Below are 239246 nucleotides of genomic sequence, written 5' to 3'. Positions count from 1 at the left end.
ACCTACAAAGCAGGAAATTAGAAATCTTGCCCCATAGGCTACCATCTATTCCCTTGTTTTTTTCTGGCAGGCATTACCAGTAGATGTGAGCATGAATTTCCTGTGGGATGTATTTTCTGGCAGCTGTTCCTGGTACTCAGAGAGGGGAGAGACAGTTCATTTACAAGTGCTTTCAAACAATCTTGTGGGAAGTCCAGCTACATGTATGCAATAACTATTATGGTAGTTGCATGCTTAAATCACACAGGTCTTTATAAAGGAAATGATACACTATCCCCATTTTAGGTGGATCAGATGTGTTTGTACTCATCAACGGAACATGCCCAGGCCTGCTGTTGAGCACAGGGGCTGGCACGGAGCAGGCTGTGTTCCCTGAGTTTCCCTCCGAAGTGGAGGGGCTGGCCTTCTTCACATCTGCTGGGGATGGCCTTAGGTTGCGCTGACTCCTGAGCTGTGTGGGGAATTGTCTGGGACACTGCCAGTTGGCTTCAGTGAAACTGATGCCAAGGATTATGTCAACAGTTTATACAGGATTGAATTCCAATGCCCTGGAACATCCCCCTGGCAGGGTTTAATTTATACAATAGACCTAGCCAAAGAAAAATGAAGTGTTTTTCCCAAGGTCATGCAGAATATCTTGAGGCTTAATCTTAGGAGATCCCTTGAAAGATACAGTTCCCTGGTCCACAGTACACCAAATATTTCACAGATCTTGTGTGTGTGCCTAGGCTTTAGCGTGAGAGGTGTGACACAGAAAGGCATTTTTCATGTTGTTTCCTGAGTATTTTCTTAACTTGGAAACATACAGCAAACAAAATGAACTCTTGGGATTGAAAGCAGCAGAATTATACAAGGGCTAAATTAGGTTGTTATATCTTTTATAGAAAGGGATTTGCTGAACTCTCCTGAGGCATTATATACCTTTGTCTTTAATACTTAAGGTCCAATGCTTAAAACCAGGCATATAACACATGATTTGAAGCACGCTGGCAGAATGACAGTATTTGTCTTCTCATATTTAGCTTGGACTCATTTAAAATTACACTTAATGCCATTTCTAATTCCTATCCCAATAAACCAAGACTATCTGTTGCCATTATGACATGAAACTCTTGGGTATCTGTTTTAGCAGCAGCATTAAGTGAAAGCCAGAGTGCTGGAAATTGGATTTTGGTGAAATATAGGTGCTTTACCTCCAGAAAGCAATCCAAAAGGCATTCTCTTCAGCACCGCCTAACTCTATTAGCTCCTGGTACTAATAATACAAAGGCTGTGGGTCTGATCCCCTTATGGGCCATTCACTTATGAGTTGGACTTGATGATCTTTTTGGGTCCCTTCCAACTCAGTATATTCTGTGATTCTGTAAAGTACTGTATTGTTTAGACATGAAGGAAATGAAGGGATCACACCGAGAAAGGCACATATAAACTCCCTCAGTATCTAAAGTTTTAGCATGAAGAAACCTGAACTCCACCATTTTACAGCCTGGTTTTGCCCCCGTGCATATCTCTGAGATCCCCACAAAGCCATTCAGATGTGGCCCTTATTGGTGGCACTGCTACTCAAGCTCAATGGCTGACATTCTTGGTTAGTGTTGGGAAGCACCTGGATCCAATACTTGTTCCATCCTGAAGACATTCAAACCCATGGTTTTCATAATGATTTGTGTTTTCTAACTATCAGAACTGGGGCTGGCAAAAGCAGAGCTGGGCCCAGACAGGAAGGCAGATCTGGAGCAGGAAGAGAGAAAAAGCCTGACGTTATATATCAGTAGGCATAGGAAAGCCTGAATTGTGATCCTGTTGAGGAGGGGGAACTGAGAGGTAGCCTTCCACTTTGTGGGCAAGTGCTCTCCAGTCACTAAATTATTGTGTAACAGGGTTCCAGCCACCTCTGCTTCTCCTTTGGTTTCCTTTTGGGTAAAAGTAGTGCTCAGATCAGCCAAGTATCTCCTTAGGGAGAAGACTGTGAACTTCAAGAAGGTAAAGTGCAGGAAAAGAGGAGAGGATCAGGATCTCAGGCTGTACCTTGTAGTCCTAGCTCAGTGCATGGGATCACTGCATCATCCCCCTTACAGGAACAGGAGTCTGGCCCTCTAGTTGTGTCCTGGTCTTTTTTATGAGCTGCTATGGTAATTCTTGTTGCATTTCCATACCACTACGCAAGGAAGATGCTGCTTTCCAAATAACACATAATGGTGGTTCAGCTGAGATCTTCAGCTTACAACTGACCCCCTGGAAAACAGAAACCCCACTGTCTGACATCAGGAAGCTGAAGACTGTCTTTCCTGACATGGGTCAGAAGTCTAGAGCTATTATAATTTTATTTTAATTGAAGGTGTAGACTTTTTGTAATTGCTGGAAAAAATAATTGATGTCTTGACACATTTATTTGCCTTCCCCTTTCACACACAAGCATGGACATGCTTCTACAAATGCCCACATCCTGGACCGCAGCAAGCCTCAGTACTTTACCAGCTGTGTCCAGTTTTGGGCTGAAGAAGTCCTGAAGGAGAGCACTTTGACTGAAATATCTCTACCAAGTCTTTAGAGCAGTTAAAAACACGTGATACCATCTCCTTGTGGATCCTCCAAAAAAATTTGACCGAAATTTTTTGGTTATGACTTGTGCCTTTGTATGTGTTGGAGAAAGTCCATGCATGCTCTACTCTGATTTAAGTTACAGGGATGCTCCAAGAGAAATGACAGATAACATCATCATCTTGAGAACTCCTGTCAGGTGTTATTCCCCTTTCAGGTTTGTGGACGTGTTTATGTGTTTGGTGCTGCTGCAGGTTGGTTGACTTTTTCTGCTTATTGTATTTTATGTCTTCTTAATTGGATGTTAAAATGCAAGAGAGATTAGATTAGGCTAGTAATTACTGGAGGATGATTCGCTGAACTTAAAGTAAATTAATAATCATATGGCAGTGGTTCTACTGGCAAGAAGGACTACTATTTTTTGTCTGTGTCATCAATGCAGTCAGCACACTAGATTCAGTTTTTCAGCTCTGGGGGTGTTACTGCAAAGTCAGGACACTTGGTCTGGTGTCTTGCTGTTGGTTTAGGTTTTCAAACTACAGCTGAGAAAAAGATAAAATGTTGGTATAACAAATGAAAAATGGCAATTATTTTGTTCTGCACAGAAACACTCTCCCTGGAGGACTCTTTGCACTCAGTAATTCAGTTTCATGGGTTTTACTTGAAGAAATGATCTTTCATTGATCTCAGTCTGTTACTTGTGGCTAGTTTTGTGCTTGGTAAATCATTTCATGAATCCATGAGGAACACAGTGCCACAGATTAAAAAAATTGGTCTGGAGAGAGCCAAGACACAGCTGTGTGAAAGCTGGAGTAACAATCAACTTACAGCATGCAGAAGGAGAATGATCATCAATTTCCTACAACTTTGGAGTACTGTTGAGTCCTTAGTCCATGCACATCAGTTGAACCCAAGTAATCCCTTGGCCCAACCACACAGAGTATCTTCCATTCTTCCAAGCTTTCAGAATGTCACTGACAGCAGCAGCTAGAGCCAGTTTGCTACACTAGCCTATACAAACACAAAAAAAATGCTTCTGGTGGATCCCAGTGTGCAGTTTGAGCTCCTTGCTATTTCCCAGCCCAGTCCCACTCCAATATCCAGGTGGAATCTTGGCAAGCAGCTGCCTCTAAATCTTCTCTGCACCTGGTTCAGATTCCCTATGCTTTTTGTCTCGCAATGAAAGAAATTTCCCAGCCATTAAAACCAAAACTCCTGGGAATATCCATAGGCTATGGTATCTGAAGATACAGAACAAGTCTACAGTGCAACTGCAGCTAATCCTGCCTGCTGCAGAGTAGATGATAGACCAGCTGATTTCCTGAGACTTCTGACAACTCTTTGTTTTGTGGTCAGATTCTGTCTAGGAGAAAAAAAACTGTTCTGTGGTTACCATAATATAATGATGGTCAGACAGAAGGATGATAGTCATCCAGAAAAGTGTAGGAAGAGAAGTATCCCAAATGCAGCTTGCAGCAACCAGAGATTAAGGTCTAGCTGGTTCAGTTAATGAAATTATACCAGTTTATACCATCTGAGAATCTGGTCCCTGAGGTTTTCATCTGTATTAAGTCATCAGAAAGAGGATATATTCTAGTTAAGGGCATGTTCTCCACTTGAACAGTGGTAGCAAGACAGAGGGATCTGATTGGTCTCAGACCACAGACATATCATCTCCAAAGACTTTTTCTCCACATGCTGGATTCCATTTCCCAATCATTTAAAATTAAAACGTGGTATATTCCTTGCCAGCAAACTCTGTACTGGGAGAAACTCCTACTGCTGTGGTCAGCATGGACTGGGGATCACCAGCTGGAATAGTTGGAGCCTAGCCTCCAGGGTGGCCATCATGGGGCACCAGCCTTCTTGCAAAGCACAGAGATATGTAAGATGTGGCCATAAAAATCTTTCTTATACAGGAAGGTAGCTTGTCACCTTGCTTGGGCAAAGTCAGAGGTAGGTGGATTGGAACTTTGGACACTCCGCACCATTTTCAATCCTTCAGTCTATCCAGTCTGACATACATAAGCATGAGTTTCGTGAGAACTTTATTCTCGTGCTGTTTTCTCTTTGCAAGGTCATTCCCAGCATATTAACTAGCTGTTTAACAAGCTCTTTTTTCTCTGAAATGCCAAGCTGCAAAAATGTCGAGAAAAACAAGAGCTGTCCCTTGCCACCATATGCAGTGTCTTCTGAGGCAAGATCCACTTCAATTCTAGCACTTAGGAGGCACAGTTTATATGGAGCAACTACATCCTGGTTGCTGAGGGACTTGAATAATTTGAAATAAAGTGAGAGAGCTCTCAAGATATTTTATATTAACCTTTATAGAGATGAATGTATTTTAAAAGTCATAGTCAAAATGTCAGCAGTTTTGGGACTATTCGTTGTTTCATCTAAAAGCTGGTAAGCTGAGGTGGATTTCAGTGCAATTGTTTAACAATAAAAGTTGTTAAAGAAACTCAGAGACAATTATTTTATTACAGTATTACTGTCCTTCCTTATTTGAAGTCTGCATTTTCTGCCTCATTATTGTTTGACATTATCCAAAGAAAGCGCCAAGAGTGATGTATCAGCTCTACTTAACAAAGTGCAACAGAGAAATCAGTATTTAGGCAAAATCACTTTTATATTTCTCTACCACTTGGCCATGAGGGAGCTAGTATATTAATTTCACAGCAGGAAGGAAAATGCTCTCTTCTCAATATGTTTTAAGTTTTCTTTCTAATTAAAAGGTTTTATAGATTATACAGTATCAAAAATGCTAAAAGGTTCCACTCTATTTTGTGATAGTCAGCTGTAAAATTCAACCTCATAATGAGATGAAGTGAGAATTGTTTTTTTATTTAGAATCATAGAATCTGCTGAGTTGGAAGGCACCCACAAGGATCACTGAGTCCAACTCCTGGCCCTGCACAGGACACCCCAAGAATAACACCATGTGGCTGGGAGTGTTGTCCAAATGCTTCTTGAACTGTGTCAGGCTTGGTGATGTGATGACTTCCCTGGAGAGCCTGTTCCAGCTACCCTCTGAGTGAAAAACCTTTTCCTGATATCTAACCTAAACCTCTGCTGCCTCAGCTTCATGCTGTTATTGCTTCTACCACTGCACTTTTTTTTTTTTTTTTTTTTAACATCACAAATTATGTTCCATTCAACAGCCCAATTATACATAAATAATCTGTCATTTGTTTCTGTTATTGTTGATGTTCACAGAATGTTAGAAGGGTTTGTACTCATAGAAGGTCCTGTCAGTTTAGAAAACAGGAGCTTTATAAATACACATGGAATGGTTTTGAAGGACCATTAAACTGCCCTTCCCAGGCATGTTGTGTTCTGCTGCAGGCCCTTGAGGATGCCTTTCTGGGAATTGTGATCTGCAGAACACAGACATAGCTTGAGGTGAAGAAATGTACAACTTGTGGGGTGAAAGGATGCCACTGCACTGCTGCTGGGGGTCTGATTCCTGGGGTGCATCTTGCCCCAGATTTCTTTCGCCGAATATTGATCAATGTGAAACCACCACAATCAGCCAGAAGGTGTCTGGAAGCAGGCCCATCACTTTTTCTCTAAACTGCTGTGGTGGAAGAGCTGGGTATGTAGGAACGGGTGGAGAGGATGGCACCACAGTGAGGGACAGGTGCCTGAGGCAGTGCTCAGTGCTTGGCCAGCTGCACACAAAGCTTTGCACAGGCAGCGCTTCCCTGAGCAGCTGCACATGCAGAGGAATCGGGGGTGGGACATACTTGGCAAGACTGTAGTTGTCTTCTCCCTTACTCTCCTTTTCCAGTCTTCTGGGAAAGTTTAGCTGGCAGGCTGGGCGCACCTCTTCACTTTTGGGTCATTTGGGAACATAAGTGATGACAGTCGCTGTCTCCCATACTGCTGCCCTGCTGGCAGGGATACAGGCTTTGCCTGTCTGGGCTGCACCCCTTCCTGAAGCACACAACCACAGGCTTCTCCAGCATGGTGGAAGCTGATGGTGAGCTAACCACTGGCACCTGCCATCGTGGCAGTTTCCTGTGCTGCTGCTGTGACAAATGCCTGTGTGCCCTGGGGCAGGGTGAGGAGGGCCTTCCCGGGCTGCACCGGTGCTGTGCCACTGCAGTGCTGGTCACATGGGTGATGCACCTGCCAGGTGCATTCTCACAAACCCATTCCCAGTGAGCTGCAGAGCCTTAGACCTTGCTCTGTGTCTGCAGCTTACATATCTACATGCCCTGATCAATAGACACCATCATTTTAACAAGCTGATAGAGCCTCCCTGCTTACCAAACCCAGCACCTATACCAGCCAGCCTCTTGCTTGGCATGGAGCATATGCAAGAGCTTTGCCATGCTGTCCACTTCCAAATGCAGTGTGTGGAAAGCAAACTGTATCCACATATCCCTATGTTCCCCAGAAATGGTCTCTTCAATGTCTTCTCAATGGAGAGGCACCGTGGAAGTTGAAGATGGAGGCATGGCCCTGTGCAGAAGAGCAGGTCTTAATCTGCAGTGGATGGTGGCCAAACTGTACAGAGAATGTTGTTAAATTTAACATGTGTGCACCTGATCAAGAGCTCTTCAACCAAGGAGTCCATGTCCTTCTAGCCCAGCTAGAGAACAGTTTGTGAAGTGTGGATATAATCCTTTTAATTGTCTTTTAATAATTGCTAGTGTTTCATCTCTATCTAAGATATTTGACTAAGGCCCTTGGGCTCTTGAGTTTCATGAGGCAACAGGTTCTGTCAGGAAGGATTCACAATTCATGATCCATGGGAGAGCTTCATGGGTGAGCTCATGCCTTTAGTCCTTGTTTTGTTCCTTCTGTTTTAGGCTGCTTGCATGGACTTCAGTGACTGAAATATAAAAGATACAGAGCAGAGTGGGGAAACAGAGGGAAACTGAGCACCAAATTTTTCTCTCTTTTCCCCTCCTGCTCATGCATTAGGTACATGAATCACCTGGACATAAAGACTATGCTGAAGGAAAGAGACAGGAGGGAACTGAAAATGGGATGAAATACAGTATGAATTTGCTCAAAGTAGATCATGCCAAATTAACATTTTGCCTTTTTTTTTTATAATATAGCTGACCTTTCAGGCAAGGCATATGCAATCTGTACTACGGTGTTGAAATAAACCAAATAACTTCTTTCTTATATTGGAGAAACATGATTTTTAAGATAAAGAAAGCACTGATAAATAGGAAGATAATGGTGGGTTATGACTGAATAAGAACAAACATGCCAGAAACAAATACTGGTGAAATACCTCCAGGACTGGAATGGACCTTATTTAATGTTTTATCCACAACTGTCTCACCAGAAGTGAAAAGGAGGCAGTAACATAAACTGATGACACCACACTTGTAAGAGAAATGTGGTGAAGTGCAATAGTGGAGCAGTAGCTGTGGGCTCTGGGCTGGCTTCTGTAAGGGTGAGGATGTTCAGCTCTCGGGCACCACTTGCTGTGAATACAGCCATTTGCCAGGGGAAGGAGATGACTGACTGGGTGGGAGCGTGTCCCACTGGAGCTGGTGCACGAGCTATCGTGCTGCATTAGTCAGTCACGGCATGACTGAGCCACTGATATGCAGGAAGCATCGTTCCAGTGTGTATAACATGTACAGCTGACCAGCAAAGCAAGGGCAGGTTTGATGCCCTTGTTCAGGGCTCTTTTGATTGTTAGATGGAAAGCTGTGTTTGCTTGCTTTCCCAAGGGATTTTATTAAGGTGTAGAGAAGGGCATCACAAATGAGCAGGGGATGGAAAAGCCTATTTTATGAGAGTCAAATGTCAGATTTGTTTCAGCTGGCGGGATGAGGTGAAGGGGGATGTGACTGCTGTCCACCTAAGGGTCTGGGCATTTCGTAGTCTGGACAGAGGCGAGATAAGACCAAAGGTAAAAGACAGAGCTGTCCACAGATTACTCCAAACACCAGATTAGCAGATATGGTTCCCTATAGGCTTGTTTTGTAGCAGTGTGGGATAGGCAGCCTAACATGTTTTAAATAGATTCATTTATGTTTGTATTACATATTTATCTATGATAACTTAGAATGGATAACTTACAAAGAGCAGAGGTACCAGACCTTCCACTTCTTTGTGAGTTGATATTATTTCAGATTAGGTGAGATTTCAATCAATCAATTGATCAATCAATCAATCAATCAAAGCTTACAGCTGTCCTTGCATAAATTTGAGAAATATTCCTTCCTTACTGAAACACTCAAGTTCCGGGGAGTGTCACAATAGCAAGGAGGAAGTGATGCAGTTCCTTACTGATTTATAAATCCTATCCAGTCTTCAGCCACTGCTGTTTCCTGGGTCCATGTATCCATATGTGTGGTTTGTGTGCAAGGCTGAGAATGGCCCAGTAGATGCTGAGATGCCAGACCAGCAGTAACACTGCCTTGAAGAAATAAGAAAAATAACATGCCGTATATTTTTTTATGCCAATACTTGCACATGCTCATGCCAGTGTTCCTGAAGTCTCATTTTGGCCAGTGAATGCACATATCTTTGTGCACATACATGTACATGCACATGTATTTGTGTGTATAGATATCTAAAATGAGTTCAGGAGTGGAGAAGAGATCATGGAATCATAGGACCATAGAATCACAGAATGATTTGGATTAGAAGGAGGCTGTAAAGATCATCTGTTCAAACTCCTATGCCACAGGCAGGGTCATCTTTCACTAGATGAGCTTGTTCAAAGCCCCATCCAGCCTGGCCTGGAACACCTAGGTGTCAAGGTTAAAATACAGATGTACTAATTTTACATTATAGGACATTGCAATTTCAAAGATGAACACTCTTTCCCTTCTGGAGAGACCACAGGGAAGATAGTGTTGAATTATGGGCATTAGTACAATGATGCCCCGGAGGACACTCCTGTGCTTCCTTTTGCAATGTCATTTGTCAGCCCGTCATCTATCACATCCAGAAGAGTGATGGAAATCAGTGAAAGACCAGGGCAGGAGGGGTTGTTATAGAGGAAATCCTGCATGACTGTATTCTTGCAGGTATTAGTAAGACCTAGCTTTCAAGTCAGCTTGTCAAATTCAAGATTCCTGTGACGTGTGATTACACCAATAATAAAAAATGCTCCATTGTTTTACATAAAGAGCCTTCTTGGCAATTTAATTGTGTCAGCATAACTGGCTACAGCTGTAAATTGACAACTTGTAGCATGCACAAAGTAGGTTTTTTTTCCAAAGCTGACATCAGTTTTCACAATTCCTTCCACATAAGTGGGAATATTCCCGTTGCTCTGGTCCAGCTGCCAGGCAGACTTCTGTGAGCACCCAGCCCCCTTTATGCTGTGCTGAAACAAGGATGAAATGTAACCAGACACTTGTCTCCGTGAGATAAGCTCATATTTAATGTTCACGAGCTGTCAGATTTCTAGAGCTATGCAGCTTCTACAATTAATAAAATAAACTCGTGTAATAGATTTAAATAGCTTATACTCAATCCTTACTCTAATATAAATGGGTCTTCTATTGGTATATAATTTTGTGAGAAACATATAGAGATGTCTGAAATTTCTCCTTAATAGTTCTATTTTTGGTTAGTTATCACTTGTGAAATATGCAGCTTTTAATTCGAAATGTTATATCCTAGGTGATGGATTTTTGTATGATTTTTAAAAAGAAAATTGTTTAATTGGATTCTTGAACAGTGACTTTCATCTTAAAAAAATGTATAGAAAAGCATATGTTTTCTGGTTCTGGGAAGGTATGGGAGACCACAGGGTCTGATATTGGTGGGAAGGAAAAAGAAGAAAGGAAAGAAGCCACCTTTCCATAAAAAAAATTAAAAATTGCTCACATCTACTTAATTTTGGGAAAAAATGAAGGTCAATAACTTTTTTCCCTACTCCTTTTCTTGCTTGGTAACACTGCAGCTTTCTGGCTGGAAGTGTAAGCTCCAGATAAGTAGAAAATTGCCTGCAACTGCCTGAGGCAGCAGAGAAGAATTTAATTCCGAGGAGGCAGCGGCTGGCAGGGCAGCAGGGGAGCCCTGGGAGCAGGGGAGCTGCGGGAGGAGGCGCAGAGCAGCTGAGAAGGTGCCAGCAGTGCGGCTGGTGTGTGCCCTCGCTCCCGGGAGCAGCCCACGCTGGGCACCACGCAGGAACCTGGTCCACACAGCTAAATTGTTTTTCCCGTGCGGAGTCTTTCAGCTGGGAAGGGTATTTCCATGTAATGGAAGTTTGCTGTGCACAGTAAATTTGTGACATCTTTCAATGAGATTTTAGCCAAGAAGCACAGAAAGCTGCCAAGCGAAGAGCTAAAAGATATGGTGAGAGACTGTTTCTCACCTTTCCCTGAGATGGGAGCTGTACAAGGCAGCTCAGGCCTTTATTTTTTAAGTCCATCATGACACAGGTTGATAACTGCAATCTCCACTTTCTTCTAGTACATATTAAAACCCTTCTCCCCAGACACTCTGCCAAATAAATGCCCATTTATCTCATTTTTCTGCTGCTGGAGGTCTTCAGGCTGCCTCCACACAACTCCTACACAGACTGCAAAGAATATTTACAAGCAGTCTCTCTCACACAGGTCTTAGCACATGCACAGCATTGGTTTCATTTAGTGTAGGAGGTTTCTATTTTTGTGTTAGTACCATCCAATAGGCTTTGCTCTAGCTCACATTACATCAGTTTTTATATATTGTGGATGGTGTAGAATGATAACAGGGATGCAACAGTGCAAAATGGCTTCAGACTTTCCATTCTAAACGACGAAAGGAAACTCTCTGCTTTTCCTCCTAATTTTTCTATGCAAGCTCCAAGTAGCACCATAACTGGCAAACTATTGGATGGGAATTGGACCATTCAGTTAGTATGCTGCCTCTTGCTCTGACCAGGGCCATAGACATCGGAGCTGACCAGGAACAACTTAGCCATCCATTTCTTAACACCCCAGAAAGCAGGTGGAGAGCTTTAACTACTAAGCCTGAGAGTAGATTTGCTAGGAAGAGTGTTTTTGGTGCATAAAACATTAAATTTCCATTCAAGAGAACCAAAATTTTTAATCTGAGCCATGGATCATCAAGAAAACAGGCCATTCACTTTAGCTATCTTTATTTGTAAAATTCCCTGTCTTGCTGGTTGCTGGGACATATTGGGATACCGTAGAGATGGTGCCCGCACAGCTCCCAGAAAGCTACTAGGGTGACATGAGGTAATGTCCCCTGCCAGAAGCTGGTGTGATGGCAGGAGTAGCCAGGGTGTGTCCTGGCAGTTTCCTGAATTTATAGCTCAGTCACAGTGTGCTTAGGTGACAGATTTGTCCACACTCCTGTGTATATACATGCCTTGATTAGAACTCCCAGGGATTAGGTGGAAAATTATCTTTCTGTGCCCAGAGGATTTTGGGCCTCTTCATAGAAGCCTCTGTGGCTTGTCAGTGTGAGATGATGCTCCTCCCACAGGAGCATGTGTACAGACTCACTCATGTTTTACACAAGCCACTGAATCAGTGTCAAATGTGATCATTTATGGCCATTCCTCAGTCAGCCTGGACTCCTTGAGTGGATGAGTGACCTTGAGTTAGTGGATTTTAGGCTCTCTTGCCTTTGAATTCCTTGAACTGTCTCCCAGATAAAGTTTATTGTGAGTATTTGTCTTACCCAATAGAAAGGCAGGAAAAGATGTTTAGCTAACTAACTGCAAGATATTCTCTAAATTTTTTTTTATGCTTGACTGAAGTAAAATTTGACCTTAAAAGCATCAGTAAATACTTCAGCTTTCATGTAAACACATCAGATATACATCTGCTCTTTCTTTGTTCTTTACTGATAATAGAGAAATTGTAGAAGGAAGAGTTGTGCATACCTTCCACTGTGTGGGCTCCTTTACATCTCTCCAGCAGTGATTTTTTCCTATCAGGAAGTCTTTCAGTGAGCTTCCTGTGAAGAAAAGAGACAGGTGAATGGATCTGGAGAAGCTGGGTGCTGCTCTTGCCAGGAATTGAGGTCCTTGTGAGCAGGTTGTACTTGATACTCCGTGCTCCAGAGAGAACTGTGGTGGTGTTTACAGGTAGGAATGTCCAAAGAGTAGGGATGCTAATGTGTGATTCCTCCACTGAGATTTGGGGTTCAGTCACCCAAACTAAGCAAGGTGCTGGCTGTGTGATGCTTTTAAAGCATTAGTCATTTTGGGCACAGAATGTGGGTAGGAAGGTTGAAAATCCATTCTCCCCTGTCTTTCTTACATGTGGTGCTACATGGGTCCCAGTAACCTCCACACGCATCTTGACTGTTCTGAACTTGTCCTGTGCCTCCACATAGCCCTGCCTTGGGATTTTGCAGGGTGGGAGACATGCAGCTCAAATCTACAGCAGGCTCCCAAAAGAAGCATCTACTTTTTCATTGCTCTTCAAGCAATCCACTGCTGAAGAAGTGCTGCATAATTATATACTTTTGCCCAGGCAAAAGTGCTAACTAGTTACCTTCCTTGGTAAAATATGTCCTACATATTTTAAAAAAAACCCATAAGGCTTCTATTTATACCTGAAAACTCTGAGAGCTCATCTAGGGAAAAGGCCAAAGGCCACCAACTCCAACACCTTGCACTCATAGATGCTGTGATAGGTGGAAAAATTCAATAGTGTGTCTTGGTCCCGAGGTAGTCATTGCATTTTGAAGGAAGCAGGATAAACACTATGAAGCAGAATAATCCCAAATGTGGTAGTGGAATGTTAGCCAGAGGCTTGGCATCCCAGAGAAATGGGTGGGGTAAGAGGATCAAGGACTAGGCAAAGAATCCCAAGCTTGTGGTTCATATATCTTTTCATTTTTACCCTAAAAGTGAATGCTAGATCAAAGATGGCTTCATCTTTCGACAAATTTTTGCCAAGGCTCAGGCTTTCAGGCAGGCCATAGGCTGAGATGGACAGTGGACACTTTCACTGGAGCACTGTAGGGTTTGTCCCCCGGGTGCCGCGTGGACACAGAACCACAGCGATCCTGATCCCCAGGAGCTTGAATGCAGCCCTCAGTTCATGACCGAGCAGCAACACAGAGTGCTGTGGAGCAGCTGGTTAAAGCACTGGCTGTGGAGAGGGCATCCATGAATGTGAAACTCAAACAACCTCTTGACCCACAATCCACCTATGGTTCAATCCACTCCACTCCATCAGATAGAAGCCGCTTGCAGCTATGCAAATAGTCCATCCTACCTGTCTTGTTGGCCTTCCCTCTGACCGACCTAATTAGTGTGGTGAGTAAATAGAACAATGAGGTCAAATAAAGGGCTAGATTTTCCTTGAAATTGTTCCAGATGTGGCCAGGACACCTGAAAATGTGGTATCCACAGAGCCTGCTCTGAGAGCGCTAGCTGCAACATCCGTCCATCAAGAGGCAGGATGAACCAGAGTGCGGTGGCAAAGTTACCAGTCCCTGAAACTTTGTAGGCTGATGGTTAAAATAAACAAAATGCCATCTGTATCCACTGATTTATGTAACAAGCAGTATTTTCCATTTTTGAGCTCTGAAGTTGTGCTCATACATTCCTTTGCTTCAGATGCATTTCCAGGGCAAATTACAACAGTACCTGACATGGCAGGGGCTTTTTAACACAGGATCAGGCGCCAGGTGATATTTTTATAAGTATTAAGTCAAGACAGTCTGCTAGGGAGGAAGGCAAGCCCAGTCAAGTTCTCACATACTGGCTCTATGGTATGAAGCCAAACTGAGAAGTTTTCCAAGTATTTTAATTAACGTGTTTCAGACCTTTTTATTAACTTTTAATGCCGCTTTATTTTGGCAGCTCAGTGCTGTGCTACAGGAAAGGCCAAGACATCCTTCAGTGCTGTTCCAGATAAAAATGCCTTAACCACAAATTAACACTTATATCTTGTACTGCTTCTGAAGCTGAAGGCCCCACGATCTGGCTGAGAATTGCTGTTTGCAGTTCCAGGTTGTGATTTTGCTAAATGAAGCCCTAGCCAGCTGAGGATCTAGCATAAAGTTCTTCTTCCTCAATGCCTAGGCACCCATGGCAACTTGAGAGAAATGCAGGAATGGCAGCCTTGTTTGTCGGACTTTCTTGTAGGGATTTTGGAGGCAGACCCCACTTCTGGAGGGTGGAGCTGGGTGGCCAGTGGAGAGGGAAAGAGGCTCATCGGAGGAGCAGCTCAGAGGATATCAAGGGAACCCTGCAGGTCTGTCCTGCTCTGAGCACACTGCCATTGTACCCCCAGTGGAGAGTGATGCTGGAGGTGCTGCTTTGCATCCCTGGCCTCTGCCTGCTTGGGTGAGTAAATCTCCTTTCTTTACTCTCACGGTTTACTTTTGATTAAAGGTATGAGAAGCATTCAGCGTTCCTGAAGGTGGAAGATGCCCATAAAACACTGCTGTGCTTCTTTTAGAAATTTGTTTCCAAATCTGCTTTGGGGGTGAACTTCAAAATTGGGATTGACGTTTCTATTCCTCTATAAAAGAGCCTGTTCTAGTCCAGGCCTTAAATCACTCCCTTTTTACCTAGAAAGCAATAAAGATATAACCTCTACGGCCCCAGAATGTCTTCCAGCCAAACCCTGAGACATCATTTCAACAAGTTCTTCCAACAGATACAGGCCAGGCTGGAACTACAGGCATTCTGTTTAGTCTTCCATTACTTTGCTAAGTGTAGAAGATTTCCAATTCTAAGTAAAGTGGACACACGTGAATGCAGCCAGAGTGCAAAGTGTTAATATTTTCTTTGCTCTTTTCATTTCATTACTCTTTAACAGCCTTGTGAAAGAAAATGTCCTCCTTCCTTTTTGCTATTCCTGCTTTTTCAGAAGATCTAGGCTGATCTAAATATAGTGAAATATATCAATGTCTCCTCCATCAAGTGTGTACAGCTGTGACTCAAGTGTGGTTTTGCACCACTGCCTTCTAAATGTGCAAACACATTACCAGGCTTGCACAACTTCCCTGTGCACGTTACCCACGAATGAAGTCAGCAATAGCAGAACCCGGCACAAAGACCTGGCTCTGTAGGTCATCTTGGCTGAGGCTAAAATTGAATCCTTTGCACTGCACCTTGCTGTGTTGGAGCAAAGCCCTCTGTGGAGTACAACCACCTCCAGCCCCACTTCTGAAAATAACTAGTCCTGTTGCATGGTACTGGCAGGGTAAGAGCTTAGATTCATTCTTGCGAAAAATAACGTTCATGTGTGAATTCTCTATTTTTGTTGTTGCAATACTCGCTTAAGCTGTTCCTTGATCCAAATTTCAGATCTCATCAGCTGATGATTACTAGAGTCAGCAATTAGAGGCTGGCAGAGAGCAATACCTAAAGTGTTTGAACTTGTTTCTCAGCAGACCTTGTTGAGATCAAGTCCTAGTTGAGCCCAGTACAGACCCCTTTGGACATTTGTCATTGCTCTGGTACTGGACCTGACCCCAAGTGACCACAGGGATATCACACAGGAAGTGAGGGAGTGAGGGAGTGAGGGAGGGGAGGGGGAAGGGGAAGGGGAAGGGGAAGGGGAAAAGGAAAAGGAAAAGGAAAAGGAAAAGGAAAAGGAAAAGGAAAAGGAAAAGGAAAAGGAAAAGGAAAAGGAAAAGGAAAAGGAAAAGGAAAAGGAAAAGGAAAAGGAAAGGGGAAAAGGAAAAGGAAAAGGAAAAGGAAAAGGAAAAGGAAAAGGAAAAGGAAAAGGAAAAGGAAAAGGAAAAGGAAAAGGAAAAGGAAAAGGAAAAGGAAAAGGAAAAGGAAAAGGAAAAGGAAAAGGAAAAGGGAAGGGGAAGGAAGGGGAAGGAAAAGGAAGGAAAATGAAGGAAAACGAAAGAAAAGGAAAAGAAAGGAAAAGAAAGGAAGGATGTGACACATTCAGAGTGATGGCATTTGTTTTCCCAAGTCACCATTATGTGTGATGGATCCCTGTTTTCCTTGGGGTGGCTGAACCCCTGCCTGCCCCTGGGGAGTAGGGAACGTACACCTTGTTTTGCTTTGCTTGCACATGGGGCTTTTGCTTTGCATGTAGTTATCTCAATCCATGAGCTTCCCCAGTTTTACCCTCCCAAATCTGTCCTCCCAAAGCAACAGTCCCATGAAGGGGTAGTGAGTAGGTGTGTGGGGCTTAGTTGCTGTCTGGATTTAAACCACAACAGGTCTTCAGATAGTGCATGTGAAACCGGCTGAGGCTTTTCTGCATGGTGCTTGTAAGACCAACCAAGAACTCCTTGAAAATGCTTTCCATTCTTCACTTTCTTTCTTGCTCTTGCCAATTGTTTCATTTCTCTCATCTGAGGAACTTGGGAGTTGTGCACAGCCACAAACCCAGAAGAGATAGGAAGAGAAGCAACTGCTGAGGACCAAGTCACCTCCTCTTGTACCTACAAACTGTAGGTTCTGTCACTATCCATGCTCTGTCCTGAATGCCAAACCCTGATTATTACCTTCTATCAGTCCTACAGGAGTGCAACAATCAGAATAAACCTGAATCTTGTAAATGTCACATTGTTCCTTGAATAACCTGTGGCTGTTACATCTGTGGCTTTGCTTTTCCCAGATAGATTCACGCTGTCTTTTGCATGAGGACTAGCTGCCATAGCAGCGAGCAGCCTGTTTGGCCACACAGCCTCTGCAGACAGCAGTGCATGACATTATCAGCATGGTCAAAAAATTAATTTTCCTTATTTGTGTGTCACATCCCAAAATTTGGGTGGCTGCAAAGGCTGAGTTCCCTGCTTCTCACATGTGCATGGATTGGAGGTCCCTTTTCAATGATGCTTGTGTATCCATCTTGCACAGGACACCAGCGCAGTGAAAATGTGGAGTATGCCCAAATACTGCCACTGATAACCCATCTATTCCCATTGTGTCGCTATGTGCTCAATTTATAACTCCCTAAATTAAACTATGCTCTGGCTCATGCTTCCTCTGGGGTCACCAGTGCTGCTCCAGACCCAAGTGCACATATGCCCCACAGAGAGCAGTGAAATGATTCTCGTAACTGCTGGTGTCAAAGCAGTACTGCTAGGGCTTTCAAAGCAGGCACAAGAACACATCAGATGGGCAGTGTCAGGGCCGGGGCCCCAGCATAGATGTGCAAGAAGAGTTCACACAATCTTTGGTCAAGCCAAAAGCACTCTTCTAGCTGGGGTCTGTGCAGGGCCTGGGGGTGGCCTGAGCAGGGGTCCAGTGGCATGGGCATGTCACCCAACCAGTCTTTGAAGAACAGTTTTCAAGTTGTTGGAGTTTTTTAAGTGCAAAAGGGAAAAACAGCCCCATTTCCCTCAAGTGACATCTCTCCATCCTGGCCAAGGGTCACCATCTTTGACAAATGTCCACCATTGGCCAAAATCACTGTAGTTCCATCATTGCTGTAGATCCAGGTTTCTAAGAGAAATGGCTTATGCAGTCATGTGTGAGTATGCATACGTGTGTGGGTGTGTATGTCTGTGTGTCTGGCTGTTTATCTGCCTGTCATCCCCTGCTGAGCTGTGAAGCCACTGGCTGACTCAATCGGATGTTACACATATAATTAACTACCTATTATTTTCACAAAAGTAAAGGAGTAGAATGAAGAAAAAGAGAAAAAATCCCCACCAAACTGTAGAAAAAGTGATCATGAGAGCTCGCAATTTATCACTCACCAGAGGGCATGCATGGGATAGTGGTTTTCAAAATGTTCCTGCTGAAAAAAAGCCTCCAGTTGGCAGTTACTGGTTCCTGGAAGCCAGATCAGCCATTAATAACAGAAAACCCCACAGGAACTCAGGTCTGCTATGTACAGATGGGGTTGCTTTTAAACAACTTGTAACCTGACTGGGATTTGGTAGTTTTTCACAGGCACAGGAAGACCTATGTCCAATGCCAAGCTGCAGCAGCGATGTCAGGACATCTCAAGAGAAAGGCAATAAAATCATCTGCTCTTCCCAGGGTGAGCACTCCAGTGCCTCTCCCAAGGTTCCTCCTGCAAATGGCTAGCCCATTCCACTAATCCTGGCTAAGTCTCAAATGCAGGCTAGAGGTAAATACCCGCAGGATTGCTTAGTCTTAAAATAGTTGAAGTTTGGCAGTGGTTGTCAGGAGCAGAGTGGGTGCCACTGGGGAGGATCTGACGCCCTGAGCATTAGCCATTGCTGCAGCAGGCACTGGGAGCAGGGGCTTGGGGAGAGCTTGGCACTATGAAGGGACAGATCTCTCTGGACACAGGGACAGGCATTGGATGGGAAGCTGGGGATGCCTCTGTCACTACTTTTACGTAAAATAGGCCTGTGTCTGCTTTCTGGATTGGGTATGGGTGGTTTAGCACAGCTCCTGTCCATATGGGAGGTTCTCTGCTGTCCCCTGCAGCGTCAGCTGCTCCATCAGGGGCATGATGGCCCAAATGCCAGGGCCACTGCTTATGGGGGGAGCTGGGAAAGGGGAGAGGTCTCCCTGGGAGTGGGAGGGAATGGGTGCCATGCTGCAGCATGCAACCTCCTGCTCTGCACAATGAGCCTGAGGAAAATTGGCGAGTGGGATGAGGTAGGATTTGAAATGCAGTGGGGGGAAGGGGCCTTAAGCAATTATTTGAGGCATGAAGCAATGCAAAAATATTTCTCAGGAAGCCCTAACACACTTCATGCTGCTGAGGTGCTTCCTAGGAAAGCAGACACTGTGGCTCTGAGCACGGGCTGCCTGCTGTGCTGCGTGGGGCAAAGTGGCCGGCGTGCGGGGGACACAGACAGGCAGTGCCAGCCTTCCCCCAGAGATCACTGTGATGTTACAGCCACCTGCAGAGGTCCCACACCTTGCTATTAAGAGTGGTTTCAGTACTGGTGTGAAAAATATGTCTGGAGAGTTAAAATCCTGGCAGGCTTTGTGCATCTCTATATGCAAATACCAATTATTAATCTCACACAAAACATGCCGTGGTCTGTGGCCTATCAGGCTGTGCTCACAGGAGAAGAGGGGGGGATAAACCCCACAGCTGTTGGGTGGCTGATGCTGCTCCAGTTTCTTGTAGTGTTCTGTACCACATCCTCCTCAACTCTGTCGCAGTCCAGAGGTGAAAAAAGTAACATTTTTTATTGTTGGGAGGCCTGTGCTATTTGGCTGCAACTGCAAAAGCCCTATCCCCTTGCCAAGAGAAGCTTTGCAAACACACACCAGCCCCCCCAGGATGCTGCTAGCAGCTGATGCATTACTTGAAAATTGGATGTGGAAAAGGCTGGTGCATGCAGGAGCCTCCAGTGCCCTGGACACATGGGTGGGGACCAAAAGCCAGACCAAAGACTGTGTCAGTGTTTTTCAAACTCAGTTAAACCTAGAAACTCAGCATGCTCCAGGCCATCAAGACCAGGTAGGAGTGTATGAAAATAAGGGAAAAAGGACATTTGAAAGTCACACCAGGGCTGAAGATTCTGAGATAAATGCCAGTGGCACTGGAGAAAGCAGTGACACTTACAGCATATACCTAAAATACAGGCAAAATGAACTGAAAGAGCAAACACTGGGAACAAGGGGAAAAGAATTTTCTCGAACAAAGCTAGAGACAGATCTGGGTGAGCCAGCTGGAAAAAACCTCTAGTTCTTTTAGATGATTATTCACATGAGCATCATTCATGAGTTCACACATTCAGCATTACTGAGGAACACTGCAGCTAAAGAGGAGGCATGTGTACACAATCATTTTTAATCAGATGCAGCTACTTGATGTATCATGTCTGATAACTGGCCACAGAATTATGACTGCAAGTTCAGACATGTATCTGCTCATTCCTCAACTTCTGGGAAAGAGTGACCTGAGACATAAAATCCATGAGGGAAGATCCAGATTTAAATTTATGTCTAGATGGCACCAGCACCACAAGAGCTGTAACCTTTGATGCTGCTGCTATTGGAAAGAAAACTAAAAGCAAGTCTGCTAGCTTCCTGCAGGCTGAAGTTCCAGTCACTGGGATTTACAAGTTTGCAGAGGCAGACCCTCCGGGTCTTTTCTTTCAGCTGCAAGAAGTGGCCTCCCCATTAATGTGCTGGGGGAATTCCACTTTCACACCAAACGTTCCTTGTGGCATCTTTAGGAGAGCTAATCTGGGCTGGGAACTGCTTCAGATGGAAATCTGACACTGACAGGCACCACTTTCGAGGGTGAGGATATGTGGGCAGTTATCCATGAGCAGAGAATAAAACCTTAGAAGAGTTGCTTTTCATAATGTCTCGTGAGGAGGATTTCATGACTTGCATTGCTCCATGGAAGTTAAGAACCCAGCTGCAGACTGCATCCAGTTGCTTCTGGTTCAAGCTCAGCCAGGGGAGAGAGTGGCTGGAACATCATATCCTTGTCACTCCCATCTCATGGAGTTTGGGAGTGGGACAGAGCGAGAGCTGTACGGGCTGCTGCTGGAAGCTTGGATGCAGTCTCTTTCCATGACAGTGGGAGAAGTCTGTGATGCATTTTCACAGTTGACAGCATCTCAAATCAAATTTCACCACCCTTTTACCTTGAGCAATTTAGTCATCCTAAAGTGTTGTGCTAACACAGCCTGCTGCCAGCAGGCAGCTCCTCCTCCCTTTTCCCAGTGGGGAGAAACACATTACAGCCATTGGTCTTTACACTCCCCTAAAAATGCTCATTTCTCCACCATGGCTGGATCTATTAAAAAATGCCATTTTCACAAATGTAGCACTACAGCAGTGAGAGAACAGAGATGGGTGGGCTTGGACCAAAGGGCTCCAAAAGAAGCTTCAGGAGAGCATGATGGGGCTGGGGCCCAGGCAGGGCTGGAATGCTGGCCTGGCTGACTGACAGAGCTCACAGCACCTTGGCCCCTTCTTCCAGCACCTCCTCGGGGACACAGGGTGGGAAGCTGCAGTACTGGAGGCAGGAGACTGCCGTGCCTGCAGCTCACAGAGGTTGTACCTGGTGTAAGAGCTCCCTGGGGCAGCACCAGTTGAGCAATGATTGCAGAGAGCCCTCTGTGACCACAGGTATGTCGGAGTAACTACGGGAGGTTGTTTTACATCATCTGTGGGTCTGACCCAACATTGAACAGGCTCTAAAATACTGGGTCTCTGCACTGCAAGCAATAAAAGTGACTAGCATCCATTTCTTTCACAGGGTGAGCTTAAACGAGGTTGGCAAGGGATTTTACAGGTGTCAAATTGTTTCTGTGCACTCATACATAAGTGTCAGCTATAACAATAATTGTTTGAGTTGTTTTTTCATTTTTACACAGTCATAAAGTTGTAACTTACTGCAGAGCAGTCCTTTCTTCCAGGATATCTCAGAGTGCTGGCTATGCTCCTGGGGAGAGAGAAAGAAGGCTTTAAAATATGTAGTTCAAATTTATTTGCAAAACCTGTCTGAAAATACATTACATTTCACTAAGGATTTTTAAATCACTAGAACATGGAGTAAAATCTAATGGGACATTTCTCACACTTAAATCAAAACATTCTTTCAAAAAGCCCCATCCAGTCTGTGAATTTGTGGGGAAAAAATTTCTGAAAGTGACCTTTGTAGCTTATTTCAGTTCTTAGTAGGACCATTTTCAGGGATAAAAAGGTGAATTTCCTTTTGACTCTGTGCCTCATTTAGCTTCTCACAAAGTGCATATGTAAAGACCATAAGAGTTTCCACAAAACAATAGGGATAATTGGAATTGAAATGTTCTCTAGTTTGTAGGTCCTACATTTACACATCAGCATCTGAGGAAGGGGAGGAGTGGACTACAGAGATGTTCACCAGCCTTGCATTACCATTGGTTTTGGCATGGAGATTGAACCTGCTAATCCTGTATTGCATGTTTTGTGGGGTGCTTGGTGATATCAGGTGCTCCTGGTTTATTTCCTAGTAAATCTTGTCACATAACTGTTCTTTGCAACCCCTGCCTTGGCAAAGCCACTGGGGCTTGTTGGCTGACAGAAAAGGAGGCTTAAAAGGGCTTGGAGGACAAGGTTCTGTGAAGAAACACGCTCAGATTTTCCTTCTGAAAGTTTCTGTCATCTGCTGCGTGGGCTAATCTGTGCAAAACCACTTGTCCTCCCTCAAAAGTTGGACATCCAGGGCGAGTGGTCTCCTTCAAGTGAGTACAATGAGACGTTCCAAGACCAGATTAAACTGCTTCCCAAGCCCCAAGTGCAAAGACCTCAGATATATCTCTTACCTATGAAGGCTGCCCATAACACCCTGTGCTGTTTTCAGAGATAATTGCACAGGCAGAGGGAGATTTTATTTAAATGGCTGCCATAACGTGTTTTAGCCATTGAAGAAAACAGGCTGGGACATGTCAGTTGTCTGCTCAGGCTTTGTAGGAGGCTTTCATCCTGCACTCCTCAAATAAGAAAAACTATGAGGTCACCGGTTGCTAAACACTTGACGTGATTTCCCAAGGTTTGCCTCTATGGTAAGTGCTCTGGTAATTTGGGTGGTGTTGACAGAAGCCCTGAATATTACCCAAAGCGCTTGGTGATTATTTTTTTTTTCTGCTGCCTCCAACAGCAACCCCCCTTCCAGACAGAAACACTGTTCTGCTGCTAATAGTGCACAAAAAAAAAAAACACCTTTGTGTTCCAAATGCCTTCCTGCAGACCAAGCTGCTCCATTGCTCATCTCCCAGGATTAAGGATGGAATGGGGTGGGACAGGATGGGACAGAGACAGATTTCTTGGGCCACCTCCACCTTTACAACTTTTTAGGTTAATATTTTGAGCTTAACATTTGAAACATAATTTCAGGTTGCATTTTAATATCCCATTCCAAGTGTGGAGTGGTGAGATCTTTTAAAAAGGCATATATAATCTAGTTTTTATTCATGACAAGGACAGAGGGAATCTTTTAATTAAAATATCTGAATGGCTGAGGCTCTGCAACATCTGGTATTTGCATTCAAAGGCAGAGCTGTATTAAATTTTCCTGCATGCATTTTTACACACTAAATGATCATGCAAATGTCCTCTCTATAGTCAAAAGCTGAAGCAAAAGGAGGAAAATGATGCTACCTGTTGTTTTATGAAAACCACCAAGTCTCCTAATGGAAGGAAGCATTTTTCCTATGGCATCCATTCAGCAGCATGGGCCTTAGCCAAGAGCAGTCTCCCCACCATTCTTAGAGGCAGGACTCCAAATCTTGCTGATAAATATTGAAAGACTCCCATGGACTTCTACACTGTTGATTAAGAAGCATCATGACACCCACTGGAGAAACCACAGCAAAGAATCTTGGAAGACCGTGGGGAGGTGATAGGAAAAGAAAGGCAAAACATATGGTGGCAGTTCTTGGGACAAGAAATTCTTCTGAGCTTGCCTGTCCATTTGGATGATCTGGAAGGTGCAGGCACTAATCTGTGATATTTGTTACCCAGGTTTTTATACAGTGTCATGTGCACTGCTTATAGAAGGAAAGCATTATTATTATGTTTAAAAATTATATAGTAAAAATTACCAATTACTTATAAAATATTGGACTGAACGTTATTTTTGTATTTAGACAGAAAAGGATGCCAATATGCACATATGCTTTTGAAGGAAACCCTGGGATCTACCACCTTAAAAGGAAGCTCAAGCTGAGGTCACGTTGAAGCATTCTGGAGTGCACCTGTCCTGCGATTTTTGTTTAAATTAAGTCATTGATGAAACTGGCAAAAAGCAGCCACAGGGGGTGGAGTTGCATAAGAACCTATTTGTGTGTTTGCTTGGGTGTGAGGATTTGTATTTGCTCCTTATTTCACAGATATGAAAAGATTTAATTAATTATGTATCACTTAAAGAACAAATCCTTTACAACCTAAATTCTTGCAACATAAAACATTCATTGGAAAGGTACTACCTCTTCATCTTTTCCCAGTCTGAAGGAGAGACTATATGCTACAGTGGACTGTCTGAGAGATGTTTCTTCTTTATCCTCCATAACATCTCTTATCTGTGACAGAGAAAGAATCCCATGAGCTGTGATGGCTGCAGTTTATTTTCCACAAAGGCTTGCCATTGCTAGCTGGGCTACAAACAGCACAGTGTTTGCTTTGTCCCAACTAGCCTTGGGTAAGACAAGTTCTTTGTGTCAGAACTCAGTTGTTTAAGTAGAGATAGTTTGCTTTTCTGTTTCTTTTTTGCTTTTTTCCCCCTACTAGTAGTACATAATTAGGCCTGTATGAGATCTTATTCTAGTTAAAGCTGCAGAAGACAGAGTATGATGCTTTTCAAAAGCCTTGAAAGATCAAAGACTACTCAAAAGTTAGGAAACGCCTAAATGGAAGCTGCTCAAGCAAGTGGTCTGGAAGGACTCGCATTTCCCACCAGGTCTGGCTCTGAATGGTTCTGGCAGTCTCCCAACCAAACTGCAACCCTGAGCCCCTTGTTCTCACTGCTCTTCCTGTGAGATCTCTTCTAGTCACTCACTTCTCACCTGAATATATGCCACCCTTTCACCTGGAATATGTCAAAGTCCATTAGTACCCTATTGTCCTTGTGACAACACTGCCCTTTAATTTAAATTGTGCTTGTTTCCTTCCTTGTTTCCCTAGTAGCTACTTCCTTGATGTATTAGTACTGCCTTGCAGTCTTTTTCTGTGTATGAAAACAGAAAAACTGGACAAAACAGCATATTTTTCTCTATTCTTACTGCCACTTGCAGCAGAACCATTTGGCTAAAAATTTCTTAATATTAGGTTATCAGCCCCAAACTGATAACTATTTCAGTTGGTATGAAACTTCTATTTCTGACTTCTATTAGTTATTCTACTCTTACTATTCTGTTCTAACTATTTCATATCTGTCTCAAATAGATCAAGTCTGGACATGGGGAACTGAACCCAAGCTCTCATAACGCAGCTGTTTCTGAATCCTTGACCTGATAATAGCAGGTGACACCTCTCAGACCTATCATGTAAGATAATCCACAGAACTACCTGCTATTTTCACCTGCCCAGAAGAAGCTCATAAAGAGTTGCTGGGTGTAGTAGTAATCTGTTTGCAGCATGCTGGGAGGATGGAGCAGCCTGTAGGTGCCCAGCAAGGCTCCCTTCAGCTCTTACACACCGGGCAGAGCCAGAAGGTTGGCTACAAACAGCAGTGGCCACTGTGGGCTCAGTTATGAATCATGGGAGAGATCTTTCTGTATTTGGTGACTGGGTGCTATGGTGACCAAAATTCCACAAACACTTCACAGAGAATAAGGCCACGTGTTTTCCGCTCCTCCTTGGGCAGTGATGCTGCCTGGGAATAACATGTGGTGGTGAATTCCTTTGAGTTGATCCTTTTCCTGCGTTGCTCTGCTGGAATACCCTTTGCTGGGGGGAAGGACTACTTCAGATGCCATTTATGACCCACTTTATCTAGTGAACTCTTTATTGGTAGTTACCAGTGAACAACAGAGTCCTTGTTATACTCTTCAGAGTTCCCTTGTTCAGCCTGAAGTACTGCTAACCTTTTGTACAGAACCCAAACAGCAAGTGGAGTCATCCTGCCTCTTAACATGCAACGAGTCACCTATTGTAAGCTTTACCTGGTAATGGTTGGAAGCCCCTTCAAAACAGTGTGTGCTTCCAAAAGGTATGTTTAATCACCATGACTGCATTGCTGCAGTGGGAAGGCTGCTTCCCAAACCATGCTCTCCATAGCTTCATCCCTCCAGGTGTTCATTTGGAAAAGCATTTTGTACAATAGCTACTCTTCCATTCTTTCCAAGTTCTTCATATCCCATTTGCTTCTGAGTCACCTTTAATTAATACCACCCTGTAAATGCTTCCAACTGTTCTGGCTAAAGTGCTGATATAGCAGAAAGCAGCACCAAACTGAAAGACTGAATTCTTTGTGTTCACGGAAGCATTTATGAAAGTGAAAGGTGAGGCAAAACATTTTCACCAGGCTGACACTGGTACTGCACCTTATTTCTCTTCTACCTTAACAAGTCTGGTCTGCCTGTGTGCATGAAATTTCCCATTCCAAAGGAGCAGAAGAGTACCTCACTCAGCACTAATCATGGCTCAGGTTCTCTGTGCAGCTCCTCCTGTCATTAACAAGGGATGCTACCAAGACTTCAAATCTTGCTGAAACTTTTTCAACTCACTTCAAGTGATGGGGTGATCAAGAACACACAGGGACACAAAACCTAGAGGTGGGCAGAAAGTTGCAAGAGGAAGGAGAGTCCTTTGCTTAACTCAAAAGGCATTTGCTCTTATGCAGCACAACTGTGCAGCAAAATCATGACCATGAAGTCTGGTGGAAGAATTGCTCGGCATGCCCTGGTTGCTCCCATGCTCAACGGGGCTGGACCAGTGTCAGAAATGTAAGAAATCACTCTTACATCACCAGACAATGTAGAGCATCCCAGGTGTGGAACGCTGCACGCAGTTCCCTCCCAAAGGGCAGGCGATTGGAAACGGTACAAGGTCAAAATGACCAGGATTGGAAGACACACTGAAATATGCAGGACCCTGCAGGCTGGATAGGCCAGCAATAAATGGGAGGCAGAAAGAATATTTTGCCTGTTGTTTCACACAGTCCCATGGATGCCAGATGCTGCAGTCAAAAATGTGGCCTATAACAAACAAAATGATTATTTGAAATGCCTCATAGCTTGTGGGGCTCATGGCTGCGTAACATTATGGAAGTAAAAACTACACAGGGATTCAAATGGCAGTCAGACCAATCCACAAAACCAAGTGTTGACTTAAGAGATGTGAAATGCAAGCTCCAGCTGAGGAAGTCTGAGACTCAGAATGAAGGATGTTTGGAAGGGGAAGAATGCTGCTCCCTTCTTCCCAAAGGGCAGGGGCTCTCAGAGGTGTGCAGTGCAGTGTACGAGCCTCTGGCCCAGCCCAGGATGGCTAATTGCAGCTTCTCAGGCAGTGGTTGTGGACAGAGGAACAGGGCTTGTCATGCATTTCTCAGCACTTTCTGAGAAAGGGTTGTGCTTTGCTTTGGTTTGATCCCCAGTGCAGAGATGTCTCTGTGCTTCAGTAGTGCTTTCTTGTGGCTCCTGTGGAGTTTGTGAGAATAAATACAAACCTTGCTATTGTGTCAGCCAGTAGTCAGGCTTAATGACCATTTACTGGCCCACACACTGTTGAGCAAAGAGACTCCCTCTTAATGAAGGTCCTACTAAATAACAGTGTACAAATAATGCATAATTACTCAAAATGATGCTGGGTCCTTTAAGATCAAGGAAAATGGTCTCAAATTATACTTGGATTTCTTCTTCCTCATCAAGGAATGACATCAACTGGTAATCCAAGGAAAAAGCTCCTTCAGCCAGAGAAGCTGTTTATAAGTAATAGAAGACATGTTTTTTATTAAAAATAGAATACTTTGGAATCACAGTAAAATAAGATTCAAATGAATTATTGTATGATATGTATCTGTAATAGCATACATGTTAATAACTAGCAGTACTTGTAATCTGCATTTTTTGTGGTTAATAACACAGGACTCACTACTTCAACTCTACAGGTAAAAATACAGAGACCAGGAAAGGGGATGCGGCTTCTCCAAAGTCACACAATAGCTCAATTGTCAAATATGAAACACCAAAGTGGAAATAGATGAACACAGAAGCCTGTTCACAAATGGAAATAAAATATGAAAAGAATGAGCAAACCTTTCTGTTCCTAAAAGAGGAGGGTCACCTGCAGTGGTTAGGGAAAAAAAAATCAAACATCTTAAACCGACCTGTAAAGTCCCTGACTGTCTACATAATTTATACCAGCTTCCCTCGAGGGAGGGGCTGATGCAGGAATCTTCTCTGACTGCTGCAGGAGATGGAAATGGGGCTATTTGCCACAGATAAAGTGGTTTTATTCAATAAACCGATAAGGTTTGTATCCTCGATAATGGCAGAGTTGAGGTAACTGCACATAGGCTGTTTAACCGTTTCTAAACCAGTTGAGACATGGTTTCCCCACTTCACATCTATCCTGTGCCAAGGGAGCTTGGTTTTTCCCTTCTTTCTGTTTCTATCTCCCATGATACCACATCACACTAAATTATCTGTTATCAAGATTCTCAGGGAAGAATCAAAACTCTTCTCTCTTCAGGGAAGGAAAAAAAAGGGTAGCTGCTTCTTGCAGCCCTTTCCTCAGCTCCTCTCCTGTTCCACTATTTACTTTATTTCTTTACCTTGCAAACAGCTCCAGTGTCTTGAAGCCTGGGCTAAGCCCAGCCCTTTTGTGCCCTGCAGTCATCGCTGCATCTTTAAGGGAAAACTGATTCCCAGGAATGCTGTGCATGCACATACCTATCTGGGCGCTGCACCCACACCTGCCCACCAGGTAACCCAGCGCCCGCTGGCCCTCGCAGCCACATTCCAGCCGGCAGAGCTATTACTCGCTAATTGTTACCTGTCAAACAGGTAAACGAGGCTTTTGGGCCGAGTCCAAACAAGCGTATATTCCCACGAAATCCTAAACCAGCAAACCTTTGACCTTTCTGCAGCCCCACTGATGATTTTTACTGGGGCTGATTTAAAAGTATGATGGTATCTTTGAGGGACAGAAAAGAGTGGCAAGTTGTGGTATTATTTATTGTGATGAAGATTTCTTGTACGTGTTAATACCTGCAGGAGAGCAGAGGATTACCAAAGCAGGAGAGCACAGAGGCGCCCAGCTAACACGACAGAGCTCACGTCCCCCGAATCACCTGAGTGGGGTGGCTTTCCAGTGCTGAGCCAAAAGCAGTTTGTGGATGGTGAAGAACTAATATGCTAAACCTCCTGAGGGTGAAAAAGTTAGCGTACAGAGTAACTCAGAGCCATCTGGGAGGCCTGGAACTGGCATTTCCTCTTCATTTCACCCTGTTCAGACTTGTTCCACAGAGCATAACAGGATCAGCTCCTGTAGAGCAGGGGGGTCTCTGCACACAGCCAGAGGCAGCAGCCTGTTCTGTCACCCAGTGAGGCTGTAAAGATCGCTGGCTTTGCCCCCCTTAGAGCTTTCAGAACAGGCCAGCTAGAGAAAGCGGCTCAGACTAAGCTGCTCCTTCATAAGGTTTGATCCTCGTGGGTAATTGCACAGAAAAGCCATTCCCTCACAGCATAAATGGAAAGGCAGGCTGTTTTCACTGAAATATCTGTAAGATTTCATATGCTTTAACATCAAAATGCAAAAAAAAAAAAAAAAAAAAAAAGGGTTTTTATTGAAAAAACTACAGCTATAAGTCACAACATTGAAAATAGCAGAGCTATCCCTACTCTACCAAGACCCTCCTCCTTACAACCTCTCTGGCTTGGACGATGAGTACCTTGGGGAGGGGACCTACACATTCTCACAGTGGGTGATATGATCTGGGACACTTCTGAATCAGTAACGTGACTCAGTCTCATCAGAGCTTCACCCCAGGTGTTGTGTGAATCTTCTATCTGTCAGAGGCGATAGCTTAGGAAAGAGGGGAGAGTAAACCGTATAAACCAGGTTGTTATTGGTAATAACAGAAACATGATCTGCCCAGTAAGATGGTAATCTTTCTCTGCAAAGGTTGCAGATAGCCTCCATGGTAAGCTTGATTTTGACCTGTCTCTCACCTTAGCTTTACCCCAGTTAAACCAGACTTATGTAGATCTCTCAGATGTCATCTGAAACCCTGAATTTTATTGTGGAATGGATAATTTTTAACATTTTTATAGATTAATTTATTGTTTTTAATTTTGGAATAGCTGAGTTTTATTTTGGAAGCTGGAGAAAGCAGTTGTTAGTGAGACCTTTTGCAAGGCAAACTGGTTTCTATACCTTATTTGAAGAAGCATTTCAATTTTTTTATTTTATATAATCACAGAATGGTTTTGGCTGAGTGAAAGACTATCCAGGTCAGGGCACTTTCCACTAAACCAGGTTGCTCACAGCCCCATCCAGTCTGGCCTTGAATGCTTCCAGAGATGGGGCATCCACAGCTTCTCTGGGCAACCTGTTCCAGTGCCTCACTACCTCACAGGGAAGAATTTCTTCCTAATGCCTAAACAAAATCAGTTTTCAGTTTAAAGCCATTCCCCTTTGTCTTATCACTAAATGCCCTTTCAAAAGTCCCTCTCCAGTTCTCTTGTAGATTTAGGTAGTGGAAGGCCACTCTGAAAGGTCTCCCCAGAGCCTTCTCTTCTCCAGGCTTAACAACCCCAACTCTCTCAGCCTGTCTTCAAAGAAGAGGTGCCCCAGCCCACTGAACATCTTAATGACATTTCTGGTTTTAATCCAACAAAAGCTGCAGACTGAGGTCCGGTGCTTTTCTTTGGAACAGGCTAGCACTTTGTGCTGATCTTGAGGAGTTTTTAGCTGACATATGATCAGATATACTTGCAGAACTTCAGTCCAATACCTTCTCTAAATGATGAGGAACTGACTCAGAAACCAGAAGAAATCTTGGTATTTACATCTGAGCTAATCAGTTTAATGGAGATAACCACAGCTTTGGGCTCTTGCAGACCCATAGGGGCATGCACATTTCCAACAGGAGCTGGAGGCTCCTCTGCAGTCCCTTCTCTTTAGCTCCTCCACAGTATTCTCCAGTCCTCTCTCACACACACAGCCTGTCAGAGCCCCACAGAACTCCTCAGCAATACAGGAACTGCTCAGACACAGCATCTGGAGGTCAAGACATGGATGAGTCCCTCTCCCAGAGCCTCCTCTGCACTCTGGGGAGTTGGATGAACTGTTTGTGTTCAGCTGACACCCAGCTGCATTATCTGAATGCTCTTGTGACAGGGCCTTTTCCCCAAGCAAAGAGGACAAACAGCCATTATCAAGCCTTGACTTTAAATAGCTGGTCTGGACCTACTTCTCCTCACCCAGTAGCAAGAGATACCCCAAGCCTGGCAGGGAGCAGGAGGGAAGGAGAAGGGGCTATTTCAATATGCCCAGAGGAAAAGGGGAAATGTTTTCTCTTGTGGTTCCCAAAAGGAAGCAGCATCTTGGCAGAGGCAGCCTGCCTGCTAGGGCAGTCTGTCCTCTTAAGATTCCTCTCAAAAGCTATTCAAGTAAACAGTGGTCCCTTCACAAGCTCTATTCAGCTGAATATATTTGATTTCGGATTCTTCCTCCTTTTCACCTTACAGGGGGATTGCTCAGATGCCTTGACTGCTCCCAGCTCTGTGCCAGGTTCCAGCATGGAATGTCTCTCAGCTGGCAGCACTGTCACCAGATTCCCATGCTGCATCAATCACTGCACTGACCAGCTTCTATGGGTATCATCCCAATGTTACTGTCCACAAGTCTCTGAAACCATTAGTAATGGCACCCATAGGTATTTTGCTTAAGATAAAAAGGGAAGTTATCTAAAAAGATGACTAATAAAAGGGTGTCTGTTCAAAAAGCATCATGTGCAAACTGACAGCTGCATTACTAATACCCACCTAGAACCAGTTGGAAATAATTTCACCAGAAAATGCTGATTTTTCCTGTATCTCTCATTCCTGATTTGACAAACATTTACTGAAGGAAGAGCAAGGTTTCAGGAATTTGTTGCTTCACACAGGCTATTAAGATTCCTGGAGCACCTGGGCTCTCCAGGCCGCTCTGCAAGCTGGTGTTATCTGTGACAGAGCTGACTGTCCACCTCTAGGACTGTCATGTCTGTTCTTTCTGTGGAATTTTTGAGAATGGACCAGAATAACTTGGTTTTCTCTTTCAGACTCATAGAAGAACTTCTGTGTCTGAAAGGCAGTTACCTTTTTACAACTATGTATTAGCTCTGCCAGCAAACCTTACCTCTCCCCATAGCATCAATTTTGCAATGTAGCTACGATATAGAGGATGTCCACTTTGTAATTAGCTTTTACAAAGGTAATTCTGGGGTTTTTTTAACAGCTGTTGAAGAGGGTTGATTGACTTAAGGGTTAAGGAAACTGACTAGATGTTCTCATGCACTGATCACCAGAAAAGCTGACTACCACCAACAGCTCACATGGTCCCAAGCCACTGCTGGTGACAACAGGCTTATGACATTATCCCATTTGTGAGTCCAGCTTGAGCAAAACAGTGTTATCCACAGAGCTGGTGACACAGAAAGTTTTCTAGCTTCTGTGGTGCTCAGAAGTGACCCATCCTGGTATTGGTTCTCAATGCCTGTGTGAGGTTTGGTACCAGTTAGTTAATTGAGAGGCTGTGCAATACTTTAAAGCCGTCTTTAAACATTTCAGATTTAGAAAAGCAGATGTAACAAATAGGAGAAAATGTGTAACTCTTTAGAGTTACAAAACAACCTTTCTTAATTTAAGAAATAAACAAGGGATTCTCACAAATGGATGCAAAACAGTTGAGAAAAGAGATGCATGCCTAATCAAAGCAAGCCCTGGTTAGTTCAGTGGTGTCGATGATGCATCAGCGATACCAATTCCTACAATTTTTCTAAAGGCCACCCTCACAGAGTCGAGTCATAAGACAGAAGTGTGTTCTTTAAATCTCTGATTCTTCATTTGTACTTCAGGGAAAAGCTTTAGAGGGAAATACCGAGACACTGGCAGACAGATGAAACCTCTATTTTTTAAATGTCATGATTCTAAAGCACGATGCAAAGAAGGGGGTGCCACCATCTGTATGCATTCACTTCAGACTCTAAAGCAAGGTTTGAAGCTGAGGGCCTCCAGAGTGTGCTGTCATCTGCTGCAAACACAGCATAAAAGAAGCAGAAAGTAAGATAACAGGACTTGTGCATTTGTTAAAAAGAAAAAAAGAGTTCAGTTCTCAGATGCCTGTATCTTTGCTGTGGCTCAGGACACAGCAAGCCACCAAGACAGCATTATCTCTGGCGCTGCTTCTGTGCACGTACAGAGAATCTGCTACAGCACTGACACTACGTGTGTCTCCCCATCTCCACAACTGTCTGCTGTCCACAACACTTGCTTCACTACTGCAGGAATTGCCTGCCAGGGCCAAGCTGCCTGTTCTCAGTGGGAGCTAGCTGGGAGGAGTGCCCTCCAGCTCCCAGCCACTAATTAACCACTAATCTCATGCGCCAGGATTCCCACACACCATGCAGGCTTCCTTTGGTGACTTTTCAATTAGCATCACAACACCCCAAGCTTTGAAGGCTTTGTGTATATTTATCTTTTCTTCCAATTGTCAGGGCCAGCACACATAAATTAAACCAATTTAAGAGCATCTGTGTATCTACTATTTGGCTGCTATTAGCCTAAACTCTCATAGTCCTCTGCCAGAGGACAGTTAGACACACTTACATTACCTGGGTGTGACTTACTTGCATTCTTTCACAGAAAATGTGACCAACCACGCAAGTATTGCTTTTAAACTGGAATTCACTTCTGCATGTACAGGAGAAATGTCTGCCCTTATTGCACTGATGTGTCATATCTAGATGTAGATGACACAGCTCTGCTGAATGAAGGAGGACAAAATCTCATCACATCCATCCCAGGTGAACAGGGACTATACACAGTGAATGTTTGGGAAGTTTAGAAGAGGAGCAGTCATGTGGCATGGGAAGAATCCTCTTCTAAAACCAGAGACCAGGGTGAGGAGCCTTACTATGCAAGTAGCAGCACTCACCTGCAAACAGACTGAATTCAACCATAGCCTAACCAGTAGCTCACAAAATTAGAAGGATTCCCAGTGGACTCCATCCACTACAGGATCAGGCCTTCTGAAAAAAACAGTATAGTGTTTCAAGGGAGAGAATGATACTTGAAGCTTATAAAGACCCTATGCTAGAGGGAGCTGCAGAATTCCTGGGAAAGTGACTGGTCAGTAAAGAGCAGGTTTCTGCAATTTCCTTAACACAAAGACTGACTACACATACATGTAACAAAAAATTCCAATTCCTTCACACTACCATCAAAGATTTGTGTTGGCTGATACATCAAGCCTGCAGCCAGGTTACTACTGGCTACTGCTTCATTACTGTTGAAATTTCAACTCCTGTGTTGTCATATCACTTCCATCCATCTCCCAATCCGCCCAGCTCCATTGTCATTGCTACCAAGCTCCAGTCACTGGAGCCAAGAACTGCTGCTGGGGCAATTCTCTGCATTAATAGGGAATCTGAGCAGAGGCATTTCAAAGCACCTTACTCAGGCTCTAAAGGTTCTCCCCATTATTGTGTGATAGGTTGTTTAAACTGAGGTAATTGGCATGTGTATAATTTGCCTTGTTGACAATGAAGATTTTTAGATATCCTTAGTCTCCCTTCCCCCTCCCTGCCCTGATGGAAGCTCTGGAACCCAAAGAGGAGAGCACAGATCAAGGGAAAATCCCTGCTCCCCATCCCCCATGTTGCAACGGTGTTTGGAGTGCCATAGCATCAAATTTAACTTCAGGCATCCACTGTCTAAACCTTACAAAACTGGAGCATTAACCAGCAGTGGAGTCACCTCCAAAGCAAAGAATGGATATGTAGTGCAAAGGACAACTTAAATGAGTAACATTCTTCATAATACTGTCTACAAAAAACACCTATGAATTCAGAACCTTCACTGGTACTGCATGATACTGATCCTGTCCTGCACTTGTAGAAATTCACCATCATTCCAGCCACTGGAGGAGCTGAAACATCCAGAGCTGCTGGTGATGGCACATCTGCTGGTAATGCCAAGAAACGTGTGGGACTCTAGGAGAAAAGAGCTGTGCAAATGTTGTAATTAATTCCCTATGCTTACACTTGGAAGGCTTTAGTTCACCCTGAACAGAAAAGACTGCTTTGCATGCACTTTCACAATCACTTTAACACAAAGCTAAAATTGGGATGCTGCCAAAAGAGGTGGGCCTTTTTCCTTTTTTTTGGGTCCAGCATTCCCACAGTTTGGCAATGGAATTTTAAGGGGTCAAACCAACCTTTGGACCTGCTTGAAAACTAACACTATTTAAAAAAAAAAAAAAAAAAATCCAAATGAAATTAAAAGAGGCTTCAGGCAGATGAAAGAGCAAGGGTGCTGCTGGGACACCAGAGGGCAGAAATGCATGACCTGGGTAAGAGAGAGGAAAAGTCCCTTTGGGCAGCTACACACACTTCTACCTGGTTCAGACAACCAGTGGTGATTCTAATGCATTGATTTCTTGGGGATCTCAAACAGGTGTGCTTTACTCAACTTCTCTGTAAGGAGGAGGGTTGAAGCATGCAGTTATTTCCCTTCACCTTACAAATAAGATCCCTGGATAACTAAGGTTACAGGACCTTCTGACATATTTTTGTGTCCTGCTTTTTACTCAAGTTGCTTCCTGCACATCACTGTGACCTCAGGGATGGATATCACAGCAATCACTGCTGTGGGATTATTTTGCTCCACATTGTGGTAGCAAGCTCAGTGTCCACTGCCTGCACTTCATACATACATAACACTGAGAAAGATTTCATCAAGACTCATAAAACTCTGGTGAGAGAGGACTCCACTCTGCCCAAGGTAAGATGTCAAGCCAGATATGATACTGCATCATCAGATGTCCTGTGTAGATACTGGTGTCAGTTTAGAGTTATTAGTGCAGCATTCAAAATTCAACTATGCTGCACCAATAGGCTGAACCAATTAGCCCTAATAAGATTTTAAATGAGGTATAAAATATCACATTTCATAGTTTGTCAGTTTTGTCAGAAACTCACCTGGAATTTTTCTCCCTCTGTAAGCTCTACTTTCAACTTTGCTAGTGATTTAAACCAAAAAATGGCAAGGCTAGATTGAGAAAGGCACCTCACACTCTCCCAGGCTCTACCTGGGAGCTCACAAGAGGACTGATGGGTTCGGCTAGGCAGCAGGTTTAATGAGAAATTAGGCATGATGATGTTTCAGGGGCTAAGAATGCACAAAACACTCAACACTCTGGCACATTTTTATCAAAACATATTCCCTGTCTGTGCAATTTAAAAATAAATTAATTCTAAACTGGGAAACTCACTGGTTTCACTGGGAATACAAGAGTACTTTCCAGGAGTCAGGCTGAGGCATTCACCTGTATTTGGCATCAGCCTGAGATTTGGGCAAGGGGTAATAAATTCCTGGCTTTGCACATACTCCCCATATAATCTTTGGCAAGTCTGTTCCTCAAAAACCTCACGTTTTTATGGAGAGGTGCTACTACCTCCCCGCGTCTGCCTTGCACACCTTCCCTGAAAGATTCAAAGCTCAAGAACTGTCCCTGGCAGATGTGCCTGGGCTGAAAGAGTTTAAGCAACTTCTCCCTGATACCAAATATCTCTGTCTCAGGGCTGGGAGACTGTGTGTGGTGTTGGTTTGGGCTCCCTCTCACAAAGGTTTCCTGAACCTTTAAAAGTGTCCTCCTGCACCTAGTTTATTCTGGAATTACACAGATTTTACTTTCTCCTCGAGCACATTAACCATGGTATTGAATATGCAGGGGGGTAACTCACACTCCCAATGGTGTTAAAGCAGGGTCTGCCTTCCCCTTAAAAGTCCTAGTACTCAGAGTAAAGCTTATGGTGAAATAAGGAGCAACACGCACAAACTTGCCCCACCCTTCCTGCAGGGCTATTGCTCATGTGTGGGAGCTAGAGAAAAAAGAAGTGAAGAAATGTAAATGTAAATCTGCCTGCTTTTCCCCTCACACCCAAACACTCCATATAAACAAACAGCCATCTCCAGGTACAGTTTTCAAGTCAAATAGAGACAAGCAAATACTCAATATCTCTGTCCTGGAGCCACGTAAAACTTCTTTGCTGCAGCATGCTTTCACCTTGCTTCTTCCTGAAGCTAAAATTTCCTCTTACTTGGGGAAAAAGAATAGAAATAAAAATGTAAGGGAAAAGTATAGATATCGTAAATTTTTTTATTCTAAAAGATTTGGTTTCTCTACTGAAACAGAGGGAAAATTTGCAGTGCATTTCCTGTTTACACACAGTGTCTAGGGCATGACACATTGTGAAGTTTCTGCATTCTGAACCACAGAAAAAACCCCAGATGTTTTGTCTGATCCTTTCTTAAACTAGGAACTAAGAGAAACAAAGGTAGGTCAAAAGCAGCATATGTTGCAGGCGTGTAACATTCCAAGAAGTTGGAATTATGTAGTATCTTCAATCTGCATTAAAAGACAATGAAAAAATCAATACTGAATTAGGTGGTGTAATAATGTACACAGATAACAGAGTTGCTGGGAAAAAAAAAAAAAAAATGAGGTATAAAGCAACTTGGAACCAATCCATCAAAGTGAGGCACTGAGAGCCTGATTTCTGGCTCTGGCTATCCCACAACACATGGGCAGAACGAAGTAGAATAATTATCACATCTCCCTGGGTGTCAGGGAAGCCCTTCCAGCAGCAGTGGAATAGCAAAATCTACTTTTGCAGCACTCTGAGTAGAGATAAAGCAGGCTTGTAGATGCATGCAGGGCATGTGCTTTGTATAAACATGGTATCACTGAGATGGCAAACCTGATAGGACAGGCTGATGAAGCTGCTGCAGGGGATCTAAAACTGGGGTCTTCCCCAAGCCATGGGCTAAATGGTCTTGAAGCTCCTGAGCACTGAAGAACCAAACATAGGCAGTAAGAAAGGCCAAGGTTACAGCAACAAGGTGTGATCCTGCATTGCCCAAAAATGCTTGTTAGAGCAATATTGTATGCTGCCTTTATGTTTATGAATGAAACCAGTTGGAGGCTTTCTTCTGCAGTATTTCAAAAGAGAATACCAAAGAGTAATAGAAAGTTACACTTCTACACCTGTCTGTAAAGGTACTAAAGGCAGAGCTGACAAAGCTTAAACAGAAACAGAGAGACACAGGGTCTAGTGACCTTTCCATAGAACAAGGCACTGCAGAGGTGCCCTGGCTCCAACACTGGTTCCTTTTGTGCCACCAGACAATCCTCTTTATCCTCTGCCCTTCAAATAAAATAACATTTGCTTGCTTCTGAGGGCATCCACAAGGATAAATGAGCAATAGCCCCACCTCTTAGTCAGCAAATTCTGAAAGTAGCTTTTTCAGTTTGCTGTGATTTTTAAACTGCCTTTCTCTTTGATTATAGTATCAACATATTTCAAGGGAGAACTACACTGATTTTAAGCAAACAGGTTGGAAAGTCCATGGTTCTGTTTCCCAACTCCTACCACTAAAGTATTTCTGTGGATTTTATGGGCTGCATTTACTCTAGTTCTTGAGTGTGGGAAAAGTAAACAAGCAATTGTTTATATGCCATCCTTCACTTTCTGCATTCTGGAACACTTATGCCTATTTTAAGACAGACTGTTGGAGCAAAAAGACACATTTGTTATGGCTTTTAGAATGCTTATTGTTGCAGGGCAATATTTTAGACCAATGGAGCCTCTCTATTTTTTTAAACCCTCAACATAGTTATAACCAATGCAAAGGCATTTGAAGCTCTTGGCTTTGCCCCACGTTGATCACAACCCTATTTCAGGTTCCTTTAAAACGGTGCTCTGTTGGTCATAATGCTTCAAGGAGTGACAGATGTGAGCTGGGAGCAGCATCCTTGGTGACCAACACAGACTTGGCCATTCCCACTCTGCAGTCAGTTCAGTCTGAGCCTCCATGGAATTTGGAGAACACTAGCCCATCTCCCCCAGACACCCACTGCAGTACTACAAGAAAAAGCTGTGGGCTAATTTTGTACAACTGAGGGAATTCTGTATTGTCAAGAGGAAAAGAAGAGGAGAGGGTGAGGAGGGAAGAAGAGAAAAAAAAAAAAAAAAAAAAGAAAAGAAAAATGGAAAAAAAGGTAAAAAATAAAGAGAAAAATAAGAAGAAAAAGAAAGAAGATAAAAAGAAGAAAGGGATAAAGGAAAAAAAAAGAGAAAAAGAAGAGAGGAAAAAGAAGAAAGACAAAAAAGAAAAAGGAGAAAATTAAAATTTTGATAAAAAGGAGAAGGAGAAAAAAATAAAAAGGAGGAAAAAAGTAAAATTTTTGACAAAAAGTTGGGTTTAAAGTACCACTGGCAGTTAAAAAGTGATCTAGTAACTAAAGAAAAAAAAAATATATAGGTACTAAGAAAATCTTCTTACATTCTCTGGGAGTTGCTTACAACCTAAACAAACCAACAGCACTTTACCTTCCTCTCAAAACAGCTTGAATTAGGATGACTCAATATGTGTCTATGAATTTGCAATTTTGTTATATGATGATGCAAAGACCTTGTTAATAAACATGGGAAGCTGGACAAAGCTTTAGGAAGATGCACTCTCAACATTTTTCTCACTGATCAGGTTATTTACATTCTCTATCTCTGCCCCATAAAGACAGGACACAATTTTAAATGTCAGCATAATTAATGTATTTCCAAAGTCTTGGATCCCATGTCACATGAAATTGTCTTTCAGAGATGTCTCCTTAGTCTTTTTTCACACTACAATTTTACGCTAACAGCAAAATTACTGTCATTAGGTGACCTAACTGTATTTTCCCAGTGTTCAAAAATGGTTGAATGAATCACTAAAAAACTCTACCAGGTAGATCAAAGCATCTGCAGAAAAGCCATCACTCTATATTAATTTCTATTGAATGGGTTCCAAAACTATGAGTAATCTTTATGAAACAGATTGATACTTTAATGTCTGCTAGTCAAGTTTGCACCTAATATTTTAACCTATTGTCAGGCTTTGCCACCTTCTCACCTGTATCAATGTCAATCCTGAAAGGACTGACATACTGTGAGGTATTTTCATCACTAAATTACTTCTGTTTTAAGCTGAAACAACACTCTGTGTGCCACACTGCTGTAGTTGCAGAGTTGTAGATATAGTCATGTTATAACTTTGTCATAAAACATGACATGGTTTCAGAACCATTAAATCTATACTCAAAATGAGCAAACCAAAAAATAAATAAAGCTTCTTTTTTTTTTTTTTTCTCTACATATTTCCATATTGCTTTGATGAATCTAAAAGAAATGCAAATCAGCATTTCATACAGAAAGTTCCACACTCTGCTTCACACCTTACTCTGTGGCCAGGAAATACTTGATATTTCATGATCCTCCACATGGCTGAGCTGCTGCTGTCATACATGATGTGGAGATACTTGAGAGCTCGTGGTTGTTAAAAGGCTCCCAGCAGACCTGTGTGGGGAGTACAAACTGCAGTTTCCAGGCAGCATTACAGAAATCCACGAGTACTTGCCATTAATCACAAAATCTCCTATTCCAACTGGAATTTTATAGTTCATTGGGAAGCATTAAAAGTCAACTGTTACCAGGATCATGGTTACTTAGAATCACTTTCTTGAAGCTAACAGTGCACAGCATTTCATTCTTAGCGCAGAAGAACAATTTGTTTTGGGGTATAGGAAGGTTGCACTGCAATCTTTTAAGCTTATTTTGATGTACACGATGGCTTCATTGAAGTCAGCTGAGGATCAAGGTCTGCACAAATTCCAAAATAGTTTCATACAGAAGACTACAAAGGGAGGGCTGTAGGGAAGATTAAAAGTAAATGTTGCATATCACAAAACTAGTAAGTAGGTGGTTGTCTTTGAACTTACTGTGAGAGAACACATTTTGTATCAACAGCCATCAGTGACAGAAAGACACAAATAAAAATACGTGGTAATCATTGCCTACTGAAAACAGTTGTTTTCAAACATCTGCTCTCTCACTGAACTGCTTTACAACAGTGTTTTGACACAAATATATCTCCAACATCTTTTATCTTATAGACTTCTTTTAATAGTTTTCTGAAGTGTATTTTAAGTACTTGGTGCAATTAGTAAGCCTAGTTAAGCCTTATTTGTACACTTGATTTCCTTTACCTAGTGCTGGCAAGTCCAAATGACATTCACTGCTGTAGAGTGAATAGTATAAACATGAGGTAAAGCTTTAGACAGTTGAATTCTACACTGAATCCTTACAATGCCACAAAAAACTATCCACTACTGTACCAAGAAAGAAGCAAGCACAGTATGAAAAACAGTAACCTACCATTTTAAATATTTCCTGTACACTCCAAAGACAAGTCCTAGATTTTCAATAATGTATGGCATGACTATTCTATTTTTGCTCTACACAGCCTTGATTCTACAGGAAGCGAGACTGGTCTGCCCAGAAATAACATTATCTGATGTTTCAATGACTAACAGATTAGTTTATAATAATCTTGTAGATCATGAAGAATGAGCATCAGGTTTGATTAAGTAGGACTTGTCTGACCTGTTCAGCTAGAGGTGGACTCTGACAATTTGATTCCAGCCTGCAGTGTGAAGCAAAAGGCTCATCCAGACAACTGTGAGCCCTATGCCTACCTTCCTAGTTAAAATAATTTTCAGGGTGTATTTTTCTATGTAAGCATCTCCTAACTAAATAATAGTTTTCATCTCCAACTATCTCAAATCAAGAGTTTGTTACTGCATTTTCCACTTATATTCCTAACTCTGACCTTGGAACTACTCCTAAGACAGTGAGCAGTAATTCAGTCTCCTGAGTACCTCATTCTAAGAGGATCTCTCCTGAGAGCCGGCTGCTAAAGGCAGTTTTGTGTTTGACCCAGTACTAGAACAACAAACTCCATTTCAGTTTGAGTTACAGTTTGGGTTTGGTCCAGGACTACAGATGGCATCAAATGCAGTTTTCTTTCTTGTAAAATCACATATCAGCAGCATTTCTACCTTGGGGAAGGTGGCATTTTCAGAAGTGCTCATCACTGATCTTCCTCTCCTTCTTCCTATGCACTTCATATGGGAAAAAGGGGGGGTGGGAATGAACACAAAACAACCTCCAAATGTTTCTTAAAACTGAAAAATTAGAAAGAGGATACCTGAATTGGCGTTAATCCTATTGATGGTGCTCAAAGAGGTAGCCTTTTCAGGTCTCAAAGTTTCTTTCAGCGTAACAACTATTTGGGAAAGAAACCTTAAAAATTCTGTGGTTACCAGGGAGAGCTTCAGTAACTAACTGTTATAGCATTCTACCACTATTTCTTGAAAACAGTATATAGTAATGTATTTGAAAGGTCCAACTTATTTTAAGATAATATAGAATTCTGTATTCAAAATGACTGCATCATTTTCTATGAATAAATTACTCTGTTTCTCTGGTGTTTTATGAAGCCTTATAGCTTCCTCAAAATGTACTATACAAAACAATTCATACAAGCATTGCCATGAATAATGGCCACATTGGCAACTTTTGACTGGATTCACAGATTGTGTAATGTTTCTTTCCTGTGAGTGGTGAATGGACAAAGAGAATGTCTAACTAATATCTTGTATTCAATCAAAGGGTCATTGATCTAGGTATTTTTCTAATTCTGTTTAAAGTGACAAATCTTAATGGGACTATATTTAAGCTGACTTAAAACTGATTTATACTGATTTTGTTTGATTTGATTCGTGTCACCCCAGGACAATTAGTTACTATGAACACAGATAAGGAATGAGACCAGTAATATTTATGCCTGATTGTGAACCCACAATACCACAGACTTAGCAGAGTCAAGTTTGCTTTCAACTGCAGCAGTAGATAAATGAAGATGAGGCCCCAGACCATAACATGTTTCATACATATGTATATATGCATGTGTCTGTGTGTATACATATATATTTGGTTATACAAATATGTATTTCTATTAATATCCCTCCTACTACATTCTCCTATCAAGGGAAATTCCCCTGTTCAGAAGTTGGACTCGATGACGCCTGAGGATCCCTTCCAACTCAGAGTATTCTATGATTTTATGAAGTCAAATGTAGAAATGGAAAATTCCCTTCACTTAAGACATTACAAATTTGATGGGTTTGAAATAATTTAGGTAATTGTCTTGCAAAGATGACTAAGTAACATAATGGTCTACCCTACATAGTGGTGCATTCTTTACACATTCAGCACGATTTGTACAGCAGAGGTTGTCAGCAGTCAAGTTGGATGCCTACTATAGAAGGCTGTTTCCAGGAGGGCAGGTGGTAGCAGGAAGGATTAATGCAGTCCTGGCCTGTCTCTGATGGAGGAATGGAGAATGGGTAATAGCAGATGGGAGCCTCGTTGCTACCCTTCCACTGCCTGTTCTCAAACTGACCCAAGGACATCCCCATCTCCACCTTCTCCATTAGGGTCAAGGCTGCTGCCCCCACAGCCTGATCTGGTTGTCCCTTGTAAACGCACTCTGGTCCTCTGGCAAAGTACACAGCAGGTTGTACTGGGCTGAAGGGTGACTGATGGATCTGCAGTCCTCTTCATTCACTTCATCCCTGCATGACAGAGCCTCAATAAACGCTCCATTCCAGCTTTTCCATTCTCTTCCAGCTTTCCCCTGCTGACAAAGCAGACCCCTCAACACCCATCATCAACATCCCCCAGTTCATGTATCAGCTCCCAGATCTACACAGTGGGTGTCATCACCTGGCACCACCTCATCCTGCTGCCGTGAGATGCCTTCTGCAAAAAGACATTCACCAGTGTGAACTCAGCTGGTCCCAACCGTAGTAAGGTCAAAGGAAAAAATAAAAAAAATAAGAAAGGGAAAAACGAAGGGAAAAAAGTCCCCAAACCCAAAAAAAAAAAAAAAAAAAATCTTCCAAACTGTCCTGAGAAAGGCGACAACCCCCTGGGCGTTATTCGACGGCAGCCTCAGGCCAGCGAAGCCGGAGATTTCGGGCACGGAGTAGCCGAAGGTGAAGCAGGCGGACCGCGGCCAGGGCCCGTCTCAGCCTCACGGGGCACCCATCGTGGCCCTGCGCCGCTCCTCGCCTCCTCAGCGCGGCCGGCCGGGCCCCTCCGTTCGCGGCGGGGCCAGGGAGGCGTTGTTGGACGGTGGAACTGCCCGCAGCCCGAGCGCCGGCTCCCTTTTCCTTTTTTGTTTTTTTCCTTTTCCTTCCCTTCCCGCCGGCGGCGGCCCCGCGGTGCCTCCCGGCGCGCGCTGCGTTCGTTACCTGGCGCTCGGCGGCGGCTCCTTCCTCACCTGTGCGCGCCTCTGCCAATGGCAGCGCACCTGGCGGCCGCGCCGCCCAATCAGCGCGCGGCTCGTCCCTCTCCCCGCTCCTTTAGTGAAAGAATCCAGCGCTGCTCGGGAAAGTTACCTGTGCGCGCCCGGCCCGGCCGCTCTCCCGTGCCGAGCCCCGCCGGCGCCCCAGCCCCGCCGCTCCCCACATGCCAGGGGGAGGGGGCTCTACCTGTCCTGCCTCGGCGGCTGGCTGTGGAGCCGGGAGAGCGGGGGAAGGAAAGCAGAATTACCAGTAGCTCTGGTTCTACCGTCCCGGGCGTTCACACGCACACCTTCACCTGCACAGACCTGAAAGTCCAGTTCCGCCAGGCAGACGGAGGCACCGGGAAAAGGGGAGAGAGTTCATTGGATCAAACATGTCACAAGAGACGGACAAGTAAGTGATCGCAGGCACGCCGCTGCGCCCGCTGCGCGGGGCGGCCCGCCGGGCTGGCCGTGCTCCCCTTCGCCGGTGGCGGACGCGGACCCGCCGGGACGGCGCTTCTCCCTCTTCTCCCTCCTCTAGCGACGCCGGACCGGGCGCACACACACTCCGGAGCGCCCGAGGACGAGGCTGCGGCTCGCTGCCCCGCACCTTGCTCCCCCCCTGGCCGTGGGGCTGCGCGATTAATTGTTTAACTCACATTTTAGTTTAGTTTTATTTTATTTACTTGTTTGTGTTGTTTTCTTCTCCCTCACCTCGAGGGTCGCTTTTTGTGACAGAGAGCTCCTCGCCCTGGAAGAGCGGAGCGGCCTCCGCCTGCCGAAGGCCTCGGACGTAAAGTTCTTCTTAGCTTTTGTGTTGGCGCAACAAAGGGCTTTTATCCCCAAAGGGCTGAGCACGGCCATCTTTCTCCCCTCGACTGGGGCCGGCGGGGCAGGGGGCCCGGGCGGCGGGAGGAAGGCCCTGCCTCGGCCCAGGTGCTCCCCGGCCGCTCCATGCGGCGCCTTCTGCCTCGCCGTCCTGACCTTGTTTTCCCGGCGGGACGCCCGGGCAGGCCCGCGGCTGCCCGGAGACCGGCGGGGTTAAAAAGTAACTTTCCCAGGAGCGGGGCCGAAGGAGAAGATTGAAGATGAGAGGGAAGCCTCCCGCTCCTGCCGGCCCCGGGCCCGCCGCAGCCCCTCTCCCGCCCGGGCCTGGCTGTAGCGAGGCCGGGACAGAGCGGCGGTGCAGGGGTACTCCCGTTGTCTCCCGGGACCGCCGGCCGTGGTGCTGGGTCCCCCCCGGGACCAGCGGTGATCTCGGTGTCCCCGGGACGGGGAGCGCCGCCAGGAGCCGTCGGTGGGCGCGGAGGCCGCTCCTGCCAGCCCGGCTCGGCCGGCGGCCCAGGCCGGGGCTGGGTTATTCACCCCGGTAAATAACTCGCACAGGCGATGCCGCGCTCCCGCCATGGCGGCGGGTGGCTCGGCGTGGCGCCCAGAGCCGCCGTGAGGCAGCCAGGCGGGAAGGCCATTTTCCCTGCTCGGGTGATTAGTGTTTCTGCAGGAGGCGGCCGGCGAGAGCTACGGGGTAAGGAAGATGGAGGGCGGGAGGTGGCTGTTTTGTTTCACTGCTGCCCCGGTGCAGGTAGGAGTGCCCCAAACACGGGTGAGATCTCGGCTACGTTTGGTGTTGCTCAGGTGCCAGCCCCGGTTGGGCTCCCCAGAGCCTTTGTGCCAAAGGAGGTGGAGAGGAGGAGCCTGATGTTGGAGAGAGGCTGGTGACAACCTGCCTGTCAAAGAGTGAAAGAAGGAGATTACCCGACAAAAGAAAACAGTAGGGTGGGGTCCCCCGACAGGGAAGAGACAGGACGGTTCAGAGGTGAAAGATTAAACAAAAATATTAGGCCTGGCCTTTCCAAACATCAGTTGACAGTGGAATTGTACGAAGGTAGCTACTGACGTGAAATTAAACTGATTTACGTAGGAGTTGAGAGTGGCGTTTAGGAGTTTATTTGAGCTGGGATGGGAACTAATGCCTTAGGTAGCCAGATTAGAGCAGTAAATGATTAAAAGTGCGAGGAGGGGAATCAGGACAGAGCCCTGAGGGGTGTGGGTGGGTGAAGGAGCAGCTGAAAGAGCAGTCGTTCAGTTGAGAGGGGAACCAAATTGACTGTGGAAGAGCTGATAAGCAGTGATAGAGGGCATCCCAAAGCACTGGGCAGTTCCAGAACTCGTGAAGGGGAAAGGGGCTTGCTTATGAGACATTTCCTGGCTAAGCCTGGTTGCCAGTAGTTTCAGCAGCCAGAAACTAGGCTGCGGCACATCAAGGGCAGCTAGGGGGGGAGGGGAATATGGAAAGGTGGGGGGCGTCAGAAGAGCAGCTTCGCACCATAGTCGGCTTTGAATCAGAAAAACAGTGGAGAGGAAACCTAACTCATGTCAGAAACTAGGGCAAGAATGGTTTCCCTCTGGGTCTGGGGTGCTACTGAGATACTGGACTATCCTTCCTTTCCAACAGCAACAATATGGCAAACGTGTAAGCTACTGGGACTGTAAGCTCTGCATCCCCTGCTCTGTAGTGCTGCTGCTGTTACCACTGTGAGGAACTTAAGAGCAGTGTAGAGCACGCAACCTCAAATAACAGCACTTGCTCCATTGCAGGTGTGCCTGTGATCTGTCTCTGGTTAAGGTGTTTAGAAAATTCATAGGTAAGAGTTTGAAAAGGAAATGAAGAGTAAAGAAATCCCCTGTGCTCTCTATAGGCAAGTGTAACATGAGAAGACAAATACATTTGTTTCCAGAAGAGATGACCAGATGAAAGGAGATAATAGACTGGTGTGAGGAGCTTGCATGGGAAGGGTTTTGGTGTTTAGTGTTTTTTTTTTTGGTTATGTTTTGGTTTTTTTGTTATTGTTGGGTTTTTTGTTTTTTTGTTGTTTTTTTTAAGGTTCTAATTATATCAAATTAGAACCTAATCCAGAGAGTACATGATTCTCTTCCACATGGCCTTTCTTTTTCTTAAAACCAGATCTTCCCTACAGGCAAGACTGGAGAGTGGAGCTCATTATTTTGAAGTCAGTTAATTTGCCAGAAACATTGGACGTGTCTCTGTGGGTCTTGTGCTTACCTCTACTGGTATAGAGGAGTAAGCAGTGGAGGGGATACAGAAAGCGTGGAAAAACACATTCAAAACACATTCTGTGGGGCTTGCTGGCTTTTCTGGAGAGGTGATAGACCCTTCTGCACTACTGCACAGAGCTGCCTGCAATGTCTCTCTTTTGAGGAAGCAGTAGGACAGGTTCTGTAGTGCTTTAAGGGAGGAAGGTGGACAGTTAGGTGAAAATGCTAATGAACCAGGTGTTTGATTGTAATGCTAACAGAAGAGCTTGGAAAGGTAGACTATCCTTAAGATAGGGGTACTATCTCCCTGTCTTTCCCTTTAGTCTTTCTGCCTAAGCTGGGTCTTGTCTGCTTATTTCCACAAACTCTGGGGTCAGGAGAGATAAGGCATGATTGCACACACATTTTTCAGAGGTAATACTGACTTAAGCAGGCTGTGGCCGCTTGTTCCTACCTCTGTTCCACCCTCTCAGCTGTGCCAGTAGAGCTGTCGTGCAGCTAAAGAACTGGCTCAGAGCTGAGGTTATTTTTTGACATCCATTTTTCATCGGCCTGGTTTCATATGCAGCAGGGGTGCTGCAAATGGCAGATGTTAAGAAAATAACTGTTCAGACTATAATCTCTGCAGAAGGAAATGTGTGTCCCTCCCACTCTGAGTGTTTTCTATGTCTGCTCTGCTGCTTCCTTTATTATCCAATTTCCAGATCCTTTGAGGAGAACCTGGGGATTGATGAAGGCTGAGGGACATAGGGTGGGAAGGAGGGAGTGTCACTTTTGCAGAGTGAAAAGATGATTCTAGGGTACACTTCTATGTTTATAGGCTAAAGTTGTTCTTTTGTAGTATACAAACAAAGTGATCACCACAAAACTCCAGAGTCATGGCTCTCTAGTGCATTAGTGGAACGAATCAGCAGGCTCACTACTTGAGGCTTAACTGGGTTTTAGAAATTGACAGCGCTTCTGTGAATGAAGAAGCAGCAATTGTACAACCATTTGGGGTCTGTCCTGTAAATGCCACAGTTGTGTCCCTGCTGTTCCTGGAGTTGTGTGTAGGCCCAGGTGGGCTGGGGCAGCAGTTGCAGGAAGAGCAGGCTCGTGGCCCGTCCCAGCACGCTGGCTGCTGTGGTACGCTGCTGGCTGGCCAGCTGCCTGTCTGCATCCCGACAGCCCAGGGTGTGCAGAGCTACTCAGGACACCAGCTAGCTGGGGCTGGGGCATGCTCAGACTGCCCACATAAAGGAGGGCTTGGGGCAGCCTGGCTCTGCAGCAGAGCATGTGCTTGTAGGTAAATAACTGAGTGGAGAGCAAGCCCGTAGGTGGGAATGGGTTCAGACCTGTTCCCATGTGTCAGAGGAGGCATGTTCACATCCAGCTTGCTGCTTGGTAGTATCTGTGGCAGAAATTGATCTTGGGCTCTTCGTAGGGTAATTTTGATTTACTGTTTTCTCCTCAGTGTGTAAATTTACTGCCTTCATAATATTTAACTTAAGCATCTAGTGCTATATCACAAAGGGGGTTTGTCATTTACTATGTGATTCTGTGTTTTGTTCTTAATTATTTCTTAGAGGGTCAAACATGTTTCCCATCAGCAGATATTAAGTAACAATTAGGTGACAAATCACTTAATATTTTTTTCCCCACAGCTGATTGTCTGAATAAGGCATCCAGTGAGATGAATTTTTCAGTGTTACTCATCCAGGAAAGAAAGTAGAAACAGGAATTGGATGTATTTCATTGTGCTTTTTGAATGCCAGACATGCTGTCACGGATGTTCCCTAGAAAACCATTTCTCTGCAAGGAAGGTGGAAATTCAGCGTGCAGAACCTCATAGAACTTGCAACCATAAGTTTAACTAAAAGGAGTAAAAGTATCAAATGGTTAGGTCTTGCTGTTTACACTACTGTCTCTCTGGTGCTGGAGTCTGAGACTAGACTGAAGATCAAAGCTGAAGAGGAGGGATGGGATTTTCCCAGGTCACTTTAACTTGATTGTAATGATCACATAACCTCTTCCCAGTGGAAGGGTCAGCAGGGACATCATCCCTGTTTTGGCTGGAACATCTGAAGGGGAGATGATATTACACCAGTTAACATTTGTTGCCAAATATTTTCACAGATATTAATTCAGTGCAGTGGTTACCTCAAGTTTTGTGTTTTTTTAATTAGGAAGCAGCCAATCAAGCTTTTTTATGCATACACAAAATAGCACTTTCAAATGTGGATCTAGGAATTAATCCTGGGATGAAACTTCATTAGCTTTTTGATCAGTGATTGGGACAGTACTAGCTAGTTAAAAGAAGTAATAATTTTAGACATCTTAGTATACAGGGATACTGTTCTGTTCTTCTACAGTGCTGACATAAAATACAGTGGTTGCTTACAAAATATTTAACCAAGGAAACCATATTAAGTACATCTGAACTGTGAAGTCAGGTATTGCAATATATCTCTAGCTTGAGAGTATGTCTCAAACATCAAAGATTATGTATATATTATTATGTATATATTATGTATATAGGTTTCTTTTTTATTGCATTTCTATTTATAGCTATATATTTTTATATATAGATTTGTTAGTTTTCCTGATTTGAGGCAATGGTATATTCCATAATAATGTATTTAAGTAGTTCTGTAGAGTATATTTTTGGGTTTGTATGCTTTTAAAAAATATTTGTGGGAAATCTTGACTCACAGGTTTCCTTGTTGAATTCGTGTTTTCCTTCCAGCTGCGTAAAAGATTTAATATCCTGGAAAAACAGCAATCAGTGCTATCAGTGCAGTTGCTATTCCATTTCCATTAACTCTGTGGAAGCAGTGAATGAACAGGGACCACGGGGCCAAGGGTCAGGTTAAATTGCAGAAGGTCTGGGCAGCCTTGTCATGACCTGTTTTTAATTTTGCAGCCTGCTTCTATCTGCTTCAAGTCAGCTAAAACAACCTTGGGTGCTATGCACACTTGAAGTTCTCTTCTTAGGAAAACAGCATGGCATGCCATGAATCTGCAAAATAATTGCTAATTCTGATCAACTCTGTCAGCTCCTGCAAAAATGCTGTGAGCTTCATCTTTTCCTCATTTTTTGAGGAAATTTTGAGAAAAAGCTTCACCTTTTCCTCATTTTTTGATGTCAGTGATTTTTTTACAAATGTGCTGAAACCTCTCTTTTTTTTTAGACTCTTTGTCTTGATTAAAAAAAATAAAAGCAACAGGCTTATTACGTGAGTAGCAAAAAATTGTGTGGTATAAATAATTTATTACAAGTGAAACAAAAAAATTGTCTCTGAAACCATAGGTATGAAAAGTCTGTCATAGGGTAAGTAATTGCCTATTTGAACACTAGTCCTCAGTAGGCATTTATTGTAGGTATTTAATCCTTGTGTCAGATTTCTGTTTCATACTTCTGCTTTGACATAGTTAATATTTTTTTGTCAATGTTAATGAATCACCTATTTCTTTTAATCTCTTGATCACTACTGCATGCTCAAGTTATTTTGGTTCAGAGTAAAAACAAATAAAACTTCTCCTTGGCATCTAATTGTTAAACTAGTCTGTTTTGCCCTTCATTGTTGTTATTCTTAATATATTATTTTACTTCCTCTCAGTGTTGAGTAATGGTAAAACAATTTCTTTCATTTCATGTGTGTAATCTTGCTCAGATTTTTTTTGTGCTCTAAAAGTAAAATTGTCCCAAAATTGCAAGAGTCTCAAAGTTGCATTCATTAGAAGGCAAAATGACTCAGTCTCTTTAATGGGAGGTTTTTTTTTTTCCTTGGTATGGACTTCTGGGCCAGAGGGCATTTTACCTTTTTGTTTCCTGGTGGTCTAAATGCTTTGATTTTTTAATTTTTTTTTTTCACTCTCAATTAGTTTGTATTTTTATATAGTCACTGGATTGGGTTAAGTACATTTTGGAGACCTGTTGTGCTTCTGGGAATGGTGTGATTGTCAGCTATGAAAGGCAAAATGCTGCGACACATGGACCATAATTTTCCTGTTCGTTAAATGTTTGCACTCCTTTGTAGTTTTAACAGAACCCTATTATCTAATTGAAAAAACAGTATTGCAGACTATTTAATTATACCTTTGGCAATAAATCCTGACAAGTCTCAAGTTTTTGTTTTTTTCTTTAACTAAATAAATCAAAACTTGCAATGAGCCACACAAGTTGTGGGGATTTTTTGGTGGTATTTTGTTTGTTTGTTTTTTTGTTTTGTTTTTGACTTGTTGTCAAGTAGGCAAAGTAGTATTCTGAAGGTAGTAAACTTGGGCCAAAACTAGCATTAGAATCTTTGAAAGAAATGGTTTCAAGCACTAGGGCTAACTTTGATTTGTACTTCTCTGTGTAATGAACACAGGCAGAAATTTGTGATATGGAATCTGAAGTTTAACTTATGCAGCTTCTGTGGGATCTGTCCTGCATGTTAAATGGTCATAGTACTTCATTTTGTGCCATGAATTCATAAGTATGTGCATTAGTTTTAAGACAAGTTGAATGAACATCTGTTCTAGATTTGTTTTATAGTTGTCTTATATAGCTGAATTAAGGTTTGTCTAAATGTAAAATAAACTTACAGAGGGTTTGAAACGTTTGTAAATTATCATACTCTGCCCTCCTTAGTTGTGTCAAAACTGAAGAGGGAACTTCTGCTCTCTTTTATGGTTCCTGGATGTGTCTGGAACATGCTTCTTTTGTCATACCAAATGAAACATGGATGTTCTACAAGTTCACCATTTTTTTGACTTTGCACTGGAGGAAAGACCAGAATGCACCATGGTGTGTGATGCATGCCTGTGTGCAACAAAAGTCCCTTTGCCTAGAATCTTGTTTTAGAATTTGTGTTTCTCCCAGCATTTGCAGACTGCAGACAGTTGCCCTAGTCACCTTCTTATCATGCAACTAACAAGGAACTTAATGATAAATATCCTATGGCCTTGAAATGCTGGGAACAAGGGTGGCAGGAGTCTGTCTTGCCTTTTCTAGTTATTTGACTAGTGCTAAAATTTCTGGATACTTTATAATAGCTGTATGGACCAAAGCCTTGTATCCCTTCTCTTGAAGGAACAGTTTGCAGATGATGTGTGCAGAAATGCCTGGTGCTGTTATCTCACCTGTGTAAGAATGAGCAAGCTCAGGCCTGGGCTGAAACCTGGGAATTGGAACCTCTCCCGTTCTCCTGCCTCACACACATTGCCTGTGTGTTCCCGTCTGGCATCCAGCCTCTGCAGGGAGGTGAAAATCCTCCTGCATTGTCAGGAGGTGAAGAAGTCTGCAGGTATATTGATGGAGCAGCTTGATTATAATTTTTTTTTTTTTTTAGGGACAAATTCACTGTAAAAAAACCCCACCAACCAACCCCCTCTCCCCAGTTAAAAAATGGAAATGGCTGGGCTGGGTGCCCACCTTGGTAGTCTAAACAATCTGCTTTGGATTTCAGGATTGAATATCCTGGGCAAGATAAAAGATGTGGGGCAGGTAGGAAGAGGCTTTCTTTCCTACTGGGGCCAACTGGATCAGGATGTAGTACTCATCTTATGATGGAGCAGGATGCAGATGTACTTGATGCAGCATAGCTGCATCAGTCTGCTCTATGTTCACTGGCAGATGTAGCTGAAAAGTTGAGGGCTGCTTGAGCTTTGCAAATTCAAGGGAAAGCTCTTGAGCATCAGAATTGGTTTTGAGAGACTGGCAGGCAGGACATCTTTCTGAATAAAAAGGAAGCTCTGATCACCAAGCGTTTTACCACTGTTCATGAGTGTGTTAATGGGCCATTCTGATTCATTGTAAACTAATTAAAAAAATGCATCAAGTTGGGTGAGAATTTGCCTGTAGTAGGATTTTATAGCCCCAAGGGCTGGCTGGTGTATGTTCATTATCTTTAATCCGAGCTTGAAAGGCTGGCCCTTTCCATTTAGATGATTGATTGATGTCAAGTACTATGTACTTCTCCAGTTTACATTGTTGTACTGCAGTAACTGAAATGCAACAAAGTTTTAGATATCTTCAAATTCATATACTATGCTTGTGTAGGTTTTATAAAATTCCATAATCTGAATTGTAAAAAAGTTAAAAAAAATCACTGTAACTGCTGTTAATATGGAAAATTTATGTATGTCTTATGAAAACACACAAATCACTTTGGATGGTACGAACAGGAGAATCTCTTCTAAGTGGTGGGGAGAAAAAAAAAAAAATTTTGCAAAATAAAGGCCATCGGAAGTTTAGTCTTGACATAAATGCTCCCGTGTCAGAGCAGTCTAGTTCCTAGCTAGACCATTGCCCAGAAAATATCTTTCATTCTTGCACACTTATTACTGTTTGACATAAAACAATGGAAACATTTTGCATTCATGAGGAACTCAAGTAGTAGCTTGAAAGGAAGCATTTACTTTTTAGACACAAAGTATCCTAAATTCTTCAGCTCTTGGTAAAGAGCTGGTAAAATGAGGGTGTGCTTTCATCTTGCACCTCTCAGCTGTGTTCTGGTTAGCATACATCCTGACTCCCAGATGGAGAGGTGGTTGGCCGGTGAGGAATGGGCACAGCAAGGATTGCTCTTGTTCTCTGCTCTTTCGCAGGTTTTTAGGTGTGACTGAGGCTACAGCGGGTATTTGCTGGTGTTGCTGGTCAGGTTGAGTGGAAGTCTGGCAATCTTGGCCTATCTTTGTTTCTTAGGTGTGTGGTTCTTGGTGGATGTGGTCACTGATGGATTTGCAGCATTTGATAAGATTCGTAGATTTATGGATCTGCTAATTGCAGGCTCCAAATTGGCCTTTTTGTTCAGCTGGGATGGTCAGAGCAGCTCTACAGTGGGATTGCTCTTACTCTTAGGTGTTACCCTTTATCTTCCAGATGGTCCAGATACCACCAGAGTCACTCTTCTCCCAGCTCCTCTCCAGTTTCCAGCTGTCATCAGTTGCACAGCTGGAACAGCTGGGGCTGCCGTGGCATGGAAGTATGACAGACAAGATCGGGGAAGCTGACCTGTGTAGAGTCTCACTTAGGGTGCTGGATTTTCTTGGTGTATATTAAAATAAAATGTATTTATCTCCTCTGGTTATGGAGGGCTTGCTACCTCTCTGTCACATTTAGCTGCAATCGTCCAAGGAGGTTTAGCAGTTGTGCAAAAAGGAAAGGGAATGTGTGTGCATGCACAAGTCTCATTTCTTCAGAGAAACTCTCCCTCTCATGCAAATGGCCTTATTTAATAGAGAAGTTTTCTTTAAGTGACCCCAATTGTTTTGGCTGACTGCTTTGGCTATAATCTTTGAAATGACTGACTATGTTAAATCATGATAATTAGCTCTGACCATTAACCTCCCACAGAGCTGATTACAGGGATAGGGGTGATGAGGAAGTTTTTTATTTTTCTTAGTGCTATTGTTTCAGTCTGTTTGCAGAGTAAACACAATGAATGTGTCAGTTAATTATGCTACAGACTGTCTCTCAAGGCAGAGGAGACAGATACTTCTTTTCCAAATGTAAAAATCTGAGTTTTAGAAAAAAACATGCTCTGGGAGAGATGTTGGGAAGGCTCTAGGTCCATGCACCTGTGCCTTTCCAGCCATCCCAACTGTTTACTTTCTGAGCTGCTCTTTCTAGAGCATTTATCCCCTTTGCTTTGGCTTCTCCCCAGCACAATCAGATATGCACCTCTGAAAGACTGCACTCTGGTCATTGCTTTAAGATCATCTTGGCTAAGTTAGGGCAGCAGAGACTGACTCCTCCCCTCCAGCATTTTTACAGACTAGCACAGCCCAAGTTATAGAAGGTGTGTTTTTAAAGGGATCTTGCTGTCTGATTGTAGTGCTCATAAATCAGTTATGACTGTCACACAGGTGTGAGTGCTCCAAGTAACAAAAGGCAGTTATTGATTTTAAGGGAAGATTGCTACAGGAAGAAGGGTGAGCAGGATTTTTTGCGTTGCAATGGGCAGCCGCCCATGCGGTGAAGCAACCTGGATTTAGCTGAAGGGGAGCTTTGTTGAGGAAAGGAGAATCCTTGCTTGGAATAATGTCCTCTGAGCCAGGGAGAATTGACTACTCCAGAGTGGAAACAGGCCCTCAGCTACCTCTGGCACAAACAGCAGGGCTTTTGCAAATCTGATTTGAGTTGCTAACAATGCGGTATTGAAAAGGCAAGCAGACCTAGCAGCTCTCTCTGTATTTCCTTAGGCTCCTAATTTATGCTCAGTTTCACTTGCTGAAGCAAACCTGTAACAACACAAATGTATACATGAAAACAAGAAGGACGAAAATCTTCAGCAAAAGGCCAGGCAGAAGAGTTCTAAATAAAAAAAAAAAAAAGAAGTTTCCAAAAATCCAGTTACTTTATCTGAAAGGAAAATAGAACTGGTACTGTAGTTGCCTGTATTTTCTGATACAAAGCTATGAAATGCTCTCTTCCCCCACAGAGTTCATAAAATTGTGTTCTGTGTACCAGATGGATTCTTTTGTTTTTCATTAAATAAAGAAACTTGTAAACAGTGCTCTGTACCATAGAGATTATAATCTCCACCATCCCCCCTCCTCTTCCTTAAACACTGGAGCATGCACTTTTCAGGTTGGACTTGCACCACAGCAGAGTTCTGGCGATGCCCCAGCCTTCTGCTGGTCACTGCAGCTTGGGGCCAGGCAAGGCATTCTCCCAGCATCCAAGAGCCTTTACTGTGTGGGTTCAGTTGTGCTTTTATCAAATCCTATTTCTGAAAACAAATAAAAGTCTTGTTTGCACAGTTTAAATGCCACTCTCTGTGCAACAGCAGCAGTTGGTTGGGTTAGAGCTGTGGAGCTGGTGCAGGTAGGGCAGATCAGAAAGAGAAGGCTGGCTACTAAACTGGATTATATGTGGAAGATGGCAAAAAGTGTTTTATGAAGATCACCAGGAATACTACTAGTTTTATCAGTTAGGTTGATATATTTAGTTATATTGCCATCACTGCAGCTTTCAAATTTGTAAGGTGCAATATGTTAAAAGTTTCGTTGTCATACTTGTAACTTGAGCCACAATTCTTGACAGTGCTCTTGTAATACCTATGAAGCAGCACACCCCTCACTCCACTATTTCCCATGCCTAATCTGTTTGTCTACCTTATGTAATAGTCCTGCAACTATTTTTTTTTATATGCAGTTTTTTTATTGATGAGTTTATTGAACAGTTTGCAAAAGCAGGTGCTATTATCTTCATTTATGTTTCCATTATACTGGAAATTTTGGCCATAGCTGTGGTGCAGCAGCTTCTCATGCAGTATACATGGGCACTGGTCTGTTTGTAGCACTTTCAGGCTGGAGGAAACTGCTTTACTGCAAATGCCACTCACTAATGGTCTTGTGTGTGTTACCATGGGTTTATAACTAGATGTGAGATAAACACAATTATAAGTAGATGAGTGATAAAGTGTGAATTGAGACCAGATATGTATACTTCTGTTCCATCCACTGGACCTATTGCTCATGTCTGGTTACAGAAAACTTCTGTGAAACTACTGACAAATTGCATTCTAAAAGCAGAGAATAGCTTAATTTTAAGGTGTACCCACTTAATAATACTGAACTGTACGCTGAACTCTAGATTAGTATTAGATGATTTTTCTTGTTTTTCATTCATGTCTTATGTTAATTAAATGTTGGATTTTTTTTTTCCTTAATCAAGTGTACATGTAGCAAAAATACTGAGGCAAAATATTGTTATATTGTTGCTTCATTCCTATTCCAAATAGTTTAAAAATAATTTTGTAGCTCTGTCCGTATATTAGTAAAAATACATTTGAATTAGTATCACAAGATCTGCACGCATTTAAGTTTTTTTAAGTACTGAAGATAGCTAATACTGATAAATATTTATGTCGCCAAGTGTAATACAGACATGCTTGCTTGATGTAATCATTTAACTTTAATTGAGCTATTTTATGTTCTTTACCATGCCTTGTGAATAAAGTAATCCCTTCTGGATCACAATTTTATTCTTCCTGTCTATGCAGTAACAAGCGACTTGTGGCCTTAGTGCCAAATGACACTTCATTCAACACCAGACGAGCCTACACCAGTGAAGATGAAGCCTGGAAGTCGTATTTGGAGAATCCCCTAACAGCAGCTACCAAGGCTATGATGAGCATAAATGGTGATGAGGACAGTGCTGCTGCTCTTGGCCTATTGTATGACTATTATAAAGTAGGTAATTCTGTCATTATCCTTCCCTGCTGCACTAGCAGGGACCACTCTAAGGCATCAAAAGAGCCAGTTTTCAAAGACAGAAGTCACTGCATCTTGTTCTGTCTCTAATGTTTCTGTTATGAACCCATTCCTTTAAAGGAAGCCTGTCTGAAACAGTTTGATGTATTTAATTCTGGAGAGAAAAAAACAATATTGGAATTCCCATATTAAATTTTCTACGATGTTTTCTTTTTGTGCATAGTGTTCTTCCTCTTACTTTGCAGGAACAATTGATGATACTTGAAATATTCTCAAAGTAGTGTAAAAAGAGAGGCCTTGTCCATCTGTACATTTGTCTGTTCTTCTGGTTCATTCCACACATGTTTTAGTTTGCTCTTTAACTGGGGTATCTCTCATCTGACAATTTCCCATGTTATTTTTGTTTGTATAATGATTGCAGCAGGCTGTATACAAACAGTGAGGTCTAGCCCTTGCACTTGGAAGTTTGCAGGACAGAAATAGAGCTGGACACAGAACCAGAGATCTAAGTCAATTTGTAGGAAAAGCACTGACACAGTTTCAGTTTGTCATATTCTAAATCCAGGGCTTTACATACAATTTTGGTAACTTTTTTTTTTTTTTTTAATATATATATTTCATAGTGTTTAAGTAAAGCTATGTTTGAGATTTTTGCTGAAATCAGAGGAGAGTCCTACAGAGTGCATCTCTGTGTAATGTAAAATGTCCTTCTGAAACCCATGCTGACCCCTTGGTACCCTGCAAACAGAATCAGTGTTGCCTCCCAAGCACTAGAATATGACACAGTTTCAGTGAAAAGAACACTCTCCATACCCATGAAGTCAGCTATGGCTGCCTTGCACAGATGATCTGTGAAAGCCAGTAGAGCAATGCTAGGTCCCCTTGTAATTCATGAAGAAGTAACAGGAATGGGAATTAAAAACCTTTGCTTTTAGTATTTATTAGTATAAATGCTTTTGATTGATTGACTCCTCCTTTTAATCTCTGTGACACTGAGTGTTCAGGAGAAGAGGTTGTAGGGAAGATGCCATATACCAACCTTATGGTTAAATACTGTTTTAATTGCTCTGCTGATTATATTTCATGAGATATGTGTTTATGTGGTGTTGTCAGTTGAGAAAACTGTTCCCAATGTGAAAGAAAAATAGTCCTTTTCTCTGCTTGATGTAGTTACCACAGTGCCAGAGTCTGAAATTAATATGGATTCATAAAATTCAGGATGTGTATGAGCATCTGGAGTATTGGCTTCTGTCTTAGTAATACCTCTGTATGTAGCAGTTCATTAATCTGATGGATTTTTGGAATAAAAGCAGAAAATAGCCCTTTTCCTTCTGAAAACCATGTTCTAAAAGACATGTCTGCTCCTTGTTCCAGGCAGTTGCAAAAGACTTGGGGTTCTGATGGAATAAGGTGGGATTAGCATCTCATAACCATTTCTGGCATTCAATCATAACTATTTTTTGTCTTAAATAGGGAAGAAATGATAACTCTTGTTGATACTCCCAAACACAAACTTAGAACTTAACCCCTGTGCTGTAATGTGGAAGTGTAGTGGACTTCCAGTGCACCAGACTCTTGAATTGTCCTTATTTATAATCTGGCTCATTTGTTCTGACATACAGGATAATGTTTTTAAATTTCTTTTTCCAGTCAATAGAAATTATTTGAATTTAACTGTTTGTTTTTTTAAACTTTTCTTTTTTCTTGTAGCGATGTTTACCTAAACCTAGACCCTCATTCAGAGATAAATAGGTAATCTTAAAAGGGGAATCAACATATGTAAACTGTGGCTTTTATCCCAGTTCAAAAAATAAATGAAAGAAGTTTTTTAACCAGCAAGATGCTGAATAAGGAAAAGAGATGTCCCAAAAAGAAAGAACAGCTCTGAATAGAACTCTGTGACTGTGCTGTTGTAGTTATTGTTCATGTTATCATTGGTTACTGGAGTGCACTGTGATACTGTTTTTCCTCTAAAGTTGGATATTTTTCTGATGTTTCTTTAAAATATTTAAAAGTGAGCATTGCTTTGGCTCATTCTTAGGACTATTCTTGCTCTTTAATACTGAGTTAATTGCTGTGATGACGTGGATATGTCTTTTTGTGCAAAAGATAGAAGTTTTAGCTCCCAAATCAATGGCTCATCAAGAAAAGAAAAATATGGTCAAGGCAGCAACTTTGCCTTTGGAGATTTTATAATGTGTGCTGGTGTCAGAACATTGGTATGTGGGAATACAAATCTTTTAAGTCACTTGGTGTCAATTCTGAGTCTGCCAAGGGGCCAGATTTGACTGGGTTTTTACCTCTTATAGCTGTTGATGCAATCAGCAAAGCAGAAGTTAGTGTTTCTGGTGACATACCAGCATGCCCTGACCTGTCCCCATACTAGGAAAGGAAAAGATCCACAAATTTTCCCTTGGTATGAATCCTGCACTCTCCAGGCTTCTCTCTAACAGAAGGACTTACCTGGTGCTTATGGTTTAATTGAAAAGCCTTTTTTCTCTGAGATAAAATGGTCTCAGCACAGAGCTCATCAAAGCATTGTATCTTCTCATCTTGTTTTATTCAGTGAAAAGTGTGTGTGTGTTTTTGGAATAATATGAGCTTTGATTTGGAGATAGCATGGCCTAGCTTGATATTCAAGAGATAGGACATAAAGAAAAGTGCTTTGCTCCTAACTGGTATGCCCAAGAACTAGAAAAGAAAACAATTCCTATGTTTTTTCTCTTTGGAAATTTTCTTTCTGTTCACATTAGTCTCCCAAAGAAAAACATCTCCTGGCATCTGTGAACTAGACAACACTGTTAGAGTTACATTTTTCTAGTTGTTGCAGTAGAGCAGTCTGAAGCTGCAAATGCCTGACAGTTGCATTTACCTGACCCCATGCCTGGTGTTGTTCTCAGGTTCCCAGAGATAAAAGGCTGTTGTCTGTTAACAAAGTGAGTGATAATCAAGAAGACCAAGATAAAAGGTACAGTATTATTCAAAATCATACACCCAGCTACTAAAAGTGTGGATCAGTTGTGAACTGCAGGAACTGTGAGACCCTGAGGGATTTATGGTTTTATTTCAAAAGTTAAAAGAATATGAAGGCTGTTTTGGGAAGCACATTTTACTCCTTTTTACTCTTCATTGATTAGAAAAAATGGAGAGTATTCTCAAACATTCAGTTTGGAAAGCAGCTGAGAGTTTCACTTTGTGTTTGGTGTTTTGCTGCTGCTGTTGAGATTAGTAAAATCAGATTATGTTGATAGTTGGCTATTGGCTGGTTTTTTGTTTTCTTGTTGTAGGGCAAAAAGTGAGTAGTCTGGCCTCAGTAGCCTCTTTTATAGAGTTATATTTTACATAACTTAGGATCTGCCCAGCAAATAAAGTAACTCTCTTAAAATCATTTGCTTAGAATGTTTTTCTCACTTCTCTCAGATTTCAGCTTTTCTCTGTAAGCTAAAAGTGACTTGAGTCGAAGGAAGCTGCCTACTGCTTATTAAGACCTGCAGAAAAGAGTGTATATTTTGGTAGAAACAATGAAGTCTTTACATACTGGAAGGTATCTCCATATGAATTTATGACAGAGATGAGCTATACAAGGTTTATTTCAATGTAGCTAATTTGTGACAGCCTTAGATGGTCTCCACTAGCTGTTCATAAGGTAATTGTTTCAATAGGTGGTAGTATAAATTTACTGATTCAAAATAGGCTATGAAAAGGATTTTGGACAATTTTTCTTCTACAAACACCAGAGAAATTCCTGATGGTCAATTCCTAAACTGAGTATGGTTGACAAAACTGGCCTTCAGTGGAAAGCCAAGAGAGAGGAATGGTAGTGTCAGAGCATTTCTCCTGGGTTGAAAACAAGACAATATTATTCCTACTAAGAGTTCTATGAGTTAACAATTTTATGTCAGTGTAACTACTATCAGCGTATCAGATTGCTTTCAAGAGCAACTGTGGGTAGATGTGGGAATGCTGCTGAGGTTACCTTGCAGCCACTGTAGTTACTGATCTACTCTGCTACAATGGAATTCCTGGGCTTGCTCTTTTAGAATAGCATTGGTACCAGAATTAAGCAAACAGTAGTGGCCTGGCAACAGCCTGAAAGAGCATCCCATCAGTGTATGAATTTTGCTGTTGATATTCTGCCTGTTTCATGTGCAAAATTTCTACTGTGAGTAGTCCATGCTCTGCCTTACTCTTTATTTTGTGTCTAAAGGCTGTTGTGCTACTGGATTGATTTTGCATCCAAATTATAAGCTAAAGCAAGAGCAATCCTGGATACCCAGAATTTATTGTGACAAGTCAAATTAAATGTATTATCTTTTCCCATTTGTTATAGAGCTCTGGACTTCTCTGATTGCCTCACAATTTCTTTTGCCTAGTATTTGTTAAGGTGTTACTACTTATGTCAGTGGCTTATCAGAACTGAAAAATCTTCGGTGACATCTAAGACCATTAAGCTATTTAAGGAGGAGATTTCCTCTATCAGGACAGTTAATAACATTTTTTGGTTTTGTCTCACAGAAATTGTCTTAATACCACGGAAGCTCAGAATAACTTAAGTGGGGGAGAGAACCGTGTGCAAGTCCTGAAGACTGTGCCAGTTAACCTTTCTTTGAACCAAGATCCTTTGGAGTCATCCAAAAGGGAATACAACACAAATGTGTCTGGGAGCTCAACACCCATCACAGGGTCTGCAGTGACTGTGGTTAAAGCAGAGGAATTTACCCCTGTTTTTATGACCCCACAAACACACTATACAAGAGGAGAAAATGAGGAGCACCGGGGCGTTATCTTTGAACCGTATGAAGTGTCCAGCATTGCTCCCAATTATCTTAAAGATGATCAGCGCAGTACTCCTGACAGTACTTACAGTGACACCTTCAAAGATGGAGGAACAGAAGTAAGTTTTTAACCTCAAATTAGCATCTAAGAACACAATAAAAAGCTGTAAACAAGATAGGGATATTTGAGCTTGTAAACAAGATAAGAAGATTTGAACTGTCCACAAGAGCCATTAGAAGAACACTGATGCTTGTTTCAACAAATTAATTTCTGCTCCCTGCTGTGTTCCCATCAGTCTGTGCTGTGATTATAGGGGAGCATCATGAGGCATTTCAGAAGACAATTTAAAAGATGTTTATTGGAAATTTTGAGAAAAATAAAGAATTGATTTTTTTTTTGTCTTTGGGGATATTATGTCAAGTAGAAGATAGTTGTTATTCTTAAAGAAGATTTATTTACCATTAAGAAGATCTGCCTTCAGATCTATTCATAACAGTAAGAAACAACCACTTTGTAACAGGGAAATTCTAGATGTTCTTTTGAAAATGCAAATGAGTACCAACAGCCTCTGCTGCTGGATAAACCCAAGTAATTTATTCAGAAGCTGTTTGTTGCACTAAGCTCTATTCTGCAACACAAGCAAGTGAGAAAAAGTAGCAGAGTTAGACTAATGGGAACAGAATTCGACGGACAAGAAACAACTGTATGTGTATGTGCAGGAATGAGGAGAAAAAAGGCAAGGAGAGCTCATTCTAATTATTTTACAGTAATGCTGAGCCAAAGTAGTTTTACAGTCACCTTTAGTATGGTGAGTACCTTCTGGCTGCTTTTGCCTGCTGAGAATAATGCAAAAAAGCTGGAATTGTAGAAAGGTAAAGACAATTTAAATCTGACAGTACCTCTGCAAATAATTAGAGATATTAGATGGTAAAACTCCCCTAAGGTTTTTCTCTTCCCAACTCTGCAAAATTTTAAATGTAACAGAAGTACAAGGCAAGCTACATTAAGGCTGAGCTGCCCTGATTGAGTATATGAGAAATTTACTGTATGTTTGTGTACATGTGTTATAGAAAAGTACGTTGTCTCCATGAGCAACACAGATCCAGGATGCCTGGAGGTGAAATCCGTTTTCAGATATTGAACACATGTAGGTCAACTAAATGAATAAATAATGAAGAAATCTGGATTCCCATTTTAAAATCAGTAGGATCAAACCTTGGATTAGAGACACTGCTCTGCATTATCAAATAATATTAGTTTGACTATTTTTACTTGTACTGGTAAATGGCTCTTCTGGAACCAATCTCATAGCTTTCCCTGGGGAGCTCTAGCAGAGTAATTCCATTACATTGATTGTTCTGGGACATGCTGCTGAGAGGTTTCCAAACAGTCCATCTGCCCTGTGCAGATAGCTGTCAAATATGCAAACTTGTTAAATTTGGACATAAAAAAGGAACTTTACAACTATATGTTTGCTTTGTATCCCAAGTTCTCTGTTACAGTAATTTTGTTACAATGGTAATATATTGTTACATGTTTTTAAAATAATTTATTGATAAAAGGGTGCAGTACTTGTCATCCAGGATTTCTGTGCAGCCTGTAGAGAAAGAATCGGTTCAGATCCGCTTGCCAAAAGTGGGTGGAGTGGTTTTCTAAGTGTACTCACTCCTCTCCATCTTCACCTCCCCTATTAATTCTATGAGGGACACTGGAAAATTGACTTTAGGTCCCCAGCCATAGTTTTCAGGGAAGATGTGGGCCACTGTTGGTGGCCTTTTAGCCACAAGTATTCACATGCATGTGGCTTGGGAGCAGGAAGAGCTTTGCCCCCCTGCTGAAGCCTCACTCAGCACTGAGCCTGTCCCATTGTTTTTCTCAACTGCCCAAACCTCAGGCCGTGCTCGGATACTCCTGCACCCACTGTTGTGTAGGCACTGCTGGATGGAGCAGGTGTAGGAAACTATAAGGTAAAATGTCAAAACATACCAGAGGAAATTTAGGCAAAGTTAGAAGTAGGAAGGCAGTTGTTCTTACTAGTTTTCGTAAGTGCTTGCAAAGTATTTCCTAAGTACTGGTATAAATGACTGGGTTTGGATTTGCTCTAATACTTATTCAGTTGTCAAACACATTATAAATGCGTATTTATAAATAGTTTCAAAACATTTATGGAGTGACTTAGTTGTGTTCACACTGAAGGAGTGCTGAGTTTTTGTAGATCCCTATGGCAGTGGATACTTTGGTCAATTGCTTGCTATGTTCTTCGGATACAATCCTAACAATTATAAATATACTGTTCTCATTTCTTTCATTTTCTTGTTTAGCTGTCCTTAGCATGTTAGTTCTTTATAGTGTAAACAAATTCTTTGAGGTTAGGTAAGTAAATTGTGTGTTTTTACAATGTCAAGCTCTAAGCTTCATATAAAATGTGACTATCATATTAATATCCACTCCAGTTTTTAGGTATTTTGAGTGTTAAATGGTTAATGATTTCCTTTGAGTTGTCTTTAAATAAATATTGTTACACTTTTGTTGGTATTTGCATTTTGATTTTATCAAACAATATTTAATTGTCTTATTTTTCAGAAGTATCGGAGTGTGTCAGTGGGGGCTGAAGAATATATTTATGAACAAACAAGGTATGGCATAAGCTTTGTAGTGTGTTGAATGGCATCAGGCAGGAATGTATTGAGTAGCTGTCTGTGTCTACTTCCCACCCTTCTTTTCTTCACCGTGGGGTGCCTGCAGGGCTCCCTTGATAATACTGGCGAGCATTAGTCTCCCCTTATTCTCTTGCTCATGTTAGCTCTCGGATCTGGCCAGTTTATAACTTGCTCTGTTACCTTCCCTCAGCATTGCTTTAAACTCATCATTCCTCTGAAGCCTCCGCCCAAGATATGCAAGATTAAAACTATTGAAAGGTTCCCAGGTAAAAGAGTATAGCTTTGACAGCCAGGTCATGAAAAAACTTTTCATGAGGGCAGACTGCACAAGTCAAATGTCCAAGACAGTTGAAATGCTTCAAGAAAAACCTACAAAAATTAAAGTTTGAAAAGAATACTATTCTGCCTAAGCACAGAATACACAGAAGAAATGTGTATGTAGCATGGGAAAACACTGCAGTGTCCCTTTAACTAGTAAAGACTGTAATCACTAAAGTTTTTAACTGATGCTTTATGTCATTCTTGTGAATGGTTCTGTTTATATCTGAGAGATTACTCTTTAGAATCAGGAACACGCTTATGTAGTTTTCGTGGATTAGGCATATGACTGTGACTATAGTGAAGGTTCCTTACAGCTTGATATTTTTTCTGAAGAATGTTAAAACAATCATTAACTGCAGTGAGTCATTATATAGACAGAAGATATGAAACTGATATTTAGCAAAGGTTGCTCACTACACTGAACATTTGTCAAATTGAATCCCGAAGCATTGTTATTGTTAACAATTCTCACACATTTAAGTCTTGCATGCTATAGCCCAGGTCACATTAAGAATGAAACCTCTGAATGCGCATTAAGAAAACTCCCAGGAAAGATGTATTTAGTTTACAGAAGTAATCTGAGTAGAAGGCTCAGAAATGAGAACTTCAAATTGAAAAAGGAAGTGGTAAATATCAAAGTAATTGGAAGCCTGCTAAAAGATCTCTTACTAATTACACAGGGGTTTAGTTGAGAGTCATGGTGAGGTTCAGAATAGTGTTATAATAATTTGAGTGAGTGCAGTAAATAATGAAGTTTTAAGAGAGAGAGTAAGCTTCCTGCTATAGGGCATGCTTTTCTTGCCAGCTAGAAACAAAAATAAAACTCTCAACTGGTACTACACAGAGGCTCCAAAATTGGCCAAGTGCAATGTGTCTGGGATTTACACTTTTTGACTGAATCATATGGAATGCCAGGAAACAGAAGACCAGCCCATGACAGTCTGTAGGCAGTTCTGTTAAGGCACTGAGTGTGTCTGATTTTGATCATTCTAAGCCCTTCTCAGCACACATCCTTGTTAGCTCTGCTGTCTGGTGTGTGGTTTTGAGGCACATCTCCCAGGGCACTCAGTGCGTCTGTCAAGAAGTGATCTTGAGTGCGCAACCTGCAGTCCCTTCGTGTGATGCTAAATCAAAGCTGTGCCCTTACCTCTAAGAGGTGGTCCATCTGTAGGACAAGTGGTGCAGCAGGATGGATGCTGGTTCTGCAGCACTGGTGGTATAGCTCTTCCAGCCCACTCAGACAGGTCCACACTTGCCAGTGCTGGCAGTGCCTCTGTTTCCCCTTGCACACAGGACAGCCACAGTAGGGGGGACAGCGGTGCCTTGTGCTGCCTTCGCGCTGTGTGCAAGAGCCTTCATGGTGGCAGCAGCTGCGTTGTGTGGGAGCACCAGTGCTGCCATCAGCGGGTTGGATAGGTATAGATGATAGGTTTATTACCTTAGTTTTGAGTTGATTTGTAACTTTTAAGCAACTAGAAAAATGACTGGATTTTAATTTATAAGCTAAGAAGCACTTAAAAGTTGTCTTCATTTGATTGAATGATTGGTGCTAGACTGAATAATTGATACGAAGCTGTCTGAAACTCCTTTTGGATGAAAAGACTGGATCTCTTGGGGTTTTTCTACTGTCTCTTGGAGTGGGGATTTAAATGTAATTATGAATTATGTGTTTTGTTGTGGGGTTTTTTTCCATTGGATAATTAAAATATCTTTTATTTTCCCTTTATATTGCTATGGCAGTACTGTGATGTTTCCGAGTATTTGTTTGAATTAGAAGGTTAAGGATATACTATTTTTTTTGCACCAACATATTCCTCCTTTTGGTTCTGCTCTGGCACTACTTAAATACTTTGCTGAATCAGAATCTTTGTGAAAATGCTTCCACTGTATCTCCAGTTCATAAGGACTCTTCACCTTAAGGTTCCTGTGCAGTTAGAAATTTTTTTTTTTTGCAAGACCAACATTATTTTGACCTAAGAGAATATGATGAGCTGCAGGCACCATTTTTATTGGATTATGGTTCAAACCCATTATTGGAGGTGGTGGCTGAAGAGGCTCAGTGAGAATTGTTTCCAGCAATTCACTAACTGTTCACTAGTTAGTGGAGCCTTAAATTTTAATGATTTCAGAAGTGCTTTGAAGTTGGAAAGTTCTTCTGTGAAGGAAGGTGTTTTTGAAATCTAAAATTTCAACACATGAGCTGTTTTTTCCTGATATTTTTCTAAAGAGAGGTTACTTGATTGAAGATAAAGCTAAATGTAGGCACTTCATTCACTCTGACTAATTTTGAAAAGAAAGCTTCTAAAAACCTTGATTTGCATGTTGTCTTTTTAACAAAAGAACTTAATGTCCCTTCTCTTTTTATTCCTTCTTTGAACTGTGCTGAAAGTAGCAGTTGGACTTTCCATTCTCTGTGTCCATCTTTTGCAACATGTTTTATTCTGCTTGGGTTTTTTGAAAAGTTATTTATTTCTTTATTTATCTTTATTTATTTATTTTTCTTTCTACAACACTTCTAAGCTTAAATGTCTGTGGAGATGATGATTTCCTGCAAATCATACAGAATGCCCTCTTGGTAAATCTCATTGTGAGGTGCACAGCCTCATAACTCATAATGGTTCCTTTCAGAGAAAGCACAGATTCTAGCCTTTGATCCAAGAAACTTACAGTCCAGATAGTTTTACGCTTGATTGCGTGATCTGATGAAGTTGAAAAAAGAAAACTTTAATTTTAAATTGCCATGTGACATTTGCCTGGAATTTTGTCATTAGCTTCTTATGCCTTATACAATGCAATAATTACATAATAAAAGAGAAAAGGAGAAAGTGATGTGGATTTTGTGGGTGTTTGTCTCCTTGTCTTTTCAGCAGCACTTTTCAGTATACGCTAGAAGCTACCAAGTCTCTGCGTCAAAAGCAAGGGGAAGGACCCATGACCTACTTGAACAAAGGACAATTCTACGCCATCACCCTGAGTGAGACGGGTGACAACAAGTGCTTCCGGCATCCCATCAGCAAAGTCAGGGTATAGTCCCATTTCTTTCCTAGGTGGGAATGGAGCTCTGCAGATAGATATGGTTGTGGTTGATTGGCTTTTAATTTTATTTTGTTTTCTTGGGGGAAGGACAGAACAAGCTTATTCTCGTACTCAATGTAAAGGTATGAGAGCACCCTCTTGATGGTGGTAACAAATGTTTTGCTGTCCAGTTTTTTCAGACTGTCATCTTATGCATTAATGATAGCCTCAGTTTATGGTTTGGCAGAATGGTGATTACACAGATACTACACTTAACACTGGTAAACTTATTGCCATGATTAAAGCAAAGAAGTCCAAGATCTGCTTCATCTACTCTGTATTCCATCTTCACTCACTGGTGCACTTCATCAGCTGCTTTCCAGTACATTTCAGAGAAAACATGAAGAGTTGAATTCGTCCTTTGTGACATAAATTTTGAGTCATTTTCATTGTATAACTGTGAGCTTTCACTTGCTGTTCATCCAGAACTGTAACAATGAATGATTTGCATCTTAGATTCTATGCACAGAACTGTAGTTTATGTATTCAGCAACATCTACGTGGTGAATGGGCCTCCTGATTTCCTTAGTAATGTTTTTGAGTTAACAAATCCTAACCTAGTAACCTTGAAATGAACAATGAGCCCTGTAAATTTTACCCTGAAGCCGGCAGGGCTGCATATGTATGAGGCTGCAAAAATGTTTCCATCCAAATACATGAAGCACTCTAAAAATGTTATGACTAGTCAAAGGAACCAATGAAAGTCAATGTGAGCAGTGAAGCAGACAACAACCTATATGTTTCTATCATACATGAAGTTTAGAGAGACTCTTCCTAAACAGAGGCAATGATTTGGAAACCTCAATTAGCAGTTAATTTTTAGCCTGGTTTCCTTAGGACATGAGGCTGTTGGCTGAATCTGATGTAAGACATCTCTGTTGCTATACAATCTCTTTTCCTGCCACCCATTCCTTCCCATTTTGTGGTTCCAGCTCTAGCACTTGTAGAGCTGAAATAGGAGTCAGGAAGTCACTGTTCTGACTGAAAACCAGTCCACATATGCCTGGTTCTGTGCACTGCCACATGAGTTTTGAAGCTGTGGCAGCAGAAAGGTGGAAATTATAAAGGAGAGGTGAGACCACATCCTTCTGGAGGATGTAGTTGACAGAAAGTTTTGAAACCATGTGCAACTTTCACAATCATGTTAAAATATCTGTTTTTCAGAGCCCTACTCAAGGGCCCTGTTGAACTTACTGAATTCCACCCAAAGCTAACAGAGAGGCAAGAGGTTTTGAAGGTATTAAACCTATACAAGTTCCCTGTAAGTGGTTCATAAAAACATTAGCAGTGCCCTTGGTGGTCTGCATGGCCAGTCCTGGTTAGTGCATCAGCTGGCCAGTTGCACACACCTGATGTTCAGCCAATATGTAGAGGCATAACCCAGGACTCCTGTGTGGTGTGTACTGCCTCGTGCCTGTGGAGAGGCTAGATAGACATGGAAGATGTGGTGATAGTGTTCAGCTTTTATTGGTGGAATGCAGAAGGTCACAGAGTACATGAAGAGTTATGGTAGTGGCTGTCTGGGGGGGACACAGATGATGAATCAATTGTGATACACCTCCTCGGCTTATAAAGCAGCTTGATAGTGATTTTTTTTTTGTGCTTAGTGTCTCAAGGTGAAAGTAAAACAGGATATTTAAAAGTGAAGTTTTTGTTCTCTGTGATTTATTTTCACTTAATTTTAATTTGTATGATCATTCTTTCATTGTTTTGTGTTGTTTTGCTTGCCTGCTGCAGGGCTTTTTCAAAAAGCCTATATTGCTTGTGTAAAATTTTGCATAAAAATTCAATCTGTTTCCTTTGAATCACAGTTTAACAGAGCAAATTCAGAACATGAATTGGAAACCTCAGCAAAATTTAGTAAATAGTTACACTGAATTTGTCATTAAACATATATATGCAAGAGTTCTGCTCCCAAAAAGGGTATTTGTACTGTGTGTACTAAATTGAAAATACCTTACATTTAGCCAGTAAAGCTTTTTAAAACTAAGAATATGATAAAGTTTTATTTGGAGTATCAAGAACATAATCCTGTGCCTTGCATTATTTTACAACTACATTTCTTCTGTCCTGAGTTGTTAAGTACATTGTAATATTGGACTGATTAAAACTCAATCTTCTACAACCAAACTACGGGGAGAGGGTGGTGGCTGGATTGGAATTAGAGGCATATGGAAATCTTGTCTTCCTGAGTATTAATTATCTTAACTAATTTGACTCTGGTGTTGTTTTTCATAGAGTGTGGTCATGGTTGTTTTCAGTGAGGATAAAAACAGAGATGAACAGCTGAAATATTGGAAGTACTGGCATTCCCGGCAGCACACAGCTAAACAGAGAGTCCTTGACATTGGTGAGTATAAGATCTGCAGATGTTTCAGGGAGGATTTCAGATGTAGAAAGCTCTGGTGCCTTGCGCAGGAATATGGTGGAATATCTTGGCAATGGCTTTGTGGCTTGTACCACAGTTTTTAGCAATGGCTCATTTCTGCTAGGACTATGGGGTCTGTGGAGCTGGATAGGGACCATGCAGAAGGAATGGTTTTTGATATTTACACAGAAGAGCTGCCCCTTGCATGTGTGTTTAGTGGGGTACCACCTTCTGCAGCTGGAAAATCAAGGTCTGCACCTCCTCAGGTATGGCAGAGTATCTGTTCCTTTTATTTTTTCAAAGGGTGATCTCATCTTTGATCCAGCAACAGTTATGCTAGCTAACTGATGTGGAATTGCAGCCTGAGAGTGCAGATGTCATCATTGCGGTGACTGCGAAGGAGTGTGCAGGATTCCTACACCCATAGAGTTTGAGTCTTGTCGGTGTCAGCAGTGAGGGAGAAGCAAGCTTTGGTGTGCTATCCTGAGAGACCTGTTTACCATTCATCCCATCTAAAGTATTTACAAGCCCATTTTAGCCTCAGCTGTCCTATCCACATGCTTGGGAGATTTTAGCAGGGGAAGAGCACGTACTTGCTGCCAAGGAGCCTGAAGTTGTCAGTGGCAGTGTCTAGACATCAAGCGCTTCTCCCCTCCCACGTGCAGTTTACACATGCAGCCATCTGCACGGATTCCAGTCAAAGGAGTCGGCAAGACCAAAGCAGACAAACTCTATCTTGTTTTGACCGCCTGAGGGAACCAAACCATTGAATGGCAGGAATGAGAGGGGGCAGAGAGGGGGGCTAAACCAAAGCAGGGTTACTTGAAGAGAACATTTGGAGACTTTAGGGGGCAATTGAACTGGGTCATCAGAGAAACTGTCCCCTCACTTCAGTGCCTGTAGATTTTCAAATGCTGCAGTTTCCACTGAGACCTGGTGTTATTTAAGGTCAAGTGTATTTTGTCCAGGCAGCTCTTACAGAATTTCCTCTCTACCTCTTGTCTTATCATTATTCTGGCTGAATTATTTCATTAACTTCTTTCTTTCCTCCCTTTCCCCCATTTTCTCTTCTTGCCTGTTGGGGTATCTAATGCAGTAAAGCCGCAACCCCAGACCAAATGACTTTTATCATGACACATTAAAAGAAGAAATAGGCCACGTCACAGCTCTTTCTGAAGGCTGCCTGGTTTTTTGTGCTAGTCCCTACAAGCTTGTGGTGGTAATGATCATACCTTTGAAAAGTATGTGCTGAGCAGCTCTCTCCACTGTAGTGCCAACACCCTCTGACTTCACTGCACTTGTGTCCTGGCACAAGTTTTTCAGTTGCCTTACTCCAGCAAGTTAACTTATGATACATATTCTGTAAAATAGTGCTTTGCAAAGTAAGTACTGTGCATGAGCTGTGTGTTTACCTTTGTTAAAGTGAATGTCTTTTAATTTTCCATTAGTTTGAGGTGAAATTGCTCTGCTCTGACTTTTGAAGCACTCTGGTGCATATTCTTTATTTGGACTGCAAACATGAGCAAAGCACAGTGTAGTAAGACTTACTGATATAGCCCTTCTTGTCAGATATAAGAGCTGTAAGAACATGGTTCAGCTCAGTTTTCAGAAAAAAAAGACCTAAATGTTGCTCAGTAGTGTTTTCTTGTGAACAACTGAAATATAGCCTTAGCTCTTATAAGTATGGTATTCCTGAAATACATTTCATTTTCTCTGGCACTTGCATTATGGCTAACTGGTTTATTAGGCCAGAATGGCTCCCAATTATTTTTCCCATGCAAGTATCAAGCTGCATTTAGTAAAATCTTCTAGCTTTATCATCAAATGATTTTACTGAGCAACTTAATCCAGATTTGAAGTTGGCCCTGCTTGAACCAGATAACCTCCAGGGGTCCCTTCCATGCAAAATTATATCAAATGGCTCTATGAAGATTTCCCTTTACATTAAAAATTCAGATCCCTGAAGGGATCCTCTAAATACTGAGTTAATGTCCAGGCCCTGTATAGTTAACAAAGAAAATTAAGTGTCCATAACTCTGCATCACCTGTTCCATAGATGTTTCTCTTAGTTTAATTTGATGTTTGTAGCATGCTTAACTTCTGTGAATCCTTTTTAATTGTTTATGAATGCACTTTTAATGTAGAGCATGATATGGTCCTTAGCAGGCAGAGGATCAAATTGATTTGGGATGCTCTAGTTCTGGGTTCCAGCTGTTCAGATCTCAGGCAGGCAGGGAGAATATACTTGTGCTGCTTTCCATAGTGGCAGGGATCTGTCTGTCTGCTTTATGGCCTGCAGTTATATTCTGGACATCAGAGGAAATAATGGCTTGCTCCTTCACTCCAGACACACAGGGGCCACTGCTTTAATTTGTTTTGTGTACTGGCTGGTGCACCTTCTGGGAGAAAGGATGATTCAATGGATTAGGTGCAGTGACAGGGCTTAAGAAGCATTGATATTAATAAGATAAGCAGGTACTTACATATATTCAAGTCCTTAGTGCTTGAGGAATAAACCTGAGGGCTTGACACTTATTAAGGAAGAAGGCAAGATATTTTCCAAAATTTAGGCTATGCACTGTAATGGATTTTTCTGAAGGAGTAAGGTGCATGTTTACTTTTTTTTTTTAGGAGGAATAAGGGCAGCAGGGGGAAAACAGCTGTATTTTCACAGTGCTGTGACTTTGCATCACTAGCTTTTTATTTTTAAATAATGTCAAATAAATAATACAATACTTAATTGCAGTGGATATTGATTATTTAGAACAAGTACAGTAATTTGACATACTGGAATGGGTTCAAATATGAGGAGTGTGTGTGGAAGTTTTGTGTCCAAAGAAACTTGCCCTTGTTTTTTTTTTTCAGGATAGTTTGTATTATTTATGTGCATAATACAAAAGTAGGCAATGACATGTAATGAATCAGTAATGTTTTAACTTTAAAAATTTGTCATTGTTTAATATGCAATTTATGTAACAAAGGAAGAAATAATTCCTGTGAGGCATTTTTTGCATATTCAACAACCCTGATTTTCTGGTAACTCAAAGCAGTAGAAGAGGAAAAGTTGTAGTCACTCTTAACAGCTTTCAAATATTCTGAGGTGTAAATTCTTTCTTAGTCAACTGAGGATCCTTCTTTAATTGCCCATAAATTGAGGGGAATAGGATGCTCTTCTGCTTTTTAGCAGTGTCACATAGACACTCCATGAGATTTGTGTATAGCAATTAAAGGGGAGGCATGTGTTGAGAGAAGGGGAGGCATGTGTTGAGAGAAGGGGAGGGTTGATGGGATGTGAGGTTCTGATAGCCTTTTAAGACAAGAAAACATGTGTCTTTAAGAGACATCTTGTTCATGTCTTTCCAATGTGCACCTACACAGCTCGCCCATATGCAGCAGTCAGTTGCACGAGGCACTTTCTGGTGAATCATAAATTTAAGAGGTGGGTGGATGTGTGCACATGCATATTAAACTACTTATGTGTCTTCTAAGTCCTCTCACTTGCATCCCCACACTGAATTTAGATAGTGAAGCCAATGACTTTAGTAGAAAGGAGATCTGAGTTCAAGGTGGGAATGAAAAGCCTGCCTGTCCTCTCAAACATTTTGTTAATTTGCTGCATCATCAAATATCTCATGCTATTCCTATAGTTTGAACAGTGAATTTTTTACTGTTACCAAAATCATTCATGTGTCCCAGCGACACAATTTTATTTGCCCAGTGAGGTGCCAGAGTTCTTGTGTTTCAAATGAGAGAAAAGTATGCTGATTTCCTGTCTCAAATCATTCTTCTTGTAGCAATGGCTTTTGTTATAAATAATTTTAAAGTAGTTATTACTTAGAAATTATTTTTTAGAGACCAACAGTTTAGACAAAGGGAATGAATAATGAAACCATTTACCAATGGTTTCATACCACAATACAAAAACATCCTCTTTCTAAAATTGATTATACAGCTAAGAATCAGCATGCTTCTGAAGCAGCGATTTGGGCAAACTTTAGATCAGGAGTGTAATCTCAGCCCTCTGGCACTGAGTCCAATTACAGCCCTCGAGGGATTCTTAGGAAATGTTTGTCCCAGAGAGAGTTATTCCATTAGTGTGAAAGATCTGGAAGTTCCTTTAATCAAGCAGATATGACCTGGTATCTCTCTTAATCTGCCATCAAAAAGCAGAAAATGTGTTAAACTGTCCAGCAATGTGAGAGAAAAGCAGTGCTTGTTCCTATTTTAAATTATAAGACTTGGGAGTTGTCTGTAGCCAAACAAATTAAAAATATATTTTGTTTGTTTTCTGTTTTAGTAGTGTACATACTTTGGAAAAAGGATCTTTGTGGGGGATATTTTGTTGGTTTAGATTTTTTGTGGGTGTGGTGGTTTTTGATTTTGTTTTAAATATTATATAAATATTAATCCAGTGCAGTAATTCCTGGGAAAGTTGAAATGCACATTGATGGTTTCCCCCAGTCATAGCTCTTAGACTTTTAGAAAGCTGCTTTAGGATTAACCATATTTTTTCTTAATATCAAGGTTTGAACAATCCATTTAAATGCTTCAGTAGTTTTCAGGTAATTTTCCAGTTTTGGCCATTCCTTGGCCAAGCTAATGAACGCACTGACTTATTGCCAATAGAGTCACACTTATTCCTTTTTGAGAGCCTACAATATTTTGCAAGAACATTATCTAGTGATATACTATGAATAAGACTCAGGTTGCATTATATTGCCTCTTTGCAATTAAGATTATTCATAATTAATCATAAACAATACAAGAGGTAGTTTTGATGCACTAGACAACCCAGCTTAAGAAGCAAAGTAGTACTATGAGTTGTAAAACAAAGTTCAATTTTTTCCATGACTCTTGTTTTTTATCTTACAGCTGATTACAAGGAAAGTTTTAATACCATTGGGAATATTGAAGAAATTGCATTCAATGCTGTGTCCTTTACCTGGGATGTCAATGAGGAGGCAAAGGTGAGAAAAAGCTTGGCATTCCTTTATAAGTACCATCCATTGTTAGGCACTGTTCCACTTCTTTCTGACAAATAAGAGGGCTTGTTGGTAGGTGCCCAGCCTGAAAAACAGTAATAGATTTTTTCCTATTTGCAAAGCCAGGTGTAAGACACAAGCTGAGTGTTTTCTTTCTCTAAGTTATCAACTTTCTTTCTACACTATAAACATCTCCAATAATCAATATTCTGTAAATTAGACTATGCCATCCCTTGTGGTGTTGGTGCCATTATTTTTTATATTGTTACACAGACTGTCTTTGCAATTGGGAATGAACTTATTTTTGAGGTCTGGGGCTTTTTTTTTTTTTTTTTTTTTTTTTTTTAATGGTCAAGTACCCTCAGGCATGGGTTTTTTCATTCAGGAATGTGACTGTTAAGTGGACCTATAAACCAGAACATCAGAACACCTTAACTAGTTTCTTTCAGATAAGGTTGTACAAAGGCTGTTGGAGTGCTTCAGCTGCATGGACTAGTGTGGGAGAAATGAAAAACTGCCGGTAATTATAAGAAGAAGTTGGCCCCCCGGAAAGCAAACAACAAGGGAAATAGGCTGTGTAAAATGAATGAGTGGGGGTAATGCAGTACTCTTGGGGATGTAGAGTTAATAAACAGCAAGCACTAAGCTCAGCAAACTCCTGATACTGTTTTCATGTTGAATACAAAATGTCCAATGTTCAAGTAAAGCTATGAATCTTACAAATACAAAGACATCTTCATGCACAATTGCCCACTGCATTTCTAGCAGCATTAGGGAGATTGCATCCTCAGACTGAGTCCTCTGAGAATTTGTATTGAATACTGAGTGGTAGCATTAACACTCACTGTCCCGACTCACTGACTGAAGGTGCTGACTGTTTATAGTAGCAGGGATTTTCATCTCTCATGAACATCTTAAAAGAAATAGTAGACAGTAGTTCTAAAAATCGCCCAGCTCTTTCAAAAGCAGGCCTTTGTAAACAGAGTTGTACTTAGTCCAGTTGCTAATGGTGCTGTATTTACTCATGTAGTGATTACATTTTCACCGCCCCAGATATTTCCCTATTATGTGTTTCCATTTCAAAATACAGCTGTAGATTGTCCTCTGCAGTCACAACAGGTGACTGTTGTGTGTGTGTGATCACTGTGCAAGCAAATACCAACACAGCAGTCTTTCTTAAGGACCTTTAAAGAATCACTACCAGAGCTAGAATATGGCAGTCTTGTTCTAGGGCTGGCAGTTCTCTAAGACATTTGCATTTGCAGCTCCAAGCCAGACTTAGCAAGACACCCATGTTGATCTAGGAACAAGGAAGTCATATCCACTAATGTCAAGTATTAACCTCAGACATTTTGTTTCAAGCTCACACCATTCACCTGGCTCTTGCCTTGGGTGCCAGAACATTAAGAATACAACTTTTGCAATGATCACTGGAAATAAAACAAGCTAAGATTTTAAAATAAAGACTCTTACTGGGTTAAAAAAGTGAAGGAGTGAAATTTAAGTTGCTTGTATTTCTTCAGGAAATGGTTATTAAATTGCAAATTAGCTTATGCATATTTATTTGGGGGTATTAAGTATCTCATCTCTTAGGAGCTTGAAAATGGATTGATAAAAGAGGATTCATAACATGTTTTAGTGTTTGGCTATCAAGTGTAAATCTGATTGCACGTGACAGCTCATCACCTTGTCTGCACTAAAGTGTTTCCCTCCCCACACACATGTATGTGTACATGCTTGCTCCTGTTGGAAAGTGTAATACAGTAACTGGTTGCACTGGATCTGGGGATTCCCATAGGATGCCCCTGCGGTGTTGGAAAGCTGTGGGTTCTGAGGCATGTCACTGAAGGCTGTTTATTCTCCAGCAATTACCTCATCCATGGGAGATGAAGAATTTCAGGGCATAATTACAGACTCCCTTTTCCTAAGCTTTTTGAATGATGATCTTTCAACTGGCTCCATTGTTTCTGCTCAGTATTGTTTTCTATTTTCACCACAATTTCAAGATTAAAACTTAACCCCCTCAGAGGCACAAAAGCTTTTTTTTCCTCCAAGTCAGACAGAAGTGGCACACAACAGTTCTTTTCAGGGCCTCTGAAATGGGATGTGATGAAGCACTCTAGTGGCCCTGGAAGAAGCAAAGAAAACAAACTTCTTGCTCCAAGTGCACTGTGGAGTGATGTGGAAAATCAAACAGAAGCAGTAGAAGTCACATTACCAAATATACCTCTCTCTCCTGGGAAACTAAATCCCACATTTAGAAGACCTATCCTGAGCATCAGCTTTCTCACTTTCCTACTCCACCTGGATGGCAGCTAATTTAAAGCCATATTTCTTCTCATTTGAAGTCAGACTTTTCTTCACACAAAGGCAGAGCAGGCCTTCCCCTTGAAGCCCTTTAGGATGAGGGTATAGGAGAAGGGGTGTGGCAGCCACGATCTGCCAGCTACAGTAAGCCTGATGATAAGGGTTGGTAAGCATTTCTTGTGGGTCTTAGTGGAATAAACAGGAATCCAGAGGGTACAGGCAGAGGTCTCTCTCTGTTGTCCCAGTAATGTCAGTGGAACCGGGCTGTTGGCTGCAGTTCACCGTGCTTGGTGCATCATCTTCCAACTGCTGCTTGGCAGAACAAATCAGGTACAGTGCATGTCGAGATGTGGAATAATCACACTATTGCTTTCTGTGGACTAAGGAAACAGCACCAAAGTCAGAAACACCACGCTGCTAGTGTTTTCTCTGCTGTGCCTGGTTGACAGCAGCAGTCCCCTTGCCTTCTGGCAGAGCAGAGTTAGTCCTGGCACATCCTTACCATTTTCTAGAACAACATCCTTTTCTGCTGGGGCTGTTATCTAGAGGTCACTTGTGGGGCTTGTGGTTCAGAGCAGGATCCAGGGAAATGAGGGGAAGTCTCTATAGCCATGTCAAACTCGTTGCTTTCTTAAGATAAAATACTGCTGTAAGGGAGCAGGGGTAAGAAGAGAAAAACAGTTTGTACAATCCATCTTTGTTTCCCTCCTATATTTAATTCTGTTATAAATATGAAGCATTTATGGGTAAGGTGATTTGTTGTCTCCCTTTGGTTGAACCCAAATGCTATGTTTGGTATTTTTAAAGGAGTTCTTTTAAAAAAAGATGAGAAAACAAACAACAATTAACAAGAACTAGCTGACTTTTTACCTGTCTTTTAAAAAAGTGTCTTTATAATATGCTAGAAGCTATGTAGTTTCCTTGCTGCTGCCCTCCAGAAGATTTTGCTGCCGCATCTGACCAGTTGACAAAGTTGTAGTGGAGGCTCTAGAACAAAGCTCAGCTTCATTTCTGATAGACATTCATCTGTCTGCTTGCAGAGTTAGCACTGACAGAAGTTAGTTTGCAAGAAAGATGATTAAAGAGGCATAGTTCTCTTGGTCAAAGGATATTATATTTGTCATCAATCATACCGGCTCCTTGAAGTATGTTTTCTCTCTGATAGGTACCTGGTGCATTTAAATTGCCAATGATAGTGTTACTTCTGAAACAACTAATTGTATATTTCTATGGAAAGTACTTTTTAACCTAAAAATCAAATATATGATTTCAATGAACAATTGCTAACAAACAAAGTCACCTTAAAGGACAAAAAGTGTTCAGTGATATCAAGAGATTACAGATTTCTGCTAAGCACTGCAACTTGGACATTCAGTAAACAGACATGTTTGTGGCTGTGTTACTCAGGCAGGTGCTGGCAGATGAGTGCAGGACTTGTGTGCTGAGCAGTTGTTGTGTGTACTTGCGTGCAGTCATTGTCCTGCTTTATTTAACCAAAATGTAGATCTTTAATCCAAAGTATGCTGAAGCCTCTGGGAACCTTTCCAGTTATTTAATGAGTTTTGGCATAGCTCATACAGCAATAAGCTGTTTTCAAAGAGCGAGTGATCTGCAGGATTAGGTTCTTGGATATTGTGGACCAAAGTAAGCTCCAATTCCAGTGGATACAATGGTAAAATCAAGCTTATAGACCAGCACTATCTCTAGTAGCAATTTGTATTATGACAATCCATATTTCTTGAACAATGTCAGTGATACATATGACAGGCTTTGACTAGAATAATTTTTTTTTTCTTAATCATGAATTTCCTTCTCAAGTTACATCAAATTTAATTTAATTTGGAAGGAAATTAACATCTCTAAAAAATTTAAAGGTTGAAGGAAAAGATGCTTCATTTTGGGGAGTTAATAGCAGAAATTATGTAGTATTAGACTTGGCAGCTACTTTAATAAACCATGTCTGTGTGTGCAAGTGTGCACATATATATGAGTGTATATATAGATGTGAGACATGCAGACACACGTGTATATATTAGAGAAGAGTTAACCTGTCGTAGCACATAATGTTGAAACTCAGTGTATACAAATGATTTGGTAAGTATGCATCTGGGATTCAAAGCAAATGGCATTTTTATGTAGTTGCCGGGGTGTGGTGTGGGTTGAGGAAGCTTCAAAAGAGTAGTGTAAACATTTGCTGGAGACATTTGTATTGAAATAAAACAAAGGTCTTACCTTTGTGTGGGATTTATAAGGTAACGGCTGGTAGGAGAAACTATAAACCCACACTTTCTGTGTATATGAGGGATGATGGGATTGATGTTAGTCATTTGAGAGACGAGTCATTTAACTCTTTGTTGTTACTGTCTGGAGGGGGTCTGGAGGGAGGAACCTTTTAAAGCAGGCTTTTAAGAGACCCATCGCCCGGGTTCTATGTATTGCCAGCATTCGGTAGAGAAATTGCTCTATAGAGAAATTGCTCTAAGTTTCTTATTTTGTGCCATAACACACTCTTCCCTCCCTTCTGCCCTTGGCAGTTTCTGAGACAATGAGAGCCAGAAATGTAAATAGTAATAAATGGCTTATGTTAGAAGTTTCGTAACTGGAGACCTTTAGTGTATGAGCTGAGAGACCGCAGCAAGAGTCGTGTTGGCTGAATTAAATGATAAAAAGGGAAATGCATTTCTGAGCCTTTCTTTCTCTTAAGGCAACTTACTGTGTTTGTGTCTTGTATATCCCTAATTATGCTGCAGTATTTAATAAACAGTAATTCTCATAATAGCAGCATAGAGGAGTGTCATCTCCAAAACACAGAGTGCTTTTTCTAGACATGCTCTATAACAAACAGAAGAGTTGTCATTATATTAGGCCACTTGTGAAACTTTCTCAGCACTAAATGTTTCTCCAAATTAGTATTTAATTGCCAATGGCACGCCTGAGCTGGAGACTAGATGGGTGGAACTCTGCCATTAATTGCTCAAATCTAAGATATGCTGACATTAAAAAAAAAAAAGACATCACTATAATGACAATTATACAATGTGTTCCAGATTGCAAACCATTGCTAAAATCCAGTTTTCACTTGGGGGTGGAGGGGGAAAACAACAAAAAACCACTTTTATCTGAATTTGGATACAATCATAGTCACTTTTGTTAATATAGTTGTAAGACAAGTGTAGACAGGGCTTGGGAGGGAAACAGTGATTTTCCTGCTACTGTCATTTCTACTTAACTTTACATTTTTACATGTTAATTCTACAATGCAAAAGACCACAGCAAAGGAGATCTTAAATGTGGATATCTTCGAAGAAAAGTAGAGCAGCACTCCTTTTCATGGCTGCCCATGGAATTGTTTTGCCCCTTGTCTCATTGAGAATGGGAGTACATGCATTATGGACAGGAGCTGGGAAGTGGGGGAAGCAAAGGACCCTGCAAAGGGCAGAGCAGGCAAATGACTGCTTTTTGACTTGGACAAATGACTGAAATCAGTGCTGCTCCTAGGAGGTCACTGCTTTGGAGAGGTGGTTTCTGGTCAGACCTGGAGAGAGAGAAGGGGACTGTCCAGATGTTTCTCCAGGTCCTCTCCACCATAGCAGCCTGCTGCACTGGTGCAAATCTTTAGTCATGCAAAGAAAAAAAATACCCTAAAATAAATAACAGAACCTATGTCTTCTTCTCTTTCCCTCTACACACCCCCATGTTTTCCAAATCCAAAGTCAGTGTGGTGCTTTACAGGAAAGCTAATAGAACATTGCATGGAGACAGAAAATTTCCCCAGTATGAGTAATCTGTGTTAATTCAAATCCATCTGTCTATCTGTGAGGTGCAAATGATATGACAGAAAGTGTAGTACACTTCATGTGCATGAATGTACAATCATTGCTCCTCAGAGAGATCCTGATGTATTACAGTGTCAGGACAAGATATTGAGTCTTTGAGCATCCATCTATTATTCATGCTGAATAATCTGTTATTGCTGTATGGGGACTCTTGAAACCATAAAGTCTGTCTTCCCCAGCCACTCCTACTCTGCTCTGTGATTGTGGAGGCAGTGAAAGAGATGACACGGTGTATGTAGTTGATTAAGGTGGGACAAGAGGTTTTTTTGCTTCTCAGCTGAGTGTGCAGCAAGGTTGGGAGATGTACAAACTGCTAGGTAGATGCAAAGTCTGCTTGTCTTCTCACATTTGTACGTACATTTCAGAAAGCCCCTGTGCAAAAGTATGGGCTAAAATATAGGGAGACCAGATTCTGTTTTATGCTAGACTTTTTTCCACTGCTGTGTGTTCACACACACTTTAAACCATTGCCCTGACACTATAAATGATTCTGAAGGCAAATGAAAATTCAGCCTGTCATATTTCAAAGGCGTACTTGCTGTGTCTACACTTACCTTTGGAGCTGTAGGAGATCAGCTTGTAATTTGAAACAGAAATAACACTATCAGCTTCAAAATCAGAGTTTCACCTAGGGCCTTTCCCTGCCTCCCTCTTCTCTCAGCAGTTAAAGTTCAACTATTTCATTTGTAAATGCGGCTCTGTGATACAATCAGAAGCAGAAAGGAGGGGCCATTAGCTCAGTCAGGCAAACAAGCTGCTCTGGCTCCATCATAAAGACCCTGACTGTAATGTTAACTTCTGCCAGGAGGGTAAAGTATCCCCCACCAGCCCTGCTGGAGCCCTTCTTTATTCTCAGCTGTCTTTCTTAGGGATGTTGCATTTTGTTACTTACACTGTTGGTTTATTTTCCTTGTTTGTGAAATTGACAGGGAGGAGGGGGGATGTCCTTCATGCTCTTCCTTCAGGAATCCTCCCAGACCCCAGGGGCCTGCTGCCTTCTCCTCTGCCTGGTTAGGTGTGCATCAGGTCTGTTTGAGAGACCAATTTGAGATCTCTTCATTCCTGAGCATCCTCAGTCTTCTGGGGCAGGTTTTGCATCCTCCTGATTTGGGAGATATGTACTGCCGGTTTTCTCAGTCCTTTTCCTTGGCTCACACTTTTGGGGTGTTTTGTTTGGTGCTTTGTTGTTGCTTTTTAAACTAAGGGCAGGTGAAAAGTAGAATCAGGTTAATACACAATTGCCCCCAATTATTATGTAATGCACATATTCCTCACTGGGCTGAAAAATAGATTTTTAATCTAGTTTCATGTCTTGAGTTTTATGCACACCATCCTGTGTGTGAAAGCTATCAGAGGTATTTCAATTCATAGTGCTTGCTTTACATCAGAATAGTCCCTGGGAGACTTTGGTGGTGGGAGACCCTTCTCCCAGGTCCTGTACAGATGAGACACACCTTGTCCCATGGTGCCAATTGAGTTAAAAAGAGGGAGATGATTAGAAGCTATCAAGTTGTAAGTTTTTGTTGTAGAAGGAGAGCAAGAGATAGATTTCTGAAGCACAGGCAAGCATGGGACTTGCTAGCTCAGTTGGTTAAAGCATGATGCTATATATAGTGCCAAGGGTGCTTCTGAGTCCCTTCCAGCTCAGACAATTCTGTGATTCCCTGAAATGCCATGTCGGGTTATGTGGGTGTTGTATAACAAAGAGAACTTGTGAGAAGAGGTAGGGAGTAGTGTAAAACTACTTGTAGTGGTTTCATGAATATTTGAAAAATTCCTTCCCAGTATGGAAGACAGGGTGAGATGCATCTTTAAAACTGAGGAAAGACAGTGAAGGGCCCTTAAAGTGAAACACAGGAGTATCTATTGATGGGATGAAGAAAGCAGTAGTGTTGATGACAGTGTGAAGAAAATTTGCAAAATAATAAAAAGAGTTTATCTTTGTCCCACTGAATTTGAATGAGCTGTCAGATGAGCAAGTCATTCCTAAGGCAGCTGGAAAGGATGAAGCAAAATGATCTGTATTAACAAATAGGGCAAATGTACAGAGCAGGTTTGTATAGTGGAACAGGTAAGGACTGAAGACCTGACATCCACATGAGGCACATTTCAGGAGGTTTTATCTTAGATTATCTTTAGTCAGTTCCCATGAACTAAGCAACTATGAACAGCTGGAGGATCTGAGGGAGTGCTCCTAGAACATATCTTTCTGGTCTGGCTCTTCTAAAAAGAATCCAGTTAATGTATTCTGAGCTCTGGTGTGAACCAAAGCACGGTAAGTTGGGACGGCCAAATGATTCACCTCAAATGTGAGCTTCTGATCCAAACTGAAGCACCAATATATGGCTTTCAAGTTTGTCCTTCTTCCCAGCATGGGAGTCTTTGCTGGATAGAAGTGGAGGATACATGTGTGAATTGCCAGAGCATGCATCATTGCTGAATTAAAACATTTTTACTTTCCCATTTCTTGTCGTGTATTTCCAGAAGTTTAATTATTTGCACCACATTTTAAAAAGTAATCTCTCTGGCACACAGATTTTCATCACAGTGAATTGCTTGAGCACAGACTTCTCCTCACAAAAAGGAGTAAAAGGGCTTCCTTTGATGATTCAGATCGATACTTACAGCTACAACAACCGCAGCAATAAACCTATCCACCGAGCCTACTGCCAGATCAAGGTTTTTTGTGACAAGGTAAGTGGAAAGCACAATTACCATGGATGAAGGAGGAATCTTGTTAGGCAGTTTATTGTTGCTGTATTTTAGACCTAATTAAAAGTTGTTTCTTTCCTTGAAGAATTGTATTTCATCATAACATTTGGACAAGCTGCATCACAAATCAACTGATTATCATGTCATTCTTTTACTGCTTTTCAGTCTTTTTGGCCCTGATTCCTCAGCTTGTGAGCAATACTTGGACTATTTCAGGACAGCATATTATAGGTCATGATTCTGGAATACCAAAAAAGTAATAGAAAGTGCAAATGCAAAGATCTCTCTTTGGAAGGCCAGTGCTGATCACAGGGTCACATAAATAATAATGGCAGTCTGCTGATATCATCCCTTCTAACTCTTACAGCCAGAATAGGTAGCAGCTAAACTTCATGTCAGTTTCTCTGAAAGAAAAATGCATTTTTCAGTGAGGATATGCTAAGCTCCCTTTTATAATGCAGTGGAAAACAGCAAATTCCAGTGACACAGCTAATGGGTTTTCCCCCTGCTTTGCTTACAAACAGTGGTTTTAGAAGCTCTTATGCTGCTAGGATTTTCTTATCAAAAGTAAAATATAAAAATACATTAGCCATTCCCATTTTGTAATTCAGTAACTGGTTTTTGTGTGTGTTCACACCCTCTTTAGCAAAATTTTGGTTTTTTGCTGTAGGTATGACTTCTCCTGTATGAAAACTAGTAAGATGTTTCTGTACCCAGACACAGATCACATCTGAATGAATTAGACAGTGTCATGGTCAGCTGTATATCACCAGGTAGAAACAGTTGCTCAGAAATGTCAGTGATGATTCTTCAAAGAGAGTGTGATCACTTTTCAGTTCATTTAGCATCTGCCAGCTGATGACTTTATCCATGCTGAGAAAGATCTTTCATAGGGGAGCTGATGCCTGGATTCTAGTCAAGGTTCAGGGATTCAGGAGCCTACATCTACTTAAGTGACTTGGAAATTTATCCAAATTAGTCGTGCCATCCTACAGGTGGGAATAGAAAGACAGAAAGGCCATGCCCCAGGCAAAAGGTAACATTAACTTTTTAATGGAAAGGGTAAGAGTTCAACTGTTTCAGGTCTCTGTGCTGCAGCTCTTTCCCCCTTTTCAGTTCATTCCCTTGTTGCTGTCTTGACAACGAGATCTTGAGGACTAATCAGTCAGTTGTGTTAGTGGAGGAAAATCTTTGGAAGTAATGAATGTAAATGTATGCACTGAGGTCTTCTTGCAGCCAAAATGCTGTGCTTATAATTGTAACTTTGAATGTCAAATATTCAGAGATTTGAAGCCACAGCTGGATGTTAAAAGCTCAGTGACTATCAAAGTAACAAGTCATTTTCATCTACCTGTTTCTGAAGAGCAATTAGAAAAAATTGAATTATTTAAAAAAAAGGAAGGAAATTCAGAGCACAAACTCATCAAGGGTGACCTCTAGGTACAACTGGTGGAGATTTTGAATAATACATGTTCATTGCATCTGTTGGCTTAATTGGAGCTTCAAATATCCAGACTAGAAAGCAGGAAATGAGTGTTGAGTCTATTAATCAAAACTGTCTCAAAGTAGAAGGAAAGATCACAGGGGTAGTTAGAGTGTTATACACATCAAAAATGTATTGGAAGTGGGAACTGAAGGGTTCAAGGGTATTGGTAATAGGTTATCTATCTGTTTAATGTAAGTGTATACACACATGTAGAGCTTTTTAAGTTAACGCGGGTGTGAAAATGACTTGAGCGAATGAAAATTATTGAGGTCAATTCACATGACAGTTTGTGCTAATTGGCACTTGGTAAGAGACGAATTCTTGCTTCTCCCCAGACTTACACTGCCAAATCTTTACCAACATCCCTTTGTCACAGGGATTTTGTAAGTAAATAAATGTTTGGAGAATTTGTACTTGCTGGTGGCACTGGGAGAATTCGTCACACTCAGAGGAAGGTAGCTGGTGTGGCTGGGTATCCTCATCTTTCCAAGATGTCAAAATAAACCCCTGGTTCTGGTTAAGGTGGTGATAAATGGTTCAGTTTCTCTTGCTAGCCTGTGACTGCCTCCAGTGACATGGACAAAGCTTGCTGCATCTTTGAGGGAGGCCATAAAGCTGAGACTGTTATTTAATGCCTACCTCCTTGTCATAAATTAAAGAGGTACTACAGGAACATTAAAAAAAGCCCAAAAAACATATAATATCTAACACATATATATATGTTTATAAATTCTGAAAGTGTGAGCTGCACTGTTATACCCCAATCTGACAGCCTCAAAGAGAAGCTGATGAGAAAAGTACCTGATTTATTACAATCACATGGACTAGTGGAACTGTGGAGTAAATTTCTCCTGCCTAAGTATGAAATGTTTTTCATTTTGGAACATGGAAGAAAAAATGTTTCTCTGCCTGAGGTGTTATTACAAATGTTTCTTTCTGCAATGGTGATGCCTCTTTAGGACCAGTGGGTGTATTTGTATATTCACTTAGATAAATCACAGGTGGAGGTGTCTAGTTTTTAAGAGCATTCACTGACAAATTAATGTCTTGTAGCTGCAACACAGCATAGCTGTTGTGGAAAAAGTTATCTCTGAAGAAGTAAAACTGTATTTAGCTAAGTGGTACATATTATATATATTTTAGTACTTATTCTGGTAATTTCTTGATTTTAATATTAGTTTACATATAAACTAGAGAGCAATATCAACTCACATCCAGTATGTGTTTTGTGATACAAATGTAAATGTATGGAGATAAATGCTGCAAAAGCTGTAAATGTTACTTAACAAATCTAACTTTGCCTTACTCCCTATTTGTTCTCCAATCTTTTGTCCATGTTTGTTTTTCAGTAGGCGATCTTCAAAACATTTGTTACAGTCCACATCTTGTTTTCTCAGTGCTAATTCTCTGCCCTTGCAGTCTTCCTATCATGTGCAGATCACTGGTGCTGCATTATAAGAATCTGTAATTTTTATTCCTTAAGTAGGTTGTCAGGGAAACTTGCTACCAGGCCTATTTATATTTATATATTGCACGATGCTTTAGCCACTGTGTATGAAAGAACTGGGACTTCAGAGCTACTTAATTTTCTATATGTGATTATCTTTGTGGAAAAGAAGCAGAGCTTGACTTGGCAAATACCATAACATTGATCCAAAATAAAATAAATTAATCCAGTTTTCTTTAATCTGAAAAAAATACATGTTCTTTGGAATATATGCAGTTCTTGCATCCTTGTTTTTGGTGTGGAGCATCATAGACAAAATGGACTATCATAAAGTATTGAGCAACTCTAATGGCCTATTAATCTGCAGCTTTGTAGAGAGGGCTGATGTCTATGTGCCTGCCCAATGAGATGTGGAATGCCTTAGTCTGGAGCTAGAAGCAAGTGTACACGTGAGCATTAGAGCAGAATGGTGATGGGAGTGGTCCTTATGAGGGCAAGGGCTTTGTCAGGCTAGAGCTAGAATGCAAGATTTAAGTTTAAATGAGTTGAAGAATTAGGAAGAAAATACTTTGGATCAGCTGCAATTTGTAGGCTGCATTTTGTTAATGACTAATAGCAGAAGTACTCCTTGCATTTATTCAAAGCCCAGATATCAATGAAAAAATGAAGAACTCATTTCATTATTTCACTGACCACAGCATAGTTTATAGTCACCTGTAAGAGGGCTAATTCTTCTGTCCTGAAGGGATGTGCAAACTGTGGTTTATTAGGTATGTGTCAGATGGCTCAGCTGTCAAAACTGTGCAGCAGAAATGCTCTAGGATGCAAAAATAATTTTGTGGTCTCATCCTTGTGATGGTGATGTCCATCCTGTAGGCTTGGCTGGCCCCTGCCATGTGCCATGTGGCTTGGGATCTTGGGGTGTGTTGCCTCGAATGAAGAGAAAGCTGTGAAGTATCACCAAGTTCACAATTACAAAGAATGCTACAGAAAATCAGTAAAACGTATATTTTTTATTATGTATAAAAGGCTGAGTCCTCCTCAGTTTCTGCTTTCCTGAGAGGAAACTCACACTTGGTGCAGTGTATGAAATACTTTGATGGTACATCCCGTTCCCTGTGAGCAGCAGAGCAGCAGCACCAAGCGGCAGGTAGGGCTGTGGCCACCTGGCACAGCCCTTTGTGCAGCGCAGGTTTCTCAGGACGTGCCTTTTGCAGAACAGTGGCTGTGACATGTATCTTTGCTCTTTTCTTAGAAAGAAGGGGTGGCCTTAAAGGTTACAATTGTACCTCTAGATACAATTTTGATAAGTCCATGGCTCTGAATCCCTTTGCTTCTGTGATTGAGGTTGGTGATTGGACTGAACCTGGTCTGGAGACAGTATTTCTGTTTGACACGTCTATGTTTTCCTAAAGAGCTGTTTCTTCCTCCTGCTCTTTCAGCCACTGGAAATCTACTGATAGATCAGAGCCAGGAGTACATCTTTCCTTGCATTCTTTTTAAACTTGCTTCATTGACTCATGTGTGAATTTTGCCATCTTGAGTGGGTATTTTTTGCTTTTCTTACTTCCCTCCCCTTGCTTTCTATTCAAGAAACTTCTAATTTTAATTTGGAAAAAAATTCTGTAATCTTGCATGCCAACTGTCTGGGAGCATATGGATCTTCATTACGCTTCACAATGTGATGGGTATTATTTATAAAGTAAATTAGGAGAACTTCAAAGGAGGTGTTGTTGCTTTTTATGTCAGTAACAAGTTTTATTTTTTAAACTTGTTGAGAGTGTATTTACATAAGAGAAGCCTGCAACTTCCCAGGAGTTCCTGGTGCCTAATAGGGCAGTGCTACATTGTTTTCCTATTTCTGGAGAGCTTCTCCCGGTTTGAAATGCCTGTACTTTCTGTAAGAACCCTTGCAATGTTGGCAAGCTGTCAGCAGAGCCTTTTTGGACTGTCAGTTCTCCAAGGCTCTGCACAGCTGGCTACAGTGGAGCAATGCCACCCCCAGACAAAGTGGGTGGAAGAGAGTTTAGGGAAGACCTCAGCACAGACATTATATAAAATGATAGCACTCCTGCAGGTGTTTTATGCCATTACATACACAAAATATTTGGCCTGAGCTCTCTGTTCATTGCAGAGACACTGGGCTTGGGATGCCCTTCGCAAAATTGTGCTGGTATCAGTTCTCCTACAGACTGCACACTGCCTGTCCTGGCTTCTCCAAACCAACATGTGGATATGTTCCCCTTGCTGTCTGCAGCCCTGGGAGCTACTGGATGTGCCAGCTGAGTCTCGGACACAGGTGATGCATCCAAAGCTTGGTACCTTCCCAACAGTCTGGGCAGATCAGTCTTCAATGAAATAACTGGTTTCTCTTTTAGCATTTCTGTGTGTCTGTTGCTGTAGTTCCAGACATTGCAGTGTACAATACTGTCAGGGGTTCCTCTTTGGGTAATGTCTGTGGGTTGTCTTTTTTCACATCAGGGAGCAGAAAGGAAAATCAGAGATGAAGAGAGAAAGCAGAACAGGAAGAAAGGCAAAGGCCAGGCATCTCAAGCCTCATGTAATAATGGTGAGTAAAGTGGGCCTTCCTGGTCTGGGGCTAAGTCATGCTTAACATGCCTCCTTTCATAACCCTGTGCTTTGTGATCCACCTAGCAGCTGAAGGGAAGTTGAGTGCACTCCCTCTGCAGAAAAAGAGTGATATCACCTTCTTCAAAACAATGGCTGACCTGGATTCCCAGCCAGTTCTCTTCATACCGGATGTTCACTTTGGAAACCTACAAAGAACTGGACAGGTAGGAAATAATGACATGAGCAGGTGCCCACTTGCCACCTGTCTGCCTCTGCTCTGGGGCAGGTTTTAGGGAAATAAATCACTGTTCCTGAGGGCTGCTTGTTACAATTTTATTTATTCATTTATTTTGGTAAATACAGTTTTAGCACATCACTTATAGAAGACTTTACAGGAGACAAGTACCTTTCTGATTTATGGGTGCAAAGAAGGAGTTTATACTTCTTTGACAACAGAATAGTTTGGTTTTTGTTACAGTTTTATCATTTTTTTGCTTTTAAATATAAGGTTGATTTGTGACTGAAACACAATCTGTTTTTTAGTGCACTCTTTGGCTTGGTGAAATGAAGTGCCACCTTGTGGTAGCAGAGATCCCCCTCCCTGTCACAGCTGAAAACAAAGCCCAAACTCCTACACGTGTAGGAAGGTCAGGAGCAGATCACTGAACACCACCACCCATTTTCTGTTGGCATCACCTAGAGATCTGGAAATTCCTTGAAAAAAGTGTTTTCACTCTTCCAAGTAAAACTCCATCATACTAATATTAATACTCAGTATTGGAACTTATTATCACTAGTGAACATAAGGAAGTCTTTTCTTTTGACTCTTTTCTACTTTATTGCCTGCTGGGAAGTTGAAAACCTGAACTGGAGGGTCAGCTCTGACTTTTTTCCTATGAACATGTTATTTATTAACATCTCAGGGAATAGAATTAGACCTTTATGCATGTGCTTATAAAGACAAATATTTGATGAGGAAATTTAATATGCATCTTGCTGAAAAATTGTAAAATGAGAAAGATTAAATGAAAATGAGTGTTGGAATTTTCACTTACTTTGAAGCAGTGAGAATTGTGGTTGAGCAAAGCACAAAGAGCGCAGACATTGTAATCGCAGCTGTTACTGGCTTACTCTCCCAAATTGGAAGGACGCCCACTCACATATCAGTGTTGGGTACCTTCTGTCCTCATGGCTTTCAAACCAGAATGTGGATTTGTTTCAAAACAGGAGACAGTGGAAGCATTCCTTAGTATACATAATCCTGTAAATAATTTTCTAAACTAACTGGAAGATATCCCCATTTCCTAGCTGTTAGGCAGTGTTCAGCCATGTCTTTTATTGCTGTACTCATAGTTACAGACCTCAGCTTTGCACACACACACCTCTGAGCTACTTTCATTGCTTTTGTTTAGAAGTGAAGGCTCCCAGTGAGAGCCGCGTGTGCTCCGAGCCTTGTGAGCACCAGTGCTGGAGACCCGCCTGTGGTGGCTCGCCCTGCCCAGCAGGAGCGGCTGTGTGCTCTGTGCCTGCACCCCACGCTTGCACCACAGCTCAGCAGCTGCAGGGCTGGTGCACTTGTTGTGAGGAGTTTGCCTGACTGTTCTGTGAAGTGTTGGACAACAGACTGTGATTTTATGCCTCCCCTGCTACCGTCAGCTTGCATTTGCTGCTGTTGTAAATTCGGTCCCGATGACTCTGAGCTATGTGGATTTACACAAAACTGTACTTGGGCTTCTGCCCACAGCCTGTGCAAAAAATGTTTAGCTGTCCCATTAGTAATTGTATTTCCATTAGGCTTGTAGTTTAATCTTGTTATTTATAGTTTAATTAGATTTTCAGACAGTATTAAATACATACAAGCTTGTGAGTGCTGTGTCTCAAACTGTATTGTGGTAATTTAGGTGAGTAGTGATCTGATTTAGAGTATTGTAAAATAATTGGGAAAATTATATAAACCAGGGAAGAGGGTAGTGTCTCTCAAGTAAACTCTGATATATGTCCACTAGATAATACTCAACAGCAGTTTCTGTAAGCCACACTTCTTCCAGCAACTGTTAGAGCTAGAGGTGTTTGTGTTTTATAGGAGGAAAAGGATTTTAAACATATCATAAACTGCTGAACACTTGTTGTCTTTTCTCCCTTTTGAAGTTTCTCTTTAAAGCAAGTATCTGAGTTTTGGGAATAACTAATTTTTATTTCCATCCTTCTAGGTTTACTATAATACAGATGACGAGAGAGAAGGGTAAGATATTTATTGTTTCACAAGCTTTGCAGTTAACAGTTTGAATTTGTAGAAAGTCAATACAAAATATGAAATCAGATAAAACTGATGCCCTTTCTCTCCCCTCCCTCATGTAAACTGTCTACTTTTTATATCTGTGGTTTAATACATTTCCAAGAGTCCCAAGTTCAATACAGGTACAGGACAACATATTTGACAGTGAAGTGCCATCTACATAAGCATAAAGGTTCCCAAATAATATAAAAACCAGGAATTTTTTATTGAAGCATTGAACTTCACTGCATTCCTGAAAGCTGTTTAGCAGTGCACACACGTGTATGCAACAAATACAGGAACTGCAGAGAGAATGGCCATGAGCCAGAAGAGAAAGGCAGAAAGAAAACAGAGAACCAGGGAAGGAGGAAGGTTGGAAATGGGAGTACCCTGTATCTCACTTTGGAGGGACTGGAAGATTTGATTGAAGTCCCTGTAACATATAGAGATGACATGAAATAAGGATTTAATATGGGTGGCTGAACTTCTGCCCACATTGTGTGCCAGCCCCATACTTTTGTAAATTGCTTGAATCCCCAGGTGAACACCCTCAAGTCTGAGATTCTGGAGTGACATAACTCCAGTCCCATAAAACTGCAAAAAGTGACCTGTGGTAGGGAGTGGCTGTTCAACTGCAGTTGACATTTTCTTAAAAACATGAGGCCCTTTTTATTTCTTATTGAAACTAATGTTCTTCATAACATTTTCTAATGGAATTTGAGAAACGAAGGGGTTTATTGCATGAAGCAATAACTACCCCCTTTCCCTCAATTTTTAAACAGTTAAGGGCCTAATTTTCAAATTTGTTTGTAACATCAGAACATATTTTCCTGTCATCTGTCCCAGCCAGTCAATCTCGGCAGTTTAAGAGGCCTGGGTAGTTCAGATAAGCATCAAAAGCTAAATCCTTGCACTTTTGCTGCTACTTGAGTAGATAGTGTGTATTTCTGCCAGACTACAAAGTGAGTTGTTCCTGTTGCTCTTGTCTCTTCTGCTGTGAGCAGTTTTACTATGGCATAGTCCTTGTTTTGTATATTCTAGTAGCAGTGTCCTGGTCAAAAGGATGTTTCGGCCTGTGGAAGAAGAGTTTGGTCCCTCCCCTTTGAAACAAATCAAAGAAGAAGGTCTGAAAAGAGGTAACAGTCAATTATTAGCAGTTAAAAATAATTCTGTGGGACTCGAACCCTCAAGCTGGGAAGGGCAAGTGTGGCTTGGACAAAGTCAGTTGTAAGATTCTAGTGCAAATATAGGTAGATGGGAGAAGAGATCTTTTCATCTGCCAGTCTATAAGGAGGCATTTTAACAAATGCTAGAAATTAATTAAAAAAAAAAAAAAGAACTATGCTTTCTCAAGAAGGGATCAGGACGCACGCGTATAGAAAAAAAACTCGAAAGTTTCTTGGTCTTTGGCCAAGCTACAAAGTTCATAAAAGTTCTAGTAGCAAATCTGTGATGGTCTATTTTTAACTTTTGCTCATCTTTTCTGTTCTGTCCGGGATCACAAGCAAATATGCAAGATGCATTGGGTCAAATACAGAGACCTTAACAGGCAAGCTCCTGCTGACTGTAGACTTAGATTGGCTGGAATAAAATCTCAGAAATTTCCTATCCTCTTAGAAATGTAAGACATGGAGAGACATCTTCTAGCAGATGTAACTGAATTGTTTAAGGGTTTGTTTCCCTTAACTGTTTTTACTGCCCGAGTGGGCATTATTGCAGTTGCATTTCATATGCTCTACCAACTCCTGTTTTCCAGTCTGCTACAAGTGAAGCTTAAGTTGAATAACACTGAAACAAAGGCTTAGGTTGAGCTGTTAAACTTTGCAGTGAAGGTGGTTTTGTCCACAAAGTCTGTTTTGTGTACAGTTACTTCTTCTGCAGTGCCATTTGTGATAACTTCCTACACTGTCACAGTTAAACACCCTGGAGAATATTTGCCATTCCTTCAGTCTTATGAGTTCTGTCATGTAAGTTTATTGACAAACTTAAGTAACTAAAACTTACAAGTATTTTGAAGTTTACCTGTCAGGTTGTGAGACAACAAAGCAACAAGGTACAGAAGTGAACTGGGTTTTTCTTAGTTGTACCATTTGTAAGACTCCTTTGAACTTTATAGAAATAACTTCCCACAAGCACACATTTGCAAAGTTTATATGTTGTTTCGGGTGGTGGCCTTGAACCAGGGGAAGCATAGAAGGTTATAGGATGGAGGCTGATACCTTCTTGAAATAAATGTGAACATATGATTCTTTTAATTAAATCTTAAATTAATTACGTCAGGTCAGCACTGACCACGGACTTGCATTTGGATGACTCAAGACCTTGGCCAAATTCACATTATCAGGGCTCTATCAAGCAGAAGATGACAGCCATGAGGGCTACATGAATAACTGTCATTTCCTACAATTTCACCTGGGTTTCCCAGCTGGAAGCCTAGGAAGTTGCCTGCAAGGAGGTATTGGTTTGCTTAGATTATTCCTGTCCTTTGCTGTGGTTAGTTGTTTGGATATCCAGGATTTGCAAGCATTTCAACGGTAAGATTAGAAAGAAAAAAAAATTCAGCTGGTGGCAAAACTGTGTAAAATTATTAAATCCAGGAGAGGCACCAAACTAGAAAAGCTGGAGGATGGTCTCTTCACATCCCCTTCCTGTTCAGTGTTTCTCTCATCTTGGACTATGCTGGCTGGAGGCCAAGGCTTTTCCAGCATGGCCTTTGCTCTGGTGAACTTCCTGCCATCGGGGACCCTGCATCTGGGATTGTGCTGATGGCATGCAGCCCAGCTGAATCTACCCATTCGATAACACTGTCTTTGCCAGAGAACTCACTGGGTATTAAAATGTTTTGGGCTTTTTTCCCCCAGCATTGCCATATTAGAAGCTTCTTTTCTCAAGATTTATTTGGTACAGCAGAATCAGTAACTCCTAGAGAGCAGGTATAGATGGAGGTGTAGGTGTAATTTTTTGAGAGCAGGTCTGGTATGTGAAACTATACATTAAAATATACATTATGAGCAGTGTAATCCCAAAGTGTCTCCTTAGCAGAGCAGTGCAGGTAAATAGCAGCCAGTGGGGTGTCCAAGCCCCACTGAAGAACTGAATTGTGTGGCCCTCAGCTCTGCCTGCTGGACCTACTTGTAACACTGTCTGGTGGAAGTAAAACTATTAGGGGCAGCCTTCAAGAGAACAGGTCTGAAGGGATCTGCAAATAAAGTTCATATTCTCACTCAGGTAGCTGCCTCTTTTTGAATTATTTTTTCATCTTCTTTACCTCTAAGATGAAAAAATTCACCCAACACAGAAATGTGAAGTATGTTAATCTGTACCAAATGTGCATCACAGCTAGTTACTTGACTAGACTTGGCTTTTTCCTGTTTTTAGTTCTCAGTAAGTTTCCAAATCACTTTCCCTTTCAGACTTCATAGGGAGTTTCCCATTAATTATAAATCCAGCATCTGAATTATAGATCAGGTGTATTTCTAGTCCTGTAGTTCTCATTTTCGAGAAAGTAATTTCTTTCTAGCTTTTGTCTCTTAGGAAAGTCATGTTAAACTACTCTGAAACATTTTGTATTCATAACAATCAGGGGGTTGAGAGCCATCCAAAGGAATTTGTGCCTGGGCAATAATGAAAACCCAAATGTGAGAAAAGAAAGCCGAATTACAGCTACCAGCCCTTCTTTCCTTTACTTAGATGTACCACATCTTCATCCAGAGGCTATTTAACAGAGACTGTAGTCATTGTTCATGTGGTTCCAGTCACAGCACTGGTAGTGCCCAGGCTCAGAGCTTCCAAATGCCTCAAATCTTAGTGCTTCATTTTTCCTCATGTATGTTGTTGTTAACAATTTTAAAAGAGGTATCTAACATTGTTCTGCATTCATACAAAAATCCTCAATTCAGTGGCCTAGCTTCCAAAAGTTTCACTGGTGCAACAACATCCCTTGAGCATGAGCCTTGAGCAAAGGCTGTTTGCCCCTCTGCAATTTGGTGTGTTGGGGCTATTTCTCAAGTAACTAAAGACATTTATCTCCCTCCATCTTTTGCAAGTATTTTTAACATCTAAAAAATATTAAGGTCTGCAATGGATTTCAGTGCTGGCAAGAAGGTTAAGGACTAAGATCAGGGAGTAGATCAGACAAATTTGTATTTATCTTTTAACTTTTAGGCAAAAAATAGCTCATTACCTTGTACAAGATGTCACCCTTGTTCCCCTCCAATTACTGTAATTTGTTCTGTTAGAGTGAGCCCATCTAGATCAGTCTCAAACTGTGCCAAGGGAAATATAGGTTGGATATTAGGAAAAAGTTTTTCACTGAAAGAATAATAAAGTAATGGGATGGTCTTCCTGGGGAGGTGGTGGAGTCATCATCCCTGGATGTGTTTAAAATAAGACAGGATGTGGCACTCAGTGCCATGGTCTAGTTGAAGTGTTAGGGCATGGGTTGGACTCGATGATCTTGGGGATCTCTTCCAACCCAGTGATTCTGTTGAATTCTGTAGAAGCTATGAATTTGGTGACAGCAGGATCAGAGGACATGAGTTGTCTTACATGGTCACAGTCATTCAGTGGCATTGCTGCTGCTGAGCCCAATGAAGCCTTTGCAGCCCTTTCCCTTCTCCTCTGGCTGTGCCTCCTGCTGCGGCTGTCTCTCCACTGCTCTGCCAGCATGAGAGCTTGTGGGGCTTCACTGTACACTGAGACAGGGACCTGATCTGTTTGAGTAATAACTCAATAAAGGGTTGATTTTTTCAGTTATGTCTGCTGTTTGAGAGAATTTGTCATCCAGGAAAATTTGTTGAGATGAGCCAGAGTAAGAGGGTGTAAGGGCAGGGATGAGACAGGGGCTTCCTGAGGTATCACTGTCACCACAAGTCATTTGTGGAAAAGTAATCTACTGAATCAAGGCCAGCAGTTTCACACCTGTCAGAGAAAAGAAAAACCTCAAAACCCTCCATGTGCTTACTAATCCTGCCTCTCTGTGTGTATAATGTTGCCTGGCACACCAAGCACAACAGATGTGAAGCTCAGCACCAGGATTGTGTAATGTACCCAAGTTTAACCTTGGACCAAGTGATTTTTTTTTTCCCCTTTCAGATATATTTGTAATTGTTAAGGCTGGCAGAGCTCCACATGTTTGTAAAGCTAGGAGTTACAGGACAGCCTTCTAGGCACAGGGAAAAGGTGTACTAAATTAATATAAGTGTTAGTACTGCTAAAATTAACCCATTGAGTTGAGCTTGTTCATGTGATTAAACATATCATGTATGGTAAAATTAATTCCTGGTGTGGATTTTTTTTTTCTTTTACATTTTGACAGTTTAAGTTATGACCCAAAGTTGACTCAGCTTCCAAGTGCATTAAAAGGATATTTTCAGGCCAGGCCCCAAAGAGTTGCCAAAATATAGGTGAAAAGGATATCACTCTGCATGCTGTGGTAGCAGTTTCATGGTTTATATTTCTGAATTGAATATTCAAAAAACCCAACATTTTTCTGCATGTTTGGTTTGTAGACCAAGTCAGGGGACTGAACTACCCGTGATTTTTTTCCAGTCATTTCCAAACGTAGGCAAAGAAACTACAATTCTCTGCAAACAGGCCTAACTCCATCCTGCTAGAGTCTTGGCCTGAGAATTAACTTCTACACAGTTACTTCTATATGAAAAATAGTCATATTTTTTAGTTCATCTGCATGATATCTATTGAGTTATATGGTGAAGCTATCTCTTGGACCATAAGAATTGGCAGTAAAAGATGCCCTTTTCTATCTACAAAAAAAAAGTTACCACTGTAATTTGCCACACAGACGTGACAGTGCATGTGTATTTGTACCCCATGTGCAGCAGTGCTATTTGAAAAGGCAGTTTATTTAGGAAACAAAATAAATTGTAGAACATCTTATTCAACCTGTTACTTATCAGTCATATGAGATGATGCCTAAAACACTTTTCTAGTGTCTATGCTTATATGCTTTGCCTTTGCCATGTTTTAGCAAGGTTCCTCCTTTTACCTGTACACATGTGAAGAAAGCAAAAGCTAGAGAGGGCAGAGCACTGTGCCTGTGGATAACTAACAGCTAGTAGGGCACCTAGGGGGAGAAAAGAAACAGAAATGGCATTTGGGTACCTAAGCAGGTGGGCACACTGGTAAAATGCCTGCCTGCCAGCTGTGCTCTTGAATGTCTCCTCTGTAAAATCTCAAATGACTTTGAACTAATTTTTTCCAGTGTTTGTTTTCATACTGGTCAGGCCATTTGCAGTTGTCTGCATGTCAGAGACAACTATTTCTTTACCTTTTCTTTGATTTTTCTCTCAAAGCCACAGCTAAAGGCAACCCTGACTTGCCTTTTTTGAATGTCCTTTCCCAGCCTTTTAGATGAAGCCTGGAGAGGTACAAGCCAAGACAGAGGTTTAAGAAGACCTGACTTGTGTGTTTTGTCCTATAACCAAGGGACAGGGTGCTTTTTAGCTTCTTTCTGTAAATGGAGATTTAGATTCTGGAAGATAGAGATTCTTCCCATTCGATTAAATTTGCTGAATTTTCAGTACTGTATGTTCAATGCAGCTATGATGTGTTGTCCATGTCCAGATCACTGATGATATTAAAGGCACATATTTTTAAGTGCAAACCATCTTCAGTGCTTTATTTTTCTGTCATGGATTAATATTTGATTTTCTATTCAGTGTGGGGTATTTCATCTGTGCAATTGATTGAACCTGCTCCAAGTTTGATTTTTTTTTTCTGTTTCAGTGCTTTTGTATGTGAGGAAGGAGACAGATGAGGTGTTTGATGCTTTGATGCTAAAATCACCCACAGTAAAGGGGCTAATGGAAGCTGTAAGTATCCGATATCCTCACATTGTTTGTCTTTCTTGGCAAGAAAATCTTGAGGCTTTCCGTATATTATTGAGATAAACCATAATATAAAGATGAAATTATTCTCAAGTGTGTTTAAAGCATTTCTTAAAGGCTTTTTGAAGTGCAGCTCTGAAATGCTGGCATTTTCCTAATTCAGCGTCGTCAGCAGGTTACTGGGTTTAGACAGCATCACAGAGCTGATTATTGGAGACCTGAGCTTTGATCAACAGCAGTAGTTAACCAGTGTCAGGGTGGGAGAGAGGTGCAAGCTTCATTTTCTGAAATGCTTCTTTCTGAACTGATGGTTCAGAGCCTGTTGAGTCTTTTCCTGTAATGCTTACCAGTACATTCCCAGCCTGGTTTCCAAGAAGAGACCAAATGATGCACCATTTCTGTGGGAATTTCATACAGCCTTTGTGCAATTGCTGTTCAGCATGTATGAATGACTTGTCATTCATAGATTGTGTCAAATTCCTTCTCTAGCCCTCACAGTGTGACCTACGTACCAGTAGCCTCTTTGCTGCTTCTCTGAGTTGAGTATTTGCTTGTTAGCCATTAGCTGTCATCATAAAATTTGCTATTTCCATGTTTAATCCTATTTTTATGAGCTGATGGCTCATGAAATTTGTTAAGGGAGGACTTAAGAAATAATCATGTGTCTCACTGCTTCAGTGGGGGAATGTGAGATTGACATGTGGGATGCTGAGTTGATTTCCAGCCTTGTTTACGTGTAGGGGAGAAGACGGAAATGCATGAAAGTGCCCCTAGAGAACTCAGCTGAATGCTATAAGTGTGTATATTTATATTCTCTTAAAACTGTCACAGTATCTCATTGCATGCACTGAACACTTTTAATGCAGTAAAGATTGAGTTATTTGGTCAATATTTGGCCAGTAGCAGAAGGCAGAAAAGGATTTGTGGATTAATGAAGTTTAAAGCACCTATTTAGATGAGAGTATCTCTGGGGAGAGTCAGTGGCATGCTAAGGATGTCCTAACTGTGCTTCTGCTGATGCTGTTTGTTATCTGTGACTGCAGCTCAGCTGTCAGGCAGAGCACATGGATAACAAAAAACAGGCTTTGCTTGAAGAGGCAGCAGTCTGATTCATGGTAGGCTGCAACACGATTTCATCTTGTCTTTGTATGGAAGTATGTTATAATCCTTCTATAACTGTTCAAGCTAAAATTAATATTTTATCTCCAGTAGTCTGTGCCTCTCCATGCCTGTTCTCCAGCCACCATATAACAAAAACAAAGCTGGTGCAGAAGCAGGAAAGGTTTCTGCATACCTCAGTCAGTGCAGCTGCTGACTCACTGGCATGTTTTCAGCACCAAAGAAATCTAATCTGTTGTAAAATATCCCAGTTCACTGGAAGGAAGATGTTCAGAAAATTTTAATTCTCTTTGGTAGGATATTGTGGATAGAAAGCTGTCAAAGTGCATATTCTTAAATATTCTCTCTACAGTCATTGTAGCAAATCATGTAATTTTAATTGTTCATATCCTAAGTGCTCCGTTCTAGTCTCATATTAAGAATTTAGGAACTCAGTCTCTGAGTATTACAGAGCTCCAGATGTGAAAGAGAGCTCCAGTGATCCTCAGTCATATCCTCCTTCTCTGTTTATGGATTTTACTTTTTTTTTCCTTTTGTTAGTCACTATTTCAGATCTCTGACTTTTTCCTATCTTTCTGTTATTAATTATAGGTTTTTCTCGGATCCTATGTTTATTTTATTCTCACATATACCCCCCTTCCAAATTAACAATTAGATTCCTTCTCACATATCTTTCTTTTGGCAAATATCTAGAGGTCTTGGGTTTCAGAAATGCAGTATGTCTCAGGAAGTGACTCAGATGTTTGGTTTTCACTAGTCTTGTTCAACAGAAAATAGCAAAACATCACACATATGTGGTGTCTGACCAGCTCTTCATCCTGCTTCCAGCCTGATCCAAAGTCAGGATAACTGTGGATCTCAGTAGGTACCTCTGTCTTACATTGTGCAAAATTACATACTTATTCAAATTACAGAAGGCAATTTAAATTGGGAAATTCAAGCATCTCCCTAAGTCTTTCACTAATTAAAAGCTAACAGCTGAGTTCAACAGAGCTAGCTTAGACTATTAGATACCTGCCTATATATGTGATGTTCCAGCCAGTCTAGGGCAACAGACTAGACTGTTTCATAGAAACAAGCTGGCAAAGGTGTTTTCCTACTTGCCCTCACCCACCCAGACATTGTCCTTTCTGGCTTCCTGACTCCAGCAGAGAGCATTTCTGGTGGCTTGTGCAATCAGACAAACTTGTCATGCCAGGGGACTGCAGCCCAAAGGGACACCCTGACATCTATTTCAGTGGCACTTGGAAGGCTGTCACACTGCTTTGGGCATCCTAACAGAAAGAAATCTCTGCTCAGAAGATTGATAAATGGACAATGAAGATGATAAGGAAAAACATTCCTCCAAATAAAATTTTAAAATTTTTAAAATTTAATGTAGCCTGCTTGGGTAAAGGTGAGAAATTCTGTTGTTTTGTATGGAAGTTGACAGTAAGTGGTGGTCCCCCTGCACTGGCAGCAAACACCCTGAGAAGAGGGTGTTAAGTGAAATGCCCTAGCAGATGCTTGCTCTCTGCTTTCTTAATTCTGCAGTAGGACTTAGCACATTTGTACTGGAGACTGTGAGGGGGAGGCTCTCCCATACCCCCACTTTAAGCCTTGCTTCCACAGCTTGCTGTTTGGTATAATTGATTGAATCCCAGGGGTTCCTGAGAAATGTGCTTATTCAGTCAGCTGGAAATCTTTCGCAAAGCTCACTAATCCCTGCATGTTATATAAATCCTACACCTGTCATAGGCAGTGTGACAGGCAAGGCTTTCTCAGCCCAACCTCTCATAGTTTATGTAGGAAGTGATGTCCCAGAGTCCCAAACTGCTTTGAGCAACATTTGGAATGCATGAGTGTTAGGTATGCCAAATATCCTAGGGAAGATTTATGTTGGAATGCGCAGAATGCTGTATATTAGCTGCTATTAAGCCTCCTTGGCAAGAAATGTTTTGCTCGCCTTGTTTATTTGCATGGAGTCAGTGAAAAGTATCTTCAAGTGCTGATCTTTACAATATCACTAGGCTTCAGAGTTAACAACCCAGAGAGGAAGATCGTTTCCTCATGTTCACACAGTTGTGACGCTTTCTGCAGTTTTGGGTTGCCAGTTTTTCTCCAATGCCAGTTACAAAGGATTTTTTTCAACTGTCTGATGAAATGGAGCTATTTTTATTATTGCTTTACATGAAAACTTAAATTTAGGGGTACAACAGAAGAACAGATACAAAAATTCAACACCAGATTGTTCATCTGATGTCATTCTGTTCATGATAAGCAAAGCCAGAGGATAATAAAAAGTAAAAAAACAGTGAAACATGCTGGTGCAAGTGAAACTGAAGTAGCAAATAATACCCAAGCTCAATTTGCGTGATGTTCTCTGCTAGATGGAAAACTTAGGGAGTGGATGGGTCTATTGTACCTCATCAGTTATTCCCCTTTCTGTTTGCCACTGATATATGCTGATAGTCAGAGGACACTGTTTTCAGTGTAAGAGAAGTTTTATTGGTTCTTCAGAATCTTGTAGTTATTCTATAAAATGCATGCCAAGCTGATGCCCTTGTGCATTATTAGGGATAGTTTTAACTACAAAATGCAACTGGACTGAGATGACAATTATACTATTATAGGTCATATAGACAAGTATAGGCTAATTAATTCTCTCAGAGAATTTTGGCTGTCTGGATGGGAGCCATGCTTGATGTTCAACCTGTGGCTCTTTGAATCTGTCCTCGGTGCTGAGTTTATCCATTACATTTTCTCTTTCATGATAATTGCTGATAACAGAACTCTGAATGCAAACAAAAGAAAGGATTTTACAGTGGCTGTTGTTTGCCAGTCTTTAAATGGATTTTTAATTATGCATTTCAGTTCTCTAATGCAGAAGATAAGTAGTCAGCTGTTTAGCTGCAACTTTGTTTCACCTGGGAAGAGCTGGGAACTTTGCTTGGCAGCACAGAGCAGCACAGAACATTAATCACTGTGGGGGAAAAAGTAATTTTTCCTGTAACTATTTTGCCATTTGGGACAATCCTCTTCTAAAGTGTGAACTGTGAGACGTGTTCCCTGAAAGAAGAATTATAATTTGTTATAATAATAAAGCAAACCTGGCTCAGATGAAGGGCCCAGGGACACCATCTTCATAAGCACACCATGGACTCACTGCAGAATAGACATCCAAAAAAGTTACTGGTACCCTGCTGCAAAGCAATGCCAAAGCATCCCAGTGAAGTACTTTTTGGCATGGGTAATTTGTCAGCTAAGTAGATCTTCCTTCTAATTTTTTACTGTATTTTCTGCTTTATTGTTTTAGTTGCTTTAGCAAGAAGTTTATTTTACAAGTCCTTTACCTTGACAACACATTGCTCTGTGACATCTCATCTTATTATCTATACCCTCAGATGATATTTTGTGAGCCAAATAGTGACTTCATTTTGCTCCTGTAGAAACTAGACTGACATTCCCAACAGTACAGAAGCTTCTTAGTCCCATATGTTTGATGTCAGTAGTCCTCCCACAATAAAAGATACCTTGAAGATACTTTTCAGACCAAAGTACCACCATGGAGAGTCCTCTTAGCTTAACAAACCTTGAAATGTCTTTGAGAAATATAAATGTGTATGTTTCTGTTGTTCCATCAGTCCATCAGTTCCTGTTGGGTTGCCATGTGTCTGCCTTCTACCTGGTGGGAGAAGCCTTTGTGTCCATAAGCCCAAAAAATCAGATTAAAAAACAGAAAGATCAGATTGAAATTCCCTGGTAAAATCTGAAGCTGGGAAGAGCATTGACTCCTTGAGCAGAGCACTAGGAGATGCTGGGGCAGTTCTGATGACTCACACCCTCTAAAAACTATGGTATTCGAGTTTCTGGATGGAGACAATTGTGGGTTTTGATTAAGCTGTTCAGCATTATTGCTCCCCAAGTCATCCTTAAATGAAAGCATGATATGGTTGTGACAGACTTTTCTGTATAGCTATCTTGTCTAAGTTTGCAGAGATTTTGTTTTAATGTCTTCTGTAAGGTAAGAAGTGATAATTTTATATTTCTCACTCATCTTTAGTGATATTTATTTTATTTTTATTATTTCAGATCTCTGAGAAATATGGGCTGCCAGTTGAAAAGATTGCAAAACTTTATAAGAAGAGCAAAAAGGGGTAAGTTAGTTACCTAACTAACTAAGGATCTATTGCAGGATCCTTTCAAAGTACTCAGATATCTTAATTATACCTGGGGCCTCATGATGCTGGGCAGCACAAACCCTTTCAAGAGACATATCCAGGTGTGTGAAATCATCATGTCTGTGGAGACTGTAAGGGATGGCAGAAGAGGAAACATGGATCTCCAGTCTGTGTCTGACCAGTGTTCATATGCTTACTGTGAAGAAAGGGTTTGTGGATAGCATAAGTGGATAAAGTCTGTTTTGTAGACAATACACTTAATTACATCATGGAGGGCCAGCATGGAAGATTCTGCCTTTGCTGTGAATGCAGTGTGGAGTTTTCCTGCAGTGCTAGGAAGAAGTAGGCCACTGTCTTACTCTGAAGGACAGGCAGCAATGTTTGCTGAAGGGGTTTCAGCTGAATAAATTCAGATATGAACATTACAGCTATACTTTTGGAATAGCTGCTCCTTGCCATAAAACTAAATCTTCAATTTTTTAAGGTCCTGTTTAACCACAGTATTGTAGTGATATAATTTTAAACCAATAATTTATTTGCAGCTATAACTCCATTTTAGGGCATTATTGTATCTAGGGATTTCTTTAGCTTTTGAGAAGACAGGCAAAACTTCTCATGTTCTGCTTCTTTCTAAGTGGCAGAAGGAACACAGAAGAAAGAAGTGAGGAAAACACACATATACACTTCTAATAGTCATTGTTGGTAGTCTCACATCCAAGCTGAGTTCTAACTCTGTGAGCTGTGTGCAAAGCACAAATTCCACTGCTTCTCTGTGTGCAGCAGCTCACATGGTGTGCCTGAGGAGTGGCATGGATGTATCCCTGTGGGAGCCAATGCCAAGCATGGGAAGCACCAGCTAGCTGGGTCTGCTGGGGATGTGCAGTGCAGCTCATCTGTCAGTAGCCTAAGTGTGTTAACATCCCAGCACTAGTGTGTCTCTTTACTTGTCAAGGAGCAGCCTCTAAAACAAATACTGTGAGAGACTACAGGGCAGATCTTGATGATAATTTCCACTAGTGACCCTGTCCTGGCATGTTCTGGAGTCAGGTTTTGTGTTGTAGAGAAGCAAGTACATGTGGCAGCATGTATAGCTTTTCCTTTCAGTGTCCTGGTGCATAAAAACATTGATTTCTGCCTTTGTCACCAGTATCCTGGTAAACATGGATGACAACATTATTGAGCACTACTCCAATGAGGACACATTCATCCTGAACATGGAGAGCATGGTTGAAGGCTTCAAGATCACACTGACAGAGATCTAGCCTCAGGCAGAGCCTTTTTGTAAGGAACCACAGCATTTCATCCTTCTTGGAAAGCAGATTCCCCGTGAACTTGACCGACATTGATCAGAGAAACTGTTACAAGACTGCATTGAAAATACTGTCTATTCTGCATGTGTGCACCCACTGCATATAGACTTGGGTTTGTCAAGCACAAGGCCACTCACGTTAACCTGGTCCCTTATTTATTGTTCCCCACTCTCTAGTGTACAAGCAGTTACCAGCCCCCAGATTTGTAACCAGGTGACCCACTGCAAGTGTGAAATGCAGCATTTTAATCCATACTTTAGTGTGGATAAGCTCATTCTAAAACATGTTCAGTAACTATGCTGGTCTAATTTCAGAATCTGGTATAAATCACTTTACCAGTAGTTGTCTCTGTCATTGCTAAAAATCTGTTGCAGTGCTAAAGATGGGCAAAGTGTGACAGTTCACTTGCTCAGACTGATCCATATCTCTCTATACTGTATAGTCTTGCCAAATACCTCCTGTAGTTCTCAGCATATAGCAATGAGGACTTGTAAGTAAGGCATTCAGCTACAAATGTCACTTGTAAGTAAATGGTAAAGAAACCATTTTAATCTTGTATATAATGTTTATAATATGCAATAATATATTTTAACTACTGTATGTGGGCATGTTTACTGCCACTATGTTTTTGTATGTATTTGGTTTAGGGTTTAATAGAATCTTTCCTAGAGAATTAAATTACTGCAATCTGTTAAAGAGTGTGTACTGAGAAGCTGACACCTGAATCTGTACTCATATGCTCCATCCTTGCTCACATAGTTGCATGTTGAAATATTAGAGCAGACTCTGCTACTGGATGCTTCGGCACAATGGGGCCCATCTTAGGTGCCCAAGTCCCGGCTGTAGATACCTGAGTCTCCCATTCAGCTGTAACAAAATCCAAGAGACACAGTGTGTCTGCTGCCTGGTTTGTCTAGAGGTACAGAATGTACTTCTTCCTGGTTGTCTTCCTTTGATAAAGCAGAGGCTCCTAAAGTGGCCTTTTCTTAAACCTGTGGTGGGAAGGTTCTTTCTGCAGCAGTATCAAAGCACTCCTCTAGACTGTAAGAAACAGGACTTCAGACTCTTCTGTTTAAGTGTATTTGCTCTTGTATTTCCATTGAATGATTCTGTTGTGATTCCTGGGATGCTTGGGTGATGTATAAGCCTGGGCTTATTCATAAGGGCTTGATGCAAATATTTGATCAAAACTGGAACAATTTTTCCAGTGGAGACTGAGTATCCCACAACTGAGGTGTGGAGATTGGTCTCTCTCAAGGGCTGCATCTGAATCCAAGTTGAACTACATGGTTATTCCATCAAATTCCACACCTATCTTGTGAATTCTGTGAAGTGATAAAGTTGTGCAGGCTAAAATCATAGCAGGAAAGGGGTTCATGGCCTGAATCCAATCCTATGACATCCAAACTGACCATCTCTCTCTCCATACCAGCTCCTCTGGCTGTTGTAAAGAGCTTCTCATTTAGCATGTAATTCTATGAGTTGCAGTTGCATTTTATTCTATATGCATTGTACATGGATCCTGTGTGACAGACAGAAGTGTGGGTCCTTTCCTACATGCAGCTTTTAGAGTTTATTCTTTTCCTTCTGAAACCTTTTCTCCTTTAGTCACATAACCTTTATTATTTGGTGTTTAATGGCAGAAAGAAACACTGCCTTGTTTAACAGCACTCATGTAGTGTTTTGAGCTGTGTGAAGCTATTTACATTCAAGCAAAGTAGCTGGGATAACTTCCCAGTCTGATTTGGCCATATCTGCATGAATTGTCCTTTAAGTTATTGCACACTTTCTGAACTTCATTAGCAGTAGCATCCCATTAAAATCTCTTCCTTTAATAGAAATGTTAGGTATGTGTCAAGGTTTCTGTGACCTTTCTGGGACCAGAAAGTATAAAAGGTTCAGGCTGGTAGCATCAGTGCTAACATACTCAGAATCCACATATGCCTGTAAAGCAAAGTGTGTATTCTGTCTTTCTCCTGTCCTTTTCTTTTGTCATGCACTCTTTCCCCTTCTGATGAAGAGTTCTGTTGTAATTTCCTTAACTGTATGTAAAGATGCACTCCAGCAAAGATGCTTTTGCTACCCTGCTCAAGAACAAACAATCTGGGAATACAAGAGATTTATGATGGTTCAGTTTGTTTCTATTTGGAATACAAGAGATTTATGATGGTTCAGTTTGTTTCTATTTGGCTCAGACTGAGATAAAAAGTCTATACTGATTTATTCCAGATATTTTTTTCTTTAAGAAAAAAAGTTTGCACAGGAGGCATAGGAACTGGGACCAGCACACAGGGCTGGTGAGCAATACTCTTAGTTCTTGGATTTCTCTTTTGGTGTTTGGAATCCTCAGAATATCATCTGGGATCTCTCAGCTGGTCAAGATATCTGGGCAGAAGCTGCAGGTGAAGCGAAGGAGCTAATGTGTGCAGGAGATGAGCCCTGGTTCTGCCCCCAACAAACCTGCATGAGGGAATGCCTGTGGCACCTGGGGCTGGCCTGGGCTGGAATGTACTGCATTAAGAAAGGCCACTGAGAATTTGGGGATCACAGAGAAGGACAGGCTCTCCTGGCAGCACCAGCACTCAGGTTAATGGGATGGTTTTATCTTACATTTGGGTCAAGATGAGCTAAGATCTGTTTGGTGCTGCAGCATCCTGTGATGAGGAGCAGTGCGGGATCAGTGAGAAGTGCAATGCTCCAGGAATACTGGGGCATAAAGAGCTATCTTTCCATTGTCATTTTAGGACCTTTCAGTCAGCCACTGTCCAGAAAAGGACTTGCTTTCAAGATTAACTGAAAGCTAAATACATCTTAAAGTGTGCAAATTCTTGATAGTAGAAAGTTGACACTTATGCCTTTAGTTCCTTCTTACAGTCTGAATGAAGTTATCAGGAAGGTGACTAGATCGGTGGCAAGATTATTTTAAAACAACAGCTAGGGCTAAGTAAGGATGTTTGCCCTTAACTTTATCTGCCAGGGTCTGAGGGCTTTGTTTCTCTGCTCCAGATGCAGGTGCATCACAGGCACTAAGACTGAATATACATGCTGCACCCCTTCAGTAGTTATAGCATCAGCTGCTGGAGGAGCACTGAGCCTTGGGGTGCTGGTTGTGGCAAGCTGCAAGCTCTCAGGCTTCACCTTGTTGGTCCAAATCAGCCCATCAGAGTGATGGGAAAGGGGCAAGAGTGGTGTGAGTAATGCAAACTTCTGAAGCAGTGGCTGCCTTGTGCCCTGCTTGACTCAGATATCCTGAGGAGTACACAGTGCTTACATGTATATTGTTTAAAATATGCATGTTGCTTTTGTTTGATAAAAAAATATTGATTAATGCTGTATCTTCCAAATATTATCAATTAAATGGAAGTAAGATTTGACTATTGTTTGGCAGGGGACAGGAATATCTGCCTTGCCTCCTTTTGTCTCTTTGTGGCACTGCTGTGGTTGTTTATTTAAAGGAACAAAATTCTCATTTCCTTTTATTCTTCAAGACAGCAGTCTTGAATCTTAACTAGTTCAGCCTGAAGCGTGGCTTGCTGCTCAGTGCATTTTCCCTATGAAGAGTTATAGCAGTGCAGTGTCTGTAGATGTTGTGTTTTGAAAGACTCTGATAGAGAGGTACAAAAGGTCTTCTAATTTTGGTTCCTGCTGCAGATTTGGCACTTTGTCCGTCCATTTGGTGTTTTATTATGAAATCCCATTCAAATTCTCAAATTCTAGTTCTTTCTCACAGTCAGGTGCTTTATTCCCAAAATGAAGTGCCTCCTTTGAGTGAAGCTTTGTGAATGTACAGTGATAACCCCATCAAGACATTTTGGAGTGTTTCTACTACTGAGTGTAAACTACAAAGAAAAGAATGGGTTTTTTTCTTGTGTGTCCTCTCTCACAAAGTTTTTGGTCAATGGAATTCAGAGATCAAATGTCTTTCTTATATATTTTTCTCTTTCATTCTATGAATTGTTTAAATGTAAATTAATTCAAACAATTAGTAAAATCTAAACTCTCTAGCTGTCAGAGATGCTGTATATTGATTGAATATACAACTGGAACTGGAAAGGAGTATCTTATGACTTATAAAATGTAAAGCTTATTAAATGTTTATATGCTCTTCCATTTCCTATTAACTGAGACAAGATACAAACATGAATGTTTGTGCCAAAGATTGTGACAAGCCGTCTTTCTGGCAAACAAGGAAACTTAATGTATAAATAGCGTGCTTTTATATTAAGAATATAGCTCATGTAACTTAATAGTGTTGCAACTGGGAGAGGGGTTTGATAAGCTGTAAATACAGTTATTTTATTTTTTGTACATTTTTAAGAAGGAAAAAAATAAATATTCCTATGTATGAGATAATATTTCTGTAGCTGTGGTGTGTATTACTACATCTCTCCAGGGGAGAGAGTATTGGTGTGGAGCAGTACCTGAAAGGTGGGTGCAGAGAGGATGGAGTCAGGCTCTTCTAAATGGTGCCCAGGGAGAGGACGGGAGGCAAGTGGACACACACTGAAACACAGGAGGTTCCCTTTGAAATCAGGGAATGCTTTTTACTGTGAGTGTGACTAAGCACTGGAGTAGGTACCCAGAGAGGTTGTGGAGTCTCTATCCCTGCAGATATTTAAAAGCTGCCTTGACATGGTCCTGGACAACCAACTCTCATTTACCCTACTTGAGCAGGGGGATTGGACCAGATGAGCTACAGAAATCCCTTCCAACCGCAAGCATTCTGTGATTATGTGACATTTTGGAGTGTCCTGGGAACTTGGCTAGAAGCACTGACACTAACATCTTTGTGACTCCTGGCCACCTGAGTTGAGATCTTTACCCACATCTACTCCAAAAGCACTGAAGCATACCTGGCCACACATCTTGCCGTAAAACATTTTCATCGAAGATTTTATCCTCCACCAGTTGAGTTTGGCTTTTCAAACGAGATTCAGGAGGTGAGAACATCTTAGTAGGTGGGAAATTGCTTGGGAAAGCATTTGCTTCAGCAAAGGTTGATTCCCCAAGCAGTAGCAGGGCAGCCCTGTCTTACAGTGGGGTGGAGGAGTTCAGTGCTCTGGTTGAGCAGTGCAGGGTGAGCCAGGATCAGCTCCCATGGAGCTCTTTAAGGTAATCACATTTCCTGGGCATTGCCTGTGATAAATGTTTAATTATGTTTTATAGGAAGTAGTTTTACTGAGTGGCTCTTAAAATGTAAATGCTTTAAAGCTGTGTGGTTGGCAGTGCTCCATCTGCGAGGCCATGGAGGGGTGAGAAGAAGTGTGCTGGCTGATGAGAACCACCGCACCCGCTGCGTGCTCAAGGGTTGGACTGTGTCTGGCATAACTGAGCCAGGCTTTAGCAAGGTGACTCGAGTCACCTTAATTAAAGGTCTTTAAGATGAACTGACCCCCTCTTAGGAGCAGGGAGCAAAACACTCCACCTCTAGCTCCTGACCGAAACGTCAGGGGACTCAGTGGAGGAGCAAAGCTGTGGTTTTCGGCACCTTCCCAATCTCTTGGCTCAATTTGTGCTGCACCAGAACAGCGAGAGATTCTGGAGCATGCTGCTTCCCAGATGGGGCCATGAGCCACAGGATCACAACTTCCCTCCTCCCTGAGGTGGTGGGAGGTCCACTCCAGGATTGCAACACGTGCTCCCATGCCTGGGGCAGACGCCTTTGCACAGCGAGATGCTGAGATGCTGCGAGGGAGGGACGGCAAAGGTGGTAAGTGGAGATTTTAGTATCCCTGTACAAATAAACACCTCCTTACACCCGGTCTTTTTATGCTAAATCGTATGATGGCCCTAAGGGGAGGGTGAGGAGAATGCACATCACAGGGAGTCTGGCACACTGGAAGCTTGTGTAATAAAGCCTGTTTGCACTGAGCACAGGAGATAACTGAATATGGTAACTGATAATTCATTCTGGCTCCAGACTGTCTCAAGCTCATATTAATGTGCAGTTCCACAAATAGGCTTTTTTTTTTTTTTTTTTTTTAATCTCAAAAGGAAATAGGTACTGGTTTCTGTTACCTTCCAGTAGGCTTTAAACTACTTTTTGCATTCAGCTAATCCCAGCTCCAAATGTAACCTAGGTAAAAATTTGAGGAGTTTAAGGAGCATGCACAGAAGCATCAGCGAGCCCCCTCCAGAGCACATCTGAGGTTGGCAGGAGTCCCTGCTGTGACAAACTCTACTGCCCCCTCATCATCCACATCTCGGGGCAACTAACCACGGCCAGCCCATGCTCCCTTGCCACGTCCTCCTCCCTTGATGGTGTGCTAGTCATTAGGGGGTAAAAAGGTCCCCTAAACCTCGAAAGGGATTTATCTATAGCAGGGAAAGTTGCTGTCAATCAGCTAAGCTGTTCTTTCCAGCTTCAGAGGACCAGGGCTCTCAGCCTTGTGCTGTCCTTTTGCTTTTATAACCCTGATATCCTACTCCTTGCCCAGCTGCTGCCTTTAGCTGCTGGAGTAAAACTGTGTTAGCAGTGGAGCACCCAGCACCCGTGCACAAGCCCTGGCTGAGCCCTCCACGCTGGCTTTCCTGGCTGCTGCCTGTGCCCACAGCAGTGAGTGGGACAGGAGCTGTGAAGGCAGCAGGCAAAGGCTTCTCTGGGGTTTTCTCCCCAGACCATGGGGCTTTAAGGCTCCACCGTGAAGAGAGTAAAGCACACAGACCATGGCTAGCTGCAGCAGAATGTTTATTAGTAGGAAAGAACATTCAGGGGATTTCAGTAGGTGAATCTTTTTGAACTGTTGGTATCCACCACACATTGGTTTTCATCAAGATTGTTCAAGGTCACATATTTATATAAGAAAGCAATAATTCATATTTAGGTGCAATCAGTAATTCCAGTATGAAAAAGCACCGTGTCACAAAACAATTTACAATACAAAAGTCTTCAAAATCTAACATTTAAAAACAATATATTTGTTCAACAATAATAACAATACAGTAAAAAAATTTTTATTTCCCTTCAAACAATACTGCTTATATATTTTGGCACTCGGAAAGAAACTGTCACAAATGTGCCTTTTTAGCCACACAATGCTGTTTTGTGAGTGTCTATATAATGAGGAAAAACATGCTTTTGAAGTCAGTCATTTTGCCAGGTGCAGTTTGAACTTCTTTCTCCATTAAAAAGAAAAAAAAGAACCCTGAAATTAAAATAACTCCTAAGCTGCAGCATGTCTTGTCTTTTGGCCCACAACACAATCTGGAGTAGGAGCTCAGACTCAGTCTATCTAGTAAGTTAACCCTGGCTGAAAGGCTGGATCTGAGCCCCACTTCAATCTCCAAACCTGACAAGAAATGTAGACCTAAGCCATTCAAATGGTCCTGTCTTTTAGGGACTGACCCATGTTCTTGCTATATTAAGCACCCCAGACAGATTCTGACCCTAAAATTGCTGCTCAGGCTCTTCCTTAATTCCCTCAGTTTTAAAGTCAATTAATTTTAAAGTCATTTGCACAAGTTTTCTTGCAATGTGAGCCCACTGTTTTTGTGCTAGCACAGCCAGCTGTTCCAAGGAAAACCAAATTCCAAGGAGCATGCATTGGGTGAGCTATGGGGTGAGGGAGCCTGATGCCAGCGGGGTGCCCCGGGTCAGGAGACATTCCTCCCAGGTCTTCTCCTGGGGCCAGGGCTGGCACACAGCATGGGAGGGGGAAGCTTCAATCTGAGAGAGGGAAAGACAAAACTAGACTTTTCAGGAAGAATTAGTTTCCACTCAAAACTGACCCCTATTAAAAGAAGAACGCAGGTGCTACGTGCCGGGTGAAACACCGGTGCCTGCGTGCAGCTATGACAGCCCCTGAAAAAGGCTGATTCTAGTGAACATGCAGTCCTTGGTGCTAGCTCTAAAAGCTGAACAATAACAACAACAACAAAAAAATTAAATAGTTTTTACATCTTACATCAAAGATGCCACTACAAAAACACAATAGTATCACACATTATTTAGTACAGTCTTAAAAATGCAAACCAACGCTGGTAAGACTCTCATACATTCTGCATATCATATGTACAGAGGAGAACAGCTTCTCGAGAGGAGAGGACAGTCATAGAGAGATAATCTTCTGTTTTCTGAGTACGTTGCATAACACAAATACATTATCAGCATAAGAAAACTATTCTAACACTAAGAGCTCAGGAAAGGTCCTAATTGGAAGTTAATAGCTGGGGGAACCATGCACCTGCTGGGGGGCACAAAACGTAATACACAACCCTCTGCCAAATTCTCCGTCTCCTTCAGTGGCCCAATCATCTACTTTGATTTTATCAGGTAGGTTTAACATGTTGCTCTGTAGGTACAGACTCCCAAAGCATGGAACAGCACAGGGCCACATCCCCGGAAGCTGCCCCTGGTGTGCCTGAGAGCTGCTGACCTCTACATGTCCTTCTCATGGGCTTTGTCTGGCGGAGAACCAGCTGGAGACTCAGGATACCACCAGATGAGCTTACAACAGAATCAGGGGGGTAAATTAACACATCACAACAGCTATAGGCAACAACACACAGGACACTTGCAATTCTAGCCAGCCATAAGAAAAATATGCGGACCAAATTAATTTAATTCATAGTCGTCCCTCTCCTTTCTGAATAGTAAAAATCTTCCTTAGGATATGTAGGTTTGCTTACAAAGCATTCATCTAGAGAGGTATCTGATTTTGCCAAGACACAGGATATACTGAACTCCATGCTGCTGCAGTTGCTCGTGGTAGATCATTAAAAGTTCCATTTGTTTTGTCTACTCTATGCTGCAATGAGGCAACAGCCTGAGGGAACAGCAAAAGCTCTCCCTGTGGAATGGTCATGGACTTAAATAGGAACTGGACACTTTGATCCATTCAGCTCTTGGCCATGTTTTATCTCAATTTATTAGTTCCTACAGCATCAAAAATATCTGCCCAAATTGAAACAAATTGCTGTGATTTAATCCCAGCCAGCAACTAAGTCCCACAAAGCCACTCATTCACTCCCTTCTAGTGGGATGGAGAAGAGAATTGGAAGGGTTAAAGTGAGAAAAGACATGGGTTGAGATAAAGACAGTTTAGTAGGGAACGCAAAAGCCCCATGCACAAGCAAAGCAAAGCATTCATTCTCCAATTCCCATGGGCAAGCAGGTGTTCAGCCATCCCCAGAAAAACAGGGCTCCATCACAGGTAATGGTGACTTGGGAAGACAAATGATACCACTCTGCACTTGTCACCCTCTTCCTCCTTCTTTCCCCAACCTCTTTATATACTGAGCATAACACCATGGTCTGGAGTGTCCCTGGGGTCAGCTGTGTCTCCTCCCAGCTCCTTGTGCAATCTCCCTTGCTGATGGGGTGGGGTGGGAAGCAGAAAAGTCCTCTACACCATGTGAGCACTGCTCAGCAATAATGAAAACATCCCTCTGTTATCAACACTGTTTCCAGCACAAATCCAAAACTGACCCTCATTCTAGCTACTGTGAGGAAACTTAACTCTATCACAGCCAAAGCCAGCACACAAATGTGTAACTACTTTTGCATCCATCACATCACTCAGCAATATTTAAAAATAAAAGGAATTAAGTACTCCTGTAAGAGGAAGACAATACTGGTCACTTCAGTTTCAAGAGCAAAATAATGCTGAATATACAAATATTAACTACAAGACTGCTTAGGTGGTATTGAAGTGAGCAAATGGAAGAGATAAACATACTGAAATGCAGCTCAATTTGTCTCCTTGAATCAAGTGTGCATACAAAAAAGATCCCAAAGTTAATTAAGCTCTTCATTTTTATCAGGCACGGTGTGCCTACTTTGCTAGTAATTGCTCAGTCAGTTCTGCTCTTGGGACCATTGGGACTTCTGCATAAGAGCTGAAGGACCAGCAGGGCTGAATCTAAGAGGATCCAAAATAATGAAATAAATCACAAACGTGCCTAAAACATGAATAAGAAAATTAAACACAAAATACCAATGAAACATGATTTTATGGAACGTTTATATGACTAACATTGAGCATGATGTCTTTACTAAGCTTCCTTAGATCCTTATTGGATTGAAACCCTGGATTTGATTTTCCTCTTTCTTCCAGATACTAATAAAAAGCTATTTGGTTGCCCTGGAAATGGGAATAATGACAGGAAATAAAAAGGTTCTGGTAGCAAAGAACTGCAAATTCTCCCCCAAACCACCACACTGGACCCATTAATCTTCCCGCTGAGTGCAGCCAATGAACAGCACAAATTAAGTTTAGACTCTATGAGGATTTTCTCAGGTGGGTTTACTAATCACCATCCTCCTGTCATTCCATTTGGTGGGGAAACATGAGGCCAACCCTGAACACTGAAACCCCTGAAACCCCTGTCCCCAGGGAGGAGAAAACCAGAGGTCACACCCCCAACACTTGACAGAGAGCAGGAAGAGTTTCCGCCTGATATAACTATGCCAAAATTATCTCTTGGTCCACATCATCTGGGTGCTCCTGCAGGACTGGGGCACTGCATGCTGCAGGGGGATGAGTAGGGAGGTGCTGCTCCAGCCAGGAAGGATCCAGCCCCTTGTGTGGAGTAAACCAGGGCAGCGGAGAGCGAGCACCAGGCAGGTTCAGTCTGAAGTGCCTCGACAAACGCATACACAATAATGAAAACCGTGTTGTTTCAGAGGTTCTGGGAGCTCTTAAAATGTTTAATACTGCCAGTGCTTAATAACAGGAAATAAATAGTGTGGTACACACAGGTGGACCAAAGATGGGAAACCAAATCAGAAGCTGTTCCACTTAAGTGCATCAAGCTTGGCTCCTCCACAGGTCAAGGGCTGGTGTTTGTTGTTTGTTCACACAGAGGCTGGGGATGGCAACTGGGAGGTGCCTGCAAAGACTTAGAGAGCTGGACACCCTGAGCACATGCCCTGGGAAGGTGAGAACATCTTTGGTATAATGTCAGGGCAAGAAGGGAAGATCTAAAATATCTCAGGTGCACAGTAAGTGGATACTATGCAGAGGGTGGGTGGCTGCTGTGTGCCTCGAGATCTAGGAAGCCCTCAGCCTGCCTAATCATCTCAGATGACCATATCTGTGACAGGAACCAGAGTCTCCAGCCTCAGCACACAGGGCTGAAGCAGCCCAGGAGGTACTATTGACTGGGCTGGAGTAGAGGAGCTGTTCTGTGCTGGTTACTGCTAAGAGGGTTTCACTGTGCAAATTCAGACCCTGGGCTACAGGCAGGGATATCTTTACAGTTTTTAATTTTTCTAGTCTTTCCACATTGTTGACTACAACTCAGGCTCTTTTTTTGCTTTGCTTATTAGTCAGCATTTTACAAGTTATAGCTTAATCCCAGATACACATTAAAATAATACAACCTGTGGGAAATGATGAGAAGCCTCTTGCATCTGGCCCTTCCAGCTTGTTAAGATATGGACAGTACCTCTGGAAAGCTTTATGCCTTATCCTGTGAAAATCCTCACCCTGGAAACAACTTCTCAGTATGGATAATTTGGAAACAACAGCAGCAAAAGCCAGGATGGAATAAGGGATGCTGTTTAGATACCCATAGTAGACAGGGATAGTTTCTGCAAGGGGCAAGGAGATTGACTGCACATCCAACTGAGAGTTCTACTGCTCTGTAGGCCAGAAGCACCTAATGGCTTCTGCAGTCCCTCAACAGTGTCCTGGTTTCTAATGTCACTGATTTTCATGCCAGTTTACAATCCCTGCTGTCGTTTCTACGTGCTTAAAACACAGATGTTCATTCCACCATCCCTAGCCTGCAAAATGACACCTGGGCTTTGAGAGTCGACGGAGCTTTCCCTTCTTCTTTTCTACCATGACCGGGAATGAACTCCTACAGGCAATGTTTTGTCCTCAGCTGCACTTAGGGAAAACCTTATGTTCATCCTGGGAGCTGTTTGTTCAATGCCTGCCAGGGTATGGTGAGCAGCTCTGCTGCTTAATTTTAGAGAGTATTTTGTCAGCGCCTCTGACAGGATATGCAGCAGACTGAGCTGCTCACATAGAAGGTGCCATTTCTAGTCAAGCCCTATCTCGAAACACATCATACCACGTGTCTGATGTATCACTGCTGTTTAACTTATCTGCCTACTGCACAATCGGTGGCAAACTGCATGCAGCTCTGAGCACTGCTCAGCTCTCTGGCACTTGCCAAGTTTCTCTGCATTTCTAAGCACAAGTTCTGCCTGTGATACCAAGAAAACCAAGTTTCCCCACTTTAAGACTCCTACATGAGATCCTGCTTAGTAACACACAGAGCAAATAATGCATCTAAATACTTCTGCAAAGGGCAGGTGAAATGTTCTTCTCCACTGTTTTTGCACCAGGTACCCGACACCTAACTGCTGAGCCCAGGACTGCCATGCCAGGAAACCGAGGGAGCACCATGAGAAAGACAAAAGGAGGTGCTGGTGTACAGGAAGACTTGTCCAGCCAACAATCAGACTTGTCTGATTGTTCCACTTGGCACTTGTAGGCTAAACTTGCAAAATGAAACTCTTGAAGGATACCTCCTTGATCCTGACCTACTATATTGCTATCATGTTGCATTTTACACCAGCAGTGCTAAAAAAGGAGAGAGTTTTAAAAGAAGGAGGCAGCTCAGCTTAGGGCATTTGTTCTGAGGCTGGAGACTCCCTTCTCACTGCCACATGTCCCAGGGACCTGCCACTTGCCACCGTGTTCTCTGGTTCACATGTACTGAGATGTATGGCCAAGGCCATCTTCTCACCTTAGCTTAGTCTGCAGATTAGGGCTCAACATCAAGTTACCACAGTTCACCAAGTTTCCATGAGTCAGCTGAGACAAGGTTCTGCCCACAGCAAATGCAAGGTAATGCGACTTAACCTGATCTGCAGCGAAAGAAAATCAAGCTAAGCCGCATTATTGCACTTTTGCCATCAGTGAAGAGAGAAGTCCTGGGGCTCATCCCCCAGGGCAGCGTTCAAACCACGGGGACTTGGTCATGTGTGATTACTTCCTGTGCTGGTGTGCAGTATTTCTGCACACAGACTTTATCCAGCTACGAAATTTACACACTTCTGGCTTACTGTTTTAAGCAGCAGAAAATGTGGAGGTCATGCCTTATAACACAGAGCAACAAAGGACAGAATGCCCCAGGAAGAAGATAAAAATCTTAAAAGCTCCTAAGAACTGCAAGGGAACAGCATAGCTCTGGATACCCCAGGAAGATCATTGAACTGTGAACTGACAGGGCTTCAAATAATGTTGAAACATAAATATTTCTTCAGTCCCTCTCAAACTTTAAGTGCTCACAAGAACATATATGCTGGTTTTAAAATGGCTGTCTTCCCCTTTCCCTTCCCAATGCATCCTGAAACAAAGAGAGGCTACTGCAAAACTCACAAGTCATAGTCCCCATTTCACATCTTCTGGCCCAGAGTTGGACAAACTGACTGGGAACACCAGACAAATGGGACTTGCATTTTCCATTACTTCAATTTACAGATTGTGAAATGAACTCATTAATTCCTTTGGACAACTCATAGTGAAGACTGCCTCTTGCACATGCAAATAAAACTAGAGAATGCATCTACAAAATTGAAAAGTGATATGAAATAGTATGTGCTGTCTGCCATCCTTCCTGTGTGGAGTTATTGCTAATGAATCACTCAAAAGTCTGACTTACTGTGCTATTTTATACAGGATACACCGCTTTGCCTTCAAAAGCTTTATGAAGGCAGTTATGATTACAAATGCATATGACAGCAAAGCAGAAAATTTCAATCTGAGGCACAGCACACCACTGCTGTCCTGCTGATTTGAGGTCTGCAGATGTTCCCATCACAACTTCAGCTACAAATCACTCTTTAAGTACATGCAGAGGCAGAGAAAGAAAGGGATTGTTAATAATTTAAAATAATACAAATCATTAGTGGTAGTCAGGTAAAAGAATAACCTTAGCTCACTCTGTAAATGTTTATACAATAGCCTTTTCTGCAGCTATGCCCTCTGCAGCTGTAAGCTAATTCTCACTATTCCAAATTTTGTGAACTGTGGGAAGCATTACATGTCTGCTGGCCTGGGGTCACAGCACACGTTGTGCTTTCAAACATGTGTTGTACGGGAGTAACACAGGAGGTGAGCCTGGCCTCAACACCCCAAAACTACTGAGCAAAAACAAACTGAGAGATTAGGTTCTGAGCCAGAAGTGTCTTGTACAATGAAAAGGAGGTGGTATGCAGTCACTTAAATAAAAGGCAACATTTTAAAAGCTTCGGTCACATGCAACTGCTGTCACAGCATTAAGAAGATGGAACTGTAGAAGGTACCTGAGTTCACCTTCAGTAAATGCCAGCTTCCATAGGTCTGGGCTGCTTTGGACGTGGGTGCCTGCACTGAGCCAGGAGCTTGGAAGCTCAGCAGGGATCCTCTGGTGTCACCTTGTCCTGCTGGCACAGGGGTGGTGATGGAACGGCGGCACTGCTCATTCCCAGCTGGCAGAGCAGGGTGTTGGTCACTGCACACCCACTGACCTTCCTTCAGCAGTCTGGCCAGGCTTCTTCTGCTGAAAAACAACCCTAAGGTACATGACTTTCAAAATCCACAGGGTGATGGATATGGGAGAGAGGGCCAGAACCTCTCCAGGTAAAGCAGAAAATTGCCTTGAAGAAGGTAGGCACAGACTGTCCTTCAAAGGGTTAGATTTGTGCACATGGTGTCTAATTAAGTTTTGGGAGAAGGAGATAAGAGAACATTTTCATCAACCAGAAGAATTGGTGCAAAACTTGCCAGTGTTGCTCATAACACCTGAAAGTGCTGGGTATTAAAATCTGTTCGTGTCTGTGGTTGGGCCCCCTTTGCTTTTTTATTTTCCCACGCTCATCTCGGCTCAGTATTTTGATGAATGTATTGGAAATATATAATCAACTGGATTTTTATGATTGTTTGAGACAAAGATGTGTACTTGAAGACATTTATTGAGTGTCATTAGCCACTCATAAAAATTTTAGTACAACTGATTAACAATGTTATTTTCAATTTACTTTTATTTTCTCTTAACATGCTTTGCCCTTCACACCTGGCAAAGCAAATGGTATGGAAAAATAAGATTGCTTCTGTCAGTTATTGTACATGCTAGCTAGTGTTCCACAGAAGATTATTTATGCTCAACTACTTATTCATGACTTCTAATTAGTACTTAGCTAATCATCATCTGCAGAGCAGACTTCTTTTACTTGGTTTATTTTAAATTAAGGCTACTGGGGATTAGCATCGACAAGGTCACTTGACAAAATGCCAACTTTGCCTGTCAGACAAAGGTTACTCTAACGAGCTCATGAATTCCCAACACCGTGCACTGCCTGCATGGGTAGCTCTCCAACAGAATCACAAAGCAGACTTAGCTAATGACTGATTAATGCCAATTTAGTCAGCATAATGCCTCCTGTTGCTAAAGCTTTTCCAGCTTTTCTTTTGCAACATTACTTGTAAAGTCCCTAAGAAATCCCACGTGTACTAGCTTTGCATACAGCAACTTCGACCAAAGGGTAAAATTTTGCAGCAGCAAATTTTCAGAACTCCTGCACCTAGGCGGAAAGATAAACATTCAACATTTCTCTCAAGAGCTGATCTTTTTTTGTTTTAATTTTTATATATATAAATATATCATAAAGCGTACCATTTCCTTATTTCAGTACAGATTTTTTGAACTTTACTAAAATAAATGAAATATAAATGCTACAATTTTATGTTTAAAACAAGTTTTGATGACAGCCTTCCCCTAAGAGCAGGCCCAGAAACTCAGTTAGCTACAAGGAGAGAGACAAAAACACCCCCAAAACTTCCTGCTATGCTCAGATGTGCCTTAGCTGGAGCTGCTTGCAGGTGTCCGTGAGCTCCTCACGTGAATGTCCACTCTCCCTAGTAGCAACTGCTTTATTACTAACCTGAAAATTTCACATTCAACATGTATCTCCCTTAAATTCATTGTCAAGACCCAGCTTTTCATATCTGTGTCTGCTTTTGCTGATCCCAAACGGCAAGAGGTATTGTCAGTTGTGGATTTGGAGATCAGGATTGCAAATTGCTGAATTTTCAGATAAAGCCATATGACATCAACCACTGTAAACCTAGTAAAAAAATGTCAACTTTCATTTTGTCCCTTCTCCTTCACAACCCGGAAAGTGTTCACAGCATTGAAGCAACAAGGCATAGGAGTGGATAATACACCCCACACACGTTTTGCACTTTCATACTTCTTCCCAGTCCTGTCTTTGATCTTAACTGGTGCCTCCTGGACAGGAGAGGAGGTTCCAGGGGAATCCTACCCCACCCATCACAACCCCTTTGGTTCAGCCTTACTACACATTCAGGTCCTGCAGGTGAATACCTAACAACTAAAGCAGCAATCTAAAATCTGTCAGTGAGTCTTGCTGCCAAGGGGTTTGTTGTTGGTTTACTCCTCCTCAACACGTACTTTCCAAAACAGATACAAACAAACAAACAAACAAACAAAATGAAATTTTAAAAACAATGCTAACACCACAATATCTGTTTAAAACAGTACTGCCCGTGCTCTGGACAAATTGTTAAGAGCAATTCAGCATTCTTATAATTAATCCACAACAAAATAAGCTATAAGATGCCACAAATGAAGGCATAATTGGCCATACAGAGGCAACACTACCATGAATGTTGTTTGGCAAAAAAAAAAAAAATAAAAAAAAAGCAGATACATAATTCATCCAAAGGACAGGTTCAGAACTGGCCGGCACTGCTGGGATCACACTGCAGGAGACGGACTATGGACGGATCACTCTTGGCGCCTCGGATGAACTCTTCCAGAGAGAGCTTTCCTAGAAAAGAAACATGTTTACTCAGCACGTCTGGTGGGGTGCAGCGCACCTGCCAAGCCTCTGGACAAGCATGATGGAAGGATGCTGGGGAAGCCAGGAAAATCCCTGGGAAGGCAACCCTGCAGGGTGAAGTCGTGCCTGCCCTCACCCTGTTGGACCTGCAGACGGTCCCGTGTGTCAGGACACCCCAGCCACCCCTCCCGGACGGTGCCTACCATCGCGGTTGGTGTCCATCTGGCGGAAGATCTTCTCAGTCCTCTTCTCTGGTGTTGACTCATCTTCTGGCATCTTCATTACAGAAGAAACCATCTTATAGATTGCCTGTGCAATAGACAGGAGCAGAGAGCTGGTAAGAAGCACATTATCTTGATGCAAGAGTACGATGATCTTCTTGTGACAGAAACAGGCAGAAAATATCCTCAGAGCACCAGCAAGACCTGCTCTTTGGATGCTGAAGGGTGTTGGGTGGCACCAGTGCATGCAGCTTCCCTCTTCAGTGGGACACTCTTTTATGAAATACTGTGTTTCTTTAGTCATAGCCAAACACCATCTGGGTTTGGACTAAGGCTACATTTTTCCTTATTAAAACAGTCTTTGGACAAATTTATCATTTTTACAACACAAAAGGCAAGGGCATCTCCCAGAGGTTGGAGGAACAGCCAGATCACAGTCTTGTCCCGTGCTGTGATGAATCTCCATGCTTTGGCCACACAGGCTTCATCCTCACCACACCTGTCTTCTCACCCTGCCTTTGCTTCTTCCCCATCTCCTTTCCATCCCTCCCTCTCTGTCAGCATCCTGTCCATGGGGAGAGCAGTGACTCATTCTTGCATTTGCTGCATTTCACAGATAACAAAGATTGGACCATCAAGGAGGTGGTCTTTTCACTGGGGGTTGGTGTGTGTGCACAGCTCAAAATCCCTTTCACAATTTGCTCCACAGAGACCAGATGTTCTGGTCCTCCAGAGCACCACTACCACCCATAGCTATTCTCTGCACAGACAAAGTCACCTTTGGTACTAGCTGCCCCTGAAGGAGGGGCAATGTTAATTTGAAAACAAGGATGAGGATCTGTCTTTGCACTGGTTATCCAAACTTTGTGGCACACAGGAGCATGCAGCACCAGGACACACCGGGGCTTTGTGTTAGGTGTCTCTGCACTGCCACACCTTGGGGAGCAGCAGCACTCAGGGGGCTGCAGGGTGGTGGCCATGGGGCTCCTCCCAGCCATGTGGAGGGGCAGCACATCCCAGCCCAAGGCAGCACTGTCCTGGTCCAACTGGCCCCTTCCGCTGCCTGCTGCAACTCATTGGCCGTCACCTGCTGTCACCTCACTGCTTTAGTTATTTCTTCTTCCTTTCCTCCTGCTTTGGGAAGGGGGGTCCTTGGTGCAAGCCAAGATTTCTCATTGGGTTATCCCTCTCCCCTCTTTCCCTTCATGAAGGCACTCTGCCTAGCAGCTCAGATCATCTGGCTCAGGATCCCCAAGGACTGGCTCCAGGAACGTAAGAGCACAGATGGATGATGCCACTAAAGCAGCACAGACATTTTACACTCAGACTAGGGAGCATCCGCTTCCTTGGCCATCTTGGTGGCTTCTTCTCTGCCAACAGCTCACCCTTCACATCTCCCAGGAGAATCAGTGTTCCAGAGTAGTGGGCAGAGCCTCAGTAGAGGCAGGGATGCTGTCCACACAACCATGATACTCTGATACCAGGAGCACAGAAGAAAGGATGAACATGCAAGTGTGTAAACACAGGGAGGAAGGAGCTGGGGGAAGGAGGCAATAGGGAAGGAAGAAAATGGAGAGGGTGGACAGTAAGTATTTAGACCTTGATGATCCTCATCAGCATGCAAGGCTTGCAAGGGTCACAGCAGAGATGAGGCTTATAAATCTGCCAGTGTTTAAGCATTTGAAGCTGTCTGGCTTTTGTCTGGGGTAGGAAGAGAGGTGGAGGGGTCACTCCCTCTCTCTGGGTGAGAGGACGGCGAAGCAGAGAATCTGCATTGAAAGTGTGGGAGGAATGCCCCAGACTGGGAGTGGGGGGCATGTTTACCCTGATCAAAGTAACCATAGTAAGAATATGCAGATTTTTAGGACAAAAAAAGCACTTCAGGATGACTTCATCCTACAGGGTCCTTTTCACAGAGGCGTGTGAAGGGAATAACAGATGAGATATTCTAGGAAAGCCAGATGGGAATAACATAGTAAACGTTCCTTTCATGCTGAAAATGGTTACTCTGGACAAATTCTTATGTCCTTACTCAGAAGTTCATTGGGAAGTTTCCCAAAGTAAAAGCCAGCTAAAGCTGATTAAGAATCTTGAGACTTGCCCCATACTAATTCAGTGCAGCTACACAAAACTCTTTATTGTATGTTTGAAAGAGCAAGCTCTGAAAGGAATTTGGTTTCCTGGGATGATTACATAGAGCTGGGCTGTACTAACCCTGGGTTAAGACCTGGGACTGAAAGGCTGCAGGGGTTCCACTCCCCATGGAGTGCGACTCCTCTGCCTCCCAGAACCCGGGCTGAAAACCACCAGGGGCATTCAGCACTGGAAGTTGATACCTGTCAGCAGTCTCCTGAGTCATGGCAGCTTTAATAGGTGAACTTCTATCAGGAGTGCTCCTCAGAGCTCCCTGGCACCCTGGAATGACAGCAGGAAGTTGTGCCTCCAGAGCCCTGTGTACGTCACTGGAGCAAGCACAGGCTCCAGATTCATCTGCTGCCCTGCTGAACTGTCTCCTTTGATTTTCCAACTCCATGTGGATGAGCAGCAATGGGTGATTTTAGAGCAAATCTCATCCCTTTGCCTATTCTCACAGGTTTTTCTCCCAGCTCCTGGCTGCCACTGCTGCACTCAAACCAGAACCTTTGGTGAGGGCTGCATTTTCCTGGTGGACTTGGCAAACTGTCAAAAAACTCATTATGGTGATGGCAGCAGCAATGATAGCACACATTTTCAATTGATCCTTTTTACTCTGTTGAAATAAATTCTGATGGCTAGAAGTCTCATGAAATGAATGACTGGCCTGAAAAAGATGTTTTTCCTCTCAATCTCATGGAGATTTTTGACACTGTCTTTACAGAGCCATATCAGCTTTTGCTTCTTCCCATACCAGCTTCTGTTTCTTCCTGGTTTGCAAATAAGCTATCCCAGCAAGAGAAACGTGTGTGCTCTGTTTTTATTAAACTGAAAGTGTTATTCTTGTCTCTGCTCAGTATTCTTAAAATGCCTTTTGAGTCCATACAGTGAAAAAATGTATCCTCAGAACAAGGTTTCCATCTCTCATTTGAACTCTTATTTTAAGAGACTAGCCAAATATGTCCTGTTTCAGCAAAGGGAACAGATCTTCTAACTGGTTTGCAGCTATTTTTGAATGGACTGGGCTATTTAGATTATAGGTAAACATATGGGAGACTTGAAAAGCCTGAGACATGAATCTGAGAGGAACTGTGACAAGGTCTGTCAAGAGGGCAGGCTATGAAGCCTCTTCCCACAGCAGTGTGCAGATGTGCTGTGCCTGGGAAGTGTAGCAGTATCCCATGGACCTTCTTTTTTTGAGGCTCTACAACTGTCAGCCCACCACTAAAGTCCTTCAGTCCTGTGCAGATCCATGTGGATCTCTAAGCAGGGTTTTTTGGAGTCTGGCCTAGGGATGCTCATGGACATGGTGAGTGCACTGGGCTGTGCCTGTGTGGTTAAGGGCATGATGGTGCTTAAAGGAATGCAGGTGCTTTGCCATCTAGCACACTCCTTTCCAAGGAAAACAGGCCTTAGAAAGCTGTTATGGACCGTTCACTTTCATCTCTGTGGCAGCTGGCCAGTCAGGAGGGCTCCTGTGGGACATCTTAACCAGCACTTCTGCTGTTCCAGTGCTGCTGCTACCACTGTTACCTCAGGCTCCTTAATGCAATGCCTGCATTGCCTGCAGTGCTCTTAGATTAAGCCAGAGCAATGGAAAGAAAATGCAAGGAAGCATCAGCACAACAGTGAAAATCACTGCAGAGAGAAGGCTTTCAAAGCACCAAGAAAAGCAGACTGAAAAAGAAGAAAAGTGTGCCTTGCCCCTATGCTATTTAAAATACAGTAATCCCACAGTAACAGGGACAGTATTTTTCTGTGAAACAAAGACTTTTAGACTAAAGATGTTTCTTTTAGCATTCATTTTGATGTATTGTCTCAGGCAAAAATCCCAATGAAAACATAATCCTGCTCTATCAATTTGCAAATGTATGCTAGATAAGGGACTTGCAAAAGGTTCCTTTGAGACATATATCAGAGATATGTGAGAATTCTGATTTTCACTCTCAGAAAAATTGTGATGGCTGAGGGCCCCCAGGAAGACACTTGATACAGAATCCTGTCATTCCATATGAAAAAACAATCATCTTTCCTAAATGAAAGTGAGAGTTGTCTGCTGGCTTTTTGTATCTAATCACTCTACATCAAAGGAACCTCTCAACAAAGCAAGAAAATATTCTCATCTACTTCAGTTTCAGGCATCAGCTGAACATGTTTCCAGAGACTACACAACAAATCCCATCCCACTGGGAGGAGCTCCTGGTGACCAGTGCAATGCAGAGAGACCAAGGCACTCAATGCACTCCAAACAACGTGGAAGAAGAGAAAAGGGTGAGAGCTGCCTTACGGGAAGCTCCATCACAGAAAAGGCAGCTTTCTTGGTTTAAAAATTGCTGAAAGTCTATGGTACAGAAATAACTGTTTTTCAGGCTCTTCACTTCCATAATTGCTTTTTGTGTGGTTCCTCAAAATTGGTTCCCCTAAAATGAAGAGAAATTATAAGCATCATGAAGCTGAGTTTCTGGTTCAGTCTGAAAGGAGGAGGGAGCCAAACCTCCCAAGCAGTGCAGAGGGATTGCTGGAGAGCCAGGCTGAGGGCTGTGCACAGCCAGAGTGCTGCTCAGGGTTGGATGTGTGTGCTGACAGAATGCTGCCCTAGGGTGATCCCCAAACTGCAGTTTTGTTTGATGATGGCATCATGGCAGTAAAAGACAATGCTATGATTTGGTACTGACATAAATATGAAGAGGAGTCAGAGAATTTAATTCTCTAGCCTTGCTGGCAAGCAGATCTGGGGTAACTGGAAAAAGCTTCCAGCTTTGCTGGTCCTTGTTTTCACTACAGAAAATCCAGCCACCAATATTTTCATTTCATGCAGCCCCTGGGGTGACTCCTCCTCCAGAGGAACAGGCTGTCACCTGGCTTTGGCTCCTTGTGTTTCCTATGTACTACTTTAGTTCTTTTGGGATTATTTTTGTTTTTTCAAGAGGAGAAATACAGCCAGAAAAACAGTAATTGTCAGGTTGTTTACCCTGCCTGGGGGAGAGGAAGATTTGTAAGGAACAGAGGATCTTTTAATGCAAATATTCCATGGGGTTTCTCATGGCACAGACAGGGAGGTCCTGCTCCTCAACTCAGACAGAGGAACAAAAACCAGACTATGTGAAAGACAACACACTCTAGATTTGCAGCTGAGCTTTGGATCTGGTCTTGCTGAAGCAGTGCAAGTGCTGGTACTGGCCACTGGAGGAAGTGAGAAGGGCCATGGTAGAAAGACAGGAGCATCACCCATTAGGCTGAGTCCCCACATGCAGCTTGTATCACAGCCTGCAATTTGTGTGCATTACTTTCCCTTGGTTTTCAGTGCAAATCTAAGTCTGAATAAAACACTACATTGTTAGCACTTCAAAACTTTCAGGGAAAGGAAAGGATCTTGATAACAGGCTTTATTTTTTCTTTTCTTTTTTTAAACAGTGCTGCACTACACAGATTCAAGCTGTGTAAATACACTGCCATATAAAAATGTTTTAAATCTTTCAGTAGAGTGATGTGCCTCAAGGGCAAAAACATTTTGGAGAAATCCGGCGATGTGGGACTCTTACTAGCACCACAAGAAAACACAGCCAAAGAAGCTATGTATAGAATCATCATCTACTCAGATAAGGTTTATCTATACTAGCATGAAGACAGCTAGTATGATTCTAATAATACAGACCTCACTGGGATTAGGTGGACAAAATACCTTTATAATATGTGAGCTGGTTCTTCATAATAACATGATTTCAAAGTAGATTAGCTTCTTATTGTGGAGGGACCCTGCCTTCCTTAAAAGTACACTGCCTGCTTGTTCTAATATACCTATTTGGTTCAACTGTAGTTAATCATAATTAGTTGACAGGGTTCAATTAATCACATTTATCAGCATGTTAGTTGCTGTGCTCGAGCCCAACAGAGCTCCCAGGGAAGAAATATCCATGCAGCCTATTGCTCTGGAAGAACTTGGAGTTGATATTAATCTGTAGTTTGGATTGTGACACAATCTTTGCCAAATGAAATAGCATTTTATATCCAAGCAGTTTACAAGATTATAAAGCAGTGCTGCCAGTTTTCCATTCAGTGTCTCAGTGCAACATGGCTTCAGTTTGCTCTGAAGGAGGGAGCCGAGGGGTGTCTCTGGGCAGCACCTACCTGCACGATTTCCAGCATCTCTGACTTACTGATGTAGCCATTCCCATCAAGGTCGTACATGCTGAATGCCCACTTCAGCTTTTGCTCCAGTTTTCCTCTCGACGTTACACTCAGGGCTATGATGAATTCTCTGAAATCTATTGTTCCGTCTCCGTTGGCGTCGAAAGTGCGGAATACGTGCTCTGCAAACTTAGAAGCGTCCCCGTAAGGAAAAAAGTTTCCATATATTTTTTTAAACTCCTCCATAGATAAATGTCCACTTGGACAGTCTCTCAAGAAGCCTTTGTACCACTCCTGGATCTCATGTTCTGTAAAGTCTGTGCTTTCTAGCAAATCTTGCATGACTTCAGGGCGTAGTTTGCTGTTTTGCTTTCCCATATTGGAGTTAAAGTATTACCTGCAGAGCAAAAACAAACACATATGAATTATGATTAATTATTGATCCTGATTAGCTTGGAGGCTGTAGAAGAACAGTATGCTGTATACTGAGTTTTCTGATGATAGTTAACTCTTGGGTATCAACTGAAACCTTGGACAATGTCCAGTAGTACATGTATACTCTGAAAAAATTAATAAACTTAATCTACATGTTGATTTCATTGTCTTTTAACAGTCTGGAGAACAGTAACTACACTGAATTTATTGCCATCCTATTTTGCCCTTGAAATGATGAGGCAAGCAATGGATGTCGCAAGGTAGAGCTAAGCAGTAGCTGTGTGCTGCAGCACACCCCCCATGCCACTCACCCAGCTGTCCTGAGGACCTGGCCTAACAAAATACAGATTTGGTATCTCTGGGGAAACCAGACTGGTACAAAGGCCTATGGTCCCTTGGTCTTGTTCCAAAATGGGATAAAGGTGCTACTGCAGTGTATGCTGAAACCAGTAGCTACAAAGCCCTTCCACACATATCTTTATAACCAGAAAGCAACTCAGAAACTGCCTCTTTGCTTTGGGATAGACAAATTCCCATTTTTCTTCAAAATTAAGATTAAATCTGAAGAGATTTTATCAATGGTGGATTCCCCCACTCAAACTATTACCGTGGTTTTTAATCTTTCTTCTAGCCAAAAACTGGATCTATTACTAATAGTAATGCAGGTGGTCAAAGCTCTTTGAAAAAACCTCATAAAAAAAAAAAATAAAAAAAAACTAAAGGAAAAAAAGAAAAAAGGAGAAAAAAAGTACCCAGATAATGGAATTTGAAATTCATTTCACTTAAGTTAACCATTAAGAAGTATTATTGGATAGAGTCTCTATTAAATCACCTTAATTATATTTCATTTGAGGCAAGTTAGTACATATCACATTGTGCAGCACATTTGCCAATGACAGATGCCTTTGGGTTCTAAGTTTTGGAGCCTGAGTGTGTTGGCTCCAAAAGGCAACCTCAGTTTTACTGGAAGCTTAACATTATGCTGATCTGTGGGAAGCACTTCTCTATTGACAGAAACCTGTCTGAGAATTTGTCACGCAAATGACAGTCACAACTAAGATATGATGTATGGATAACTAAAGTAGAATTGCAAAATAATTTCAACATGACTCACACTGTTGTCAGAATGGAGTCTCTGGCCCAGAGATGGATTTAGTAATGATGACTGGAATGGCTAATGAGCATTCAGTAAAATGTCCTTTCTTAACCAAGATATTACTTTTAAGAGACAAAGAATAACACAGTATGAATACATGACAGAAGCAGCTACTGAGAAATGTACCAGCATTTGAAGCTGATCTACTGTCTTCTCTGTTTGGCATTGGGAAGAGGAAACTGAGGCTCCTCTAGGTTGATGTACTTTTTTTTTCTTGTGGGAAGCTCCCTTTCTCCCCAGGGACTTTGAACTCCCCAAAGCAGCTAGAGGACTGATTCCTTAATTTCCTGTGTTCTTGGACCAGAATGACCAAAAATCTGTATTTCTCAAGTGTAAAACTACGGGATCCATCCTAGATCTATCTGTGTCTCCAGGATTCACTGGTGGCTGTCTGGTAACATATAGCTGCTGCCTTTTTCCCAACCTGGAAATGAAACTTGAGATAATTTTAGTAAGGAGGTAATATAGGAGCAGATATTTATTTGAAGGCCTTCAGGAGCAGTTATGGAAAGATGTCCACAAAAGTCCACCCCCTCAATGCTGAATACATTGTCTAGGTTATAGGAAGTTAGCATAATTAGTAAAAAGCACCAATTAGGAGGGTAAGTGGTGATGCAATTTTCCTTCAGGTCAAGCCCTTTCTTTGGTGTCCTCAGCACTCTCGGCCTTGGTTCCCAGGAAGAACCAAGATAGCATTGGGGCCCTGGGGCTTGGAGTTCTGGAATTTGGTCTTTTTTCCTAGGGAAAGGCTATGGAAACGTATTGGGAAAACTAGTCACTAATACAACAGGTTACAGAGTTACAAATACATGTGCAAAGGATACAGAGAACACATAAAAGAAAAAAGGCAAAAAGCCAAATGGCATCATAGTTTGGTAACTTTATGTCCTGTCTAAACATATTGCCTACCCAGTTTATGGAGAACAGCCTTCTCTGTTCACAGACAGGAGGATGGGAAGAGTGAAGAATCCTGCCCCACGTGGGCCTATCCATCTCCTGACAATTTCAGGGGCTTGGTTGACTATGTTGACCAAACAATATAGTTTCTTCCAAAGTGTCTCCAAAACACTTGAAAAGTGGAAGATGCCACCCCAAAGGTAATTTTTTCTACTGCCTTTTGTCTTTTCATCCTGATCAAAACATGTTGTACAGTTTTTAAGCAATCCAAACTCTTAATGCCCTGAAAATAGCAAAACCCTCCTTGTTTCATGGGCCCGGTCCAACAGCTGCTGAGGCAGCTGAACACTGTGCTGCCTTCCACGGGTGTTGGACAGGGCCCATAATATACAACCTGGGAATTAGCTGAGGGAATGGATCACATTAGGGCAGCCAGAGGGCTTTATGTCAGGCAAAACAACATGATCAGGGTCTGCCAGTGGGATGGAAGTGCAACTGGACACGGGAAGTGGCCAGGCTCAGTTTATAGTGGCACCAGTTTAACACAAAACCCCCGGTAAAATCCCCAGTGTAGGTAGCAGCTGCCCACACCCCTGGCCAGCAGCTCCTCCACAGTGCCAGGGACAGCACACTTTCCAGACCAGAGAGTAGGGAGGGAAGATTGCTGATTAAGGTGCAAGCCAGCTGTGGTAGGAATGAGCTAGAATTAGCCATATAATCCCCTCCTGCTTTTTTAATAACTCAAACATTTGAAAATGGAAAACTCAGCTTGCACGTTTCTAGTCCAGAGTGTTCTGAAAAATGAAATAGTGAGGTAAGATGCAGGCAGTGTCCTTCAAGAGATGGCCAATAAGACTGTATTTCACCCTAAAAAGTAATGCCTTTATAGCTGCACAATGCTGTAGGTGCAACATATTTTCACCAAATAATAAAAATCACAGAAGAGTTGAGTCCACTGCCTCACAGAACATCACAACCAGAAAAACCTGTGTTCTCCAGGCAGAAAGGGAGAGCTAGCCATATGTGACTTGCAGTACAAAGTTGAAATCTACAGCTGTTGTGATGCCAGGTGATGCAGTCAAAACTAGTTGCATTATTCCTGAGTCACATTTGTGATAAATTTTTATCATGTTCTTTGCCCTCCAGATTGTTCCTTTTTAATAGGTGGTGTTCTAGGAACTGCAGCTATGGGATTTATTGTGCCTATTCTATCAACAACAGATCAAAATCCTTTTGCAGTGCAAGTACAGGAAATCACTGAAGACACTTGAAGATCCTCACAATCACTTCATAGACTGCTGTCTGACTCTTCATGATAGATTAGATTATGGGCAGAGTGCAGTAAGCTAAGAGGATGTCAGCTAACAATGACAGCAATAAATGCAGAGAAAAGAATAAAACTGAAACTGATTTTAGGCATCTTTTCACACTTTATCATTCCTGTAGAGCTTTCAAATTTCTAATAAATTATTAAAAGTTCAACATACAGCAAGTAAATAGTGAACAGCAATCACAATGGCAAAGTAAAATATTGACAGTACTGAGAAACGGGTGATGTAGGAGCACAAAAAGAAAGACAAATTAAGTTGTTAATAAATATGCATTGCATTTTTGCCATTTCCTCCTCTGATACAATGGTGTTAGATATATATTAATGACTTGCTACATAGAACAACATTTCAAAATATTAAGGTCCTGGTTCTTAAGGCAATATTTTTTGGTAAAAGAAGGTGATGTGTTTATGGCTTGAAAGGTTGATACCATTTCAGCCAACAGCTACAGAATATCAAGAAGTAAAGCATCACTGCTGGGCAGTTGCTATGGAAAGAGCCCCTGCTCACTGGTTATTGGAGGAAAGGTCATAGGCGATGCTCCTTAAAAGAAATACTTAAAGCTTCTCTGTTCAGGTGTGGAGTTTTTAGGACGAGGCTGACAGAGTTGTTTGACAGCTGGCCCGTGAGGATTCAGATAAGCAGAGTGACACAGCACCACGGCTCTCCTGCAGGCAGCACATTTGCTGTGTGCACAGGACAGCGCTGCTGTCGCAGCTTCTCCTCACACAGCGAGCTCTGACTGGGCAGAAGGGCAGTGAGCACCTGTGCTACCACACAGCAGCTTGCTGCTGCTCACACACAGCTGCTACCTCAGCCTGAAACCCCAGGGTAAGGCAAATGCTGCCTGCTTAAGCAACAACCTTGCGGGAGCTGCAAGGCTGCAGCGACCACGAGCACCATGAGCCCACTGCAACAAGTGCAGTGCAATGCATACAGACATGAAATGCAAACATCTAAACACATTTCCTCAAAAAAATTACGTGTTTTCTTTTTTCTGTTGAAGGTTTGCTATAATAAGCAAGTTCTAGCAACACATTTCTAACAGTGCTTTTACTCTTCAAACTTGACACCCATCATATAAAGAAAACTCCATGCATTTTTTATTTTTTTTAATTTTTATTTATTTAGCTCAGTCTGCCAAAGACAACAAGACTTCTTAGTTTTCATTTAGGCTTAAATCTGAGAGGAAGTCCCACACTGGGAAAAAGTATTATGAGAAGGGGGCATTTGTGCAGGGAAGTCTTTCTCTAAAACTGGAAATTTTAGGCTATTGGGTACTTCATAGATAACAGGGTACAAAGCACCTCAAAGGTCTAAAGAATCAGTTTGAAAACAAGTCCTGCCTGATCTGTTCCCAGTGGGAACAGTAAGGTGAATCACACCATAGGCTTGGCTACAGACACCAACTCTTTAAAAATGAAAGCAGAAAACTTTTCAGAAAGAAGCAATGAAAGTTCCATTTTGTGATTTTTGTCTTCAGAAACTTCTGTTTGTTGGTTTCTAACTTACAGTTTGGCCGGTTTCCAAGAAATAATCCACTTATGGGTGCAACGCTGTCTTTTATATATTTCTAACACGTAATTTGAGAATTTTCCCGACAGCAACAATCGTGGGACTTCAATCTCTGCCATGCAGCTGCACAAGCTCCTGATGATGCTGGAATGTACTAAAGGCTGAGCAGGACAACAGCAGTACTCTGAGCCAGCTCTGTACCTGACAGTGTGAGAAAGCAGTGCTCCAGCATGAGTCAGTGCCCCGTGGCAGTGCTGCTCTGAGGAACGAGTGTGACTCTCCACTCACCTTCACCGCTGTGGATTTTCCTCCTGTCGGATCATTACTGAAAACCTGGATGCGTGACAAGTGGACTCATATACAACATCTATCTCTCAAGCTGTCTGCACATCTGGAAATGACAGGCATCTCACCTTCTTTCATGTCCTACCCACCAGCAGTCTACTGTCATGCACACCAACCTCCACAGCACAGCAGATAAATTCCTGGCTCTGGCAAGATAAATTCCTCTGTCATCACCTTCTGCCACCCCTACCAATTCTTTCTCTGTCTGTCACTGTGCAACTCAGCTGTCACAAACTCAGAGGAAGGGTGCTGCTCTGTCCTGGCTGACCAAACCTTGCAGTACAGCATCCCTTTAATCTGCAATAAGTGGAAGGATATCAAGGGGAGGCTGCAGTGCATCTCAGAGCATGAGACTTTGTCTGGGGATGTGCCCCCAGTGCTGCCCAGCCAAAATTTTGTCAAAACTTCACTGCAGTCAACTTACTCTCTTCCTTCCCCTTTGCCAGGTGCTTGCTTGGTAAAGCAAGATACCAAATACCAGTTCACCACAACGTGTCAGTCTCTGCAAACTCTGCTGTTATTTGCAATCCAGTGTACACATGCTTCCAAATGCAGCTCTGGTTCATCTATGTCCATGCCCTTACAGAAAGGGGGAGGTTATGTGCATTTACAAAAGTCAAGGCTTGGTGAACACCATTTGGTGTAAAAGCCAAGTTTCTTTCTTAAGGTCAGTTATTCCTTTGGGCTGTAATACTGCTAACTGCTGTACAAGCTATATAATGAGACAGTGCAAAGCACAGCTATCTCACATGACACATTCCCTTCCCACCTGTGTATGCTGCTTCCCTGTGGCTGGAACACCAGTGTTGCCATGGCCTCATCATGAATGCACACCCAACAGCAGATGTGGGCAAAGCATCGTCTTGTGACCTTGGAGCTGTGCAGTGAGACTTGGTGAGCAAGGCAGGGATGTGTTTGTTGATCTCTGGTGTGCTCCAGCCCAGGAGACTCTGTGATCAATCCCTGAGCTCCCCATTCACAGTCTCAGAGCCATCTCCAGCATCACTCTCCACTGTCCCACTGGAAATTCCAGTGCCAGTGCAGGATCCTGCTGGTGGGACACAGTGCATTGTTACAGCAGCAGCTGTGCTGGGAAGAATAACTTCTCTGGTTTTAGTCTCCTGCCATGAAGTGTAAGCACTACCTGGTCAAGAGATTTATTTTTTTTTTATTTCCATCCCACAGAAAACAAGCCCCCAGGTTCTTGGAAGCAGCCACCTTGCTTCCTTCTGGCCATTTCTAGTTTGTTTTCACACATTCATTTGAGTAACCAGTGTGGAGATGCTTGCCAAGAAAGGCTTTTGTTTAATTTTTTTTAACAGTATCTTGGAACATATTTTTGAAAGAAAACCAAATTTATTAAAAACCACACAGGGACTTAACAAAAAAAATAAACACACGCAGAATAAAATTTTGAGCCTTGCAACCCTCCGTTTATCTCTTTCAATTGGCAAAGAAATTCATGAGCAAGATTCATAACAAAAATTTTGACATTCTCTTATTAATATTCAGAAGGAACAGCAGTAAACAGATTTGCAGTGGAGTAAAACAAGTACCCAAATATGTCTGGATAAAACTATAGCTCACATCAAAGAAGAGAAATGAAGACTATTGAAGAAATTCGGAGGAAAAAAAACTAAGAAAGAGGTGTGGATGGGATGATCATTCAGAAGTTAAGCTTTATTTATCAACAGAAGGAAGAGGTGTCATGTGCCATTCAGTTGCCCACTGGTACTTCCAAACATGTTCATCACAATATTTACTAATTTTGTATTAGGATCTTAGTTCAATTCCACGATCCTGACATTTTCACTGCTCTAAGTTCATCTTTTGTTTAGTGCCACCTTCCTGTTTCTCTATCGCCTTACTGGGAATCCTTCCCCTACCAAGGGTGCTCCTAATTTCTCCTTTCACAGTATTGTTCTGTGCTTTCCTGCTACTCCAGGAGAAACTCAAAACAAGAAATAAAAGCAAATCCTTTCTAGCTCTGTGTTTTGGTTGAAGCAGGCAGTCCAAGCAGGAGCAGCTGCACAGAGTTCACATGTTTCAAACTGGAAGGTGCTCATGGGTAACATCAAAAGCCCAGGCTCTTCTCCCTTTGGATTTCTCCTAGCAGAGAAATGCTACAGCTGCTCCACTTTGTCTCCTATTTCTCTTTCCTGTAATCCCTTTGTGCATTTTAGCAGTGAGAGCTGGTGTGAGGGTGGAGGAGGGGGATGCAGGAGAAAGGCAGTGCCCCATCAATAAATGCTGAGGTCTTCAGCACCAGTGGGTTAACCAGCCAGCAGCCCAGTGCTGATCACGTTACTGCCAGCAGTGCCCACAGTCTCGGCTGGAGATGTTTTCAGACCAGGAGGCAGTGTTTCAGTCTCAAGCAGAGAAAGGGCTGATGTGCACACCCCTCACCTCTGCATCGCCTTCAGCCTCACTGGGGCTTTCCAGAAAAGGTCTCTGTTTCCAAAGCATCTCCTGTAAGGTGGAGTGTGTGGTACTGGATGGATGACTAGGCACATGAGCATCTCTAACAGTGAGAGCTGGGGAAAAGAGCCTGTTATGTGCGTTTGTACAGTGTGTCACAGTGTGCAGTGACTCCTCTCTCATTCATGGCTGGGCACTCTTTCCATCTTAAAGCCCTGCCTTTAGGACTCAGAGCTTGTTTCTGAAGCTGCTCCTGACTGAAATTTAGTGTACATCTATCCACCAAAGGGGAGTGCCTGTAATGGGCTACCTCTACTAATTAGATTTTGATTGCATGGGGCAATCAGGTACTTGGTGCTGCTGCATCAACAGCCTGGCTATCACAGAGGGAGATGAAGCTCTCTCTATACAAAATCTCTGCTGCTTCAGACAGAGCACACCTAAGCATCTTTAGGAAGGTTGTCTTCTCATTTAAGCTGTAATCTCAGGCAGGGTAGACAGGCAGTGAAGACACACGGAAAAAAGGGCTGCTGGAGATACATTGCTGGAGATACATACAGAGAAAACCATGTCCCCAAATCCTCCAGTGACCCTCCAAAGCATAAGAGGGTGTAAATGCAGGCTCCTCTGTGCACATGGTGGGGTATTCAGCACTTCAGCCTTTCTCAGTGTCCTGGGCTTTGTCTGGAGTCCCTTTGGGAAGTGCTGCCACCACTCTATGAGCAGAGCAAAAAATGCTGCAGTAAGTGTTGGACAGCCATTCCCTAGGGGAAGCAAAGGCTTCACCCATCCAGAATGACTGGAAAGTAACCTCCTTTCCTTTCTTACTGAGAAATAAAAAAAAAAAAAAAGAGAGAAACCAGACAAAATAGGAAGAACTCATACAGATTTGTTTACCCCTCCTCTTACTCTCAGAAAAGGTCTTGCTATTTAATTTCATTTCTTCCTAATTCTTTTAAAACACACAACAACAAAAACCATGCCAATATTCACATGCTTTTTTGGTTCCTAATCATTCATTTGTGAAGCTGAGAAACAACACTTTACCATATGCTGCATAAGAAAAAACCACAACATTTTGTTCATTAACCCTGGGTAGAACAATCTAAGGTCTTTAAAAAACTAACTCTGTGCTTTGGCAGACCTCAGATGACTCTTTTGGGAATTAGACATATATTTATGTATTTGATTTCTTAAAACTCTATGGAAATAGTATTTCTGTAAAAGTATGTTTGCCTTTGCCTAATTTTGTAAGGCAAAGGGCAAGAGAAACTTTGCTAACAGTACATTAGAGCATCCACCCTCGGGAGGCTGCCTTTCCAGTTTACTGCACTCAGCTGTTTCACTAAGCACAGGACATCTGCAGTATTTATAAACGTGGGTGTTAAGCCGACAGCAGGGGAGTTGGCAAAATCTCTCACCTGTTCCATCTGGAGGTGACTTTATCTATCAACATTCTTTCAGAACACCACATATCAAGATCCAAATGATGGAAATTTTCTGCAGCTACTTTGTCTTCTATTAAGCAACTTGTGAGCCTAAAGTCTCTTTGGCTAACAATACCTTTCTGGGCCACATTTCCTAAAATGCTCAAGGTCACATTTTTCCAAGTGCCCAGCACCCACAATTAAACTCAGGCTTCTCAAACAAAACATGCCTTCCCTTGGGGCACCTGTGCAATAGGTAGTTTCTCAAAAAGCATCTGTATCCAGTAAACTGAGACCTGCCAGAAAGTACACCACTGATTTTGGTACCTAGTAAGAGGCTGAGTGCTTTAGAAAAGCCACCCTTCCTACACACCTGCGTCACTGCTGTTTGTCTTTATCCTGACACTCACACGTCAAACCCAGTTTATTCTCCTTTCTTTCGTAGGGCTTCTCTCCTTTGTGCAAGGCACTCACCAGTAGTAACATAATCTTCCCCAGAGCACCTGAGCACACCAGTCACCAAACTCATCCAGCAGCAACTTCATCAGGTTTCTAATCTGTCCTACATCTTGTTTGGTCCTTTTATGTAATCCTATATACAATACCTTGGTGGAGGGTAGCGGAAACTAAAGCAGAAAGCTACTGTTGCACAAAGTAAGATGAGAAGCTGATGTGAATTCATGATATTGATTTTTTTATCTTTGTAAATAAATAGCATGGGACTCTGAAAGAGTGACATTTGTGCTTAGACTACCCTTAAAAAAATTGTTAACAGATGGTCTCCTATCCAACAGCAGAGACTTGGTGTTGGCAGAAAAAAAAAAATTTAAATTGTGATACTGGAAAAAAATGGAGCCAGTTAGCTGGCAAACTAGATATTTTTAAAGGTGTTCTTATGATTGGGAAAGGAATGATTGTGAAGGTTCCTACCTGGAGAGTAACTGTGAGGTTTTGTTCCATATTGAAGAGAGTTATTGGAACTTTCTCCAGGAAAGTAGGCAACTGGAGATTGGGAGTGGGAGGTTCTGGCAGTCAGGACCAGAATTTTGCTAAGGAGATGGAAACAAGATGCAGTAAGATAATGTCACAGTTTACAAGTTCATAAATATGAAGGTCCATGCCAGGGATGATTTGTCCAGTACTTAGCACTCTTGAGTGTGCCTGAACAAAAGAGAGCTAATGCAAGAGAGATCTGGATGACTAAAGGAATTCTGTGGGAGTTGTAGGAGTTTTTAAACCAGTCTTCAAAGATGTTCCCAAACTGCATATATTGTGTGAATTTTCTCTTTCTGCATGTCTTATTTCTCAGAATTTTTACATCCTTGAACTTGCAAGATGATCCTGGAAATCTGGAAAGGATGCCTTTGGATCCTTCCTTTTTACTGGCCATGGACAAACAGCACTGGGTGAATATTTTTTCAGAAGAACCCATTTCCATTAGGTAATGCAACTTAGCTGAAATCAAAATTTGTTGTCACGTTTAAGAAAAAAAAATTCTGTAAAAATGTCAGAATTTATAATTTCAATTTGATATTTTCCTTTTAACATAGCAAAAAGGTTTCAGTGTTACTTTATATGTTTATTAATTTTGTTTTGGCATTTATATTTGATTAATTTTAGAATTACACTGGCTTGATTTTATTGAGAAAGCAATTCAATGCCAATGAAGCAAAATAACTTGATGTTTCCAGATCAGTTTTAATATCCATTCCACTGGGAAATTTTGATGTTTTGTTCCAATATGCAGTGAAAATAAATACAAATGTCAAAATTTCCTTTGGAATGGGAATTTCAGAGTCTAACCAGCTCTAATCAACAACAAAGCCATCTGCTTTGTATTAATGACTTAGGGCAGTATTTAATGCTGCAAGAGAGGGTGATATTCCACTGTTCAGCACTGCTCATAGAAGTCAATGACATATGGTGAGTTTCTAGCTCCTAGTTGTCTAGGGGAGTTTGAAGCTAGCCACTTCTATTTTATTCCTCACGATCTATTGCCAAGTTCACAGAATTTATCATTCAAATCCAAGATTTTCCTTTGAATATATGAGAAAACATCCTCCCAGTGGCATATGGCGCAGCCTACAGCTCCTACATTTGAAAGGAACTCGTAATTCCCAAATTGCAGCACAGTAAGCTACTTCCATTCTACAAAGGTTTAAATTGATAATTTAAATAGAATATTTGCTCCATGATAAATGCCTTTTTTGAACATTAACAGTTAAATAAATATATTTTATTTCAAAAATTAAATTCATCCAGATGAGTCATAATATGAATTATATTTGAGCAGATATACTGACATGAAGGATTTTAGCACAAATGAAAGAAAGTAATAATTTCATTTTGCTCTAAGACAATGTCTTTGCTGTTTTTTCCTAAGACCTCTTCGTTGTCTTCACATACCACTTTTGTGCTGCAGAAAAGGTACAGGAAAACCACATAATTGCCCCCAAGAAATACAGTCAGCTTGTGCAGCTCAGCCAGGGACCCCGGCTCAGGTGCTTTGCTGTGCCCCCTGAAAAGTTTCTGTGGACAAGGATGTGGTTACCATTGGTGATGAAAGTATCTCTTCTATTTCCTGACATTCTGGTGATTAGTCAAGCCACCTTATAGCACCTCCTTCTCCACACTCTACACGGACAGCTGACCGGGGAGGGCTGGATCGGGGGACGTGCAACAGGCATTTGATGTGGAGATCCTGCTCCCTCTGCACCATCTGTGTACAAACCTGAAAAAAACTTAGCTTGGTAAACTTAGCTGGGATATAATCTATGAAGTTACTGGAATAAGATTTTGATTTGTATTCGCTTTGGAAGTCAGAATGACATCCAGTCCTGACAGCCCGTTGTGAAAAACACAGAGCCGTGTCTTACCCAACTGCTATTCCATGCATAACACAGTGTGCTGCCTGATTTTAGAAATTACTCAACAGGAATGAATTTGGGAGTTTGAACAACATGGTAAAGGTCGGTAAGCAAACTCCCTTAAGAGGCATAGAAAAACATTTGACAAATTAAGTGCAAAAATAATTTGCCATGTTTCTCTGTCTCTCACACATGTGTAAACAAATGCTTGTATAATCTTGATGCTCTTATTATTGCTTGTTATCAATAAACTAAACCCTAGCAGTTCTCAGTATTAATTTAGGTAGTAGACACTCATAGACAGTATTGGTTCACAAAGGAGCTTTTGAAATGCCATGTATCATATAGTCATTATACAGAGTGTAGTAAATTGTTTGCATGAATTCAACAAAACTGTTTACAAGCTTATGGCATTGCACAAATCATAATGAGAAGTAATGCATAAAACCCAGGACGAAATCTAGACAGTAAAACATGAATTATGAGATGGAAATTTTTTCTGCCATCACTGAAAATCTTCAGTAAATTCAACTAAGATGAACTCCTTCACAAAAGAAAGGGTTAACAGCACTTCTTCCTTCACTACTAACATCCTTCGAGGAAGTAAACAAAGTCCATCAGATAACAGTCTTCAAACAAATGAGCTGTTTTTTCTCATGTGAACAACAAACAATTTTTATCACTGTTGTAGAAAAGAAGAAGTGGCAGTACCAGAAAGATTCTTTCCGAAGTTTAACTTTAGGAAAACCAGATTCTATCCAACATGAAATAAAATGTCACTATTCACCACTTCCTAGTGACTGTAAATAAACAGAAAAGCTGATCCTGTTACATTTTTAGGCCAGTGTACTTTTGCCTATTTGCTGTTCTCAAGATGTCAGCTTCTCTGAGATTTCTTTTATGTGAGTTTTAGTGCCTTTCCCCATTTTTCATTTTCTAGGACTTTATTTATTGTGTTATTTATTGTGTTTGTCCTTTCTTTCTTATATTTTATTTGTCTTTTTCCCCTACCTTTTACGTTCCACTACTATTCCTTAGCTCCCAAAAACAAACACCATCTTTCTTACTTTTCCTATTATCTTTGAAAAAGTCTGTCACATAATTTCTCTTAAGTTTTTCTCCATTTCCTCTGCATGTCTATTCCTACTATTAGCATTTTCAAATAATGGCATTTTTGGTGCCATGCACCATCAAAACAATATCCTAACAATGAAATATATCATCTCTGAAGCAGCAGGGTTTGGAAACCTTGGAAGAAGACCTTCTATGGCTTAATCTCCATGTCCCTCTCCAGTGAAATCACCCAAAAGAAACATGTAGCAAAGATGTATTTGGTATCTAATTAACAGAAAACTATTACCATTTCATCTACCATGATTTGCCTTGCTGCTTCTGCCTTAATGGTAGAGTACCAGTACTACTGTTTTTAAGAGCAATTTCTAAATAATGAACAGCATCATCACCAATTTTCAACTACCAATTCAGATTTTGATGATCTGATTCCTTTTCCTGGGAAGCATTACTTTTCAGACATGGAAAGGAGTGAAAATGTACATAAGCATAAGAGATGCTGACTCTAATGAAAATATTTTGCCTGTGGCTAATGAAAGATTTACCAGTTACCTGATGGCCAATATTTCAGATCCTTTCAGTGACTTTTGCTCTTATGTAATCATAACCTCACCAGCAGAGTTCTGTCTCGGACATTTGTTCCAGTTTCTTTTCTTGCTCTGTATGCCCATTCTTACTACAGTAATAACCTCTTGCACTCTCAGTATCATGCCTTAGAAAAATAAAGGTCTTGGATTTTAAATGTCTCTCTCCTGCTTGCTACATACTGCTTTTAAGATGTCCTTGTATTATCTTCAGCTGACAACTCTCCCTTCCACATCACCTTCACCAATAATTTCTGTCCCAACCAACTCCTCAGACATTTCATGCTTCCTCTCACTTTATGCATCAAGTATTTCCTAATTCTCTCCTCTGCTGCCAGTGTTACAAAAACCAGTGAAGCTCTACTGCCTAGAAACAGGATGAACACTGAAGAATCAGCACACTTTTTGTAAAGTGCCATATAAAATCACCATAAAAATCACTTATTCAATAAAAAAAGCACATCCTGATCCACCAAATAAGTCTCAGACCTTGATCCTCTAATGGATTCACTGGAGAGTCACTTAAGTCAGTGAGCAACACAGGGATCCTCCTGTGAATTACCAAAGGAATCCTCTAAGAAAAACTAATAAATTGATAACTATGCAAATATATAGAGAAAACTTCTGATTTTCTACTTGTTTTTTCTTTATTAAAAGAAGGATGTACCCCATGAGGCTCATTGCTTTTTAATGAATGTTGTGGGAAAGGGAGCCATTCATGAACAACAGTATCTATTTCATTGGCAGGTGCTTTAAAACCTATCACTTGGTTACATTAAAACAAGGATGTTTTCAAATTAGTCTCCGCAGGATGATAAAACAGTCACTTACCAACAGTTTACCACCCAGCACTTGGTAACAGTCATTTGATCTCCATCTGAATGAAAGATTGAGCTATCATCATATCATGAACACAGTTCCAACCCACACATTGTTCATTCATGTGTGATCAGATGGGAACTAGTTTCAGTGATCTCATACTGATTTGTGAAACCTCCTATTAGCATATATTGCCATTACTTCTTTTAAAAGGTTGGCAGTAAAGTTGGCTCTGGAGTTGGTTTTCAGGCACTCAAAAAAAAAAAAAAAGAAAGAAAGAAAAATCCCACACAACAACTTTGGGAGAAAGCCAAAATTTTCCTGGAAGTTTCCTTGATGAAGTAGTATGAGTGGGATAGAGCAATATCCTTGATTTTGGCAGCAAACCTTTCTTCTGGCAGCTTCATTAAAAAGCCATTCCACTTTATGAGTTATCAGCAAAGAGTTGATATTTTTGAGTGTGACTGATGGTCCCCCATCTTCTGACAAAATTAGAAACATCAATAATTCTTAGATTAATTGCTTAGAAAATTTCCAAGAGGCAAACATTTCTTTATTTTTAGACCCTTGTTTTCTTCTGTAGTCAAAGCAGTGGAGGCCGAAGTTCGACTACATGTACTTAAAAAGTGGGATCTCTCTACTTTGAGTTTTATATGTGCACAGAAACAAGTGTGCAACACTGCTACGTGGGCAGGGGTGTCCCATGCTGAGCCCTCAGTTCCCAGTCCCTGAATAGATCCTGATTTACCTCACAGAGACCTGGGAGCAGTCTTCATGCCATATATCTACAGATCCTTCCCAAGGAGTTGAGGACATGGACCTCTAGCAGGGACTACTGGCTACAGGAGGACAAGACATGCCCCATGATGCTGGCTGGCCACAACAAAGTGGGGCATGTGGCCAGCAAGTGGCAACAAACCTGTACAGGCCAAGGGTTGAGGATGTGTGCTGGCAGTGACATGGTCTGATGGAGTCCTGGCACAAGTTGTTGCTGCCTCAAGCACAGAGTTGAAAGCTGGGGAGCTGCTGTGAAATAATGCACGTCTCACCACTTAGGTTTTTCCTTTTATGGAGGGCTAAAAAAAAATAAATTCTTTGTACCCTTCTGCACTCACTGCTGAGTTATGTACCTGGGAATGCAATAGTGGGGGTGTCTTCTGACCAAATATCTGTGTTAGCTCTCCCAAGAGGCTGCATGTGCTGCTCCTTGGCAGAGTACCAGGAGCCAACCCTCACCAGCACAAGCCTGGGTGCTCTCACTAGCACAGAGCTTGGCTGTCCTCAACAACTTTTTGCATGTGATATGGACAGAAAAGGCTAAATACTGCAGAACTGGATGAGATGGGTTAAATACCGCTGCTAAGAAGCTGTGTTTGTGAAGGAGGTTCATAACAAATCTCTTATTTGGCCCCCTAATGAGGTAGAAATAAATGGACTCTCTCAAGTGCCTTAGCAGGTCAGACAAAGCCCTGAGATAAACACAGGAGAGAAACAGGTGGCCTGTAAATTTATCATCATTAATGATAATTTGTGGCAGAAAAGGGTAATTAGCACACTTGGAGCAGAGAGGGATATTGGTGGGAAGGAGGTTGTCACCAACCTCTGTGGAGCAGTCTCACCTGCATTTTAAAGGAGGCAGACGGTACATTAGAAGTTCTGTATCACATCTGGTGACAAATACATCTGGAATCCACTGGTTTTGAAGACTGTGGGGGCTTTGACAAGGCCTGATCTCACCTGACACTTCTTGGTTCTTGGGACAATTGAATTCAGATGATGAACTGGGAAAGGGGTGGGGGGGAAGGGCGGACAGAGCTGCTTGAAACCAAGTGGGAGACCTCTGGAAAAAACTTATTTCCAGGTGTGACCTCATTCCAGCTCAGGCAGAAATTCTTTAATTATCTCTTCATATAGATGCCAGCCTGCAACACTCAAAAGAATACATCAAAGGTACATTCTGCTGCTTCACAGCATACAAACTCATGGAATAAAACCACATCATCTCCCTTACTCTTATATTGCTAAACCATCCTGATGACAGCACCTGTTTCACGCTATATGAGCAGGAATGTCCATGCACATGTGATCACTTCTCTAATTCTTGACTGATGACAATGAAATACAGCACAAAGGCAGAAGGCAACCCTGAATGGGAACACTCATCTTGCAGACAAACAGATCATCTTAACAACTAGGAGGTGTAAGTCAGAGAATCTAGAATAAGCTGAGTTGGAAGGGATCCACAACAAACATCAAGTTCAACTCCCAGCCCTGCTCAGCACCATCCCCAGGAGCCACACCATGTGTCTGAGAGGATTGTCCAAACACTTCTTGAACTCTGCCAGGCTGATGCTGTGACCACTTACCTGGAGAGCTGTTCCAGTGCCCAACCAGCCTCCGTGTGAAAACCTTTTCCTAATAATCAAACCTAAACCTCCCTGATACAACTTCAGGCCATTCCCTTGGGTCCCATCACATGGACCACAGGACAGGGATCAGTGTCTGCCCATCCTCTTCCCTTCATGAGGAAGTTGAGGTCTCTTCACAGTGTCTCTTCTCCAGGTTGAACAGAAACTCATACAGCTTCCTCTCAAGACCCTTCACGGTCTTTGTTGCCATCATTTGTGTGCCCTCTTTTGCCTTTATATCTTATATTGTGGTGCCCAAAACTGCCCCCAGCACTTGCTGTGAGGCTGTCCCAAAGCAGAGCAGAGCAGAGCAGAACAGAACAGAGCAGGACAATCCCCTCCCTTGCCTGGCTGGTGATGCTGTGCCTGATGCCCCCCAGGACACATTTGGCCCTCCTGGCTGCCAGGGCACTGCTGGCTCATGGTCAACTTTATGTTATTCATCTGTGAACACACGCAGTGGATTTATTTCCTTCTGCCCCAAGGCAGAAGGCAGAACTGGCCTGCCCAGTCCAAACATCTTCCAAAAACTTGGGGACATACCTGTGCATGCCCTCTGCACCGGGCAGCATGTGGGGCCTTACGCTGAACACAGAATGTGCTGTCCAGCTCCCCTTGGACAGCCACAAACATGGACATCCCAATGTTTTACACATTTCACCTAGAAGCTAGTTTTACTCTTTATTAAAAAAATACCAGATCTTTTAAGCACAGCTTTGAAGTGGGCACAAAGTAAGCAAGGATGCTCAGGGAAGATCAGACAGCTAAGGCTTATCATTAAAATATTTTTTCTTCAGAATATGTGTGAGATGCTCAAAGAAAGGAGCTTCTGTATTTGAACTTTGAAAGTAGTCACAAACAAAAAAGCATTATTCTGTTGATTTTTTTTTTTCCCTTCAGGAGTCTATCTCAGCAGATTATTACTCCTATATCTATTGAATGGCCATTTGAGACATCAACTTTTTCATCTGGAAACTCTGAAGTTTTAATATATTCTGATCCCTTTCATTTACAAAGCTAGCTGATAACAGAAGCATATTTAACAAAAATTTGACCAAAAATGTCTAGAATAGCACATTCACAGAAGAAACTACAGGTCTTTGATGAGCAAATCTAGAAACACACAGAGACACCACTGAAAGGCACACTGTAATGACTATGGAACACAGATGCATCTTCTTCATTCCGAGAAAGACACACAGATGGGATTGTTCAAAATGGGAAGCTCCCCAGATACTTTTTGAGATAGTGACAGGACTCGAGCAAATGGGCGAAGTTACACTTTCTAGGACAGTAATGCAGGTGAGCCCCTTGTACACTCAAACTATTTGCAGGGTGAGTTGTGGTGTGATGCTGGGCAGATTCCACCGATTTGCAAGACCCTCTTGAGGATACACTGAATGAAAGACTCTGGGGTGTGCAGTTTTTGAATCATAAGTAAATTCCCCCTCTCTGGAGCCATCTTCCTTATTCACAAAGAGACCCCACCCTTGGATTTCTGCAACTGCTTTCCAAGGGGTGCCACAAAACTGAAGCATATTGGAAAGGCATAGCTGACTGCACTAACACATATGCTCCTTATATATGAAAGAGATATAAGCTAGAAGAGCTGAGAGAGAAAGCACATATCATTCAGATTTCAACTTTTCCAACTATTTGAATTTCAAAATTCCCCTTTATCTTTTCATGCAATATAGGCATATGTATCTGTATGAACTATACATATGACATGTGTGAATATATACAGCATTAACTAGATGGGCAGACTTTCAAGAGAAGACAAGACACCCCTGGTTAGGTTACCACGCAGGTTAGTGCAACCCTGAGTGGGGGGCAGGGTGCAGAGGTGGAAACACACTGAACTGCCCTGAAGAGAGAACCAAATGTGTCCTTCAGGAGTGGTAGATGGGGCAGATCTGAGGTCAGCAAGCACAGCTGCTTAGCACAGAACCCACTGCACCTTCACACGACCTTGGCACCACAGCTCTGCTGAGCTGCCACAGCCAGGGATGTGATCAGTCACGCAGGGAGCGACAAGCAGATGTTGTAAGCAAGGCACTTACTTTTCTTCCAGCACTGCAAACTGAAAACATGCCTTAAGTAAGGGATCACCTAAAAATGTGCTGTTGTCTGTATGGATGCTCTCCTGTCTCCTTTCCTGCTCAAGAGTGATTATGCCTCTATGTAGGCAAAAGACTGTTTCTGTCCTACACTGGCTCAGCCACCCGAGGTGGCTGCGTTACTTAGGGTAAGTCTTTAGCATTATTTTAGTATTCTAGAAGGAATGAGTTCCTAAAGCCCAAAGCTCAACCTGCTATCTGCTGAACTCACTGCAACCATGGAAATGACACTGACATCTCTGAGAAACAGGTGAATGGGAAAAAGTGTAAGAAACTGAGAATTTTGGATAGCGCGTGGTGGGGACATATTTAATTACAGACTGTGCAGGCAAGAGCAGCTTTTATAGCAACACAAGAGATTGCAACGTAGCAAAATAACAGCAGAACCAAAAATAAAGGCAAAAACGTGACAGCCAAGCTTCACATGGTCAGAGGAGAAGGGACTGTTGGGCAGCCAGCCCTCTCTCCAGTGGCTGAGAGACACATCCATTGTTGGCCAGCTCTTCCCCTGCCTGCCCAACTGCAGCTGTGTGTGGACATTCTGTAAGCATCACACAGCAGCAGGGATGCTGAGAAGCTGCTGGACACATCTACTATGATGGGATTTTCTGCAGCCATTGACCCTGAACTAAGCTCCCTCTTTTGGCATGTTTCCATTTGGGGTTCCAGTCCCATTCTGGATCTCACTCACAGTGTGAGCTCTGCTTTTGAGGGGAAGATAGTGCTGCCCTTTGCTCCAGTTTGCAAAATCTTTAAATCAGTATTCATCAGGATAATTGTTGATGAGATTATGGTCATCTTAATACACTAATAGCTTCAAGTTAGTAGCAGTACTAGCTAGAGCAAATTCCACCACCAAGAGGAGGTGAGCGAAACCAGCTAAACAATGAGATCTCATAACTCCTTAGGAAGCTGATACCTATCAGCTCTGAGCCAAGAAAACTTAGGAGGGTGTTTAACAGCATTGGTCTAGAACACCTATCTAAAGAAGAGAATGGGAGAGCAGCCTGAATATGGAGATAGGAATTCACATCTTTCACTTTTCTAGTGCATTCACCTTCCCAACACTTCAGTACATCAAGGAAGTCTTTGGTGAAGAGCTCAGGCACAGAGCAACAAGACACAGATACAAATAAGTTTAGACACTGAAAGTGAGAGTGGGATGAGAAGTAGGGTTGCTCTATCCAAATGTGCTCAGGCCAAACACCCAAAAGTCCCTGCTCAGCAGCCATTTGTCCCTGGAAGTGGGCAGACATCAGAGGCTGACTTTTTATGACACTTCCCAGTATAAATCAAGTTACCTATCAGTCTCAGTAGGATTCAGAACCGACCTCATACTTCATATTTCTTATAATCAAGTTGTTCTTTTGGCCTGAGAAGAGTCTAGGGAGGGGTGTGCACAGGGAGATGATAAAGCTTTCATCACATACTGGAGTCACCAACATTACAGACAAAATGTTAAATTTAGGCAACCCTGAGTACAGTAAGTTTAATGAACAAATCTTGTATTCTGTGACACAAGTGGTAATGTTGTCTAAGTAAAGAGGAACATACCATGAACAGCCCATGAGACATCTAGGGGACCATGTTCCCTGCAGTCCTGTTGGCTGAGCAATCTCCTGAGTAATTATTGTCCCTACCCACAAACCAGAAATGCCACAATGTGGTGGAGAAGAAGTTTCTGGTGAAGTCTCATGTTTTGATAAATCCCAGAAGATTGTACACACAGCAGGGATACTGAGAGTCACAACACCTGGGCAGCAGGGCCTGTGCAGGACTCTGCTGGTGATGTGCAAATACATGGCTCTGGCTCAACAGTGTTTCTGTGGGTGGAAACCAGCGTGTTCAAAGGACATTCTCAGTCCTTTGGGGGTGCCAGTGACAGGACAAGAACTGGTACATTTTCTACAGCATGGTTTTCACTTACCTCTGATTACTGCCAACACCAATCTAATACCCAGTCTTTAAGATGTCAAGAAACTGCTTTCCTCACCTCTACTTAGAAGCTGTAGACAAAATGCATATTGGCATATATTAATTAACTTCTGCTATTTTTCTCTAGGAAAATGATAAACAATAAAAGGACTTATCTTTTTACTGAAGACTTCTAAAATATCATCTGTACCTAGTGAATGGAATAAGAAGAATGTAATTAAACATCTGCTCTTTCACTCCCAGTAATGACTTTAAAATAGCCAGAAAACTCTGAAGGTTGTGGCCATGGTAACAGACACCAGCTTAGGAAAAAGGAAATATCTGCAGTTATAATTGAACATAGAGATTGCTCATCTCCTTCTCTGAGCTGGAAGTTTACAATCAAAGCTTTGATGTGTGTGCTGGTTCCTCTAATACAATTTCATCCTATGCCATGTGGCACATTTATTGTGAGAAACTACCAAGTATAAAAATATGCATATGTCATTCCAATGCTACTTTCACTCTTGTTTGAAGGAAGAAAAACTGCTCTTTTTTTGGAAAGTGGCTGTAGCAACTGCTGGCAAATACTTTTGTGAAAAGCGACAATGCAGCATGATGGAAATGGGCCAGACTTCCCTAACATGCAGCTGTCTCCCTCCCTCAGATCAGCAAAGTAATTGCTGCTTACATCAGAGTGATGTCCAGCAGCAACAAGCAGCATTTCTGGAAGATCCTGCAGAACTGAACCTAGAGACTTCCCTGGTTTGGCTGAGAGAGAATTGATTAGACTCCTCAAAAACACCTGACCTTGTCACAGCCTAATATCTGGCCTGCTGCCTCCAGTGCGTCCCCACACTGTCCTGTCCGTGGCCACGGTCCATTCCACCTTGCATCCCACTAGGCACTGCAGTTCCTCAGACACAGTCAAATGAAGAACAAGGCCACTAATCAAACAAAGCCAAACAAAATAAAAATCACAGCAGAGACAGGGAAGACAAGCTGAGACAGAGGTGGAGTGGGGTGACATGGGTGTGCTGCACGCAGAGATGACAAGCAGCTCCTGGAGCTCTGCACGATGACTGAAACCACTTGCAGCAAGCGCCAGCAGTGAAGGAAAGGGCTTTTCAGAGTGTTTTACACACCTGTGTGACAACTGCCTTAAATGGGAGCTTGTAAGCAATGTGCATATTGGCCAAAGAATCCAGACAAAAAGCATTTGCTACTTTAGTGCCTAATATCAACCTTAGTTCATAAAAAAAAAATTCTTTGAAATGCAGATGAAAAAATGTGATATGAAAATAAGCAGGCAAAGGAAGGCTCAGGGTTGCAGGTTGCTGAACCCTACTGAAACCACCAACTCATATTTTCGAAGGCTTCCTGTAAACTTTGTCTGAGATTCACATCTAGAACTGGGGTGAACCTCAGCTGCTGGCTGGAGGCCAGCTGTGAAACTGGTGCAAGTAAATAGGTTGTAGCAGTCTTCAGTGCAGGCAATAATTATGGGCAGGGTATGAGTACCTGAAAATATTGTATTTTTTGGGTGTGATTTCCCTTTTGAGCTGCACTCGAAGCACTCAAACAGCACAAACAGTACTAATTTATTTGGTTTTTGTTAATATAGAAGCTAATCATACTTTTTCCTATTGGTTTCCAAGCAAACAAGATGCCACTGTGTCCTTATCGCAGATGCTTTTAGCACACTGTATGGAGCATCAAACATTTTGGCCTTCACATAGGAAGACAACACACCAACCTAAGGATTTATTTTTGTCCTGATCAGTGGCTTAAAATTATATGAAACTAGCACATACCAAGCTGGATCCTGCAATGTAAATGCTGCCTTTTCAAATGTGAAGACAACAAATTTCTCAGAGAAGTCTGGTGGAGCTTGAGACCTCCTCTAGCATGGCCAAGAGAAATAAAGCTACTTTCACCAGCATTACCTGGGTTTCATGCCTGTGGTTTTTAACAATACCATCCCTGCAGCATGGACAGATGAAAATTTAATTCAGTGAAGCTCCAAGAAACTCTGGTCTCACTAGCAGTGCAAGGCAGCTCAATCATGAATGGAAATCAGTGACCTGTTAGGACTTGAGGGTTGGACAAGATGACCTTTAAGGGTCCTTCCCAACCTTAACTATTCTCTGATTCTGTGATGCCTTGAGGGGCACCTGACAGCCCCTCTGGACAGCTGCTCCATGCACGTACAGCCACCTTGTTCCCTGGGGCTTGACCACACTGTAGCAGAGCCATTCCCGTCCCTGAGCCAGCAGAGATGGACAAGTTCAGCAGTTGTACTGCTGAGGTGTAAGCTGCCATCCAGCCTAAAATGCTCAGCTCTTGGGGTTTCCTTACTGAGTGCCATATCTGTCCCTCAGCTGCTGCCACAGGAGGCCTGTGGGTATTGAGCAATCCCCAGACTGACCTCACCTGACCTCATGAGATGCCCAGTGCATTCATCCCTCCCCGACCCCAAAACATGAACAAAGGCCTGAGATGTCCACCCAACATCACTGTGCCACAAGTTGCCCTCCCTCCTCCTTTTGCTGCTGAACTGCAATAGCCAGTGGGAATCAGCATCTCATGTGCCACCAATACTCAGAAGCTGCTCCTGTTTCCAGATCAAAGCTGCAGTGGACTGGCAGTGCTTGTGGCTATCTGAAACTCATTGGAAGAGTAGGGTGGTCAGGAACTCCTGCAGAAGAGGGGAGGAAGCAGACAAGGGGAGGCAGGCCTGGTGCCAGACAGCATTCCTCCTTTTTTCACTTGGAGGGCTCCTGAGAGCCTGCTCCATACGACCTTTCACGTGAGCTGCAAGAGTGACAGCAGATGCTGGTAGCCAAAGGGAGGGGAGATTTAGTGCTGCTCTGTTTCCTTCCCTGGAAAATTTGCTTTTGTAGGAGGAGGTCAGAGAGTCAGAGCAGCAACCTGAGAGAGGGAATTCTCACCTGTTTTTCTGAAGGACTGGAAATTGAATGGAGTGGAGTGTGCCATGAAGCCTCACTTCACTAGAGCTTTTATCTTTTAAAATTAGGTTAGGAAATTTATTGCTACAGTAGCTTAATCCCACAGTGCATTATCTGTACACATGATGGACTGGAATATGAGCTAATTCTGTCAATAAAGTGACTGCCTGCATCTTGATTGTCAGATACAAGGAATTCAGTCTTCCTTTTGAGATGCTAAGCAGCTGCAGTCTGGCACACTCCCCTGCCTATGCTTTTGGTTTGGATGCTTCCTACATTCAAGTTTCTCAGCAAGAGATGATGCTGTGGAAAGGGAAGAAAGGGGGGAGAAATTTGTTTCCAGGCACCTGGCTGCACACTGTGACTCTGCACTAGCCTGTAGGGTGGCGTGGGGGCTGCAGCCCCCAGGGACCTCTCTGACTGATACCATGAGCTGTGTATGCACTGGGAACCCAGCTGCCTGGCTCTGCTTGTCTTCAGTCTGTGCCCTGCACTGGCAGGAGAGGCAGAGACCAGCAAGTGTTCCCCCTGAAGGGTCAGATCAGCAGGAAGCTTCCTTGGTGGAAGGGATCCGCCACTGGGCACTCACAGCCACGGCCCCCAGTTTTGCCTGAGCAGAGCAAGGGGGCTGGACTGCAGGTACACACTGAGTACTGTGAATCTACAGTCAGCCTTCAACAAGATGCATCCTTCAGCAACAGCTCAGGAGGGGACTGTTTTAATATCAAACTCTCCACATTACTTACCTACAGGAAACTCCAGGTTCGGAAATCTAAATTCCACTGTCTCTATACAAGCTATAGAAATCTAATGTATACCATCTCTAAGTGGAATCTAGAGAGTGAGTGAACAAATTCCAAATTTATGGGTTGGCAGAAACAGAGATATGGGAGGCTAGTTTCACAAAATTGCTTGAGCAGACCACAGTCTCAGTTTGCTCAACATGGAGTGTCAGATTGAGTTATATAATTCCTTCTTGATGTGAAGTTCCTTGATTTTTAGCAAAAATAGCTGGAAAATGAAACTTCTTAACAAAATAAAGCCTCTTCTACCTGATTGCTCAGCAGACAAATCCCCAAATCAATTATTCTTTGAGCAGCATCCAGGATAACTGGTCAACCAAACAAGTAAGAGGAAGTCTGGAATGTCACAGGAGTATCTGGTCCTTGGTTTTACATCTCAGATGTAGGCACTAGGCAAAGGCTTTTCAGCCAGCCTGCAGTATGAAAAGGTGAAAGCTTATTCTTCAGATCAAAGAATGCTCTAATGTTCATATAAAAAAGTTTAATTTTAAGCAGCAGGGAACAAATTTAACTAGATTGACTTGATATTTCTGAAGGCCCTTTCCTCTTCATTTTAAAGGAATTAGTTCTCTTTCAGTTCATTCAGTTCTCATTTATACAATATATTCAGAAGTAGCTGGTAACACTGAGAGATATATAAAACCTGAACTACTCATGGGAAGGAGGACAAGGACTGATTTTCCTGTCATCAGAAGGGCAGCTACATATTCAGTAATTTCTCCTCTGTTGGTCTATTTGAGCCCAAAAGAGAAATAGATGTGTTATTTGGTTTGTGAGATGTCACCACCAACTCTTCCAAAAGTCTCTAAGCTCTTTGGCACAATGAAGAAGACAGATATTTGTCAGACTTCACAGGGAGATGTTTGGGGAGAAATCTCACAGTCTTAACTGAAGAACAAACAGGAATGTTTTAGGACAACAAGATATTTATAGTCTAACACATTTTGAATGTAAAGGGTACAAATATCGTTTTTGCTATTCCTCTGCAGGCCAAGATATGAAGGACATATGCCAGAACACAAAAGAATTTGCACCCCATTCCAAATTCCCATTAAAAAAAAGTGTACTAAGTCTGAAAAATAAGTGTAGTCATTTGAATCATGAATTTGGCTTTGAAACCCACTGGGAGACTGAAGCAGAGCAAAACACATCTGCTAACACCCCAACTTGAGCACCACAATTGGCAAGTGCTACTGAAAAGAGATCTCAGACTGAAGTTGTAGAAATACTAGAGGTTAAAACTGAAGTTTCTTGGCAGAACTGACCTTTTATGGAAACTCTGTAGGAAGTCTGCCTGCACTGGCTTTCCAACCAGTACATACATTCATTTCTAATACATACATGGATCTATATAGAAAGGCTAATTCAAAACCACTTGGGTAAAATCAAAGCAAATCATTCCTCTGGGGATGTGCTGGACAGAGTTAGGCAGATTTTTCCACTTTCAGGATCATGAACTGAAATCAAAGGAGAAATCTCAGATGGAAGGTGGTTACAGTTGGGTTCTTCCAAGCTGAGTCTCAGGATGGATGCAGTTGTACATTTTTATTAATAACCAGGAGGTGTAATCTCAAAGCAATGCAGTTACTGATGATGCCAAGGTGACAGGCACCATCAGGTGGACACCAGACTACCCCACAAGAAGAATGGGACAATCTTAGCACCGGGATAGTGCAAAGGGATGAAATTTCTTATTGCAAAATGCAGTATGTGAGGGACCAGTGGAAAGAACTGATATTCTTAACTAGAAATGATGGAGCAAAAGGAAGAGCTGGAGGACTTATATAGCTACAAAATAACAGGAAAATACCAATATGATGTGTCCTGCAGGAGACAAGTGATGCTTTCTAATGAACTTGCTGAGACCGATCTGTTGAGTTCAGGGAGGGTGAAATACCAGTGCTATTAATGAGCAGGTTTTGGAAGTATGAGGGCTCACCTGGGTTGCTGTAGTACATGGCCAGGAAAACACACTGAGGAAAAGGGATTTTGGCCTGCAGTGGCTGCAGAACAGGACTATTAAGCCAAATAAGGGAATGGAAAGCCTGTGCTCTCAGAGGAGACCAGAGGCACTTGGATGTTTAGCCTCGCTAAAGAAAGGCCAAGAGGGGATATGGTTGTGGTCTATAAATACATCAGAGGGGGTAAACACTAGAGAAGGAGAAAAGCTGTTTAAACTGAAGGACAATGCTGGCAAAAGAACAAATGGGTATAAACTAGCCATAATAAATTTTGGCTGGGAATGAGAAGCAAATCTCAAACCACTAAAGCAGCGAAGTCTGTGGAACAGCCTCTTCAAAGATCACAACACAAAGAGCCAAAGTCGTGGGAAAACACTATTTGCAAAATCCACAAATAGGGTCTATATGACATGGATACCTGCAGTGGACTGGGGGAGTCAGGAGATCCCCTACTGTCCTGACTTCTGGAAGGGAAACAGCATCCAAAAGAACAAGCATGCTTCTTACAGAGGGCAGTTTTTCTGGCACAGAGGACCACCATGAGGAGAGCCAAAGGCAGTGATGTTAAATAAACAAGTTTGTGATATCTCTATCTTCCTTTGTGCTATGTAACCACCCCCCACCACACATCAGTGATGGGCAATGGCAGGAATGTGGGGGAGGTTTATGCAAGCAGAGGAACAAGTGCCAGGATGCAACAGACAGGTCAGGAAAGCTGGCCAGCTCTGTCACTTCAAGCATCAGACAGCACTGAGAACAGCAATACATTATTGCAAAAAAATTAACTGAAATTAAGATTTACAAGTAACCTCAATAAAATTCACAGCTGGTTGGGCTTAACCTTGGAGTCAAGAAGATTAGCAGGCTGTTGTCCAAATCATGAAATAGTAAGTTTTGCATTTTCTTCGAAAGTGAATTACAGACATGCCTGGTCTCTATTCAGTATTGAGTAATTCAGGCTTTCTACAAAATTTCACCTCATTATTGTCATCCTTTTGTCTCCTCTAAGGAACACAATAATTTATTAATACCATTCTTCTCATCTGAAGATTTCTGATGACTTCACAGAAATTACCGGGTGACAGCTGCACTACAGTGTTGACTGAACGGAGGCACAGGAAGAGGGAGGGAAGAATTTTTTTGTCTGTATGGAGTTTTTGTCAGCTGGTCCTGTGCTCCTGGACTAGCTGGGGTCAGTTTTCAAGATTCCTGGGTTGGCAGAGACTCAGAGGAGGATGGCACAGAACAGACACTCATCAGGCACTTCTTGAGCCTGCCCAGGCTCAGAGGCTGTAGGCACCCAAACCTCCTGACAGCCACCCTTCTGCCTCAAGGCAGGCCCAGCACTGTCTTGACTGTGACAGTGGGAAGGCACCATGTTGCCTCATGCTCCCTCCCAAGCCACATCATGACAGGAATGGAGGAATCCCTCTGCTTATCAGACCTTCACTCAGTTGTCAAATCTCCACCTAACAAGGAAGAACATAGGCAGCAGGGAGCTCTTGCTCTAGGACACCACCTTGGGCTGAGCTCTTCCTTTTTCTCCTCTGAAAATTGCTTGCTCAGGATTTGAAATAGTAATAAAGTACAAAACAGTGAATAGCACCAAGGCACTTCACTTTGCACAACAAAAAGTAGCCATGCATGGGTCTGCATGCACAGAGGGCCACCAGAGCTCCCTGCCATCTGCTGAGCTTCCAGAGGGCAGCATGGAGTGCAGTGAAACCAGCTGGAGATGAGGTGGGGAGATAACAGCTAATCATCTGAACCCTCTGCCTACATTATGGCTGTCCCATGAGTTTCCTCAGAGCAAGAAAAAACAGCTGAGAACAGATACCACAAAACCTAACAAATCCACCTGATGCCATTATCTCTTGGGGGCTGTGTAATACAGTTAACTGCTGTTCCCAGGAGAGCTACCAAACCTAATTACTTGTTATGACTGCATTAGATGAAGAAGGTGCATGTTGCTGATAGTTGCTTAGAGGGAACATAGAGTAGATCTTTCTTTTGTCCACTTATAATTAAAGCAATCTTCTTTGTATATTAGATTCAGTAGTTTATAATGAAATGCAATAAAGATTCCTTGAGTAAATCTCTTTTTTTCTTAATATGTTTATACAGTTTAATGGAGTCTCTTATTGATTGGAGGAGGAGCAGCTTCAGAAATAGTGTGCTTAAACAGACATGAGAAACCATGCAATAATAATTTCAAGGCTAATGCCTGAATAACAAGCACATCCCACAACAGTGCCACTTCCATTTGTGCCAGACACCTGAGAAGCAGCAGTCATAAACCTCTGCAATGGCTGGGTGAAAACTTATCATTCTATCATCTGTGCAGACAAATTTAGCACCCTCTGAAATCTTTATCAAAATTACCCACCAGCAGAATTAGGTAACCAACTTTATATAGCGAGGAATAGGGAGTTATGTCCAGTTGAGCAGCGGCAATTTGGACAGCACTGACTTTTCAGTGGAAAGACTGAAGAAAAACACAAAATATGGTACAGATCAAGAAATGCAAACACTGATGAAACACACAAATGGTTGAAGAGACTTTTATTATCAGATGAAATAACAATGCCTTAAAATAGGGTCCCATTTGGGTTAAAAAATGAACGAAGTCAAGGAACTGTAGATTAGAGCCAGGTGCTTAGCGGAACTAGAAAATTTAAGAACGTTTTTGCTTTTATCTGATGATTCTTGGAAGAAACGCTTATGTTCATATTTCTGAAAGAAATATTTCCTGTTGTTGAGCTTTCCTTTGAAAGACATATTTCTGTTTCACTACTGAGAGCAGTTGCAGAGCTATAAATGCACAGCAGGCCACGCAAGACGGATCTTTAATTATACCTATCCTTCCATGAGTTCTCTGTGAGCCAATTGCTCGAGGCTAATAAGGATTAAAACATATTCAATGACTCTGAAAAACTGTCTTAATGCTAGTCTTCCCAAATCCCCTGTATTATTTGGAGCAATACAAGCACAGCAACTCCTGTTTGCAAGAGCAAAGGGAAAACTTTACACTTTCACACAGTCACACCCAAGCCCTGCTTTACTAAACACCACTGCTCAAAAGTTTTCAGCCAGGATCCTCATGCTCTGCAGGACTTTGATGTAAATCTGCAGGTAATATCAGAGTTCCATATGATGGCTTCCATGTAGCACTGACACTAAGTGACCTGTGACTGGACCCAACTGGGAAATTCAGGGAAAGTGGAAGGCACTCCATGTCCAACAGAGGAAGTAATTAAAATAATCAAACCTACCTGAAAAGCCGCAGGCAAGGAGGCAAGTGCTTCCCTGGCTCCCTCGAACCCTACTGAGATTATGCTCCAAGGTCAAAAAACATAAAGGCTGAATTCAACAAAATCAGAAGTACTGGGAGAAAACCACATTCAGAAATCTCCTTTGCTTTTGATCTCTTTCCATCCTGGAGTTTTACAAAGAGAGCACTTGGACATCACTTCTCTCTTTGCAGAGTAAAATGTGAAATTCCTGACAGTGCTGTACGTGGGGTTGGGCAGTCCCCAGGGAGCTGGAGGGTGCATTGTGCAGTGCACAGTGCTCACTTCAGGCAAAGGAAGGTTTGGAAAACAGATCTTAGGCATGAGACAGCATTAGAAGAGCGGAACATATTGGTCTCTTGCTGAGAAGGCTAAAACAGATAATTACAATTTACTTATTTAGAACAGAAGGGGTGCAGTAGTGGATACTGACCTCTGCATTTTTCACATCTTAAAAATAATTGGATTGTAAACTAGAAAAGGATTAAAACTGAGCCTCACAGGGGAAAGAGCATGTACCGAGAAATAACATTAAATCAGCATCAAACCCGCACTCTCTAAAGGGTCAGGTCAGCAGTGTACATGATAATGTTCCTCTGTACAGACAGAGGAGTAGAGCCTCGTGCTCTATAGACTAAAGGCTTTTCTTTATCCTTTCTTCCAGCCATGTTCATTTCCTTCACTTTGGTCCTATTGGAACCCCACTGCTTTGTTTGACAGACTGGAGTTGCCAGCCTTTTTGTCATGATTTCCTGGCTGTGGCGAGAGCCTGAAGCTCACGAGCTCTATCTAGACCTGGGCTTCAGAAAAAAAACACTCTTCTATTTTTAAGGCTCTTTTTTTCCCTCCAAGGATTCTCACCCAGCTATGCATGATGACATTTACCACATCACCTGTGACTATGAAGCAAATGCATCTGGGTGCATTCTGCAGCATGGGGGCCAACTGGCACAGAAGTTCCCTTGTCTGTGCTATTGAATTCTGCACCCTCCTGAAAAGTGACTGTGTGCCATTTGCCCCCTGGAACAGGCCCAGTGGCACAGGCTGGAAAGGAAGCTAGACTGGGATGGGGATTGCTCAGCAGAGGGAGCAGTTTTGACTACTGAGCTCTGGTGCTGGGGTTGCCCCTATTTCATTTATTACACACACAGCCAGTGGCCATAGTACAGACATAGCCATTATCTCAGGAAACTGGATAGCTTATCCCCTACTTGAATGTTAGTGTCAAAACAAGAAATATCAAGGCTTGGGGGAACCAAATGCTTACCTAGTGTGCGATGTAAGAGGGGATTATGAACTAGACCCAAAGTTTGAATCTTTTGGGACATGCTCTACAAGGGGCCTTGGGCTCAGAGATGAATTTGCTGGGGCTCTGAAGGAGTTTCAGGGCATGTGCACACCAAAGAGCTAGACTGGAGGCCAGGGAAGGCCAAATTTCCCCCCAGAGCTCAGCTCTACCTCCAAATACCAGCCTTGGTTGGCTTGACTCTTGCACCCCAAATGCCAGTCTTTGTGGGCTCAGCCTCCAGCTACACTGAGCACACCTGTTGCTGGGGCTATTGCAGACTCCAGACCACAGAGAGCTGTGGTATGGTCAGTTCAGCTTCTCAGCACCCCATCCTTGCACAGCTGCATCTGTCCAAGAGGCATGTGTCTCATCCGGGTCTGGCCACCTCCGGGTGTGATGGCTTTCACTAGGAATCAGGGGATTTCCACAAAGAGGCACATGTTGCTTGTTCTGGTCAGTTGTGTGTGCATGCAGCAGTGAAGCAGCTCCTCCTCATCCATACACCAGGGCCACAGGAGAGCTGGCTGATCTCCAGTGAGAATGGGATGCTCCTCTCCCTGCTGCTGCTCAGCGCTTGGGCAGCCAGCCAGCCTCAGTGAAGGTGAACTGCTGAGATGTGGTGACAGCAAGCCACTGCCACGAGCATTTAATTTTTAATTCCTCTCAGGGCTTCTTTTCTCCCATCCCTCCCTGTATGCCTAGGGGAAGGCTGCTGGCACCTGTTTCTGGAGCTCACATTGTTTGTGTTTGGCTGCATGCCTGACCGTGAGGGATAAGAGAGCGGGTCCCTGGCCAGCCCTGCCCCTCCAGAGCAGCTGCTTTCCCAATCCAACATGCAAGGATGGGACACACAAGGTCCTCTGAGAGCTGGAGCTGCATCCCAGCTCAGTGGGATCTGCCTGCATCACCAGTTCTGGAACCAGGCTCCTTTGGACTTATTTTTCCAAAAGCATCCCTTCTTTTTTCTTCAAAGGAACATCCACCAGCAAGAGATGCTTCTTTTCAAGTTGAGCTCTAAAAACAGTGGACAGCATGAGCACACTGCCCAATGCTTGCCCCTGGGAAGCAAGGGCTGTCAGGAAGGAATTACTGGGCTTGCCAGTGAGGAAGTAAAATTGCCTGAAATACTGAAATATCCCTCAGTGCAGACACAGGAGCATGCAGCTGTCCCATTCGGCCTGCAGATCCCCTCTTCTCCCCACTCGAGTCATTCCTCTGCTTAAAAATGTTATTTTGGGAAAGAAATAATGGGAATAGCACTGCAAAAGCACGGGGAATTCAGCAAACAAAAGAAAAGCTGCTATTTTTGAGACTGTATCAAACTGGTATTTGTGGCTTGTTTTAACCCCTTGTCTCCCAGCTACGTCCCCAACTCCCTAATTTGGAGTGCCATCCACAAACATGGTGGGAGCAGCATGCAGGAAAGGTATGTCTTACTACAGGCTCTTGGAGCAACACCACAGCCTACTTGTAACTGGCACATGGTGAACTAATAGTGAAATACTCTTTGATTTCTAATCAGATTCCTTGAATTGAGCTAGGGGTTCCTGCAAGGGTCCCAGTGTCTAATAAAAAGGGTAAAAGTCAGGCAAGCAGTTACCCCTGTTAGTGCTTCTGTTGCTTTTTGTCATATCTGAAAGAATTGTATTTTTCTAATTGAAGCATCTCAAACATTATGTGTCCATGGTGAGTGGAGGGGTCTGACTCTGCACAGCATCAGAGAACCCTGCCCCAGCTTCTCAGCAAAAACGCCAGAAAAGAACCTGAATCTGCCAAGGCTGCAGATCCAGTCAAGCAGTATAAATTCATCTTTAACAAATTCACCAAGACCTCCACAGAGCTGATGTGGAGCATGTTATACTCATGTTTCACCAGCTCTCACTTCTTCTTGCCACTGGTGTGGCTAAAGCAGCCAGGTCTCTTTGAAGCCCTGGCCAGGGCTGGCATGGCTCTCTTGCCTGCAGCATCCTGTGCCAAGGGAAGGCACAGGTGACATCTGGACCATTACTGCAGATGGCTCTGCAGTTTCTCCTGACAAAAGCAGCCCTTCTGGGCTAAAACCAAGCAGAAAAGAGGCAAAATAGGAAACAAATGTGGGGGAACCACTGCCCTGATGATACTGGAGGAAGAACAACCAAAGTTTGAGCTTCTTGTTTTCAGTTCCTAAAGCAATCCTATTCTGCCCAAGTGCCGCTGTGCATGTTGGCCAGGACTGCCATGCATGCCATGGAGCTAGCAGCAGGGACAGGGGATGCTCTCTCACAGGCAATCTCATTTCTGAATTGTCAGAAAAGAATTCTCTTTGTTTCATAAGGATGACTCTACACAGTGCTCCCTGGATTTTCTTTTCCAAAAGCAGTATGAGAAAATAAATATCTATTTTTTTGTCCAGAAAGAGTTCCTTTTTGCATTGCCTCTGACCTTCCCAAATCCCAGCACTTCTGCCTTTCACTGAGTTCTGCTTTTCAGCTTTACCTTAGTGGTGACAAGGGGGACTTCCTTGGCAGGAGTCACTCGGCTCCTTCGTCAGTCCCTGTCAGGAGAGGCAAAGCAAAACACAAATGGTCTTTCTGCAGAAGTTCCCACTACCCAGCAACTCTTCAGTAACTCAGAGACCAGAGAGTCTACGCAGACATCAGAGCTGCAAGTGGTTTAATATCATGTGCCATCAAACATTACATGCCTTGCAATTCACGTTGGGGATTTTGATTAAGGAAACCCTTGAACACGGCAAGGAAGAACTGTGAATTCTGATAATGTTCTCAATTTTTAGCAGTAATTGAAAATGAAGGGTGAAGTGAAATAATTGAACATGAAAGCTGTTTGCTGTGTCAAATCAGCAATAATACTCAAGTGAGATGAGATCATGACTAGACTGAAAGATGAATCCTTGGCCAGCCATAATTTTGCACTCTTCTCATCCACATCACCCTGTGAAATAAAAACACAGGCTACCCTTCTGGTGGGACTGTTTCAGTAGGGTCAGAAGGCCTTTACATGAAAAGCCTATACAAGATAAACAGCAATGAATAGGACTCTTGACAGACAGGTCCAGAGGACAACAGACAGTGCTTCTGCTGGGATATAATTGCTCTAATTGGACCTGGGCTTGTGAAGATGGTAAAGCTAAAGAGGACTCTGCAATCATGCTGCCATTCTGCACAAAAGAATACTGTTGTGATAGGAAGCACATAGCAGTTGTGGAAATAATCAGCAGCTTTGTGCTTGCTTCACCCTGGTATCTTGGATTTGCAAGCACAACATCAGCAGAATATTTTCTTTAAAGGTTCTCAGGGCTGAATTGCTTCACGAAGTCTCTTTGAGTGTTATTCAGCTGAAGTTAGACACTTCATATGTGCTGGATCCATCATGTTTTTGCAGTCCTGGAGCAGATGCAGAAAGATTGTGAGGCATAATCAGGAAATCTTGCTGCTCTAGGAACGAGGGAATTTGGTAAGGGAAGAAGCCAATTTTAACTTGTCTTCTCTTGGGTAATAGCCTGTAAACCACCTGATCTGCTTGACTAATAAAACCTCTCTACAAGTAACGTTGGGTGTCTCCAAAAGCTGATTTATTCTATTTTTAACAGTAGAACAAGCATGAAACTATTGTTGTCAAGTAGCAGGCACTGCACAAGGGTTGACTGTGCAGTGTTCCTCCAGCCCTACTTTGAACCCAGTGCCCAGAAGAGAGAGCAGCCCTGTTAGCCACAGCTACACCACACGGCAGCAAAACAACATCGGTGCATCATTGCTAACACAGGCAGAGAATTTCACTCTCCTGACTCCTTCAGACAGCTCTGTTTCACAAAAGCCTTGTCTGGCCTGTTCTGCACATGTCCAGGGGTGTGAGGCAGCACTGCCAGAGGTCCCTGCATGGGCAGATGCAGCAGTGCAAGAACAGTGACAGGCAGCCTGCCCTGGACACATCCTGCCAGCACGAGCTCACTCAGCTCTGCCAAGGACTCTCCTTCTCCCCTTGTCCCACCCCTCCCAGTCCACCCCGTGGCCGGACAGCCTGGCTCCCAAAGCCCCATTCTCATGACAATGAAATTCACCACACAGCTAAGAAGCTTTGTGACACGTTTGACAGGTAAACACGTCTCAAAGCCTTTCAGCTCCCATGTGCAGACGCAGCTGAAATGCTGCCTCCTGCTCCTTTGCAGTTCCTAAGTACATGTGCAAAAATGCAGTTGTGATGTTCAGGAACCGCTCGTGTCCCACCTGTAAACGAGCACTTGCACCTCAAGCGAGGCCACTTGTCCCTAAAGAGCCAACCTGGCTTACTGCACCCTCCCTAATAGAAATGGTCATCTGCAGTGACACCCTGAAGCTCCTGCCCTGTGCTCCAATTGCAGATACCAGACACGGGTGGCAGGATGTGCATCACCCAAAATGTGAGCGATGGGACAGACATCTTCCCCAGCGCCCAGGCAAAATGACAGGGCTGGGTGCAGCTGGGTGTAGGAAGGTGGCCCTGGGCAGCCATGGGAAAATGGTCTTGATCCTCAGAGCACTCTGGGGGTGACAGCATCCCTGGGTCACCAGAAACCGTGTCACCAGCCATCCCATTTGTCCATGCCATCCTTGGGGTCACAGGTCCACATTTCCCCTCTTCCTGTCCTGACATTTCCTCTGGAGTAGCACTGTGACTGTCACTCAGCAGGACTGTGATAGATGTACGGGGATCATCAAAGCATCAAGCATGCCCCACACTCAGCTTCTGCCTCCTCCCACTGCCATCCTTGCTTTGTGCATCACAGACTTGATAAGGACATAAGGACCTGACCAATGCCCCATTAAGGTGGTGGGAAAAATAGGGAAAAATTTGCCATGGATGATGCTCTCCTAAAAAGTGCATGACTCAAACAAAAGTGCATGGGGATTTACCAACACAAGCCCAGCTAAAAAACACAAGACATGTTTGTTTCCAGCTAGTATGTCTATGATAAGCCATAGATTGTCACAAGAATATAAAACATAAGGATTGACATTGGTGGGTTTTACACAGCTAAAACTTTGCACAACACTGTGAACATGTACTGCAAAAAAACCCTGAACTACAAAAGAAGATAAACAGAGCTAAACCACAACCCCTCCTCAGCTATCTTCTGTGAAAGAAGGCGTGGCTGGGAATTTCAGGTGCTGGGCAAATTGAAACCAGCGTTTCAGACCAAGCGACAAGCTTCTTGGCTTTTCTGCATGTAAATCAGATCCTTACATTATCTCAGTGTCATTTCGTGGCTGAAAGCAATTCAGCAGCTATCAGCACAGCCAGACTGAAATTCAGCAGAACAGGATCTGAGCCCTTCAGCTCATAATGATTAGATGATTCTGTGGAAATGACTCTTACGAAAAAATGAAGTTCAGCAGAAAACTGACAGTGTGTGAAGACCACAGAAGGGAGAGGAACTTTACAACTCAGCCTTCACATTTTCCACCTATAGGATTTCAACATTTGCTAAAGTTGTAGTAAGGGCAGCTTCTTCACAGTGCTCCCTCTGGGAAATATCACATTCAGCAATTCCTGAATTACAGTTTCTAATTATATTTTCATAGTGTAATGCTGTCTGAAATGCAAATTTGATGACAGAATAATTCAATCCATATAAAATAATTACAAAATTACTGTTTCTCAACCCTCAACTCATACTCCCCGCTATTTAATAAGACAAATTTAACAGCAGCAAAAGTACAGCCAAAACACAGTCTTTTTTTTAAACTGTTATCTGACTACAACTGTCTGCATAGATTTTGGCTCACCACAGAAGATTATTTCTAAAATATGACTACCAAAAACATTCCATTAGTATTTTTTTTGCTTTAGCTTGGAACCGACAGTCAGGTCAACTTTTATTTTGCATTCATAGTACCCTACCCATGGCATATGTGTTTAATTGGAAAAGCAACTGCTGGTTAAAATGCCAAATCTCTACTGCAGCTCAGCTATCATTTAAACCAGTTGTTCCTGATGTTGATGCAGACATTAAATTAGCACAGTGTAATGATTTTTAGCAGAGTGGGAATCAACTTCTGCAATAAGTAATTTAAGATCCTGAAACTCCATACTGAAACATCAGTTCCCACTGACAACTGCCACCCTCTACAGGGGATTTTATTCCCCCCATGAATATTGCCTAAGCATTAGCTAGGACCTTTAAAAAGCAGAAATTGCGTTCTGTTTGAAAAAATTCAAGGAGTAGTGTTCTGCATTTCAAGGGGTTTTTAGGTTTTATTATGATTCTGGCCTAAATTTAGATTGTCATTGCCCATCAATTCAATCAGATCAAGGTAGAGCACACTGAGTGTGTTATTATTATGAGGCTAGAGGCATCAACAGCTCACATCTGTTTTTCATTTCCCTGCTGTATCCAGTTGTGTGAGAAGTGACTTGAGGAGATCTCAGACGTGACTTTAGCCAAGGTTTCTCCTAAGGTGAAGTGCTCCAATTCCTTGGGAATTGCTGGTCTGCTCACCCTTTGCCTTGGATAAGAGACTGCAGGAAGAGATCATCCTTTCCTCATGTGTGTGCAAAAGGGGTGACATTTTCAAATGGCATGAAGGCTGATAGGAAGTAGGAGGGTCAGTCTAGATGCCCCTAAAAGAAGGTGGAGTGCTGCCAAGCCCATGCGTGTCTCACCTTTTTTCTCTTCACGTCAGAGGATTTCAAGCCCAAGTGAACTGGCAGTGTCACAGTTGCAGCGTTGGGCAGAAGGTGAAGGATGGGCTGCAGCCACCTTCCCCTCTCAGTGATGGGAAGGAACCTACAGGCAGTTTGCCCTTTCCTCATGGTGGGTGGAAGCATGGCAGCACAGAGATGGTTTAGCATTTCATGGGATGCTTAGCATTGCACTGCCTGGCAGCTTCACACACTGCCTAGGTAAACCTGAGTGCTTGTGCAAAGGGTTTGGTACAGAGCTGACCAGTGAAAACCATGAAATCATCAAGCAGAGGCACATAGCCCCAGGATGACTCTCACATGCCATTCCCTGCCCTCCTGAGCAGAGCTCTGTGTCACCTCCATTTGCAGATTCTGGCACTGCATGTGATCTGCCTGCCTGCCTGCAACTCATTCCCATCTCTGGGGCAAAATGGGTGGAGCCTGGCGATGGGATGCCCAAAGCCCCCAGAGACTCATCAGGAGGGGACAGAGCTGTCACTCTGCCAGGCAGGATGCACCTCTGTGCAACCTCAGTGGCACTTACCAACTTCCCCTACAATACTGCCTCTCAGACCACAGCATGGACAGGACCCTTCTGCTAAAATATAAAGCAGTTTATCATTCTTCACTTTAAGGTCAAGTTAGAGCCTTTTCAAGACTACCTCAGTATCACTGAAGAAAGATAAGTCTATTCCATCTGGAGATAAGGAAGGTATTTCTAATAAGTAGCTCCTGAGCAAAAGTTGCATCAATTATTTTTCCCTTTTCAGGTGGCTTCAAGGCATCAAAGGCTATAGGACACTGTATTCAAGCCTAAATGAATGAGCATAAGCCTCAGCCCACACTAAGCATCATCACTCAAGCCAAATCTGGGAGGTGACGGCAGCTACACATGGAGTCAAATCCTGCAGACATGAGGGTGAATAACTTCTCTTGAATGGCAGGTGCCACTCAGCTCAAATCTGTCCCCATACTCCTTGGTCCCTCTGCAGATTTACCCCAGCAGTATCAGCTGGTGAACAGGCAGACCTCAGAGGGTGGTGGGCTGTATAAACCACCTCCTGTCCTCCTCCTAGCCCTCTCTGGGGAAGTCACACGCAGACAGAGGGGGATGGACTGCCATGGGCTGAAACACAACTCCCCACAGCAGCTGGGGAGCAGCTGTGCCCAGGTGGGTTGCCCAGGCAGGGATGCCAGGAGCCCACGCACTCCCCGTGGCCAGGCTGCACGTGGGGTGCCAACACCTCCAACGCTGCAAGGCTCCTGAAAACCTGGGCAAAACTCACCTGTGAGGAGCCAGGCAATCGAGATTCCTCAGGCACTGGTGCAGTGGCATCGGGTGGAGAATTTTATAAAGACAATTTGAAATATTTCAGCCCCCCAGCAATGATGTTTTAGGGCATAAGAGGTGAACTGGAAAGAACTGGTGAGATAACACCAAGTGAAACGGTTTAGACATTTCTGATACATTTATCCTTGTTCCCTGCTAAGAATGCCAAATGCAGTGAAATCCAGAGCACTAAGCAATAACTTCCTTAGAGAAGTGCCTTCAGTTTTAACGCCTGTCTTGGCTCTCTTTCTGAAACAATTACTTATGCTGCATTTGATAATATTAGGATAATTTTTATAGATTTTTAAAAAAATCTTTTACTGCTTTATGTTTTAAATTGTTTTGTACTTCTACATCATTTTAGACCAACAGCTGCTTTAGAGAATCATTACCATTATTGATAAACCCTTTGAACTTTGAGGGGAAGGGAACAGGAGTATATAATTAGAGAAGATAAGAAAGATCTAACACACTTTTCCAGGAAACAACGCACATGATGCTTCAGCTGTAATCTGTTCTTAAAACAAATCTATATGTTCCCACACAAACAAACTCAGCCTGTGGCACTAAACTTCAGGAGCTCTGGGATATCCCTCCCCACAACAGCCACCTCGGAGTAAGTGCAATGGAGAAACAGACTCAAACTCCCTCTTGTTTTTACAAAAAGACACAAATAGCATTTCATTTTTCAATCACTGTGGTGATTGAAAATTCATGCTGCTCATGCTGCAGTTCTTTTTTTAGCTATTCTAGCTGCTCTCAATGCACAACAGAAAAAAAAAAAAATAAAAAGAGAGAAAAAACAAGCCCTGTGTGTGTGCTTGTGAGAAAATGGGTGAAAGCCTGTGTTACGGCAGTGCTGCTCTCTTGGCATATTTGAGATAGTTTTTCAGGAAGGTTTCGATTCTTTCCTCTGTAAACACCGAGGGCGCCGCGTGCCCCCGGAGAGGGGCAGAAAGCCCGGGGAGCGCGCCGGGTGCGGGGACTCCGCTGAACAAAGATGATTTAAATGCTCCAACTTTGAGAGTTGGATCTTGAGCTGTTCCCGGCTGCATTGACCGCTGGCTTCCCCCTCGCTGGACACACTGGGTACAAACCCGACTGAACCGGGCAGCATTAAAAAAACTACAAATTCCAGCAGCGGTATAAAAACACAATGCCTAAACATCATTTCTTTTAACTCCCGAACGCATTAGCCTAGGCTTACTCACATTCATTTATATTCCTAAAGTGTCAAATGAGAACGATATCATTTTATTCTCCTTTCATGGATCATTAATCTATATTTAACTCCGTTTTGCCGTCTACACACAGAATTAGTAACTGGAAGCTGCTTTGCATTTATCTGATAGCGCTGGGCTTGTTCATCAAGGCAAACTTCCAGCCAAAACAAACAAGTGGAAAAAAAGAAAAAAAAAAAAAAATCAGTCACGGATACAAGCTGCTTTCTAGTCTATTATTTTTTTTTTAAATAAAAAAAAAAAAAAAAAGGAAAATAATCCAAACCTGATGAGAACATAAAGCAAGCGGTTACCTCGCAGTGCAGAAAGGCAAGTTTTTAATAGTCCATGCTCCGGCAGCCCCGAGGATGAGCGGCGGCGGGGATGTCTCCAGCATCCAGCGGGCTCCCTGCCTTTGGTGCGCGGCCGGGGCCGCAGGCTCGGCCCCCCGTGACGTCAAGGCGGCCGTCACATGGCCCGCGAGCGCTGGTTGTCCTGGCAACGCCAGCCCTGCTCCCAAATTATTTCAATAGGTCATCTGTCACACTGCGCCACGCTGGAGCGCCCGGACGGCCCGAACACCGCGGGCTCGTCCCATCGCCGCCTCGCTCTCCCTCCCGCCTCCCCAGGCTCCGGCAGAGAAAAAAGACATTCTACACCTGGTTTGCCCAAGCAAAGGGGCGCAAGAGCTGCCCTCCGAGGATGCCGGGGCACCTAGCTAAAATTAGGGTCTTTCTAAATGACACACAGCTGAAGTTTTATTCATAGCCGCAGAGACAGATGCTTGGTCAGCCGCGTTTGCCCAGACTGGGGGCGAGGCAGCAGCCGTGCAGGGCTGGTCCCCAGATCGGCCTCCTGTCCTCTAGCCTCGGTACCTGCTCCCTCTGCTAGCCTGCACCTGATGCTCCTGATGCTTCTCCAGCTGCTCCCAGCAAAACACCACGGGAAGGGGGACAAAGCAGCACAGCTCTGATTCTGATTCACCTGTGCAGCCTTGTCCTGCAGGAAGAGACGCAACACCAGTGTCTCCATTTTCCTTGTAACTCTAGCTAAAATCCACTCCTTCCTCCAGATTGCCTTTTTTTCTCCCTCTCCACCTTACCAGAGCCCTGCATGTACATGCATACACCAGGAGTAGGACACAGAAGATGCTGGAGAAGGGAAAGACTTTCACCTGTGAGAAGCAGGGAGGAAAGACAAAGAGCAACAAGAAAATACTTCTGAGTTCGTCGGGTTTGGAGGAGTGGACAGTGAGGTGGAAAGAAAACTGAACAGCGGATCTCAGAGGGTTGTGGCAAGCCAATTGCAAGAGGCAATGGCAGAAATTGGTGCATAGAAAGTTCCACCTGAACAGGAGGAAAAGCTTCTTTACTTTGAGGGTGACAGAGCACTGCAACAGGCTGCACAGAAGGACTGTGGAGTCTCCTTCTCTGGAGCTATTCAAAAGCTTTTTGGATGCAATCCTGAGTAATGTGCTCTGGGGAACCCTGCTTGAGCAGGGAAATTGAACTAGGTGACCTTCAGTGGTCCCTTCTAATCATTCTGTGAGCCTGGGATCAGCAACACCCAATTCTGGTTTACACAGCATTCAGTGAGCAGGGCATCTCCCACACAGTTCATCAGCAGCCTCTCCATCACCAGAACTGCACTGGGGATTTCTTGGGCAGCTGGTATCAGGGGGCAAAGCCCTTTGGGATCCTGAGCTGCCCCCTGAGCCTCAGGGCAAAGCAGTGAAGAGGGCTCAGAGTTATTACAATAGAATAAGGCAGTCTCCACTGTCTAAAACTCATGCCATAAAAAGAAGATATTCATAATTAGCTAGGAAACCTGTGACTGTTTAACAAAACAAGAATAATGTGATGAATTAAAAAAACCCCACTGATTACTGCATGTGTTGCACATAATCCCACATATTAATCCAATATAGAAGGCTGAAACTTCATGTCAACACCCACCAATAAAATTGTATCATAACTTACAGATGTATTCTTTCACTTAATGGCAATGTTTGTACAATACTACATAAAGTTTGGGTTTGCAGTTTAAAAAGATATCTCTCAACACTGTGTAGTGCATTCCTTTCTATTGGTCTGACAAAAATGCATGCACCTGAGAGATTTTAATGGTTCTTAATTCTTATAAAAGCCTCTTCACACAAGGGGAACACAGGCACAACACAGGCATTTTGATGGTCACAAAACATTCAAGAAAACCATTTTGCTGGTTCCCTAAAGAGCTGGCAGAGACAGCCAGGCAGGATCATAGAATCATAGAATGGTTCTGGTTCAAAGGGACCTTAGAGTGCACCTGCTTTCAATCCCTGTGCCATGGGCAGGGACACCTTTCACTAGATCAGGTTGCCCAAAGCCCCAGCCAACCTGGCCTTGAACACTTCCAGCAATGGAACACCAGCCACTTCTCTGGGCAACCTATTTCAGTGTCTCACCACCCCCACAGAGAATAAGTTCTTCCTAATATCTAATCTCAGCCTGCACTCTTTCAGTTTAAAGCCACTACCCCTTGCCCTGTCATTACATGCCTTTGTAACAAGTCCCTCACCATCTTTCTTCTAAACCCCTTTGGGTACTGCAAGGCTGTTCTACAGCCTCCCCAGATCCTTCTCTTCTCCAGGCTGGAGAACCCCAACTCTCACAGACCCTCAAGGACCTGCTCTGCTCCTGTGTAAGTCTGGTCCTCCACGCCTGCAGACACATGGGTATGCAGAGCTTCATCCTCCAGCATAAAGATAGCCCTTTTCACTCACCTTTACAGGATATTTCTGCTGCAGTACAAGAGCTTGGAGGAGTTTTTAAACCATGCACAGTGTTTATAAGGGGGTACTAATTATATGTTGAGAGGGTTATAATTTTCATCCAGCTGAAAGGTGCTAAGTGAAAAAAATGCTCTGAAGAACATATGATAATGGCAGTGTAGGGTTGGATGTTCCCAGTTCCCAAGGCTTGGCAGAGCTTTTCCCGCACCTCCCCAGTGATGTGGCTCCTCCACAGGGAGATTTTCTGAATTGCTGACTGAAATCCCTACTTCTCTGCAGTGCTTGGTGTGACTGTCAAAGCTTTCCAGGACCAGGGTCAAGGGAGACCTTACACCATGCAGACAGATGCAGAAATGAAAGCAACTGGACGGCATCTGTCCCTCAGAGAGCTGAGGTATCCTGCTAGAAGTGGCAGGAAAACCTATATTCCCTGAATTAACTTTTCCATGATAAAACCTCCAGCATAAAAACAGCTTCCTCTATAGTTTCAATCAACCAAGTGAGTTCAAAGCAATGAGACATGGGTACTAACAGGAAAAATACCAAATAGATATTTTATGCAGAGAAGGACTTGTGAGTGATGGCTGATGAAGAAGTCAAAATGAACTGGCAGACTAGAAAGCTTAGAGTAGTTTAGTTTAGTTTAGTTTAGTTTAGTTTAGTTTAGTTTAGTTTAGTTTAGTTTAGTTTAGTTCAGTTTAGTTCAGAAAGCTTGGGGCTTTTAAAAGTGTTTTGTTTTATTTAGTTTAGTTTAGATTAGTTTAGTTCAGCGAGTTCAGTTTTAGCTGGCAGTCCAGAAAGCCAACTGATTCCTGGGCTGCATCAAAAGGAGAAAATTCGAGGAGAAATAAGAAATGATGAACAATCATCAACTTGGAGTGCAACAAGGAAAAGTGTAGGATTCTGTACCAGGATAGGGCAACCCAGGATGTACAGACAGAATGGGGAAGGAGAGGCTGGGAAGCAGCACCAGAGAAAGGGACCTGGGGGTCCTGGTAGATGGAAGGTTGAATATGAGTCAGCAGTGGATGATCTTTGGGGTTCCTTCCTACCCTTAACATTCTGCAATTTATAATCTGAAGCCTGCTGAGAAACAAAGGCACTGCATCCATCTGGAACCATGATAAGAAGGCACTCCTCCTCCTGGTACAAGAACATGATGCCTCTTGGGGAGACGTTTCTGTCATGCATTTGGGACCACCTCTGGCCCTCCCACCCCTCTGAGTCTGGGGCCCATGGAGGGAATGGGGGTTGGCTCCTTCATCCTTGGGTGATGGACAATCTGCCAAAACTTCACTGACTGCAGCAAAGTGTGTCATGTGTCATAAAACACACACAGATGTCTCAAATACCTAAACCTAGGGCAGACATGCATCAGGACCTGTGTGATAACTTACACACAAATGCAGTACTACAAGGTAGGGCACCATCCAGCTTTCCCCCCTGCACTTCTTTTGTCTCCACAGAGCTAACAATAGATAACATTTGTTTGCCCATAAAATGGAAGACATGCAGGGAGCAGAAACTCTATATGGGTTGATCTTTGAACCCACAAGACTAGATCTTCCCTGGCGTCAATCCCCGCTCTCAGGAAGGAGCCACATCCATGCAAGCAGCTGCAAATCTACTCTTGGCTTTCCTCTTATCAAAACAACACTTAGAAAGTGTTTCATCTTGGAATCTTCCCTCAAATGTCCACTACTTTTTACTGTTTTTAAAAATAAAAGGAAGGAAAAAGGCACTAGGCACGATTTTGATGTAATAAATATAAAGAACAAACCACATGTGTTTTGTTAGCCTCTGCAGCTTGCTGTTTGAAAGAGTGGCTAATGTTTCCATTGGCATTGGTTACATAGATAAAAAGGAGACAGAAACAGGGCTCAGCAAACTTGTCATGTTGACTTTTGCTCTTGTAGAAAAACAACATGGAAAAAACCCACAGGAAAAGACATTTTAGTTTTGATACATCTGTCATGGCACTACTAGCACAGGGTGTTTTGAAACAAAAACAAGAAGAGAAAGTGGTTCAGCCCACCCTGTTCACTGATGGTGGCTCAGTGAAAGAGTTATTGTTTGAGTCAAATCAGGTGGAAGACAGTTTCCCAGGAATGCAGCACTGTAAGAAGATCCTACTCTCTCCATATATCTGTCATGACTCTTTACTGCCACTAATTCCTTCCCAGGGAGGGTGAAAGATTCTGCTTTCCAAAGCAGCAGTTTTGTTTCCTGTACTGCACCAGTGGCTTTGGGGATGCCCCCAGCGCCGTTCTTTAAGATGAGAAGGGAGACTCTGCGAGGGTGTGAGTGTCAGCAGAGAGGATCTGGTCCCAACAAAGGCCTCTGACAGCTGCTGCTGAGGGGTGGGAAAAGCTCTTGCAGTGTGATTTGCCTTTTTGTGACATATTCTGTAGAAAGGATCACTCGGTCTGCAACAACTTTTCTGGCACTTGAGCCTAAACAATGCCATCATCTATCCTTAGGCAGTATTGCACTGATTGTTTTTACTGCTGAGGTGTGCAACAGCTTCTTTTAGAGGTTTTCCTTGCACCTGCTTCCTCATAGGAATTGATCACTTTTGGGGCTTGTGCATGTCTCCTGCATCTCCTCCCCTATGCCAATGCCTCTACATCCTCTCATTTCTCAACTTATTCTCCTGGATTTCCCTTGCAGTGCCCTCACCTTCACTCTGCAAAACTCCCTCACCTTCATTTTAGATGGGAAAATGTCTTGAACCATGAGTAAGATAAAACTCATGTTCTGCCACCTTGCACATCTTCCGGGACAGCATCTACTCCAGCAGCTAAAAGGAGCCAGAACCCATTTCTTGGCCCATGGATCAGATGTCATAGCGCACTGGAGCCAGCAGCAGCAAACCTCTCCCCCAGGATGGTGGCCTCATCCCTTTCCTCCTGTTGTGAAGGACCTCAAGCCTCTGCTCTTCCCTAAACCACAGCCAGGAGAGTGAGAGGAGTTGAGGCTGGCTACCACAACAGTCATTTAGCCTCTGAGCAGCAGCAAGTGTGCTGGATCGGAATCCCATCTCACTGGCACAGAAACACCAGGAGACCAGCTCAAAAACTTAAGAGACTAGATAAAAAATGAAATATTCTTAGCTGGAAAAAAAATCCCCTCATCTAGCAATCACAGTCAGTACCTCCTAAGGGACCAGTCAAGACAGACTTTGCTGCTGAATGTGGATGCTTTTCCATTAATTTATGCACTTGAGTTGTGTGTCCTTATCTAGGGGCCAAACTGAAAGAAAACAAGGACAAGTAATTTGGATCAAACAAGAATTGATTAGGTGGCAACATGCAGGGGAAAAAAAATGCACTTCGGATCAAAGGAAGCATTTAGGGCATTTTAAAACAAGCCAAGGATATTTGGAAACAAAGGTCTTCATCTGCACTGGCACTTCAGCAAAAACCCGTGTGGGCAGGAGGGGCCACCATCGCTTGTCCTGCTGGTGGTCACCCTCCCTCATCCTTGGGGCCTGTTTGGCTGGGAAGCACAGACCACCCCTCTCCTCTCAAACTCTGATATTTGTACAGTCTAACCTAACCTAGCTCATTTGGACTGAATTTGCTGATTGTTTGCAATGCCTGAAAGCAGCACTTTTTAGAGAATTATTGGTTTACCAATTTTTCATCCAGACCAAAATAATATTTCAGGTAGCGAATTACCGCCTAAGTCCTCTTGCAAGGATCTCTGTGGTCTCAGGAAAACATTTTCTAAATGTCTGGCTCTCCTGTGTCTCTTCCTCACTGTGTGGAAGTCACATCTGAGCTGCAGAGATATTAAGATCCTGACCCAAAGTCATCTAAGCACATGGATAACCTTACGCTGGCTGGGATGTTACACGTGTGCTTAAGTATTTGCTGGATCAGAGCCCAAGTGCCTGACAGCATCGTGGAAACCAACCGTGCACACAGTGATAGCGGTGCAAAAAAACAAAGAAACAAGATAGAAATACCCATTTCCTCCCAAAGAAATCTTTCACCAATAAGGAGTAGGGAAGAGAAATCAGTAACAGGAATTCAGTCATATGTATTTTAGTCCCACATACGTTGAAAGGAACTTTTCCAGTTTTTAAAAATTTCATTGCAGTGCTAATCACATCTGGCAAATTTCAAATGTTTTTTGTTTTTTCTTACTTTTCTTTTCATGTGCTTTCACTCCCTCTTTTTCTTCCCCCTTTCCCTGAGTTGCTGCTGTCCCTTTCTGGGTAGTTTATCCTGTCTGAGTAGCTGCTGGTATTTAATTTGTAATAGCAAATCACCAGCCAGCAGCCTGCAGTTCCACATGGAAATACTGTATCACACTTCTGTAAAATATTCCAGTTTGTGAATAGCCCAATTTATAAAAAAGTGAATTTCAGCAGACCCTTGACATGGTGTTTCACTGCCCACCTTCAGGAATGACAGCATGATGTTATCCTTCCTTCATGGAGACACAGCTGTACCAGTGCTTCCCATGGCTCTGAAGCCCTCAGCTCATATAATCCCTTGGCATTGGAAACCTGTTTTCATCTCCAGGGGGTGGTGGGGTTTTGCTGCCCACTCCCAGGAGCCCAGATGGTGCCTGTGTACACCCTTGCAAAGGGGGTTTCTGCCCACACATCTTCCCCAGAGGAACCTGGGGGACGTGGGGCCTTTGGGCTGCGATGGTCACTGCCAGCCTCCTCCTCACCCAGCTCCAGGTTGCCACCCAGACACTATCTTGAGGAACATCTTCCCTGGGCTGAACTGGGACACAGTAAACAACTCATTCTGCCTCAATTCTCGGCCAATCCTAACCTGGACATTTCTGTGTCCCTCCCAGTTACCCAGCACTTCCCCAGCACCCAGTCTCTGCTCCTCAGTGCTAGATGAGTAAAGTCTGAATTGCCAGCTTTGCCTGGCTTTTTATCATTGGGCAGGCAGGGGTCAGAATGGAACAAAAGGTCAGTTCAGAATGCTCTGGAGTTTTGCTTTTGGAATGCAACATGCTGTCCTTGCACACATTGTTATACGGCATCTCTGGCAGGTGCTTCCTTAACTTCTTCCTCTACAGATAATATGGAAAGGTTTCCTGGTGTCAGTACCTGCTGAAGAGATAGGAATGAAAGCATTTTTGGCAACTGTTTTCTGGCTTACACCAAGTGTCTTTGCCCTTTCCTTAATCACATACACTTCTCCCCTTTCTCCCCTTGATATCCAAAAGGTAAGCTGTGATAAATTTGTCATACATTTCCTAAACACAGGAGTAGGAGCCAGATAAACTATTGTGCTAGGACACAGACCATCCCTACTGCTTCAGCACCCACTTTGTCCAAGCAGAGAGGAAGGACCTGGTCACGCCTGATCAGCAACTCCAACAGCAGTGGCCAACTCCATCCCTCAGACATCCCATTTCTCACTTTTGCCTTTTCCAGCCCCTGCTGCTGGTGCCTGCCTGTGTCCCTGGCCCTGCTGTGAGAAGGATGGATGTGTGGACCCCAGTTAGGCACACACATGCAGTGCAAGCTCACTGCAATTGCCCAAAGGCACAAATTTTCATACCACAGGCTCTGCAGCCTGGCACTGCAACAAGAGGAAGGCACAGAGCAGCAGGAGTGATTACTGCATGGCCAGGCATCCATGGCAGCAACAAAACCAAAAGCTGTCAATCTATGGGCAAATGGGAGCAGAACACCCTCTCTCTAATCATCTTCCACTCATTCCCCACAGGTGATGACAAACATGGAGTGTATTAGGACTCTGGACACTAAGCCAAATGTTTGAGACCTTTCCAGTCTCCAGATGGTATTTTGTGTCTCTCCTGAAACCAGACCTGATACTATGGCACACTGTCCCCACGTAAATGTGATCTCGCATGTAAGGCAGCTCCATGGCTGGACCCCACAGATAAACAGGCAGATGTGCTCTGAGCCCATCAGTGCTTTAAGTGAACTGGAATATAAAGGCAAATTCCCACAAATCATTTCAGTCAGTCTTTCTGTTGACTTACTTGACTCCATGGGTGTGCATGCACACGTGGTTTTTCACAGGCAGGTACGAGCTCACTCTGCCCCAGTTTGAATTGACTGGAAACCAGGTGAGTGTGGTTTACACAGGAAGGAAAAATCCAACAAAACTGAGTGAAGAAGGCAGCAACACTTAAGACAATATTTGGTTGCTGCAGAGAACAAATAAGACAGAGCTGACAGCGGCCTGCCAGAAACATGTAGAAATACCCCAAGAATAAAACAAAAACAACCTAGGAACAGCCAAATTCTGTAAGATCCAGTTACCAATATTGCTGCATCTATGGCCTCTATCTGTCTTTAACAGGAATTCAGAACTATGTTGTCCTTTGAGTGGAAGGCTTCACTGCATGAAGTACCTTCCTGTTCCTGGTAGAGATGACCCCATCCAGGCACAACGGATGTCCCCGGACTCCTCCTAGAGAGTGAAAACTATGGCTGCTTTCCCACACTATCTCTGAGTGGGACAGTCGCCCAGTTGTGTTAAATCCCAGCAACCAAACTCATCAAAACAAAACAAACCAGAGCAAAAGTGAAGCTGTCACTGACATGAGAGGGACATAACTTCAGTAAGCCAGATGACAAGCCATGGCTGGACACTGCAGATCCAGACCTTGCCTCCTTCCCCTCATCAGTGTTGTCAAGAGCAGCATTTTCCAGATGGTGTGCCCTGTTTTTTTCTCAGATGAATGCCACCCCAGTTTGAGGATGGCTTCTAGGCTACAAATGCATCCACTTTTTAAGAGGATGCAAAGACAAGACAAATACAGACAGATGCAAGAATCTCTGCTCCTGACTCACTGATTCTGAGCATTGCTGTCACCCAGTCCTGCTCAGCCTCCTCTCCCAGGTGGTCACAGACCCTATCAGGCCTTAAGTGGCACCTGTTTGTTCCTTCACTGTCCTTCTCCTTCCCTGCCCTGGTCCCTGCACAGTCATCATGGGGCCAGAGATCAAAGCCCTGTGCTCTCTGGGGCTGTGCAAGGTGTTACAGCTGCATGTTTTATCTGCTTCAGGAAGATTCAAACAGGAGAGTGAAATTTTATTAATGCTGAATTTGATGAAATGTTACCCAAAACTGGTGAAAAACAAATTGAAATTTTTGAAATGTACTGAATAAGAACTGCCCCAAAACAATGTTAACTTTGCAAATGGAACTCACCCAAGTACTTAAGTGCTGCAAGCCACCCCAGCAAGACAAGAACAAAGACAGAGAGGAGTTATTATGTAGAGAAAGGATGACATCCAAGTTAAAGGTGATCTGGGTACAGTCCCAAAAGAAATTTAATCCATCTCAATCTGTGATACAGCAGGACAATGAACAGTGGGGCAAGGATAGGGTAGCTAATCAGAATATGGGGATGACAATTTCCAATGGAATAATATTTGAAGACTTTTAATGTGTTTGAATCAAAAGACCAGATGATCTGTGTCTAAGAATCAAATAATGAAAGAGTTGGCAAATTAAACAGTAAGTCTGGCAGCAAGTTCTTCTAACAAATATTTCTACTTCAGGCTGTCTCTAATCAAAGGACTGTAAGTAATGGTCACAAATATGGGTCCCTTTTTCTGGTCTATGTAGCATAAAAGGCATAAAGTCAGATTTTAAGGGATGAATAGACAGAGGAAGAGAATACAAGCCCATATCTTGATGAAACAGATGCATTCAGCTTAGCCAATATCTGCTTTTGATAAAAGGATTTTACTGGGCAAAGGAAATGTTATTTACCTAGACTCTGCTAAACCACCCAGCATGATACAATATGAGTAGGTATTAGAGAAAACAGAGATTATACAAGCTACAAGAACTGTAAAGTGAGGAGGAACTGGCCAGTGGGCAACAACTTTCTGAACCTGGAGTAGGCTGGCAGGTGGACCATGGCAGAGCTCCTCAAGGGTGGAGCTTAGGAGTGCTCTAGTTTATAATGGCACAAAAAGCAATATTTTGATGGTGAAATGTGGTGATGAAGATGCTGCCTACATGCAAAATGATCATAGATCAATGATCTGATCTGTCCATCAGAGGATGGACAGACAAATTCAAACTAGAAAGGGGCAGAGATGCTTGAGGAATGGGAAGTTTACCTGTCTGGGGGAAAGAAAGATAGTTCTCAGCTCTTTTCCCTTCAGCTCTGGTCAGACTGGATGAGCTAAAAACCAATTTTTAAAGAGGTATGCAGGGCATGGAGCAGTGGCCATCACTATTTCCAAACACATACTGCTTATCCCATGGACACTTCCCTGAGGACACAAGGGAGGCAATGGCATATTTCCATTTTCACACTCCTGCTGGGTTGCTTAGACTTGACTCAAAACTTTCCTTTTCAAGACATGTGTTTGGCAAAGAGCAGTGGCTCCTTGAAACTACAGTCCACAAGGAGACACAGTTCAAGTGTTTTATTTCCCTTAACTGTCTGCGTATTTGTCTGCATCTCTTTTGAGTTAATTTTTTTAAATTTTGAATTGTTTTACCAAAAGGTACGTCTGTTCTGGAAAAAAGGCAAAAAAAAGTGATTTCCACTATGCTGGTAGTTAGTCACCATTTTGAACTGTTGTCACAAAACTTTTCATAGCTAGGCAATACAAAAACAAAAACAATATAAAATAAGCCTGGATTTATCTCTTGGAAATTCTCTGTTGGAAAATGAATTGGATAAGGGAGTTTTTCACATTGCCAATTGGCAATTTTTAGAGGATTTTAAGGTCTTTGGTGAATTAGCAACACTGAACATAAAGCAGTTAAACTGTGGGTACACAGTAAATGGCATTTACACAGCAAAGTCCCACCATGACACTGACAGGACAGGACTAGATCAAGGTAGCTGACCAAAAGAAAGGGAGTAGGCAAAAATGAAGGGGAAAATTCTTATCATGAGCATTGCCTTTCATTCTTGAAACAGCAAGCAAAAGAAGCCATTAGAAATACATCTAAATCTAATGCTAGGAAAGGCAGCAGTGGAAGCTCCTAGGATAAGCAGGAACTGTTTCTTACTACTGGTTGAAATAAATCTATTTTACTATGAAAGAGGTTAAAGCAAATACTTAGTTTCCTCTAGAGTCGTGTCTATGGCCCCTGTGCTCCCTACCACAGTGACCTCAGACCAGCTCCATGTCCCAAATAATTCTTCACTACAAGTCTCCCAAGCATTCTTCACATCTGCAGACAGCTCCAGAATCCTTCCAGTTCTTCCATTTTGCTTCTGAGCTGCCTCTGTGGGACACCCAGCTCACCACCAATGTCCACAGGCCAACCATGCCCTGCCGTAACCTCCTGCTACTACACACCGATGGTTTTGGGCATGGATAGTGGTAGCAATGGTAGGCTTCATGGCTGGTTTAGCAGTATGTCTGAATTTATTAAACTGCATAAAGAAGGTCTGAAATCTCTCTGTATATCATTGGGCGGAAGATTGTTAATTTGGATTTATTTTAATAAGCTATTTTTTTTCACAAAATACAGAGGAACTTGTATTTTCAGGGCAGATTTCCCCAGAAGGGAGGCTTCTACCAGTCTGACTGGATTTGGGCAGTGGTTTCAAAAGCTGCTTAGGGGGCACAGTGAGACAAGAGATGAAGAAATGCTCAAAGAGACAGTATGCTCAAAGAAATGCAATTTTAACTGCCAAGCAGGACAAAAGGAGCAATCTTCTACTCCTGCTAATATACAGCATAGCAGACTCTGGATGCAGCACCAGTCTGGCATACTGTCCTTGTAGAAGGTCAGTCACAGGCCACACTCCTCCTCTGCAGCTTTTCACATGTGAGGAGTCCTACAGGAGCTCACACCATCCAAAGGTTCTGTGAAACAAGCCTCACAGTGTCAAAATTGTGGAAACTGGCAAGTTGGCAAGAAAAAAGTGAATTTTCCAGAGGGACACAGAACTTTCAACAGCAGGACAAAACAACAAAGGCAGAGCCATCTACACCCTGGACTACTCTGCACTTTGGGGAAGCTATTGACTAATTTTCTTCCTTGTGGATAGCGACTCTGGAACCCATTAATAATTGTGGTGGATTGACTGAAGGAAGTTAATTCCATTTCAGTCACGGTACAACCACTCTGGAACTAGGATGGACACCACTGGGGCATGCAGCCTGCTGCACATCCCTGGGCTATCCTCTGACAGGAACCATAATCCCAGGGAGTACATCAGGCCTCTGCAGAGCATGGGGAAAAAATTCTCACGTTGGCTGGGTCTCTCTTCAAGGCAAAGTTCCTAAGTTTCAGGTGGTTTTGCTGCACTCAAGAAAGAGCTACGGCATCTTGACCATCCCAAACTGGTCATTTAACCCCCTCTGAAAGAGGAAATGTAAATGGAAAAAATGGTTTGTAATTTTTACAGCTTTCCAGGCATAGTAGGCATGATCTTCTTCACTTTGGCAGCTATTTTAATCTTCAGCTCAAACATCTTTTCTCAGGGGATTTTTCTGCAAAGGTCTCCTGCTCAAAGCATGTAGAACTTGCATTGAGCTCAGCTGGTGCTGAGCTGTTCCATCCTCCTCGTCCTCAAGTTAAAGCCTAGCAATGCCTGCTACTTTCTGTCCAAATAATGTACAGTCCCAAATAACTGTGCCACAGCATGGGTGACAGACCTGCAAACCTGCTGGGATGGACCTCACAGTTCTCTGCTTCCTGTTCATCTGCTGCCCCAGCACTGAGAGTGAGCCCAGCTAAACCAACACCAGCCCTGGGACCCGGGCTGGAGAGCAGGCCTGCCTGTCCTGTGTGTGCTGAGATTAGCCCATGCTGCATCCTACTTAACAGGAGGTCTAGTCGCACTCCAGAATTTAGGGTTTGTAGGATAAACGGCATCAGAAGTCTGCAAAAGTCTAGTTTCATTATCACCAAAGCTGTCTCTGTTCCTGCCTCTGTTACCTAACCAATTTAAAAAAACAAACCAAAAAGACCCCAAAAAACCCCTAATCTGTAAATCTATCATCTGCAGTCCCATTCCTACTTATGTGGCTGTAAAAATCTCTGTCCAGATCACGAGAGGCTCCTTGGAGTACCAAAAACCAGCTGGATCCAGGACAGAGTTACACTGCATCACATGGAACCGGGGCAGTTATTTTCATTAGTGGTACCTCCAGAGACCCTGGTCCAGAAATGCAGTGTAATTGTAATCCAGCTTCTGCCTTCAACACACAGAATTCCTTCTCCTACTGGGTTTTCCTACCCAGTGAAGCTTGTCCAGATGTAATCAATAGAGGGATGAAAGACTGTTTTGGGACAGCTGTTGCAGGGCATATCGTTCCTCTGAAGAGATTCATGCCCAAAGCCTGAGAGAGCACTTCAAGACACCTGAGGATGTTACTCCCTCTGAATACTTTATACCTGTGGTGATTCAGAGTATAGACCCTGCAAGTCAGACCTTGATTTCAGTAAATGAGTTGTATCAAAGGTTAGTAGCAAAGTTTCAGTAATGTTTTTGAGAGACTTCTTTACATGAACAAGCCTGAAACATTTGGAAGCTATTTGGATTTTTTTCAGACACATGCTGCTTAGTTCACCATAGTTAGAGACAGATTTTGGACAGAGAAGCATGGAAATGTGTCCAGAGTGAGACTCTTACAAATGTTCCAGGCCAACTCAACTGTGCTGATACACTTAACAAGTTCAGGAGATTGGGAGGTGTTTTCAGCAGGTATGTGACAAGCCCTGCAGACGTCACAGACGTACTGGGACAGGCAGGTCTGGCAATCCCCTCCCCATGGCCTTGACCCTACTGAAAGTTTACCTACACTGCAAAGCTTTGTGTATCTATTTCTTATTTCTATTTCTATTTCTATTTCTATTTCTATTTCTATTTCTATTTCTATTTCTATTTCTATTTCTATTTCTATTTCTATTTCTATTTCTATTTCTATTTCTATTTCTATTTCTATTTCTATTTCCATTTCTGTTTCTGTTTCTATTCCTTCCACCATGCCTTTTAAAACACTGCCTTGCTATTGAGTACTAATCCAAAGTGGACCTGTATCCTTTCCAACCAGTCCATTCCTTCACCCAGAGGCCGGTACCCAAATATGAAGAGTGGTCTACTGCACTCTGGAGAGGTCCCATATCCTTCCTGGACCAGCCTCTGTGTGAAAGGGGCTGTGCACAACCTTTAGCTGCTTTGCAATACAGTGTTTCCTCTTTAAACATGAAATGTCAAGATTTTCTAGGAATATTTTATAGATTGATATCAGATTATACCTGTCAAGAGCAGGGATGTACTGCCAATATCAGCTGACTGTGGTGATGGGGATGGAGAGCTGGGCTGTGACTGAGAGCTGGGAGGTGGGATGCCCAGGATGAGCAGCCAGGAGAAGCAGGAAGAGGAAAAGGCTGAAAAGGAGGATGATCCAAGTTTGCAAAGGAAAGTCCTGCCCAGCAGGGATCATGGCATCAGAGAGAGCCTAGTTGGGGGTGGTTTTCAAAAGCTGACTCAAGACTGGGGCACTTTTCTTCTTAGCCTGTTTTGGCACACAGAATCCCTTCTGGTGTGTTCAGGCACAAATCACGATGATTTGTGAACCTGGTTTCACATATTTGCAGCCCTTCAGGAGACACATCTCGTTACTTATGCCTGTTCACACTTCTGCTGGTGCTGCCAGTGGTGGCTCAGGAGAGCTGTCCCCAGCAGCCTCTCCTAATCTGCTGTCTGAGCACTTAATCTCTGATTTACAATAGTGCTTGGCACGGGAGTGGCAGGAGTCTTTGCAAAGGTTTTCCAGCCTCTGCCAGCTGCCCTGCAAGATGCCTGGCCTCATGTCTGCTTATTTTATATCATTTATCTGGCTGGGAACAGCCCCCACTTGAGCAGTGAGGACCAAATCTCTTAATTACCATAAAGCGAGAAGCTGGGAAAACTGGATGGCAATGAGGAGCATGGTGCCAGGAGTCCCCCCTGAGCCACCCCTCCCTCCTTAAACATGAAGCTGGGAACACAACCAGCCTCACACCTCGCAAAAATATGAGTAAAAAGAGCTTAAAAATCTTGAAAGTGTCAGAACTATTGCACTGTAATGCCTAATCCAGCAGTCCCTGCAGCCAGCATCAGTCTTTCCAGTGATATTAAAAGTTGTTGGACAAGGGCCTAAGTGACTAACAAGTACAATATTTGAAATAGAAATGTGGGGCATATTCGCAGAAATAGGAAAAGAACTCCTATTCAATCTCTATTCATTAATTAACTTTAAAATATGTCTGTTGTCGCTAAGTGTTTAGCAAATATGCTGAGTCTGTAGTAGAGAACTAAAACTGTCCCATTTATAAGCCAAAAAAGTTTATGTGAATGCAGGTGAGATGTACAGAGAAAAGGAAACAACTATTTCTGCAAATACATTCAAATAAAGAGAAATCAGTTGTTGTGGACCTTGGTTTTAATAAAATAAATTCTGGCCTAGAGAGAGCATAAGGAAGATAATGCTAGTGAGGCAGGGACTGAGGCTGCCTGTTCTATGCCCCAAGGAGAACCTCTCCATGCTCTATGTGCCCAGGGAGAATCCACCAGTCCTCACTTTGTCACTCCTGCATGTCCCTGACATGCACACAAACCCTAAATTTGGCCTCACACTATAGGCACTCCCATATCCAGAAAGCCATCCTTCCTTCACCCAGGTTCATCATTGTCCCTTGCAAGAACTCCACAACAGCTCCTCACCTCTTGCCGTCCCACGGGTCTCTGGTTGCAGGCATCCAACAGGCGTGAAAAGAACTGAGGAAAGGCGTCTCTGGAAGAGCTAGAGCACTGCCAGAGTGCTCTAGAGCTCTGTCTCAAGGACAGACCAGAGTGTTTATATTTCTTCCTCAGTCTTATTCAGCTTGGAAACACAATTTTCCTGACCAGAGCTATTCTTATGGCACCTGAAGGGTAGGAGGTGACTCTTAGGAGGTAACTGATGTCATCTGCCACCATCGGTGTGAGAAGCTGTGGGCTCAGTACAGGTCTGAGGTCTGTGACACTGTCCTGTCTGGCCATCAGAGGGTGTCAGAAGAGTTCTCCCACCAGATTTTCATTTTTTGTTAATCAGCTGTGTTACAGAGGAAAAATACTCAACTGAGATTAATGCTTTTCTAGCTCAAGTGGCATTAAATGCATGTGCACACTTTTTGTAGGACAGATGCACATTCATTTGAATGACTTTTTGAGTGCATGTAACGCATGCACAGCTCTTGCCCATGAATTATATAAAAACACAAAAATAAGTAAGAGGTCACAAGTTCTTAATTGTCACAGCTCAGCATCCACCTGTAAGAGTCATAAATATGTCATGGATTTTTTTCCAGAGTAGTCAAAGTATATTCACCTGCTGTGCTGCAAACTTCACAAAAACTTCCTCAGCATCACTTCAAGGGTTTGTTCTGAAGAGGTCTGCAATGCCCTCAAGTGACCAGGCTGGATTTCCCATCATCAGAGCTCTAGGGAACCTGGTAAGGGCTGCTGTAAAAAGGCAGGAATGGTGGCATGGTGTCAGAGTGGGACCACAGAGCAAAGCCCACACATTGGACAAGAGGCTGAGAACCCAAATCTTGTAACAAAAGAGATGCAAAGCAGCTGCCTGCAAAACAGTGACACAGGCTTTCTGCAAAAAGAAATTGGAGAAAAGGAGTGAGCTCATCCACAAGTGAAGGCTAAGTGAATGTTATTCCCTGTTTCCTAGAAACTTCAGCTGTGGTTTTTGGTAAGAGAGACAATAAAAGTGAGAGCTCAGTTAACATGTAGCACATCCTCATTCTGCCTTTTTAGCTGGCACAGAGTGGGGAAACCTCATGTACAAGGTATTCAGTGGCTTCCTTCCCTCTGAAGAAAAAGTTAAGCTCCACCTACCTAACTTCACAGGCTGGACAGGAAAAATCTGATTTGTCAGCTTTTCCACCACCTCAGCACAAATCAGTGGAAAAACTGCAGCTGGGTTTGTGCAGACATGGCCCAGGGGGATGTGAAGCTCCTGCTGAGCCCAGGTCAAGGAGAGAAGAGGCAGAAAGGCCTTTTGCAGTGGCATAATTCAGATACTTCACATGTGAAGAATGTCACATCTGTCCTCCTCTGGTGCACTGAGAGGTGGAGGGGATGGGAAGGGCCGATACCAGCCATGCTCCGAAGGATTTTGGAGCATGAACATGCTTTGTCAAAGCTGACTCAGTGAGGAGCCCAAGGGCTGGTGAGTGGGCTGAGAGCAAAAGGAGCCTTTAACTTGCTGGCCATGATCAGTGGCTTGTCCAAAGTCTGGGCTGAGTGGAAAGGAGGAGGAGGAGGAATGTCGAGTCCCGGCAAAGCAAATATCAACATGTGTGCACTCCACGTAAAAACAGAAATGTAAACAGAGCCCTACCCAAAATAAATACCTGTAAAACAAACACAGAAGGACAATATATTAAACAAAAATGAGCAGCAAAGTATAGGCAAATGTGTCAGCAGGCAACCCCACCAGCCCAGTGCCACCAGAAACGCTCATCTTCCTCCTTTCTGCATCTCCTCCCATAAATAAAACTGCTCTGGAAAACACATATTGAGTGAAGGGACACAGTGATCCTGCACAACCCCATCCTAGTGGGAGGGCCCCTGACCAGGGAGTGCAGCTGCTGCAGGGGTCAGGCTGCTGCTGGCAGAGTTGCAGTGCCTGGGGTGCACCACGCAGCCAGCAGCAGGGCACGGGGAGGAATGCTCGCTCCAGCAGGGAACAGAGGTCTCACATCAGAAAGGACCGGTTAGATAGATGTGAATAGTCCCGCACAATTTACACAAAAATTAAGAAAACCTGAAGCTCTCTTCCCTGGATGTCTGCCCCACTGTCCTGATTGCCCTCCCAGGGCTACCATGTTCCTTGGGGCACACTGGCATGGCCACCACCCTGAGTGGATGGGAAAGTTCTTGTCCTCTCCAGGATGATCTGGATCTGAATAAAGCCTATGCAGGGGCATGCTGGGCCTGGGCAGCAGCCCAGCTCCCACTCCCTCTCCATGCCCTGCAGAGGCAGACAAACAAGGGTTTATTATTTTTTGTCCTCCAGCACAATGTCTGTCCTTTTCTGCAGGCTTTGTCACAGCAATGATCCAAACCAGACCCCTTCTTTCCTCTCAAATTTTTTATAGCATGTACTTCATGCTGCACCAGAGATGGACATTCTGCCCTCTCCAATGAGAGACAGGGACGTGCTGCCTTCTCCCTTGCCTCTTACGTCACTGTGTTCCAATCCTAATTCAGAGATGTAGTTCAGTCTCTGAATTGTCCTTCATCCCTCATCCTCCATCCCTCTCTGCTCCTTCAGAGACACATCACAGGGTGAGAAGCTGTCTCCCTGGTTCCTGCATACATTGGGTTTGCATGGCAATGTTTTGGTAGTGGAGGTGCTATGGGGGTGGCTTCTTTGAGAATCTGTGAGAAGCTTCGCTCGTGTCTGATAGCTGCAGCGCCAGATGGCTCCAAGATGGACCCACCACTGGCCAAGGCTGAGCCCACCAGTGACAGTGATAGTGCCTTTGGATAATGTATCTAAGAAGGGGAAAACCAGTGGTGCTACTGTAGCCAGAAGAAAGGAGTGAGAATATGTGAGCAAAAAAAAACTCTGCAGGCACCAAGGGCAGTGGAGAAGGAGGGACAGGAGGTGCTCCAGGCGCTGGAGCAGAGATTCCCCTGCAGCCCTTGGTGCAGCCCATGGTGAGGCAGCTGTGCCCCTGCAGCCTGTGGAGGTCCACAACAGAGCAGAGATCCACTGCACCTGTGGAGCATCCTGTGCTGCAGCAGATGGATGCTTGAAGGAGGTTGTGACCCCATGGGAAGAACATGCTAGAGGAGGCTTCTGTCGAGACCCGTGGACCCATGGAGACTGGAGCCCACATCGAAGAGGGTTTGCTGGCAGGATTTGTTAGCCCATGGGAGACCCAGACTGGAGCAGGCTGTGCCTGGAGGATGTACCCCATGGAAGGGACCCTCACTGGAGCAGTTTGTGAAGAACTGTGGGAAGGACTCACACTGGAGAACTGGGAGCTGTCTCCCATGACAGGGACCCCACACTGGAGCAGGGGAAGGAATGACAAAGACAACCTATGCTGAACTGACCATGGACTCCATGCCCTGTATGCCTGTGCTGCTGGGAGGGAGAAGGAAGAGAACTCAAGAGTGAGTTGAACCTGGGAAGAAAGGAGGAGTGATGGGGAGGTGTTTTAAATTTTAGGGCTTTTTATTTTCCCATTATCCTACTCTGATTTTGATTGACAATAAATTAATTTTCTCGAATAGATTTTGTTTGGCCTGTGACAATAATTGCTGAGTGAAATCTCCCTGTCCTTATCTCAACTCATGAGATTTTTATTATATTTTCTCTCCCTTGTCCAGATAAGGAAGGGAGTAACTGAGTAGCTTTGGTTGACACCTGGTCCAACCAGGGTCAACTGACCACACTGACCCACAAGCTAATATCCTACTTGTGCCTAGAGGATGCCACATTTGCTGCAGTGGTGGGACTTGTGTCTTCATTTTTGCATTTCAACTCAAATATCAGCTGGTGATTGTATGATCTAGACCCATTTATCTGCCATCCTAGGGATCCTCACAGCACCTACAAAGATAGGAGTACCGAGTAATTGAGTCTGCAAGTTTAATTTACTGAGCTGCCATTAACACTAATTATTTTTCCACCATTTCCCTCCATAGTGACATCTGTTAGGGATATTATTTCAGCAGTGAAGCTGAGCCCAGCCCAGCACTGGCAACACAATGTACACATCCCTCTGTTTACTATTTCTTAGCAGTCACCTTGTATTTTACATTTCCCAGGTCTGCTGAGTTCTTTGGAACAAAGCAGTCTGGTCCTGCACATGTCTGAATAAAGCCATGCACAGGAGAGCCTGGTCACCAGAGGGAATTTGTTTGCTTGCAGCTATGTCCCTAATATGATAAATAATTAAGCTCTTGTTTCTTGTACATTGGGGTCCTCTAATGAAAGAGTAGAGACTTTGTGGTGAAATCAGCTGAACTTGAAAACCAGGTGTATCTGGGTTTTCTGTTTTCCACAAAATTAGCTGAGAATGAAGCACTGTAACTATTTGTACTTTTTGGGTAAACCTCAGGCTGAAACTATGGTTTATATTGTAAATCTTAAATCTCAGGCATAGTCTGTGTGAATACTTGTGAGATTAGCCACAGACATCAAGACTAGGAACTACAACTGCAGTAGCTTTTAGGAAGCTGAGCTCTTCATATTCCCTATCTGCTGTGTATGTAGTGGACTGACCTCTTTAAAAAGTAGCTTTACAGAAGGTGCTATTAAAAAGGAAGAATTTATTTAATCATCACAGAAATGCATATTAAATCTCAGTATTTTCTAACCCCTAAAGTATTTCTGGTTTATGCTTAGGCACTTGCACTGTAAATCACTATGCAAGAAGTTTCCTTTTCATGGCAACCTCTTCAATTCCATACTCATTTGGCACATGAAACACAAAGGCCTGCCAACTTGCTGCTTCTTTCCATATCTTCTGACTATTTAACAACAGTAACTCATGTTAATGAGGTTGTACATTTGCTTTTGCCCTTAAAAAGTAGCACACAGCTCTTTCAGATAGGGCCCTCATTGCTGGGCACATTCTTCAAAGCCCAAATGCAGAATGAATGAGTTTGTACTGACAGCTTTGCAACCTCTGAAAATATGCTTGTCTTTGGGTGGTTTGCCTTCCTCTGTGCACTAGAAAAGAAGAAAACTTCTGTTCTTAATGAAAACTGAATTAATATGAACCAGGAAACACAATAGAGAATTGTCACACTTCAGCATCTAGTCTGTATTATTACAAAGTATCACATTAATATTCAATAAAACATAATCTTTAAAATCCCCTCATTTAGTTAACTCTTTGATGTACAGATTACTGAATTAAAACTATTGACAAAACTGGTGCAATATTAAGGAATTTATATGCAGGAAATGCCCCCTATAACTCTGATGTAGATGAAGTTCATATAATGTTATTTGCTATTATTATGTTCTTGAAGCTTAAGATTAATTTGCTAAATAAAACACTGCAATCAAATTCCCTTCAATGGCTCATCTCTTTTCAGTCTGCACAAACCAAAGCTTTGTATACCTGGAAATAAATGCTAAACCATGCTTGCTGCTCCAGCCAGATGGAGTCATTGGCATTAACACGGTTGAATAAACTTAGCATAATTAAAATCAACATTTTTCCCAATCTACATTGCTTACTGCAGGTGCACTTCTTGATTTATTATGTAAAAATATTCAATTTAATTAAAACCAGAAAAGTGCAATACAGAAGTAACAACAGCTTTCCTTCAATAAAGTAAGAGGTATTTTCTCCTTCTGAGGCAAAAGCTATGTACCATGGCCCTATCCCAGCTAGGGATTTGTTTGCTTTCTCAGTGCCTGGTTCTTCTGAAGCTGTGCTCCCCATCATTATCCTGTGTGGTTCACAGACCTCCCTGGGGCACTGGCAGCCTTTCCCCCCTGAGGCAAGGCTTGGGCTGCCACTCAGACTGAACAGCATTGCAGCGACTGCAGTTAAAACCAGGATGCAGCACAGATTTGGAATTACTCCCTTCTTTCATGAACTGTCCTCCTTGCTATGGAAGCGCACACAGAATACCCTTAAGGGAGAGGTTTTGTCTGGGGCCGCTACCAAAAGGCTTTGCTGTGCAGCAGATGGACAGGCCAAAGGACAGCTCATGTGCAATGGCATCACCAAGTGCTGCTGGTCACTGTCTGCCAACAGAGACAAAAAAATATTGCAAAAAAAGATACAAAGCAGAGTGAAAGGTATGGCCAGTGCCATACTCTAGTAAAAGAAGAAAAATATCAAACACATTTGTGAAAAGACACTCACCTGGGCAACTCAATGCCCAGGGATTGTGCAGTGTGCCAGAACCATGCAGGATTCCAACAAGACCATGAATTGATGTATAAACAGGGACATTTTCTTATTCTCCATTCAACTGAGCTTCAAAAAACACAGAGAATATTCCTCACCCTCTGTCACATACCAAGTTTTTCAGTAAAGAAGAATTTGATTTAGGGGCTGACTTTCCTACTATCATTCCTTACAGAAGGCTTTCTCCTGAAGCATCTGGAAGTTGTCACTGTGTGAGATAAAAATACTGAGAATCTGAACCCATCAAGCAATGCCTATCTTCTGACAGTGCTCATGCTCCACATACATATGAACTGCACATTTCCTATAAATAATGGACAAAGAAAAAGCCATTGGAAAGAAGCTAATTTCAACATCTTTTACATTTGTGGGTTTCTGCTGCAAAGAGTTTCTGCTTTTCATGTCCTTGGGGTTTTTGAGCAGTAGTATCATATAATATGTCATCTGTTTACTGAGATGGGAAACAAGTGTAAATATTGAGAAATTTGATAAACAATACTGTAAATTCAGAGCTCAGCAGATAGGCTGAACACAGCCCAGCAGCTTTCCACTGCTCTTCAGGAAAGGTTGATATTCACCCATGGAAATTACAGCACTCATACACTGGCTTAATCTGGCCATGCAGCTTAATCAAGGGAGGAGAGGGAAGAAACTTCTGTGTCTGAATTTATGGCTTGATACTCACTGAGGAATAACACTGAGATATAACAAGGCTGAGCAGTTGCAGAAGAGACTGAAACTGTTTGAATTCTTCTGGTGCCCTTTGGCCTGATGTGTTTGGACTCTTTGAGTGTGTGTGTGACTGTAATGGGATAAAAATGTCAGTGTGAGCTTCTGGATAAAACTGCTTCAGCTTCTTTCTTGTTCACTACATCCAAACATCTGCAGGGGCAGTAGGGACAGTTTGGAACTGCCAGGTGATTTGCAGCCCAGCAAGAGGTGTTTGACTTCTAACACTGTGGTGTGAACTTGAGCATCCACACTGAGCATATAACCACCAAGCTGCGTGCCACAGCGAGTCTGCTGACACTTCCAAAGCAGAGGAGATCCACTCTGTTTAGTCAGGGCATGCACTGTGTTTAGAGAACTTTTAGAGGACAAAGTTTCACATGGCTCCTGTTTTGTCATTGTTCTTCCCTTTTCTGTTTCTGTTCAATGCCCCAAAGCAGCACCTTTTCCTACTGAGTCATGATCCCCAGACCACCTCAACTTTTTGCCATGTTCACCCCTCTCTGCCCACACTGGACCTGCAGGATTACGTGTACCTCTGCTCTCCAGCTCCCTGGTTTCTGCTCTGAGACTGCTTCTGGCCCACTTATTTCCAGATTACAGGGTCTGGTTTGCAAAACAGCTAGGTTCCTTCCTTGCTGTTTGCAAGTTTTTCTTCAAAGCCAAAGGTTTTCTGGGTTGTCCAGAGCTCTTTCAGGCTGGGCAGTGGGGAATGGAGTGTGGGAACTGTGCTGTCCAATTTGTAAATTCATTGATGCCTCATAATCCTGTTTTGCTGATCTCCAGGACAAGTGCTACATCAAGGAAACTTTGTTTTACTGATGACCTAACTCTGCCTTTCCTTGTAAACATGGAAGTTATCACTAAGATTTCCTTCATCCCGAGTACTTCCATAGGGCTAATGGGTTTAAACTGAAAAAGGGTAGGTCTAGATGAGATATTAGCAAGAAATCCTTCACTGTGAGAGTGGTGAGGCACTGAAACAGGTTGCCCAGAGAAGCTGTGGACGTCCCATTCCTGAAAGTGTTCAAAGCTCTTTGGATGGAGTTTTGAGCAGCCAAGCCTAGTGGAAGATATTCCTTCCCATGGAAAGGGGTTGGAAGTATATGGTCCCTTTCAACCCAAACCACTCTATGATTCTACTTTTGGTACATCTGTCTGGGCAAACAGGGAGGTTTGTCACTCTCACCAGCTGTGGGAGCCTACAGCTGGAGCATCTGTCTCTGTCTGTGACACATGGGAAAACCAGGAGATGCCACATCTCCCTATGAGTCCCACACTGAGGAGATGACCCTGACAGCCAGCACAGAAGGGCAGAGGGACTGTATGGACCTCCAGAGCAGTGACATTTTAACTGGAACTGAACTACAAACTATGACATCCCAAAACAAGATCATCCTCTAATATTCACAAGTAACAGTTTGAACAGGCAGAGTTCCACACTGAGTGCCCATTGCTGTTTCACTGGGAAGCATCTGTCCTCCAGCAGAAAAATACAGAATGCTTCCCTCAATCCTCCTTGTCTGGTAAAGGCTTAGTGGCATGCCTGGATAAAAGTACAGAATATTCATATGGAAATGTGGCTTTACATCAAGGCTGTTTAGTTAAACTTTCCAAGTAAAGAAAATATTTCCTCTTTTGGGGATTTATTGGTGGGTAACATAATGAAGAATAATGTGTGTGTCATGGGGCAGAAAGGAGAAGCATTTCATGAACCAGGATTTGGGACAAGTGAAATAGGCCTTTTCTAGACAAGAACCTTGAGTCAGTGGGCAGAAAGCAGGTCTTCCTTTTCTCTCATTCATTTTCTGTGCTTTTGCCTCTACCTTGCTTAGCTGACAGGTTACTCCAGAGCATATCATGGGACCCTGCAGAGACCATGAGCTCCACCTCAGAGTCCTTTCACTGAAATGCTGTGATGTTTTTATTATGGTTGCTGCAAGCTTCTGTTTTGCATAATCAGTCTTAAAACTGTGGGCACCAAATGTGCCAGCAGTGGGCTTGGGGATGAGCATCCCCATGGTGGGGGAATCCATAAATAGAATTTCATGGGCTAAACAAGATGGTCTGTAGGGCACAGAGCAACATGCAGGGTCAGAAAAAAATTACCTATAAGGCTCAGAATTTTTTTAGTTTTATCAGAAAAGCTGAAATTCATGCAAGCAAGATGTCATCATTGTTCTGACACTGTTCTATTGAGCTGGCATCAATGATAGAGCTGGCAGTGCATTGTATGTTCTTGAATGATAACAAATGCACCATGGAAATTAAATGTGAAATACTGAAAGCAAAATAATAGGTGAAAAACATCCTGCTTTTAGGGTTTTGGTAGCAGAAAGCATGATCTACACTGCTTATGTAAATCTGAAGTCAGTTGCAGGCTAAAAGAATTAATCAGAATGCAAAGTAGTGTAATTCTGTCCTAATTCTAGGAGAAAGTATCAAACACATGTTTAAGTGTCATTCTCCAGCCATTAATTATATCCACTTAGCAAAGCTCTCACAAGGAGCTGTACAACGAGGTGTCACTCACCCGCTGGCCGCGATGCTGTGTGTGGTGGCCAGGAGCTGCAGGCAGGTACAGCCCACAGCTCTGAGCAGCTGTTCTGTGACACAGGGGCTGTTTGGCACCTGTGTGTGTCAGCAGACTCCCTTGGGTGTGTGAATCACTGTAAAGGAATGAGAATTAAAAGATGAAGTCTGCTCTAAGGTGTGCAGGGGAACACTTCAGCCTCTTCTGTGGTGGTGGTGGCATCTCCGGCCCTGAGAGCAGCTCCGCAGTTCATCCCCATTTCTGTGGCCATGGTGGGGTGCAAGAAAGACAAGAAAAGCTGCAGCTTGGATTCAGCTGGGGGATTGAATCTCTTTTTGTTTGCAAAACCCAATGGTTGTAGCAATGCCTGGGAATACACTAAGTTGGGCTGGTTTTCTTCAGGATTTGCAGATTCGCAGGGTGCTGCTGATGTCTTGCATGCAGCATGTGGAAAGAAATGGGTGGGAGAAGAAGATCCAGCCACAGCCAGCTCCAGAGAGCGCCAGCCTTTCTGAAAAGTCCTTGAAAAGAGACTGAATTGTTGGCTGGGGTTTCAGAGGACCAAGAGCCTGTCATAGAGCCAGTGGTGATGGCAGGGAGTCTATAAAACACCTCTCTCTCCTTATTTTAAAGTAACTTCCCCTGAGAAAGGAAGATGGCCCAGAGCCACTTCCATTTTCTCCTGACTGATTTGCTATGCTTTAGGAGTGATGTGCCCTCCAGTCCTGAAACTGAGCTTTTCATCACTACCAAAAATCTGTGTCATTTTTGTTCCACATCAAGTTAGCTTATTGAGCAGTGCTGGGCATGAATGCATTTGGAGAAGAATGGAAAGAATCAGCTCATGCCTTGACTCAAAAGTTCTATTTAAATGGCTATTTCAACATAGTAAAGGGTTAAGGAACACATGTCCACACTGTTGGAAGGCTCTGAATTTGCCACTGTATTGGAGATATAATTACTGGTGCTTGCTCTGGAATAGTAAACTCCATCCCTAATGGTCACATAAGTAATTTTTCTGCTTCCTACTTAGTCAAAATATATGTTTTTAAATACATCACATTTAGAGCTTTTATAGATTCTCAAAATTACATTACACTTTTCACTCAGCTGAATTAGAGCCTTGTGTTACATAAAAGAGATCTGAGCCATATTGATTACAAAAAAGTAGAAAAGGTTTTATTAAAAAGATGAATGGGCTTTTTGTTGGTTTGTTTCACTCTGGCAAAGAGGGATTTAAATTATTCTATTTCGACAGCCCTTACCCATCTCAGCAGGTGGGTCTGTACTCCCCAGTCAGTATTCTGAAAGGTTATTTGGCAGTTTAGCACAGATACAAACACTACAGCTCAGATCTCTAAGGGGATATGAATTGTCATTGTGCTGAGATCTGGCTTCCCTTTCAGAGTCGAGGGAGCTGTAGGGTTCATCCTCCTCATTCACTGGAGGCCGACCAAGCTTCTTTTGGTGGTTGGGTGGTTTCACAACCCTCCTCAGAGGTCATGCAGAGATGGTCAGGGTGATCCATGGCTCCACATTTCTGCCTGCCAGTGTTGACTAATGGATTTGTGCATGCAGGATTGAGGATCATTTTGCCCCTTCCCAAAAACCCCAGTGGGTGAGATGAGATGTTGCAGTTCTTAACACTGAAAATGGCTTTACAAAACCTGGTGGCAGTATGCCCTGTACCCTGTTTTTGTGAGGGACTTTAACTACCCTGACATCTGTTGGAAAAACAACACAGGGAGGGGAAGGGGAAGGGGAAGGGGAAGGGGAAGGGGAAGGGGAAGGGGAAGGGGAAGGGGAAGGGGAAGGGGAAGGGGAAGGGGAAGGGGAAGGGGAAGGGGAAGGGGAAGGGGAAGGGGAAGGGGAAGGGGAAGGGGAAGGGGAAGGGGAAGGGGAAGGGGAAGGGGAAGGGGAAGGGGAAGGAGCCTGCCTGTTCCTCCCTGAGGACTGTTGGAGGTATTTTCCTGGGACAAATTTTTGCTGTCCATGCAGAACACACTAGGGCTTTAAACTATCCCCCTAAGCCTGGAGCCTTTAGCACCAGGCATAGGAAGTCAGTCTGTCAGTCGGAGATAGGGGTAACAGAAAATGCTCAGAGACAGAGCAGCTACAAAGCTCAAGAGAAGGCTTAAGTTAATGAAGGCTTTGCTATTTAAAGTCAGCAGTGAAGACAATCCCTGGCAGAAGATTTATTTGAACCAGGTCAAGCTAAGATTGGGGTGAGGCAGACCAGGTACACTGCCAGCTGATGGGAATCTGGCATGTGCTGGGGTGACCTCTCCTCAGCCCCAGCCACCAGCGAGCTGGTATCCACCTACCACCACCTTCACCTTCATACTTAATGGCACATCTTGCACTGAACAGCTCCTGCAACCAGGAATCCACAGTGTTAAAATAAAGCCATCATCCTCTGGCTTGGAGCAGACCCTTGCATTATGAGGAAAATGTCTCTACTGCCTTGAAGCCCTCCAGGAGAGGTGTCAGGCACCTGCACTGTGTTAGACAGGATGCCTGTCTTGCCCTCCCTCCTGGGCCAGCAGTATCACCCAGGTTGCAAAACCACAGCCAGTCATAACACCTAGAACAGCACAGCATAGCAAAGAATAGAATAACCCAATAATGAAACTCAAGAAAGATATTAAAATTACAGAGCTCTAAGCAGTCAGGTCAAGATCCAAACCATACACACAGATTTGAACCCACAGTTAGATTTTCCATACCAAGTGACAAACTGTTAATAGCAATTAGGAAAGTCTGCTTTCTGCTCAGATGAGGCAGCCAGACAGTGGCAGGGATCATTTTAAAGTCATTCAAGTCTTTGCTGTAACTCACCAGGAGCTAAGTAAGCCTTTCTCTCCACAGCAGTTTCACCTTGGAGGGAAGTTTAAGGAGAGGGCTGTCAAAGGGACTGCTTTTCCCTGCCTACCCCTCAGAAGAACCTAAACCTGATCCTCAGTAGGTATCCTTCTTCCTGCTCCAAAGAGCTGAACCAACAGCACCTCCGACCTGCAAGCAAAACTACCCAGGGCAGATTGAGCTTGGGTGGTAGAGCTCTTCCTTCTTGCACAGATTTACCTCACACTACTAAAATACTGTAAAATCCCCAATATACTTAATAGATTATAAAAGTTTACTCATTAATCCCAGGTGGAGTTGCTAAGCCCTTCTCAGTGATGAACACACCATTTGCTCCAGGAGCCAGGAGAGCAGCAGAGTCACTGCAAGGAGAACAGTTACAAACCACACATTGACTTTTGCAGCAGGAGAACCCCAAAATGAACCTGTTCATGGGTGAGATCTGTGATCCTCCAGAGCATGGCACATACAGTGGCAAATAAGGGGTTCAATGATAATGATTAGTATTTGAACAGGCTGCTGAGCAGGTTAAATACAAGGGACAGAAGAATAGAGGAAGGGACTTCTGCTGCCCCCATGTCTTCATGGAGCTTAGAAGCATAGGTGCAGCTCATGAGCCCATATTTTGGGGTCAGGTTAGGAACAGGCTCCTTTCATCTGCCAATCATGGTTCTAAATGCCTGTATGTCATGCCTCAGGATTGCCATAGTCTATGCCCCAGAGATTTCCAGGAGAAGAACAAGATGTCGCACAGAACTGAGATTTTAAGAAATATGAGTTCCCTTAGAATTATGAATTCCCTTATTATACCTGCCTACAGCTTTAGAAGCACCAGCACCATTACAAGGGGAGCTCAAAGAAAGCTTAATTATTAATTGTTTTTAAAAAAAATCTGTGTTAGTAGGCCACTGGGGAATTCTCACTACACTTTATAGCCATGATAGTTCCCCAGGCTTTCTGTATGGAGAGCTCCTGAAACACCCCCAACTTCTGATCTGTCTCCAATTCCCTGGCAGAACCCATGTAACATTACCAGCTAATGCACAGCCACTGTGATAAGAACTTGAGAGGTGACTAAATCAATTTGCAAACAAAAAGAGCTATCCGGATGTCATCTCAAATGCTGAGGAATTCCTAGAGGTAAGTGCAAGGCTGAACATAAGTTTAAATTTAGGAGAGGCAGAAAAACAAAAAGAAGTGAGTTGAAATCAGAGCAAGGAAGAGACAAGGAGCTCAGCAATGACTTTGCTGTGATGGATGTCCAGAAAAGCCAGTGCTCCACCGACTGCCCTTGAACTCTTCAGTTCTGGTCATGAGGAGCCCTTCTTCCCCATCACCCCCCAAGCTGAGCACCAGCTGTGCCTTCCTCCCTGCTCTGACAGCAGGGTGGTTTAATTTTACCCTGACGAGTCAGATATGGATTATGAGCTTCTGGCTGAGCATTTCCCCATGGAGCCAAGCCGAGCAGCTGGTTCAGAGGAGTAGGAAGTGGTGTGGGTGGACGTCTGAGGTGCGGTTGTCATCGGGTGACATGACTAATAATAAGAGTCCTCCCCTTCTGATTCTCCCAGCAAATTTTGGTTCTCCCAGGCTTCCCACACACGTCTGATGGAAGCAGCAGCCATGGCTCAGGATGCAGTGCTGCCTGCTGCCCCTGAGCCAGACCAGGCACTGCAGCTTACAGGGTGCTGCTGCTCTGGTGAGCTGTTCATGAGCCTGCACAGCACTCCCATCACAAAGAGACAAAAATCAGCAAGAGGAGCAGCCTATCACATTGCATGGCCAAACTGTTATGAGGCTGAAGGAAACTCTGTTTCAAGTCCCTGTGGTACCAGAGCAAATACTGAAGCTCAGCATTCTTCCCATCAGGCTTGTGCTGCCCATCCAATGCAGTAGCTCTACTCACCCACAGCAGAGACACAGGCAGAGGTCTGACACCTCCCCAGGCAGAACTTCAGTCCATCCCTGGTGCTAAAATGTCAGATGGATGGAAAGGCTAAAAGCTCATTTCCCAAGAAAATGTCCAGCACCAGCCTATGGACAAGCAAGGCAGAGGAAATGTTTTCTGATGCTCCAGTTGAAGCTGTGCCCTGTGGTGAAGAAACCCACACAAAGGTTTCCCTCCCTCGTCGCTGCATTGCACTTCCTCCTGGAGTCCTGTAAGCCTTGCCTCCATCTCACTGAGAGGCAGGTCCTTCCCTGGAGAGAGGTAATATGCTCCCCTCCTCTGGGCCTCTGTCCCACTGGTGGGGCTGAGGGTGTGAGAGAGTGCATGGAAGTGGCTGCAGCTGCTGGGCCAGGGGATGAGACAAGCTACTGGGGTTGGAAGGCAAGAGAAAGCAGGAGAATGCACAAATGGCTGGTCTGTCCCAAGGAAGAGCAAAGGTTGATATCATTGGAGTCAAAGTCCCAGGCTGTTGCTGCCTGTGAAGTCATTCAGGGTGACACCATTCCCCCTCCAGGCCCTGTGGGAAGCAGGGTGAGACCCACCAGTGTCTGGGTGGGAGGAGCATTTCTTCTCACTGCATGTATGATTCACTGGCTTTTGTGCCAAAATACCACCTCTGTGCCACACATTCCTTCTCCCAGCCCCACCAGCAGTCCCACTGCATTGCAATCTCCTTCACATGCGTGTACAGCAGGAGCAATGGGCCCAGCACAGGGCAGGTGTAAAATGCAGGTCCAAGACCTGCTCCTCATGTTTGGGAAAGAGAGGAATGTGTGGGACAGAAACCAGAGGAGCAGCAGGACAGGTGCCTCACTCCCAGCAGCACCAACATGGAACAGGGGCAGGAAAGCCAAATGGGTGTGCTCACTTCTCTCTCCCTTGGCTGCATTTCACCACAGTCTATATTGGGAAATAACCAATGTAATGTTAAAAAATAATTTCAAAAGAGAAATTTAAGCTATATGAAGCAATTTTTACATTGGAATTAGGCTGTCCTCTCTCTCCTTTGTGTATCAATTGCTGAGGAGTACCTATATGAGGCTGCAGTTTACACTGAAACATATTCAAAGTTCATGCATCTGTTACTGCTAAGGGAGGCCCAAAAATTCAGGATCAGCTTCTACTGCCTTTAAATTGGAAGAGGGATTCATTCCAGAAGCAAGTCTCCTTACAAGGCAAACCCAGCAAAACCTATTGTGTGTCTGATTTCTTGAAGCAGAAGAATGACATATAGGCCAACACAGCAATGGATACTCCTCTGCTATAAGAGGACAAAGTAGAAATAAAATGCATGCATATCAAAAATATACTGATATTCCAACACAAGCCATACACCCTCTCTTGTTTTATCTAGCTTCATTGTCTTCAGAAATATTCCCTTAAAAAAGACATTACTTACATTTCTGGGTTATACTTTTAGAATGTGAAAGGAGAAATCCCCACTAAAGTCATCAGTCCGGTCTCCAGGATGAAAAGAGGAGGGCAAATTTAAGGCATGAGATCCCACAGGAAATCCAAATTCAGTATTAAATATCTGGTAATTTAGTATCTAAACGATCAGGTATTTGATGTGCTTTGTTGTTTAAACATTACCAAAGCAGTAGTCATTCTCCAGAGGGTCATGTGGCATCACCCTATTTTCAAACTGACAAGCCAGATCAGCTCAGTCTGTCCTCCCAGAGATGCCCCCAACACAAGTACCTCTGTCTCTACAAACATCTGATACAAACTCATTCACAGAGCAGAGGGCTTGGGACACACCTAGCATGAAGGTCACCCCCTACACCCTCTTCCCTGCCATCTGATCTGGAGCTGCCTCACCGCACTGCCAGGCACCCCAGTTATGTTTGTAGTTGGGTCTAATGAAGATAATGAAGCCATTTGGGTGATTAGTGTGCCCCTTGCTAATTGTGGTTTCATCTCTCTCACACACTGCATCAAAGAGCACTGCAGGACACCAGGGGGACCTAATGTCTGAGCTGGGGTGCTCAGTCGGCAGAGCTGTGGCTTCAGTCACCACTCAGCCATGGCACCCATGACCACGGTGACTCAGAAGAGTCAGGCGTGCTGCTTTGTCCCAAGGGTGTCACCTTCCCCAGCAGTGCTGAAAATAGGGGCTGCTTAAACCATGGGGAAAGAAGTGGCTTGGAACAGTTACTGTGAAAAATGGAGTAGGTTGCTCTGCCTAGCTCTGTCCAGGGGTTCACATGGACTTACAGAGCACAAGTACAGACTGACACTGGCTGGTGCTTTGAGTGGGATTGTGATGGCCAGGAGATGACCCAGATGTCATAATGTACTGCAAGCTATGCAGACGTAAACAACAGAAGTATTTTTAAACATTTTCTCATTGAAGGTTTACAATAATGTTCTTAGAAGCACTTTATTTAAGAATTCAACACTTGGCCATTTTTAATTCATATTATTAGTATTAACAAACTTTAAGTTTTAGAAGGATGAATTTTTAAAAGGAAAGGAGACTATGTTTTCCATCTTATCATGATTACTTTTTAGACAGCCAAGGTACTTTAGTCTTTGGTTCATAAAACACAAAGGTCTGCTAACCAATTTTAAACTGTGAGATCATCATCCCTGCAAGTGTTCAAAAGGCATGTGGATGTGGCTCGTAGGGATATGGTTTAGAGGTGACACGGTGGTGTGAGGTTAATGGCTGGACATGATGACTTAGAGGTCTTTTCTGACCTTAATGATTCTATGTGTACCTTTAAAAATTCCTAGCTGTTATATGCCCCCTTTATGCAAGGCTGGGGGAAGCCACAGATGACCAGGGGAGGTGGGAGTGTCTTGTTTGGGGGCTGCAGTCCCACCACAGTCCCACCGAGGAGGACACCTCGTGTTGGTGCTAACAGAGCAGGAGAGGGACAGTGCCTTGCAGCATGCACACACACACTTCTCTTTCACGTGCCTTCTGCATCTGTGCTGAGCCAGTCTGGAGTGGTAAGCAGCCAAAATCCCTGCTAAAGCCTTTCTGAGCCAAAGGATGCTGCCTCACAAAGCAGGGAAGAGGCCAGCCTGTGGCTGAGGGCTGGAGGGAAGCAATGGGCAGTTCTCAAAATGTGTCAGAGAAGGGATATGTTTGGAGAGATATTTGCTGTCCTCATTAGTATTAACACTGTGCCTAGGAGAACTAAGCACTGTTTTAAGTGATCTATTGGCACAAAAAGCCAGTTCATGTGGACCTTAGCCGTTAGACATCACATCCACTCTAACATCTGCCCTTAAACATAGAAAAAAATATATATTCAGGTAAGCAGTCCAAAAGTGTTGGTCAATACAACAGGGAGTGCTCTCTTCTGTCCATATCCCAGCCACTTTCCTGTCCTAAGCTGGTTATAGGTGTCAGAACAAAAAAGATTGCTCAGAAAGTTTTCAGGGGTGAGAAAAAAGTGTTTTGGATGACTGTGAGGAGCTTCTTCCAGCACAAACAACACGTAAGTGCTTGTAACAAAACGGAACAAGTGAGTGATGGTGGGAGAAAGGGTGGGAGGCAATCCTGCTGGGGCAGGCATAGATGTTTTGACAGTATATAAGACATGATGCCAGGGAAAGGAATGGAATAGCACTGTAGGAGAGGAGGGAAGCTGGTGGTAGGGTGGATAGAGAGAGCTGGCATGTTCAAAACAGCAACCTAGAAAAACAATCTTCTTAGCAGGATCTGGAAGGATATGTTGGTAGGGCAAAAACCTTGCAATAATAGAGACATATGAAGGTCTGGATAATACTATTAGGATGGAGAATAGTCAGATAAAAATGTGGAAAAATTGCACTGAAACAATCAGCAAGATGTGGGTATTGCCTGGATATGAGGACCTTTAGAGACAGTTAACCTGAGGATGCTGCCCAGACTGGAAGTGCAAGGATGAAGATGTATGCCCAATACCTGAGGAAGATGCAGTTTAAGGGGAAGACCAAAATCTCTGGGGTCAAATTCATACAAGAGATATCACTCAGCACTGGTTTCTGGAGTCACTGTATCTCCACTTACCACACAGGGAAAAGGCCACCTTCAAAACCAGACTCACCATAACCTGAGTACCCAAATGCTCCATGGCAAGGAAGCCAGTCTGTGTCAGACACGTGTCAGGAGCAAGGACACAACCACTGCTGTAATTGCCAGGGAGACTCTGAATATCACAGACATGTGAGTCTGGGGAGAGAAAAGCTCAAGAAGCCAACGTTGGTAATTTATAACCATCAGCAGGAAGCAAGTTCCTTTTCCAAGGAAATGAAGGCTCTATTCCACCTCCATAAGAACAAATGGGAATGGAAGTCAAATCGATTGGTATGGCCAACTCAGAAGATCCTGATGTAGTGAAAACCCTACTGTAGAATCAGAGGCAGTGAAAATGCTGAGAGCCTGCAGAAAAATAAGTCTTCTGCCCTCTCTTCTCTTCCAATTGAGATGCATTTCTCTCTAGTCTAGGCTCTGTCCACATTCTTAATTCACAAAATGTGATACAGACTGCATGCATTATTTCTTGGGGTTGCAAGAAGGCAATTGTCCCCACGCACCACAAAAGAAAGGAGGCATTTTTTTGTTATTTTCCAAAATACCACAATCCTATATTCTCATTGGCTAATGAAAATAACCTTAATAACACACTCTGATTTACCAATAACTGACTTACTGGGAGTTACTGGGACTTACTGGGCTGGGTTCTAACCATACATGTTCTCCAATAGTACCTGCAACACAACTCACTGCCTTCCTCCATTTACATGTAAGCTTCACACAGATTGGTGTGGATGGTTCTTCTCATCAAGCATGGGCAAGGGAGCACAGGAGAGTCAAGAAATGAACCTCAGCAAGCCCATTTGGAGAGTTGCATAGAGAAAGGTTTTGGGAAGATGGCTAGAAGAGTAAAATGGATGAAAGCAAGGCAGAAATCTCTTTACAGGTGAAATTTCTACACCTTCTGTCTTCCAAACTCAGACAGTGCAGGATAAAGCCAGACAGACCTAACAGATGTAAATCTGTTTGCCAAGAGAGAGTGGTGATTTGGCCCCAGGACTGATGGCTGGTTTTACACAGAAACACTTGGTGACACATCTGGTATTCGTAGCAGGAACCACCTACTTTCAAGCCTGCCAGAAAAAATATGATTGCTTCACTGTGTATCAGCTGTTCTCCTATACACAGGCGTTCACATGTTTTCCTAGAAGATGAACAAGCCTGTCTCCCTTCCATGTAGCTCTGGGACTATTTGTGTTTCAAAGAAGCCAGATAAAATGCACTAAAACCAAGAGCATAAGTACATTTGGAGCACAAACCTCTTTTGTTGTGGCTTCAATGGCTTATCAGTGCACTGACACACACAGTGGAAGTCCTCTGGTTGTGTCCACACCAGGCACAGACTGATGGGCAGACTCTAGAGAGCTGTGAAGTGCTCTTCCCCCAAGTCACTCAGCTGAAAAACATTGAATGTCCAGTGTAACAAGCACAAGTCATTCAGAGCAACACCTTAAGCACTTCAGTCCCATATGTGAAAGGCCAAGATCAGTCTGCTGTGTTCCCACCAAAGCTGATCAGAAAAGTGGAGTAGCATGTGATAAAAAATAATTTACCTTGTCAGCAGAAACTCATAAACCTCCCCTCAAACCTGTATTACAAGGGTTATTCTTCAAACTTCGACAAACTGCAGTGTTTTTCTAGGTGCTATCATACTAATATTTTAAAACTTCTATTTATTGTGAGGTTTGCATAATTGTTCCAGAAAAATATCAATTTGTAGTACAACATGCAAGGAATGGTTAAAAAAAGTCATTACAAAGTCTCATTCAGCAGAGTTCCAAACTGACAGGGTTCAGATCATGCATTTCAACCTAAGAGTATTTTAGTACATTTGACCATCCCATAGAATTGTTCACCAACATTTTTATCTATTTGCCCCTCACTTTGGCATTTTGGTAATTTTACAGGATACACAAAAAGGTCTTTAAAACATATATTAATACCAAATAGTGTCAAATTTCTTCAAAATAACTAAGTACTGCAGGGGTGTTGCACCGTGTTTTTGGAGTGGTGGTGCCTGTGATTGCTTCCTGAATACATACTACACTTCAAAGGAGTTCTGCATTTCCAGAACTGTTTTAATCAGGCAGACAAGGCCACCAACTGGGAAGGGCACAGTGACGAGCAGTTCTCTGCTGCAGCAGGAGGAGCACATAAAGGTTGCAGAAATTTAACTAATTTTTAATATCATAATTTTCAAACCTTTTTGTACCAGTTCCTGTTCCCTCAGTCACATACACTGCCCCTGCCACACCCATACATACCCCCTGCCAGCTACCTCCATCCTACCCAACGATAAAGAAAACACTTTTGCCTACTGAAGTATTTTGTTTCTGGTCGTACAGAGACATTTTTAAAGTGTTCCCACACATAATTCAGTATTTTATCAGCAATGTTTTATCTGGCACAGGAAATTCAGGAAAATGTCTTGGAGGCATCATGGAGCCTCCATAACTGATATTGAACGGCTGAAGTTGGGAGAAGAATGTCATTAATGAGTAGGAAACCCTTTTATATCATCTTATGTGTCTAACTCAGCTTTAATATTCACAATTGATTTCTCTTTTCCAAATAATCATACATTTTATCAGTCTTCACCATGACTGAACAATTATCTACATTTTGAAGAATTAACTGAGTGTCACAGAATATTTCCAGCTATTTAGACATATTCATGAGGCTTCTTCTGAAGGCTCACAATTAGGCTGGAGAGCTAACACCCCATCCCTCTGAAAGATTGCCCAAGTCCATTTGATGTTGTTAACACTGCCCAGAATTCTCATTATAGATTGCCACAGTGAGGTGTTCAGAATGGCAGCACTGGTCCCTTTGGGCTACAGATTGCTGTTCCAGCTATTACAGGATGAATTTATTTTATTTGGAGGGGGGGAATAAATCCAAGCTATTCTTGCAGTTTCAACATAAACAAGAAAAAGACAAAACTTTTCCAGCGTTAAAACTCCAAATATTTTCTCCCATAAGACTGTTACCCCTCCTGTCCTCCTGGCTGGAGATGTAACCCATCTGGAGATGCCAGCACCAACCCCATAAACTCTGCACTGTGTCTCACCTATGCAGAGCCCCAAATCCAGACTGCCTGAAAAACCACACTTGCACATTCTTAGGTAAAGCTGCAAGATCTCAAGAGGTAGAACTTTTCTGGGAGCCTGTCCTAGCTATGCCTGCTCCTGTCTGCCTCCTGCCCCATTCAGATGCAGGTATTGGTGACCTCTCTGGGAGCACTTCCACAAGTACAGAGAAAACCTCAGGAACAGCCAGGCCCCTTGGAATCAAGCCCTGAAAATGGGAACCAGGAGTCTCTTTGCATGTCTTTCCCATGACTGGAAAGCTCCTGAAGGATGGACCTGTGTGGCTGCAGCTGAGGGGAGCAAGTGCCAGGGCTGGTGATTGAGTGCCAGAGAGGTGGGGTGGCAGCAGGAGCAGGAGGGGAATGAGCCATTTGCAGCAGGAGATGAAAGGGGATCCTGGAACATCTGGGCAGAGATGCAGGAAAATGGATGGAGGTGGGGACCATAAAGGAGATGAGCAGGCTGAAGAGGAAGTCTGGGAGTCAGAGAGCTGTGGGGAGGAGGGGCAGGTTAAGGAGGAAGGACCACAATGGGGAAAGCAGGTTTGGATGCAAGAGTAGAATGTGGTGGGTGGGATGGGGGTGGACATGGTCTGAGATCTCACTGAAGCTGGTGGAAAGCTTCCCCTTTAGAAGAGAGTAAAGGAACAAATAGTCTGTGTGGAGGAATGCAGAATCCCCAAAATAATGTAGTACAAGCAAGAAGCCTATCTAAAAGCCATGTCTCCTGACAAAGAATCATCCAGTGTGATAGTGATAGAGAAGGATATCAAGGAATTAAAACTCCTGAAATGCAGCTCCCAGATTTTCCTTGTGTTGTTGAAGAGAAAATTCCCCTGCCAAGCACAAGAAAGGAGGGCACTGACCCACAGCTCCTCATTTGTGAGAACAGGGAGAAGATACCATTTGAGAAAGGGGTATAGTAAGCAAAGCTGCAGGTGCACTGAGGCAGACTCAGTGGAGGGAGGGTGATGGGAGTGCAGCACAGGTCCTGACACAGGCAGGAGCTCCTCACTTGGCCCAGCACTGCTTGCTCCCTCCAGGAGATTGCCAATGATTCAAGGGTCCCAGGTTTCCATGGGCACCTCCAGTGCAGAGGAAGCTCCTGCCAAGGTTAGCCCAAAATCAGGCTGTTGCAAGACCCTAGGTCCTCAAAACCCAGGCTTGAATAGCTCCAGTGGCACTGGAGTTGTGTGGGTTAATTCAGACTTCCCCACATGCAGCATGTCATGCATGGGAAAACTGCTCCTCTGTAAATGGAAAGCATGGTCCCCAGAACTTCTATTACTGAGTCCTGCTTCTTCCCACAGTGCCAGTTCAAAACTGAGTGTTAGATATTTCAAACATGAAGAAGATTAAGTGCTTATTTTTCAAAAACACTTTCTGAGAACGCAGTGCAATTTCTTCGTGCTTTGTATACCAACACTCAGCTATGGTTGTATATATAATCAAACTATATTTGATTGCTGTAATAAAGTTATTTGATAAATGAACATCTGGCTCATGTTAACTCCTCCCCAAACTCTCCAAAAGAAGGAGTGGTATTACTTTTCCAAGATATTGCAGATCTGATATTATTTCCCAGTCTCCTGAGCAGTATCCATGCCTTGCAGCTCCACCTGATGCAGTGTTATGTGTCCAGTTTGTCACTAGGCTGTTTGTGTCCTTTCCCATCAGCTTATTCTCCAAGACAATTATAAAATGACAGACCTCCTCTCGTGACACTGCTCCCTCAGTCTTTTACTATCCCTCATCTTTGCTATGGGTCAAAGTCTGGTTGCAGTTACCATATACTAAATTATTTCCTCGGATTTAAAGCTTACTTTTAGCAATGGTCAGGAAATCCTATTAATCATGTCTGTGGCAATCAAAATTCCAGTCAGGGAAAGTGAACTATAATTACTGATTTTCATCAGGCATGCTGCTGCCTTGCACCTGAGTTTATTAACCAGCCAGCCTATCTGATCAGGGCATGGGAAAAACTCCACAGATGTCAAATGGGAGAAAGTGGAAATGTGCCCAGCTGGTCCTCAACTTTCTAAAACTCTTCCCTGTCCCTGCTCAGCCTTTCACAACCAATTTAACACATGCTATCCCAAAGGACAGTGTGAGATGCATGTTGCTTGTGCAGTAGGACAAGAGATTTTAGCAATAAACACCTCTTTTCTGGCCTCAGAAGGGGCTGGCAGTGCTGTGCTCTTCATCAGACAAAATCCACTTCCCTGGTGCAGGTAAAGCAGAGGGGCAGGAGACTGACCTGTGATACCACAGGGCACTTTGAAAACTGTGTAGAGCCTTACATTTAGTCTCATCCTCATCTGTTGCTGTTAAGGAATTAAAAAGAAACATAAGGCAAAAGATTCAGGGTAAAAACCTGGCCATTTAGGTCAGTATTTTACCTCAGGTACATTATTTGATTAGCTGCCTTTTTTTTATTTTTTTTTTCCAAGACCTAAATCTCTCTCACTGATAAATATTCATATTTTCTTCACTACTAGAAATGATCCTGAGGCTCAAACTTTGCATCTTATTAGCTGAAGCTGTTAGTCTTAGTGTAGTTAATAACCATAACTGGGCTAATGGAGCATGTACATAAAATAGTTATTGCTCTCTCTTGGAACTGAAAAGGCCATTTTGGAAGTATAAATGTTTTTTGATTTATCAGGAAAGGCTTCTCAGAGCATTTCCTGGATAATGGCCTGCTGCAGAGGAGGCTTTAGACTGCCCACGCAAATGTGTCTTGATGTCAGAATCCAGACTGAGAGAGAAAGAGAATAGACACAAAAATTGACTGGTAAATATATTTAAGATGACTGGCACATTGTTATGAATTTATGAGAAATAAATCAGAACATTTGAAATAATCAACCAGATTTTAAGGACTTCTTAGCAAAACAGACGTACACTTCGACGCTCAGATACTCACTCACCCAGACACTCCTTTGAATGACAGTGGGGATATTTGGATTTCATTTTTTTTACTGCTTATATGATGTAATTATCCACTGAAATTCACTTATCTGAGTCCTTTGTTTACCATGGATTCACACAGCAATTTTCTTTTTTTGAAATGGAAACTATCAACCAGTCAGAGAATACCAGAGATAAAGAGCATATGACCAAAAAAGTGAAGCACAGAAAAAAATCAGTAACAAAAGCCCTCCTACCTGCCAAAAGCTTTCCTACCTGCTGTAATCAAAACCCTGGGTCCTAAGATTTTGTTTAGCAGGACAATGGACTAATTACAACTGGCTTTGGTAGCACATACATTATTCACATCATCAGGCGTAGGATAAGAATTAAAAGAAACACTGCTAAATTAATTTCCTTCCCAAGATGAAATGAAAAGTTGCCCAGGGGACCAGAGAATTAACAGAGCTTTGAACAAAGGAGAAAACAGAGCAGGGAAATAGGAAAATCAAAGGGGAATTTGAATAAGAATTCATCAGCTACCTTAATTTAAGTGTGAAACCAAAGAGCTGTGACAGCAGCCACATGAGCATTGCACTGGGCTCACCAGTGTCGATTTAACACAGGCAGAGCAGCCCATGGTTGGGAACAGTTCCTCTGGGCAGAGCCAGGTTTAGTTGAGAGCCAGGGCTGGTGCTGGTGCTTAGGATGTGATGGGATGTGAACAGGTGATATCTGGGTTAACCTGTGCCTGTTTTAGGCTGCACCCTTCCCCACATTCACTAGTGCTACCATTCATGGCAAGCCAAGCAGAAGGGATCACCTCCCTCCCCCAGACCACGTTCTGTCCCACCAGGCTGATGTCCATTGCACAAGGGGCTCCGAGGGTGGGTGAAACTCACTGCTGGAAGACTAGTCTGATAAGTGAGAGACAGTAGAGATCTTACGGATCTCTTACCAGATCCATAAGAGTCAACTGTGTTGGTTTTAAGCCCATGTTGACAAGCAAGTCCTTGTTCTTCCCTTCCTTATATCTAGCTGCAGGGCTGGCACCTGGAAAAAGTAAATATGCCTTGTGCTTATGGGATCTCTCAAAGGACATGGCTTTTCTTGGAATGGGGAAGCCATTCATATCAGATGCAAAAGGAGAAGCAAACTTCAGCCTTGGCATGCAGAGCTGCCCTTTACCAACACACCTCCCTGAAGTGAGAATACACCTGAGAACCTGCTGGTGGTGTTGGTTCCTTGCAAGCACAAGAGTGTCCTTACTCTCTCTCTTCCTCCTACAGGAGCCCCTGTGTGGCCCCTTGCCCTCTTTTTTGACCACAAATAGTTTGGACACGAGATGCATCATTTGCTCTAATGCCCTGGTGGTTTCTGGTGATATCAAGCACAACCACCGAGAGGCTGGGGAACCTTCACCCCCCAAGACTGGGAGCCTACTGTTCTCTTTCACACATGGTGGCTGTGTTATGTATATTCTGTATTTTCCATTATTCCTGTATGTTGAGGTGTAGGGAGTGCACATGCTCTCAGGGAAATTGGAAATCCCCTTTGACTCTCAGCACAGGACAGGTTCCCAACATTTTGTGTTGCATCCTGGGTACCCCAGTAGGAATCCCATTTTCTGAGCATCCTGCTCAGCTCCCTCCTGGAGGCAAAGCCCAGGAGAAGCTGGCCTGGTGGGAGTGCCAGAGCCCTCTGGGGAAGCAGGAGCTGCCCTTTTGTCCATCGAGCAAACTGACAGGACAAAGAAGGTGAAGGGTGGGGCCATTTGCAATTAGAAAATGTGAGGAGGAGAAGAACTAGCATTCCCAGCATACTGGCTTCCCACATGTTTCACAAGCCAAACTCTCCTCTAGATTTTTGGCTTTTCTGGTCGATTCTGCTGCTTTCAGTCTATAGCTTAGGCTCTGCACTTCATGTAAGTAGGGGGAAACAAGTCCGAAGCAAGGGAGCAGAGGGAATGGTAGTCAAAATTTGCATGTTTTCCTACCTCAAAGGCACCCTTAGGAACTTCTACATGAATGCCAACACTTAAATATTTTCTTCCTCTTCCTCCCCTCATTCTCTCTTGGGTATTTATTTATGTAAGAAGGGTGACAGGATTTAAAAGGAGTGCTAATTGGCTTAGATACAACTGGATACTGAGGAAGGGCACTCAGCTTGATAGATCAAAATGCTTCTGCTTTTGTTGCATAAAACAGGCACAAAATTGGTCAGAAAAGAAGCATGAGCTTACAAACAGCTGAAGAAGTTGCCACAATCAGAAAGACAAAACATTTAATTGATTTGTTGTTGATGCGAGAGGTGAGCACAAACCCCAGTTCCACTCACCTGAGAAGGAATGCACTGAGGTGTACTGCTGATGCCAGATGACAAGTGGCATGGAGACTTCCCCAGCTGCCACCCATGGCTCAGGGTAACCCAGCTTTCACCCCAGCCTAGAAGAAAATGAATGATCTACTTTTACAAGGAAAAATTCAGAAGTCTTTAAATGTTACTGAAAGACATTTTTTTTAACACCACCCACATTGCCTTCATTTCTTGGTAAGTCTCAAAGTAAAAGCCACACCAAACCAAAGTTTAACAATCCTAATTTAGATTTTCTAAAGCCTCTTCCCTCATTGCAGTATTTGTGGGCACTTTGATGAAGTGTATTTGCTTCAGAATGTGCTTCAGTTGTTCCTTAAGGGGGTAAGAGCCATCCCTCAAACGTACTACTGAACCCTCACAAAAAACTGTAGTTTTCTATTAAAAAAAAAGCAGCTGATGTAGCTGGAGAGTTTGCTGGTGAGAAAAATCAAGGTTGGTCCCAGCTGGCCTTTGGTCTGAGCCTGCAGCCCTGCTCCAAACCCTCCACTGCTCTGCAAGCACAAGGGGCTCCGTTCACCGCCCACGTAACATCACTGATGTCAGATAAATCAGGTCAGCTTCCTCTAAAAAGAGCATAAACCATTTTTCACTTTGCAATTACAAGAGAAAGAAAGGAAAAAATGTATTGGGCTCCAGACACCACACACAACTGAGTCTCACTTTGTCTGGAAACAATACAAAATTCTTATGCAAAGCATAAGGGGGACAAAAAGAGCCCAGTCAACCCCTATGAACTCGCAACAGAGGGTTCCCCTCTGAGCCTATATAAACACCATATGCACTGCTGGCTCTGGGAAATCCTGGGGACAGCTATGGCTGGATAAGAACTGCTGGGTCAGAAGATAATCCAGGAGGGAGTGAGACAAGCTGGTGTGTTAGACAAAGGCCAGCACAGCCCTCTCAACAATCCACCACACGGCACAGTGCACTCTGTGAGGAGCTCTGCTGAGCTGCTGAAGGCAAAACATGAACAAAAGATTAATTGAGCCCTAAATAATAGCTCTCAGTGGAGAGCTGAATCTCTGTGCCTTGAAGAGCAATGCACTTGAGTGTGTCAGATCCCTGACAAATGCCAGTAATGCCCAAAAAAGCAAGAGGTGAGCAGAATTTGCTACCCTTTAGGAGAAAAACATGTAAACGGTACAGTTTAAAAGGTAAATACTCAAAAAAGAGATGGTACCTATGATGTGCAATGAGTACTGAAGTATGTGTTGTACTCACCTGACAACAGCAGAGCCAAAATCCAAACTACCAAAAAGTTGTCCCTCAAGCTAGTCCCTGTCAGGTTTAGCTTTGCCAAGACACTGCAGGACCTGGAGAAGCTGGTGTGAGAGCCTCATCTTACCAACCCTTGTGCTTATCATCCCACAGCTCATGGACTGCAAAGGTAGAAGGAATCATTTCTACTGCTGCAGAGACATTATTCCAGACCTCTCCGTGGGTCTGGCTCTTGGTCTTGAAGAGCTACACAAAAAAGACTCCAAGACTGTGATCTAATTCCTGAATGTATTAAAAACAGAACTACTCTGTGGCATGGGCAAACAGGAGGGAAAATGAAAGGCTGGATTAAGACCCTTCTACCTACAGCATTTCCTACCCAAATTCTACATCTCTGTTGTAGGACACAGAGTGAGCAAAACGAGCCCATGCACACACTGCCTTTCTGGAAATTTCAGTAAATCTGCCATTTACTTCATCTGAATTTGCAAGCTTTGCCAGCAGTGTTTCCCAGCCTGTGTGGTCAGCAGTGGTTCCCTGCTGTGTCTGTGTGTCACAACTCCCCAGACCTTTTACTCCAGCTAGTCCTGTTAGATGCACGAGATTTATGTTTTGGTAGGGACCTGCTGTGTTTACACTTTCCAAGTGGTTTATAGGTTTATGGCAGGTTATTGGGAACCTCAGGTGTCAGATTTAAGAGCTAAATATCACAGTGAGGCCGTGGAGAGCACTTTGAAGTCAATCAGTGCTGACCAAAGCCTTCTTTTTAAATATGATACATTTTGCTTTTGGTGTTGGTCCCATGTGAACGGTCAACCTTCTGAACTGAGAATTTTGGAACTTTTTCCTACCAACATAGCTTGCTTTTTAAATGCAACCGAGATCAAAAAGATAAAGCTTTTGAATCTTACATTGGCAGGTTTTTTGCTAAGAAAGTCTTGAAAAATACATAGTTTCCTCAGCTGAAGAGCTCTCAGCTGATTTTGATGAAATTTGCTAAGTTATTCAGCATGAACTTAACACAGGCCCCTCCCCCCCAAAAAAGCCAATAAAATATTTTTAAAAATCTGCTGTGACCAGAGAATGAAAATACATAATCTTGTCATGCTTGTCAGTCAAATTATACAGAGTTTGCAGTGGAAGAATTCCTTAAATTTGAGGACAATTTTTGCAAACTTTTATTGAGAAAACACAAGACTGAGAGTAAACCTACAAATATGTCCATGCTAAAATGAGATCCCAGAGACTTTGCAGTGTCTTTTCCATAAATCTGAGTCACAATGAGCAAACCTCTGACACTGCTTTCTTTGAAGTATTGTTTTTACTAAAATAAAAAATGAAAACCCATGTGCTTCTTTCTATGATGAATTATTCAGCTCCTACAGAAAAAAGGGACAAAAGGAGGAAAGAAGAAGAAAGCTGGGAAGCACATAAATATCACTCACAAAATGCAAGAATAAATCTAATAACTTTTGGAATTTCTGTGGAAATATATTTTAATGTTCTTTTCAACACAGGAAGCGTGGCCTCAGTTCACATGAAATGAATGTGCATAAAAAAGATACTAAAGGTTCTTGTGCAGCTGCAGTGCAGCGAGCTGCAGCCATCCATCATGAAGTTGCTGCCCAGGGGGAACTGCCCTTTTATCCTAATTGTATGCAGGGTTGTTCAGCTGTCACATGTGACTCTGGTAGCTGTTTCTTCAGTTTTGCCCACATTTTGTACACAGACTTCTGTAAACAAACCTCTGGTCTTAATTTCTCTGATCTTCTCTTTTAACAAAGTACAGTGTATCTGCAAGAGGGGAACTGTGCTCTCAGAATTCAGCCAGGCATGGCTCATCTTGTGCACTATCAGAAGGAAAAAATCTAAATTGATATTAAATCCTGTGAAGTTAAGGACCTTTTGTTTTCAGCAGTTGATAAATTGAGACATTTATATTTTACAGTGCTGATACAGATGACTTGGATGTTTTCTCCTCAGCTGTAATGTCCCAAATTGTTGTTTCTAATGATCATCCCTCTAAAATACAGCATTATGCACCTCCCTTGGTACAAATAGATTTTACGTAGAGGTTGATGCTTTCTTTTACTACTATGACCAAGTTTAATTCAAACATAGTAGGAACACAGCAGGAAAATGCACTACTTTAAATACAACTCCTATTGCATAGCAAAATCAGAAATTCAGCTCCTTGTTCAATTAAAGCAGATGAGAAAGAGCAGTCAGTGTAGGAACATTAATATGTATGAAGCTCAATAGAGTGTCTGTAGATGACAGCTGTGCTCTGTTCATGAGGCACTCCTGGATGGGAGTGTTCTGCAGTGTGTAAGCAAACCCCTGAGGCTCAGTGGTGGTGGGAGCACACTTGGTCCTGCCTGTTTGACCAGTTCTGCTCTGGAGCAGCTCCCTGACAAGAGGAATGGGGCTGGAGTTGTGCTGATGTCAAATGAACCACAGTTCATTCCCCCTGCCCCTTCCCCTGGAGCAGAGGCACAAGCAGAGCCCCTCTGCCCACAGACATCATGTTGTGAGCTCCCAAGGGCAGAGGGCCCTTCTGGACTGCTGAGTGCTTGGCCCCATCATGTGCACCTGCAACCTGTCCCTCCATTTCCAGCTTAAAAACTTAAACTTGGTCAGACATGAAATTCAACTTTGAGTGGCTTCAGAAACAGTATTTTCTAGTTTGTCAGAATTGCTTGGTCCTAACTAAAATCCACCAAAAAAAAAATCACCAAAAATTATGTGTCTTGGTGTGATGCAGGAGGAGTTCAGACAGAATGGAGCCTCCCAGTTCTTGCCCATAGCTGGCCTGGCCTCTGACACTCTGGACTGAACACGTGGCAAGAGGCCAAATGATATTTTGTGAAAATATGCAAGTCCTTGGGAGATGAGATAAACAACCTTTTATAACAGATTTCAAAAACAGCTCCCCTGAAGAAGTGACAAAGAGAGTCCCGATTTTGAAGAGTGATATAAAAGATAACTTCTTGGAGGTCCATGTCAGTCACGCTGATGAGAGGAAGATAAATATAGCTGCAGAAATGGCTGCTGTACTCCAGCCCATCAGATTGGCTGTGGAAACTCTGCACGGCCTCCCTTCCATCATCTCAAAGATGATGTTTACAAGGAATAAAGTACGTAATTAGGCAAGCAGTTGGCAAAAGACATAATTTATCATATTAAGCAATTAAGCGGCACTGGACCGATTTGGCTGCAGCTCTGAAAAATCCGCATAATGAAACAGTGGCACTTGACATTAAAGTTGAACTTTCCTTAGGTCTAATTTTGACTGCCATTCACAAGGTTTTTTGGACCGATTGAGTTGGGAATGTGGGCAGCACAGATGCAGAGCCTGGCTGTTTGTCTCCACAAGCTGTGCCAGCCTGGAGCAAGTGCCAGGGCAGCAGCGAGGGCTGAGCAGGAGCAAAGCAGCCTGTTCCTGTGCTGTGCTTGGAGAGCTGTGCCACCAGCTCACCACTATGATTTTCGGGGACTGGGGAGGTTCCTGTGCAGTCACCACTTCCCTGCTACAGGGTGTTCCCTTCCCGGGGTCACTCCCTGCAGGTGTGGCTCCTCAGCAGCCTCTCAGCGCACAGGCTGCTGGTGCGGATATTCCTGCGGTTTGACTTTGTGGCAGTGCAGAGGAGAGGGAAGGGTAGACCATGGTGGGGTGGATTAGCTCTGGCAGCCACCCCAAAACTGCACAGCCATTCTTTATCGCCACACACCACTATCATGGTTTATATCTACAGAGGCAAACTGATCCCACTTTAAATGGGCCCAAAACCATCTTCTCCTAGTTTGGGGAGAGAGAAGGACACTAGCTAGGACGAAGAAGCACCCAAAGAATCATAGTGATGCATTTGTTGTTTGCTTTCTACTTTTGTTCTTTCAGTGAACACTAGCATTTAACTCCAATGGAGCCATTTCACATCTCTCCATGATCCTTCACGATTTTGGAGCAGAGAGAAAGAAATCAAAGCACAACCACAAAGTTGCATGCCCATCATTCATGCACTTAGGAGTGCTGCCAAAAATTTCTCTTCTAAAAGGTATCAGTTTTGATGTCTAACATCCTCTAGTTAAAAATTTATCTATTAAATGTGACTTTCTTATCATTTATGCTGTTTAATTCCAGGCAGTTTGGCTGACTGAAGCAGGTGAATTAGTTTTGCTCTCTGCCTCCCTACACCAACACAACAGCTCTTTTTTTGTAGTCTCCAGAGTTGCAAGCTATATGTTTGAATAAACTGTTCATGCCTGGAATTGTTAAATGTTTGAGAAGTCTTCTGTATACAAGAGAGCTTGAAAATCTTTATAAAAACAAAATATATTGTTGTTTTAATCAATAACTAGCTAGTAATGGCAGGAATTTTTAAAAGCTAGTGTTTATTTCAAGAGTCTGACTGGAAATTCTGTAATGGGCTTTCAATTACAGGAGCTTTTTATTAGGTTTAACTCCACAATCACTCTTCACATTCCCTGGTCATTACTCCTGAGATGAAATGCTGAGGAGATGGGGGATTCCCTGTGTTTTGCCTGCAGCAGGTACCCATTATCAATACTGCTATTATCCCTATGTACACAGCCAGAAAGGTTTTTTTGTGCTGTCAGCAATCTGCACATCAAAACATGCTCAGCACAGAGAGTTAACGAGCTGCCTCCTTTATGCAATTTTATCAGAGATCAACAGACCTGGGTGTATGAAAGGCCTTTATGTAATTGAAGGCAGCAATGGAAAAATTCAGATTTTGTGAAATATCGTGAAATTTTTTTTTTAAGCAATGCTTCTGCTATTTGAGTTTTCTCTTCCAGCTCTTTCAGGACTGCTTAGCCAACATAAAACCTCTATTTTTATCTTCATTTCTACTTTTTTCCCCCCTTAAAAAAAGGAATAAGATGAAGGCCACTCCAGAAAAACATAAACTGCAGCTATCATATTTGCCTGCAAATTCCTTCCCAAAGCTCGCCTTGCTGTGATGTTTCCAAAACATGGCATATCTAGCCACTGATACATCTAAAGTAAATTTGCTACCTGCTATTCCTAGTGTTTTGAACCTTTTGTCAGCACTATTTCCAGGATAGATATAGCTCTGCTGCCCAGTGTGCCAGATGTCTGACATCAGGCTGTTTCTCGGGGTGGAAGTGCCCTTGCTTACAGAAATGCAGTGTGAGCTAACCACCCTGGGACTGCTTAACCCATGCTTTAAAATTACATCTTGCACTGTTTTGCTTCTCTGTGCCCTCAGATGTGTTTCTCACATGGCCCTTTCTCTGGGTGCTCAAGGACAAGAAGGGAGGGGATGGATGGTGGGGGGATGCTCCCAGTGTTCAGCCAGTGATGCTGGGTGCTTGGCAGGGCTCCTGGGAGCAATCAGAGCCAAGGTTGTGTTCAGAGTGTGGGAGGATGCTGGAAAAATCCATGAAAGGGAGAAACATGTCCCACTGGAGTCTCAAAATTCAACTGATTTTATTGCAGCAAATGTTATTTTTTTTTTTAAATAAGAAAAATAAAATAATGAGTCTGCAATATTTGCATAGCTTTGAGACAGCTCAAAGGCTCTTCTCAAAACAAATCTGATGCAGTGCTCACAAAAATACTGATTTATAGGATAAAAGGCTATGTCATCTAGTTTGAAGCACTTAAACCTCCCTGCATTCACTTGTTCCAGGAAATAGAAGTCCAGGCTCTACCTGAGAAGAAACAACCACGTTTCTTCACTTACTTTACCATACAAGACTCAAAAAACATCTCTTCTTTGGAAAAATATGACCTCATTTTGTTCCTTGTAGCTTACAAATCGACTCCTTCTTACAGCAGGTCTGGGAGCTGATGAACACCATCTTCTTGTAACTATGAGAAACCCTTTCCTCCATGTGTCTCCTTGCAGTAGGCAAATCTGTTCCCTGAGATACGAGACTAAATAAAAGCTCTGGGCTGGTGCCACTTGAAGGATGTGCAGTTTACAGCATGGATGTTTTTCTGCCTTGGCTTTCTGTTCCAGCTTCTGGGGTGTAAGATGCACCAAAAGGAGCCAATTTGTCCACTAGCAGAGGGTCCCAAAAGGCAGGCACAAAGCCTTCAGACATCCTGATGCTTGCCTGCATCTACTCAACACAGTGAGATATATCTCTACACATCTATCTCCCTGTCATTTCCTGAGCATATGTAACCCTGCAGGCAAACCCACAGCGTGCTGTGGCCAAAAGGTGAGGTTATCATCTGCAAACCCACACTCAAGGGCACTGCGAGAGCTTTGGTCTCCCAGAGACACCCAGGCAAGTGCCTACTGCTTGCAATTAAAGCTGTTTTCCTCATGACCGTCTCCAAAAACTTATCCCTGAAATAAAAAGCCAATTTGTTGTCCAACAAATGCCTCCTAGGCCCAAACAGGTCTTTCACACGTTCTGGTGTGGCTGGTGTAACTCCAGGGATTTATGTAGGGTAAACCACAGGTAAGAATCAACTCCCCTCTGTCTCAGCAAGCTCTCATTCCTAACGGGACTAACCTACCTTGCACTGCACACACGATGCCTCTGCTCCTCTGTGCTGTCAAGTCTACACTTCACTGGGGTTTATTGTAGCACTAAGATCACAAAATCCTGCAACTCCACGATGTTGTACCGGGATCCCCCCTGGCCTGGCCTCCACGATCTCCCCCCACCCTGCACAACAGTTCCATCTCCTTTGTTTCCCCCTCACTTGCTTCTATTTTGCTCTTAGGGGATCTCTACCCTTTCCATTGAAGCCATGCACATTTTCTGCCTTAACCCACCTGAATTGTCACTGCTTCTTTCCCACCCATCCTAGTGTGTATGCTGGAGATGTGGTTTAGGAATCTTATTTGGGAAAACACTCACCTGAACCTGTGCATTATTTCCACACTCAAGGGAGCCTCTTTCATCCTAATGCATCACCATCATGAACAGTTAATTATGATCTCTGTGTATCTAAAAGGTGGAAACCTTTTTGTTGCAGAGTGGCAGAATATGTATCCCTTATTTCAGCTCCCTTCCATGGTCCTTGTCCGTTTGCAGGTTTTTGGCTCTGTGCTCCCCACGTGTTAGTGATTAGCTGTGCTGTTACACCCAAACTAACAATTTCACTATTAAGGCTGAGATCTTGTGGTTTTGAGCAGTGAAACAGGATGCACCAGTGATATATTCACTAACCAAGCCTTCGTAATTATTTGTTAAAACCAGAAAATCAGACACATAATGAAGTAGTTAATTAACATTTGAAACATATTTTTACCTCCATCTGGCCTGAGGATTAGCCAATAAGTGGGGTCTTGCCAGGTTGTTTCCACTACAATACAACGGATGATACGTCAAGCATATCCTTGGTGCAGCAATGTTTATTTATCCTATCAGACATACACAGAGCCTTGTTTCCCTGAACACAGAGGGCAAACAAACAGGAGCAGGTTCCTTGCTCAGCAGCCCAAGCCTGCCTTTCCAGGGAGCACTGTGCCCAGAAGAAGCTCTGTCTCTTGGCTTGCTCCCAGAGGCTGCTCCTGGATCTCTTACTACAGCCTTTCAGTGACTCCATAACAAATACATTCCTCTGGAAAGTTGGAGAGCTATTTTTAAACCCCCTCACACACAGCTGTAATCAATCCATGGCCTGGCCCCGCGTTTGCCAGGACCTCTGGGGAAACCCTCCACCCACACAGCCTGGCTTCTGCTCAAGCCTCATAGGCACAGCCAGGTGCTGCTCTCTGATTACACTGAGGTGTGTTAATTGTGGCTATCACTTAGCCCACATGTGAGCTGAGATAATTGCTTGCAGGGCTTTCAGCAGCGCAAGAAATGAAGGGTGTGATGAGCACCTTGCAGTATGAAGCAGAAGATGTCACACACTCAGGTGGGTCTGTCCTACCAGGAGGAGCAGGTGAGGACAGCTCAGGAACTCACAGCTGATCTCCCAAAGCACATATCCATATTCAGTTCTGTGGCACTTGGGCCATCACACTGGTGGCCCAGCAGCTGCAGACAAGTAAGGTTTGCCTTCTGCCCCTCCTATTGTATTTATACCTGCCCTAAGCTTACTTGCACTGCTCTGCAGACCCATTGCATCACCCTTCAGAGCTGTCCAGCCAGGAACACATCTCTTTAGATTCAGATGAGCCTGTGCTTGGTTTTATTTCTGCAAGTTACACAATGAGGAAGTCAGCTGCAGCTTTTTCTTTGCTATTTTTAATGTTTAACAGAGCAAATTAATACTTTGAAATAACTTTACAGTCAAAAGTCCTGAAGGTCCCTGAGAAGGCAAAGGGTTCAAGAAAATAACAAAGATTTTGGAGTCAGGATAAATCAGTAAGAAGACACTAAGAGACCACTGCAGACCTGCCTGGGGAAACTGCATCTCTCACGCAGTGGAAGAAGGTGTGCAGGGGCTCCAGCACTCCCCCAGCCGCATTCCAGAAGAAAGCATTAAGGTCACTGACTTTTCCACTCACTACAACAGTAACATCTCAATGTAAACATTTATGGAAAGAAATCACGTCTGCAAGAAAGGAGGAGTTGTGGTCCTTAGGGATAGACCAAGGCTACAAAAGAGAACTCAGTCCAGATCAGGCGATAACACAGCTACTTAACTAGCTACTAGCTACTTTGGACCAGGAGTCCAAAACTCTTATTTTAAACTCTCCTTCAGAAGGAAATCCTTATGGAGAGCATAAAATTGTCATCACGTCTGCAACAAGGTAGATGCCAGCTACGTCCCCAGCAGGCATTTCTCCCTCCTGCCCCACCACCCCTTATGAGCAGCAGGGCTGCCCACCCAGGGCTGGTCCTGTGCACAGCCCAGTCCAGAGCCAGCCGGAGCAGACCCGTGGGGACTCGTGGGGCACGGCAGTGGAGGAAGGAGGAAGGCAAGGAACCAAGCCACCATCCCCTCCTGTCAAGTTCTCATGAGCAATTGGTGGCTGGGTGGGCAGAACTGGCAGCACCAGAGGCTCAGCTACAGCCAAACTAAAATAAAGGCAAATTCTGTTCCTTTAAACCCCAGCAGAGCTGAAATTATACTGTCTTAATGCTAGCCTCCACAGGGGAGCTCCTGCTCCCCTCCAGACAGTCCTGCTGGTCCCCCAGCCCTGCCATGGAGCTGTGAAGGGGCTGCTGGAGGAAAGACAACTTGTACCCACTCCTGGACACACTCTACCTCTCTTTCTAAGCAGAAATCCCACTGATATGCAGAGGGCTGGCTGCTTGCTGAGTTGCTCCTAGAGTATTTCCAGCCCCAAAACACAGAGACTTTAGAAAGGGGGAAGAGGATGGTGCTACTGCTCTGTGACAGGGCAGGCTGTGCTTCTCCTCAGCACCAGCTGCACTCAGGCAGGCAATTAATTAATTTTATAAGCCTGTAAAATTTATTATGAAGCAGAAAATGATTTTCAGGGAAAAGCAAACACACCCTGTGCTTTCTCCCCAATTAAAGCTGATGAGCTACACTGGCTCAGCCAAGACATAACAAAACAATGAAAACAAGGCAAAAGGTTTCAAAGTGCAAGTGATCAAATCAACAAAGATGTGTTTTCCCATGTAACAGAAGAAAAAATTAAATAAAGTGTTGCTCTTCAGAGCTCTAGAAGGAAATTAATGTCTAAAGATGGAGATGTAGCAATGGTAAAATACAAACCCACAAGCAACTGAACATCCAGGTCTGAGAGAAGGACACATTAACTACAAAATCAGTGGTCAGAAAACTTATTTGCAGCAAAGACCATTATGAGACAATTGCCAAAAATAGCCAAACTTTATGTTTTAATACTAAACAGGTATGTTCAGACACAATGGAAATTTTTCTAGTGCAGTGTCCGTGCACATAAGAATAATTGTTGCCTGCAGTAGCAGGAAGCTTCATGAAGGATTTGATAAATAAAACTGCACAAAACTAAAGCCAGAGGAAAACATCAGTGAAAAGATCCCAGTGCAAGAGACCCCAGATTATGCAACTTCATGACAAGCGCAAGAGAAGAGCCAAGTTATGAGACTGAATGGTTCAAAGTCAAAAATACCCCTAAGGACAGATCCCAGGGGCAATGTGAAGTTTGATGATCTTGTTGGGTCTAAGACAGGAACTGAATTATCAGCAGAGATAAGGCTGGCCTGTGCAATGTCCAGCACTGGAATAACCCAAGGTTTCCATTCAAAATTGCCAAAGCCCCAGAGAGGAAGACATTTTCACCACTGTATGCTGGGGTGTTTCACAGTCCTCCCTCTGATTTTGCACAGATGGATACTGGAGGAAAGCCAGGAGAGTTGCAGCAATAGGAGAAGAGACCATTTCCCCCACCGCCACTGACCAGAATCACTGCTCTTACCAATGCTCATTGCAAAATGACAAGAAAATCTTTTCTAATTCAGGATCCAACAAGGAGTAAAAAGTACAGGTGATCAGAGATGAGGACTCAGGTCAGAGCTGAAATCATCCTCCAAAATATGCAAATATTCAAGTGCTCCTGTTCTAGGCAGCCGCCTACAAAAAGCAGCTGCAGAGCAACCCTGTACACTTTCAGACGCGAACACGCGAATGCTCGGGGGACGGGAGCGATGTCTGAGGGGCAGCCACAGCAACTGGGAGCTGTGAGCCTGCTCACATCCAGCACGGGGTCTTCTACAGACACAGAGAGAAAAGATTGCAAAGGCTGATTCTGAAAAGAAGGAACCAGTGCTTCATAAATGTCATGTTTCACAGCAGCACAGGATTCCTCAGCAGCAGTGCCTTGCCTTGCCAGCCTTGGGCTGGAGTTTTGGGAGCGCAGAGGGAGCAGAAGCTGCAGCTCTGCATGAAGAACATCTTGCTTATAAAGACCAACTGTGAGGAAATGCAAATCCAGGATTTGCAGGAGCTCTGCAGGGAAAACTTAAGAATATTGACTTTTTAATTGTTTTTTTATATTATGTGGCATTCCTAGAGATGTGACTTTTATCCTGGCCCAGCAAGTTAAAGAGATTATTTTTGGGTGATTCAACCACCAAAGTCATGTGGTTCTAATACCTCCCATGCTTTTAAACATTCAGTCTTTGGTTTCTCACCAACATTTGCACCAATAAAACAATGTGGAAAACTCAAAGTGTTCCTGTGCCTCCCTCTGCCAAAGCAGACAAGCAAGCCCTATTCCTCCAGCCCCAGAGGTGATGGGAGGAAGGCAGGTGAGGATGAGGAACGGGTAGATGCCAAGATAAATATCAGCTGTGCAAGTCCCAGGAGCACAGCAAGAGTTTGGACATGGTTGAGTCAGGCAGAGGCAGAGCTCTTTACACACCCACTTCAGATTCTGGGGGGACAGTCAGGGATGGGTCAGAGGTACCTGCTGGGAAAAGCTACAGTCTGCAAGATTTGGAAGTGACCGTGTGTGAATAGTCTTGGAGAGCTGACAGACCATCCCTACAGCTCCAGCACATAATGTCACCAAAGAGAAAATACATCATCTTAATTAACCCTCCCCCTAGAATATTGATCTGCACTGCACAGATTCCCCTAGGCCTCTATTAGCAACTGCTAGTGCTTAGAATATAATAAATAAAACCCAAGAGACTGTTTATCCTCTCCTCTTTTAGGGGTCATTCCTTCTTTCTATCACCCCCAGCTATCTTTTCCCATGTATCAAATCATTTTATCACGCTGAAGTTGTTTCAGTACAGATGCTTTGCCTCCTACTGCTGTGAGCCCATCACACCACTCTGTGACCACAGCCACTGCAAGGAAATAAACCTCGGCACCATCTCAGTGGAGGAGCATTTGGAAGCTTTTAAAGAGCAGCAGTGCCTGTGGCAGAGCAGCCTTTCCCACTGCCACTGACAGATGGAGATGGAATAGGCTATCTTAGTCTCTTTTTAGAAAACTGACGCAATGGCAACAACAATCTGTAGACAAAATTGCAAGTGTGTTTCCCAGTTTTTGTCTCAGCTCCTATCAGGCAAACCCCTCCTGAAGGAAGATCTTGGTCCAGACCCAGATACCCACATGCAGGTGTGCCCTGCTGAGACCTATTTTCTGCCATCCTTACCATCTGGCTCATTTCCCACACTGGTCCAGTCCCTCCTTCATGGCATCTTATCCCAGCAACAGCCCTGGCCAGAGCATTTTTCCTGGCAAATTTATCCCTGCCAACATCCATCCCTCAAATGTCAGCTCTTACCCCATCTGAAGGGATGTGTGGAAGCCTTGAAAACAGAGAAGGAACTGTGACAAGGCCACATACAAAGAAAAGTGACTTCCTTCTTCTCCATTTCAAAGTCAGAGTTACTGTCTATGGTAGCAGAAAACATTTCAGGCAAAAATGGGATTTGTTAAAACTTACCTACATCTCTGTGTGTCCTTTTATTTCCACTAATAGCTCATCTTCCTTGCAACCTTACTATACTCTTGAAGTTTGCTGTATCTGTAGACAATTCTTCACCAGATGAGCCAAACATGTTTGTTGGCTGTGAATATACAAACCCTTGTTTTCCCAAAATATTTTCTCATATTCTGATAGAAAGTGAACACAAGATTTTTACATATTTATACATGGTGTGACTCCCAGAGGGGTCCTGTGCAGGGCTAGGAGTCGCACTGTGATAGTCCTTGTGGGTCCCTTCCAACTCTATATTCTATGATTCTGTGATTATTTTATATGTGTTTATTATCTTTGACTCAAGACATACACATATAAAATTTGGTTTACAATTTTCTTTTTCACTGCTCCCCTTGGTAAAAGAAAAACTTAACAGTCCCCTTGGGCTCATTGCTACCCATCACTTGTTTATTTTCAGGAAGGGCTGAGCAGACTTGAGCACTGTCAGGTAGCTGCAGCACACTTCCAGGTGAGTGCCCACGTTCCTCCTTTACTTTTCTTTCTGCAAAAGTGCTGGTTGCCTTTTAAATTGCCACTGCATTGTGAAGCAAAGCCTGTCCTGAGCCACACAGAGGGATGGCCAGAGATTTGTGCTCCCCAGCAGTACCTATAATTTAGACTTTAGAAATGGATGCAAGTATTTCACATTTATTCCCTAAATAGGGCAAGCAGGGATTGTCTGTCCTTTCTTCAACTCAGCAGTAAGCCACTTTAGTACATTTACTGACAGCTAAAAATAGACTGCCCATGCCTCTGCTTCCTCTACTGAGTCACCAGCAGTTTTCTGACCAATCCACAGTTGTTCAGCAGATGGTTGGGCTCCAGTTCAGAAGGTGCGGGGCGTTTAACTCCAGGCATTGGCACGCTCTCAGACCTCATCCATTGCCTTACAAGGGCGTTCTCCTTGGAAAATGATAGGCAATACTCTTCCTAGCAGAGATGCTAGGCACCAGGGAGCACCAACAGGGGCTCTGCATTACCTGCAGGCCAGGGGAAAGCAGCTCATGTAGCCCTCAGGATGTGTGCAATGAAGCAGAGCCTGAAGTGGGAGGAAGTCTGCAGTCCCAGGGAAGGGGGGAATTCCCAGGAAGCAGAGAGGGCACATCCTGGGCTGAGCTGGGGGACTCCTGCTGGAATGCAGCCAGCTTTTGCACAAGGCAGCTATGAGCAAACACAGCCAGTGCTCTCCAGAGAGCTGAGCAAACCGAGCGCTGTGCAAGGCTTTGTCCCGGTGCTGCGGGGAGCCAGAGACGTGGCTGAACTCCCTCCCCAAAGTGGCTGTCTCTCCACAGCCAGCAGCCCCAGCCTTGGCAAGGGTGCCTACAGGGACAGATGCTGTGGAAATCACACAGTGCCTCATCCAAAACTCTAACCTGCCCCCCTCAGCTGCCCTCAGCTTTGGTGGTACACCTGGGTTTGGCAGAATGAGGTGACCCAGCAGCAGCTCCGGTGCCCTGCACAGCCCTTTGCCATCCCCAGGGATTCCCAGAGGATGTGCAAAACCCTGGGAGGCCCAAGGCAGCACTCTGCTTTCTTTCAAAGAGCTGACAAACCTAAACGATGTCCCTTGTCCATCCACTGCACCTGCACAGGCTGATTCCTGGCACCTCTTCTGGGAAGCCAAGGTAGGGACGGCTCTTGGGCAGGGGATGATGAAGCCCTGGCACACATCCCTAACATGTTAAACACAAATCTCTAACAACATCCTTTAAAACAAAATTTAATTAGATTTCTCTGATGAGACAGCATGTTAAAGTGACTGAAACAAGAGAAAGGACTTCAGGCTTCCTTTTCAGAATTACCCAAAATGAGTAATTTTCCCAACTTTCTCTTGGCTTGAGAATAATTATTAATATATTTGTTTATTTAAAGTCTCGTCAGATTTTTGTTGTTGTTTGGCCTTTCTGGCTTGCTTTTCTTTTTTTTTTTATTAAAAGTAATTGAGTATACTTTCATTTTTTTAAAAAAATCCCATTTTAACTATTCCAGGCTGGTCTGTTTAACAGCAAGAATGTGTGTGTGGGAATGTCAGGAATTCATTTATACTGAGTAACTTTGTTGCTAACTATTTCTTTTGGGAGTTTCAATAAACCAGTTGGCCATAGGTTGCTATTTTTATATGGCATTACCTTATTTAAAAGAGGGATGAGCTCAGAAAAGTGGGACTTGGGCTGCCAGTGGCATGGAAGAAGAGTGAAAACACACACTGGGTCCAACATTTACTGCAGGCTGGAGCAGGATGGTGCACCCAAGTGACCAGGCTGTGTCCCAGGACATGACAGGAGATCAGGACCCCACAGGATCATGCACCAGAAAGATGCCCAGTTTCACCATGGTATAAATGGGTTGTTTTTGAGGGCCACAGGATGAGGGAGCATGGAGAAAGTCCTGTCCTCAGGGCAGAAAGCATGTAAGGTAATTTCTTGTCTCACATGATGCTGTAAAAATTTGGATTAAGTGGGTACCAAAAAAAGAATTCTTCCATAGGATGGAGCAGGAGGTCAGATCTCTAGCCTTGCTCCAGCCTGTGCAATAAACTTGATTCCCCAGCAACCCACTTTGATTTTTCCACCACCTGCAGCCTGGAAGGGAGAAGCAGATGTTGAGAAGACACAGGATTTCAGAAGGAAATCTGATTTCCCTCGAGTTTACCACTTCTCCCTCCTGGGTCTGCCTGTCTCTTTGGCAGCCATCAGCAGCTCCCATACATGCAGTACACTCCCCTCACTTCCTAGCTGTACCAGGAGCTGTCATAGTAGGAGGTTCAAATAATTGTTTTTGCAAGAGCTGCTTTCTGTAGATCCTTTTGAAGGTCGTGCTGATTATTTCCTCCCAAGCAAATAAAGCACCATGTAATTATTGCAAATGTCACCTGGTGAAAAATCACTTCCAGTCAATCATCTCAGCCTGAAGATAACTGCTGCAGCTCTTTGCTACTGCAACAAGTCGAACAGAAGTGATGAGGGGTCTCACATCTCTCCTGTCAAGGCTTATATTTCCATGCAAACACAACAAATTGGTTAAATAATATTCATCAGAAGCCAGTCCACAGACTCACTGCTCAGTAGGACCTGCCTGCTGGTGGCTCATGCAGGATCTGCTCTTGCTATGGCTGCTCACACAAGACAGAGCAGGTTGTGACTTCCTAATTCAAAGTGCAAATAGATCCTGTAACCAACTGCCTCACAGCTGCTGCAGGGCAGGTGGCTCAGTGAAAAGACACCAGCTTGGCTCTTCCAGGACAGCCAGGAACAGGAATGCCACTGGTCCCAGCCTTTTCTGTACTAGTGGAATCCTAAGCCAAAAGCAGGTAGCATATGGCATTTTATAATGACAGTGTGGAACGCTTTCTGCTGTAGAGCTCTGGTTCTACTTAAACTTAATTTGTGATGAACATTATTTGGGACAAAATATTTCACATTTAGTTAATGCTTGAAGATGCGATTGCTGTTTTTAAAAGACAAAGCTTAAGAGCAAAGGTGATTCAGTAACATCAGCTGCAATTAATGTGTTTAATAAACATGGAGTCCTCAAATGTATATGTACATATATATATATATATATATATATATATATATATATATAATGCTAATCTGTTTCAAATCAATCTTGGAAAAATATAATCTTGTTTTATCTTAAACATTTAATTGTTGTTATTGAAAAAAGTATCAAAAATGAGCATTTAGCACACCACAGTTATGAGCACTGATCTAAACCTCTCAACAGATAAATCTCCTGGTTCTAAAATCAGCTGTTTAGATGTGCCTGAGACAAGGTACCAGCCTCATATTTAACTGAGCAGAGAGGAGACCATACACAGGCAACTGCCAAGCATCTCTCTGGGATGAAATGCAGAGCAGAAATACATGAAGCAAATTTACCTGCACCTTCTGTGCCTTGTCAAAATTCCTGGCAAAAGTAAAAAAGGACACAGCTGACTAGAGAAAAAATATTAATGGCATCTTAATTTACCAAAAGAAAAAAACCTTTAAGGGCTTCACAGGGATGAAACGGAGGAAAGAGCAGGGGTGCTGTACTGTGCCGTTCAGCTAAGGGCACACACACAAAAGTGGGCTGCTGCCATAACTCCCACACACCAAATTAGTAAATACAGCACACATTTATAAATATATATATATTAAAGATATTGTTTTGGCATTAGCAACTGCAATCTAAGAAACAATAGTGAAGTTCTCTCTTACCAGAACTTTGAATAAAGCTGACATGAAGAGGAGGAATCCTTTTGCAGAAATGCTGGAGGAAAATTAATTTGTACAGATTTTGTCTCCCTAAGCAGTGTTCTGGTCCACTTATTGAAGGTGTCAAGGAAAACAACATTCACAGATGTTAGAAAATACAGTCCCAAGCACCAGTCTCACACAGCAGGACAGCATAGAAATAAATGCCCTGGCACCCGCATGCTGCCTCATGGCCAGGCTGGTCTTCTCTGCAAATTTCTTTAATGTAAATTCCATCTTCATCAACAATTTCAATAGACATATGAGAATAAAATCAGATGTGTTAAAAAAAGCACATCCATTGGACAATTCAATGACCATGGAAATCTCCTTGTCAGAACAAAGCACATACTGGAAATCAAATAGGTGTTTTACCTACAGGAAAAAAATACAGGACTTGTGATCCAGCTGCTGTGAAGTCACAGATTTGTAACCTGGTTTGAAACTGTTCTGTCACAAAATGTAGAATAACCAAAGAAATCATTAAGGAACTTCTCTGGCATGTTCTAGCTGGCAAAGAATAGGCAATGGAGCTAAGTTTCAGCACAGGGTTCAATCCAGCCTTGCCCAGAAGCTGTCTCAACCACAGATCAATATGTACATGACTTGGAACATGCAGGGTTCCTAATGGCACAGAGCTGAGATGCAGAGGAGACCTTGCTCTGACTCCAGGCAACCATGAAAAGTATTTCTCATGTCCTGTTGTACATCCTGCTTGTTCCTATTCCCCACAGCCCAGAAGAGGACAGAGTCGTGTCTGTGGGACCTGGTGCTGTTGGTGCACAGCCTGGATGGGACACAAGCATTCCCAGGGGGATGCTCAGGGACCCTTGCAGTGGGAAAGCTCAGCCTCAGCCCTGTCTGTTCACATCAGAAGACCATTTCAGAAGACTCCACATTTCTGTTCTGACCCAGGGACTCTTTGGTAAGTGACTGTTCATGACACACAGCTGGCATCCTGCAAGAACACAAAAACCTCCTCTTGCTGCCAGCTACTGATGTGACCTAAAGCTGGTGCTGGGTTTCCCTGTGGAGGGCAGAAGGGCTGGGCTGCAGCCTGGGTGGTGTTTTGTGCTTGCCAGGTGGGAAGAGGGGTCCCCTCTCCCCCAGCACTGATGTGTCTCTTTCCCTCCCAGCATCCATCTACCTCAGGAGATGAAGCAGCATGGTGATGGGTGCCTGGGGCTCAGACAGACTATTTTTAGATCAAAGGAAGCCAGATGCTCATTGGAATGAAGGCAATTTCACCTCTGCAAGATGCAATTTCAGTGCTGGAAATTATGAGAGTTTAACAGAGCCCTTGAGAATTTTTACATTTGTCTGAAAATTATTTGGCAACAACCTTATTGTCCCAATGTACCCCAAGCTCTGACAAGATAAAACCTTAGCAACATTCCTTATTTTTGGAGGAGTGTCCAGTACTTGGCCATATTGACCTGTACCATATCTGCCATTTCTGCTTAAAAATGGTGACTACTGCTTTCACCTGATCTGTTTTCCAAAATGAGTTTTTGATAGTGATCTTCCTGCTGAATCAGGAACCATGCTGTGCATGCTAAATCACCCAAAACAAAATAGTCCCTAACAGATAAGTTGTATGTTTTCAAATAATTCTCTCAACAATAGCTAAGCTAGTTTGTGTTTGCTTTTCACTGGGTAGCATTTCTTCTCCTTTAACAATTTGATAACTGTGTAACTGGAGAAATATTCCACAGACACATAAATCCTCAGTAGAGGATCCACTGTACATTACTCTGGTAGATATAATAAATCTCATTTAAGAGCTTCAGAGCTCAGCAATACTTTAAAATGGCCAGGAGAGAGCTACCAGTTGTTATTGCACTCATTGGTCTTTTTCTCCTGGAAAAGACAGAAGCCTAAAGATGTCACCAGACATGAAATCTGGTTTTCATCTCAGCCTTATTCTGGCCTCCTTATATACATTCTTGCTTCAGAGTAGGTTTTTTGCAAGTATCATTTTTGGCCTCTGGGATTTAATTCCCACAGCTGCAAATTCTCACTGTCACCCACAAGTCAGACCAACATCCAAATTATTTTTAATTCTGCCATTAAAAAAATGCATCCTATAACAATATATGGGGGGTTTTTTTGAGTATATAATTTGTCCCAGAGCATTTCAGATTTAGTTTTTTAAGATGAGTTTTTTTCTTCTGAAGTGACAGGCATGAAGACTTCACCTTGCTAGAAACCAGGTTTTCAATTACATGCTTTCAATTTCTTTTCAGATAGAAGTGAGCAGACCGTAAGATAGAAGTGAGCACACTGCAAGATGGAAATGAAAAATACTGCAGGCAGCTGGAAGAAAAACCAAATCAAAAGGTCATCTTCCCCTTTGCCTGCTCACATCACACCACAGGTTACAGCAACTCTATACTGCAAACAGATACTCCTTCTCCCCACTTTGTCCCTCAGTGCCCCAGAGGTGTTTCCTCTGCAAACACAAACACAGAGGTGTGCTCAGTAAGAGATCTTACAAAGGATTGCTGGAAAATCCTGCCAGGATTTGTCTCTTGCACACATTAAGGATCTGGGAATCTCACCTAGCCAACATTTGTTTTTAACATGTTTCAAGGAACACTAAAAATCCTACTGGTGGCAGAAACCACTGAGTACCTATCCCAGTCCTCTGGTCATACAACTTTGGCCAGCTCAGGGTCAAACTTCCCAGGTTGTGAGATTGGTAAAATGTCTGAGGTCAAAAGAGAGCAGTGTAAAGAGCCTGTGACCTGAGCTGGGAAGGCAGTGGAGCCCCAGGTGTGTGTGTTAGCTCTTCTAGTCATCAGCTGCAAAACAGAAAAGGTCCCAGCTCTGAGGAAAATGCACTAGAGGAGCTGGATTTTGTCAGGCTCAGTAAGACACTACTATGCTGGGCACAGAGGAGAACAGGTCTCTGTGAAGAGTTTCAAAGAAGCTGTAGTTTCTGCAGTGACAGAACACAGAGGAGATGCAGGTTTACCCCTGGAGATGACATTGGGCACCTCAAAGGCACCTCAGCTGCAGGGTTTGACCATCAGAACAGTGATGCAGCAGAGGCAGCAGGACGGGAGAGAACACCAGGGAAGGAGCTGAAGTCCCTGGGTTTGTTTTGTGCCTCCTCAGTTCTCATTGTCATTATGTGAATGTGGCGGTGGTTAAAACCTCCTCCAGTCCCAGCAGGCAATGTTAATAGCACAGGCTGGGTGAGAACTGGTCCCTGAGGCCCAAAAGTGAAACAATTTAGAAGCTGATTCAAAGCAAATGTTGCTACTCAGATTCCAGAGTCAGTGATGCATGACACCCCACCAGCAGCAGTGGCCAAAACATAAGCAAAGAAATTGTGTTTGGAAAGTGATTTCAGCACCACTGTCAAGATAGCCAAGCAATTGATGAGCTTCTTAATTTTTTACCATCCTCTAGCAGGTTTTGGACCCAAAATTGGGGGTCACAATGATGCTAAAGAGCAAGTGGGAGGGAGCCTTGAGGCAGGTGAGTGTTAGAGTGGGACTTGAGGGATGATGCCCAAGCTCTGCAGCATTGGTCAGCATTAGGAGAAATTAAGAGAATTAGTTCTGAAGTGTGGTCAGCATTAGGAGAAATGGCAGGCTTGTACCAATAATTCTTCAGGGTCTCTTAGAAAAAAATTCATTGATCAGGAAATTTTCTGCACCAAAGGGTCATTCTGCGGAAGTAGAAACAAGTTAGAAATTGTAAAGAACTCAGCCATAAGGCCCAAAACCCCACTACTGAATGTGTTTCAATTAATGCAACTTATTTTTCCTAAATAGTCTTTCTAGCAAGAAACCCTTCCTACCCACTTTTACCTTCCTAGCATATTCTGTAATTTACCATGCAGCTTTAGAGAATGTCCCAAGCAATCTGAATTCACACACACACACTTTCCCCTGCCATTTTCTCTTAGCAGTGGGTAGGAAAGAGTCTATTGCACTTTCTCACTGCCAGTAATGCAATAATTGGATCAACTATGAATGCATGAATGAGCAAGGCTAGACTGACAGCACAGCCTAAGCTGACAAGAGATCAAAAAGAAACAGGAAACCAAGAGCACATACAGCCTTGAGAACAAGCTCCTGGACACTCTAATGATCTGGTTTTTTCCCCAGCTGGGTTTGATGCAATATTCAGCGCCCTTAACATGCAGTAGAAGGACTCAATAGCACCTTCAGGGGTGCATATGTCTACACACAAAAGTAAGATGTAGGTTTTCCATTGGTGCCACATCTTAGTATCCTCTGAAACAGTCTGCATCATTGCCACTTTCTGGTGGTGGGCATTTAGGTTGACCCCTTGATGACAGCCCATATCTGTCACAGTCATATCTGCATTGTTTCTGGCTGGGTGCAGTACTGAAGTTCTCTAAAACCCACCATGCAGGATTTCAGCCGAGACACAGTCAGAAACAGGAAAGAAAAGCAGAAAGAACAAGAAAAAACTCATTGCCAAACTCATCCGTGCTAGCAGACTGTCCAGTTGACTCGATAAGGGTATTTTTAATCTCTGTTAGGAAATAGTTCTCTCCCACGTGCCCAGCATTGCTCTGGGAAATTGCCCACAGTGAGCAGGATGACTGCAGATGTGATGCACAGGCAAGGGACAGGTCGCCTGTTCAAAACACGGGTGCACAGGAGGAGTGAAGGAGGCTGGGTACTACCTGTGGTGCCCTCTGGTGTCTGAAGGCTCAAAGCTCAAACCTTTCTGTCACCTGAAAGCAATTATCCACCTCACCCAGCATACAGGGAAGAAGGAGGACAGTGATTGAAGAGTTAAGCAGGACATGGGTTGGATGCTGCTGGTGGGGCAGAACCAACGAGAACCAACTTGCGTTGCCCTGTCTGCACTTTCTGTTTTCTCCTTTGAGGAGTACAGCCCACGCTGCCCCAGGTGGGAAGGATAGGATGAGGAGCAGCAGCTTTTTCTGGAAGTCCTGGAAACAAAATTGATGCACTGGTCTGACCCACTGTTTGCTATCTCCTGCACCTCCTCCAAGATCAGAGCCTTCCTTCTGGCAGTGCCTGGTGTCTGGGAAGGGGAGAGTCAAACAGCCCCTCCTCCTTTGTTTCAGGACACTGGGGTGCCCAGGGCAGCACATACTCAATCGCTGTGCAGTCCCAAAATTAGGCAGGTGTCCATCACAACTGGGAAATCTCAGCTGCTTCAGCTGCTGGAATGGGAGTGTGGGCACAGGGTTGGTCTTATTTGAGTCCTTGTACTGTGGCAGGCAGAAAGCTGTTCCCTGACACGTGGTGGAATGGCAGAGATGGAGACCTGGCTCCCAGACTCAGGTTCTAGGAGCCACACAGAGGAAACCCTTCCTGTATTCCTTGGATGGCAGCTCACCTGAGTTCTCCCTTTACCTCATCCCTTCACAAAAGGAACAAATTTTTTGGCTGAAACTTTTTAGATTTTCTCAGCCTGAGGCAAACACCTGGTATGCAGAATTTTGGCCCCAGCAGTTGAAAACTGGCAAAGTCAAAAGGAAAAGAAAGTGTGATGCTTTTCAGTGGAAAGGCAACGCTAACACCCCACCATAATTCCAGCTGTGTCACTCTCTGGTTTGGGATGCAAACCCACAGGTCAACCCAGTGTTTAGTTGTGTTTCTAAACAGCCAAGAGATTACTGATATGAAGTTGTCAGTTTTGCCCTAGGACTGGATCTACCAGGAGATATGCAATTACAGAGATCTTATCTGGCTTACCTATTGGCAATGTTTTTTTCTTGTTAAGACTTCTTAATGTAAACTCCAGGCTTTCTGCTCCCTGTGCCATTGTTCTACCCATTGGACTCATTGGCAAAAGATCACTTCATCTGGATTTTACCAGCAGGTTTAAACACAACTCAGCTGGCTCCTACCCAGCACTGATGAAACCTCAGGTGGGAGAGGTGCCCACCTCCCCAGCATGGTCACTCATGGGCCAGCATGGACATCTTCAGCTGTGCAGCCTGAGGATGTCACAGGGAAGGGTTTGTGGAGGGGGACACAGCCTGGGAGAACAGGAGGTCAGGTGTCTCTCTGCAGCTGATGTGCCAAGTCTCAGCTGTGCCAGGATTTAAGCCTTTTGTATCCTATCCACAAGCACCCAAAATGCTAAGTTATTTGGCTTCTCAGCTGATCTGGGACCTCTCTGCTGGATACAGCAGTGCAAGCCCTTGTTTGATGCAAGTGGGTACCAGTTCTGCAGCAGTCACATACATTTAGGTCAGATACAAGTCTTGACTGATTTTATTGACATACACTGGAGAGTGAAGCAGTTGCTGCTAAGTCAGCTTAAGAAAGTTAGAGCTAAGGTTCTGTCAGTGACCCCTGCAGCCTGCAGCTAGCTCCCAGCAGCACGGACCTTGCTGGGCTCCCTCAGCTACACTGCACAGCAGGCAGGGGAAATCATGGGTTCCAGCACCTGGCACAGACCCCAGGCTGCAGCATGCACTTTACAACACCTCCATGAAAATCCATCCTCCATGAAACAGCCCAGTGAAGAAACCTGCTCTGGAATTTCAGAACCCACTGCAGGGTACTGAGCTCTTCCCAAGCCCACAGAAGCAGGGAGGGTGCTCAACACAGTGAAAGAAGAGTCCCAAAGTGGGGCTCCTTTGAAAAATTAAATCAAATTGGTCCATGGGAATGATGCCCCCAAGAATGAATACCCATGGGGTGTCCTTCACCAGGGACCTTTCTGTATAAACTAGTCAGAAACAGCATGCCTTCTGCTCATGTGCTGTTGGATGTTTCACAGACTTCAGGGAGGGAAGGTACAGGTCTGACTTCTGCAAGGAGAAAAACACATTTCTAGATCATGTAGAGCTTGTAAGCCTGAGTTTGCATTCGTAAGATACTTCAGTTTTAGTAACCCTTGAAATTTAACTCCCTGTAGCAAAGACACACCAACTATCACCTTGTGGTTTCATATTTGTGAAGCCCCATGCTTTTGAGTTAGGTTACTACCATAAAAAAGGTCAAGCACCCTCCCAGCAGATAGTTTCACAAGAGAAAATGTAAACAAACTCAGCAATCCAGTATGAAGTAACACTGGTGTCCAGACACTGACAATATTTCATCCCCTATGTAAAAAGTAGTGGGCTTGTATTATTTGTAAAGGAAGTCAAATGATCTAATACACATGAAGACTTTTTAAAGAAACAGAAAGCTTACCATGATATCTACATTTATTGTCCAGGCTCTAGACTTAGCCCCATCTTTTAACTAGGTTTTAATTTAGGATTTTTAAGTTTAATTTAAATTAGGATTCAGACAGCAGCTGCCAGGAGAATTTTTATTTGGTATGTAAACACTTAAACAAATGTCAGCAGTTCTAATACAGTGAAATAATGCTCTCATGACCAAGAACACATAGATATTCAAACCAACCCAAACTTTTCCACTGACTTCTCATTGCATATAGGACTAGACATCATGTTCTTTCATCATATTCTTTTACCATATTCTGAACCTCAGTTAAGGGCACAAAGTGTCTGCTGTGTTAGAAATAAACTTTCATCTGGGGAAGAGGGTTGGGGCCCTCAGCAAATAGGAGAGTGGAAAGTGTCCCTGCCCATGGCAGGGGGCTTGCAACTAGGTTATCTTTAAGATCTCTTTCAACCCAAACCATTCTGTGATTCTGTGATTTTATAATGAGGAGTGCTGAGACTCATGTCCATAACTGAATATTTTTCACAGGCTTTTACAAAGTGGTTGGCCATATGAAATCTCAGGCCACATGGAAGGAACTGCAAGCACTCTTGTTCTGGAAAGCTATAGGCTTGTATTTGCCATTGCTCTCACTCCTCCTTTCCCTTTGCTGCCCATTATCATGAATCCAGTGCACCTTTGTGCAATAGCATCCTTTGTAAAAGAAGTCAAAATGTGTGGCAGAACATTTAAACACAGCTGCACAGGTTTAATTACGTTATTCTGTCACCACACTTCAGTCAGACTGAGTGAGATTGGGCACTAGACAAACCCCTTGATTTCAAATGTTATTTGAAGGATGATTTTGTTGAACCATAAAGAATTTTATTAACTTGTGCCATTCCTATGAAAGCATTATAATTCAGTGCACATCACTCAGCTAAGAAAATAATACTGCATCTCTATGGCAACCTGCAATGAACAACATATTGACCATCCCCAAAGACACAGGGAATTGCATTATTCCTGTATCATAATGGTTTCTACTTATAGCATGCCTTGTACTTACACATCTTTAGAATTAAAAAAAAAATAAAACTAAGAATTGTGAATCATCAAGCTTCCAGCAAAATATTTGATGCAATAAGCATTAAATTTACTTCCTGTAGCTCCTGCTTTGCACAGAAGAAGTGTAACTCCATTCATGCTGCCAACATTTCTCTACAAAATTCCCAAGGAAAATACAAAGTCAATGACAGTATATGCAATCTTGATGAAAGCAAGGAAATAAGGCCAACTGCTTCTCTGCCCCTTTCATGTCTGATCATTTA

The 239246-nt window shown here is 43.0% G+C and overlaps 2 protein-coding genes and 2 long non-coding RNA genes across 30 annotated transcripts; 2 read left to right on the top strand and 2 right to left on the bottom strand.

The window, feature by feature from the left end:
• The first annotated feature begins 44194 nt into the window (after positions 1 to 44194).
• Positions 44195 to 110088, top strand: GRHL2 (grainyhead like transcription factor 2). Of its 25 annotated transcripts, none has more exons than XM_086881575.1 (18): positions 44340 to 44650; positions 52352 to 52565; positions 57270 to 57459; positions 60381 to 60448; positions 60901 to 61024; positions 61996 to 62374; positions 64840 to 64892; positions 68105 to 68261; positions 70551 to 70662; positions 75553 to 75647; positions 84341 to 84499; positions 89932 to 90019; positions 90109 to 90245; positions 92232 to 92263; positions 93338 to 93432; positions 99044 to 99129; positions 104335 to 104399; positions 105571 to 110088. In XM_086881575.1, the coding sequence occupies exons 5-18, from the start codon at positions 61002 to 61004 to the stop codon at positions 105683 to 105685; spliced, it is 1596 nt and encodes a 531-aa protein (XP_086737701.1). In that variant the 5' UTR covers positions 44340 to 44650; positions 52352 to 52565; positions 57270 to 57459; positions 60381 to 60448; positions 60901 to 61001; the 3' UTR covers positions 105686 to 110088. The 25 variants fall into 25 exon arrangements, with proteins under 25 accessions (XP_086737637.1, XP_086737538.1, XP_086737544.1 ...); XM_086881559.1 differs by having other exon boundaries at positions 90106 to 90245; XM_086881569.1 differs by lacking the exon at positions 52352 to 52565 and having other exon boundaries at positions 44290 to 44650.
• Positions 110089 to 112404: 2316 nt separating this feature from the next.
• On the bottom strand, positions 112405 to 170463 carry NCALD (neurocalcin delta). Of its 3 annotated transcripts, none has more exons than XM_023920694.2 (4): positions 170159 to 170463; positions 129017 to 129413; positions 122738 to 122843; positions 112405 to 122522 (listed from the first exon to the last, which is right to left on the bottom strand). In XM_023920694.2, the coding sequence occupies exons 2-4, from the start codon at positions 129392 to 129394 to the stop codon at positions 122425 to 122427; spliced, it is 582 nt and encodes a 193-aa protein (XP_023776462.1). In that variant the 5' UTR covers positions 129395 to 129413; positions 170159 to 170463; the 3' UTR covers positions 112405 to 122424. The 3 variants fall into 3 exon arrangements, with proteins under 3 accessions (XP_023776462.1, XP_086737512.1, XP_086737522.1); XM_086881386.1 differs by having other exon boundaries at positions 120627 to 122522; positions 170131 to 170296; XM_086881396.1 differs by lacking the exon at positions 170159 to 170463 and adding an exon at positions 154345 to 154508 and having other exon boundaries at positions 120627 to 122522.
• Positions 170464 to 205852: 35389 nt separating this feature from the next.
• On the bottom strand, positions 205853 to 221190 carry LOC147655362 (uncharacterized). The gene is made up of 3 exons (XR_015284664.1): positions 221050 to 221190; positions 212929 to 213035; positions 205853 to 205989 (listed from the first exon to the last, which is right to left on the bottom strand). It is a non-coding gene; the product is annotated as an uncharacterized LOC147655362 (long non-coding RNA).
• Positions 221191 to 221915: 725 nt separating this feature from the next.
• LOC147655361 (uncharacterized) lies at positions 221916 to 225872 on the top strand. The gene is made up of 2 exons (XR_015284660.1): positions 221916 to 222055; positions 222433 to 225872. It is a non-coding gene; the product is annotated as an uncharacterized LOC147655361 (long non-coding RNA).
• Positions 225873 to 239246: the final 13374 nt, after the last annotated feature.

The sequence above is a fragment of the Cyanistes caeruleus genome, chromosome 1 (assembly GCF_971803275.1).
Source record: "Cyanistes caeruleus chromosome 1, bCyaCae1.hap1.1, whole genome shotgun sequence".
NCBI classification, from domain to species: Eukaryota; Metazoa; Chordata; class Aves; order Passeriformes; family Paridae; genus Cyanistes; species Cyanistes caeruleus.
Note: the sequence above shows the minus strand (reverse complement) of the source record. Positions and strands in the feature narration are given on the sequence as shown.

Excerpts from the sequence above, each read along its gene's own strand:
- GRHL2 (XM_086881404.1), top strand. The coding sequence starts at position 44,631 with ATGTCACAAGAGACGGACAA. Across the intron at positions 75,648-84,340 it reads ATGTCAATGAGGAGGCAAAG|ATTTTCATCACAGTGAATTG; the intron begins GTGAGAAAAAGC and ends TCTGGCACACAG. Across the intron at positions 84,500-89,931 it reads TCAAGGTTTTTTGTGACAAG|GGAGCAGAAAGGAAAATCAG; the intron begins GTAAGTGGAAAG and ends TTTTCACATCAG.
- NCALD (XM_023920694.2), bottom strand. The coding sequence starts at position 129,394 with ATGGGAAAGCAAAACAGCAAACTACGCCCTGAAGTCATGCAAGATTTG. Across the intron at positions 122,844-129,016 it reads AGATGCTGGAAATCGTGCAG|GCAATCTATAAGATGGTTTC; the intron begins GTAGGTGCTGCC and ends TCTATTGCACAG. Across the intron at positions 122,523-122,737 it reads GATGGACACCAACCGCGATG|GAAAGCTCTCTCTGGAAGAG; the intron begins GTAGGCACCGTC and ends TTTCTTTTCTAG.